The sequence below is a fragment of the Barbus barbus genome (genome assembly GCF_936440315.1).
Source record: "Barbus barbus genome assembly, chromosome: 49".
Taxonomy (NCBI): domain Eukaryota; kingdom Metazoa; phylum Chordata; class Actinopteri; order Cypriniformes; family Cyprinidae; genus Barbus; species Barbus barbus.
Window position 1 is genome coordinate 11,687,382 of NC_136727.1, and position 246,701 is coordinate 11,934,082.

The 246,701-nt window shown below is 38.8% G+C and overlaps 13 protein-coding genes and 1 pseudogene across 31 annotated transcripts; 5 read left to right on the forward strand and 9 right to left on the reverse strand.

The window, feature by feature from the left end:
- Nucleotides 1-10,061: 10,061 nt before the first annotated feature.
- LOC306867905 (relaxin-3 receptor 1-like) lies at nucleotides 10,062-11,264 on the reverse strand (the record flags this gene model as incomplete). Its single annotated transcript, XM_079413861.1, has 1 exon — nucleotides 10,062-11,264. One exon carries the CDS (start codon nucleotides 11,262-11,264, stop codon nucleotides 10,062-10,064), a length of 1,203 nt encoding a protein of 400 aa, XP_079269987.1.
- Nucleotides 11,265-13,009: 1,745 nt separating this feature from the next.
- On the reverse strand, nucleotides 13,010-19,693 carry LOC306867187 (cyclic AMP-responsive element-binding protein 3-like protein 3-A). The gene is made up of 10 exons (XM_079412768.1): nucleotides 19,555-19,693; nucleotides 19,200-19,313; nucleotides 18,702-18,936; nucleotides 18,367-18,500; nucleotides 18,092-18,202; nucleotides 17,896-18,002; nucleotides 17,617-17,685; nucleotides 17,448-17,532; nucleotides 16,266-16,362; nucleotides 13,010-15,243 (listed from the first exon to the last, which is right to left on the reverse strand). Exons 1-10 carry the CDS (start codon nucleotides 19,573-19,575, stop codon nucleotides 14,930-14,932), a joined length of 1,287 nt encoding a protein of 428 aa, XP_079268894.1. The 5' UTR covers nucleotides 19,576-19,693; the 3' UTR covers nucleotides 13,010-14,929.
- A 4,564-nt stretch (nucleotides 19,694-24,257) lies between these two features.
- LOC306867280 (elongation factor 2b-like) lies at nucleotides 24,258-27,383 on the forward strand (annotated as a pseudogene). Its single transcript, XR_013786123.1, has 8 exons — nucleotides 24,258-24,371; nucleotides 25,122-25,208; nucleotides 25,459-25,629; nucleotides 26,007-26,211; nucleotides 26,338-26,493; nucleotides 26,574-26,679; nucleotides 26,876-27,105; nucleotides 27,244-27,383. The product of XR_013786123.1 is annotated as an elongation factor 2b-like (transcript).
- A 1,017-nt stretch (nucleotides 27,384-28,400) lies between these two features.
- LOC306867702 (BTB/POZ domain-containing protein 2-like) lies at nucleotides 28,401-35,897 on the reverse strand. Of its 2 annotated transcripts, none has more exons than XM_079413529.1 (9): nucleotides 34,129-35,897; nucleotides 33,717-33,836; nucleotides 32,611-32,767; nucleotides 32,282-32,387; nucleotides 31,996-32,193; nucleotides 31,664-31,856; nucleotides 31,438-31,525; nucleotides 31,011-31,157; nucleotides 28,401-30,493 (listed from the first exon to the last, which is right to left on the reverse strand). In XM_079413529.1, the coding sequence occupies exons 1-9, from the start codon at nucleotides 34,743-34,745 to the stop codon at nucleotides 30,332-30,334; spliced, it is 1,788 nt and encodes a 595-aa protein (XP_079269655.1). In that variant the 5' UTR covers nucleotides 34,746-35,897; the 3' UTR covers nucleotides 28,401-30,331. The 2 variants fall into 2 exon arrangements, with proteins under 2 accessions (XP_079269655.1, XP_079269656.1); XM_079413530.1 differs by having other exon boundaries at nucleotides 34,039-34,671.
- A 160-nt stretch (nucleotides 35,898-36,057) lies between these two features.
- LOC306867703 (SWI/SNF-related matrix-associated actin-dependent regulator of chromatin subfamily E member 1-related-like) lies at nucleotides 36,058-43,599 on the forward strand. The gene is made up of 9 exons (XM_079413531.1): nucleotides 36,058-36,132; nucleotides 36,790-36,886; nucleotides 37,045-37,266; nucleotides 38,363-38,483; nucleotides 38,568-38,623; nucleotides 38,740-38,806; nucleotides 38,886-39,101; nucleotides 39,189-39,321; nucleotides 42,909-43,599. The coding sequence occupies exons 2-9, from the start codon at nucleotides 36,809-36,811 to the stop codon at nucleotides 42,919-42,921; spliced, it is 906 nt and encodes a 301-aa protein (XP_079269657.1). The 5' UTR covers nucleotides 36,058-36,132; nucleotides 36,790-36,808; the 3' UTR covers nucleotides 42,922-43,599.
- Nucleotides 43,600-53,448: 9,849 nt separating this feature from the next.
- On the forward strand, nucleotides 53,449-87,493 carry LOC306867281 (protein unc-13 homolog A-like; the record flags this gene model as incomplete). The annotated part of the gene is made up of 44 exons (XM_079412879.1): nucleotides 53,449-53,458; nucleotides 54,266-54,295; nucleotides 54,392-54,491; nucleotides 56,678-56,795; nucleotides 57,508-57,631; nucleotides 57,724-57,794; nucleotides 57,995-58,049; nucleotides 58,532-58,561; nucleotides 58,768-58,966; nucleotides 60,039-60,158; nucleotides 61,720-62,421; nucleotides 62,511-62,604; nucleotides 63,384-63,430; nucleotides 64,904-64,982; nucleotides 66,786-66,860; nucleotides 66,955-67,174; nucleotides 67,654-67,881; nucleotides 67,960-68,101; nucleotides 68,187-68,356; nucleotides 69,316-69,431; nucleotides 69,570-69,733; nucleotides 69,818-69,971; nucleotides 70,067-70,135; nucleotides 70,392-70,481; nucleotides 70,947-71,081; nucleotides 71,494-71,627; nucleotides 71,704-71,789; nucleotides 72,170-72,296; nucleotides 72,419-72,515; nucleotides 73,830-73,973; nucleotides 74,382-74,459; nucleotides 74,567-74,590; nucleotides 74,698-74,775; nucleotides 74,908-74,996; nucleotides 75,072-75,224; nucleotides 75,305-75,428; nucleotides 78,861-78,890; nucleotides 79,710-79,766; nucleotides 80,310-80,390; nucleotides 80,916-81,063; nucleotides 82,609-82,665; nucleotides 84,858-84,950; nucleotides 86,954-87,113; nucleotides 87,205-87,493. The coding sequence occupies 44 exons, from the start codon at nucleotides 53,449-53,451 to the stop codon at nucleotides 87,491-87,493; spliced, it is 5,391 nt and encodes a 1,796-aa protein (XP_079269005.1).
- A 2,472-nt stretch (nucleotides 87,494-89,965) lies between these two features.
- LOC306867284 (unconventional myosin-Va-like) lies at nucleotides 89,966-110,780 on the reverse strand (the record flags this gene model as incomplete). Its single annotated transcript, XM_079412882.1, has 35 exons — nucleotides 110,694-110,780; nucleotides 109,890-110,000; nucleotides 109,512-109,680; nucleotides 109,095-109,239; nucleotides 108,693-108,849; nucleotides 108,477-108,620; nucleotides 108,306-108,387; nucleotides 108,110-108,217; nucleotides 107,917-108,029; nucleotides 107,518-107,786; nucleotides 107,356-107,437; nucleotides 106,614-106,754; nucleotides 106,403-106,528; nucleotides 106,240-106,323; nucleotides 106,023-106,154; nucleotides 105,786-105,883; nucleotides 105,621-105,707; nucleotides 105,229-105,549; nucleotides 104,839-104,995; nucleotides 103,747-103,986; nucleotides 99,654-99,863; nucleotides 99,422-99,515; nucleotides 99,088-99,242; nucleotides 98,393-98,560; nucleotides 98,203-98,303; nucleotides 98,004-98,115; nucleotides 97,808-97,916; nucleotides 95,359-95,481; nucleotides 95,126-95,277; nucleotides 93,175-93,264; nucleotides 92,958-93,093; nucleotides 92,202-92,502; nucleotides 91,948-92,122; nucleotides 90,216-90,296; nucleotides 89,966-90,127 (listed from the first exon to the last, which is right to left on the reverse strand). The coding sequence occupies exons 1-35, from the start codon at nucleotides 110,718-110,720 to the stop codon at nucleotides 89,966-89,968; spliced, it is 4,962 nt and encodes a 1,653-aa protein (XP_079269008.1). The 5' UTR covers nucleotides 110,721-110,780.
- Nucleotides 110,781-111,058: 278 nt separating this feature from the next.
- LOC306867397 (methyl-CpG-binding domain protein 3-like) lies at nucleotides 111,059-120,681 on the reverse strand. Of its 7 annotated transcripts, XM_079413019.1 has the most exons (9): nucleotides 120,580-120,659; nucleotides 119,212-119,300; nucleotides 117,007-117,075; nucleotides 115,940-116,099; nucleotides 113,643-113,780; nucleotides 113,467-113,557; nucleotides 112,315-112,492; nucleotides 112,076-112,228; nucleotides 111,059-111,976 (listed from the first exon to the last, which is right to left on the reverse strand). In XM_079413019.1, the coding sequence occupies exons 2-8, from the start codon at nucleotides 119,223-119,225 to the stop codon at nucleotides 112,081-112,083; spliced, it is 798 nt and encodes a 265-aa protein (XP_079269145.1). In that variant the 5' UTR covers nucleotides 119,226-119,300; nucleotides 120,580-120,659; the 3' UTR covers nucleotides 111,059-111,976; nucleotides 112,076-112,080. The 7 variants fall into 7 exon arrangements, with proteins under 7 accessions (XP_079269145.1, XP_079269149.1, XP_079269146.1 ...); XM_079413023.1 differs by lacking the exon at nucleotides 117,007-117,075 and having other exon boundaries at nucleotides 120,580-120,681; XM_079413020.1 differs by lacking the exon at nucleotides 120,580-120,659 and having other exon boundaries at nucleotides 119,212-120,421.
- Nucleotides 120,682-123,526: 2,845 nt separating this feature from the next.
- LOC306867398 (transcription factor E2-alpha-like) lies at nucleotides 123,527-149,355 on the reverse strand. 6 transcript variants are annotated; one of them, XM_079413028.1, is made up of 21 exons: nucleotides 149,050-149,340; nucleotides 146,097-146,193; nucleotides 144,912-144,984; nucleotides 138,618-138,679; nucleotides 138,452-138,524; nucleotides 138,171-138,214; nucleotides 137,952-138,084; nucleotides 137,812-137,858; nucleotides 135,382-135,481; nucleotides 135,006-135,142; nucleotides 134,829-134,925; nucleotides 134,486-134,544; nucleotides 134,258-134,336; nucleotides 133,924-133,997; nucleotides 131,685-131,888; nucleotides 127,317-127,428; nucleotides 127,054-127,192; nucleotides 126,736-126,789; nucleotides 125,566-125,798; nucleotides 124,969-125,121; nucleotides 123,818-123,957 (listed from the first exon to the last, which is right to left on the reverse strand). In XM_079413028.1, the coding sequence occupies exons 2-20, from the start codon at nucleotides 146,169-146,171 to the stop codon at nucleotides 124,976-124,978; spliced, it is 1,941 nt and encodes a 646-aa protein (XP_079269154.1). In that variant the 5' UTR covers nucleotides 146,172-146,193; nucleotides 149,050-149,340; the 3' UTR covers nucleotides 123,818-123,957; nucleotides 124,969-124,975. The 6 variants fall into 6 exon arrangements, with proteins under 6 accessions (XP_079269155.1, XP_079269154.1, XP_079269153.1 ...); XM_079413027.1 differs by having other exon boundaries at nucleotides 131,685-131,885; nucleotides 133,924-134,000; XM_079413026.1 differs by having other exon boundaries at nucleotides 133,924-134,000.
- A 14,944-nt stretch (nucleotides 149,356-164,299) lies between these two features.
- On the reverse strand, nucleotides 164,300-182,638 carry LOC306867565 (zinc finger and BTB domain-containing protein 7A-like). 6 transcript variants are annotated; one of them, XM_079413301.1, is made up of 4 exons: nucleotides 182,416-182,638; nucleotides 172,083-172,619; nucleotides 171,150-172,003; nucleotides 164,300-168,822 (listed from the first exon to the last, which is right to left on the reverse strand). In XM_079413301.1, exons 1-4 carry the CDS (start codon nucleotides 182,422-182,424, stop codon nucleotides 168,375-168,377), a joined length of 1,848 nt encoding a protein of 615 aa, XP_079269427.1. In that variant the 5' UTR covers nucleotides 182,425-182,638; the 3' UTR covers nucleotides 164,300-168,374. The 6 variants fall into 6 exon arrangements, with proteins under 6 accessions (XP_079269427.1, XP_079269429.1, XP_079269428.1 ...); XM_079413303.1 differs by lacking the exon at nucleotides 182,416-182,638 and adding an exon at nucleotides 181,616-181,869; XM_079413302.1 differs by lacking the exon at nucleotides 182,416-182,638 and adding an exon at nucleotides 180,277-181,770.
- Nucleotides 182,639-183,246: 608 nt separating this feature from the next.
- Nucleotides 183,247-191,656, reverse strand: LOC306867566 (dual specificity mitogen-activated protein kinase kinase 2). The gene is made up of 11 exons (XM_079413306.1): nucleotides 191,132-191,656; nucleotides 190,835-191,045; nucleotides 190,606-190,752; nucleotides 190,444-190,521; nucleotides 188,848-188,899; nucleotides 187,772-187,896; nucleotides 187,373-187,586; nucleotides 187,191-187,255; nucleotides 187,000-187,061; nucleotides 185,781-185,826; nucleotides 183,247-184,777 (listed from the first exon to the last, which is right to left on the reverse strand). Exons 1-11 carry the CDS (start codon nucleotides 191,212-191,214, stop codon nucleotides 184,667-184,669), a joined length of 1,194 nt encoding a protein of 397 aa, XP_079269432.1. The 5' UTR covers nucleotides 191,215-191,656; the 3' UTR covers nucleotides 183,247-184,666.
- Nucleotides 191,657-192,205: 549 nt separating this feature from the next.
- LOC306867733 (E3 SUMO-protein ligase PIAS4-A) lies at nucleotides 192,206-201,192 on the reverse strand. The gene is made up of 11 exons (XM_079413577.1): nucleotides 200,781-201,192; nucleotides 199,008-199,389; nucleotides 198,817-198,901; nucleotides 198,052-198,093; nucleotides 197,870-197,960; nucleotides 197,490-197,618; nucleotides 197,287-197,392; nucleotides 196,066-196,139; nucleotides 195,823-195,983; nucleotides 195,597-195,748; nucleotides 192,206-195,180 (listed from the first exon to the last, which is right to left on the reverse strand). The coding sequence occupies exons 1-11, from the start codon at nucleotides 200,805-200,807 to the stop codon at nucleotides 194,912-194,914; spliced, it is 1,518 nt and encodes a 505-aa protein (XP_079269703.1). The 5' UTR covers nucleotides 200,808-201,192; the 3' UTR covers nucleotides 192,206-194,911.
- Nucleotides 201,193-204,882: 3,690 nt separating this feature from the next.
- LOC306867734 (uncharacterized protein) lies at nucleotides 204,883-206,625 on the forward strand. Its single transcript, XM_079413578.1, has 2 exons — nucleotides 204,883-205,518; nucleotides 206,149-206,625. The coding sequence occupies exons 1-2, from the start codon at nucleotides 205,135-205,137 to the stop codon at nucleotides 206,500-206,502; spliced, it is 738 nt and encodes a 245-aa protein (XP_079269704.1). The 5' UTR covers nucleotides 204,883-205,134; the 3' UTR covers nucleotides 206,503-206,625.
- Nucleotides 206,626-229,684: 23,059 nt separating this feature from the next.
- LOC306867170 (one cut domain family member 2-like) lies at nucleotides 229,685-241,107 on the forward strand (the record flags this gene model as incomplete). The annotated part of the gene is made up of 2 exons (XM_079412740.1): nucleotides 229,685-230,726; nucleotides 240,803-241,107. The coding sequence occupies 2 exons, from the start codon at nucleotides 229,685-229,687 to the stop codon at nucleotides 241,105-241,107; spliced, it is 1,347 nt and encodes a 448-aa protein (XP_079268866.1).
- Between the last annotated feature and the right edge of the window lie 5,594 nt (nucleotides 241,108-246,701).

The window sequence follows — 246,701 nt, forward strand, 5'->3', positions numbered from 1 at the left end:
ACTTCCTCTTTCAGATCGCCGAGTATTGTTTAGCGCATATCACTCTTCTAGCGGTAGCTACACTACGGAGCCATTCCAAGTTCCAAGTTCCAAGTTCCAAGTTCCAAGTTCCAAGTTCCAAGTTCCAAGTTCCAAGTTTCTAGTAATTTCGTGTTGCTTTGTTGTCTGTTTCCTGATCTTGTGCCTATGTATCTTGGATTAACCCTTTGCCTGTTGTTTCAGACTCTGTTTGCTCCTCGCCTGGACTGTTGCTCGTGTTATTGGATTACCCCTCATGTCAAGCCCTCTGGATATTGTTTGTCGATCATAGACCCACGCTAGCCCTAGGAATATTCTTTGCCTTGTCTGTGATTTACCTGTGTTATCTGACCCTTGCCTGTTTCTTGACCTCGCCTTTGTAAATAAAGCCTTGCATATGGCTCCTCACGTCTCGTTCGCCTCGTAACATGACTAAGGCCGTGTTCACACTTGGCGTCTTTTTTGAAGCTGCCGGCGTCTGTTTTACATTATGATCCTATGGAGTAAACCGTGTTTTCCAAAAAGTCCTGAGCGCTTTTTAAAACGTCACCGCCGGCGTCTTTTTCTGCAGCTCAGAGCGTTTTTTCGAGTTGAAAAAATTTCAACTTTTCTGAAAAAAACGCCCTACGTCAAGCGCCTTTTTGACAGCTGACCAATGACAAGCGAGTAGCGAGATCTGTCGTTTCCATAACAAGAAGAAGAAAAATGGAGAAGGTGCCGGTAGATAGACAAACGTCGTTGTGAATCGACATTTTCTTTCCCGTTAACTTCAAAAGCCAACGCAAGAGCCAACTTTTTACTCTTTCTTGACATTTCTGCAGTACACAGCGCTAGGCTACTGTTGCAGCTGTTGCTATGACAACAAAAGACGCTCTCAGCTGCTATTTGTAACAGACGCTGCCAGCTTTGTTTTTCATTAAAAAAACGCTCGTCAACTTTTTCTAGTCAAAAAAGACGCCAAGTGTGAACACGGCCTAAATGACTAAAACTAAAACTTAAAAAAATGACTAAACATTATATAGACATTGAAAAAACAGAAGCCAATAACAATGACAAAAATTTACTAAACAAAAAAAAAAACTAAAAAAAAATTTAATCAGTAAATATTAAAATTATTCTAAATAATAAATTAATAAAAATGGCAAAGGTCTCTCAATATATTAACATATCACTGGTGTGTTTGTAAATATATATACAGTGTGGGAAATAAGCATTCAACACTGCAGCAATTCCCGTGACAGTTTGACCAGATGTTGGTATTACAGTTTTTTTCAATTGCTATAGGTCTCAAAATTAGCTTGTTTCATCATAAATGACTACAATTCTCATTCAAAAAACATACATTTCATTCATGACGCACTGATTTTAAAAAACACTAAAAACAGGGAGAACTGCATAATCGATTAACTTTTATCTTTGAAGTTTGAATGATTTGTCACATAAGTATTTCTTTACTGGTTAAGAATAACATCTTTTTATTTTACTAACTATATTACTGTCAGTCCTGTCTTCCTGTGTCTTGTGTTTCCCCTCCTCTCGTGCCCATATTTGGTTAGTTCCTATTCCTGTCCTCGTTTTGCTTATCAGTTTATTAGTCCCCAGCCGTGTGTTATTAATTATCTAGTTTATCCTCTTTAAGTCTCCCTTACTTAAGCCCTGTCTCTGGTGTCTGGTCTTGAATGTCATTCTGTGTTTCCAGCGTTCCCTATGTTTGGATCAACAAAGTCTGTTATTTAAAGAGTTCCTCATTTCCATGCTCCAGAGAATTGACAATTACAGCACAAACAATGAATGAGAAAAGCAGCATTTCCATCCTATTTATTTACAGCTTGTTTTCAATTGCTAACAAGCATTGTTCAATACTGAAACCACATTTTCAAAACTGTTCATACAGTCTGCATTACCAACTTGAATCTTGTTAATCTCGCCTCCAAAATGCACTCAGACCGACAAAACACTTCATACAGGTCTCAAAATAAGCTTATTTCATCATAACAGTGGGAACAATTCTCATTCAGAAAACATGCATTTCATAACACGCTGATCTAAAAATACTAACAACCGGGAGCACTACATAAACTATGAACTTTTATCTTTGAAGTATGAATGATTTGTCACAAGTATTTCATCATAGGATAAGAATAACATCTTTTCATTTTACCTACTGCATTACAGCACAAAGAATGAGAAAAGCAGCATTTCCATGCTATTTCTTTATGTACCAAAAACAAAAACCCATCAACATTTACAAAATGTACTTAAAAACATAAAAAAAAGTTGAGAAAAATATGAAATAAAAATTCTGAAGCAATAATAAAAAAGAAACAAAACAAACCATCATTAGTCTAGTATAATGAGGTGCTGTATGTGCAGTATTGGAGTCCCAGCTGCTGCAGGAGTCTTTCTGTGTGGAGTTTGTATATTCTCTCTGTGTTGACGTTGGTTTCCTCTGGGTTTCTCCCATAATCCAGAGACATACAGGACAGGTAAACTGGAGACTGTAAGTGAGTGTGAATATGAATGTGTGTGATGGACTGGCCATTGGGTACAGGGGGTTTTCTGCTTATGACACAGGAAAGGCTCCAGCCTCCTGACCCTTCACAAGCGCTAGGAAAAATGTATGGAATAGATGAATGGATGGATTGATGTACAGTACTGTTACGGTTGTACTCCTCCCTCTCTGTTTTTTCCCCACCAATGTGTCTTCCCTGATCCATGTCTCCAAACAAAATAATTCCAAATCAATCCATTTATCAAAATATAACCAAGAAAGAAAGAAGAAGAAGACGTCTAAAAATAGGACATCCGGCTTGGCTTACAGCTGAAATTGCATTTAGTTGTGTTTGGAAAAATTATAATTCAACTTCATAATAAATATTCTGCTAAGATTTTACATTTCAGAAATGGACAGAGTTTGCCATTGTTCCGATTTGAATGTGCTTTCATCAGTTTTGAAAGCAGTGTGTTAGCATTTGAAAAATGTGCTGAAAATGTATAGTGTTTTGCCAGTTGTGGAGTATGTATGACAAAAGAGTTTGTGGATTTTCAAAAATGTGGTCATTGCATGCATTTTGTCTGAAAGCAATGAAAATGATTCACAGTTTAAAAGCTGATAAAATGTAAAAACTGTAACTTGAATGCAATGTAAGTCGCTTTGGATAAAAGCGTCTGCTAAATGCATAAATGTAAATGTAAATGTTTAGTCCACATAGACTTCTGTATCGCTGAATGTGTGAACAGTTTTGAAAATGTGGCTTCAGTATTGAACAATGCTTTTTAGCAATTGAAAAAAACTGGCATTGAGGGTGCAGAGAGCGCTGGTTATTCACTCCCCCTACCTACACTCCCTGCCAGACTTGAAACTCAAACCCGCAACCTTTGGGTTACAAGTCCAACTCTCTATCCATTAGGCCATGACTGCCACATGAACATCTATGAACATCATCCATCCACAAATGAGCTTTCTGGATCATAGCAATGTCAACCTTTTTTCATTGCAGTAGTTGTAAAAAACTTGTACATTTATGGGGGCCATTTAAACCATTGACATTACAACTTATTATATTAATTTCAGTCATTACTATCAAACAAATAAGTGAACTGAACAAATGAGAGAAAGTTGTACCACTGCAAATGAATTAACTCAAGTCTGCCTTTAAAAACCCATTACTATCACTTTTGTAAGAGCAATTTAAAAATCCACCTGGCTGAAATATCAATTTAAATGGACTCGACGGTTCTGATCACCTGCTCTCAAGGCTACTCAATATTGTCTTCAAAGGCTTTGTTTCCACCTGCTTTGGGATTTTTTGGACCATTTGTTGGAGAGGCGATTGATTGAATGAGTCTTCCTCACCATACCCGAATGACACATGGTAATTGTGAGCCCATATCTCAGAATGCGAAGACTCGGCGCAATTGACATGAAAATAGGGCAGAGTCGAGAAATATCGCTCCATCCTCCTCCTCCTCTTCCTCCGTTCATAATTGCAGTGCTTCATATCATCAGACTATAAAAGGCGCATTCCGACGAAAGCTTGTTTTTAGATACGGATGCATTCAGGAGAATAAAAGCACCCGAAATCACTGGCGCTAGAAAGGCTTTCTGAGTCACAGAGCCCTCATGTCTTGGTTGATCATGGCTTCTCTCTCACTCAGCCGGAGTAGGTAGGAGTGTGTGGGAGAAAGGAGCTTGTCGCTATACTTCTTTGAAAACCATTGAGGTTTTCATTTCAAGCCCCATCAAAGTTCCTCTCAGGGCCCTTGAGAAATCTCGAGAGGAGTGGTGGCAGCCGAGCGCCTGTGTCACATTGGAAATGAAAAGAGTTTGTGGGAACACATTAGAGAATAATAAACGTAATAAAACACCGAAGACTTTGCTTGGTCATTATCCTAATAAATATGGAGATGAGCTCATTCTTCAAGCCGAGAGTAAGTAATTGAATTTCCTCCTGGACTTCTGGGGGTTTTGTGCAGGTGTGACAGCCGAGGGAGGGATGCAGCATTCAGGACGCGTTGCAAAAATACTCACTCCGGCTCCCCAAATAATCAAGACTGTGAAAAGGCTGCCATGGAGTGCACTAGGCTGGGTCACGGCAGATAGCATTTATCATTGACACCTCTTGGATGGAAAGCTAAGTAGTGGCGAGTTGCGTCTTGATTTTTGAGTGACTTTGAGTATCTGTGAAGCGGGCAATCCTATTGAGCCTCGCCTGACAGATCTCCTTCGCATGATCCACTTATGTCAAAGCGTATAGTCTGGGTCTCCGAAGAGCGTGGCTCTATCTTCCCTTCAATAGATCCCACAGGCTCACGTGTCAGATTAAGTTTAGGGCCTTGCCTGGGGGTCAAGGTAGAACTGTTTGATGGGGGTTTGCGTGAGTGCAGATAGGTGTGTGGTTATTTGTAAGAAAGACTGGGGCTACTTGTCACAAAGTGAAGAACATAAAGAACTAAAAACATAAAAAAACACGTAGGATAAGCTTTCGTGACGATGCGCAGCAGTGGCCCGTCAACTGTCCTGAGCGCCTTTTTAGGCTGGCCTCAACCGTGGGTCCCTAAAATCGTCACCACCTTTCACCCCACTAGCGACGGCCCTGCCGCTATTGATCAGCATGTGTTGAAAAAACTTCATCTTTTTCCCTGTGAACAATGGTGGAAATGTTCAATAGCTTTTTTTGTAGGCACGACTTTAAAACGTGTCTTTATGAAAACTGACTTCTAACAATAAACCTGCAATGAACTGTGACAACTAGCCCCGGTCTCAGTTACTGTGGAAGTGTGCATGTGTCCAGCACGTCAGTTTTCCCCTGGTTCCCCTCGAAGCTTCTAATCAGCTATTAATGAGAAACAATTAACCATCGTAATTCTCCAACAGGCATAATGAAAGGTCACAGGCAGGAGGTTCAGAGCATGGTGCCTTTATCCAGATATATGGGGAACAAGATACATAGTCAGAATCAGTGTATAACAGGAATGCTGCAAGCATTTCGAGTAATCATCTCCAACTTAAAACCAGGATGCCTTTGTGAACGCAGTCGCTTCATCTCTGACTGATGGACCCCAAATCAAAACTTGACATCACACAGTGCTGAATCACCTTTGATTTTCTTTTTATCTGTGATTTTCTCATGCTTGATATGCTTTCTCCTCTCCCTCTCTCATTTTCTGGCGCTTAAACCTCACAAAGTTTTCCTCATTAACACAAAAGTTGTTCGCTTCCTTACATTTTACCTCAACTAGGCGCAGACAGTTTTCATAATTCATCATTTCGTTGAATTTCAATGATTGCAGTGCTGCACAAAGGTCTATAAATGAATCATAGTATAGAATTTTCTAAAGAATAAGCCCGCCAGCTAGGTTTCAGATTTTGAAACATGAGGATGTGAATCCTGCTGTGGTCCTCAACAGCAGCGCCTCAGAAGGAATCTCAGCGTACCCATTACTGGCCCTCCTAACCACCAAGATCATAATAATCTTTTTGTTGAACTTAAAATGTTCACTTTAATGTCTAGAGTGGTGATTCAGAAAAGTGATATGCATCTAAAATAAGGCGACAAAATCTCCCCTTTGCATTTGGGTTGTTTTACTTCAATGTAAATTTCAGATATTTACGTTCTCTTTATAGAGTATTATTAAACTGAACATGTGCCACCTAGTGTTTTGACAAATCCAACAGGAAAATGGAGCATACAAATGTTTGATGATTGATTGCTATTTTTATCTTCCTCGGCAGCAAAACAAAAAAGATTAAAAAAAAATCTAAACCCAATGCCTAACGGAAAGGCATACATACCATATTTACAGCTTTTGTTACAAAAACTACAATGATTTTGAAAGTTTTTGAAAATAACAAAAAAGAGAAAAATTGATCAGTGGTTTATTTTACGTCCAGCAGGCGAAATTCAACTACAGAAAGGAAGGGGATTTACCCTCAAACTAGGTGGCGGGGCTGATTTTTTTGTCTGGCTGAAACACTAAAATGCTTGTTGCTAGGCAACTGTGCTGTTGGTCTATCCCATAATAACACACTATGCAATTAGCCATGCCTGGAGAGTGTATGTAGCCCTGTCAAAAGAATACAGAGCCATTATCTTCAACCTCATATCCAGGTTTTGCTTTGGGGAGCGAGTGTTCATTATTTTTGAGTCCTCTTCAAAGTTAAGTGCATGCTTTTGTTAAGTGCATACTTTGATGGAATTGGCTTGCTTTTGCTCAACTTTAATGATTACAATGGGACTGTAAGTCTTTCGCAAGTCTTAAAGTTTTAAAGTTACATTCTGTGTTTGTTTTGTTTATTTTACTTTGAATGAGCTAAGCTGGTTAGCATAGTCATGCTAGCTGCTGTTGGTAGATGCTTTAACAACACCACCTGATAGCCATGTATTAATTGCATGCAAAAGTTATTTCTAATATTTATAGCAGATGGTAGTTAGTGAAGAGTGAGGGACTGTAAATGTTACTGTGATGCCTATTGTTAAATGCTAATGCTAAAAGATGTCTCCACAGATAAGGTGCAACCAACTTCCAATATTGTTAGAGAAGACAATCCTAGTACATTAGATAAGGAACAACATTTGCAACCAAAATTGATACTAAGCAGATAACTACATTTGAAGAACGGAATTCATGAATGTTAATAAAGTATGTTTTATATAGTATGAATGTAGCCTATAGCATGAATTTATTATGGATGTACTACATTCGCATTGTTGTCTTCGTCATGTGACCTACAAAACCAGTTGCATAACATCATTGCGGTTTTTTACCGAAGGGAATGCGGAATGCGATTTCTACCCCCTGGGGCGCGATTTTTACAGAGGGGGACAGGAAGTAAATATGCAGTTCAGGGGGCCCAGGAGGCCACTGCTGTGGCCTCAAAGGATAGTAAAGATCCACGCCAGCGGAAGTTTTCAATTACAAGTGTTGTTTTTGAAATGTTGTAGCCGTAATCAACAAGAGATTTTTTTATTAGGTTGATTTGAACGATATCATTTTCTTGGTTGCACTGGCTAATATTGACGTTGTCTTGAACTGATACTGACATCTAGTGGTGTGGATGCAGATTTCCGTTACCAGCGTCAGTTTACAAATAGCCATAATCGAACAAGATACTTTTTTTTATTATTACGCCGATATGACTGCAGTTTTGTGTTTATAAAAATATTTTTCAAAACTTTTATTCGATTATTTGTGTGTGTGTGTAAACATCCAAAACATCATTTGAACCGTGTTTTATCAAAATGGAAGATTTATTTGTCTTAAAGAGTTTTTTGCTAATTTTGTTAGCATAATATATATTTTTACAAACAATATAATATTATAACACTTCATACAGACATTAAAGTAAGTTCAGCAAGCAAAGCACACCCGAAGGGCTTCAATATACTGACAACAAAGCACACCACAGACTCCGACATTGGGCCAAAATGTCACCGCAAGTATAATTATAGAGCACAATTGAGTTAGGATTCAGATCTTTAAATCAGTTTGGCTCATTAATGGTCTTTCGCACCAGCTCATCTGCATGCCCTCATTACCTAGATAGAGAAACTCACAGCTGGGGTGATTCTCTCTTACAGATACAAGCTCTTTATATATTAATTTATGGTAACAAGTCATGGATTAATAATTGAACATGTAGCCACAGTTTCCATCGGTCACAGGAGTGTTTTCACGACAATGAGGGTCAACTCATAAAGGTTGCAAGCTGTCAAATGTAAGAGGTATAAATGTATAGTTATGATAGTTGCATTTCTAATTAACTAATTAATCATTAATATTATACATATATCAGACTGATATTAAATATATATTTTTTCTGAAAATCCTGTTACAGTTTACCCAATATAGTGTGATTAAAATATCAATCAAAAGGTCAGTATGTGTTTAATGAACTGTATCTTTTTTTCCTGTACAATAATGATAAAAATGTGAAATGTGTGACAACTTGCCCCAGTGTTCCCTAAATCATGACCTGGCATTGTCATTGAGCAGATAAACCATCGAAAGGTGGCTTAAATGGTCAAATCTGTCTCTTCTGAAAAGGTTCGGTCAGAGGAACAATGTCCTTGGAAGAGTTTCAGAAGATTGCAAGACTAATGATTAATGATGCCAGGCTAAAATCGTTTTACTATAAGATATTCTCCCTGCGTGCAAGGCATGTGCAAGTGTGTGTATTAGAAGGTACCAAATCACTAAAGCCTCAGGTATATTGGTATATTGACTGTGAAACGATGCAAGAATATATTTAGGACGAAAGAATAACTGACAAATGTAAATGAAAATAAATAATGTCATTATTGAGCAAACACTCTTTAACTCTGCCTCACATTTTATAGTCAATAAACCCATATAACTAATTATCTCAGATTGAATTTTTTATTCTGTTTGATGGCTTAGGAATGGGGATTTAGAGTCCCAAAATGATATATTGTACAGTATGTTCCTACAAAGATATTTCATGCCAAAGCTGTATTATTTGATGAAGTCCCTGAGGATATAGCCAACTGAAAGATTTGAGCAATCACTTTCTGTTATTTACTCCAGCTCCATGCTCTTTGTCACAATGAAAGTGAATGGTGACTAATGCTCTCAGGTGAGATTTAAATGTGTACTGACTTAAATTTCAGGTTATTCCTCACAAAAGCTTTAATGTTACTTAAAAATAGTGTTTGAGTCTTGTAGACAAATTTGATTATGCTTTATGTTGCTTTTGGCCTTTTTTTTAACCCTGGTCTCAAGTTGATATGAAAAGATATGAGGGTGAGTAAATTGACAAAATGACATTTTTTTAAATGAACTATCCTTAATGGCTCAAATACGGTAATATATTGTGGTGTATTTATTAAAAATATATGGTTTATACTCATTTAAATGAATTAGAAACATTTCAAGTTGAAAAGAGATGACAAATGTCTCCTTCAAATCAAAAAGAAATGATCACATCATCACTTGCACAGTTTGACTGGTCAGTGTTAATTCACAAAATTATTATTTTGTTAGTTAGCTACATAGGTATTTTATTACTTTAGTTTTTTTTTTATACAACATAAGATTGAATTACACTGAAAGACAAATCAAAGTGTGAAACTTCATTAAATTCTACACAACTGCAAGTAAATTCATAATTGACAGTGCACTGAATGATTGATATTATGACGCATATTATTTTTTAAAAATATCTCATAAAATAAGAGAAGACTAGATCCTTCTACATCTCAAAATTTTTTTCTTCTTTTTTCAAAGCCTGAAAAACACACATGGATAATTTATCTCTCCCTTGAAGGATGTGCTACTGTGCTACTAATATGCAGCAAAGCAAACAAAGGTGAATGTGTCCTGAATTCCCAATGGCTCTGATGACCGACGGTGCATGTGAAAGCGGGCGTGCGTCAAAAGGTACGTGGAAGTTGAGAGAGAAAGACAAATGCGCAAAACTGTTTCTGAATGAGTGGAAGGGAAAGTGGGGCAGCTCCCGAAGGACATTCATCATGCCTGCTTGTCAATCAAAAACAAAGATGAACGTGAAGGATCCGCTTTTTTCAAACATCCATCTGCACAAGAACCAGTACAGGAGGCGCCTCGGCAACTTTGGCCTTGCGTGGAAGCAGCCGGGCAAGGCTTCGGTAGGATGGCGTGGCCCTCAGCAGGAGTTCTTTGAGTCCGGCCCGGAATTCACGGCGGATCAGGCAATAGAGCACAGGGTTGAGGCAACTGTTTGTGTGAGCCAAGCACACAGTCAGCGGGAAAGCGTATGCCTGGGCATTGTAGAAGGCCTTGCTGAAGGGCACCAGGTCGAACTTAATAAGGACGCCCCACAGAGTCAGGGCCTGATTGGGTAACCAGCACAAGAAGAACGACAGGACGACGATCACAACCGATTTGGTTACCTTAGAGCGATGCTTGTGCCGCCCCTGCTCACTTTCGGAGCCCGCCACGCCACTAATCCTACGGCTTAGCACGATTCTTAGAAGTAAGAGATAGCAAACGGTGATCACCACCAGTGGGATCAGAAACCCAAGCAGGACCTTTTGCAACTGGTACAGTCCTAGCAGCAACTGCGGATCCCAGCTTCCCGTTTCAGGGAAGCGGACCAAGCACAGCTCCTCGTCTGTCGCAACTTGGGCTATCGTGGAATAAATTGCATGAGGTAGAGTTGCTATCAGGGAGACGACCCAAATGCCCAAACTGATCCACTTGGCCGCAGCCGCTGCCGCTTGGCGACTATGCATCTTCAGGGAGGACGCGATGGAATAATACCTTGCCACGCTCATGGCGGTCAGGAAAAATACGCTGGCGTACATGTTCATAGTGGTGACCGAGCTGATGATTTTGCACATAACTTTTCCGAAGGGCCAGCGGAAGTCCAATGCTGTGTCTACGGCCCAGAATGGTAGGGTTAGGACGAACTGCAGGTCAGTCAGAGCCAGACCCATCACAAAGCAGTTGATGGAAGACTGCTTCAGCCGGTAGCGCGAGTGCAGCAGGTAGAGCGCTAGAGAGTTGCCTACAAGTCCCAGAGCGCACACCACTGAATAAATGAGGGCGATCATCACACGCACAGCCAAACTAGACCCATCACCTTGTAGAGTTGAACTAGACTCCTTTGTCAACAAATGCAGCCAGCAGCGTAAAGACATGTTCCCGCTGGCAGCATCGGTACAGTTGTCCAGCGCCACGCTGGTGTCCAGTGTGTGCTCACATTCTCCCAGCTCCAGAGTTTGTGTGGTGTTATTCCTCTCCATGGCAGGCTCCCACTCAGTCCGTTGTCATGGTGAAACGATGCAAACGGAGAAACTAATCCATTCATGTAATTTACCTCAAGTTCATTGTGACCACCGCACTTTGTCTGCGGGCATGTGTAATTACTTCACCGGCTGCGCGAGCGTTGTCTCATCAGTCCCTCTCTGTGCGCTCTGCAGCGCGCGTGCATTCTTTTATACTCCGATGAGCATGACGTGCGTCCGCGCGTTGCTGAGGCACGCGCCGCTTTTATGTCGGATGCATACATGCACGCGGCGCGTAATGAAACGTTCATTATACAGAATGTTATTTTGGATAAACACACAACAGCTTAAAATGCTTAAAATATAAGCTTTTTTTAAAAATCCGTACTTTTTGAAGTAACCAATCTTTTGACACAATATCAATAATGCATTATTGAAAATATAAGGGCTATTTGACATTTAGTTTCGGTTTATTGATTTGTTTAATTTTTTATAATTATACAGGCCTACAAAAAGTATGCAATCTAATCATGTTGTATTTTAAAACAAAATCTATTAAAATATATTGCTTTCTCTCTCACACACTCACTCGCTTTCTCTCTCTCTCTCTCACACACACACACACACACACACACACTTCATCTTTCTCACTCTATTGCTTGCGTGTGCTTAGCCCACCTCCAATTTAATTCACTCCAATTCAATTACTCCAATTTATTTCAGTCTTTCTCTTTCCATCCATGATAATTTCAGTCACACACAAGCTTTTTTCCCCACATTCACAGACTTTTAATTGCAACCCACGAATCTTGAAAATAACTCAGAAATCCACACAATGAAAGTGATAACTTATTGATTTAAGGCTATGGAGTCTTTCGTCTTAGTTGTTGGTTTCATTTAGAAGATTACTGGGCCAGGAAATGCAGTTTTTGCCTTGAGGAGCACCCAGAGTCTGACATTTATTTGTACAAACTTTGTGCATCAAATCAGAGGCAGATAATCAAATAAAAATGCAGCTCTCTGACAGGTGCAATAGACGTGTGGACCTGGAGGTCAGGGGCCCAAGGGAGACGTCAAAGCGAAGAGACACACTGCAGTCCTGAGGATGACAGATGCAAGTTTATCTCTCCGTATGATTAAAGAGGCACTGAGTAAGATGGAAGCCTTCTTGAATAATAGTTCATTCTTTATCAGAAACTGCTGAACCTGTTCACTCATTTAAATTTGAATATTATTCCTGAGCACAAGTGAAGATTATGCATAATCTATACATATTTTGTACCCCCCCCCCCCAGGTTTTCTTATCTAAAAGTGACTTGAAGCAGGCTACCTCCCACACTGTTTTCTCATTCCTGAGCACTGAAGGTTAATCGTTTTACAGTCCCTGAAATGTCAAAGAAAAAATGAAATTAACATTTACATATTTACTTATTCGTATATGGTTGAAATCTACACAAACAACTGCTTTCATATCTAATCATTTGTGCATCTCCTACAGATTATAAAGTGCCTTTACATTGATAATGGGTCTAACCACATAAAAACTGTATTTGTCAAGGATCCTCGTATTTGTTTTTACTGAGATAGGTTGTTCACCTGTTCTTCTCATCTGCACTGGCCTCATTCTGTCTCTCGTGACATCCAAATTGTGCTGAAAGGCATTTATGTGTTGACGTAGACCCAGAGTTGAAGACAGAGTTGTCCATTTCATATGATGCATCTTACAACATTTATTGGAAAAAGCAACAAGAAAGCAACCCCATAAAATAGTGTTGAAAGGCAATTCAACACAACGTTTTATTGAGAAAGCACATTTGTTATCAAAAGCAATTTATGAACACTAACTTGTAAAAAATTACTTCAGCCGTCAGATTAATACCCATAAAGCAAAAGAGAAGCACAACACAAGGCAGTACTTTAGGACAAACTTGCTGAAGGATGTAAAATTTATTTTGTATTATTATTCACCTCAGCTGTAGTGCAAGTAATACATTGGCAGAGCAGATGGTTCAAACCTCTGGTGATCACAGCCATAATATATACAGTGGAGTCCAAAAATATGATGCCACATTTGGGATTTTTTTTTTCTCAATTATTTAATAAACTTTAATCTGAAAAAAGTGAAATAAATATGAAATATTTAACATTTTCAAACTGACCATGTTAATTAATTTGTACACACAGTCAGATTTCATTGCTTGCATTGAACTTAAATTCATATTTTTTTTATTTCAACTTTTCACTCAAATTGTAATTTTTTTTATGTACATTTTATTACATGACGCTCTGAATACTTGATTATATGTGGTCAATCGCGTCATCCAGCGGCCTGATATTTCCATGGCTGCGTCCGAAAGCCTAGGCAGCTGACTTGCTTCCTTGCTGTCTTATGAGGCAATGGCTTGCAGGCAGCGTTTTTGCACAAAGGCACCTCATGAAACTGATTTTGGACAGGCTTCTGAGGCAGCGTAACGGTTTAATGATCTACAGCAAAATAGAACGAGTTTTGGTGATAACTAAACGAATATTTAATTACTACAATACTGATTTCTCGCTAGAAATAACAACAAAAGTGCAAAAAGTTGGTCAGAAATATACATTTACACACAAACTGACCACCAAATGCAAAGGCAGCGATGGATACATCTATGCTGTCTGGTTGCCAATTTAGCGATTTTGTAGCTAGATTTAGCTACTTCCGCACTCCTTTTGAGACTTTTTTCAAAGGTTTAGGGACAAATATAGGAACTTCTTGGACAAAACTCATCTAAGTTTTTATCTTGCCCACTGATCTGTATTCATCTTTATAAAGACCAGTGAATTTGCCATTATGATGTCATCTAGTGACATTTAGCTACCAGTTTTAGCTACTTTCAATTGAAAGCAGTTGGCAACCTGTCTTCAAAATTCGATCAGAAGAAGGTACCTCTGGAGACAGGAAGTAAAGCAGAATTTGGATTCTGATGTGCCTTGATGCCTTCCTGCCTTGGAATGTTGCCCCCGAAGGCAGCATTTTAGAGCTTTCGGATGCAGCCCATGCCAACGCTGTGTATTATTAACGAAACCACTACTTTCTCGACGCAACGGTCGCCATCTTGCATCTCTGTTTTCAATTGTAGTGAAAATTATCTCAGAGAAGTATTAATATCACAGCAATATTGTTTCAGCGTCTGTCTCCTTGCTAGTCCGATTGTTTTGTACGTTACTAGTCAACTATTTTTTCATAGTGGAAAATGAGCTACAAAACTAAAATAATTCCATATCAACATTTCATGTGCACATATTCATTTAACTTGTAGCCTTGTAACAAGCAAAATAATGTAGCTACTAGTCAGTCAGCCATGTTATTCTTGCAAAAATAATTGCCTTGTTTAAGAAAACACGCATTTATTTCGTTTGGACCCCACTGCATTTTAACGAAAAAGAAGATTATCTGCTTTGGCAAGTTTAAAACGAGAGAAAATATATTTTCAGCATTCCAAATCAACAGATAAAATTTGCAATTGTTATTTTATCCAAAGTTTGATAATATAGAAATAAGCAGCTATATACTCTATCTCTTAAAAATTACTTCAGCAGAAAGAAGAAAAAAGAGCTTCCAGCAATCCGTTAGCTGGCTCCCGTCTTCAAAAGTGCTTTTAAAGAAGTTTTGACAAATCCCCGGGTAAATCCCCTTCTGCCCTTCACATATCATCAGCATGAGGACTCCGCCTTGAGCCACGTCGTGGATTCAAGGTCACTGTTGCTACATGCCCAGTGATGGGGTCTCCATGGTGATGGTCGTCATGCTGGTCTAAACTGTGGTTGTGAGATTCAGAATCGTAATTGGTGAATTCTGGTCTCCTGTGAAGTCTTCCCAGCAGCGACGCTATCTCCTCCATACCTTTATCCTCAGACAAGCGCGGGAGCATTTTGGAGTCCTCAGACACGGAGAACGGATGCTCGAGGGCACGCAGCACACGGGAAGACTGAAGGTTGTGCAGTGACCGTGACTGAACTGAAAGGGGTTAAAGAAAATGTAAGAAAGTTACTTCAAACTCCTTGTGAGAAGCGTGTCTGTGCTATCCTTCTTTAAAACAAACGCCACTTGATATTTGCACTTTTGGACCTTTGGAAAATAATTGTACAATCTCACTAGATCAAGTAGGCCTAATTAATAACAATTAACAACAGTGCCTATACCACGCGTTTTGCGTTTAATGTTCTGTAACAAAGTAGCCTACTTTGTAAACATTGTTTTTTTTGGAAAAAAAGGCTGACTCCTTTTGTTTTGCTAAGGCTCATTTCAGAGATAGCATTTTGTATCATAAATACATTTGCTTATTGGAAATGATATGATGGTCACAAATAATATTTACGTTTTTGTGACCTTCATAGACCAAAAAGTTGAAATCTGTTTTTAATTAATCTTGCCCTAAGCTGAATAAACACCCACAATGCGAAGATATTCATACACTTTTTAACATTTACATATTGTCAATCCCTCATAATCAAACTCACGACTTTGGTTTTGACTAGCTACAGTACAGGAAGTAGAAAGTGAATTTCTTGTTATTTTATGTCTGTGGAGGAAATAAACATAGAAAAGTTATGCTGTGACACGTTTTCCCCTGTTCTTTTCTTCCTGAACTTCAGCCATCCACTTCAAAAGAGCTGCGATGCTCAACAAGACGCTAATCGAACAAGACTGTGACCAAGTGTGCCAAACTTTAACCATGACCTACGCTTAGCCTGCAGAATAAGAATTGATTCCCTTCAGAAACACTGACAGCAGTTTGATGAGGACAAATTACAGCTTTTCTTCCACGCCGTTGATTCAACGTGTGGGAAACATGACTAAGCTGTTTGCCATTCTTCTAGTCCGCGTCACCTCTCTCAGTACTTCCAATAACTCTCACAAGGTTTCAGTCCAAGCCTAATGGCTTGTCAACCAAATGATACATTACACAGATTGACATTTTCCTCTCAAGTTAGCATCGAGAGGATGGATGGAGGAGATGTTTCAGCCAGAAAACTCACCTCTCAATGGGCTAAAGTCTCCATGCTGGCTGACCTTGGTATCTGTGAAGGGCTTTAGATTGGGCAGCAGAATCAAGGTGAAAGACAGAAGCAGCACCTGAGGGACAGAGGCAGATGAAAGGCATGAGCGGAGCAGCACGGAAGGCCATTAGTGAAGCACAACTTCGATGTAACGTCTATTTTTGAAGTATGTTCTCAAGTAGCTGTGGATTGGAGTTCCTTGTTACGTGATTACTTAGATCCCCAGCGCCCCTTCATGTTGAGGAACACTGATGATTGCTTTAAGAGCATTTGTCAATCAAAGTCTTGTGCTACCTCATAAAACACAACTAAATGTACTATAGTGTGAGACTTCAGATGATAAGTTGTTTACATTTACTGAATTGAAGTCAACCAGAAATGGCATTTTCAATTAATAACACTTGTGTAATGGCAAAGTTAGATTTTCACTTCTTATGTTCTTTCAGAAATGGTGACCAAGAGAAATTTCTTATTATTATTATCATAATGAAAACAGTGCTAATTAATATTTTTGTAAAACTTTTTTTTCCCAGGATATTTTAATGAACAGAATGTTTAAATACAAATGAGAAAATTTGGCATTTGAAACATACCATTCTGCTTTTGAAAGACTTGAAATAATTGCTATTTTATTCTTATGGCAGAATAAAATAATAGTAAGAAATAGCAATAGTAAGAAATAACAAATCTGCATATAGTTTTTTTTATTTACAACATGTAATCTTATTTTATCTTTCCCGCTCTTACAGTGTACAGTTTGTATTTGTGTAGCATCTTTCTATTCTAATCTGAATTTGGATTGCTTATGGTGGGTTGTAAGACAATGTTTTCTGTAATGCTTTGGAACAGTATTTATGAATCTTGGCTTAAAAAATTGACATCAGCTGCAAAAGTTTTTTTTACATTTCTGTTTCTTTGGAATAACATGTTCAGATAAATAATTCAAAATAAGACCAAGAACGCGTTTCGAGTCCGTTTTGGTTTTGTGTTGATATAAAGATGTTTGTGGTGAAAACACATTGACTTGCACTGAGAGAAAACAGTGGCAAGTGTCAGAGAAAATGCTATGAGTTATGTAAGTGTGTGATTTTAAATTCCCAAAGCATGATTACTGTATGACTGGATCTTTCAAGTGCTAATATCTCTTCTTTTAACTCTCACCAGAATGCAGGTCCCAGTCTGGGCCGGTTTGTTGGATCCATTCATGACCATCGCCTGCAACCGACGCAGTTGTTCCACCAGGGAGCTGAGATTGAGAGAGCAGGGTAAAAAGTTAAAATTCAGGAGCCTGTATGGAGTGTGAAGATTACCAAGTAAATGATTCCCTCACATGTTGCATTTCTCCAGCTGGAAGACTTTTCTCTGCAGCTCCTGGCTGTGTGCGCTACATGCTGCCATCCTATGAGCACAAATTTCCCATAAGAACCATGTAAAAGAAAACAGGTTGTAATCAAGTCCACTCTCAGTGAACTTCCACCTGGTATTTTGCCAGGGGGGGTTGTGTTCAGTAGATGCAAATTTCATCAACTCGGATTATGATATTTACTCCGTGATTCGAGGCACGTAGCTTCCGCTTTTGCTTCATTTATTCGAGCACAAGAGTCAATACCTGCTCTCCAGGCCGTCGATGTATTCTTTCTTCTTCTTCCTGCTCTCTTGGGCCGACTGCTTGTTGCGGATCTTTCGGCGGATTTTTTTCAGAATCCTTTCCTCGTACTTGATCACGGGAGGGAAGCAGAAACATTGAGCTACAAAGACAATCGGCTGAGTTCTAATATTATGGTGTAATTGCCAACTGATGGTACCTTGGTGAGCGGGAACTGATCTGGCAGAGTCAGTCCTTCCTTGGTAAGTAGTCGTTTCTCATCCTCTGTGAGAACCAGCTCCTGGTAGGACTGCTGAGTCGCCTTTGTGGCCTGGAATATCAAACGGACATGAAAGTAACAAATCCAATCAACATCTCTTTGTGCCTGGATGGTCAGAAACCTATCGAGTTCACCTTTCATCTGCACTCAAGTTCACCTTTTCCCTATTCTGCTTTGTGTGTTTTACCTAGCTTCATGCCTGAGTGCAAACTCACAGGCTCTGATGTGCCAGATAGCAGCAGGTCCTTGACAGTTAGCGGGAATCCAGTGTTCGGTTGTGCCTGTGGCGTTTCAGATGCGCGTTGCATCCCCCCAGCCCTGTCTGGGAGAAATCCAGTCTCACAGCCATCTGCAGCAACAGATAATACTATTTATCCTTCTTTGTTTGCATGTGAAGAGATTCACAAAGCTGAGGAAAAGGGGCTAATCTTCAGAACGTGTTGCAAAACAGCGCACAATGCAGTGAATCAATAAGTAGGAGACTAATCTTCTGTGTTTACAGAGTCTTGAGTCACCAGAAAGGTTCGCTTTACGAATACTTGATACTCACTGAAATTAAATGGGAAGTTGTTGTCGAGATTGTGTTGCGCCTGGGATACGATGATGTGAGGCTCCAAAGGAGGGCTTGCGGTTGGCGGCGGACTGTCGATGTGATCCGAATGAGGATCTTCGCTGATTCCGCTGTCGCTAGGAGAGGGCGACCAAACTGGAGATCCAGAAACAGAGTCGTACCCACCTAAAAGTGTGTTGAAGAACTCCTCGTTACCCTGAGCGGGAATCATCATCTGGCAATCGAGAATACAGGATGGTGAATGATGAGATATTGAATTCTTTCTTTTGCGGAACACAAAAGAAGATTTTGAAGAACTGTTTTTGTCAAAAACATTCTTGAGAATATCTTCTTTTGAGTTCTACACTATTAAATAAAGTCAAAAAGATTTGGAATGACATCAGGGTAAGTAAATTATCATTTTCATTTTGGGAAGAATTTTTCCTTTTGTATGTTAAATTCGAAGAATTGAAAAAACTTGGAAGAAGCCAGACTTACATGAGGATCTTGAACTGGCCAAAGCTGATCGCTTTGTGGTCCCATAGTCTCATGCCGTAAGATGCCGTCATTCTTATCAAAGAGCAAATCGAGTAGTTCTAACCCTTCACCACCCTGAGATAGAGAATACATTTGCTGTATATATCATTTGTTGCCAGTGGAATTCAATGGAAAATACATAAAATGGATCAAAGCAGCAAAACAGTTGAAACCAAGCAAATGTTAAAACAAGAAGACTCGATAGAAGAAAAGATAACTTTTCCATTTTTCTGAACTTTGCTCAGGCAGGCTAGATAACATACGGTCAATACTATCTCATTCAAAACCAATAAAAATTCAAAACATTAGGACTTACCTGGTCTGAGTAGTTCTCCATTACTGTGACCCAGGGGTATCGCAGTCTAAAATATCCTTGAAAAAAATGCCAAAAATGGGACAAAACCAAAATATCTGTCAATCCTTACTGTGTCTTAGTCCCTCTGCTCACCCAGGACAAAGTTCAAACTCCAACACAACAGGTCATCATTCTCAGTTCTGCGTTTGATTGGCTGTTCTTTGTTGTGATGTAAGATAAAAAATGTGGGAACACCCTGGAGAAATAGTGTCATTTGTATTTCAGCCAAACATATTGCAACTTCTGTGGTAGACAGTATCAAGTAAAAATCTATAGCAATCATAAAATCAACTCATATAATCATATAATCGAGTCATACCAGGTAAAGTGTATCAAACTCACATCTAAAAATAATGACGAAACCTTGTTTTTTTCCCTTATGCTACCAGAAGAAGTTACAATTTTTGCACATTTTTATCCCCCAACAGTGTACCACATTTCCCTTCTCATTCCCGGAAAAATCATTCCTCGGAGTTACTGAGCATTTGTTTCGGGCATTTGTTATGGGAAAACACCTGATGCAGAGCCAGTTCAAAGGTCATATTTTCCCTTCTGTCTGAGGTAATTCGACCTTTCACACAGTTTTGATAATCAAGAAATATATAATATACATAATAAACATTAGAATTATTATTACTAGTTGTAGAAAATAATTATTTTCAATGTATTTTTTATTTATTGTTTTTGAATGGTAAAGATCTGTTTTGAATCATGCATTGCTATTATTATTAGTTTTACAGTGTAATTATTTTGTATTATTTTTATTTGATTTCTAATCATTTGAATTATTATTAACTAATTCTATTATTAATTATACTGCTTCACCAGACTATTGTTTATTTTATTATTGTTTAGTTCTGTTGCCATCTGAGCTGTTTTAAGCCATGCATATATATTTATTCAATATTATTATTGTAAATATTTAGCTTTTTATTTTAATTATCCATTTTAATTTTAGTATTAAAATGATACTTTTCTGACTTCACCAGACTATTTTGTTTTGTTTTTATTTATTTAATATAGGCTACTGCTTGTCCGCCTTTACGAGATTTGACTGTTGTATATGGCATATTTTATTTTATTTTATTTATTTCTGAATGGTAAAGATCTGTTCTCATCCTGTTCTTGCCGTCAGAGCTGCTTTGAGTCACGCAGGAACAACTATCATCTCATCAGGCACAGTGTGTCTTCTCTTAAAGCAAGTCTATCTCCATCTACTCTTATTTCATCACCTGCCACACAAAACTTTGAAGCTGAACAGGCCCATCCAACTTTGAAAGCTATCGTGATTTACAAGGAATCATCTATTGTGTAGGCTGTAGCTTTAAAAAATAATTTCTCATTCTCAGAGGAGATCTATCGTGTATCAGATAGGCTCTGTTGAAATTTACCAGAGCCGTTTTTTTGCTTACTCTTCATTAGCAAGCACAGATTCAGTCATCAATTAAGATACAATGTCATTTGTATGCAGAGGAACTTTAAACAGGCATTAATGGCACCGTCAGATTTATGTATGTCCACTGTGCTTACTAACCATCAAAGTTAGCAACGTCATGCACATGGTTCAAAGCATAAGCCGCCGTTTTACAAAGCACTCACGTACCTCTCCACAAGAGACATAATTAGACGGTGGAATTCCTACATGGAGTGTCAATTTCAGGGAAAGTTTGAAGGAAAACTGAAGGACAGATGGTTTTCCTGGATATTTCCCCCTCTTCCTCAATACATCAATGTCTTTTACTTAAAAGTATTGTTTACTAAGACGAAAGCCCTTTTAAAACATCACAGTTAGGCAAAAATCAATGGCAAACTAAGAGGCTTTCTAATGTGATGCACAGATTTTTCTGTACCGTTTCTATTAAGCCCTAATGACTCAGGCAAGGACACCTTTGCTGCATGCTTTACAAAGAATAGAAAACATTGGAGACTTTTTCCTCATTTTAAGCAACATTTTATAGCGATAGTTCTCCCCAAAAATGAAAATTACCAACTCACCCTCAAGCCATCCTAGGTGTCTATGATGTTCTTCTTTCAGACAAATACGGTGCAATCAGAGTTATATTAACAAATGTCCTGGCTCTTCTCAGCTTTATAATGGCAGTGAATGGGCGCTGAGATTTTAAAGTCCAATAAAATGCATCCATCCATCATAAAAAGAACTCCACACGGCTCCTGGGGGTTAATAAAGGGCTTTTGAAGTGAACTGACACATTTGTGTACATAAAATATCCATATTTAAAACTTTATAAACCGTGATCTCTAGCTTCCGCTAACTGTCGTACACACGTTCACGAGAAAGTGGCGTTCCAGCGGAAGTTCAGGTGAGAATAGACAAACAAATACAATGTTCGTTCAAAGATAACAAGTCTTTCATACTATTCTCAAAACGTTAGCACAAAGAAATGATTAATACATTGTTTATGGAAAGTTTTTTCTAAAACGTTTTAGTTGGATGTTTGTCTTGTGTTACAACTTGTTTTGGAACATTCAGAAAACATTCAAAACTAACATTCCCGTAAAGTCTGCAAAATGATAAAACAAAATGTTCTCTTACCGTTTGCATAACCAAAAAAACTGTAAAACATAAAAAAAATGGATGTTTTGACATTCAACTGTATTTTACTGTGAAATTGAATGAAATGACCCATTTAAGGGAACTGGTTAACCAATTTTTTTACTTAGCCGGTGACACTGAAAAGTACTTAACTAAGCATAAGCAGCTGTAACCAACATCCCATGAATGCGCCGACTGAAAAAAAATATTTTCTGCTCACTTCATTTATTGACTGATACTTCTTAGCCACTCAGACGGTTTGAAGGCTCATGCGCCTGACCAAGTCGCTCTTTTCTGTCACTTTGATTTCATCTCAAGACAGACTGATGGTGTCCTATTGTGTCACTGTCAAAAACCGTCTGTTTTCGGTTCGGTTAAAATGGTTGTATTCAGTGAACTTGTGACCTTGACGTGGTTGCAGTCTCTTCTTCCTCCCATACACCTCTCAACAACAGTGAAGATTGTTGTCACATAGACGGTGAGAGCACAAATGCAATTGTATACTTTTTTTCACTACTTCACATGCAATCCGCGTGGGCACTGTAGCCATCTGGATGCTCCAGCCCCGTGAACTCATAGAATAGGCTGCAAGACAAACAAAAATAGAGCACAAAGTGTTTAGAAATGAAACATTCTCACTCTGAAGTGCAAAATCTGTCATTATAGTTGATTGCATGCATCAGGCTGCTATTATGCCCTTGGCTTCAAAGCAAATGCATGACCCGAGCCAAAGCATGCAATGTACTGAATCACATAATCAATCCAGCTGTAACGCATTTTATCTGCCAGTTTTTGAGGGTTACAGGACTGCCATTGAATGTGAAGCTTGCAGACAGGCCCAATGCAACAGGGATGTTTGAGGGCGTTAAACATCCTAAGTTTAAAATTGATGAATAAGGATGTCTGTGATAGTACAAAGGTGAAAATCCAGTTTAAAAAAAGTGTCAAGTTCTTAGAAATGTTTTTATACAAATTGTATACATTTTCAAAAAATGTTTACACCATTTTCAAAATAGGGTCACTCTAAGTAAAATGTAATCTTAAGTTTTTCAAAGGTATAAAAACTTTTGATCAATGTCATGAAGGTTTTCTTACACTTCATGAACAGCCCTGCTAAAAAAAGAAAAAACAATAGAAGCCCAATAGAAACTATCACAGAAATTCCAATGGTTTCAATTAAAATACCATTATGAACCATTAGGTTTTTCCAGTAATAAATTCCTTTTTGTAGTGTGTTTTGGGCATTTTTCCAATAGGATTTAACATCCCACCAATAGAATCCATCACATACCAGTAGACACCATTATAGTTTCCATTAAAACCAATAGAATTCCCATTATAACCATTAAATCCATTATATTTTCTATTGTGTTTTTCAGCAGATACTGACCTTTTCATATACAGTATGTCATAGGTAGATAGGTTTAAATGATAATTAAAGATAATACTAAACTACTAATGCCAAAAATCTGAGCATCCTCAGTTGAAATGTAATAGGTGTAACACAAAGCCTGGGTAGAGCCATTTTCATTTTTGACAGGAATGGAAGTGAGGCTGTGTGGGACAGAAGTACGTTCACTGACGAAACGTCTGTCTGAAAACTTAAAGCAAACGTAAACTCCATAAAACATTTTTAAAAGTGAGTTGAGAAAATGACATGATTTCAGACTTTTATACAGTGCTTATGTGAAGGCTGCCTCGTTTTTATTCGCGTTCATTTCAAAATGGCGTCTAACCTGATAAAGCAAAGGAAATCTTGATTACTTAATTTACCCACCGAATTCCTTACCGGTCAATCACAACCGCATGAGAAACTTAAAAAATACTGATTTTGTGCAAATCAGAGTTTTCAAGACTTTGGAGACAGAGGCTTTGGGAATTTAGTAACGAGGCGACACCTGCTGGTGTATATATATATATATATATATATATATATATAATGTTTTATATATATGAAGGAAACCGTTTAAAATGTAATTTCTTCATTTTGTGCCATTTTATGTGCTTATTATTTACTGTAATTAAATTATATTTTATCGCGTAACATTTTCTACCACCCTGGAAACTGCGATAGTGATACACCTTTAAATGTGAGCCATGGCCCGACGTCATGACGTACAATACGTACGACGCGTTTGATATAAATATTCATGAGGGCTGCTTCCCGCCTGAGTCTCAACGTGACACGGGGTGTAAAACGAATCCAGAAACATCGGGAAAAATGGTAAGTTGGTATATGATGGCATTTACTTTATGCTTTACTTATCTTCTAAAGTTTGATATTTTGTCCCGATTTAAGTGCTTAAATTTGATTTAATAGTGAGGATGCGGTACGAGACGCTATTGAAACACTGAAAGAAACTCCGCCTACTCTAGAAGTTGATATGTACAGTTACTGTTGAAAATAAGTTTTAGATGAACTGATCATTTTTAGTGCATAGTTAGTTTGCACTGAAATGGAGAACAGATGTTATGGGTCACTTTACTACTTCCCCATTGTGCTGCCTGGTTTTATTGCCAGCTGTATTGATTCTCACATGTCTGTTTCTGGTTCTACAGATACAAAGTTAATTAGATTTTAAGATGTATGTTAGTGTATATTTTAATACAATGACCCCAGATATTAATCTAAAATAATTTAATTTTACATGCCCCCTCATGGGTGCTACCGTTTTGAGACCATGTGAGCTATTAGCCTTTGTCATGCACAAAATGCACAATATACATTTTACTAAAATAACCGCCACTGCTCAGACATTCATTAGAATGGTGTTGTTCATATTACACTTAGTATAGGAACAAAATATAGGCTGAACATAGCTCTGCTCCTGCATGGTTTGCACTTCATGCCTCTAGATCAACTGTAGTCATTATATAGTGCAAAACTATAGGTATTGTTGGGACTGAGTGCACATTTAGATACATTATATTCTTTCTTATAACCAGAATTAATTCATTACTTAAAATTTCCTAGGTGAACTTCACAGTAGACCAGATCCTTGCCATCATGGACAAGAAATCCAGTATCCACAACATGTCTTTGTGCAATCACCTGATCACGGCAAGTCCACTTTGACACACTCTGATGTCAAAAGCTATTATTGCCTCAGCCCGTGCTGGAGAAACCCGTTTCACAGATACGAGGAAGGACGAGCAGGAGCGTTGCATCACCATCAAGTCCACGTGAGTGTTAAACATTCACATTCCACATCGCAACACCTAAATCTGTAAAAACTGGTGTACAAACATTGAGAATTAGGTGCATGTTCACAAACACACTGAGAGGTTGACTTCACCGTTTGCCCCCACAGAATATCTCCATATTCTATGAGCTCACTGGTAATGACTTGCCTCCATTTAAGCAGTGGAAAGATGGCTCAGGCTTCCTCATCAATCTAATCGACTCACCTGGGCATGTTGACTTCTCTTCAGAGGTTACGCTGCGCTTTGTCACAGATGGTGCATTAATGGTCGTGGATTGTGTCTGGTGAGCGCATCAATTGTCATTGTGATGCTAAAATTGTGGTGTTTTGGGAGAATTGGGTACACTGTTTTAAAATGTGTTTTTGCAGTAATGCCATAGAAGAATCATTTTAGGTTCTCTAAAGAGCCTTTCAGTGAACAGCTTTTACAAAAAAAAAAAATGAAATAGCCTTTTATCATAAGAACTTTTTGTGCAATGAAAAGGTTCCATGAATGTTAAATGTTCTTCATGGAATCCTAGATTACAAAAAATAACCTTTATTTTGAAGAGTGTAGGGTGCCAGATGTGAGAGAATTAGATGCAACATTTCAAACTGCAAGTCACATGATCGGTGGCTTTTTTTTTTTTCCAATAAAACAAATTGCTGTCTTGCAGGTGTGTGTCCAGACAGAGACTGTGCTCAGACAGGCCATTGACGAGAGAATAAAGCCAGTATTGATGATGAAAGAGATGGACTGTGCATTGCTGCAGCTGGGCCCTGAAGGGCTGTACCAGACCTTCCAGTGCATCATTGAGAATGTCAATGTGATCATCTCCACCTATGGTGAGGATGAGAATGGACCTATGGGCAACATTTATAGTGAGTGCCTCATGGCTTGCTCATTTTTCAAAAACGTTCTATGCTATTTCTGGGTTGAATTTTAAATTGATAGTCCTAAAATGTTTTTAAAGTACAGTAAGTGTCTACTTGACATCCTGCTCTTAGATTGATCCAGTCATGGGTACGGTTGGCTTTGAATCTGGACTGCATGGATGGGCTTTCACTTTGAAGCAGTTTGCGGAGATGTATGTGAAGTTTGCTGCCAAAGGTGAAGCACAGCTGAGCGGTGGAGGACATGATGAAGAAGCTTTGGGGAGACGGGTGAGATGGGAAAACCCAACAGAACAACAAAGCTGAATATAATGTAATGTTTCTTTATGTAACGTGACCATTTCATGCAGGTACTTTAACCCTTCCTCTGGCAAGTTTAGCAAGTCTGCCACGTCACCAGATGGCAAAACACTTCCCAGGACTTTTTCCCAACTGATCCTGAACCCTATCTTTAAAGTGAGTAATCTTGCAGTACGAGTGGTAACATAATGGTTGCGATCCAAGCCAGTAATGATGATTTAAAAATTCTTCACTTTGACCTGATTGTCTTGATGAAAAAAATCAGTCTGATATGGCTGTTGTGAACAACTTGGATTCGTTTGCTTTGTGCATACGGATATCTTACGGAGCTGTTAATCTTCCCATTGTATAGATATTTGATGCCATCATGAACTTCGAGGAGGAAACCGCTTGGCTGATTGAAAAGCTGGACATCAAATTAGATGGAGGGCAAGGCACTGCTGAAGGCTGTGATGCGTCGCTGGCTGCCAGCAGGAGAAGCTCTGCTTCAGATGATCACTATCCATGTGCCCTCACCGGTTACTGCTCAGAAGTACCGCTGTGAGCTGCTTTATGAAGGACCTGGAGATGAGGCTGTCATGGGTATGTTGTAGCTCTCAGAATATAAAAAAAAAATTTAAGTTAGGATTTTATTTTTTTTTAATTCATAGTTAAATCGTCACCATTTTCTCAGGTATCAAGAACTGTGAACTCTTTCTGAAAGTGTTTTGTTCTTTTTAGGGAGTCTTGTGTGAGGAGAACATGCGTGGCATTCGTTTTGACATTCATGATGTGACCCTGCACACTGATGCCATCCACCGTGGCCAGATCATTCCCACAGCACGCAGGGTGCTTTACGCCTGTCAGCTCACAGCTGAGCCCAGGCTTCTTGAGCCTGTGTACCTGGTTGAGATTCAGGTATGCAGTCAGTCAACTGTGAAAGTCTAGTTGGTGCTCTTTTGGTATTTGCTACTGTACTCTAACTTTGTCATCCATCTACAGTGCCCAGAGTCGGTTGTTGGTGACATCTATGGTGTACTGAATAGGAAGCATGGGCTTGTATTTGAGGAATCCCAGGTTATGGGAACATCGACGTTTGTGGTCAAAGCCTTCTTGCCTGTCAATTAATCAGTTGGTGAGTGAATCAAGACCTTTTGTTGTCTTATTCATTTAGTGTGTTTTAAGTTACGTGGCCTGAACTGTTATCATTGTGCAGGTTTCAGAGCTGACCTTCGTTCCAACACATCTGGCCCAGGTTTCCCACAGTGTGTGTTTGACCATTGGCAGATCCTGCCTTGAGACCCCATGTAAACCAATTCCAAGCCTGCCTGTGGCTGGCACAAGAGGCTCAAAGGCATTCCAGCTTTAGACAACTACTTGGACAAATTATAGATTTACTTGAGCTATATTTCTTTCTCCTTTCATAAAGAGAGACCAGAACACTAAGTTAGATGTGAACATGGTTTTAAGATGCCTTATGCAGGCATCTGTATTCTAGATCAACAGGCAAATGGTGGCTTTTCTCACTAGAGGAATTTAAAATTTTATGTTTTGTGCTAAAACGGAGTAAAATGTACTTAATTGCACTTTATGTATTGTGCACGTAGACTGCATATTAATGCATGGATATTCTGTGCTTACTGTAAAATCATTAAAAGATTTTAATCTACCTCCAAAATAAAATATTTCTGGGAGACTCGTGTTTTTGTAAGCCTAAAATTTAAATCAAACTTGATCAGCAATGCAATGTGTCTTCAATTTCTAAGTAATACGGTCTTCATTTCTGGATCTTAGGTTATATAAAATGAGGGATTAATGTATGGTATCTTTAATAGGCTGTACTGTCCTGAATGTATGGTAGTTTTACCCCACCTAGTTTTTTTTTTCTTTTTCATTTGTGCCATGGTAAATATGCCACCTATTCTGATTAAGGTCCATTAGTTGTGTATTTAGCAGGAGCATTCATTGAAATTGAATGAACAAATATAAAAATAAAACACTACATAGACGGATTCCTAAAGCAACTGTATTAAAGTTTTTGAGTCAAGAATGAGTGACTTTTCTCTTTGCGTTTTGTTAACGTTAAATGAATAGTTCCCCCAAAAATAAATATTGTCATCTGTCAATGTTTTATTTTTATACCGTCATTTACTCAAAAGTTGTTTTAAACCTGAATGAGTTTCTTTCTTCTGCTGAACATAAATGCTATTTTGAAGAAGGTGGAAAACCAAACAGTTGCTGCTCCACAGTGACTTCCATAGGATTTTTCTTTCCTACTATCAAAGTCAACTGTTTGGTTACCCTCATTCTTCAAAATATCATCTTTTGGGTTCAGCACAAGAAATTAATAGAGGTTTGGGACAACATGTGAGTAAATAATGACAAATTAAATTTTAGGGTGAACTATCCCTTTAATGACAGTCGACAGCACGTTTATTGTCCTGTCTCTTTAAGAGCTGCACACATCTAATATACAGGCACGCATCTGTTTCTCTCTTAACTATTTACTTTCATTTTAGACATAACCAACTCAGTCTGTATGTAAACCTTGTGTGTTTTGACAGTATTAGCGCAAAAGATAAGTTAGTTGAGTAATCAGGCGCTGTTAGACAGGCTTTTTAGTGCGCGTGCTTCAGGTGTTTGTGCTCAGAAAAAGCGCACGTCAGACCAGCGCGCGAATTAAACATGTAACCAGCAAGGTTTGTGTGCAAATAATGTACTTTTGCGATCGCGAATAAGTGCAGTGTCCTGTCAGAGTAACTCTACTGCTGTATGTCGTGTTGTACAGTACATAGAGACGGAGGAGCCAGAACTGTATTTGATATAATGTGCTCTGTAGCACGATACTACGATATTTCTTCAAAAGCAGATCGTGCAGACATTTTTATCGTCCACGATAAAAAAAATCGTCATATCGCACACCCCTAGATCATGTATGCTGCATAAATTGATCTATTATGACAGGCTTGGGGTGCAGACTTTAATTGAACATACAGAAACAATACAAGGACATTATATTTACAGCGCTTACAAGGTAAGCATCGGTACATTCGTGAAGCTGCTTCCTGTTTATCTTCCTTACATCATCTCAAGAAATTAATATTCAGAATTGGTAACGGAAATGTGTTCAGTATTTCACTGCAGTCGATACTTTAGAGCTTTTATACATCGTGGCATTGTGAATTCAAGTGCTCTTGTGGTTTATCACTACAAGAAGGGCAACTATGGTAAAACAACACCTTATAAACATCTACTGTTCACATTGCCATCAAGGAAATGGAGTTTCACTTCTAGCAAGGGGTGTAGGCCACTCGAAACGGGTACATAACAGTCAATTTTACAATGAATTGAGATGTAGTGTACTTTCCCCAAACTTGATGTTGCACCTGGGGGCTTAAGTGCGTCAGTGCAATTTGAAGGACCGATGAGCATTGAACAATCAAGGGTCAAAGGTGGGACAAAAATAAACACCAGTTGTCAACATTCAAATAAACGTACAAATGGAAGAGAGTTACCCTCTAGAGTTGAGTTGAACTGTACCTGTAGTAGATCATTGCAATGACAAGTTCACATATTTGTTCATTAATTAGCAATGACATTGGCTGCTCATAACATCAAGGTGGTACTATGAGGTGCTACTTGGGTAGAAACAGAATCTGTACCCTAAGTACACTTTGAAAGGACTGAATTCTCATGCTTCAAATCTTAAAAACAAAAGCCATTAGAAATGAGAGATCAGTATTTGGTCGCCGGTCTACATGGAGACTGGTGAATTGGCCACAAAATGCAATGCAAGAATCCTCAATCGTGAGATGATTCTGCTTGGTCATTATGTGTAGAAGATGACCTCTGGGATTTGTCCATCCTCTACAGAAGTACCATTGTTATTGCCTGCAGCGTAGCAGAATGTAAAGCAGGTCTTGGTACCAGTAGCAGGGGCTTCGTGGGTGACTTTACGCATCCCTTTGGTCCCGTAATGAGAGTCTGGCCCCTGCAAAAGCATCAATCCACCAAAGGTTAATTTATAATTCATGAAATACTGTATTAAATTATATAGATATTGTACTAAATGATTATTCTTTGGTAAAAAGGGGATTTCAGGGGAACTACATGAAAGTCAAAAAAGGTCCATTATCCAATAGCATAGTAATGTTTGAAGCACAGCTCACAAAGAAGTACATTTTAAAACTAAAAACAGGTTTCTGTTGCTTAAGTGAATTTATTGCATTGACTAATTTGAAGCCAAAGCGAAATCTGCGTGTGAAAATCTTTCGCTCTCAAGCAAAATTCCAGATTCCATGTATTCCTATTAAAATTCCTGTATTTCGCCAAAACTAATTAATAGCCTGTAGACTTTAGTTAAAGTATTAGCTTTACAAGAATTAACGCAACTGTAAATGCTAGGAACCAATATTTGGTACTTGCCATTGCTTGTAGGTGGCAGGTGGTATTTATAATAACAATTTTGGCATATGAATGGACTAATACACATTTTGAGGCTGTTTTACCTTGAGGGTGGCACAGGCAATGTAGTTGACGCTGGGAAGAATTTCCACAGGCTCCTTGAACATGACTCGGAAGGTACTGGCCGTTCCATCGCAGCTAAAGCCTGTATCGTTCTGACCGAGAACTGTGTTGCTGTCTGTATGTATTATCTACATTAGAAGAAAACATGCACCATTACCACTCACCTACTGCCATATTTTCACACTTCGGATAGGAAGTGTGCAATCTGTGATCACGTGCAGTTGCTGACGCTCGCTAAAGCATGCAATCGCTTTCTTATGTGCGCTGTTTTATCGGTTTCACTATCGCTTTCGAAATTGATCACATTCAGCAAGGAGGGGAGAGGATGGAAAGTGGGGGGAACGTACTGCAGGCAGATCATACTTGAAATATGAATTATGTTTATTTTTTTTAAAGCTTCGTTCTCACCTGGATGTTGACCTGATAGTCAGTTGGACCATGTATGGACCCATAGAGCCCAAATCCCACCACAAATATTCTGCGGTTCACAGAAAACCTGTGAGGAATATGAATGCAAATTTTTAAATTTGTTCCACCTATATCAGGTACATAAAAGGTCTAGAATCAAATCCACATGTTCCCGTTCAATGTCTCAACACTTTTTCAATCAATGGTTTTAAAAACACATGCTTACCGGATGCGATCACTGGTTCCGCTGTAGCCCCAGCGGCTCTCCACCTGACTGAAACGTGTGATACTGCACTCTTTCCCCCGGAGGCAACAACGAGGCCGGTCAATAAACTCCACGTGTGGTTTTGGATTGACGGTAAAATGCAGGAACAGACTGACCACCTCCCGGTCTGTGAGTATACCGGACTGAGCCGGACCTATCGCACACATACACAAGGTTTAGCTCTATGGCTAGTGCCACTCAGGAAGCTAGAACAGCTATCACTAGCCTTTTAGCTTAGACGGTCAAGTGAAATACTGCAGATTCACTTTTTAGAAAAGCACTCAGGAAATTACCTGCTGCAAACTCTTCAATGGTCATGAGCGGGAAGCGAATAAGGGAAATCGCTTTTCCCAACACTCTGCGCTTGTTCTCCGACGTGGGCTGTAACTGTTGCCTTTGGGCCTCAGCATCCGCCCAACGAACCGCAGCCCCGAAGAGACGCACTTCCCGTACACCCAGCGTGTCTCTCTCCAGGACTGCCATAAGGGTGTCTGCACAGGAGGGAACATAAAACGGTCTATTTCTTACTTACTCCTCTGATTGTATTTTGTTGTGATATTTGATACTTAAGAGCAGTACCGAGGTCGATATCCGTAAAGCCCTCGGCGGCTAGCGCATCAGCGGTGTTCTTGTCGATATTTTCTAAACAGAGACTAGCCAGCTGGGGCTCGTCAAAAAGCCGTGCCTGAAAGCAAAAGGAACCATGTTTTCATATAATCTATAATAGACTGCGCGCAAAAAAACAGACAACACTCAATAAGCTCGAGGCGCTGTTTGCTAGGATTTGAAAGGGAGCTGTCAAACATGGGGACTCAAGACGGCCAGGGGACAAACTTGAAATAAAGGTGCCGTCCAATATGTCAGTTCCTATTGCCAATATCAAATCGGACTCAAATCCCTGTGATTACCTGGGTAAGCAACATGAACGCATTGTCAGCACGTAGGTTTTTCTTTAAGAATTCGACACAGTGGGCTTCAAGCGCCGGTACTGCGTACTTTTTGGCTGTGTAAAGCGTGGTCATAACGGTCTCTGGTCCAATTTGCACTTCATCAGAGTATAAAAATCTGTAATTGCAAAAGGAAAAAAAAACTATTATAGACTTACAGATTGACAGAAAGACATAAGATGATAGAGAGACAGACAGTTTAGCAGACAGACAGACAGACGGATGGGATGGATAGATATAACAGAGATAGATGGATGGATGGACAGAGAGACAGATAGAACAACAGACAGATGGATGGACAGAGAGACAGACAGACAGATAAAACAACAGAGAGATGGCTGGATGGATAGATAGAACAACAGAGACAGATGGATGGATGGATGGACAGAGAGACAGACAGACAGATAGATAGATAAATCAACAGACAGATGGACAGACGGATGTGATGGATAGATATAACAACAGAGACAGATGATGGATGGATGGATGGACAGACAGAGAGAGACAGACAGACAGATAAAACAACAGACCGACAGAGAGATGGCTGGATGGATAGATAGAACAACAGAGACAGATGGATGGATGGATGGACAGAGAGACAGACAGACAGACAAACGGATAGATAAAATAACAGAGACAGATAGACCATCAAACTTAAGAAGACAGACTGTTAGACATTATTGATCCCTGTTTTATTGTTGGTTTGAGACTAGTTATTAATTCTGTCCACAATGTCTTGTAAGGTTCTGATTTATTACAAACATTTACCATGGTAACTGTTTATTTCCGCCAAAATACCATCGCTCTATCCACCACAATCATTTAAAAACTAACAAAGAATCCAAAAGCTTGCTTACACTGCTATAGGGTATTAGTGGGAACAGAAACTGTATGTTAAATCGGCGGAAGCACGTGTATATACCATGGCACATATTTTGCAATGGTCTGCTGACTGCAGTTACATGGCAGAGGGCATCTGAAGGACGTTATGACAACAGGGGTCAACACACAGAAGAGCAGTACAGAGCATGAAGCGTGCAACGAAGCATTCCGCGGCCCATTCTTACTTGAGAAGGGCTAGAAATGCAGCCGGTTCCACATCTGGTAGTTCAATTTCGGTCGACGTTGTTGCCATGCCACCGTTGAACATGGCATCAAACACGGCACTTCCCACAGCGAGAGCAAATCTGCGAAGAGCAACGGGACCCGACTGTAAATACGGCCATTTGAGGATTAAATATGGATTTATCCTCGCCGAAACAAAGGCGTTAGTTTATATTCATCGAGCGGGAGAGTTTGCCATAAGCTTAGTTTAGTGCAATATACAGAATGATTAAAAAAATGACTCCAGTAAAACATACAAACAGACCGCCATTGATTCATCCCTACCTGTGCGCTGGAATGCGCTGCACTCCCATTCCCTTCCCAACCAAAAAATGGACGTCACTTAGCACTTCGTTGTTAAACAAAAATGCAAACCTTTCTTTCACTGTACTTTTTGTCGCTTGCCAGTTGTAGACCGGCTCTCGATAAACCAAAACCGAAGCCGGGCTGCTGGGAAGCGGGGCGACGGCGACGGACGCGTCGGCGGAGGAGGATGCGGTAGATGAGGATGAGGAGGATGAAGATGATGGTGTCGCAGTCATGTTTGACGCAGCGCCTGAAGTCGCTCCGCTCGGACCGACCGACTGCCGCGGAGGGTTGTGCGCGCTCGGCATGCTTCTCACCGCAGACTCGGCACCTCCGCCGTTCTCCGGGCCCGACCGGGGGTTCGCGTTCCCCGCGCTCCGGTTCATCCCCCCGGCTGCAGCCACGGCTCCCCCGTTGCTAGCGGGTGAAGAATGGGCGCTGTTGCTCGGCGGTGCATTCCCGAGTGGCCCTGAATTAGACAAGTTTAGGCATGAGGATCGGCTGTTGCTCTCACCCGCAGCCATCTTGGATGGTGAACACCGCAGGCTTTGCTGGAATAAACATACACAACAGCGCATAACCAGAAATACTGGCCAAATGACTGCCTTCCCACGAGAGACTTGAACATCATCGAGCCCCTTATAATTAATTTGGCCTTCCTGCCTACAATTAATTTTAGTTTTCATGTTTAGGATGTGACGGGTTTATTCTCTACAGTTGGAGAGGAGGCAGCTGTTCCTGTTTTCATTCTAGGAAGTGTGAAATATGGAAACTTAATAGAGAGCAACTTTCCCCACATGGCAAAAATTAAGTGTTTTAAATAAGTTAAACCATATGAGATGTGTAATCGTTAAACGTTACGTTAAATATAACTAGGATTAGTCAGTGAGTGCAGTTTTAAGGCTGAGGTTCTTGCTTTGTTTTTGCTTTATTTTTTTACCTTTAAAAAAATCATTATTTTCAATAAATAGCATTTTTTTCCCTTTTATGAGAAGTCCTACAACTTTGACGGTCCCCACGGTTATAGAAATGTATATAGTTTTAAAATAGCCTAGTGAATTAGGTAAAATAAATCAATAAATACAATTCCATTGGCTAGATATTGCTTTCTGTTTAGTGGAAAATCGTACTGCACGCCAGTGTAGTAATATCATTAATAACAAGCTTGTGTAATGACTATTCCAATAATAATGATAATGAAAAAATCTAATAACTCATTAAATAACAAGTTTAGATACAAATAATTATTAAATATATCTGATTAATTAACAGAGCTTAATAGTTTGCCTTGACTTCAGTTGAGTGTTAATAAAAGCCAAATATTTTGTAAATAAATGTTTTCTTTATCAAATTAAGCTTAATTATTTCTCCCACAGTATTACTATATTTTGTATTTACTAATCTACTATGATTTTACTACAAAGCCATAGGTAGGTGCTGTTGTAATTTACTGCAGGTGTAGTAAACCCATGGTTAATTATGTAGTTACTATGGTTTTACGGCAAAAAAGATAAACAGTGAAATCTGATTCCGTTAGTAAAATAAATTTTAAAATGTAAGAAATTAATTTGTATTGGACATACAAATGTAAATTCCCAACAATCTCTAGCCTATAAAGTGATTTAATACTACCTTATCATTAAATACTAGAAAGATGCTGGAAAATCGTTGGATATACATTTATGTGACCCATCTACGTTTTAAAGAGAATTAAATTTTGGTTGGATTAAATAATAACTTTGATGGAAGAAAATAAGGGTGCCTGTACCAAAATATGACTTGATTCATATATCAATATTATATATTAGTGCCCCAACTGTTGAATATAATTGAGTAGTCATAGCAAAAAAATAAATAAATAAATAAATGGACAACTGCTTAACTCTTTAATAAATAAATAATAATAATAATAAAAACTTTATTACCAGTCACGCGCAATGCAAATGAAGCGCGTTCCCATTCGCCCCGCCTACCCAAACCCACAAACCAATCAAAACCACCAAGGAACTGTCAATCAAACCAACGTTTGTAGATGGGCTAGCGTTTTAGTTAAGAAAACAGGCATTAATTTAGGTAAGTGGAATTATTGTGTATTAAACTCCTGTGAGATTTTGATAAATATAAATAGATATGTATAAATATAAATACGTAATCTCTCGTAATAAGTACGAGGTTTATTTATTTTGTCTGAGTTTCAACAGAGGCTAGTTAGCCAACTATGCTACTTTAGCTAATAATAACTGCTGATGCAGGAAAAAGTCTATTTTTTAACATTAATGCACCAAAAGCTCCAACTCACACGCATGTGTGTTTGCAAATATACAATCTACTACATATTTAATGCAAACAAAACATGTATTAAATAAGCCAACAGTCGATTTAATAATGACTGTGTTTTCCAAACATGATGTCTATGTACGTTACAGCTTTTTGCGGCTGTGCTGCTCAATAGTATTTTTACGATACTGTAATATTTAGATTTTTTCTTCTTCTTTATTTTGGTTACTTTTTGAGTAATTTTGTTTATGTTTTTAATAAATCTATATAGATTTTATTTCTATTTTATTTATCTTAGTGCATCCAGTTAAACTAAATGAAAATGAGAAATGTTGGCTTGACAAATAGCTGAAACAAAATAAGTTTATTTCAGTTAACGTTTATTATGTTTCAAGTAAAAAATAAATAAATGCATAAAAATTCTACCCTTTAATGTTTTTGTGTGTCTCCCAGAATTTTCTGAATTCATGTAATGGGTGGTGTAAAGCAAGAGCAAACTGATGCTCCTGCATCTAAAGACTCTCAACACATAGACACCGCCCAAGAGGAGGTAAGATAACCTTGTCTATTATGTATCACAGAGTACTTCAGTTATGCAATTTAATCGTTGTAAAAGGTTTTGTGGTCAGCATAGTCTAGCACGCTCATATTTTCCTCATATACTCTTCCCAAATGTGATTCATATCAATTTGAATTGTTTTGTTACAGAACCAATCAACTTCACAGCCGGTAAAGAAGCGAGGTTGGCCAAAAGGGAAGAAGAGAAAGAAGGTGTTACCAAACGGTCCCAAGGCTCCCGTTACTGGCTACGTGCGTTTCTTGAATGAGAGACGGGAACACATCCGAGCACTTCATCCGAATCTTCCCTTCCCAGAAATCACCAAGAGACTCGGAGCAGAATGGAGCAGCTTGGCTCTTCATGATAAACAGGTATTTTTTGTGTTTGAACTGACTGTCCAGATGTTTCCTTTTAAAGGAATATTTCACCCAAAAGTGTACTCACCCTCAGGCCATCCGAGATGTAGATGAGTTTGTTTCTTCATCAGAACAGATTTGGAGAAATGTATCATTACATGCTCTTCAATGGATCCTCTGTGGTGAATGGGTGCCGTCAGAATGAGAGTCCAAACAGCTGATAAAAACATTGCTATAATCCACACAACATCTTGTGAAATATGAGTCTTCTGTCCATATCATTGCTTTCTACAGTGAAAAAGTTGTCTCATCTGATTTAGAGAGGAAATATGCACAGATCAAGCACCATTTATAAGCAAAAACAGTTTTAAAGAAATATGATGGTGGGTTTTTGATGTGACCGAACAACAAAGGATGGACTTTTTCACTGGAGGAAGCGTATATCTGCGCAGTTTTGTTTTGTTTTATTTAACTGGTTTGCACTCTATCTATTCTGCCATGTGCCTTATGCCACTTTATCGATCTCTTTCTTTATTTTTCTACAATGTCCTCATTTGTATATCTGTATATTTGCATGTACATATATTTAAACTGTATTTGAACGTCTACTGTCAGTGTTTAATGTTAACTGTAATGTTAACTTGGTTAACACCAAGGGTCTGAGAGTAACGTAATTTCAATTCTCTGTATGTATGTGCCGTACATGTGGAAGAATTGACAATAAAGTAGACTTAAACTTAAATTATTAGGCTCGTATTTTGGCCAGTTTGAAATTAAAGAGCCTTAATGATAGATTTGTTGTTCTTACAAACATGCACTTCACAAGACATTAATTGATGTACTGTAGATTACTTATGAATTATTGTGATGTTTTTATCAGCTGTTTAGACTGTCATTCTGACGGTACCCATTCACTGCAGAGGATCCATTGGTGAGGAAGTGATGTAATGATGAATTTCTCAATTTATTTTAATGAAGAAACGAATGAATGTCACTTCACAAACTCGCCTGCATCTCGAACGAGTAAACTGCCAGCAAACTTTCATTTTTGGGTGAACTATTCCTTGGAACATCATTATGATTAAATTATTATAATTTTTTTTTTTTACAGCGGTACCTAGACGAAGCCGAAAGGGACAAAATGCAGTATGCGCGAGAACTCGGGGAGTATCAAAAAAGTGAAGCTTATCAGATCACGTGTGCAAAAGTTCAGGATAAGAGAATTAAGAGAGGTAAAAATGCTCTTGTTTTTTGTTTAAAAATTAGAAATGGTGCAAATGTTAGATTAGAGCGAATCGTTTGTTTTGTTTTTACAGAGGAGTTGACTTCTGTCATTATCAACGCCAACAGTTCAGGATCTGCAGGTTTTAAGGTAAGCATACGAACAAAGCCTGAATTCCTAAACATTCACACCCCATTCCTGAAGTAGAAACTTGTAAGCGTGGAAATTGTTCTTGCAACCTGCCTCATGAAGAAATTTTCTTTCAGAACTCAGACTTAACGGCCAGATTTGATGTCCCTATTTTCACAGAAGAATTTTTAGACCAAAACAAGGGTACGGTTTTTTATTTTTTCTCAGAACACACCATAAACGTCAACGTAAAGCTATATTCTTAAAATTGCGCATTTCCCAGCGCGAGAAGCTGAGCTGCGGCGACTTCGCAAGGCTAATGTGGAGTTCGAAGAGCAGAATGCGGTTCTCCAGAAGCACATTGCCGACATGTTCAGCGCTAAAGAGCGGCTGGAGGCTGAGCTGGGCCAGGATGAGCTTCGCACGCAAGCTCTACAGCGCCACCTACAGGCGATCAAACAGACATTGGTCAGCAGCCTGGCCACTGTGCCTTTGCCAGGTCAGTACTGTACTGTGCCCATATTACCAGTACCATGATAGATTATTTTTTTGATCGCAGGGGGAAACAGCTTTATTTTTTGTTTAGGCACGGGTGAGACGCCATCGATTGGAACGCTGGACTCGTACCTGAGTCGCTTGAGTAGTGCTTTAGAGAGCAGGCCTCATGAGCATCGCGTCTTACTCCTCAAGCTACAAGAGCTCTTAGCTCACCTAGACAGGTAACGTTTCTTCCTCTGGTTTGCGATACATATATCGATTTCTTCAGATCAGAATAACAAGGAACAATATATATATATTATACAGTATATTACGGGGGAAGTCGTGGCCTAATGGTTAGAGAGTCGGACTTGTAATCCGAAGGTTGCGGGTTCGAGTCTCCGGCCGGCAGGAATTGTAGGTGGGGGGAGTGAATGTACAGCGCTCTCTCCACCCTCAATACCACGACTGAGGTGCCCTTGAGCAAGGCACCGAACCCCCAACTGCTCCCCGGGCGCCGCAGCATAAATGGCTGCCCACTGCTCCGGGTGTGTGTTCACGGTGTGTGTTCAATATTTGTAAATATGATTAAAAGATGAATATGAGACAAAACTACAGAATGTCACATTTTATTATTAGCCGTTTCAACACATACATGTTTTACCAAATAAAAAAAGAACAGCACTTTTAGAGTTCATCCCACTCATTGATGTGAGCATAAGTATTGGGACAGTTGAACATAAGGCAGATATAAAAGATTAAAGCTATTATTTAGTTGCAGATCCCTTGCGCACAATCACAGCAGTGAGTCTGTGACCCATAGACATCACCAGACTCTTGGTCTCATCCTTTGAAATGCAGCCAATTCCAATTGTTGCTTGTTTTGGGGAGTTTCTGCCTTTACTCTCCTCTCCAGCTGGTGAAATTCATGTTCAATCGGATTTAAATCTGGAGATTGACTTGGGCAATCTTAAGACTTTCCATTTCTTTGCTCTTATAAATTCCTTGACTGAACTGGCAGGGTGTTTAGGGTCATTGTCCTGATGCAATATGAAGCACTTCCCAGTGAATCTGGTGGCATTTTCTTGAATATTGGTAGGCAAGATGGTTTTGTACCCTTCCAAATTCATTCTGCTACTGTCATCATACATTAAGTCATCAGTAAAGTTGAGAGGGCCTGTTCCAGAGGCAGCCATGCATGCCCATGCCATGACACCACCTCCACCATGCTTTACAGATGAGGCTGTATGCTTGGGATCATTGCAGTTCCCTTTTTTCTCCACATTTTTGTTTTCCCATCACTTAGATAAAGGTTCGTCTTTGTCTCATCGGTCCATAAACAGTTCCAAAACTCTTCTGGCTCACCTTTGTGCTTTTTTGCTAACTCTAATCTTGCCTTTCTATTTTTGGTGCTGGTCAGAGGTTTGCATCTTGCTGTGTAGCATCTGTAATTCTGTGCCAAAGTCTCCTGAGGACAGTAGATTGTCAGAGCATCACCCCAGCTTTCAGGAAGTTGTTGGTGATTTTACAGACACGTCTTTTAGGATTCATTTTCACAGCTTTTATGATTTGACTGTCATCAGCTACTGTTGTTTTCTCAGCCGATCAGGTCGTTGTTGGTTGCTTGTGTCGCTGGTGGTTTCCAAACTCTTGATTTCTCCATGCCCTTTGTATTTGCTAGAGCTCTAACTGACTTCCTCTTTTCTTTTAGCATCCAAATTGCTTGCTTTTCTCTCAATGTCAGCTCCCTCATCTTCATCCTGGTTTGTGTGTGTCATCATCGAATGCAAGATTCAGAATACAGAAGTAATGGCTATAACTGATACGACACATTCCCCGCTTTTAATATCTGAAGAATTAATGCAACAGGACACAGCTGATCACTTAGAAAGACCTGAGAGGCAACTGTTCCAATACTTATGCTCACATCAGATAGAGGGATGAAACTCTTAAGTGCTGAACTTCTTAGCTGGTAAAACATCTGTGTTGACTCCACAGCCAACAGAGCAATTTTGTCTTTACTGTTCCAATACTTTTGGAGGGTCATGGCCAAAAATATCGGCACCATTGGTAAATATGATCAAAGAAGGCTGTGAAAATTAATCTGTATTGTTAATCCTTTTGATCTTTTATTTAACAAATTAACAAAAATCTAACCTTTCATTTGATAATAAGAATTTAAAATGGGGGGAAATATCATTATGAAATGTTTATCTCAAATACACGTTGGCCACAATTAACGGCACCCTTTTATTCAATACTTTTTGAAACCTCCATTTGCCAGTTTAACAGCTCTAAATTGTCTCCTATAATGCCTGATGAGGTCAGAGAACACCTGACAAGAGATCAGAGACCATTCCTTCATCCAGAATCACACCAGACCCATTAGATTCCCAGCTCCATGTTGGTGCTTCTCCTCTTCAGTTCACCTCACTCATTTTCTACAGGGTTCAGGTCAGAGGAGGAATGGCCAGCAGAAGCTTGGTTTTGTGCTCAGTGACCTATTTTTGTGTTGTTTTTGAGGTTTGTGTTTGGATTATTGAATGGTTGGAAGATCCAAACATGGCCCATTATAAGATTTCTAACAGAGTCAGTCACTTATTGATTTTTATCTGTTGGTATGGGATAGAATCCATGAAGCCATGTGTCTAAACAAGATGTCCAGAACCTCCAGCAGAAATATAGGCCCACAAAAATAAAAAAAATACAGCAGTATATTTCATTGTACACATGGGGTACTTTTTATCCCCGTATTCACCAAACCCATCTTGAGTGTTTGCTGCTAAAAAGCTCATTTTTTAGTTTCACCTGACCATAGAAGCCAGTCCCATTTGAAGTTCCAGTCGTGTCTGATAACTGAATATGCTGGAGTTTGTTTTTGGATGAGTGAGCAGAATTTTTCTTGAAATCCTCCCGAACAACATGTGGTAATGAAGGGGCTGTTTGCCAATTTCTATTAAGGGTTTCTGACCCCGAGACTCAAATTATTTTCTGCAATTCTCCATCTGTGGTCCTTGGAGAGTCTTTAGCCACTCAAACTCTCCTTCTCACCGTGCATTAGGACGATATAGACACACATCCTCTTCCATGCAGTTTCATAACATTTTCTGTTGATTGGAAATTCTTAATTATTGCCCTGATGGTGGAAATGGGATTTTTGACTGCTCTAGCTCTTTTCTGAAAGCCACTTCACTAATTTATGAAGCTCAATTATCTTTTGCTGCACATCAGAAATATATTTTTTGGTTTTTCTCATTGTGATGGATGATTAAGGGAATTTGGACTTTGTTTTCCCTCCTATTCATATGTCTGTGAAACAGGAAGCCATGGCTGGATAATTTCATGTCCATAATCACCCTGGAGTGCTCAAAATTGTGAATTTGAATGGGAATATACTTCAGAGATATTTTACTAATTTCTAAGGGTGCCAATAATTGTGTCCAACGTGTATTTGAGAAAAACATTAATTTCACAATACCCCCCCCCCCCCCCTTTTAAATTCTTATCCAATGAAAGGTTAGATTTTTGTGAATTTTTTACATAAAAGATCAAAAGGATTAACAATGCAGATTAACTTTCACAGCCTTCTTTGATCATTTTTACCAAGGGTGCCGATATTTTTGGCCATGAAAATATATATATTAGTGGAATAAAAAGCACAATATTATGGAATTCGAAGTAAAAATTTCTCAAATTAAAAAGTCAAGTACAGTAACAATGTAAATGTACTTTGGTTACTGTCCACCACTGCATAAGATCACACGTATGCTGCTAGAAATAAATTATGACGCTTATCTGAGTCATCTGGTTCTTCTTTATTTTCCTCCAGTGAGAAGCTTTGAAAACATGTCTACAGCTGTGGTGGATCTCAATGTCCCAAGCATTGGGAAGACCTGGGATCACCATGCTCTACCTATGATTTCTCTTCCTTCCAGGGTGTAATGGGCCAAACAATTTAATTGGATATTTTTACTTGCCAATAAGCTAATTTGTAACACTGGTGCTGCCGGATTCTAAACTCATCGACATGTAATATTATGCATCATATTATTGCTGTTTTGACAATTACAGCAGCTCATTTAAAGACTTAAGTCCATTTAGAATCACGGAAAGCATGGTTTAAAGGCATGCTACGATTTTTACAAGGTAATATTGCATTTACTAAGTTGTAATGAAATGTAAAGTGCAGTGTTTTACATTGGGGGACCTACACCCTTGCTGCACAGTGCTGTGGATTGCAAGAACCACAGAATGAATTTTTCCTCTAAACATTGAGTAACATTCCTAATCATTAGGTTTTCTGAATTAAAATTCCTATATAATGTTTGTTTTTGGTTGCATTCCCTTTTGAACGAACCATAAGTCCGTTGGAATTGCAAAGGGTGATGAATCCTAGCATTAAAATATTTCAGGTGTCAAGAGTTTACACTGCTTTGGTGATATACCTGAATGTGTTTTTTTTTTTGTGGATTGTAACGATTATTTTAATATGAAAAAAAATAAAGTCTGGCAAGAATTATGATTATTTTTTTCTTCATAATGTTTCCAATACATTATTCAGCTTTGATTTGCATGTTTATCCAGTAGAGGGTGACATTACCCACAACATAAAGAAAAGTCCTATAATCTAAAGAAAAAAGGGAGTGTTCACTTGATCAAAAGAAATACTTCATATCCTTTGGAATTACATTTTTTAATATATCAAATTAAGAATTAAATATGACTGTATCCATCTTCTCTTACTGAATTCAGCCAGAATGAATGTCATATAAAATGATTAACAAATCACAACATATAATGCATTTTAAAAATGAATTAATGCTTACTTTATATCCAATTTAATAATAGCAACCACTGTTTTTTGAAAGACAATTGCAGTACAAATTTCTCTGTAGCGTTATTTTGTTCAGTATTCTCATAAAATTAGGAATTGACATAAAAGGAGATGTTACATAATGTTATGAACAAACACCCTCAGTCACCATTCACTTTCATAGCATGTTTTATGACTAGTTAATGGAGTCTGAGGCCGTCATTCATTTGTGTTTCACAGAAGAAAGTAAATCATACGAGTTAGGAACAACATGTCGGTGAGTAAATTATGACAATTTTGGAATTACCATTTTAGGGTGAACTATCCCTTTAAGTAGCTTTTTCGACAGATTAAAAATTGACATTTGAGTCTTTCGGACCGCAAATCTTAATTTCCAAGTTAAACTATATTTTTAATTGACGTTATGAATTCACAGTTGTTAATTGCTCCACGCTTTGGTAAGGGTTAAAAGCTAGAGAGGCGTCCGCGTGCTCTCTCAGCATCGCTCGCGTGCGCAGCTCTAGCTCTCCTCGCGGCGGCGGTGCTGAACAAGATGGCTGTGCGTCGCGTTACGAAAAGCAGCTCTTATAATCGCACATAGCCCGACTAACAGCAGTTTACGTCGAGAGGGTGGCTAGAAACACCCTCGGGTCGAATAATCTGGAGGATCCGGAATAGCAGCTGCTGGTGTTTTTGTATATTTTGGGGTTGATATCGGGAAGGGGAGGTTTCTCAACGTAAAAACAAATTTAATAACAGTTTAATTGTCTAAAATACCGTAAAAGGGCGAGGATAATAATTAATAAAGAGATGTCACTGCTGTGTGTTGGAGGTAAGTGTATTATTTCATGCATGGATACATACCAGCTGTTGGTTAGCCTATGCATTATATATATATATATATATATATATATATATATAATAGTTGTATATTGAAAATAAGGGATACATATATCATTGTATTACACATACTGTGACCTGATACTGCTTTTGATTAAAATGCGTGGTTTACAAGCGCGTGCATGCTTTTCAATCTGATCAATGTTCAATAATTGCTAATATAGGCTATTCGTCCCCAGTGAAGTTTAATATTATTATTGGTTTTTATATTCATGGAACTGAAGCTTATCTGTATGGTTACAGTATGAAATGTAAGGCAAAAGGAGTGTCCCCTCTGTGCAATGGCTCTTTTTTTAATCATTATTATTTGAGTTTAATAACTTACTCTTTTACTTTTCTAGTTATTTAGTTCCTAGAGATGCTCTAGAAATGACTTGCATCAGTGTGGTGAATGCAGCCAGGATTCAGGGGTGTGTTCCCTTGATATTCCTAATGGAGCTTTAGTTTGCTCCCCTGCTCAGTTGGGATCTGCTTTGATGTATGATATATCTATTTTTAACTGTGTTTACTGTACAGTAGTAAAAAGACTCTGGAGTTCAAAACCTTCTCGATGGATAGACAGCTTTACAGGTGTTTGCTTTGCTGTAATGGACATTCACATTTACTGAGTGAACTATCGGATACAAATGTCTAAAATAAAATCCATAATATTTTTTTAATCATTATGTGGTCTAAATTGACAGATGAATAGATGAATAAATCAGGGGTCTTCAACCTTTTTCAGCCCTTTTGCAGATAGAGGGACATCTGTAACATACTGTATTAAAGTAAGCAATGCATTTTAATATAACAAAAATATTGTAATGATATATTATGCTTAAAAATTATTACTGATGAACAGCTTTATATACATTCTCATTTCTAAAAATTGTATTATATTTGTTCATTCTCTATTTTAGTATTTTAGTATGCATAGACTTTCGTTTTTTATCTTAAGCCTTGGTTTCATTAAGTTTTTTTTTTTTAAGAGAACATTTTTAATATTAAATATTTAAAAAATGTAACACACATTTGTGATATTTTACTATTAAATATGAGGCACAATTGAATATTTAGCACAAGTTAGCTGAATTTTAATTTTAGCTTTAAATTACGCTTTGGTTGCAGTTGTTATAGTGTTAAAATGTTTTAAAATATATATATATTAGTTTAATATTACAAATTAGGCAGAATGACACATTTAGCTGAACCTTTTTTATTTTTTTTTGTAGTTATTTTAATATCAGAAGTAACAATTTTTTGTTTATTTGTATTTTATTATTATTATTTTATTTTAATTTAGCTGTTATTTTTATATCTAAAGTAACACAATTTTAATATTTTAGTATTAAAAAATAGGCACAATGACACCTTCATTAATTTTAGCTTTGGTTGTAGTTATTTTAATGTTAACATTTGTGACATATATTTTATATTTCATTTTAATTCATATTACATGTGGATATGCAGCAATTAACATTAACCGAGATTAATAAATGCTGTAAAATGATACTTTATTCACTGTAAAAAAAAAAAAAAGTTGAGCCAACTTAAAATTTTAGTTGAGAAAACTAAAAAATCTGCTGAAGCTGGTTGCCTTAATTTTAAGTTGGCTCAACTTTCTTTCTTTTTTTTTACAGTGTTGTTAGTTCATGTATATTGTGTGCAACCTTAGATTTATTATATTAGGGACTGAGAGTATGAATAGTGTCTCCCTGCATCTGTAAAGGTGGAAATACGTGGTGTAAATCATATGCACTTACTGTTAGCCTTTTTGGTCTGCAGTTTGCAATGGGCCGCTTGCTCGTGTTCACTTGCCTTGCTCAGTTTCTTGATTGCCATTTAACGCAAGATGGCATGCAAATCAGATTGGTCTGTTGTAGAAGATCTGTTGTAGGAGCCTCAGAATTCTAAACGATACTGTAAGCCATGTTTCTTTGAACACATCCCACACAGACATTCTGATCCATGGCACGTCTGCCACCACTCTGTAATTAAACAGGCAGCGGATTCACAACCAGCGTCCGAAAGTGACAGTGGGTGTGTGGGTGTGTGTCACATAGACTGGCATCATTCTTGGCGCCTGCCTCAGTAACCTGAGCAGATGTACAGTATACGGCTTGCCTAATTCCCGCTGGATGTGTTTTGATGATGTTGAAAGTCTTGGAGTGCTGTTACATAACCATCTTTTTGCCACTTTTCTGAATTTGAATGCGTCTTTTCTAAGCTCTGTTTAAAATGTCTGATTTATGCATTGCAAGCTATTAGTTAAAACCTAGAAATCATGACACACAAAAAAAATATTTGCTTCATTGACTCTTTGATCTTTAATTTTATGGAAAAGAGCAGCCTTGACATTCTACTAAACATCTCTTTTTGTGTGCTCCACAGTGGATTTATACAGGTTTATACTTAAAAGATATGATTTAATTTCTGGATGAATTCTGCCTGTAAGGAACCGGGGCCTCGGCTCATTTTCATATCATTAATTGATTAGAACTGCCTGTTTAACCTCCCAGATATATGACTGTATTGTAGTTAATGCTACCAACAGTTACCATGTATAATTTAGCACTGATAGTCAATTGCAAATGTTGTTAATTTACACAGAGGTATAAAAAGAAAATCATATGCAGCTGCAGAATTACAGACCTTATTCATTCATTCATAGACATTCATTCAGACAAATAACATTGAATCTAGTGGTCTAAATAGGCTAAACACTGTAGTTCCTCAAGGACACTCTGAGTTGTATTTATTTGATATTATGTATTAAAACATGAAATGTTATTGCTTTACAGGAGCATTGTTATTGTTAACTAAAACTATTAAAAATCCCTTTTGTCAATTTATACAAAGCTGTGATAAAAATGAGATAAAAACCCTAAAATATTTAAATGAACAAATACCTAAAAATAAGTATTAAAAGTAATGAAATTACTTAAAGATGAACAAAATAAAATAATAAATAAAATGCATCTTTCAAAACTCAGGAACATAACTAAAAATTAGAAAAGTGGCCTTGTCAATTATAATTAGAAAAAAAACATTTTAAGTATTAAATAACTAGAACTATATATACTGTGTGTGTGTGTGTGTGTGTGTATACACTCACCTAAAGGATTATTAGGAACACCCTACTAATACTGTGTTTGACCCCCTTTCGCCTTCAGAACTGCCTTAATTCTACGTGGCATTGATTCAACAAGGTGCTGAAAGCATTCTTTAGAAATGTTGGCCCATATTGATAGGACAGCATCTTGCAGTTGATGGAGATTTGTGGGATGCACATCCAGGGCACGAAGCTCCCGTTCCACCACATCCCAAAGATGCTCTATTGGTTTGAGATCTGGTGACTGTGGGGGCCATTTTAGTACAGTGAGCTCATTGTCATGTTCAAGAAACCAATTTGAAATGATTCGAGCTTTGTGACATGGTGCATTATCCTGCTGGAAGTAGCCATCAGAGGATGGGTACGTGGTGGTCATAAAGGGATGGACATGGTCAGAAACAATGCTCAGGTAGGCAGTGGCATTTAAACGATGCCCAATTGGTACTAAGGGGCCTAAAGTGTGCCAAGAAAACATCCCCCACACCATTACACCACCACCACCAGCCTGCACAGTGGTAACAAGGCATGATGGATCCATGTTCTCATTCTGTTTACGCCAAATTCTGACTCTACCATCTGAATGTCTCAACAGAAATCGAGACTCATCAGACCAGGCAACATTTTTCCAGTCTTCGACCGTCCAATTTTGGTGAGCTCGTGCAAATTGTACCCTCTTTTTCCTATTTGTAGTGGAGATGAGTGGTACCCGGTGGGGTCTTCTGCTGTTGTAGCCCATCCGCCTCAAGGTTGTGCGTGTTGTGGCTTCACAAATGCTTTGCTGCATACCTCGGTTGTAATGAGTGGTTATTTCAGTCAAAGTTGCTCTTCTATCAGCTTGAATCAGTCGGCCCATTCTCCTCTGACCTCTAGCATCAACAAGGCATTTTCGCCCACAGGACTGCCGCATACTGGATGTTTTTCCCTTTCACACCATTCTTTGTAAACCCTAGAAATGGTTCAATCCCAGTAACTGAGCAGATTGTGAAATACTCAGACCGGCCCGTCTGGCACCAACAACCATGCCACGCTCAAAATTGCTTAAATCACCTTTCTTTCCCATTCTGACATTCAGTTTGGAGTTCAGGAGATTGTCTTGACCAGGACCACACCCCTAAATGCATTGAAGCAACTGTCATGTGATTGGTTGATTAGATAATTGCATTAATGAGAAATTGAACAGGTGTTCCTAATAATCCTTTAGGTGAGTGTATATATATATATATATATATATGTACACACACATGTACATATAAGTTATTTTTATTTAATCTTGAGTTATTTTATTATAATATATAAAACTGACTAAAACTCAAAAAAAAAAAAAAAAAAAAAAAATATATATATATATATATATATATATATATATATATATATAAACCATCTATTAATCAACACTATAAAGGAATATAATTAATACCTCAATAGCACTTCTTGAGAGCAATTGGTATTTGATATGATATCGTTCAGATTATTTTTTTTCATTTATGAAATGAATCATTTATGAAAATCTGCCTTATTCTTTCAAATTCCCTCATGTATATAATTAGTTGCAGACCGCAGTTTATCGCTGATGGATTACTTTAAACACCTGCATGGTAAATCCTAGCTCTCTTTGAAGCTTGTTGTAATATCATCCCTCCATGCCAAGCTTTGAGCCCCCCCCCACCCCAAAAACCCCTTCACTCAGCATTCACCCTGAAGTGGTTATTTTTAGTGTCAGGATATAGCTAGTTCTGCCCGCGCTTGGCTACACAGAGAGATTAATGGAGCGTGAGAGGAAGAGGGGAAGAGATAAAGAGGCAGCACACGTGCATGCCAGCCACATGGCAGGAAATGGTGCGTGGGAGCATGAGAGAGGATACCCTGGCAGAGGCGGGTGGAGACAACGGCGAATCATGAGCGGGATCTTTGAGTGGAGGTGCAGCATTGATCATTTTGAGGCTTTCTTGATAAATGTAATTTTCCTATCAGCCTTACAGTGCTCGTCCACTATAGCGCCAGAATGGTGCTCTGTAGGTGCTTTCGTACCGGAGGAACATTTTTTAATAGTTCCTAGAACTATTGGCGGAAGTTCCCGCTTTTTGGTGTGTTCACACCGCAGGAACTAGGAATGTATTTCGTTCTCGGAGCTCCATTTGGAGGAACTAACTTAGCTCCTACTTCAGAGTAGGGTTTAAAACAGTGAAGCAGTGTACGCTGTTTGGCCAAACGTATACGAGACACTGGCTACTCGGCATTTTTAAAAAGCCATGTAAAAAATTTACTCCATGAACATGGAAAACAGCGATAACGTCATTTACCTGTTGTCCGCAGCATTGTGTTCTTTTCTCAGCCTCGATGATAACACATCATTGTCGTCCTGAGTTCCTGCTGCCGGTGCGAATGCAACCAGGAAAATGGCCAGAGGGGGAAATTAGTTCTCCAGGAACGACCCTGCTGGCTTGTTCCTAGAACTACGCGTTGCGAAAGCGCATTATGTCGCTCGAAACACTAGAGCTGTTCCGCTTTGGGGTGTGTTTCTGTAACGAGTGATGGTTGTAATCAATAATGTAATCATATACACAAGCGATCACAGGTGGAAAGATGCTAAATTTGTTTCTGAATGTCCACAGTAAAGATACGCTGTCAGTTTAATATACTTTCATTAATCCAGCCATTTTTTCAAGCATCTAAACTTCAGCAGAAACTCGAACGAATCAGATATTTAAACATTCATGACAGACGTCAATACCTACATTTCACGGTAACTGGCTGCCGCTCTACATTTTCTGCGTAACATTTGCATAGAGTTGAGTATTTCTCAACTTTAGACTTAAAGTCTGCACACTGAGTCCAAAATTTTCGTATGCGTTTTTCCGTATTCTTTATCCTAAACATTTGTCATGCACAGAAACCTTGCACACTGAGTCCGATGTGTATTAATTAATCCAATGGGAATTTGCAAAACAGCACTAAATGGAGTCTTCAAACTTGATTTTGTTGTCTTCACGCTTCTTAAAAAGAGAGGAAATATTTAGAGGAAGGAGAGTTCCCCCTCAGGAGCAGTGGGATTATCACGGGCGATTCAAAGTTTACTTCAGGATGTCAGTGGCTCAGTTTGATGCTTTGCTAGCAATACTGGAGCCACATATTAAAAAGACCACCACCAATTTCTGTAAACTCGGTGTGCAAGGATCTTTACGGTGCTTTGTGCTGCGAGACGAAGTGAATGAACGTCATTGTACGGTGAATGAATTTCGCTTGTACGTTGGCTCTGAACTGTCAAAACATCTCTCAAAATGCTTGCTATGGATGCGAAAAATTGAAAAAATCGAACCCGATCCGAATAATTTTATGACGGACAAAACTTTCGGAGGCAGTGTGTAAACGTGATTGACATAACGCGAGGTCGTATTTATTTTTTAACTTGCGAAAATTTTGGACAAAATTTCAGTGTGCAATGACCTTCACAGCCTTTCTCAAAGCTTTCTCTGATTCACTGCCAATCCCACAATGCACAGCACAAGCATGAAGCTTGGCTTCCATAGGAATTAATAAAAAATCCCAGATCTATCCACTGCAGTGGTAATATACCGTGTTCTTTAGTTTTGCTATGAACAAAGGGCAGTCAACTTTTGCGCACAAGGTGGGAAGTCGTGGCCTAATGGTTAGAGCGTCGGACTTGTAATCCAAAGGTTGTGGGTTCGAGTCTCCGGCCGGCAGGGATTGTAGGTGGAGGGAGTGAATGTACAGCGCTCTCTCCACCCTCAATACCACGACTGAGGTGCCCTTGAGCAAGGCACCGAACCCCCAACTGCTCACCGGGCGCTGCAGCATAAAATGGCTGCCCACTGCTCCGGGTGTGTGTTCACGGTGTGTGTGTGTTCACTGCTGTGTGTGTGCACGTTGGATAAATGCAGAGCACGAATTCCGAGTATGGGTCACCATACTTGGCTGAATGTCACATCACTTCACAAGTAAGTTTCATCAGTTTCTGCTCTATTTCAGTCTAGTTATGACCAACAAAAATGGCTTTGTACTTGTTTAAGCCTAGGTCCTTGACTTCATAGCAGCTTTCTTTGACCAAGGACCAACCAACAGGCCATCTGACTGACATGTATACCAACCAATCACAATTGGTTTTGTTTAGGGACATGAAAATGTAAAGTCGATGTCCCTACAATAACAGACCGGCTTGCAGCTAATAAATTATTCATTCAAGAACGTCATCTTTAGACGTTAAGAGTCTATGCTGTGAGCTTCACATACTTTTGAAATTCCAGCATTTAATTGATCCTGATAACTGCTCATTGTCAAAGTTGTAAACACGATGACTTACTTCTTCTATGAGGGGGTTTGGCGTCACAATGGGTTTGTTTCCAGGCAGACCATTAAACAACATAAAAGGGATAGTTCACCCAAAAATTTAAATTCTGTCATTAATTACTCATGTTGTCCTCTCATGATGTTCCAAACCCATAAGACCTGCGTTCATCTTCGGAACACAGAGAGCTTTCTGACCCTCCATAAACAGCAACGCAACCAGAAAGTTAGTAAGGACATCGGTAAAATAGTTCATGTGACATCAGTGGTTCAATTGTAATTTTATGAAGCTACGATAATAATTTTGTGTGCAAAGAAATAAAAAATAACTTTATTCAACAATTTCTTCTCTTCTGTGTCATTTGACGCACGTTCACTGTTGATATTGCAGCCACTGGTGTCACATGAATTAGACCATAGACCTAGACATTAGACATAGACCTTGCTGTCTATGCAGGGTCAGAAAGCTCTCGGATTTCATCAAAAATATCTTATTTGTGTTCCGAATATGAACGAATGTCTTACGGGTTTGGAACAACATGAGGGTGAGTAATAATGACAGAATTCTTATTTTTGGCTGAACTATCCCTTTAAAGAATGTAAGAACCATTAAAGAACTCCTGGAAATCCTGTAGAACTCACAAAGTGTTTTTCCATTTTGTGTTCCTATGCATCAGATGTTCAGCCAACAGTCTGTGGATGTAATGTGTGAGGCTTGGAGTAGTTGCAGATGAACTAGATGTTCATTTATTGTACTTGATATCAGCAAGGCTGTGATCTGGAATGAAAAGAAATCGCCCACTACTGTGGGCAAACTCTGCACCTCGCTTCAATTCCATACCTTACCACTCACATATTCTCATCTGGAGCTATTAGCATTCATGGAATGCAACAGATTTAAGTGTTTTGGATGCTAGTGTCCCCATTAAGCATCTTAACTACTGTAGCTTAACCAGCACGACTTCCTTGGTCAGTCCGGTTTACCTGATTATGCTTGTTGACTGGCTTCAACCAAATTTAAGGAAGCTGATCTGCTAGGTAGACTAGCAGCAAACCAGCACTAACATTCCCCCTTCTCAGCAGGAAACCGATGTTCAATTTTCCCCAAGCATTCAAGTGAAGATTTGCAGTATGTCGGCAAACAGACGAATGCAATGTGAGAGTTTCCATTTGGTTTGTTTGTGATATTATCAGTTTTTCAAAAATCTCTGACTCATATGCTTTGCATTTGGTATAACTTAGAGCTACTCTCAGGTGTTAAAAATGTCAACCGGTAAGAGTTTTAGAGAGTGAGAAATTCTGCACTGAATTTAAAGAGGAATGCTGACTGTGAAGGATTACAGTGGAAGGCCTGGAATTATTTTAAGGTCCCCTTAACTCAAGGATGCTTCTACCCACACTGAATAGGGGAATATTAATTATGTTGACGTCACTCGGCTCAGTTGGAGAACAGTTTTTTTTTTTTTCAGATTTCTCCTAAGCATAACTGACAGTGACTGCCTCTCTAGACCTCTCTGCAGTTTCATAACCACTCAAATTGTTCATAATCTGCACAGAGAAACTTCTGTCCTGGAGATTTTGTACCTTTGCCAAGCTCTGTGTTTCTTTTGTTGCTTGACATGATGATTTTAAAGGTTTTCATGAAATTTTCTCTTTAACAACACTTTTAAAAAAGGACTGTGGTGCTACCATGGTACAGTCAGTGATAGAATCAGATTGAGATTACAGGATACTTTGATATCTGTTCAATTTACATTCACCTTATACTGTGGTAATGAATGATTGTCATAGTATTTATTTACCATGGTACATATACCAAAAAACAAAACAAAAAAAAAACATTGCAGTGGGACAATGTCCAAAAACCGTGATAGTATCATGACACTTTTTGTTTGTTCAAGCTAAAGTTGCGTGTTTTTGAAAATCCTTACAAACTGGAGTCTATAGCCTTGAGGAATCCCTTTTGCAGAAATGCAAATATGCTGACATTGAATGTGAAATGCGCTGTCTGATATGTAAAGTGTGATTATTTTTAATACTGTTTATTATTTATTTACATACACGTCTCTCTCTGTTACAGTGAAGAAAGCCAAGCTCGATGGACCACAAGGTAAGCCTGAAGTCTCACTGTAACTAGCTTTCCACACTATCTTTTTGTATTTTTTTCCTGCAACAGTCTATTAAATGCACTGGTATTTCTGTGCAGAGAAATTCAACACGTACGTGTCACTGAAGGTTCAGAACGTGAAAAGCACCACCATAGCCGTGCGCGGCAGTCAGCCATGTTGGGAACAGGACTTCATGTTGTGAGTTCCTCTTCCCTTTCTCTTAACAGTATAAGTAAGGGCTGGAAACATGCTTTAAAGTAAGCTATAATGCTGATGCAAATGTTTGGCCAATGCATTCCAAGCACAGGGTCCTATTGCACATACTTAATGTGTGTTCCCTAGTGGTAATGCTGAGAATGCCACCTGTACTTGAATTAAACTGCATTCAGACACATTCCTTAACATCGTGAGAGCTTGAGCTTGTGTAGCTAGAAATATTTGTGGTCACAAACTTGCGTAGAGTGTTTCAAGCCTTACGACTGAGAAGAACCTTGATGAAGGAGCTATTTTTGTTTTCGCATGTGACAGTTTGCATTCCCTTGGTAGTGCCAGTCAGGTAGTACCCCCAATGGTTCTCTCTCAAGGGCCTAAACGTTGCTTAGCACTGATTGCAGTAAATCTTGTCTTCTAAACTTCAGAGAGAGTATGTGTTGTGGTTGTCCTGAAAGAGCAGACATAAAACATTCAAATAGAGGAGTTCGCTAAGTACAACATTTAATTTAGACACTTCAAAAAGCCTTGGATGTGGGGGGGTGGGGGGGGAGCTCCGCACCTAGACCGGATCAAAAGGGCACTTTTCTGTCAGCGATTAAAGAGGCAGGGGCTCTCCCCATACATGCCACTGGAAGAACCGCCTGCTTGTCTTAAATAAGCAGTGTGGGAAAATTTCAGGTTCTAGAGATGCACCGGTCGACCGGCTATAAATCTGAACTGGTTTTGGGTTTTCTTTTGGACGATCTCTATTCCAGAATTGCATGCAAACTGCATTGCAATCATTTCCCAAATGTGATTTGTCTGGAATTTTTATGAAATCTGTAAACCGGAGAAGATACTGTAACAGGCAGGTCAAGCTCACTGGTTGCGATGCTCAAAATATAGGCATAAAAATATGTGTGGGTTTATATAGGAAATCTATATCGCTGCTGTGCCATAAGCGCCACCTACTGTCAGATAAATAATTAGCATTTTAATATAGCCCATCTGCTGTTTTTGTTTTGTGCAGTTGTCTTATGTTGTATAATTTCACAAATCTAAATTTAGACAATTTAGTTTTTGCTTTAAATCTTGAAATTCTAGTCTAATTCAAATCAAAAACGACTGCTCATGCTACATGTATGTAGCACTACTGTCTGTTCAAAATAAATAAAAAATACATCTCCTGTTGTACTGAACTCACCCGAAAACCCATTTACCGTATTGACCCGAATATAAGACAAGGTTTTTTATACTTTCAAAACAAAATTTAACTGAATTTTACTGAGAAAAAAAAACAAGATTTGGTTTTCAAAAAGCCTTTTTCCAAAAGGTACATCTGGAAAAAGGGGGGTCGTCTTATATTCGGGTCAATACGGTACGTACCGACCCGTGACTTCTGTGTACCATTACACCCCAAGTAGCCACCCAGACCACCCTAGCAACCAGTTAGAACAACATAGCAACACTTGCATCCACTCACAAATAAGAAAATGTTTTTGCACTTGCATTTTGTTCAGAATGAAAATGTCTAATACATACATGTAGAAACGTTTGAGACACTGAGAGCTAAACCACGAAAGCATCTGGTTGACACTGCAAAATTCTTTCCAACTTCATCTTGAGTCATCTATAAGCCAGATCTGCTTCAGCACCTCTATATCTTGCTGTGTAATGTCTAACGCAGCACCACCACTGTCCCCAAGATTAGCCCCTGTGGTCTGTAAGAAGGATTGGTTTTGAAATCAAAGTTTAGGCTATTATTAGAATTTGATGCAGCTTTAGAGACCATAGTCCTATGGAGCTTCACTTGGAGTTGCACTGGAGATGCCCAAGGCACAGATGGCATTGTTGTCTGCACCCTGTTTGGTTTTTATTGCTATTTTTTGTTTCTTTTTCCATTTAATATAGTGCCCCTGTTAAAATGGATCTTTTTTTATCCTCCACCATTCTCTGGGGTCTGGTTTTTCAGCATGTCGAATCAAACTAAAACTACTGAGTCTTGCAGTTTCTCCACAGTATTTCAGAAATTTTGCCTTAGGTCTCTTTATTTTTAATGTGAGTTTATTAACTGGAGATATATGAAACCCAACTGTCATAACAGAGTATAGTCTCAATATCATCATAACAACACATGAATATCTCTCTCCATCTCTCTGTTTCTCAATACTTCCCTTCACTTCATCTTCTAGTGAGATTAACAGGCTGGATCTGGGCCTGACAGTGGAGGTATGGAACAAAGGACTGATCTGGGACACCATGGTTGGCACATTGTGGGTCCCTTTGCGCAACATTCGACAGTCGAACGAGGTACAGCCCAGATGGCCGGCCTGGCCCCCAACAGCTTGCAGCTTTTCTCATCCTCTGTAGAGCTATATGTGTAGATCTGTAGCTGATGCCTAGCATTGGCTCTCATTGCAAACATGTTGCAGAAACCATTCCCTGTAAAACTCTATATGTTAATGTTTCTTAATATTTCTTACCAGTTTAAATATATTTTATGAACCAGCACCAGTGGAATTTGTTTCTGCAATGCAATATAAGCACAGCCCCCATTGAGCAATCTGAGATTAAGTGGCCCGTTAAATGAAATAGCGGTGACATTCGCCTTTTACAGGGTTCAAATCTGCAACCCTTTGGTTACCAGCAAAGATCTATAACCTCTAAACTAAATTACCTTGAGCAGGTAGTATTATATACCTCAGTAATTGAGCCAAACTAAATATACAGACAACTATAGGTGGGCGATATACTGGTTGACACGATTAATCTGTAGAAATTTGTCAACTGGTAGAGATTTTGGACTATCATCTCTATCTCAGTTACTCGTTCATGTGATGTTGCGGTGTTATGTGGTCACAAATACGTATCATTTTCACATGTTTTTAAGCATTGCGGTTTAAAAACAAGCGATTTTAAGCCATTGAAATCCAATCAGCAGCGAAAGATAACTAATTTCGGTATATGCACGCTGTCAGAGAGACTATTTTTGAGCTTTTGCTTTTTTTCTCTTGCATTGTAGGAAGGTCCAGGACAATGGCTGACTTTAGACTCCCAGGTCATTATGGCTGAGAATGAGATCTGTGGCACCAAAGATCCCACGTTCCATCGAGTGCTTTTGGATACACGATTTGAACTCCCATTAGGTATCCTTGCTGTTTTTTGCATTCTCCAATACTGCATTTGGTTCACACTTGTCCTAAGTTTTAATGCTAACCCATAGTTTTCATACTTCCAGATATACCGGAGGAGGAAGCTCGATACTGGGCCAAGAAATTGGAGCAGCTCAATGCCATGAGGGACCAAGATGTGAGTCTCCTCATTCAACTCCAGTCTTGTGTTTACAGTCCTCCCCAGAGCCCAAGGGCAGAACATGCGTTAATTTGAGTCTGTCAGAGAACTCCTGAGACCTGAACAGTATTTTTTTTCTTTGCCTTCTGAACTACTGACCTGTTAAAATAAAGACTATCACCTGTTCAAACAGTCATTTTTGTTTGCTCATTTTGCAGTACACATACCAGGAGGAGCACGAGAGACCACTTCCAATGCCATCAACTCAGTGCTGTGAGCTTTCAAGCGCTACTCACACTCACACTCACTCTATAAATTACAAGGCCCCTTGGTAGGTTGATGTGTGAAGAACCTAATTAGAGGTCCAATCACCCCATCAGCAGGTCTAATATGAGACTGCTTTATCTCTGAGCACTAGATGGGTGGCTTAGCATCATGGTACATAGAGATTTCCTGGACAGTATTTAGCAATATCTCAAGCATGGGTGGGTTAAGGAGGAGCAGGAAGCTTTGGCTTGCCAACAGGCCATTTTTTATTGCTTTACATCAGAGTTATTAACCATTAGCACTTAGCGTGCCAGGGCAAGGTCACTATCCTGCACTCCAGACATCCAAATTAAATCTGTGTCACACCTGGTAGTTTTACAACCTAGATTTATAACAAGCTGCTTGTTCATGGTCACACAGAGGCATGTGTCTCAAAAAGATATATTTTTTGGCCTACTTATTTTTGTGTTGACTCATTGTTCCCATAGGTAACTGGAGTCTATGGGGGGACCAGCAAAGTAAGTAAACTTTGTTTTATGGGTTTAAAAAGAAATGCATGAAAACTTTAAGTGATTCCTCCCGAAGTGTGATGGGTATGGTTTTGGTCCTGGAACATTAATATTTTATATATATATATATATATATATATATATATATATATATATAAACAGATATTAAGGTTAATCCACACAGTTTACATCTAAATTCTGCACTTGCTTCTCAGATGACGATGCAGACAGTGCTGTGGATGATCGAGACAGTGATTACCGCAGCGAAACCAGCAACAGCATCCCGCCTCCATTCTACACCACTTCTCAGCCCAACGCATCCATGCACCAATACCCCATCCGTGACATGCACCATGGCTCCCGCTACAACGACATGCATGTCGACTACGACTTTGATAACCAGAGACCCATTAGGTAAATTTTCCTAATTCCTGGTTGCAATGTATTTACTAATTCTAGTCACTTTAGCATCTATCAGTTAGTAAAAGCATTCACTGTGTCTGTGCAACTTTCCTCTGTTCTTATTCCTCTGCACTGGTTACTGTATACAAGCCTTGGATGAGCGGTATACACTTGTATACACTTCATGGGTTAGGAGCCACACTGGTGCCACTCTGTGATATGAATGCAACATTTCCCCTCAATTGCTCGTTTTGGCCCAATTCACTTAAAAACGAGCATTTTGTCTTACAAATGTGGTATTCCCGACATTCCTGCATTGCATGCTGGAGACTTTGTGCTCTGAGACTCTTGCCTTGTCCCAAATGGCACCTGAAGCTCCTTCTCCAAGTCATTTTACCACACACCCTGTTGAAAAAACCTTGTTAGGTATGTTTTTTTAGCATTGCAGCTGGTTTGAGCTGGTCCTTAGTTTGTCATGAGCTGGTTTAAACTGGTCCTGAGCTGGTTATAAGCTGATTATGAGCTGGTCCTGAGCAGGAGCTGGTTGCTTAGGACCAGCACATGACCAGGTTAAACCAGCTCATGACCAGCTAATAACCAATTTATGACCAACTATGGACCAGCTTAAGCCAGCTCAAACCAGCTGCAATGCTTCAAAACATACCTAACCAGCATATGCAGTTTTTTTCAACAGGGCAGACTGTTGGGTAATTGTCCCTTAAGATATCTTTACCAAAAGGAGGCATAGCTGCCTCAAAGCAGCCACCCTACAGTCTTGTGGACTTAACAGATGCGTGCAAGCGAAGGCCTCGTAACTGCAAATCAACATCAAGTGCGCCATTTGGGAGAGGGCTCTGTTATAGCCTCTTGAATCCTTTATAAAGTCTTAATAATGGATAGATCCTGATCCCAATGTGATGCTTTTGAAACGAGTCTCTTAGCAGCTGGTTAACCATTGCTATTAAGTTGGGTCATTTTCCGTCCAATGTGACCTGATGAGGTGAGATGAAAAAACAAATAAGAAAAAAGACATTACTCATGCTCCTCCTCTTCCTGCCTCCCCCATCCCCTTCCCTCCCACCAGACGCTATGATAGTTTAGACTCCGCCACCAACGGCCGCAGCGATCTTGATTCGGCTTCTGGCTCGAGCAGGCGGACCAGCCGCCAGTACTCCTTAGACAGTAGGCACTCGCTCTCTGATAGGTGGGTCTCCGTAGCTCCTACACCTCCACCCTCTTCCACCTCCTCCTGCTCTTCTTCCTGCTCCAGCCTGTGATTCCGTCCCGCTGTGATGATGTCGTGGAATTGGACTTGTCTGGTCCTGTGGTCCTCGCTATGCTTGCCATGCATGCGCACCAATCCTTCTTTTACATACATGGTCTATTGATATATATACTCTATCTATACCTCTTTGTATATGTATCTATGTCCTCTATCATGACTCCTGTGTACCTGTTAATGACCTGTCACGTGTTATTAGGTAACCAACCCTTGCGTCTCAGAAGCTTTTTCTTGTGTCTTCTGTACCGTGTAATCGGAATTTGGTGCTGTTGCCGATGGGGGTCCACTAGGTTGGTCACACAGTCTGTTTCTTGTGAAGTCTGTTATTTGCCTGCTATATGCCTGACAGAGTTAGAGAATAACGTTGTAATTCCGAAAGCCTAGTGTGCGCTAATTACATAGCATTTAGACACACTAGGCTGTGTGTGGGCAGCAGGCGGGACCATGTCTATGGCTGTGACAGAGCAGGGGATGTTCACATCGCTGATTTACCCTTTCAGCATCTCATGGACAAAACTTCCCAAAGCCAAAATGTGTTGTGTGGAAATAAAGCTGTGTGTGTGTCTTGAGAATTTATAGGTTTGTGCGCGAGGAAGTGAGAAAAGGTGACAAGGATATATGACTAACTGGCGGAAAGGCTTGACAGAAGCGTGATTGTATGTGTAATTGTGTGTGTCCTGTGGCTCTCGTATTTCCTCCAGTCTGAAGCCCAGACGCTTTTTGGCTCACAGCCTATTACACTATTACATCTCTTTCGCTTCTGATTCTTCATGCATTACTAAATCTTACGTCCCATAATCGATAATGTGTGTGGCAGCGTGTCTTTTCTTACTCATTCCATTCTCTCAATCTCTTTACACCTAATTGGCTCATTCATCAGCAAAGATAAATAGCCTTCCATTGTTTAAAGTGTCACAGGAAAATGCTGCATCCCCTTTTCTGTCAGCTCAGTGTTTCTCTCTTTTTTTTCAATGTTTTGTCCTTTCTTAAGTCCACCTGGATGAATCTGTCCACTGACAACTCTTCCCATTGCCATCTTAGCGTTTTTTGTGAAATGGCTCTTTTTGAGTCTGTATGTTAATGTGAGTTTTTTCCTTCGACTCCCTCAAATGAACCTCAGGATTCTTTCTTGTTTTCTCTCACCACCTTACCTGCACGCATACATCCATAAATAAGCAGAAACTATTTCCCTGCTGAAGAGAGCACCTTAAACCAACCCTAAATTTGTTTGCTTATCTTAAGCTGGTCTGCTGGCCTGATTTCTGAGAGACCAGTTAAAACCAGAAAATCATCTTTGGCAGGTTTAAGCTGTTGTTTTCAGCAGGGAGAGACTTCTATCAGCTGACAAGGATCATTTTCCTTTGTGGTTGGTCGTTCCTGCTTTCTTTAACTCACTTTTTACGGCCCATAAACCGTATATCAGCTGTCGCTCATCTTGTTTCTTCCATGACTTAATATAACTAACAACTCTTTACTCCCACAGCCCCACCGGCAGTAGTCGCTATGCCTCCTCGGGTGAGCTGAGCCGCGGCAGCTCACAACTCAGTGAGGAGTTTGGCCCAGAGGATGGTGAGAGCTTCCGAGGTTCCGGAGAGTTCTACGATGAGAATGACTCCTACCATTCCTGCCATTCCTCTGTTAGCTATGGTAAGGACTCACCTGTTTGGGATCCAGATGAGCCACAGGGCATCTACTGTGATGATGGGGAGTATAACAAAGATGGAGGTGAAGAAGGTGCAGTCTATGATGAAGAGGATGGTGAGATCTGTGAGCAGGAGGAAGAGGAGTATCCCTATGAGGAGGAAGACCTTTACCCAGTGGATGGTACTCTCAGTGAAGAGCAGGAGCCACCTTACACCCCTACCCCAACCAGCACTGCCCCAACGTTGGCTCCTGAGGCCCCAACCAGCCGTCCACCACTGGAGAAACAGGCTTCCATGCAACAGCCACCACAATTCCAGACCATGGAGCCTAAGCGAGAGTCACCACCCCCACAGCAGTCACATGATGTCTTTGCCAAGGTACCTCGTACCTCAACCCCACCGCGAGTCTCAGAGTTGGAGCCTGAGAAGGTCCCGACACCTGCAGGCAAGATGGCAGCCCCTTCTGAGGAACCTTTGCCTACCCCTGCTACCGAGGTCCCGCCTGAAGCAGAACAAGAAAAGAAAGAGGCTCCTCCAGAGAGGTAAGCTTCATGTGCTGAGTCCTTAGATAAGGTTTAGTCTTTCGTGACATTTTAGTTAAATCTAACAATTTTTTTCCATTTTTTCCCAGCACACCAAAGCTGGAGCCACCTGTGGATCCTGCAGTAAGGGCCAAAGCCAACTGGCTGCGACTCTTTAACAGGGTTCGCCTTCAGCTTCAGGAGGTACGTGAGGTCTTGTGAAGCCTGATATTGATACTATATTTGTTTGATCAGCTTTTTTCAAGAACATAGTAATTCAGTAACCAATCAAAGTTTGCCAGCTTGCTTATGACCAGCCAACATTGGGTTGTCAGTTTTTGATTAGTCCTGCCCTGTGTTGTTGTCCTTTTTCTTGCCTGTCTTGTCCATTTCATGTTACTTTTTATCACTTGCTTTTAATTTTTACATTTTACTGTTACATATGTTTACAAAACAAGTCTTTGTTTTGCGATTTCATGCCTTGCACCTCTTTGTGTTCCACCCCATTTGTTTTTGCTTTTTTGTGTTTTTTCTTTCAGTTTTTTGTCATTGCCATAGCGATTGTTATGCTCTTCACTGCTTTACTGAAGCTGGACGAGCAGTCTGAAAGGTGGGTGTGGCTATGTGTGGGTCCAAAGTAAACACATTTTCCTGACTGATGACTGCGGCGTGCTTCCTCTGACATACTCATGGAGTTGTTATGACAGAATAATGATGATGTAGATAAAGATGTCCGGCAAATCCAGTCTAATTATGAGAGAGTCCTGCAACTGATGTCAATGAGATCAGCTGACTACAGGCTCTTTCTGGGTCCTATCAAAATAGACAATGGTCTTTTTTCTTTAATAGAAATTATATCATTGAAATTACATTGTGAGGTCTGCATGGATATTGAAGAGATGTTTAATATGGTTTAGTGGATGGATAAAAGAGAGATATAGAGCTCTGTCACTGACGCTGCTGTCATTCCCTGTTGTCCGCAGGCTCGAGGCGAGACTCCAGTGCTTGCGTCACTCTTTTTGCAAGCAGGGTGAGTGTCACCAAAGGACTGCAGCTCATTTTCAGAACAGCTATGCATCTGAGCAATTCAAACTTCATGCTTTAGATGATATATAATTTATGTAAACATTTAAACATCAGACAGTACCTGAAGCTTTATGAATCACTACAAAGAATACACTCTTCTTACCTCTACTATTCTGTGGTGTTCTCAAATGAGGAGGCAAAGTCCGCAATTTTATTTAATTTTTTAAATCAAATGTAAATTCAGTTAGTATTTTTAAGCATTTTATATTTATTCCAAAATAATAACTCAAGGCAGTAACAATTTAAACTATATATTTTATTTGTGAACTTATGTTCAGCTATTCTTTTTAATAGTTAACTTTTAACTATTTTTTAATTTTTCGTATGATCAATGCTCGGTAAATATTTGTCACAGACATGGAGATTTACTTCAAATTTCAACAAGCTGATTGAAACTCCCACAGATCATGTTTTCATTCCATTTTGAGTCATATTTTGACGTAACAAAGTGGTTATATGTAAGTGTATGAAGTTGTTTACTTTCCCATTAACGCCATTATATTGTTCATTTAGACTGATCCGCAAGCGTGGAATGCACATAAACACAAAAGGCAGGATTTATCACATGAGCCAATCAAAGCCCAACATAACCAATCATATCCAATCATATTGCAATGGAGGCTTTGCCTTCTCTCATGTGACTTTCTCCCATTCATTCTCAATTCCCCCCCAACAAAGTCACGGCATGTTTCAGGGGGCTTGTTAAATCTCAACGGGCTCAGGGGATGCCAGAGAGACGCGGACTCCCACTGTAACTTTACCTGCTGTTGTCACTGTTGGACAACGTTTCTTTAGAAAAACGAGTGATTTCTATACTTTTTAATGTTATATTTTGTAATATTGGTATTGTCTTATTTTTTCCTTGTGTGTGTACATATACATATATATATATATATATATATATATATATATATATATATATATATATATATATATATACACACACACATACATACATATATTTCACGAGTCCACCCTTACATCTAATCTGATAGCAAATAATAGTAAGCATATTTTGGCATGCTGTACTGGGGGAGGGCTCCGAGCCCGGAATATAGCCTGAACCCAGAAAATTCCCCCTGTCCTTAATATGGGATGAAACTAGATTAGGAGTGAGGAGTTGGGGTGGAGGAGGGTTGCCGGAAAACTGTTGTAGTATATATATATATATATATATATATATATATATATATATATATATATATATATATATACATACTGTACGTATTGTGCTAGTTAGGATGGTTAGCTAAACGAGTTACACCTGTGCCAAATTGGTTTATTATCTGATCGTGCTCCTCCCGAACCTTGCTAATAAGACATCATGCATATATATTATATATATATATATATATATATATATATATATATATATATATATATATAAAAAAAACACATCTACCTATTTGATCCGCAGGCCTGGAGGTGCTCTTTACAGCATAGACAGCATGCCTGACTTGCGCAAGAGGAAAGCCATCCCTCTTGTCCGAGACCTGGTGAGTCACACAATCCCACAAGCTTTACTGGAACCAACCTTCCCAACTCTTCAAAAGCACCGTCCATATGCATCAGCATGGTTATTTTGGGCAGCAGTCTGTCAAGGGTCTGTATTTCACAGAATTCTCTTTGGCTTATCTGTTTGAATCATGGCTACAGGGTTAGACGTTATTAGAGCATTACTCAGCTCCATTCACTCTGTAAACTGATGAATCTCCAGACTTACGACTGCCTCGATGTCTCCTTTTACAGTCTCATTCATTTTAGCCACTGTATTTTTTCCTGAGCTGAATTCATTGCCTGCTAACCTTGTTTTGTGCCTGTAACCTACTTTGGGAGCTTGTTGAACTTTTATACTGATACTTAAAAAAAGGTTAGGTGGCAAATAAATTCAAATATCATTGGTTCTCGCATGGATAGAGGCAATATAGATGTTAAAACCAACATTAAATCTAAATTGATCCAACTAATACTAATACTAATACCAACTAAAAACGTTTCTGGTCTTATCATGCCTAATCCATCAGTGCATGTTCAAAAACAAGCAAGTTATAATATAATAACTACATTTAAATGTAGCTAGTAATTTAATCTGATTACAGCCAACAAAATGTATTCATGTAGTGCCAAACTGATTGAATTCCATTAAATTAAGTTTTAACAAAATGCTCAATAGTTGTGTTTCATTAGTGCATGTTTATTAACTACATTGAACAAGCTGCAGAATCCATTTTTGAGTTTACTTGTTAACAACGCTTTCTGAAAAACTTCTCATTAGATTGACAGGAGAGATAGTTGTGTATTGATTAAACAAAGTAACAAGAGCCAAAAAAATCGTTGATTAGCTGACAGCTGTCGTGTAGGTCTGGCTGTACTTATTCAGCCAAGAACGCTCCTGGCAACCTTCACTGGAGACCTGTCAGAGCAGGCAATGGCACCAGGCTTTCTTTGACACTACGGACTGGAAGATGAGGGAGAAATTACCATACTGCACTAAACAGCTCCGCAGTTTGTCGGTTTTAATCCATTTTACCGTCACCGATACTGGCTCTTCAGAGTCAGAAGCCAAAGTGCTGACTTGAGCAGAATTAAAATGTGTATCAAATACAATTCAACTAGAGACAAAGTACCCTTTCTATTTTTCTCTTTGCCCTCTCTGTATTTCAATCTTCCACATGCATTCTTGTTGTACAAGAACTTTACATAAATACTTTCTCCATGTGATTGAGTCAGTAAATTTATAAAAAGTATAACCTGGATGTTTTTTTTCCCCTTTTTTTATTTTTAGCTTAATCAACCCTGGTTGAGTTGATGTATGAATTAAAAACTTGTCGTGTTATCTTTGGCAAACTTCTAAAATGTTTTTGTTTTATTTCTTTTTTCCAATGCCTCCCCTCCTGCAGGCAATGGTAAGTATTCACAATTTCACTTTTCCAGCCCCCTGGGTAAAATGCTTAAATTCCAACCACAAACATTTTCTGCTAGTTATCACTGCACACTTTAGACGGAATTTCTTTATGATTTATGACAAATTCATAGTTTAACAATTTTTTTGTTATTTATAATTGATTTAAATTATGTATCTTTTAATTTTGTTTTATTATATTCAGTTTATTTAGTTTATGAATTTTTTTCTATCAATCTATTGTCAAAAGTTGGACGAATAAAAATATTGTTAAGAAGTATTCAGTTCTTATGTATTCAGTTTCTCATTAGAAAGCAATCAAATGTATTTTACTCAACAAATACATACATTTTTCTTCTAATTTTATTTTGAGAACTACATTTGTTTTCTCTTGTAGTCTCTTGTCCAGAACTCTCGAAAAGCAGGCATCACTTCTGTTATGGCCTCCAGCACACTCAACAATGAAGAACTGGTATGTCAGCAAGCCCCGTTTTCTTCCTGAACATTCATATTTTGCAGTTCAGAACCGTTTTCCATTTACTTGTTGATTTATTATGACCATGCAGAAGAGTCACGTCTATAAGAAGACCCTGCAGGCTTTGATCTACCCTATTTCCTGTACTACACCACACAACTTTGAGGTGTGGACAGCTACCACCCCCACCTACTGCTACGAGTGCGAGGGGCTTCTGTGGGGCATCGCTCGACAGGGCATGCGCTGCACCGAGTGTGGCGTCAAGTGTCACGAGAAGTGTCAAGATTTGCTTAATGCCGATTGTCTACAAAGTAAGATGCTTTTATTGAGTTTCTTTCTTCACTCTCAAATGTTTTATTCAATACAAAAACTACACAACTGTTCAAAAGTTTGGGAAAGTTTCATTCTAAATCATTTGAATATTCTGATTTATTATCAATATTGGAAACTGTTTGTGCTGAATTTTAATACTAGTTTTTGCTACCTAATATGGTTTTGGTAATAAATTGGAATGGTAAAATTATAAATGTGTTCACTGTTAAGGATCTTTGTGACACTAAAGATTGGAGTAATGGCTGTTGAAAATTCAGCTTTGCCATCATAGGAATAAATTAGATTTTAAAATATATTAACATAGAAAACTCTTATTTTAAATTGATTGAATAAATGCAGCCATGGTGAGAATAAGAGACTTCTTTCAAAAACATTAAAAAACCACATCCATTCCAAACTTTTGGCTGCAAGTGTAAATATAAGGAGTATTGAAATAAAATGTATCCGTCTTTCACAGGGGCGGCGGAGAAGAGCTCTAAGCATGGAGCTGAGGATCGCACGCAGAACATCATCATGGTGTTGAAAGACCGCATGAAGATCCGCGAACGCAACAAGCCTGAGATATTCGAGCTGATTCAGGACGTGTTTGGAGTCATCAAGGCAACGCATGTGACGCATATGAAGCAGATCAAGCAAAGCGTCCTGGACGGGACGTCCAAGTGGTCAGCCAAAATCAGCATCACCGGTAATGACCCACTTTGACTAGTACAAGTTTATGTCATATCGGTTATATAAATATTAACCCTGTCTTTTCTCCCATCAGTATTATGTGCCCAGGGCCTGCAGGCAAAGGACAAAACTGGCTCCAGCGATCCTTATGTTACGGTGCAAGTAGGCAAGACCAAAAAACGAACCAAGACCATCTATGGCAACCTCAACCCTGTATGGGATGAGAGCTTCAATTTGTAAGTTGATTCAAATCTCATTTAATGTGTCAAACATATTTTGTTGAAGATCAGTGCTCATGCTGATACAAAAACATCTCAACAGTGAGTGTCACAACTCTTCCGATCGGATCAAAGTGCGCGTTTGGGACGAGGATGACGATATTAAGTCCAGAGTAAAGCAGAAGTTCAAACGAGAGTCTGACGATTTCCTCGGTCAGACTATCATTGAGGTTCGAACTCTTAGCGGAGAAATGGACGTCTGGTACAACCTGGGTGAGTAGCCAAGCAGTAATAACATAAATGCAATGTTATATTTATGTTGCTCACAGGTCAAAACAGCAACGCACTGCTCAAAGATCAGCCAATTTCAACTTTGACCCCATTTGCCAATGACCTTTAGAAGCGAGGCCAAGGATTACAGAACAGTTAGCGTGACATCATTAGATGGGCGGTCGCATATCAGACCTTGTCTTTTTGTGACATATCAAAGTGATTGGCATGACTTGTTTGCTCGGTTTCACGCTCTTTCTTGCTAACATACTGTAGCAACCTTGTAAAATTGGCATTGCATAACACTACCTTGCGAAAAAAGACTTAAGTTTTATCACATTTGTATAGTAGCACTGCAATAAAAAAAAAAAAAAGGATTAACTGAAGTTACACATTTTTCTTGCAGCTCTAAAATCATCATCGCTTTTGACTTCAAAATGTACCTTTTTCTCCATATGGTTTTCATATGACTGTTTGCCTTATGGGATTTTTTTTTTTTTTTTTACAGTTTTTATTTTTCATGCATTTTCTGTATGATTTTTGTGTGTGTGTGTGTGTGTGTGTTTTTTGGACAGTTTTCATTTTTGCATACAATTGTCGTATGTTTTTCTTTTCAGTATAGTTGCTTTTACGATCTTTATACAATTAAATTTTTTTCATGCGATTTCTCTATGATTTCCGTTTTTTATGGGTTTCATAAAATGTTGTCTTTTTTATGATTTTCCTTTCCATAAGAATTTATTTTTTCAACTTTCGGACAATTTTCTTTTTTAAAGTGATTTTCTTATGATTATCTTTTTTTTATATTTTCTTTTTTTTTCATACAGTTTTCTTTTTCAGATTTTCTTTCAGCTTTATGGTTTTTCTACCACTTTCTTTTATCACAAAGCTCTCTGTGCGATTTTCTTGTTTTTTTTTATTTGATTTTTATGGTGTACCAACTTCATCTTGCTTCCTTTCAGACAAGCGTACAGACAAGTCTGCTGTATCTGGAGCCATTCGTATGCACATCAGTGTAGAGATCAAAGGAGAGGAAACGGTAGCTCCGTACCACGTCCAGTACACTTGCTTGCACGAGGTCAGTCTGATCCTGTCATGATTTGTCATTCTCAATTTCCTCCTACCGTTATTTATTAGCAAGCTTAATTACATAGTCCCTGCTAGAGTATATCAAATTAGTCCTTAGCAAATTGATCCTCTTTCCATCTCCCCATAGAACCTCTTCCACTATCTAACGGACATGCAGAACAACGGGGTGGTGAAGATACCAGATGCCAAGGGTGATGATGCATGGAAGGTTTACTTTGAAGAGACGCCCCAAGAAATCGTTGACGAGTTTGCCATGCGTTATGGAGTGGAGTCCATTTATCAAGCCATGACGTATGATTCTCCCCTAAGTTTTGCCATTGATGTTTTAGCTGTTTGCTTACGTACTTAGGTACCTTTTGTTCCTTCTTGTTCCAGACACTTCGCCTGTTTGTCATCAAAGTACATGTGTCCTGGAGTGCCTGCGGTCATGAGCACCCTACTGGCCAACATCAATGCTTACTACGCTCACACAACCCAGGCCACCAACAATGTGTCTGCCTCTGACCGTTTCGCTGCCTCTAACTTTGGGGTGAGTGCTTCATCCAACCATACCGAAAAGGAAGATTTCAGCCTTGAAGTGTTTGTACTAATAATTTGGGGTGGTTTCGTGTTTGTTCTTTGTAGAAAGAGCGATTTGTCAAGCTTCTGGACCAGCTTCACAACTCCCTTAGGATTGACCTCTCTATGTACAGGGTATTGTGACTTTTTGGGGTTTCCTTGAGTTGTCACACCTTTTCTTGTTTCTGTATGAAGGATCTTTCTTAACTAAAGGTAAATGGTTAGTGTGGTGTTCACCTGCAGGTGGGGTCATTGAATCAGACAAACATATACACCTAGCAACCATTGTGACTACATATACAAACTTAAAAGTTGTATTGAAAAGTCTGAAATATCTGAGGAAGAAATGAGTATCGATGACAAAGACACACCCTTTCTTGTGTGTGTTTAGAATAATTTCCCAGCTAGCAGTCCTGAGAGACTGCAGGACCTCAAGTCTACTGTGGACCTACTAACCAGTATCACATTCTTCAGGATGAAGGTTAGTTGTGAATCCCTAATGCTGTTGACTTGGATAAACTTGGTAAATTTTGCCTTTGGGAGGGGGGGCTTTTTTGTGTAATTTTCATGTTCAGTAATCATTTTTCAAAAGTATAATTGTTTTTTTTGTTTTTAGTTTTTTTGTTTTTTGTTTCATACCATTTTCATAATTTTCTTTGCTTTATGGTTTTCTTTTTATTATTTTTCTACAGTTGCCATTTTAATACAATTTTCTTTTTTATTGCAATTTTCATATGCTTTTTTTCTGTGAATTCTTTTTTCTCGGGCAATTTTATTTTCCGCTTAGTGTTGTTCTACAATTTCTGTACAGTTTTTGTTTTTCCTATGGTTTCTTAATGATTCTTTCTTTTTTTTTAAGACCACCTAATTGTTCATAGTTTTCTATGCAATTGTTTACATTGATCGAATTATCCATCTGAATGGACCATTAACTTTTTTTCTCCAGGTCCAAGAGCTCCAGAGTCCTCCTCGTGCCAGCCAGGTAGTGAAGGACTGTGTGAAGGCTTGCCTCAACTCTACCTACGAATACATTTTCAACAACTGCCATGAGCTGTATAGTCGAGAATACCAAACAGACCCAGTGAGTCGACACTTCCTGGCCCAACGACCCTTATCAGCCCCAAAGCTCTTTACCCCGGGAGCATCCAAGTCATTTTATCAGAGCAGTTCATCGTGCTGCTTTTGTTTATGCTGCTTTGAAGATATTATAGGCTTCCCTCATAAATATCAAACACTCTTCCAGTTGAATTAAACATCTAACCCTGGGCTACTTACTATATTTTGCTGCGAAACTGTGCAGGTTTGATATATATCGTATTCCCCTGGAGTGGTTGGCATATTTTTGTTTGTTTGTTTGCTGGCTGAAATAAGCCATTCCTGCTGTGCGCCTTAGTGGGGTAATTTCTGGGGTAATTTCTTCCAGAGGTTGGCAGATTATGAAAAACCATTACATGCTTCAAGCTACCATTTAAAAAAGAATTCCTTTTGTGCAGAACAAAAAAGGAGAGGTTCCTCCAGAAGAACAAGGTCCAAGTATCAAGAATCTAGACTTCTGGTCTAAGCTAATCACCCTCATTGTCTCAATTATTGAAGAGGACAAGAACTCCTACACCCCCTGCCTTAACCAGTGAGTCTGGCACCATTTTATTGCACAAAATGTACCTTCATAAACCTCTTAATATTATGTATTCTGGTCCACACAGGTTTCCGCAGGAGCTCAATGTTGGAAAGATCAGCGCAGAGGTTATGTGGAACCTGTTTGCCCAAGATATGAAGTACGCAATGGAAGGTGAGTCTAAGCTAAGAAGCTTTTCTTGATGTATCTAGCCTTTGTATTGATTGATTCTTGGTTTTGTAGACTATTTTGTAGACCCCAGAACCTCATTAAAAAGTTTCAGCTGAAGGTCTGTAATGCTCATAACTTGACTGACAGATGAGATGCAATAAAGTTTGCTTCTTAGTTAGATTTTTAGTTAGAAACACAAGCCTGGCAGGGTTTCTCACTGATAGCCACTTAAATTTCACACTTGGTGAAAAGTCGACATGTGGTGGCGTTCTTCTCATCTGCTGATTCAGTAGGGGGTTCTCCGCTCTGCGTAGATGTATTATGTGCCGTTATATCTCGAACTGTTTCATGAAGAGCTTTTGTCTTCACCTCGTGGCTTTCAGAGCATGAAAAGAACCGCCTGTGCAAGAGTGCCGATTACATGAACCTGCACTTCAAAGTAAAGTGGCTCTACAATGAATACTGCAAAGACCTGCCTTTCTTCAAGAGCCGAGTACCTGAATATCCCACGTGAGTGACCCCCGACGTCTCCCATCACGCACGCGTATTACCCGAGTCATGCACACGCAAAATGTCACTGTGACCGTGGTATGATGGGTAATAGAGCTTTAGGTGGTGATGTTACTCTGCAGGTGGTTCGAGCCATTTGTCATCCAGTGGTTGGATGAGAATGAGGAGGTGTCTCGAGACTTTTTGCACGGAGCCCTGGAGCGTGACAAGAAAGATGGGGTGAGATTTATTTCTCTTGCCTTTTGGTGCCTTATCTTCAAGGCCATTCGATACAGATGCAAATATCATAGTTTATAAATTAATAGAAACATGTAAAGTTTTTTATATATATATATATATATATATATATATATATATATATATATATAAACATTATAAACAAAAAATGACTCTCAGACTTTGCAGCCTTGCAGACAAATTTGACGGGTTGCCAAGTAAGAATTTTGTAGAAACATCTGGGTCACCACATTTGAAGAGGCTGGCAAACTGTGTAAGAACATACCTCGCAGTGGGGTATAAGTTGTACCCCATGGGTGCAAGCGCACCACCAAAGTTGCCCCATAGACATACTATGGTGAAGGAACTGAGCACATCTGTTTTCCACGCCCTAGCAACCATTGTTGAGCAACCTAGCAACTCAAATATTAATGTTGTAGAGGCATGGGGTTGGTTTATATCATTCATACTGGCAAGCAGCCTTTGAAGTATCACCATTGGCAGCTGTCAAGCCACTCCTTAACAACCAAACAGAGTACTCTAGCAACCATTTTGCAAGACCTATATCTCTGCATCAGAACATCGTATAGACATGGGACTTGGCTCTCTTGATTCATGCTACCACACAGGACTTCAGTATGCTACACATGCTAGCGGTGAATAGCTACATGGTAATAGCAATTAGTTAAACATGCTAAAAATCCTAACTAATCGTAAAAAAAAAAAAGACCCTAGTAACTGCACAGTGATGAGTTTTGTTATTATGTTAAAATATCCAAAAGACCACAGAGTAAGTAAAAACATATCTCTACATATCTTATTAAAAATTATAACACTTTAGTTTATTGATAACATATATATATATATATATATATATATATATATATAATAAGCTTTACATATAGTTTGACAATTGCATTAATACTAATAAAAGTAATAATAAATTTGTACAATCTCTAAGAAAAGTTGAAAGCAAAACTGGAAATTTACTGTAAAGCTATACTTACTATTTAGCTTAGCAGCTGTAATAAGTTACAGTAACAACAGACCTCACGCCTGCAGCCAGACATGTCAAAATTTGATGAATGAGTGCCCTTTGGAGCACCTCAGCATGTTCCTGAACCAATAGCACACTCTTTAGTTCATTACTTCCACTGAGCCCCCTTTGGGATCCTGCCAGTCTCACCTCGACCCAATTATTTCCAGACGAAAGAGCTCACACCTGACGTCTGGTCATAAAATTGCTTGCGCAGTCTCTCGTGCCTTCTATTCTAGAACTTTTTCTGACTTGCACATCCAACTCTTTCTTTCCTACAGTATCAGCAAACTTCAGAGCACGCTCTGTTCTCCTGTTCAGTAGTGGACGTCTTCTCGCAGCTTAATCAGAGCTTCGAGATCATTAAGAAGCTGGAGTGTCCAGACCCACAGATCGTTGGACATTACATGAGGAGATTTGCCAAGGTCCTCGTGATCATTCCATTAATATATTTTGTAAATATGTTAGTTTTAGCCAAGTGCACAATGTGAGAGTTTATGTCTGTCTTTTAAGAATATTGCTTGTCAAATAGTAAAACATTAAGTCAATGAGTAAAAGTCAAGTGCTTAGCTTAGATTTTGGTCACAAGCTTTGGTTGCAGATTTTTGTTAACATGATCATAACCTACTGCAAACCAAAGTCAGTTAAGTCCTTTAACCAAAGAAAAATTGATGCCTGAAAACTGTCTCAGACAGCAAACTCCATTTTCAGAAAAATGGATCATATGAAGAAATGTTTTACAAAACAGTTAGCTTAGCAACATTAATATTTACCTTCACAGTCAATATGCAAATTAGTTTGACTTGTTTTAACATGCTCTCTTTACCCCACAGACCATTAGCAATGTTCTGCTGTCCTATGCAGACATTATCTCAAGAGACTTCCCCAACCACTGCACCAAAGAGAAAGTGGTAATAGTCTAAAGATCCCTGTGGAATCAGGTTTATATTTTTGAAATAGTTGCTTATATCCGGAATTTACCTCATTCGTTTTGTGTTCTCTTTTTCTTTGATTCTAGAATGCAAAGGATGGCGCTGTCAAGGTATGTTGATCTGACATGGGTAGAAATGCCATGCAGCTTTTTGGTGGGTTGAGTTAGTCTTGTGTTGAATTTCATGCATTTTAACAAAGTGTTTTTGCTCCCCACAGCCATGCATCCTCATCAATAATATCCAGCAGCTTAGGGTACAGCTTGAGAAGATGTTTGAGGCCATGGGTGGTAAAGATGTAAGTGAACTACAAATATGCCAATATTATGGCTTAGCAAAGCCTAGATTTGCTTCTTGAACAAAGACCTACAACCTTCTGAGAACCTGGTCAAGTTCTGCTGGTTTTGATCATTGATTAATGTGCTTTCAGTTGAACGTTGAAGCTAGTGACATCTTGAAAGAACTCCAGGTGAAGCTCAACAATGTTTTGGATGACCTTGCAAGGATCTTTGCCACCAGGTGAGGTACCAAGGGATCAGGAAGAAGTAGTTTTTTGTTCTATTTTGGGAGTAACATCTGTTCTCCACCCACTAGTTTCCAACCAAACATTGAAGAAAATGTCAAGCAGATGGGTGATATACTTAGCCAGGTGAAGGGGACAGGAAACGTGCCAGCAAGTGCTTGCAGCAGCGTGGCACAGGACGCCGACAACGTCCTCCAGCCCATCATGGACTTCCTTGACAGCAAGTAAGATGATAATCACTAGATTTAGAAACGTTCTTGGAAATTTCACACCTTCGCTTCACTCTTAACTTTTTCTTTGTCAGTCTTACGCTGTTTGCCAAGATCTGTGAGAAGACGGTGTTGAAGCGAGTGCTGAAGGAGCTTTGGAAGCTGGTGATGAACACAATGGAGAAAACTATTGTTCTGCCACCTTTGACTGACCAAACGGTAATGAACTGTTTATCATTTCATTAAGAGCAGACTTTTGAGATATACTTCATGTAGAAATCATTTTATATAAATGCCAAAATTGTTTACAGCATTTTGTTTTCTGGTATGGATCATGAAGAATCTGAACAACTGGAAATGTATCTCCTCATGCCCAACAAAACATGTCCCTTTCCAAAAATCGAATCACCTTGGACAAAAGACATCTTTCTGCTCTAAAATCATTGGGAGTGCACCATATCATTCAAGCACCTCTCGAGACTGCTCTCTGGTCCTGTAGTCATACAGTTGCACATTTCATGTATGGTAATCTCGACTAAAAAGTTTTATTAAGTTTATATCTATATATTTGAATGCTAGTTAATGTTTGAGAGCATTTCTACAGGAGCAGAGACAACTTACTGCTTTTAATTTGTCTTGATATAACTGTGTATTTTTGTTTGTATTTGTTTATTTTGACAAAAGAGACCCATATCAGTTCTTTCAAAGACTGAACATTTGAACGGGAGACTTCTCCCTATTAGCCTAGTTAACCAGTTGCCAATTATTGTTATGCTTACTGCAAAAAGCCAAAAATTGACATAGTAATTCACTCAAAATGTAAATCCTCTTATGTAAATCACTCTCGTTCCAAACCAGTATGACATTCTTACGTCTTTTGCCCAGTCCTTCTCCTGCAGGGTCAATGTCCTGCAGAGTTTAGCTCCATTTGTCCCAGAATACATTTCTGCAAGCCCTGAAAACCTTGATTAGCTGGTTTAGGTGTGGAGTTTGGAGCTAAACTTTGCAGGACAGTTGCCTTCAAGGAGCAGCCCTGGTCTGTGGAAGTTCATGTTCATGCTGCTCTTTTTCCTACAATGAAGGCGCTTTCACGCTCCAAAAAGGACATTAAAAAAGTGGCCCATATGACCTATGTACTTTATTCCAATTATTTTGAAGTTTTGAAGCCTACAGTGCCTTTGTGTAAGGAATTAAACAAAATTTAAGTTATTCATTGGAGAAACAGACATTCTGTAATGCTTTAAATTTCTGTCTGTCCCTCAATTTGCTTCAAAAGTCTTTAATTATAGTGCATAAGTCGTATGGAATACATTTGTTACTTTGTCTATTTTGTAGCTTAATATCCCCTGGTCTCCATCCGCTTTCACTGTATGGAAAAGAGCAGCTTGAACATTCATCAAAGTTTCTCTTTTTGTGTTTTATGGATGAAAGAACATCACAGGTTTGGAATGCAATGAGGGAGAGATTTTTTCATTTTTGGCTGAATTATTCCTCCACACTGGGCCTGTCTTAGTCCCTCAGGCAAACACAGACCTTGGAACTTACTGTAATATCGTATCAGGTCTGAAGCCAGTCCTGTAGACTGAATGTTAATGCTTCTTTTGATTTGATGTGGGGCTCTTTGTAGCTTCACTGACCCTTCTCTCTGGTTATTACATTCTCGCTCTCCCCCCGCTCCACCTCCACAGATGATAGTAAGTACCAGAGCACTTTTGTCTGTGCGTCTGTGTGTCCCGCAGTCCGTCCATGCCGGGTGACCCCCTCCCACCACCTCCTTCTGCTCTGTGTGGCTGCCAAGTCCCTTCCTCTTGTCCAGTGCATCCTCATTCGTCTGTCACGTCTTTCTCTCCTTCTCCCGCTGTCTCTTTCTGCTCTTCTTTGTCCATTTCCTATCCTTTCCCTGGCCACCTCAGTGGTCTGTATACCGAGGTGGCTGCAGCATGGTGCATTTCCTAATTGACTTGAACAAGGCCCTTTTCCGCCCCAACAAAACTTCCAATCTGATGTCCGCCCCACATCTAACTGCTAACCCCTTCCTCTACTCATTCTCCTGGAAACGACAGTTGCTACCAGTCTAGTATCCGTGGAGGGTCTAATATCTGGGTGACGTTAACTGGTTTCAGGTGGTCCACCCTCCCCTTCTCTGTCACCTGTTTGAAACATCTCCTCTGTGGGTTGTTGCTTGCGTCTGATCTTCACCTCAAGTCCCGAGTCTCTCTTTTTTTAGTCTCTGCAGAGATTATTCTGTCAATCTGTTTGGTTTTTGCGTGTTGTTGTACCAAAATTGGCCTGATGGAACCCTGAGGTCTCATACTTGATGTGTTTTCTGGGATATTATTTGTAGTTTTTTCCCCCCTATTCTCAGGCTTGAGACATTTTCTTTTAACAATATAGTCTATTCATCTGTTGTTTGTAAAAAAAAAAAAAAGAAAAATGCCATTTTATGGTTCAAATATTATGTTTTTTGCTCTGCCTTTTTATGTGATTTTACCATTCATTAGCTTCCATTTGAAGATGTTTTCATCTCTTTTTTTTTTTCTAGAATTGCCTTGAAAGATTTCATAGTTTTTGTATTTGCCGAGTTTCGTTGGTCACTTAGATTACAAAGAATACAAAAATCTATTAAATTAATAAACTAATTAAATGTTAATTAAGAGAATGAATTTGAACTACTTATAAGGGGTTCATCCAAAAATGAAAAGTCTGTTGTCATTTACTCATATCTCACATCCATATATAAATTCTTTCCATCTGCCGTAGCTCTAAAATATCATTCACATTAACATATATTCAAATATGGCACATCAAAATTGCATTACACCAGTTTTAACATCAATTAAGTGATGGGATTTCAATCTTTTTTTAATCACGGACCAAAATATTATCATCCTTTCACAAGGGACCCCCATTCTAAAATTTACAAGGCAGCTATATAATTTTGTGTATAATCTGTGAAAAGTTAATACTTTTAATATTGTAAAATATTTAGTTTCTATTATATTACATAATATTTTTTTATACTTTTTATACTTTTTTTTATATAGTATTATACAATTAGGGTCAGGTACTGTATTGTTAATAAATGTCAATATTTTATTTAAATCAGTTTCTTTATGTAGTGTAATCTTATTTTTTCCGTATTTTTTTGTTTTGTTTAAATCTCTAAAGCTTTCCACCGACCAGTTTACATAGACATTTTGAATACTGAATTAAGTGAAACATCTTTTAGCAAATGACTTTTTCAGTCGAAGTTGTGCAGACTACTCGCGCTTTTTATTGTTATTATAATTTTTTTAATATAATTTTTGCAGCTCCAGGGCCCATTCACTTTCATTACACAGAAAAGAGCAGCATGAACATTCTGTAAAACATCTGCTTTTGTGTTCCACGCAAGGAAAAACAATGAATCGCGTACAAATCAAACTGAGGGTGTGTAAATAATGGCAGAATTTTCATTTTTGGGTGAGCTGTCTATTTAACAACAAACTGAAAACATATTTTTAATTATTTTCTTCTTTTTCATAATTTGCCTCTAACTGAAATGATGTGATTGGCCGTTAGTCTGTCGGTTACTGAATAATGGACACTGTCAGCCTATTAAAGAGCACCAAGACCAATTCTCAAGTTAATTACACTATCCTCTCTTCACAGGGCAGGGTGAAGCTTGCTTGTCACAGTGATGTAAGGACTGAATCCCCATTTAGCTCAATGTGTCCTGTCTCTCTCTCTCTCTCTCTCATTCTTAATGTCTTCTTTGTGTGACTTGGGTCCCCCTGTTGAAACAAACCGGTGGAAGCAGTGTTTTTTGTTGTTTTATTACCCCTTGTTTTCAGTGCAGTTGTGGGTTTCCCTATAGACTCACACACCTATGTTCCCGTTCAAATGCTCACATAGTTCATTACAGGTGCTCGGACATACCAGGTTAAATAATGCATGCATGACAGTGGCTTTAGACTTCGATGTCCATGCTGGTCTAAACGACTATTTCTTTTTGCGGTGTCAGAAATACAGTACTATTTCTGTATACTAACGATTTAATTTTCCAAGAAGGACTACATTGTACACATTTGTATAATGTTATAATGGTATAATAAGGTGCACAAGCCTCATTCACTTAGTGATATATCCAAAAATTAGAGTATCGGCCAGCCGTAGATACTAGATATATCACCAGAGTGGTGTTGTTCGGGCTGTGGACCTACTGGTTTTGTAAACCTTCCAACTCTTGTCTCTGTCTTCTGTATGTAGCTAGTTTACCGTCTCATGTTGCACAAACAGTTGTGTGTTGATGCGTGGCTGTGTGCAAGCGTGTTTGGGGGTGGCGGGGCACGCTGGGATTGTGCGAGTGCGTGTCTGACGTTTGAGACCGTCTGTTTCTGGCCTCTGTGATGTGGCATTTCTGTCTACAACCTTGCCGAACTCTGTGACCTGACTGATGTCTCTTTTTTTTTTTTTTTTTTCGCTTCCTCCATTTTTTTTTTTTTCCTCTTCTTCTTCCAGGGCACTCAACTTATATTTAATGCAGCCAAGGAACTCGGTCAGCTCTCTAAGTTGAAGGTATGAAAGTTGTTGTTTTTTTTTCATTTTTAAAGTAAGTGTGGCATAAAATACCCTAGGATTACATTAACTCAGGGTTAAATGAACCTGGATTAGAAGTTTTAAATAAATACTTTTAATGGCAAAAATTACACCTTAGTAACAATTTGAAAAATCAATAAATAAGTATAAATTCATTTTATAAATAAACATTATAAAATACAATAATATTTTAATATTATAGAAATATAATCTTATTGTAAATTATTTAAACATTTGAATTATTTTTAGGTTTTATTATAAATCAATTTTTTAAATGTTTATCATTTAATATGTATGAATTCAAATTTTTTAATTAGTCATTTTTCTCGTCTTCATGTCATTAAGTTTTTTTTTTTTTATAAACCGTTTTTTTTTTATGAATGTTTTGAAAGTATGAAATAAGTGACTTAAGATAACCCAGGATTACTTTAACTCAGGGTTAAATGAACCTGAATTAACTTTTTTAATTGTAAAAAGATCATTGTTGTATTTTGTTCTTATAAAATGTTGTTCTTTTTGTAGGAGCACATGGTTCGTGAGGAAGCCAAGGCACTGTCCCCTAAACAGTGTGCAGTGATTGAGTTAGCACTGGATACTATAAAGGTGGGTAAAGAGCTGAATGTCAGTGTAAAGACTGTGTTGTGCAGTTTTGTGTTTCAAATAGTGGGTTGTTAAATATAGTGTAAATATGACTTTTTTTCTAATAGTTTTCTTCTTCTACACTAGAATATGAATTCCTGTTTTAATTTTTTTTCATTCTGTTACATAAGTATATGTGTTTAATTTGCACTACGTACAGCACTATCCTTCCTTGTAATATTCAATTTACACTCCAGTCAAACGTTTGCCCTTTATAGTATTCGGTGGATTGTCTTTGCACCTTGTGATGTAGAGGAGAATATAATATAGACTTTTTTTTATGTAAATAATGTCCTTCTATCCCAGTTTAATACGCAGAGACAACTATAAGAAGCCATTCGTAGGTTGTTTCCAGGGAGTCAACATGAAATTAATCAACCGTACCTTTGTAGTGCTATCAAAGCATCGCTCTTGTTTGTTTGAGCATGCCGACCAGACAGACACAGCAACATTGTCTCAAGTAATATCTCCTGTTTTGTGGTTTCTTAGCAATACTTCCATGCTGGAGGTGTGGGGCTGAAGAAGACGTTCCTGGAGAAAAGTCCAGACCTGCTGTCTCTGCACTATGCCCTGTCCCTCTACACTCAGGCCACTGACAAACTCATCAAGACATTCGTTCAGTCCCAGAATACACAAGGTAAGGCTCTTCCAGACATCTCGCTGTCTTTAAATATTAATTACTTATTCCAAATACTTATTCTCAACCTTGGCAGAACGTCAGTCTTAAATAAAATCAGGCAATTCAAATCAAATTTATTGTTTGCGGTTAAAGGTATAGTTCACCCAAAAATGAAAATTCTGTCATTAATTACTCACCCTCGTGTCGTTCCAAACCTGTAAGACAGGAACACATATTAAGATATTTTTAATGAAATCTGAGAGCTTTCTGACCCTACATAAACAGCAACAAAACTGACACGTTCAAGACCCAGAAAGTTAGTAAGGACATCATTAGAATAGTCCATGTGGCATCAACCATAATTTTATGAAGCTACGTAAAGACTTTTTGTGTGCAAAGAATACTAAAATAATGACTTTGTTCAACAAATAATATATATGTGATGGGTCCAAAATGTCCACTTGCAATTTTTTTTCCGGAGTGTCTATTTACACTGTGCTAATAGCCCACCTTGTTGGCAAAAGCTATTCACACTAACTCTGTTCACCAACGTGTGATTGGAATATTCAACACTAAACAAAAATGCTTGTTTAACACTGGTTTCAATGGCGTAAATGTTAAGGCACACGCTTTTTGACGCGATCGACCCGAGTTCAAACCCGCCTTTTGCCAAAAAAAATTTCTCCCTTTTGAAATCGGAATCGCATCGGAAAGGCATTTATTTTCTATAAAAATGAAGGAAATAATCAAAAAGTTGAAAATAAAGTATCAGGTAGGGTTAGGGAGGGCTTTGTTGTATCAATAAGGTGGCATCCATTTAATAATTTGAATTAAAACTATAATTTACACTCAATATGTTATTGCTGCGTACTGTTTTATAATGTACTACAATACTGAGGTGCAGATAATTGCCACTATTTGCAATTAGTATAAATGGCAGAAAGTATTGCTATTTTAAGTGTAAATAGAATCTATAGCTATTTGCACTTAGTGCAAATAGCCGCTGCCATTTTTTTATTTTTTTGCATTTTTCTAAATGAATACGTTTTTCATTGAAGGTGCTGTTATCAGCATAAGAATATATATAACTAAATATGTAATTTGTTAATTGTTATTTAAAAATATTGTTTTCTTTACTTTCTAAAATGAATAGCTTTTCTATATTTGTTTATTTATTTAGGTTATCTGGTCTCCATCTTTCTTTCTCTCCCTCACACACTTTGGGAATCCTGACACACTTTAGTTCGAGATGCCCCTGGCAGAGCCATTTGAATAGATCATCCTTTAAAATGTAATTAGGGTAAATGTCACTGCTTCATTTAAGTATTTAAACACATATGAAAGCAAGTGTGTGTGCAAATGTGGGTATGTGTGTAAAAAAAACACAGCAGGTTGAAGATACACTTCGTTTTGGAGGACTGTTAATATTTGATGAGCTTGTTGGACTGTCTCTTTCTTTCTTTTTTGTCTGTCTTTCTTTCTTTCCATCTCTCAAATCCCCTTCACTATGTGCTCTCAATTTCTCTCTGTATTTTTCTGCGTCCTCTCCTTCTCTTTCACCAGTTCATGGAGGGAAGGGGGTAAGGTTCACCCATAGTGAAGACGTGTACCCAGAGAAGGGTACGTTCACGTTGGGCCCGGTGCCCCTGACGACAAAGAACCAATCAGTGATCCACACAAATCAGATCATGCACCTCCCATTCCAACGGGCCAATCGCATGCCCCACGACCACCCATATGTTCCCACAGAAAGGGCCTTGCATGTACGAGTACCTGGGAAGAACATGTTGTATGTTCACATACATTGGTCTGAAATGTATCTTGATGCTACAGCAGCAAGAAAACCCAGGATGAAGTGTGTTTTGAATGGCAGTGAATGAGGAATGCACACACTTCTGCAGTGTGAGAGGCGTATGTGTGCACTGCGGATGATGAGCTGCGAGTGTCAATGAGTAAGCGAGTGAGAGACTGTGACGAAACGTTACTTTCCGAGCGCTGAACCACATTGTCGAATGTAGATGTGACATTAATTGCGACTGACTCAGCTTGTCCGCAGACAGGGTCTGTTCTGCTGCTCAACGCGATCTTCCCTCACGACCACGCAACGTGGTTTCCCTCCCTTAGGCTCAGTCTAACAAGACAACCCTCCCGCAGCCAATCAGCGGTTGTTCCTGGGGTCAGGTGATGAGCATTCTGTCAGTGTACATCAGTTCGGAACGGCCCTAAATTAGCATTTAAGGGCCCCGTAAAAAATCACTTGGATATATGTGATTTATATTTTTGAGATGCTTGATTCAAATTAGCTTTTTTTTTTTTTTTATTAGCTTAAAGATGTATTATTTTTAGAGACACCTGAGTTTTTGATAAGGGTTTAATGAATGGAAGAAAACCTGTCATATCTTCTTGAAAACACTGTTTTATAAAAATTTAAATTAAAATTAATAACCTAAATATATATTCTAAATAGATAAAAAAAATATATATAGAAATAAATATTTTTGCTAAATTATACAAAAAAAAAACGGATGGTTCTGCTCTGAGGAAACTGCATTATCAGCCTGTTTCTCTGATAAGCGCACACATATAACAGATGCCGAAAGGAAGGAATCTATTTATTTATTTTTATTATTATTATTTGATTGCAGCTGACCTAGATTCTGTGGAAAGATCTAGCCATTTAATTCACATTTAGCTACGTGAATTCATTGGAGGCATCATTAATCAAAGGTTTTTGGAAAAAAAGAAGAATTTAAAATCATTAATGCTAAGATTTGTTCGTGAATATTGTCCTAACTTTAGGACAAAGGACTTAACACTTTCCATGAGTGTGAATGGAGATGTGGGAATGGGTGTGGTTTTCCGCATGTACCTGCCTGCATAAAACCAAGTGAAAGACAATATTAGATGTTCTCCTTGTCTTCTCTTTCCTATGAATGACTGGACCAATAGGACTGCTCTCCCCCTCCCTATCATGGTTATAAACCCTTGAAACACCAGAAATTAAGTGTGCAGATGGTGCACTCATGATAATCTGAGGAAACACACTTCTCTTTGTGTCATAAACACTTTGTTGCAAAAGAATCCTGTGAGGCATTACTTTATTTTGGTTGTCTGTGTATTATGAGCTCATTTAATTGATTATTTCAGGTCATGGCAACTTGTTGACATTTCATGTAGATATGAGTATGCTAGCTTGCTATTTTTGGTTGCTAGTTAGCTGTAAAAAGCTGTTAGCACTGTACACGGACACTGGAATAAAGTGTACCCAATTTTGTGCCTGAACAAGCCTCACAAATTCAGATTAGAGATATGTTGCAAGGATCACTTTTTCAATCATTTTCAGAGCTTATTTGCATCCTGTGTGCAGTACTATACGGTTTTTAATAGTTCATTAATGTATATCACCCCAATTAAGTAAAGTCAAATTTGTTCAGCTAACTGCTTTTTGAATTGTGTATATTAGCCCTTAGTGGCTGTTAGCTAATTTAAAATTCTGTGCAAATGAAATTCACATTTGAACTCGTTCAATACAATAATATGCTCTGAATTTGTATTTAAGAAGTGATCCAACATGGAAGACCAACTTGAAAATCACTTCATGTTATTAAATATCTCTTAAGCCAGGTTCAACACCATTATGCTGTTTAAACATCTTTGACATCCAATCAGTTTAAAGCATACTTTGCCTCCGTATAACTCTGCAGTAACTGAATTCATAAAGGAAGTGATTAGAAGTTCCATTGAGCCATACCGATGCAAAGTATCCTGCTAGACCGAATATAGAGCCTTGACTTGTCTCATCTTGTCTGCAGGTACCGGTGTTGATGATGCAGTTGGAGAGGTGTCTATCCATGTGGAGATCTTCACTCATCCAAATACTGGAGAGCACAAAGTCACAGTAAAGGGTACGTATTGTTTCTTGATGTACAAGTGAAGCCCGTTGTTTGCATTCCTCCTTGAGTTTAAATTTTGGAAAAAGTTGCATCGGGTAGGGTAAAACTCACTGGTGGAATTCTTTTGAAAAAGCCTCAATGTCTTTCCTTTACAATGGGGTTCCTGGAGGGACTACTGATGACTTTAAAACCCCTGATGTCTTTAAAGTTCTTCCAAGAATCTCCAGGTTCCATTTTTGTAAATTCTTTTGAGAACCTTATTCAAAGGTGTCTCAACTCTTTGCTGCAGAGTTTACTTCCAACCTAACCTCAGACTCAGCTTCCTGAAACATTCTAGTAATCCTGAAGACCTTGAGTAATTTGTTCAGGTGTGTTTGATTAGGATTGGAGCTAAACTCCGCAGGAAAGTTGACCTGGAGGGACAGAGTTGAGAACCCCTGGTTTAGAGGTTCTCCTTGTGTGCCAAACTTGGTCCCTCAAGTAGCTTAATTTTTGCAGGGGGAATGTCAAGGGGGGGCCTGTGAAAATAAAAAGGTACATGAGGTTCCTCAGAATTAAACACTGGCAGAACTCTAGAAAACCAATGACAATTTTTAGCGTTCTTATGGATTCCATTTTGTAAGTTCTTTCAAGAACTTCCCTATTTAAAAGGGTGCCTAGAGGTTCCCCAAGGATTCTTCAAGTGTGCTGATCTAAGGAACCCCAAACGGTTTGCAGTGTAATGGGAAGAATGTTAAGGGGAGACTACACTATAAAAATGAAAATGTATGCAAGGCTCCATTTTGGTTCCTTAGATCACCACAACTGGTGGAACATTCTGGAAAGCCTCTAGGAACCCTTGTCAAGTGCCTCAAAACCTTTCCAACATGGGAAGAACCGTTGACATTCTTTAGAGTTCTTGTATGTACTTATGGGTTCCATTTTGTAAGTTCATTTGCAGAACTTCTCTTTCTCAAAGGGTGCCTAGAGGCTCTCAACACTGTCGGAAGAATGTAAATGTAGCATGTTAAAAACATTGTACCTTTGGGGTACAACAGCTTGTCACTGGGGCAGTACCCTTAAACCAGGGGGATCCAACCCTATTTAAACACCCAAACCAGCGAATTAAGGTGTTCAGGGTTACTTAAAAGGTGCACTAAGCAATATTTGAAAAACTATTTTGACCACAGGGTCAGACCGAGTCCCAAAACACACTTGTAGCCAATCAGCAGAAAGGGGGTGTGTCCAGTAATGATAAGAGAGCACTCAGTTTGAGTACACAGGATGGATATTAGCAGATCGACTATAGATAGACAGAGATGGCAGATAAAAAAAAAAGAGAAAAATATCAGAGGAACAAAACAATAAAAAGAAGGGTTACAATCGGGCAAGAGGTAGGACCCGTGTAAATATTGTAGCAGCTTTCTAACGGTGGAGAGAACTCAAGAAGCAGGAAGACCTGGAATCGGACGCTGAGGTTATGTTTCTTCTTGATAGGTGAGTAATGTTGATTTTGCATTGTTTCACACAACTTATCTGTGTTGGCTTTTGTTTGAATATGCTTGTGTGTCATCTTCACTTGTTTCCGCAATTGCCGTTGCCATGTTTGTGTACGTACGTGAGGGGCAGAGATTTCAAAATGGGGCGAGGTCCTGTTGGGGTATTGGAGTGTTTGTTTTGGTGCCTTCAAATATCAACATCGTTTGGCAAAATTTGCTTAGTGCACCTTTAATAATTGAAGCAAGGTTGGAACTGAAGTCTGCAGGATAGCAGATCCCCAGGAACAGGGTTGGAGATCCCTGCCTTAAACTTTGTACCTTATCTCCCTCTAAAAAGTGTATATTTGAGTCACAATATGTACTCTTAAGGTTCTGGTATAAACCTTTGAGGTACAAAGAACTGTTGAGGGTACTGTTCCAGTGACAAGCTGTTGTACCTCTAAATGTAACATGTTTGTGTATTTTTTGTATATTTTAATGGGATGCAAGTGAAGGGAAGTCTAAGAAAATTGAACAACTCAATGTATTTTCTCTTAGTGGTGGCTGCGAATGACCTACGGTGGCAGACCTCTGGAATTTTCCGGCCTTTCGTGGAGGTCTACATCATTGGCCCTCATCTCAGTGATAAGAAGAGAAAGTATGCCACCAAGTCCAAGAACAACAGCTGGGCTCCCAAATACAATGAGACCTTTACATTGTGAGTGACATGCACTTGCATTTTAGTTTCTGCATACCACATTTTACACAACAGTTCCTGAATAAAACATAATCTTGCTTCTTTTTCAAAGCACATTGAGTAACGAAGTGGGTCCAGAGTGCTACGAGCTGCAGGTGTGCGTAAAAGACTACTGCTTTGCACGAGAAGACCGCACAGTTGGCATGGCAGTACTGCAGCTGAAGGAGGTTGCACCACGGGGTAGCGTAGCATGCTGGCTACCACTAGGTAAACGCATTCACATGGACGAAACCGGCCTGACCGTACTACGAATCCTGTCCCAGCGCAACAACGACGACGTCGCGAAAGAATTCGTCAAACTTAAATCCGACCAGCGCTCTGCTGAGGAGGGGCGGAGCTAAGACCAGGAAGTAGCTTTGGTGTAAACACTGCCCCCTGATGTTCAGATGTTGCACTAGCACATAGAAAAAAAACACAAGACATATTTATCTCGGTTTTTCACTTTAATGACCAACCGTTTATGTGACAAAGCAGTTTTATATTTGTATTCAGTGCACTGCCATTAGAATTGCCTGGAAGGGCTTGTATAACAAGCACAATTTGGCACATGAAACAGACACAGGATATTGCATCTCTTAAATACTTGATGTTAGTGATGTCTTTGCTATTTGTAAGGCATATTTCAAGACAAAAACCTGCCAAAAGGTACAACACATATTTATCTATTATTCTGCAAAACATTAAATATCACTATCAATGCACAGATCTCAAAATATAAATCCAGAAAATATTATTTATAATAGTATATATATAAACATGACACAGTGCCATGAATTTTCGTACACTTTTTTTTTTTTTCTTCCATATTCAGCGATCTGTAATGATGTCAAACCTCTTTCGTGCGGCCTTTTGTCAATCATTCCTGCACTCTTCGAAGGGTGCCTTAACGTCAGGATCTCGTTTCTCCACTACGTACAACCATTTCACCCCTTAACCTCCTTAATAGGGACCAAAACCCCCCTATGGGTCAGACTTTAATGTTATGCAATCGTTTAGAAGCACAAAAGAATAACGAAAAACAGACCTACAACCAAATACACCTCTGAAAGCAGAGTGGTTGCTTTTTCATGTAGTATGAAAATGTGAAATTATTTTTAGGGGGCGCCACTTGCAGGAAATCTTACAAATTCTACGTATTGTACAAATACAAGGTACTTAGATGCTTTGCACATCTAGATTCAATCACAGGGCCATCTCTGTCCTGTCTTTGTGTGTTTTCCGATCCGTTCAAGTACGAGTGCCTGTGCGGTTTATCCTGTGTTTGTCGGCATGATGAGGCACTACGGTTTATACGATGTATAGATTAACAAACACTGCTTGTATTAGACACCAGAGCTGCCTGTTTCAGTGAAATTTCACTTTATAACGTCACGTTTAAATGTCATACTGCTTCAGATCACTCCATGCAAAATGGGGCTTTTTTCCCCACTCACTGGTTTCACACCTCAAAAGAATCACAGCCATTGAGAACTGCTCCTATAGAGTTGCCATAGTAACCACTGATGAATCCTGCCATTTTACTGGCAAACCATCCACCATATTAGAAAAGCACAAGAGATATGCGCTATAATGTGGGTTAAACATTGTATAGCCATTCATTCCCTGCTGTACTGCGCTAAACCGTGCTATGGATCTCCTTACGAAAATCTGAGGTGAAGTTGTCTAGATAGAGTCGCTTGTTGAATTTAGCAATGAAGCACCTTGCGCTACAGCTATTTCCCTGTATTATTTCTCTGAAAATTGTCTATGCATCTGTTCTATCAGTCATAAGTGATCAACAGCCTTGGATTGTTTACATCGCGAATGCTCAGCGCAAACCGCAGCTGCAAACTTCGCTGTTGTTTTGTTTTACAGACTGAATCCTTTTATGGTCAGTGTTGTGATATTGAACACTAGGGTTCTGCCACAGGAAATGGCGTTAATGAATGTTGAATTGACTGCAGAGTGGAAAACAGAATCTGTAGCAAGAACATACTTTAATTCGGATGGTAGGATTTCAAATATTAAAGCTGTGTGTTGCTGTTTGTGAATTATAATATTACAGGATACAGTCGTGAGCATGTAGTACGAGACAAAGCACACGCAGACCCAAGTGCACACGGATCCCAATAACTCGACATGCCCCCAAACAGCGACTACTTGCCTGTATATAAGAAGCAGTGCATGTTGGGAAAGATTCTTCTTTGTGCCAGCATGTATCTTGGATGTGATATTCAATCGTTGTCTTTATTTCTCTTGATTTGTCATTTATTTTGATATTTGGGTATTATTTTCTATTTTTGGAAGGCTTGTGAATATATATAAATATGTATTACTGATGTGTAGTGGTACAGAGTTACTAGCATGAGAGATTTTTTTATACAAAGATGTTTCTAATTTTCGTTTTTCTAAATATGATCGTTCTTATCGGGGATGGAGGTAAAACAGATGCCAGCCTAGGTTTGTTTTTACTTCCAATAAATGGTAAAAAAAAAAAATGCAACGTGTAATGGATTTTTTGTTGGTTTCTATTAAATATGGTTTAAATTGTATATATTTATAAATAGTTATATTTCTTAAATGACAAATTATATTAAAAAAAAAAATGAGGAAGGTTCATCAAGGCAAAGAAATGGCCAGAAATGTACATTTAAAATCTTAACATTTCAAATTGGTGTTTTTAAAGCTTACATAATTTTTCATTTAGAATGTGTCTAAAATTAGTATGCCATACACAAAATGCCCAGATAACTTTTTAAAGTGATGTTGCAAGGCAACAAAGGCAAAAAAAAAAAAAAAAAATAGCATTTCAGGAGGCAAAGGAACACCCACATTCAGACTCTGCGTAGGAAGGATATCTTGAAGGACTCTGGGATTTCCAGCTGGGTGGCACTGACTTGTGGTGGAGGCAGATAAGGGAACGTGACAGGGAATACCCGTCTGACATCCATAAGAAGCTGTGGAGGTTGTCCCTCAGAACGCCCCTTCAGCAGCCCCTGGGAATCCCACAGAAAAGCAGAGCTATCACTGCTCGACAAAACCCTGCTATAATATTGTTTTAGAATTGAATGCTTTTGCTCTTACCTGCACTATACGGATGAAATTGAGCGTTACTCTCTCTTCAAGGTCACTCTGAGGTGTATAGAGGCTTAAAATCTTCACCACCTTCAACATACATTTAAAATACAAATACAATTAGCATGCCAACATAAAATTGTGTTTATATAACATATATATTGAACATGTATATAAATTAAAATTGAAATAAAATTTTGTACATATACATACACACACCTATATGTGTATATAATTAACATTTAATATAATTTAATTCGAATACATTTACGTAATAAATTATACATACACAAATTATATCTATATTATATAATTGTTAACAAAATAAAATTACAAATGTGTATATTTAAAATTAATTTAGGATAAAAGATAGTGTCAAATTATAATTCTATTTATATTATGTATCGTGTGTTGTTAATAGAAAATAAAATTACAAATGTATTTAAATTTTAGGATGAAGTATGTTTTTTAAAATATTTTTTATATTTGTATATTGTATTTTCATGTGTTAAGTATATTATATATTTTATATTGCATTATGATATATTGTATTATATACAGTGCCTTGCGAAAGTATTCATACCCCTTCATTTTTTTTCACGTTTTATGTTGCTGCCTTATTAAACTGCTTTAAATTACTTTTATCTACATCTTTGAAACAGGTGTTTTTAACATCTTTGCACATTTATTATAAATAATAAAACTTAAATGATTCCATTGCATAAATATTCATACCCTTATCTGGGACAGTTGGAACTTAGCTCAGGAGCATTCATATTGCTTATAGATGTTACTACACTTCGAGTGAAGCTAACCTGTGGCAAATTCAATTGAATGCGTATGATTTGGAAAGGCACACACATCTTAAAAGGTCCAACAGCTAGCAATGCATATCAGAGCAAAAACCAAGCCCTGGGGTCAAAAGAACTGCCTGTAGAGCTCAGAAGGTTTGCGTCAAGCCACACATCTGGGGAAGAGTTCAGAAAAAAAATTCTGCTTCATTGAAGGGTCACAGAAGCATGTAGTCTCTGTTACCCTTAATGGAAGAAGTTTGAAACAACCAGGACTCTTCCTAGAGCTGGCCAAACTGAGCAATTCATGGAGAAGGGCTTTGGTTAGAATGGTGACCAAGAACCTGATGGTCACTCTAGTTGAGCTCCATGATCATATGAGATAGGAGAAATATCCCTGCAACACTCCACTGATCTGGGCTTTATGGCAGTGTGGCCAAAATCCATCCTCTCTTCAGTGAAGACACATGAAAACACTTAAAATTTGCACACAAAAAAGCACCTAAAAGACCCTCAGACTGTTAGAAATAATATTCAATGGTCTGATGAACTTAAAATAATTAATATATCAATTCCATATATAATTTAAATGTAAATGTATTATTATTAATTTTATTTATATTTAATTAAAAAGTAAAATTACAAATGTGTATATTTAAAATAAATTAATTTAGGATAAAGGATAAAGTTTTTTTATTATATGTGTGTATTGTATTTTTCAACAAGCTGTGTATATTATATTATATACGTTTATAAATATATTATAATGAAGGTTATGAATTATATAATATATATATTATAAACTAAAGCTTAAGACAAAAAATTATTCTACTATACAAATATAATAAATCCATACATATATATTAAAATTATGTATACACAATTTATATAATGTAAAAATATATATATTTGTTTTGCCTGACATGTAACTTTAAAAACAGGTACGCCACCTGCTGGTTGGATAGTTCATTGCAGGCTTGGACCATGGCTTGTCCATCGGCTTCAGTCTTCTTACTCATTTGAAGAAGCTGTGCTGCCTGTATGAGTGGCTCCAGCGGGGTCACAGCGCCCCCTGTCTGCAGCGAACGACTGCGCAGCCACTCCTCCAGTAAACTCACATTATACCTACAATATACGCATATAACTATTCAGTTCAAAGCACTGAAGCAGATGTCTAAGCAGGCGAAGCGAGAGCAGTTCTGACCTGATCTGCAGGCCGCGGTTCCAGCAGCACATGTCCTTGCGCAGCAGCAGGCTGTTTAGGGTGGAGGCGGCCAGCAGGTACATGAGCTGATGGAAGGCTTGCTCCTGCAGGGCCGAGGGCAGATCCTGACGGGACAGGGCTGTGTGCAGCGCTGACAGTTCCCTCAGGACCGCTGACATAGTCGCTCCCTCTGTACTGGCTGGAAGTCGGGGGTCCGATCCCGCACGTTTACGACCGGCACTCAGCTTTACTGATGATCCAGCCAGACCAGGAATGGTCTCACTTTCAAGCATTGCTGGGACTAAAGTCAAGAGAAGGGTACACAACCACATATATGTTATATTTTATTATATGTATATAAATTAATAATAATGATATATACATACATACACACAGTATATATATAAATTTATATGTATATATACATATATTACAATCATGTGTATATATACATACATATGTGTGTATATAACTTACATTTAATATAATTATAAATATAAAAATATATAAATTACAATAAATAATAAATTACACATAAATGACATAAAAATATGTACAAGTAATTTATTATATTATACATGTACTAAATGACTAAATGTAAATGTAAATATAAATCCAGAGAAAATGAGAATATATATAACTATAAATCAAGAAGTCATACATATATACAGTGTATATATATATTCACACACACATACATACTACAAGGTCATTGGCAGCTGTGTAAGAAAGGTCTTTGTGTATGTATAACTGTACCGATGATGGGTTGCAGGCGACTCTCAGAGATGGACAGCAGCTGCTGATAGGCCTGAATACACAGATCACTGAGCGCCCGGACAGAGTCCTGCACATCCGTCACCAGAGGAACCAGCTCCTCTGAGCCCCTCACATCCTGCAGGAGAAGAGGCATATTTTGATTTGAAGTCATTTCTGCATAAGAAATGAAGTAACTGCTGAAGCTGAGATGTGTGACCTGTCGGGGAGAGTGCTGGTACAGCAGGTCTTTGAGCAGGTAAGCGTTCTTCAGCCACACAGCAGTCACGTCCAGATCATTGCCGTGTTTCTACAAAATGAATCACACAACCATTAATGTCTTAAAATCTGCTCTATTCACATGTTTCATGTTTCCCAGATGCAGATGAAAATTTGTTCTGGCTTTACACATTCTTAAAGGGATAGTTTACCCAAAAAATAAAAATTAGCCCATGGTTTACTCTCCCTCAAGCCATCCTAGGAGTATATGACTTTCTTCTTCAGACAAATACAATCGGAGTTATATTAAAAATGCTCTGGCTCTTTCCACCTTTATAATGGCAGTGAGTGGTGGTCGAGATTTTGAAGGCCAAAAAACTGCATCCATCCATCATAAAAAGTGCTCCACAAGGGTCCAGGGGTTAATAAAGCGAAGTGATGCATTTGTGTATGAAAAATATCCATATTTAAAATTTTATAAACAGTAAGATCCAGCTTCTGCTAACTGTCATACACATGTTCATGAGAGAGTGTTGTTCCAGCAGATGACGGAGGTGGAACATAAGCTCCGGTGAGAATATGCTAGTCTTGTGAGAACCAAGTTTTGTTTACAGCAAAGGAAAACCAGTCTCCTCTTGGCTTATATCATAATCCTCCAGCATTTGTCTTTACACATCCTCGTTTTGTGCTTCTAATTCACGACCGGTGTTTTTTTTTTGCTCTGTCCTCTGCACTTCCACGTTCATCTACATCCTACATCATATGCTGGAACGCTCGTGAACATGCATACGACAGTTAGCGGAAGCTAGAGATTACGGTTTATAAAGTTTAAAATATGGATATTTTTCTTACACAAACGCATCGTTTCACTTGAGAAGGCTTTATTAACCCCTGAAGCCATGTGGAGCACTTTTTATGATGGATGTATGCACTTTTTGGGGCTTCAAAATCTCAACCCCTATTCACTGCCATTATAAAGCTTGGAAGAGCCAGGACATTATTTTACGATTGTATTAATCTGAAAGAAGAAAGTCATATAGACCTAAAATGGCTTGAGGCCGAGTAAATCATGGGTTAATTTTCATTTTTGGGTGAACTATCTCTTTAATTTTGGACTTTAATTCATCTGAATTTTACAACTTAACCTTTAAGGTATCTCATAAACAATAAGGTGACTGTATAAATTATGATTTAAACAGAAATGAACACATTAATTCTTTCAGCTGTGTATCTAAGCTTCACATTTCTGCTTTTAAAGGGATAGTTCACCCAAAAATGAAAATTCAGTCATTACCCTTGTGTCGTTCCAAACCTGTAAGACCTTCATTCATCTTCAGAACACAAACTGAGATAATGTTGATGAAATCCGAGAGCACGCCGGCATTGTGGAGAGTATCACGGCGCATGCACTTCATTCCGCTTCATGTAAACAATGCATGTGTGTGTTAATGCAAGCAGTAGCGCCATGTACATGTGTTGTTTACATGAAGCGGAAGCAAGCGCATGCATCATGATGTTAGATGAGGGTGAGTAATTAATGACAGAATTTTCATTTTTGGGTGAACTATCCCTTTAAACCATTGGTCTCAAACTCAATTCCTGGAGGGTCACAGCTCTGCACAGTTTAGCTCCAACCCTAATCAAACACAACTGATCCAGTTAATCAAGGTCTTCAGGATTACTAGAAACCTCCAAGCAGGTGTGATTTGGAACTGGTTGGAGCTAAACTCTGCAGAGCTGTGGCCCTCCAGGAATTGAGTTTGAGACCACTGCTTTAAACCCTTTAAAACTGGCTCCATACACTTCCAGTTTCTTATTGTAATTCCCATTTTTGCTTTTTTTTTATGAATAAATACATACAAACTGTGGATGAGTTGAAATGAATTATTTGTGGCACACTGTGATAAATGCTAAAGATATAAATGCTAGTTAAATCATAGTTAGCCGTTCACCTTCAGGGCAGTTTTAATGGCGCTCACAGCAGAGCTGCAGAGCCCCTTCACACGCGTCTGATCGCCACTGCAATCCGCCTGCCGTACACACAGAAACAGAACCCGAGCCACCAGTCCAGGGGGCAAAGACAAGACGCCCTCCACCCTCACATCTGTCAGAGAAACATTCAGTCCTCTCAGTCCGTATTAATTACAGTCTCAAAACTAAACTCTAAGTATTGTGTGTTGCTGACCTGTTATGAGGTGTTTGATCAGCTTGCTCTCATCTTTCTTCCTGCACTCCAGTAGTCCGGTGAGCATCTGGCTCTTCTGAGGAGCAGGAGATGTTGGGTCCTGGGACGCAGCTATGGCTACACCTGAGCATTAAATACATTTTCAATATTATATCTATAGTATCATGATTTGAAACGTATAACAAACTTCTTTTGTGAAATGTTTGCTGCATTTGTGAAGTGTGTTTGTGCTACTTTTCATTAAAATACAAAAAAATGTATTTGATTATTTTATTATAAACAGTAATGGCATTCAGATATTTTAAAGTTCAAACAGTATTTGTTTGTTTGTTTTTTATAGGAAAAAATGCTCCATTCTCTAATTCTCAGCTACACACACACAGGAACTCAAACCAACCACATCTAGTGCTAAAACTTCCCTCTTCTCCTTCTGTCCCCTCACTGAGGCAGAAGTATCCAAATTTCTCCTCTCCAGCCATCCTACAACATGCCCACTAGACCCTATTTCCTCACACCTTCTCCAAGCACTCACAATCTCCACAATCTTTGGGGTATCCAAAGCACACCAACTGGTCACTGGAGTTCCTCAGGGATCAGTTCTTGGACCACTCCTCTTCTCCACATACACTACATCACTGGGTCTCATCATACAAGCACATGGTTTCTCCTAACATTGCTATGCTGATGACATGCAGCTCAATCTCTCATTTCAACCAGATGATCCAAAAGTAGCTGCACAGATCTCAGGCTGCCTGGCGGACATCTCGGTATGGATGAAAGAACATCACAGCTCAACCTGGCAAAGACTGAGCTTCTTGTCTTCCCTGCCACTCCAACTCTACAGCATGACTTCACCATACAGATAGGTTCATCAACAATTACCCCATCAAGTTCGGTCAGAAATCTGGGTGTAATCTTTGATGACCAGCTGACTTTCAAAGACCACATTGCAAGAACTGCTTGATCTTGCAGTTTTGCATTGCACAACATCAGAAAGATCAGGCCCTTCCTAACGGAGCATGCTGCACAACTAACTTCTTGTCCAGGCCCTTGTCATTTCTAGGCTGGACTACTGCAATACTCTTCTAGCTGGACTTCCATCATGCACAATCAAACCTTTACAAATGATTCAGAATGCAGCGGCACGACTGGTCTGTCACATCTTTATCTCCCTGCACTGGCTGTTATGGCTCTCATCAAGTTCAAGACACTGATGCTTGCATATAGAACAGCCACAGGCTCAGCACCCTCCTACTTTCACTCACTTTTACAAATCCACATTCCCTCCAGATGTCTGAGATCCACTAATGAGCGACGCCTCGTGGTGCCATCACAGAGAGGCACAAAATCACTTTCCAGAACATTCTCGTTCACCGTTCCTGGTTGGTAGAATGATCTTCCTACCTCTATCCGGAATGCTGATTCCCTGACAATTTTCAAGCGACAGCTGTAAACTTATCTCTTTCGTCACTATCTGACTTCATCCTAAAATAAATATATATATATATATATATTTTCTTTTTTCTTTCCCTGTCTAGCTTTTACTTATTTGAGCAATGCTTGAAACTTGGTATTACGAGCACTTCCTATGTCTATTTGCCTCTTTAAGATGAATCGCTTGATGTATTCCCCAATTGTAAGTTGCTTTGGATAAAAGCGTCTGTTAAATTAATAAATGTAAATGTAAAAAATGTATACGTTTATTAAGCAAGGATACATTCAATTGATCAAAAGTGACAGTAAAGACACTTATAATGATACAAAATATTTCTATTTAAAAAAATGCTGTTCCTTTTGAGCTTCCTATGAATTCTGGAAAAAAAATGCATAATGGGTTCCACAACAATATTAAGCAGCAAAACTGATTTTATCATTAATAACAATATGAAATGTGTCTTGAGCAGCAAATCAGCATATTAGAATGATTTTTGAAAGATCATGTGACACTGAAGACTGCAGTAATGACGCAAAAACATTAGCTTTCCATTACAGGAATAAATTAAATTTTTACATATATTCAAACAGAAAAAAGTTATTTTAAATTGTAATAATATTTCACAATATTACTATTTTTACTGTATTTTTGATCAAATCAATGCAGCTTTGGTGTGCATAAGAGACTTCTTTCAAAATCTTTAAAAAAATCGTACCAACCCCAAACTTTTAAAAAGGTACAATCTTAAAAATAAAGTTCTTTATTAGCATCTATGGCTCCATGAAGAACCTTTACCATCTATGGAAACTTCCCATTCCAAAAAACATTCCTTCTAATGGAAAAAAGTTTGTTAGATTTTTTTATATGTTCTTCACACCAATTAAAAAATGGTTCTATTAAGAAGTGTTTACTGAAAGGTTCTTTTGGAAACACAAAAAGGGTTCCTCTGTGGCATCACCTTTATTTTTACAAGTGTAGTTTGGGTTTCCAAATACTTTATGGACCTACACAGACCTGCGTAAGACAGGATTCTCCTGAGGCTCATGGTGTGTTTCAGTTCCTTAAGTTCCCGTCGCAACCGGATGCATTCCTGCTCTCGAACCACCACCTGCTCTGTTAGGTCCTTCATAAACACACATAAAGAAGTAAAAATGACAAATTAACAAATTACAAAGAACAATAAATGGTAAGTTCTTGATGGAACAGGTACATATATCTCAGGATCTCCAGGTGTATCTCTGTCTTGAGCCTGCTTCATCCTGAGATCTGTTATCTCCTGCTCCCACTGTGCTCTCTGAGACAACAGCTGCCTCTCTAGGAACCTGAAAACGTACAAAGTAATGCGTATAACATTTATGACTTCTAGCGTATCAATCTGATGTACGTGAGGTGATCAGAAGGAAACTGACTTGTTGGCCACCCGTACAGCATCGTAAGCATATCTGAGATCCTCCCCCTTCATACTTTCAGCAGTGTCTTTTGCAATGCTCATGTCCTCCATCAAAATGTTCTGCAGGGGTAAGCATTCCTGTTTTCATTAATACAATTTTTATTTTTCATACAGTGAGAGACACGTTTAGTTTTGATTGAAACACTAACCAGAGGTTGCTCATCTCTCCAGGGTCTCCTGTCAGTGGGCGACGTCACACTGATCCTCCTGACCTCCTCCGGTGAAGGGAAGACGGGCGAGCTGGAGAACGGTGTGGTGACAGGTGAAGGAGGCTCCAAAGATACAGTCGAATCTGTTCGCCTGTGTCCACGTGAACGCTGAACACACATATATTCTTACATTCAGTAAGGATTAAATATAATTTTAACACTTACTAAAAGCGGTAAACAAATATAACATTTTATATTGCATAACAGATCATTATTACTACATTCAAATATCTTTTTAATTACTATATAATGTCATTTTTTCAGATTTGTACATGTACAGGGCAGTGTTATTTTAGTATCACTGAGATACTATTATAGATTTCTTTTTAAATTAGTGTTTAAATATATATATATATATATATATATATATATATATATATATATATATATATATATATATATATATATATATATATATACACACAAAATAATACTAGACGAATTAATTATTATAATTACAAATGTATATGCTATCATAATTTGAAATTGTATTTTATTTCAGAGAAGAGACAACAATACATGACCCACAAAAAAAAAATAAAAAAAAATGGGGATGTTGAATTCAAATTTCCTATATGAGGAGGTATGTGATATGGAAACTTTTTCTTGAAGGATCATTTTCAATACAGATGTACCTCATTGGTTGTAAATAAGCTCATATCCCTCAGGTTGTCGTATCTTTGCTCTAGTCTTGTGAATTCTCTCAGTAAACTCTGGTATCTCCTCCTCTCCTCTTCCAGCTCTGCTCGCACTGATGCATCTGCCTGATACACAGTCCGTTGATGGTTCTCTGAAACATACATACGGACAAGCACTTTCATTAGTGTTTACTCTAGGTTTATACTATTTTCATATTTATTGTGTCTTTAAATTCATTCAAATTAGACTTAGTCAGCCATCTCATTCATTTATTAAACAATACATGAGTTGAGATGGTGAAAATGACACTATGGCAGACACATGATTCACCCTCCAGAGCTTTTTCCTGATCCTGTAAACGAATGGCCAGATCATCCCTCTCTTTCTCCAAAGAATCTCTCTCAACTCGGAGAGCTTGGATTTCCTAGAGTAAACAGGGAGTAAACAAACAAAACTAGCACATATCAACGGAACCAGCTGCCTTGCAAGAAAAGAAAGTTGTTTAAGTAAAATAAAGTGGCTGATGTTAACCATATATAATATGTGACACATCATGGCTCACTTGAGTAAGCTGGTGGATCTCTTGATTGGCTTTCTCCTCAGCTCTCCTCCTGTCCTCCTCCTGTTTGTCTGTGAGTGAAGGAGCAGTATTTGCTTTCTCCTGCAGCTGGATCTGGAGTTTGAGGAGGCTGGACCGCAGCTGTTCCAGCTCACAGCTGTGAGCTTCTCGCTCGGCCTGAAGAGTCTCCCTCAGAGACGCACTCTCTCTCGCCTGAGAGAAGAAAACACATGATTCACAATATACAACATTATTTAACAATATGAATATTGCCAGTGTTGAGGAAATGCATTAAAAGTAAGGGAGTTATGTAATCGGATTACTTTTTCAAGTAACTAGTAAAGGAACATAACTTTTTAATTTACAAGAAAATGTCTACTGGACGAAAAATACTGAATTAATGGATGAACCAATTCAACCATAATAAGCAAAAATGACTATACATAAACATAACATTTGTGGGGGGTTTTATTGCTTAAGAGTGTTGAGTTTTCTTCTCCTGCATCCTATTCTTCATGCAATCAAGAATGGCAGCACAACTGAAAGTTTAGAGTTGCACCCTCTACTGTAAAGATGTGAATTTATATTTCCTTTAGCCTGAGGCTTATTCATTTCACTTTTGGTGTGAAAACGCTTTTACATTTTCCAAAAACAGAGTTCACTTTCATAGGTTCACTTCAATGCTACGATGACGTCATCGCTTTGGGAACATCCTCGGTGTGACGAATGTCTGAAGCCCTTATACCATCACACCAATTTCACTGACCAAATAGCGTTTAGCACCACCCCCACGCATATGTACCGTATGAGCGTATCATATCATATCAGCGTGCCGCGCGCTATTTCATCAGATTCCAATTCCTTCAGGAAGCGAATCTTCTGTTGCCCATCGGAAAGAGATTCTTGTGTTCTAAGCCATACTTTTTATACTGCCATCCTTTTTAACTGAAAAAAAGTTGCCCGATTATTTCCTTCTGCTCCGCTCTGAGTCCAGTTGAAACAAGTGGGGTTCTCCCCTCTCTCTCTAACGTCACCTGCTGTGCTGCACAGACACGTTCATTTGATTGGCGCTTATGCTTCCAACTCTTGTTCGTGCACTGTTTTTAGACGCTCACTTTTAGACTTAAGAGTGGCGGAACACAAATATGCTATTCGTGTGAAAAATATGTTGTATCCAATGGCGACACATTACAATGAGGTGGGTCATGTCACTGAAAGTTCCCTTAAAGTGATTGGAATTGAATCTATCCCTTGTTCTATGAGAGGTGGAAATAGATAGAAACAGCTTCTATAACGAGAGACTTTTTGGATTCGGACTTGGATTGGATTTGGACCATTTCAGTGGTGGACCAAGAGCCATAACATTTCACCTCATTGTCATCCGCTTCGCAGAATTACGGTGACACACAGAGGATTTCGTGCTCTAAAGCCTTGGAAGAGATCCCAGTTGCTTCAGGAATTAGTCCCGTTAGGAACATGTTCTCGTCGCAAAACAGCAGTCCGGGACGTCCAGTCTGTGGAGCTTGGGCAGAAGAACTTCGGAGCTGGCACATAGTTCCATTGTTTGGAACTACTGGCAGTCTTCCTGGCTCTCAGACAGTTCTTACCACAGTTGAAGGCTGTCATGTACTAGTCAGGACAGACAACATGCCTGTAGATTCTTACCTGAATCGTCAAGGAGGATTACATTCTCACCCCCCGTACAGGCTGGCGAGGAGTGTTCTTCTTTGAGCTCAAACCAAATTCCTGTCGATCAGAGCAGTTCATGTCTCAGGTCACCTGAACTTGAGACAGAGCCTGGAGAACGGGGAAAGGAGATGACACCCCCAGGTGGTGAATCTCGTATGGCAGAGGTTCGGCCAAGCGGAAGTGCATCTGTTTGTTTCGAGCACCACTACGCGCTGCCCGCTCTGGTTTTCCCTGTCTCCCCCGTCGCCTCTAGGTCTGGATGCTCTGGCACACAGATGGCCCCGAACAAGTCTGTATGCTTTTCCCCCTATCCGGCTGCTCCCAGTTGTTCTGCTCAGAGTACAATCAAACAGAGTGGAGCACCTGCTATTAGTGGCCCCGTGGTGGCCCACCTAGTCATGGTTTTCGAACCTGGTCAGTTTTGTTGGTAGGCCCTCCTTGGGAGGTTCCCCTCAGGCAAATGATCTGTTGACACAAGCTCGGGGCACGATTTGGCATCCTCGGCCGGAATTATGGGAGTTATGGGTGTGGCCCCTGAGCGGAATACGTTAATGTGCTCCGGTCTCTCGGCTGAGACTACCGACACAATTATGAACTCTAGAGCTCCCGCCACAAGACGCTTATATGCTTTCAAGTGGAGACTCTGTGCCTCATGGTGTAGGCAATGTATTCTGGACCCAGTTCATTGCCTCATAGGTTCAGTGCTGGAGTTTCTTCAGAGTCGTTTTTCTAAGGGAGTGGCCCCCGCTACTCTCAAGGTGCATGTAGCTGCCATATCTGCGGGACATGCTCCTGTAGGAGGTGTTTCAGTGGGTCGTCATTTCATGGTCTCCCGTTTTCTGTAGGTTTCGAGACAGCTTATGGTGCGTTCACACCAGACGCGAATGAAGCGTTAAGCGCGAGTGATTTACATGTTAAGTCAATGCAAAGAGGCGAATAGACATCCTGCGGCGCGATTCGCGCAAGTTGAAAAATCTGAACTTTGGCGGATATTCGCGCAGCGTTAACCAATCAGGAGCTTGCTCTAGTAGTGACGTGATTACGAAATCCGAAACAACAATGGAGGACAAAAATAATCGTCGGTGTATATGGACACCCTGAGCTATTATATCCTATTGCAAATACACTCACAATAGTATAGTAAAAAAATTGTTATTTATATGTCAACCATTTCGCAACGAGACTGGAGCCGCCTGGCAGAAGCCCCTCCCTGACGCGAATTTGTGTCTGTTGTGAAGTGAATTTCACACGCGAATGAAGCGAGTAAACTAAAATGTTCAAGCGTCCAACTACGCAAGTCGCGTCTGGTGTGAACGCACAGTTAGGCCTTTCCGCCCCGCACAAGTTCCTTCTTGGGATCTCTCGTTTTGGAGGGTCTGTCAGGCCATCCCTTTGAGCTGTTAGAGTCAGTGTCAGAAAAGTTGTTGACCCTCAAGACGGTTCGCTTGATGGCTTTATCCTCCCTTAAGAGAGTAGGGGATTTACAGGCTCTTTCCATCAGCCCATCATGTATGGACCCAGGGCTGGTAAATGTTTACTGCGACCTTGGCCTGACTACGTTCCTAAGGTCGCTTCGAACTAATTTCACTTTCAGCAAGTGGTCTTAGAGGCTTTCTCCCCCGCTCGGGGTCAGATAGCATGAGTCTCTGTCACGCTGATATAGCATATGTATGCGTGGGGGCGGTGTTAAGCGCTACTTGGCCAATGAAATTGGCATGATGGTATAAGGGCTTCAGACATTCGTCACACCGAGGATGTTCCCAAAGCGATGACGTCATCGCAGCATCTCCTTCCCTAATCAGGGAACCAAGGTTACATACGTAACCAAGATGTTTTCACATTAAAACAAACAATCAAGCCCAGCCCAGATGAGAAAAAGTAATGCAAACGTATGGTAAAGCATTACTTTCCATAAAAAGTAAAGTAATGCAATTAGTTACTTTTTAAGGGAGTAAAACAATATTCTAATGCATTACTTTTAAAAGTAACTTTTCCCAAAACCAAACATTACTTACATCATGACAAGTAGTTAAAGAAAAAGGTGATATTTATTAAATTAAATAAAAAAAAACACTCTCTAAGGAAAATTAACTATGGTTTTCGTACAAATAAAACCACAAAAACATGGTTACTATAGATAAACCATTTTGCTACACTAACCATAGTTTAACCAAGGTATGTAATGTAGTAAAACTGTGGTTATACAAATTGCAATCAACACGCCAAAAAATTCTCATAAATTCTATGAGATAAAAGTAATTTTCAATACTATTTAGGGTGGATAGTATGCACATTGGGACACAGTTATGGTTAGGCTACTACACTTTTACTACAGTAAAACCATTATTAATTTTAATAAAGGGATTACAGAATTGTGAACATCTCAACTAAACACCGATGCTTTCACCTGTTGGTCAGCTCGGAGCTGCAGCTGCATGAGTTTGACTTCCATGCCTTTATTGAGTTCTCTGTATTTCTCCACCGATCGAGCCTCAGCACGCAGGCACAACAGCTCTTTCCGCGCTGCTCGCCTGCGCACGCAGCACTGCAGGAGCACCACTGCTGCTCTGATGCATCGGAAACTGCCCCGGGCCAGCCAGCCTCGCACCCGTGCCTGCAAGAACACCGCCGCCCGTTCTGTCAGCATCTGAGAGAGATTTATAAAACAAATTGCACGGTAAAGTAATAATGCTTAAAATTAGACAACAACATTCAACACTCATACACCTGACACATGAAAAGGGTAACGCTCAACTGATAAATTTAAAGTGAAACAAACTTACTCTGACAACACAAAGTTACTGAACATGACAAAACAATATAAATAAAACTGGCAAAGGGTGAATCAATGCAACCATATTAATTATTTATGCCCAAGCGGATGATGGGAAAAGGGAAAATGCAACAGAACAATAAAGCCTTTTTAGCATAGACCTAATAGTACTCGAAAAACACACACACACACACACATTAGTCAACTGCTTTTGCCTGGCATTTTAAAATAGAGATGCTGCATTGAGATGCATTAGGCTGCTTGAAAGTTGTTAAGGCCTGTTCACACCAAGAATAATAACTACAGATAACTATATTAACATCCACACCAGCAGACAATATCATCTGTTTATTCTAAGCACATTCACATCTGCCGTTTTAAATTCTCAAGCACATGATAGCAGGATTGATTCCGATTGGGTGTCAATGTTTTTATTGTTCATCAGTGCGTTTATAGCGTTATAGCGGTGGTGTGGACTCTGCTATTCTTTAATATTGAGAATGATTTTTAGAACTATATCTTTATCATTATCTTTATAGTTATCACCCTTGGTATGAATAGGCCTTTAGAACTTCAAGATTGTAAAGTAAACCAAAAGACTAGAATCAAGTAAATCTTTGGCTATTTTTTCAGGATTTAGGTGTACGGTCGAACATTCTGGGAAATGTACCTGTAACTTTATTTGTAGTTTTATAACTATACCCAGAGACACATGAAGCACTTTACCTGTCTATAAATCCGACGAGCCTGAGTGCCTCTGATGAAGGCCTGGATTTTGATGGTGGCCTCTCTGATGGTGAGATAAAGCTGTCGCACAGCCAGCATGCGGTATGTTTTCTGGATGATTAAAGCTGCACGTGTGTAACGGAGGCTCCACGCCAGCCTAATGGTTAGGTAATTATAGTCACAAATATACAAAAACACCCATTAGAAAAACTACTCAACCTGGGGTGCGTTTCCCAAAAACATTGTTAGCTAACTATGGTCATTAGTTCCATTGAACTATTGGTAACGACGGAACTTGCGACCATAGTTGTTTTTGGGAAACGCACCCCAGAATAGGACCTTAAAAGCCTCCAGTTCATAGAATGCTCTCTAGGTAACACACTAACCCACCTTCGGGCCAGGGTTCCTCTGATGTACCGCTGCAGGATGAAGGTGGCCCACCGGAGCTGGTGATAATGCCTACGCTGCAGCCATCTTCTCACCCAGCTTTGGATCAAAACTCCTGCCGCATGAAGCCGATCCCCTCTCAGCTTCTCCAGTACTGCAACCTGTCCGGCTCGGAAGAAGACCTTGGTCTTGCCAAAGCAGTACTGCTCTGGATCAGGGATGAGATCAGGAAGGGCACTCTGGCAGGAACGGCGCATATCATCTTTAGAAACAGAACCACGTAGCAGCACCTGATAACGAGTACAGAATTCCTCGTATGTCCACCTGGAATACAGATGAGAGAGTCAGGGATGGAAGAGGGAACTGAATTGAGAGACCTATTGAAGAGTGCTTGCCTGGAGGGGTAGCCTGCGGCACTGATTCGGATGGTCTCCAAGACTCCACATGCTCGCAATTGCTGCACTGCTCGCTTGGGATCAAATCTGATATAGAGAGACGAGAAAAGGTTACTCAAACTCAAATAGACATGAACACAAATGACATTTTATTTATTCTCTTACAGAAATGGCTTTTTGAGGTCATTGGACTTTATGCAGCGGACATAATGTGGTGTGGTGCTGTTCAAGGTGTCCATCAAAAGTTGCAGGGATTGACGAAACTAGACACACAAAGACAGAATATGTAAGAAAAGGTGGAAATCTAAGACCTAAAGAGTCAAAGAATACCTTTAGATGGACTTGAGCATGACTGGTTAATCAAGAGTTTTCTTTAGACAGGAACCAGGAGAAGCAGCTCACCTGATAGCCCACAGTTAATTTGTGCTCTCGGTGAGCTCTCTTCCCTGAACGTATGCTCCCGTTTGCAAGAGAGGAGTTGGGGAGGGATCCACCTGCTGGCTCCTTCTGAAACAACTCGGCAACTAGTTCTGACTGTGAAGGGTACAAACAGTCGTGAGGAGACAGAGTACAAAGCTAAATTTTTCAACAGCCAAGACTTGAACTATTCAAACAATACCTGACTAGCTCTCAGTATATTGATGGGCTCCTCAAATACAGTGTCTCGGTTCTTGTCTAAAAAGCCATCACACTCATACTGGACCTAATTCAAAAAGTAAGCAATAATATCACTAACATTGAAAGGTTCTGTGCCATCAATTGGTGAATTGATGTTTTCTGACCTTATCAGCAAAATGCACAATGATGAAGGCAGAGTTGGACATGCGTGGTTTACGAAAGTGAGGGTTATTGTTCAGGTGCTGGTCATAAAGCTTCCGAGCCCAGTTCTCATCTGAGCCTTTAGGCATCTAGAACAGAGCAATATTGGGTTGTACACCTTGAGGACATGATAAGAGGGACTACAGCATGGATTACAACATGCAGATTCCTCACTCTGCATTCTTCATCCAGAAGATCAAGTAGGCCCAGCTGACCTTCGATGAGTGCAATGCATGGCTGGTTATCACTGAACTCAATACGGTTCCAGGGAAGTTCCTCTCGCAGATACTCCTCCTGCTCTAGCTGAAACACGTGCTGGCGAGGACAAAAAGTATATCCCAAATATATAATACAACAGAATGATCAAAGTTGGGTCAACAAGTCAGCAAATGATAAGTCAGGTTCAGAAAAGCTCAGTGTAACCAAGAACAGGCACTTGTACAATGTGCACTAGGGTGTAGGGTGACCATAATCCTCTTTTTCCCAGAAATGTCCTGGCCAGGATTTCCAAAATGTCCAGGTTCTGGCTTTGTTTTCCTATTGTTTTATATTTGTTGGGAGATAATAGGCGTGTTCATAAGGAGCCATCTTCTCTCTAATCGCTCAAGCGGTCTGAGCATCACCACTTCAAGTCGAACACACCTAATGACTAAAAAGTAGTTTGACCAATAGCGTCAATAGCAGGGATTGTACAATAATCTACCCATCGCAGTGTTCGAGAAGGAATTGGAATGTCAATCTGAAAAAACAGATATTTTAGGCCATTTATAAATCCCAGCCAGGACATGTCCAGGAAAAAGAGGACGTATGGTCACCCTACTAGGGTGGAGCAACCCTTCAAGGACTAAGTCACTCTTTACTAGACAGAAGATGTTAGATGCCTATGTACACCAAGTCCCAATATCTGGAAACTTACCCTGTTGAACTGCTGTTGGAGTTTCTCGTTTGCGTAGTTAATACAGAATTGCTCAAAACTATTCCTGTCAAAAGTCTCAAACCTATAAATGATCAAAGAAAAGATTGACCAAACAATCCTACATGTTCATTTTTCTTTTGTTAAATACAAAATAAATATTACCCATAGATATCAAGAACTCCTATGAAAGATTTGGGCTGTTCCCGGTGCGCTCTTAAGGATGAGTTGAGCCTCTGCACTGTCCAAGTGAACAGTTGCTCATACACATGCTTAGCCAGAGCATCCCTTGCTTCATTAGCCTGCTGACCTGTCATGGGCTTCACAAGCATTTCCCCACCCACTGCCAATCGCCTGTGGCATAGCCATTGGGCCATCTGAGCACCTTCCACCCCTAAAAGCTTGGCAAAGATGGCCAAGGAATGGTCGTTGGCCTGCCAGTATGATGAATAAGAAATGATGTCCGTATTAGCACATGCTACTTGTTAACAAATTAGCACTGCTCCTGTTATACATCAAATCTAACTCAGAAATGTGCAAAATAATAGGAAATGGTGCTTGTACATCAATGTAGCTGCGGTCCCCACCACGACCGCTGGCTTGTATGTTGATATTCCCCAGATGAAGAATAGCTGCCAGTATACGAAATATCTCCATCTGCTGGTCAGGTTGCACTCCTGCGGGGGTGAACCACAAGTTTTTCAAAAAGTGTGCCATGTTGTTTTGGAGGAATATATGGATGTGTGTTTTAGCTTACCAAGAATAGTAAATGCATTTCTTGTCCGCTCTAGCTCAACCACATCATCTGTGCCAGAAATGTGCACATCTTGTCCTTGTTTGGTGTAATGAAAGTTCTCTGCAGAATCTAGGGAGATGCAGTAGTGCATGATGTAACTTAATAAAAATGTCCAACACAAATAAGCATGTTTTCAGGACATAGGTTTAGGCTTTACCAAGTTTGTGTGTCCTCAGCTCTGGCAAATCCCTGGAAGCACAAAGCTGGTAGAAGATGTGGTAGTTTCTCTCTTGAGCTGCCTGTTTGTGTTATGAAACAAAATTCATCTCAATAACAGAACTCGGTCATTGAATCATGAGATATGAAAACTATATGACTGAGCAAGCACCTGAAAAACAACTCTTGATTTCTCCAACAAGTAGGTCCTCATGTTTGCCCCAATTATATCCCCTTTACGTCCAAATCCTATCTCAATATACTTTCCAAAACGACTGCTGTTGTCGTTTCTGGTTGTTTTTGCATTACCAATTGCCTGCAAGGATTAAATTGTTACAAACAGCCTCCTCCTACTTTACCAAATAGGTCAGAAATCAGGTTTCAGTACCTCCATGATGGGATTTGATGCCAGCACTTTCTCCTCCACACTGGTCTGCTGGGCCGCACCACCCACGACAGCAAAGTAACGCATGGTGAACTTAGCAGAGACAGTTTTACCTGAGCCTGATTCTCCACTGATTATGATGGATTGGTTTTTCTCCTCTCTGTTATAATAATAAACCCATATGTTTTAGTTAAAGTAATTTAATACAGATTCAGAATGAATTTCTCTACTGTGTACTATCATAGTAGAGTGTTGGTAATACTGTGGTACTTTGATATTTAAATATTATTTAAATGGTTCTCCAAGGTAGTTCACAGAATACCATGCTATTACCATGGTTCAAATGTCCAAAAACACGCTACTATTTTGTAAGTGAACTGATCTTGGTATTTGCTTGTTTTTTACCTGATCATAGTTCGGTATGCCTCTTCAGCCACAGAAAAAATGTGTGGCTCCATATCAGCCATGTCTTGGCCGCTGTAAGCATCGATCACCTCCTCTCCATAAATGGGCAACTGTTCATATGGATTTAACGCCACCAACACAATCCCTATTAAATATGAGAATGTTGTCTAAATGAGGTTAATGTATCTCTGAAATTAAAAATGAAATTAATCTACTTTAAAAATATGCCATAATTTTCTGTGCATAATTTACATTTCAATAAACCCAGTGCTTGGTAAACGTTCTTTACAGTAGCCAATATAGCAATGAGTGATGTTATTTGAATTTCTGTGTTTTGAACTTTACACCCATTAAAATAGAGGTGATTGGCCAATGGCTGTAAAAACTTGCTACTGTTTTCTGTTGAATTTAACTCACCACAGTAAGTGTAAATGCTACTGTAGTCGAGAAAGCGCACACGCAAGTTGTGAAGTACTGCTGGCTCGTGGAGGAAGGTTAGAGCTGTGAGGTCATTCTCTCCCTCCAAAATATCAGGGTTACCTAGAGGAGGAAGACCCACTGGAGGCAACACTGGATACTCCATCTCCTTATTTAAAAATAATAAAATAGCATATAAATAGTTTGTAACTATATAAATAAATTAAGAGGCATTTTGTCTTGAATGGCTATAGGACTGAAAATTATGAAAAACAAGTGTTTATAATGTTTTGAACACTGTTTGATTAGTGGTTCGTACGACAGGTTCTTTCTTAAAGGCTCATGGTTTCAAATCAGAATCATATGCAAGTGTCATACTCTGCCATCAGTGAGTTGGATTCGTATGTGCTGGTCTCCAGGACGGTAGTCTTGAAGCAGCTGGGCAGACACCCACACAGCTTCTGGGTCTGGCACCCACACACACGCCCCCTGAGAGACAACAAAAACAGTAACTATATTCATACTGATCATAATCAACAGTATGTGGCAAGTCCAAAGTTTTTTGTATTTGATCCTGATCTCTTGCTAAATGTACTGGCACATCATTCAACTGGATTTCAAAAACAGTTCAGGAATGAATTGGTACATGTGCTTCCTGCACCTACACTAGCTATTCGAGATCTTCAGGACTAATAGAAAGTTAATTGCAGGTGCGTTGGAGATAAACTGTGCATGAAGGTGGCCTTATAGGAGCAAGACTGGATATTGCATTCTACAGACTTGATTATGTCAAGATATGGATACCAAGGAAATTGATTCAACATTCTGTATGTTACACAACCAGCTCATGTGCCTGAGTAATTGCCTGTCCCACCCCACTGACACTCTTTCTCCTCCATCAGCATAAATACACTCACTGCACCATTAAACATTAACACCAGCCGGTCTCCTCTGACAGTAAAAATAATACAGATGCACTATCTATCTATATCTATCTATCTATCTATCTATCGTGTCTGTATCTATGAACAACACTGAACAAAATCAATCAATCTATCTATGCTCAACACTAAACAAAATCTATCTATCTGTATCTATGAACAACACTGAACAAAATATATTTATTAAGACATCCAATAGAATTACAAAAAATATATGCTAAAAGTTAGTATACGCACTTACCTTTGTGTAGAGCTCTGTGGTTGCCATCTGGCCAGAAAGTTAATTTCTGCTTTGACAGCTCAAATGAGACCTTACTACAACTTCAGCTGTTCTTTTAATTTGTGTCTCAGAGCGAGTGACTGGCCCCGTGCCCTTTGGTCTGTTAGAGATCCAGGCATCATAACTGTAATGGTAAGTTAACAGTTAATCTTTCAGCTAAGAGAGGGACATTTAAAACAGATCTGGATCTGAACCATAAACTCTCTAAGCAGCTTAAAGTAGTGCAAACAAATGGATAGCAAATAAATGATAGCACTAACGAAACGAAACATACATATTCTGTCAAGTGCAACATCTGTAGGATCATTGAAGAAAGAGACAGCCTTAATATTCAACACAAGAACATTTTATTTTGAGAAATGCGTGCTGCTGTGGGCTATGAACGAAACATTTTTTAAAAACATAGTTTTCGCCCCGTAACACGTGTAATTAAGTTGCTTATCACAGGATGATGTTTACACATCACTTTATATGAATCACGCGTCACATTTATGAATCACCATTCACATTTGAATTTCAGGTTCAGACCGTGGAAATGTTATTCAGTGTCAAGTATGAATAGCTTATAAAGAACAAAACAAGCCGTTTTAACAAGCACCAGATGAGTTGAAAACAACATTTGAAGTAAAACAAAGCCACACTTGCACACTATGGCTTTTAACTTAATATATTTATCAATGCCTCCCCAGTAAAACATTTGGCATTGAGAATAACACTAAAACTGAATTTAAACAGCATAATACTGATTTGCACCTTAGGTTGATTAACAAAGAGGGTAAAATATTGTGAAAATAAGAGAGAAGGTCAATATTTTTGCACAAACATGTACCTTTCTCTTTTTGACAGAGCTTTAAACATTTTTAGTCACAGAGAATAATCAACTTATCAGTTTAGGTCAGCTGTGACAAAGTATAGCACCCACTAGAACAAGAGGACTGTATTTTTGACTTGATTGTCATCTCCATATCAAATCCAAAAACCTCCTCTCAAAAAACATTTAATGCAGAAGGCAGTTCAACTGCTGAACTTTAACATTTTGTTCTTTTAGAAAAATGTTTGAAAAATTTAAAAAAAAATAATGATAAACAGAAAAATGCCTGAAAATCGAGCCAACACTCTAAGAGAGATCCCAACTGAGGGGCATACATGGATGGATATTCAGCGAAGCTGGGAGATCACGGTAACGTGGTGTGTTGATCAACAAGCATCTGGTTGGGTTGGGAATTCAGACACATTTGAATGCCCTGTGAAAAAAAAAAAAAAAAAAAGTGGCATTTTGGTGAATATTTCCTTTAGGAAACAATAGCAGAAATACTGTCATTTTTCTTCAGCTATTTGCTTACCTTTGTTATACTTCCTGTTTATCATCATTGCAATTCCCCTCCTGCTTGAGTGCATCGCCCTCACTAGTCGTTTCCTCCACGTGAGCCAACATGTCGGCCATCAAAGCCTCCTCCAGTCGCTTTCGCACGCTGTACACCAGCTCCTCTTGCTTTCTGTGAGCATAAAATTCAATTGTATCATTGTACTTACAAGAATTTCCCCACAGTGATACAGTGTATCATTCAGAGGGCTGAAGTACCTGATATCCTCGTCTGTGACGATGAAGGCCTTGCAGAGAGGCTGAGCCGTGTTGAGCCACACGCCGGGGTTCTTCTCCACAGCGGCGGACAGCTGGCCCGTGATGGGAGCCGCACTGGTGTGAAGAGCACTGGCAATAGCTGACAACAGGGTCTTATCTGTGCAGCCAGGGCCCACTCCTTTAGTGAGGTCAAATATTATCAAATTATTTCTTTTTTTAGCATCCTTTTAATCTTTTTTTAAACATATTTTAGACATCATATTATGATGCTACAATAAATAAAAATAAATGAATACTTAGCAAAGACATTAAATTGACAAAAGTGAGAGTAAAGATATTTGTAAGGTTAGAAAAGATTTATTTTTCAAATAAATGGTCTTCTTTTGAACTTTCTATTCATTAAAGAATCCTGAAAAAAATCATGGTTTTCATCTGTTTTCAATACTGATAATAAGAAATAATAATAAGATCTTCTTGAGCTGCAAATTAGCATATTCAAATGATTTCTGAAGGATCGTGTGACACTGAAGACTGGAGTAATGGCTGCTGAAAATTCAGCTTTGCATCACAGGAATAAATTACTCAATTATTAAAACAGTTATTTTAAATAGTAATAATATTTTACAATATCGCTGTTTTTACTGTAGTTTTGATCAAATAAATGTAGCCTTGGTGTGCATAACAGACTTATTTCCAAAACATCAAAAAATCTTTTTTGAAAGTTAGTGTATTTTATTTTTTTTCCAATAAATTAAAAATGTATTTAAATTCCATTTAAATTATTCATTAATTCCTTATAATTTTGTAAATAATAACATTTTTATTATTTAATAAAATAACATTTTTAAACTCTTTGTAAAGTTCCTGAAGCACCTGTAACATTTTTGTGTGCGAGTGTGTTTAGTGCTGCGCTTTTATTTTGGCATTACCACATTGTCTTTTATTTTGAAATTGTCAACAGTTGAATTGAGTGTGTTCACCTGTTCCATGTTAGTGAACTAATGTACTCTGGCTTACTTTTGATTTGTTTTTGTTTGCTTATCTCATTTTCTTCTGATTTCACAAAGTACTTGAATACTGACTTTCAATTATTCTTGATTAAAATAAACACACTTAGATTAAGTTCTTCATCACGCCCAGAGTCAGACGTACCTTGTAAGCCTTTGGGGAGCTCCATTGTTTTCACCAACTCCTCTGCTATGTCAAAGGCATTGAGGCCACTCAACTTCTTCTCCCAAAAAAGCTGTAGATTAAAAGTATATTAGCATTGTGCCACTATGACAAACTATTATTATTGATAAATAAAACCTAGATTAGATGAGTGTTACCTGTCTGGGTTGGTCAATGGCCTTCTGTGGGTCTGTTTTAACCTTATTGCTGGGGTGGTTGGTGACTTTTGTGACAGGTTGTTTGAATATGGAGGCCGTCTGTCGTACTGGGAGGGATGTATTCAAGTCGGGTTTGCCCTATTAAAGATGTAACACTATTACCGTAACCAAAAAAACTTTTTTGACAGGAATTGCTGGTATTTTACTGGATATTGTTGCAGGTAGACCAGGGGGCTGTTCCATAAAAGACGCTAAGAAAAGCGGGGATTAAAGTCCAAAACCTGACTTGAAATAACCTAACAAATCAATCGGGAGTAAAGCGGTTCCATAAACGACAATTCAAGTTCACGCAATCTGACTAATGCTATCCAGGTTCAGTGAGTCAGGATAATGTGACGTACACGCTTATTCTGAAGCAGCCCTTAATGTCGATCATGGATCAAACCGATCCACCATAGCAAACAGCGAATATTTGTGCTGTTTAACGCATTTGAAACATTGTGTTTTCCTCAGTGCATAACTGACACGGCACAGGTATATTTTTTACGTCTGTAAATGTCAGAAAGCCATGCAAATATATCCATTTAGCTGTCAGGAGTGGGCGAGGCTTATGCGAGAGAACGAGCGCTGCGGCGCGCATGCGCGCTACACAGACGGAGCAGAATAGAATACTAGCGCAAGAATTCTGAATAAAATATACATTCTGCTAAAATATTTGTTGTTGGACATTAAATGTGACACATAGAATTTTACTACATATGTGTATTTTTATGATAGCAGCAACTGTTAATCACTAGCTCAAATGAGTTAAATGTGTGTTCCTCTTATCAGTTAAAATGTACTCTGATTTCTATTATAAATTTACATTTTTAATTCAGTGATTTTAACTTTTGATTGTGTTTTTATGCTTTAATGCTTTAAAGAGACATTTTAGATTGTAATGTTTTAATGTTCTAATAACCATAAAAGGTACAGCTGTCATAAATTCAGAGAGAAAGGCTGCATGGCTAGAAACTTCTGATCAACTGCATGCACAAGTAGCAACTATGTTAAAATGTAATTCGCCTACATTTTGGGCACAATACATTAAATACAGTTGGTTGTAGTCTATTTTTTATTTATTTGATTATTTAAGGTGTATTTTCTGTATACTTTTATTTTTGGACCGATAATAAATTAAACTGACTGTATGTGAGAGAGTCAGTGGTAATATCGATGCGTTCCTATTGGTCAGAGTTAGAGGAGCTCAGTTTAGCCTGACAGTTAGCCTGCTCAGGACCAGGTTAGTTTGCCAGCATAAATTGCCGGGGTAACTGAGTTTGAACTTTTTTAAGTTTGATTTATGAAACCGAATCTACCAAAAATAAGCCTGACTAACCGAAATAAGCCTGGCTTATACTCTAATCTTGGTTTATGGAACAGCCCCCAGCTTGACCAGTAAAACTGGCTTGAGATAGCCTTGAAGTATAGTTCACCCCCAAAACCATTAGCTTGTCATGTACTCACTCTAAGGCTATCCAAGATGTAGATGAGCTACATTTTAAGCATTTAGCATTACATCACTTTCTCACCAATGGACCTTCTGCATTTTGAATGGGTGCCGTCAGAATGAGAGTCTAAACAGCTGATAAAAGCATCTCAAGTAATCCACACGACTACAGTCCCATCAATTAACATCTTGTGAACTGAAAAGCTGCAGGTTTTTGAGAAACATATCCATAATTAAGCCATTTTAACTTTAAAGTGTCACTTCTGGCTGAAATTTGAGTCCATAATTCATAATAAATCTTCCTCCATTGAAAAAGCCCATCCCCTGTTGTCTTCTTCCATCAACATATTTGTTTAGAACCGTTTTGGACTGTTTTATAAACAGTGCATAGTTCTCTCCTGATTCTGACTTTTCAATGGAGAAATCAATGTTATAGATAGAAGACTCGTATTTTAGCTGGAAACAACGGTTTGATATTAAAAACATCTTAAGGATGGATTTGTTATTACAAACACAGCTTTTGCTTCACAAGACGTTAATGATAACTGGAGTGGTGTGGATTATTGTGATGTTTTTATCAGCTGTTCAGACTCTCATGCTGACGGCACCCATTCACTGCAGTGGATCCATTGTTGAGCATGTGATGTAATGCTTAATTTCTCCAAATCTGAATAAAGAAACAAACTCATCTACATCTTGGATGGCCTGAGGGTGAGTACATTTTTGGCAAAGTTTCATTTTTGGGTGAACTATTCCTTTAATTTGTTTTAAATGCCATGCATTAATTCAGCCTCTGCAGTCCTCTCACCTTAGTCTGGCTATTGTTGTCATATCGGGGTCTCTGTCTATTCTTGTTCAGTTTGCTCATGAGCATCTTGCCTGTGCGGAAATCAAAGGAGCTGAGATCCATGGAGTTGCCAAGGTAACGGGCCAATTGAGGCTTGCTCCGGAACTTCTTCCCAGTGGGGCTGGCGAGGGGGAGCAAAATAGGACACATGTCAGAGATTTGATAAGCCCGTATGGTTGCACATTTAGAAAGAGAATGGGTTATGGTGACGGCAGTTGCATACGGATATTAACACACAATATACGCAAACAATGACATGCAATGCCTAACTTGGAAAGAATTTTGATAAATCCCAAGCCTGTGATGACGAAATGACAATGTTAATAGACCATGAATACTGTGAGGACTAGAACGCTTTCTGCCTCTTAACACTGACAAATATGACGGCATTAAAATCACATTCAAAATGTCATTTTAATGCTAAAAACACATGAATTGAAATGAATTCTGAATGCAAATACCTGTTTATTTAATATATAATTGAATATAATTAAAACTTGATATTTTGAATATTATATTGCATATTTTAGCAGTAAAAAAAAAAAAAACTATTCTTGATCTATTCTCACTTTTAAACACATGAATGAATACAATCCTGTGCTCTGTCTAGGGGTTTCAAACACTTACACTAGATGACGTCCTTTTAAGTGACCTAACAAGCCTTGTAAGCTGTCCTTGTCAATCTTCTCTGCCAAATGTTTACATTTGTTTCACATAGTTTGAGATAATAGTAATACTGTTTGTCTAGATCTCAGTTGACGTTCTGCACTAAGCAGTTGGACTTCTGCATCTGAAACAAACACAGACCTTTAAATCACGATCCTCTGTTAAATGTTAGTTGACACAGGTGTGATGCAAAGATGAGTTCACCGAATACTCTGCATGATGAAGATTTCGTGCTTGTTTCAAGTTCATGCACAACTCTGGACAAACTTTTTTGGTTTTAGTCGATGGCTCTTCAAGCTTGTCAAGGCGTGCAAACATGTAACAACATAGATGGTTTATTAATTAATTAAGTAATACGATACCACAAACTATACAAACGACCTGCCTCCCCCCTCTCTCGCCTCTGTTCTTCCTCTTCTTCCTCACCTCTGCTAAAAAAGAACAGTCGTGTCTATTTATGACATGTTGTTGACTGGGAATCCTCGGAAAATAGGTTTATTCAGACCACGAGACATAGTTTGTTCAACTTAACATTGGAATAGAGATCCACATAAATCATTTTTGGTTCTTCAGGTGCCACAAATGGTGTAAAAAGTAAACATTTTGCATAAAAACTTGGTTAACTGTGAATGTAAACAAATGCATTACTAGACAAATTGACATTCACAAAATTTGTTAAATTTACCCACTTAATAGAGATCCAAACAAACCATTTTTTTAACTGGTTCTTTTGAATGGTTCTGCGGAAACAATTCTGTTAGGTTGGTGAATCATAAATGAAACAATGCAAATTTCACACATTTCTTCAAACCAGTTTGAAAATTAATTTGGCAAAAAAAAGTTTTATTCAGAACGACAATGCAAACAAACGTAAAGTTTCTCAAATGATCTGAACTGATGAAACAAACCTTCTTTCAACAGTCACTAATTGTGACCCTGGAGCACAAAACCAGTCTTAAGTCGCTGGGGTACATTTGTAGCAATAGCCAAAAATACATTACATGGGTCAAAATTATTGATTTTTCTTTTATGCCAAAAATCATTAGGACATTAAGTAAAGATCATGTTCCATGAAGATATTTTGTCAATTTCCTACTGTAAATATATCAAAACTTTTTTGATTAGTAATATGCATAGCTAAGAACTTCATTTGGACAACTTTAAAGTTGATTTTCTCAATATTTGGATTTTTTGCACCCTCAGATTCCAAATGTTCAAATAGTTGTATCTCGGCCAAATATGGTCCTATCATAACAAACCATGCATCAATGGAAAGCTTATTTTATTTAAAAAAAATTGACCCTTAAGCCTGGTTTTGTGGTCAAAACTAATAGAATTAAAACTAATCTGACTTGCCAACAGACAGGATGCCTGACTCACTTCTCAAATCGTCTTCTGAACAGCTTGTTTCAAAGAAAGAAAGAAAAAAAAACAGCTGTTGCTATGGTTACCACTGCAGACAAAAGGTTTTTTTCTGTATATGTATTCATTTACATACATTTAGTGCACTTTAACTCTTTTTCCCTCTCTCTCATTCTGCTGATATTTAGTACACTTTGACTCAAAGTCTTTGACAAACCAGTCAAATAACTTTTTGCAATTCTAAACTCGTCTAGCCGAACCATTAGGAAAAAAAGAGCCAATTCAATTTGGATTCTATTCACACACTCAATTGACATGCACCCCCACCCCCTTCTCAAATAAAGCACACAAAATCCTCTCCACAGCTGGGCCTACTTTTACATGACAATCCCCCCTCTGTACTCAGTACCTAACATAACACATGGCTTTCCCTCCTCAATCCCAGCATTCCCACTTTTCACTCCATGAGACAGTGCATGCTTATTATCTAATGTTTTTACTAAATATTAACAACTAAAGACATATATGTAGCAGTACAGTGTCCATTTTCACTAATGTTGCTTTGTCACTTTGTAAAACGTTCCGCCGTATCGTAGCCTCATCACTTTGGGCTCTTCTGCCGAATAGAAGATTCCTCCGCTTGTAAAATAGGCTACACTTATGCCTCATGCATCATACAGATGCCATAACCCTGTAGTGGCACTCGTGATATAATAAATGTATGCGTATTTTCGTTGCAGACAATGCTGCAATTCCGGCATCTCTTTGTTATGTTACCACAGCCTCATATTTTGCGTAACCTCGATCAACTGTGAATGTAAACAAACGCATTACCAGTAAAACCAGAGACATGGGCACAAATCTTGTTATCGAGAAACTGAATGAAAGACTACGGTTGGTAACATGACAGATGCTGCACCTGGTCCAGAGGTTAAAAACTGTTTATTTAGCAAAATCTTTAGCTTTTTTTCCCATGTTAAGACCAAACACGCTTCCAAATACTTAATTGTATCTGTTCATGCATGTAGCCGTGCAGGCCGCTGTGTTACTCGATTACATTCATTAGTTTATCATACGCTATGAGCGTTTTCTTTCTTTAAGACCATCGCCGATTGAAAGCACTGCTCAAAGCGGACTCAAATGAACAAAAGCGACCGCTTTGCTCGTAAACCAGTATGGTTATAAATACAGACGCGGATACTTACTCGTTTTTCTCCATCGCGCATTCTCTGCTGGTGTCTCTCTCTGTGAATGTGTTAAATCCCCCTCTCTTCCTCCTTTCACTCCCCTCCCCCTTCAATGAGACAAATGAAAGACATTATGCCCGATTAGGGTTGATTTAACGAGACAAAGCCCTGCGGTAGAAAATAAACCACATGATGACAATACAATGCACTGTTTTGTTTCATGTAGCAAAGATTTTTCGCGATATTTAATCGAAGAAAATGTATTTCCATATTATACAGGTCATTTTATGTATATGTTTTAGGCTGTGTGAGTTAGCTTTGTTTGTTGCGTACAAAAAAATACCATGGTAACCGATTCAGTTACTTTAAAACCGTTGTTCTTAAAAACCATGTGCGATTTTATTTTAAGTAAGTTAGTTCACTACTTGTCCTCTAGGTTCATGTTTAAGAAGTCCTGCAGGAAATCCCATACGAAAATCCTGTGGGATTTTACTGGAATACATTTTTTTTGAGGGGCATTTTGGCGGAAACCATGGTAACATTTTTTTGTATGGGTAAGAAAGCAAGAAGCCTCTTCAAAGAGGCGCTGATTTCCATCAACATGAAATCTAGTACACAATTTAAGGAATATGTACAAACTGTCGCATTAATTATAATCCACTAGCCTAAATAAATGTTATGACACCTGCATGCATAGAGAAACATTACAATTTATTCACAAAAGTACTTTGCAGGTTAATTGCAGCTTATTTGTAAATCGCTTTGGACAAAAGCGTCTGCTAAATGACATAATTAAATTAATCAGTGATGTGCCAACAATAAAACAGAACCATTTCCAACTCTCTGTGCAGACAACAACTTGTTAGCAAGACATGCTAGTCTGATTTACACATAAACATCCCGTAGAACCCATTAGGGCATTATAAGATATTATCAAACACATAAATAAAGTCTTAAAGTGACAGAGAATCCTCTTCGGTGTTTATGGCTGAATGTCGCCTCTGCAGCGCCGTCTACTGGCTACTCAAAGCATCAACTATAATTGTTCCCTGTAAAAATGCACAGCAACCGATTTCCACAGATCCATAAGCAGTTGGACAACTAGTCGTCCTTCTTGAATTTGCCTCTAATGTAGGGAACATAATCCAGAATCAGCCGCCAGTCTGTAAAATAGACAACAGCCAGCCCACCAGCTGTAACGTTACCCCATCAGACCAGCGTGGGAACCCTGAATTTCAAGGACGAAAATATATATATATATATATATATGATGTCAAAAATGACTAATTAATAGCTTTCTAGAATTATAACAGCGGAAACACATGCTGAATGATATACCGCTGGACTAGATAACATCCTGTTCTATTAATTTAAGGATTAATTTACCACGTTCTGGCAATGGAGACATATTTGGGTCCGAAACGCTTTATTATTTTTTGCATCAGATCACTAACTCGGTTCGGTTCAGAAGGTAAACAAGTTCAAATGGCTGTTTCAGGACCCCGGGCTGCCCGTTATTAGCCTGATAGAAAATTCTGGAACTGTGGAGACTGTATTTGCACAAAACAGTGTGAATAGACAACATTTTAAAATAAGGCTTTGCAATGGAAATGGCATAAAATGCTGGTGATGTGTAATTGATTGTCTTGAATAAAGTTTATTAAATGCATGGGGGATATTTATCACAAGAAAAAGTCATTAAGATGGTAAGAGAGAGAGAGAGAGACAGAGAACTGCAACAAAATGTTATTATTATTAATAATAAAAAATTATATTTAAGCCCTTTTTACCCAAGCCCTTTTAATTTTCGCTCATTTTATTAAATTCAGTTCTTTATTTTTTCTTCTATTTATACGCATGCTCCTTGCAAATATTGTTGTTTGTCTTTTGGTTGTACACGAAAAGTTGTTCAATAAAATAAAATAAAAAAATCAAACAAAACAAAAAAAAAAACATCGGGAAGAATATAAAAAAAGGCATTTTAAGCGGCAGATGTAATGACGTACCTTTATGGCGCGCTTTTACAAACGGACCGTTATCGTCCGTTGGTGTGTGGCCTTTAATACAATTATTGTTCTTGGTCTGAATGGTCCCTTCTCTTTGCGCCACGCATTTCTCGGCAAAGACACGCAATGGTAAGACTTTTATTACAATGTTTTCTTTTATTTAGCTCATTTGAAGGTATACAAGATCCAAAGCAAGACATTGAAAAAATGTATAATTCTGTTATTAAAAATGGCACATTTATTGCTACATTACTGTTATATACAGGACAGTTCTCAATACCTACTTATATATATATTTATAAAAACAAAGACAAACAAAAAATAATGACAAAAACCGGAGGCACTCTGAAGACACAACAGCAGTATTGTTCATGTCCCTACTGCAACTGCAAGACACCAGGTTCTGCCAAATTCACACACCTCTTAATTCTGATGGAAATCATGGGCAGCAATCTTACTTCGGCACACAACGATTCATTCAAAATGTTCACTTCAGTTGAACATTCAATGCTTTGGGGAGAAAAAAAATAAGTAATTGTTGACAGAAGAATCTTTGATGACACGACAACTCTCCTTCAGCATTCAGCAGGAGGCAAAACCAAGTCCAGCACTCAAATATTTTATGGATATTATCAAAACGAACATGATGGTATCAGCTGGATATATTGAGAATTACTCATAACAGTCTAGTGTTTCTGACCCCCATCTGATAAATCGACAAAGATCCTTCAATTTTCTCGTGTGCTTCACAGATCACAGGACGCTAGCATCTTGAAGGCAAAAAACAAATTCAAACATAATCGAGCCAAAAATGACAGGAACGAGAATCCTAAAATTGCCAAAAAGGTGCACACACACACAACATAATGAGGATGAAAGACTACAATGCTTCTAAATTGCAGATTAGATACTACACAGATGCTTCCAGAAAGAAAAGAAAAAGATGGATGAGGCATTTTTGCATTTCGAAATAATAAAACAAATGGTCAAGTTAACAATGAAAGTAAGTTTAGGCACTGACAAGGCATCACTCTCAAAAATGACAGTCTTGAGAATAAGAAGGCCACGATATATAAATGTTCAACAACTTTTTATCTTTATCAAGAATTGATATTATGCTTCCATTATACTTTAGGACAACCTAAATTCAGTATCCCCCTTACGGTGAAATCTTATTACTCAGAAATCATATCCATTGTGGACACTGCGACAATTACACAGATTATAACACCATTATTTTTTCCTACATACATCATTCAAACCATCGGGGAACATTATCTCATGCACATGACGAAAAATGGGTTGAGACGTACACCTTGAAATGACAATATGAATCAACTAAACTCACAGTAAGCCAGTCTGACGGAGATGTGAGAGTGTGTACATTTGAATATTACATTCAAACAGGTTGCATTATGTGCATTGGAGAGACTGAAATGATGGTGAACGTTGCTTACGCGTTACACCATTGCCTAAGAACACTTCTAGTGACGTACAGTTCCCTGAAATCAGGAAACTATCGCGAGGCTTTGAACCTCGAAGAGCCCTCAACCATCACCATCAATTCTCTTTATCATTTCTTCATTAGCATAGAGCGTCTGGTATACAATTAACCATGGGTCGCCTCGCCCAAACCTTACGTTTCTGAAAATATACGCTGGGTTTTTCTTGAAATCGTACGTGTCTCTTAAGGGTTCACTTGCGCTATAGACTCTACACTTCAAACTAATATGTTTTTGTTATTTAGAAATCTACAATGTATAGACTAACAAAAATATATATATTTATATATATTCTTACATTTATTCCTCAAATCGAAATAATATCCATTACATATGTGTGAGGTGGACATGTGTATGCTTTCAGACTTTTGGCAACAATGAGTCGATGCGAGCGAGTGATGATTAAACATAATAAAATAAAGGAAAGAAGTGAAAGGTCAACTTGGCAATTTTGTGCTTGGGAACGCAATGGAATCCAAGCGTTGTTGTCATAGTATGATGAGCTTTCTTCCGATTGGCTAAACTAGTCAATGGCATCGTGAGAGCTGATGATGCGTGATGTTTCCAAGAAGATGAAACAGTCTGGAGAGCTGCGATGGCCCGTGTGCTTTTCTCTTATTCCGAAAGAGCCCTGGCCCATAGAGCAGAGGCATGCTGGGATACACTGTCCTCAAAAGCACCACAGGTTCGCCCCACTTCTCATGGGGTTTAGTTACACAACGCACGTAAGACTGTACCTTTCACTAGGGAATGACAAACCACATTTAAAAAAAAAAAAAAGAAAAATTGCTCATATACAAGCAACTCCCAAACTTTTTTTTGTTTCACACAAGTTAGCAGTTTGCATCTTATAGAAAACGTAACAATTAGGCACAAATCCATGATTAAATTGACGTTTGTCTCATCTCTCGATCAAAACTCTCTTTCTGCAGTGGAAAAAAAAACAAACGTCAGTTGTGGTCAGAACTTGTCGATTTCTATGATCCATTGTTGTAAGGAAGCAGAAAAATACAAAATGACTTGAGAAAGAGTTCTTCACATTTGTGCTGGTAATTGCGATCTGGAGTAATCACGGACAAAATCTGCTGTGTCAGTTTTGGCGGGTCGGTTCGTGTGTCCGAAAAGTTTTGGAGGGTGCATCTCTGATTTCGTGGATGATATGCTTTCCGAGTCACTATATGCACACAGAGAGGATGAGAACGGTGGAAGAGATTCAAGGTCACTTCTTCCAGGAGCCCCAAGAAAGTTCACTGGTTCTAAGGATAGAAAACAGACTTCAGTCAGAGTTGTTATTGTTAACTAAAACTATAAAATATAATTTTAAATAATTGAAATGAAGCTACTTTAACCAGCATGAAGCAATGACTGTTAAGTGTTACTTTTATTTTAATGCATTAACTAACATTAACAATGAATCTTTGTTAACGTTAGTGAATAAATGCAACTGTTCATGTCAGCTTAAGTTAATTAGATATTAACGGACACAATTACTGATCTTAAATTAACATTAACTAAAAACTATTAAGTCTCAAAGTCAATGTAGTTAATAGGGATGTAACTGGACAGTATTTATTTATCGTGAGTTGTCCAAATCGTGGTAATTGAATACGGTTTTCATCATTCAAAAATGAAACGGTAATTTTATCATGATTTATCGTCAAACCGGTAATCGTTACATCCCTAGTGGTTAAGTAATATTAAAAAATGCTGACAAAATAAAATATAAGTATTAGATGAAAATCTTGGTCTTTCATTGGAAATTAACTGAAATAAGTTTTAAGTTGAAGTACTAAAACAATTAAAAATGAATTAAAGCTACATAGACATAATAAAACTACTAAAAATGACAAAAGGCATAAAATAAAGCTGAAATATAACTGAAAATACAAAGAAAAAAGCTAATTTAAAAGATTATCAAGTACTATAATATCACACATACACTTCTAAAATAACAGATTTTTTTTAGACTAATAAGAGGAAAATTATTTTAATGTTATGGCTGATAAATGGCATATTTAAATTCTATACCATTTTGTCAAAATAAAAAGGGATAAAATGGATTTGGTTTTTGACATTTGCTTAAGACCACTTTTAACAGTGTTAATCGATACAGTAACAATAATATGCATCTCTAATTTTTGGTGTCTAACCATTGTATACTATTAACTGTATTAACAATAGTGAAAAAATCTAACTAGTGACCAAAAAGTGTTTGCATAACCTGGGTTGCACAAAGTGAGACAATGTTTAAATGGACATTAACATACCACATGATCACATGTGACTGGCAGAGTTGCGTCCATCTCCTCCTAGTCCTGGATGCGGTCCGGAGAGCTGCATTTGAGTGTCTCCAGCCACCCCGGACACTTTCTCCTCTTCACGTCGCTTCAGACATGCCGCTTTTGGGTTCAGGTTGCGTTCTAAATGAAAATGAAAGTAAAAATACAAAATGTTTTGTATTTTGTTTACATAATGTATGTATTGAGTATATTTATTATGTAAATATAAATACATACACATACAGTATAATTTTGAAAATATTTACATGTATATATTTATATAATTTTTTATCATATATAAATATATTTAATATAAGGTGGTAACATTTTTCTTATATACATGCATGTGTGTGTATTGATATATACGTTATAAATATATACAGTACACACACATTATGTAAACAAAAACTTATTTTGGATACGATTAATCGCAATTAATTGTTTGACAGCACTAATTATTATAAATTTAAATATTTCAATAAGTCCAGACATATTATTTCTCCATGAATATTCAGTATTACTATGAAAATGTCAAATTATACTAGTAAATGCTGTTTTTTGTCAGTATTGAAGAAGAAAACATACCGCGGACTTGTTGCTCCAGGTTTAGGATTACGTTGACGGCCTGGTGCAGGATGAGCAGTTTTGTCTGGGGTTTGTCGTTGCTCAGATGCAGCTGGCACATTCGGCCCAGCTCTTTGAAGGCCTCATTGATGTCACGCACACGCAGTCGCTCTCGTGCATTGTTCGTCACTCGCCGTTCTTTCTCCCGCTCGACCTTCACCTCCGGCGGCAAATCCTCATCATCTTCGTCTTGGCTGTGAAGAGACAATAATATATGTAACATTTAAATTCCAATTTTTTTTTTAATTGTACAATGAACTGAAAATGTATTTTATTTAAATTAAAAAATTACATTTTCTATGTTTAACATGGTGACATGTAAGCTTTGTAGTCCAGGTGCCTGCTGAAGTATATTAGGTGTAAAGTTGTGTGCATAAAATACTTATAAATCTCTTAAATGCAGTACTAGTCAAAAAATTGGACACACCTGATAAATGTCTTCTCATGCTCAAGTTTTTGGATCTAAAGGCTTATGCACAAATATGTGAAATTACTTCAGTAGAGAAATATTTTGTCTATATACACAACCATTCAAAAGTTTGGGGTGGATAAAATGATTCCATGATCCTCCAGAAATCATTCTAATATGCTGATTTGCTGCTCAAGAAACATTTCTTATTATTATCAACAGTTGTGCTACATATATTTTATTTTACTTATTTATTTTTGCTTGAGTAGAACTCCTTCAATACGATTAAGCATCCTAAAGTCAATTAGTGTTATTTCATAGTTTTTCTCTCTTTCATTTTCACCATTTCATGATAAAGAATGAGAATGTGTGTCCAAACCTTTTACTGGTGTAGAATAGAAACATACATTTTAAGCCAATTTTAGATCAAGAGATGAATGTTGAATGAAAAAAATCATATATATAAAAAGATAAAAATACAAATGTGCTTTATATGCTGCTTTGCAGCCAATTGTGCATTGAAAAACAGATAATTCTAGTTTATACTCATGAAAAAATCCTTTATAGGTCAGAGTCCCACCTGTGTCAAAATCATTTTAGTGTATTAATGGCTTTGAATTTATTTTGTGCACAATAACACAGACATTTAACGTTTAAAAGCGATCAAGTGTGTATCCGGAGTCTTTCACAAACATGCACTCTATGGTGGGAGATAGACTTACTCTTCTCCCTGGTCTGATAAACCTGAAAGGACTTGATGGATAAACACCTCCTTTCTGAAAACAATGTGAGAGTTTGGGAGGGGGGGGGGGGGGGGGGAGAACACTATAAAACATGGTATTTTGGGTGTTGGGGAAGCCCAAACACTTTCAAATCAGGCCTGGCCCAATGTGAAGACACATTCGAACAAACACAGAAACTTATAGAAATTTGTTGTATGCAGTCAAATTTGCTTCAAACCATCATGTGGTTGAGTGTTTATGGTTGAAAAATCATTCAGCCATTAGTTTAGAGCAATGCTTAAAAAAGCGATCTTGTACCTTGTTCTAGTGCGAGACGGTTTGCTTTCCTTCTTCTCTTCCTCAGACTTATCGGCCACGGAGGAGTTCTCATCTTCCTCCTTATCTTCCCTCTTAATATCAGACGAATGCGTGGTGTGGGCCAAGCCTCCGGGCAAACCTGAAGCCAGAGACAGGAAATCGTTAAATGCATCCCGCTGAAACTCACACGCAACTCTCAGCGTTTGCATCTGTTGTTTACATGTTCGGTTGGTTCAAAAAGAGAAATTGAAACTTGTGCTCACTGTTAAAACCCTCTGGTGGTCCTCCAGGCTGTGGGGTGCCTGAAGCATGAGCGGACTGCAACAGGGTGCTGCTGGGAGGAAGGCAGGCATGGTCGTCACGATGGCTTCCAGCCTGCAGACAAGTGCAACAAGGGAGAGTAATTAGCACATATCAATACCCACAGGTGCATTTTTATTGTTTTGGGTTACATGATACTAGGGATGGGCGATATGGCCTAAAAAATTTATCACGATAATTTCAGGTATTTATTGCGATAACGATACAAATGACGATAATATATATATATATACATTTATACATATACATATATGGCTATACTGCTGTGATCTGTTTCAGGCTTTCCATATCATAACATTTTAGAAATTAATTCATTGTAATATCTCAGAAATGGCATATTTAACGAGAACATCGCGGAGATTTAGACTGCTTTGCTGTTTGGGTCAGAAATGCACAGGCGGACTGAAGGAAAAATCGCCAAAACTATTTTAAATGTCATATAATGTTCATTGTTAATATTATTATCTTATCTAAACTTTTTATGTGTTTCAAACAAACTTGTGTCGCTATCTGCATTGCATTCATGCAGAGAGCAAGATTTTGTGTGTTCGGCTCGCGCATGCTGTGTGAGACGCTCAAGAGATGTGGGCTACATCATTCTTATTTGTCTACATTTTTTTTTCTTCATTACAAATCTTGTTTGGTTTTATTTTGTATCATTGCATGTTAAAAATAATTCACTATGTTATGCAGATGCAAAACGCTAGACTGCGAATAAGATTAGCTACAGTTTCACATTTTATAAATATTTGAACAATATATTCAGCATATTTAACAACCTGTTTTGTGTCTTTATTTAATGCATAAGCGATTTATTAAAACAAGTGTATGAGGCTATGCTCTAGAGTCTAGACTATTATTCATATGCAAGTGTTTGTGCGGAAAAGAATGCGCATGCATGACAGTGAGGTGCTCGCGCGGATCACTTGCATTTTTTCCTGATAATGAAACAACTTAAAATAATAATAATTAAAAAAAGAAAACTTAAAATTGGGGCTCGTCACATACATGAGAAATATTTCTCAGGGCTCTATGCTTACTTTTCTTTTTAGGAGCGCTTGTGGAGGTAGCACACCAGACGCGAATGAAGCGTTAAGCGCGAGTGATTTACATGTTAAGTCAATGCAAAGACGCGAATAGACATCCTGCCGCGCAATTCGCGCGAATGACACAGCGCGAATTGAGCGTTTTGAGCGAAATTCTATACGCTCTCTGTGGCAGTCATACATGTGCGCCTGGCAGAAGCCCCGCCCATGACGCGAATTCGTGTCTGTTGTGCAGTGAATTTCACGCGCAAATGAAGCGAGTAAACCCAAAATGTTCACGCGTCCAACTACGCGCGAATAGCGCGATTTATTCGCGCAAGTCGCGTCCGGTGTGAACGCATTGTCAGCCTCACGTCCGCCTTCCGCCATGCTTGTTTTCACTCCGCACGTGAACAGTGAATCGGGCGCGCACAAAACTACGTCATCAACTAGACTTATCGTTATTATCGTGAGGAGACAAATTTTTATCGTGAGGAGAATTTTCAACGGTATATCGCAAACGATAAGATATCGCCCATCCCTACATGATACCACATACAGCTCTAAACTAGAGACCTGTTATCAGTGTTTGTGAAGCTAGTTTGAAACTGTAGTTACATGTGGTTCCAAACCCCTAAGACCTTTGTTCATCTTCAGAACACAAATTAAGATATTTTGGATGAAATCTGAGAGCTTTCTGACCCTGCATAGACAGCAACACAACTGACACGTTCAAGGCCCAGAAAGTTAGTAAGGACATCGTTAAAATAGTCCATGTGATATCAGTGGTTCAACAGTAATATGAAGCTACGCAAATACTTTTTGTGTGCAAAGAAAAAAATAACGACTTTATTCAACAATTTCTTCTCTTCCCTGTCAGTCATTGACACACGTTCACGAGAGGACCCAGCATTCCGAACCTGGATGCGCTACACCTTGTTTACACGCAGAGGACAATACACGCTGTACATAAAATAGTCTTCGTAAAGATGTCTGAAGATTTTGACAGAGAGGATGACTTAGAATTTTTTCGTCCGCAGCACCACATGCATGCGTCATGGTACTCATGTAAACGTGCATCAAAAACTGACACGAAAGAGAAGAAGCTGTTAAATAAAGTCGCTGTTTTTGTTTGTTTTTTGCACACAAAAAGTATTCTCGTAGCTTTATAACATTACAGTTGAATTACTGATGTCACAGACTTTAACAATGTTCTTACTACCTTTCTGCCTTGAATGTGATTTTGTTGCTGTGTATGGAGGGTCAGAAAGCTCTCGGATTTCATCAAAAATATCTTAGGGTGCTTTCACACCTGTAGATCGATTGCTTTGTTCCAAAACAGGGATTCAAATTTTTACAATGTTGGTTTTTATTCTTGGCGCGGTTCGCTTTCACACGACAAAGTTTCTAAATGGACCAAATTTGTTAATACAAGTCACACACGAGTAAACTGTTCTCTCATTGGTCAAAGTTCCACGGTTTATTTACCGGGATTCCACTCAGCTCGCTGTCATCCGTCAGGATGGAACGACAACAGCTTCGCGGGTTTGTAGTTTTTTTTTGTAGCTGTTGTTATATCAATTTAGCATTTCGAGCAGGAGTCCAGGATTCATCGGGAAGACATTTTTAGAATGCACCTACTACAACGAAGAGCAATAAGATGGCATTAAAAAATGAAAAAATGCGCTGATTTTGAATGGGCGAAGACGTGCTCACCCACAGACATTCACAGGTTCATTTTGAGGTATTAGCAAAACAACAAAGCTTTTCACAGAAATTACATAATTACCCATCATACATTGCTTTCTCACTACAACCGAACTACTCCAGAATTCGTTTTCAATCGAGCCGAGATCACCTCGTTCAGGCAATCTCGGACCGATTGTTTTGGCGCGGATCCGAGCGCGATTGCCGTGTTTACATATGCCCAAACGAACCAAACCTAGGGGAGGGGGGCGGAACGCACCAGGTTCCGAAACAAAGGGCCAGGTGTGAAAGCACCCTTAATTTGTGTTCTGAAGATGAACAAAGGTCTTAAGTGTTTGGAATGACGTGAGGGTGAGTAAATTAGTAACATTTTCACTTTTGGGTAAACCCTCTCTTTAACACTTATGTTAGTCATAGCATTATGGGTTAAATAACGTTATGAGTAAAATTACACATTTTATTAAAAATATAATGCATTGTTGCTAGCATGGTTATCGGACAATAACTATAACTTTCGCCAAGTTGATAATTCAAACAAATCACTGAATCTAGGGTGACCATACGTCCTCTTTTTCCCCAGACATGTCCTCTTTTTGGACCCCCCCCCCAAAAAATGCGTCCACCCAAAATTCCTAAATCGCCCTAAATGTCCAGGATTCAGCTTTTACTTTCTACAATCGCCATTCATTGTGTGTGTTTTTGTATAAAAGCTCTGTGCAGCACTGTTTTCTTAATCCCGCTCCCACTGAATTTCTGAGTATAACTGCATGCTCCCGCAAACATTCTAATATTGAATATAATTTTCATGCATCAGGGAGCCGCTAACAATAAGTGGAGTATTTAAATCACTTTGGATGCAGCTCGTGTTGGATGCAGGGTTGCCAAATCATTTTTCACACGGAACTGCAAACTGTTGTTTTTCTCCCATGGGTTAAAGGTTTGAAATATTGCATAAATTACATTTGACTGTAATGCTTGTATTGAAACATTTGGCATTCTACCTATGATAAAACTGTGGTAGATGTTAAGGATGGCCATTGGTAGGAAGTCATTTAGCTGTGTTTATGATCAATCTACATAACGGTGACTGTAAAATATGTATTTTAGGTACGGAAATGACATGTTTTGAGTTTTGATATTTGGGATATGGTCATTGCGGCTACTTTAACCCCCCTCAAACCCAACAGCCACCCCTCCCCTGTCTGCATCCTGCCCCCACTGTCCTCTTTTTTGAAAACAAAAATACTAAAAAACTTTTTTTTAATAAAGTTCAATTAAATGAACTGTCTAAATCAACCAATTCAGTAAAAACATGATGCCTTGGATGCAATTTCATGTTATCCATCTGTTTGGATCATACATAAGTGTCTACACCAGGGGTGTACAAACTCGGTCCTGGAGGGCCAGGGTCCTGCAGAGTTTAGTTATCCCTAATTCAACACACCTGAACCAGCTAATCAAGGTCTTACTTGGTATACTTGAAACTTGCAAGCAGGTGTGTTAAGGCAAGTTGGAGCTAAACTCTGCAGGACACCGGCCCTCCAGGACCAAGTTTGGACAGCCCTGGTCTACACTAACCATGGTAGGGTGTCTGTTGCTCAGGGGCAGTCCTGGGTTGGAGTAGGCCTGAGGGAGACCCCCTATAGATCCACTGGATGTAGAGACGGCACCCAGTAGGCCGTGCATGTCGGCATGGGCTCCAGGAATTCCCGGGGCCTGACCCACCGCATGACTTCGCAGCACGTGAATGGCCTCCTCCAGCCGGTCTTCCATTTTGTTCTGCTGTGGAGAAAAATAATTGATATTTACCTTAAAGTACACACAAGTACATAGTTATTAAACTGAAATAAATTTATCTGTAGAATAAATTTATTGGTATTCAAGGGCAGGCTTTAAGGTGGTTTAAATCATACCTGTCCGATCGCTACCACTTTGTTCATTTAAATGGAGAGTCATCACAATTATCACAAGTAAAGTATGGAGTACCACAAGGATCAGTCCTTGGTCCTCTTCTATTTTCAATATACATGCTGCCTCTTGGTAATATTATTAGAAAATACGGGATTAGTTTTCATTGTTATGCTGATGATACTCAACTATATATCTCAACAAAACCAGATGAAACTTCTAAACTATCTAAGGTAATAGATTGTGTAAAAAATTTAAAAGATTGGATGACCAATAATTTCCTCCTATTAAATTCAGATAAGACAGAGATATTACTTATTGGACCAAAAAACAATACACAGAATCTCTTGGATTACAATTTGCAACTAGACGGATGCGCCGTCACATCCTCTAAAGTCAAAAATCTGGGTGTTATATTAGACAGCAATTTGTCCTTTAATAATCATATTTCCCATGTTACAAAAACAGCATTCTTCCATCTTAGAAACATTGCCAAGCTTCGAAACATGCTACCTGTTTCTGATGCAGAAAAGCTAGTTCATGCATTCATGACCTCTAGACTGGACTATTGTAATGCACTGCTAGCTGGTTGTCCTGCATCTTCAATAAACATGCTACAGATAGTCCAAAATGCAGCGGCTAGAGTTCTTACCAGGTCAAGAAAATATGATCATATTACCCCAATTTTACAGTCTCTGCACTGGCTACCTATTCAGTTCCGTATCATTTACAAAATATTATTACTTGCCTATAAGGCCCTAAATGGTTTAGCTCCTGCGTACCTAACTTGTCTTCTACCACGCTACAATCCACCCGCTCCCTAAGGTCGCAAAACTCTGGACTTTTGATAGTACCTAGGATAGAAAAGTCCACTAAAGGAGGTAGAGCTTTTTCACATTTGGCTCCTAAACTTTGGAATAGCCTTCCTGATAACGTTCGGGGTTCAGACACACTCTCTATGTTTAAATCTAGATTAAAGACACATCTCTTTAGCCAAGCATTCACATAATGCATCTTATAATCTTGTACTGTAGTATATCTGATCAAATGTACATTATTATTATTCTTTAGCTTGGGTTGAACAAATCATTTTATGCTTAGATGGAACAGCAGCTACGCTAATTATGTCTCTATTTGTCTCTGTTTCTGTCACGGGATTAACATCCCGTGGTAATTAGGAATGACAGAAGCTTCAGTCTGGATCCAACCCCTAAATGATCTGAGATGACCGAACACCTGAGAAAAGATAATGCCAAACCCTCAGAGGACCTCAGTGGATGCCAACGCTCAGACAACATACAGAATTACCAAATGACCACTGGAACTAGTTGAGACCTTACAATCTGACTTTGCTGCAGTTGGAATTGAACTGCTGGTTCGTTTGGCCAGAGGAGAACTGGCCCCCGACTGAGCCTGGTTTCTCCCAAGGTTTTTTTCTCCATTCTGTCTCTGATGGAGTTTTGGTTCCTTGCCACTGTCGCCTCTGGCTTGCTTAGTTGGGGACAATTCATTTCCAGCGATATCGTCGACCTGATTGCAATTTATTTATTTATTTTTTCATTTTACACTATTGACACACTATTTCCTTTTTTTTTTTTTTTTGATATTGTGCAGTTGCTTTGACACAATTTACATTGTTAAAAGCGCTATATAAATAAAGGTGACTTGACTTGAATAAAAAGCACAGATGATTTGTACACAATGAGGCCAAAAACAATCATTAAGACAGCTAAAAATTCAATATTTTACAAAAAATATATGAATATAATATTAAAACACAATACATTTTATTTAATGTTTTCAAATAGAGCATTTTTAAACGTATGATCTAAAAATGTTGTCATTGCTAAATGCAGTTGTACATCAGTGTTGTTATTGTGGGAATGTTTAAAAGGGATCTTAAACCTACCAGTGCATGTAGTCCACCCTCATAGTTAGGAGACAGAGCAGTCTGGCCAGAAGCTCTCGACCACTGTGCTGCACCTGCTGAGGAGAACATGATATATGGCCTGAGTGTGAAACATCTGAATGCAGGTATGCCTCTACAACAGCAGATAGCGCTCTAGAGCTTCACTTTCACACCTTGACCTACACAAAGCCCATCAATCTAAAGAGAATGATTTATGATTCTTCAGGCTTCTTCCTCTGCTATGTACACGTTTTTGTCTTGGTATCTTTCAACACAAACTGATCTAATGAACCAGATCAAGGTTTGACGGAATAAGACAGCGTATCTGACTTACTTGCAATGCCCTGAGGGGAGCCCACAGGAGTGGAAGAAGTGGAGGAGAAGTTGTTGCTGTTGTGGTCTGAAGGATAGATCTGTCAATCAAAAACACGACTAAATTTGAACAACTATGGCTAATAATAATCCATACCCAAAGGGTCACTGAAAATCTGAATAATGCTATCCATCTTTGACTTCACATGGCCAAATGCTCTTTCATGGTGATTAATGAAAGCTCACTCACCGAAGCAAGAGCTTTTCCGATCTCATCACCTGAGCTGCCTGTGACTGAACCTCTGCTTGCTGTGGGAGAGAACGGGAGTACTTATTAACTCCAATCATTACGTCAATGTCACGACTATTCAAGTGATCCTTAATTTGCTATCTGCTAAAAATGTCCATTCAAAGTCTGAATGAAAGATTGAAGGCCATTTCCTCTGAAGTACAGTTAGAGTTCAGATTAGTCCAAGGCCAAAAATTATTTTATAAGAAGAATCAACTTCAAGATGTAATCTGAACTCAATTACAAGCTCATTTCACAACCTAGAGAACATTAAATTCAAAGAGGTAAAAAAAAGGTAATTTACCCAAAATGCTGTCTGATCCATTCATGGAGGATGTGTGGCTATAGGCTGCGGAGCCCGAATGGAAACCATTGACGTCCGCTCCATGCAAGGGATAGTTCTGTGGAAAATAAAAATTTTTTGGAGCTTCTGAAATGAGTCACAATTTAAGCCCTTCTCCAAACCTTTCAGAAGGCCTACCATTCTGTCTTGTGGGTTTATCGCAGAGAAGGAGCCTGACTGACTGATGTGTGGCGAATTCCCCAGCATGGCCGTGTATCCCGACTGGCCTATGGATCCAGAGGGGGCCCAGGGGTCCGAAGAGGAGTGTAGGCCCTCTGCAAACACAAAGGCAGATGGGAAGGATCAATAACAATCAGCACAAGAACTTATGTGGATTCTAATCCAAAGAAACATTTGTCTTTGTGTATGCTCCTAATTTCAAATCAAACAAACAAAACTATTGCTTAGTCGGTTTGCAAACATGTCTGCGTGAACAAATTATGTACACATTAATGTTAGAATTTATGGCTTGGGGAGATAAGGAAAAGACGATTTTATTTCCCCATGTACAAACCTTGCATGTAAAAAGATCCTGGGTACACAGAACCAGGTTTGGAGCCTGGGTAGGCAGCACCATCACGGATATAGTCATCGCCAGAGGTGGCAGCATAAACCTGTGTTTACAAACAAGGACATAAAGAAACATGGCGTTCACGGTAACGGGCTTCATGTGGACAAAATAACCCTAGCGAATCGCTTGCACTTGAATGCACAACTATGGAGGCCATGAAGCTGGCAAGCGCATTGTGATTTTCGGTACAAATGACGTGGACGCGTGTTTCCATAGTGCCCCCTCAGATAAAGTGGCAAGGACAGAGAACAGAGCATGCTGGGAAATGCGCCACGGCCATCTCATGGCACAGTCGGCGCTTCCTCTCGCACTCCCATGAGCCAAAAAAGGAGAGGGAGGACAGCTACAGGGAGCACCATCACTAAGAGTGAGTCCAAATCAAGCCAAGCACACTGGGTGTTCACATATTCCGTAACGTGGAAATGGGAAAAAAGATACGTTTTGTTTATAGCAGTCACAATAAAATTATTGGAATCGATAAACGGAACCGAATGCTGATTGGAAATTCATCTGAATTCAGGAGCCGTGAGGCATACCTCCATACAGTGTATTCCCCAACAAGCGCGTCTTAACACGTATGATTTGTATGTTTGTGCGTATACATGAGCGAGTGTTTGGGAGGGAGGGGGTTGCCGGCGGGCGGGTGGGTTTCGGGCCAGCGGAGAATACAAATCCAGCAAAGCGATATTTCTCTTTTGCCTGTAATTTGATTTAACAGGGAGAAGTGGGATGGGAATGGAGAGATGCACTTCTAATTACAGAGCCATCTGCCTACTCCTGGAGCCCATCCAACTCCACAGGCAGCTGGGCTGAAGAGGGGAGGGGTGAGAACAGTGGGGGGAGAGGTCTTGCTGAAGAAGTGGTAGGAGTGCAGCAAAATAGACTGGTCGATTATGTAGAAACCACATAAAAGAACAAATGAGGGAGGGAAAAAAAAAAAACCTGCGAATGGCCCTCTTCTCTGAAGTTCACCAGGAAACACATCCTCACAATGATTTGTTGATGCACTCGAAAAGATCAAGGCAAGCCCAGACAAGTTAAGGATCAATATCCTTTAGTGCATAGCCAAAGTTGGATTTAAACTTGAAAAAAAACATTTTTAATATCTGAAATGTATGGCAAAGGTAGCAGGTGAGCATTGGTGCAATCATTAGGGTATTATAATGCTGTGGCGGCACAAGAGGAAGTTATACTGAGCCGTAGAGTAGGATTCAGCAGGAGCTAGAACCCTAGCTCATCAGAAGTCATTAATCTGAGCTAAGACAAGCAAGAGAGAGAGAGAGAGAGAGAGAGAGAGAGAGAGAGACAGAGAGAGAGAGAGAGAGAGAGAGAGAGGTGCAAGGGGACTCACAACTGGGTCACTTTGGAAGAGGGGGAGGATAAGGTCTAGCATGGGCGAATCTGAAGGATCACGTTTGGGGAGGGGCTTTAGAGGGCAAAGTGTTGAGCTTATGTGGATTTAGATCAAGAAACAACGGTTACTCTTCCCATGACTCGAAAAAAGGGGTATGGCTACTTGCATGTTTGTTCAAGTTAACGCCGATTTGCGATGGTCAAAGGTTCAGAAGTATTATGGACCTTAGTCATGGTAGACATGTTTCAGCACAAATGAAAATACATACCCTGTTCAATCAAAAGTCTGTCAACTGGAATGTTTATGGAAGGATGTACCTTAAATGTTTATTGGTTAACCATTTGACACAATGGTACAATCTCTGAGGACTCTTACATCTACTCCTCACAACAATGTTCTTGTTTGTTCATGTGGTCACACTTTATTTTAAGGTCCAATTCTCACCAGTAACAAACCATTAACTAGGACTTTTGCCTCAATGAACTGCTAATTTGTTGCTTATTAATAGTAAGGTCATTTTTAAGTTTAGGTATTGGGTAGGATTAGGGATGACCAATATGGTCATGCAGAATGTGCTTTATGAGTACTAATAAACAGTCAATATGTCAATAATAGGCATGCTAATAAGCAACTAGTTAATAGTGAGAATTGGTTCCTATACTAAATTGTTACCGTTCACATCATATTAAAAATGTTTCTACTCTGAATGAGGTCCATAGCAGGGGTGTCCAATCCTACTTCGGCACTTTCCTGCAGAACTTATAACTAAAAACTTCCAGGCAGATGTGTTGGAGCTAAACTTTTGGACTAATGTCAAACCATTTAAGATGCCACAAATGCTTGAAGTCAATTCTAGGAGTTCCTGTAATGGCCACTACATCATGTTTATGTAATTACAATTTTCTAATGGACAGGACTTCGCTGACTTAACATCTCACAATTCTGATAAAAAAAATTGAGATTGTAATGAAATACTTTTAATGGGAAACATGTAAGAATATTTCAGAAAGGTTACTCACTGAAGATGGCAGTCCTGGTGGCTTCCTGATCTTTTTTGGTTGGGGATCTGTGAAAAAAAAAAATCAAAGCATACATGGTACTCTTTCCTTCCATACTGACTGATCTGATGCAAGTCTAGTAAATGTTGAAAGTTATTTACCCATGCTTCCCTCTGAGGGGCGTCTCCGGGGGTTGTTGGGGTATGATTGGTAAAACTGTGAGCCAGACTTCAGTCCGGATGGAGACATGGCATCTGCAGAAGGCATGGCAATGTCTGAGGTCAGGAACCCTGGCTATAGGGAACAACAAGATGGCGGATTTAAGCACTTTAAGTGACTAAAGCACTTTCAAGTGTTGCTCAAGAATTGATTCAACTTACTTGGCCCCCAAAGGAAGAGTAAGGAGGACCCCTTTCGTTCTTGCCTGCAAATACATATGAAATGGGAGTGAACCTCATCTCACTCAGCACTTTAAATAAAGTCCAAATGTCACAATTATCGGAAGAAATGGAAGTCAATGCCACAACATGGAGGTTGAGGGAATGCTCTTGGTGAGGCCAAAGAGGAGCTCAACTACCCTGAGCAACTTCCAAGCAACCCATGGGGCAGTTTCTACATAAGCGGCTTTGAGATAAACCAACCAGAAGTTGGTAAAACTCACCACTAATTCCCGTGCCAAGGAATGGGGAAGATAGTCCATCGTGTTCGTTGAAGTGTGAGCCCTCTCCATAGCTCTGGAAAAACCCAAGACAGAAGCAGGTCAAAACTATAAAACATGTCCCAACAACACCTTTAGACGAGAAACAAGTCATTGAGTCTACCTGTACCTGGTTAAAAGAAGGACTGTTTTGCTCTCCAGCAGCCCAGGGACTACTGCGTTCTTCCATACCTACAAAGCAATAGATCACAAACTCTCAGACCAATACTGCAATTTTGGCATGCACTAAACCTTCAAGATCAAGATCCTTTTTAATTCTCCTTTCATGCATTAAGGCCATTGGACGTTTGGTGGCTGGTGCTGTGCTTGTCAGACAGCCTCTGGATCTCATCCAAAACCATCACACCACACTAATATCCATGTCATTCAGCAAGCCTCGACATCACTGACCATAAAGGGAGCATTCATTCAGTCACTGGATCTCATTAAGACAAGTTGGGGGGGGGGGGGTATCACGACAAACAGAACAAAAACAGGCTGATCAAAGAATTGCAAAATTAGCATCATTGTACATTTGGGAGTGGAGACCCATAGGGACAACACAGGTCTCAGTACAAGACATACAGGATACGGAGTGTTAAAAGGTTCTCCGATATGCTTTATATGTAGAAAAATGGATATTCGAAAACACTGCGGCAATATTTCAGTGTACTGGAGCAGAAATTCCTCATAAAGCATTCCCCTCTGCCTCCTGTCTTATGCCTTAATGCAAAGCTCTCCAAAGACACATGGCTTAATTGCATGCTGATTTGCATAATTGTGCACATTAATGCAGTTGGTTTATGAATATTCATATTCGCCTTTTGATTTTTTTTTTAGGTCTAATTAAAAATGTGTGAGAGAAGAGGGGGTCTCAGCCAAAGTGGCCACTGAAGGCTGAGCATGAGTGATGAAGCTAACAAAGCAGAGCAAATAGCGACATCCACGCCTGACAGCCGTGATCTATGGAGCCCACGCAGGCAGCATGGGAAATGAAGTGGGCACAGACTGAGTGAGTGAAAGAATCTCCCTGGCAGAATCATCTTATGTGGGGAAAATGAAGTGGCAGAGATTAGGGCTGCACGATTAATCTGAAAAAAAAATCACGATCTCGATTCATACATAAATGCGATCTCATTTCTAAATGACGGCGATTCACTTCCGTGTATTTCCCTGCATTCAGATCATGCTGCATTCACGCGTTATTGGTCACACTCACACAATAACAAAACACTATTAATTCACCAATCAATCATAAATCTTGATCACTTTTCTCCTCTTCCTCATTGGCCACGTTCCGCTGTCACTCAAGTGATGTGTAACAAGGCGGCAGACCTAAACGGAGTCAATAGGCGCGGTCGCAGAATGATCACCGTATGACATCAAAGTACCACGAGAGCGATAAGAAAGCAGTCGGATCCTATGCATTCAAATCGCTCTTGCAGTACTTTGATGTCATACGGTGATCATTCTACGCAGCGCTGCTTCAACGGGGCGTCAGCATCAACGCTTGATGGAGGGCGTGTCTGAAGCTTGGTGCTGACCAGAGCCGCTGAGAAACAGAGTTGCAACACGCTTTGATCTCGCCGCCGCGCGGTCACGTGCTTCATGGAGCTCTCAATAGTTCCAAAACAACTCCGCGCTGTCAATCGGGTCAGACAACAACAGCGGGTATACTTGCAGCATTTTCCGGCAAATATTAACACAAAATGTCCATTGATTAATTTGTTTAATACACTGATAGTAGCATTTTGTCTGTGGAGTTTAGTGGAAATAATATTAATGGGTTTTTCTTGTTTAACTATGGAGTAAAAACATAGTACAATGCAACACACAGGATAAGGCAGTTACATGTCTTTGTATGCAAAGTATAATGTAAACTGCTTAATAAAGATTGGAGACTTGAGGCATGACTTTGTGTGTTTTTGTGTTACACTTATTCCTGTGGATGTGCAGACCAATGAGGAAATAAATTATGCTTATTTAAAGAGTGTAAGGAATCTAATTAGTATGTAAAATGTGTTATTGTATTAATATTTCTTCCTCTATGGTCATCTATTATTCACATTTTAATACAATATTATGTTAAAATATAAGATACAATATGCATACACAAGTGAACATCAATGAATGCTAGAAATGGTTTTAGCCATTTTCAAAAAAAAAAAAAAAAACATCTAAAAGACATATTTTTCGCCACCATCTGACCAATTAATACTAGCACTTGTCTATTCTATTTATTTATATTTATTTTTAAAAAATCATGCTATGTGAACTGTGCTAGACTAACTAAGACTTGTCACAGCACTTTATTTTGTTTCTCTTTCGTTGGTCTGTTTGCAAAAAAAAAAGTAAATTTAAGTTTTCCAAATACTTCAAAATAAAAAAGGCAACCAACTGTATTCATCAAAATATTTTATTATATAATATATCCACGTTATCTAACTGCAAATATAGCATATACTGTCTATTATCTAAAAATAAACCTTAACTATAGCGCGTTTCATAAAATACAACTACTGGTCAGATTTCCGAGAGGTAAGCTAATGCGTTATAATGGCAAAAAATGCTGTAATTTCCTCAACTTTCTGGCGACTGTGTTTGAGAAGCACTGAATTGAATGGGCTTCAATGCTGAAACTACCGGTTGTTTGGAACTATTGGCTGCTCCATGACACGCTTTACTTCCGCATTCCTAAGTTCCTATGGAAGCCTATGGGAGTGTCGCAACTCTGTTTCTCAACGGCTCTGGGGCTGACGCGCCGTCATAGTGATAACAGCCAATCACATACTTTTCTGGTGCTGCATGAATGGGATTGGCTAGCGTCTACGCTAGGGTATTTGCATAAGGCGATCTGATTGGCTGACGCCTGCGTTGGCGCTTGAAAAGTTTAAAAATTTTCAACTTCTGCCGCGTGCAACGCCAGTGAAGCGACGCAAGGGACCCACAATTCAGTTCGGCAACGCTTGATGTCACTCCATTCAAAGTAAACGAGGGGCGTTGATGCCGACGCCCCGTGTGAATGTGAATATTTTTATTTATTATTGTTAATTTTCTCTTATGTTCAACAACTTTAAGCTTGTTGAAATTATTCAATTTAAAGGGTCTAAAATAAAGAAAAGATAATTTTTTGTTACTCCAGCACTTTATTATGCTGAATGTCCTGTTTTTTTTTTGTACTTGAGTGCAATACATTTTGGTTGGAAAAAATGAGAATCGTGTAAGAGAATTGTGATCTCAATCCCCATGGAGAAAAATCGTGATTCACATTTTAGCAAGAATCGTGCAGCCCTAGCAGAGATGCAGATTCAGATGCAGAAGGACCATATAAGATGTTTAACATGGCGAATGGTTTTGGATTGGATTTGTCAGACTGTTACATATGAATTACCACATTAGCAAACTAAACCGGTGCCCTTTCTGCCAAATTTGGTTTTGTGTATAAAAAAATGGCAAATTTTTAAGGATACAATGTGTACAATTTATATTTTGAGTTACTGGCCACTTATTTGCTGGAAGCTTCAAAATACAATTCTACAAAGACAAATCTGACATTCAGTCAAGCACAGAGCCGGCGCCAGGGCACCTCCATCAGGGGGGTATTTAAATTTCTGGGGGGGCACAAATCACGTTGTGTGTGTGTGTGTGGGGGGGGGGGGGGGGGGGGGTCGGGGGTTCGGGTGGGAAGTGTGCAATCTGTGATCACGTGCAGTTGCTGAAACTCGCTAAAGCGTGTAATCACTTTCTTATGTGCGCTGTTTTATCGGTACTTTCGCTTTCAAAATCGATCGCGTTCAGCAAGGAGGGGAGAGGATAGAAAGTTGGGGGGCACAGTAAAACCTTGACCTGGTCAAGCAGGAACTGATTCCATTTCCTGCGTTGAGGAAAGATCATTTCCCTTATACACTCCTTCAAATACATCAGCTGCACAGCGTGCCATTATTCAAGTTCAGATCGCAGCAGATATCAAAAGTGAAGCAATAACAGCTTGAGGTGTGTGTGTGTAAATGTGCTCGCATCTCAGGTGTGTGACCAAGGGGGAAATGGACTCGGTCCTGTCCTAACGCTGTCCTCGGTGAGTGACGTGTTGGGCAGCTGTGGAGGTGAGTGAGAGGACGCCTGGTGAAGTCCTTCCATGCAAAAAATCCCACAAACACCATGGCTATGCCCAAGGAGGGGGAGGAGATGACAATGCAATTAGCACCCTTACGAGCACTTTTGTCTTGAGGAACAGATGCACTTCTGAAGGCCACTGCTTCCTCTAAACACATCCTTGATTTGGGGATCTTATGACTGAATAGCAGAGGACAGTCAGAAGTTTAACTCCTGGCCAGTGGTTTAAAGTTGAAAAACAATCCATGCAAGGAAGACAAGAACACAGCTTTTGTTAATTTGGAATACTTTTATGATATTTAAGGAATGCTCTGGTTCAATAAATGTCAAGTTCTATCAACATCATTTATGACATGTTACCACAGAAAATAAAATGTCATTTGTCCTTTAATTCTTTCAAAGCAAAGGACAGGGCAATACAATAAATGTTAAAGTACAAGTTTTTGAAGCTAGGTCCTAACATGAGACTAATTGGATACATTGCAATAATAAGCTTTCCTGTGCAAAAATATATACAGTACTTGCAATACCTGCCATGACCATGTAATGTCAGAAACTTTAGGACAATTTGTGCAAAAGGACTTTTTACACAAGGAAGATTTCAAACACATGAATTAAGCCCTGTTCACACCAAGAACGATAACTATAAAGATAACGATATTAGCATCCACAGCAGCGGAATTATATAATTTGTATATTCTAAGCACACACGCATCCGTCGCTTTAAATTCTCCAGCTCCTTAAAGCAGGATGAATTCTGATTGGGTGTCTGTTTTTATCGTTCATCAGCTGGAAAAAATCGTTCTGAAAGTGATTCCAACGATATTGTTTCTCTGTGCCTTTATCGTTATAGTTGAGGGGTGGACTGCTGAGAACGATTTTTAGAACTATATCTTTATCGTAATCTTTATTGTTATCGTGCTTGGTGTGAACGGGCCTTTGCACTGGTAACTAATAGTTTATCTGGCTGGAACAGTGGTCTTAACACAAAACGGACAACTTTACAGCACAAATAATACAGTTTAAGTATAAACACTAGCATTTTTTAAATCCTCAAAATACTTCTTAAAAAAAAAAAAAAACAACAACTAAGGGTCAAGTTAAAATGTGGTAATCAAGTTAATTTTTGCGGTAATCCAGAACATGTTCACAAACTATGCTGACAGAGCTTAGAATGTACTGAACCCATAATTCCGTTTGGAGTTTAAATGAATACCGCTGAGGAACTGTCACTTGGACCTTCTCAATAGCGAATCTAAGAACATGTCATATCCTGTTATACCGAGTTCACAGGTGAGGCTTATGTTGACTGATGTGGAGACCTTCTAGAAGCATCTCACAAGTAACAGATTTAAGTGTCGGCGTCACCTCTGTGTCAGGTAGCTCTCGCAATAAAAATCTCAAACTGAGACATTAGCTTGGCCCTGCTATGTAATTGGCACTTCAGGCCGCCACAGACCGAGAGTGAAGCTGGTGATCTTTCACAGTGTTTCTTTTGCTGTTTTCATGCGGGCCTCCTGCAGGGGTGGTGGGAGGTATGAGAGAGCTTTGTTTCAGAGAGGGTCCATTTCCTGTCAGTTGGCAGGGGGAGAAAGTGTTTTCTTGTGTGGGGGGAGGAGTGTTTTACGCGGTGGGGTGGGGGAATCGTTTGGAGACCGTAAGGCCTTTATTTAAGTCTTTGTTCTCAGATTGTTCTTATTCAAGGGTAATGTTTGGAGTGTCGATTGGGAGACAGACAGACAGACTGGAAAGACTTGAAGAGAAACGCATGGGACATTCATGCCTTTGACAGCTTCTGAAACAATCTGAACTGGAGAAGCACAAGCCAACAATGGTTGCAAAAATAACACTTTTGTGAGTGTGATGTGCAACTGGTTATTAGGGAAAAGATGGCAAACATACAAACAAAACAAAAGACAATGAGATATTTTGGGCTGTTAAAATGTTCTGGACAAAAACGTGATTATAAACAGCTATGCAACCAATCAGTCAATCCTCTTGACCTAACAAAGTTTTTACGATGTACAAGTTTGTGCAAAAGGAGCTTTAACTGAACAACCAGTTCAAAGGGATCCAAACTGCCCCGAGCTTTGACTCTGGATATACTACGGTGAATTCATAAAAGAGGTGGTTTAGGAAAACAAGAAGAAGCATGTCCTTTTTTTCTGTTTAGAGAAACGAGCACTTAGCAACTGGCCCAAACATCTCCACTGCCATAAAGAACACCGCTTTAATCTTATGAAATGCACAAATATGGCAAATTCAAGTAATATCTGAAACTAAATGGGAAAAGGCATGCGTTTAGTCTTACCTGAACCACTAAATTGACTGCTAGCAAGTGTGGTAGGTCTGTTCTTCCCATTGGCCACAGGGGGTGCAAACATCTAAGGCAGAAAAATAAGAAGTTTAAGCATAATAGCATATTACAACAAACTCACATCAACAGGTGCCCACAGACAGCGATTTTTCAGCATTATTGGGGATTCACGCTGTGACGTCAAGCTTAGCTTGCTCAAAAGTTTAATGCAAAATGTCATGTCAACTTTGCCACATACAACCCACTAAAATGGTTCCACCTGAAAGAAACCATTTCTCACACAGTAGTATGGCTCTTTGAAGATGCATCTTGTCTTGTACTACAAAGAATTCAAGGTTTCACAGAAAGGGCTGAAGAGGATCCGTTTACATGGATGGATGATGCCTCTTTGTTTTTGACGTGCAAAGAGAAACCCATAAGCAGCAACAGTGCTAGCCTTGCATGGTGCATGAGAGGGACCTTCTGGTGTGGTAGACATTTTTCACAATGTGAACCACCTTTAACACCACGAGAAAGAAGATACCAAATGCACAAGCTCCTGTTTTTTTTTTTTTTTTTTTACAAAGGTTCAATGCTGGAAAATGAATGCGATATGAGGGAGTAACTAAACCATCAACAATTTGTAATTAGATGTGAGATCATAATGCATTTGATCTGGCACGTCTGATTATCAATGTATTGTCTTAATTGATTCACTGCTTCAGTAGATGGCAATTTTCCAATGCAATAAATTAAGCATGGTCGAGCCATTCAATGAATCAAGTGATTAACATTTTTATATTCGCTATTGTTTTAATGCTATTTAGGAAAGCATGACCGCCAAGAATAATAACATTTTAACAACAGGTGAAATGAGAATAGCAAATGGAAGGATAAGGATAAGAGAGGATTGAGTGATGGTTATTCTGCTGGAGATGTTTCAAATGGCAAACTGCGTGCACTTCTAAGGACCCAGTTGGAGACTGCACATGATTTAAAGATTCATTATGATGTTTACAGCCAGCAACACAGCAGGCATTGTGACGTGAGATTCGGTCAGTTTGAAGTGCTATGAAGAAAAACGGCTATCCTCTGACTACAAGGTCAGATTTTGTTGAAGCGAATAAGAAATCATGAAGCGATTCTTTACGAGAGTTTTTGTCTAGATCAGTAACAAAGACTACATAGTCTCTTCCTTACTGCACTGAAATCCAACAGGTCACTGAGTTCCTTATCTGTTCCCACTGTAGCCATTCTCTGGTGCGCCTCGTTCATACCCCTCGGTCTTTAAAGCACCCTGCAGAAGAAAACCAGAGAGAGACAGCTGGGGTGAGCTATCTAAAGACCAGATGAATGAGAAAAGCAGTGATGAAGTGCATGTTGAATAGTAAATAAAAGTGAGAGTGTATTGTACTCATAATATACACATCTCATAAGAGTACATTACCAGAATTTCCATGTCTCAAATGAAAAGTGGGCCTAAATTTAATTAACTAACTATGCATAGCTTCAGGAGGCTGTATGAAATGCCAGTGCCAAGTCATTATCTTTGTCCAAGATTTTAATTTTAAATCTAAAACTTGCTTGATAATTAATGTGGCCGAGGACATCCTGTATGTTTTACACACTACAATTAGTCTTGTGTTACAATGAGATGGCCAAACAAACAAGCATTACAAGGTTTTATTTAGTTTTTCAAAGAGCCAGTTCTTCTATAATGTCTGTCAATCTTATTATTAATATTGTTGTGTTATGCAACCTCAGCATAGCAATGAAACTAAATGCAATCATAAGTCAATAAGTTTCCATGAAACCATGATATCTGCACATGGAACATGCAAATCAATGTTCTTAACTTATTGTACATCTCTATCCTGTGTATGATTTATAGTTATCTGGCCAGTTGATTTGCATGAAAGGAGACCATCAAACGGGGGGGGGGGGGGGGGGGTGATTGGTAAAACAAGGAACTTTTTCTCATCTTAAGGGGTCCTGTATGCGATTGCATGCCAACAGGTGGTGCGCTTTAGCAGTCCAGCTTATTAACCATTAGTTTCTCTTCAGCAGTCTGATTATTACACTATTACAAGCCAATAGCTAAAATAAAAGTGTTTTTACACCTTGCAAGTACATTTTATTCACACTGCTTTCTCGACTCCCAAACAAAAACAACTAAATGACAACAAGTGGCCTCTCCGTAAAAAGAAAGGAAGATAGTAACAGAGGGCCCAAATTCCCCTCAAGTCTATGCCAGCCAAAACAAAGCCAAAACCACAAGTAAAAATATATTTTCTCTTCTTATATTTAAAAAAACGGATCAAACTTATTTATGATATACAATTCATTTAGCGGTTTACGATCATACAGATCGCTGTAATCAGACAGTATTCCCTACTATCAAATTAATCAAGAGCTTTAAACATACTGCGCGACCAGTCCAATCCGATTCTTGTACAAGTGACTCTAAGAGTCGATTCTTTAAAGTGATCCAAAAAATAAAGCGCCACCAGTGCAACTCCAATTGAGAACGAATGATTCTTATGAACCGGTTCTGTGTAGTGGATCGAAAACACACAGTTGAACCAGTTTGAGCTGTTCATGAATTAATCTAACTCACTTACTAAACCCCAAGTTATTCATTTAGTATTGTCTGATTATAAGTCATTACCGACTGGTTGTTTGTATGACAACGTGCAAATAAGACAGGCCTACAAATCATGTTATACTATATAAATGAAACAGGTTACCACCTTTTTGTTTGTTAACTACTTGCATTAAAATAAGGGCCAGTTTTATGATGCATTTATGATAGCTCACCTATGCAAGAGATGTAGCTACATTTATTTATGATTTGTTACGTGGGTTCTGCTGAAATCTGGTGCGGTCGCATAATTTGCCAACAAACTGCTTAGGGCTGTAAATGCAACAATCATTTTTTCCCCTTGATATTATTATATCAACATAATTAAAATCGTCAAGAAATCATTATGAGAAAAACTGAAGCAGAATTGCTTACGATTTCCATCCCTAACGGTAAGGATCCCATCACACTCACGATAAAGGGAAATGAGTAAGGTGACACTAAAAACAAGACAAAACACACATTTAAAATGTATTTCGTAGTTAAAAGGCAGGCTAAATTGTATCTTTAGGTCTGTATCACTGCAGCCATTGGTGGTTAGTTGTAAGAGAGCGCAACAGTGTTACCACTAACCACCGATTTAATGTAGGCTACACTAACTAAATCCACCTTATGAATAAAAACGCGTAAAAACCCCATCTCCGTTAATGAACGAGCAAACACGTTTAAACTAGAGTTCAGTCACGTCACTTTCTTTGTGCAAGTAGGGCTAAGCTTCACCTAGACATGAACAATGTCAATATTTATTCTCAGTTGTAAACTTATTGTATTCCGACATCTAACCATTTCGAAAACCAATAGGCCACATCGATCGCGCGCACGTACTTTTGATAAGGACGGCATTTTTATCAATATTAAGCAGCCGTCGGGCAGATAATTCTCAATTAGTCATGTGTTGTGAGATAAATGTAGAAGCCTGGCTGGATTAAGCAAAAGTTAATAAAAGTACCGCGACAAAATGTCAACTTTTCCTCAAGAGACTGAAGGCGAGTGGGGGTGGGGGGCGAGGAATTTCCTGCCCAAAAATATTCACCGAAGTAACTGAATTAACCAAAGGTTTTGTGAAAAGCAAACCTGGATACAACCCGCTACAACGCAGCGCTTCAGTTCAGTAGGAAATGATATATTTTAACAAGTCTAACAAATTAAAGTAACTTTCCTCCATCAGTCATTTGTAGATTAAATTTGCACTGACAGCTCGCTCTAACTAGTCTCTTAAACTCATAAGCGCCCCACAAAACTAATCCTTACTTTGATAAAAGGACAAAGGAGTCATTTCTGTTAGGATATAACTGGGTTAAAGACCACCAGCACAAAACTGGGCAGGACTTCCCACCACCACCACAGCCTCTAAGCAAGAAAAAAAACTCTGCACACCCCCACTTCCATAAGCACACATCCCAAAAACTAACTTCAATATGCAATTATGTGACTTCTCTGATGTAAATATGAGACTAAAATGATTCAACTTATTAACCCGGTAAAACTCAACAAAAGGGCAAAAAGCATTACCTCTGATTATCAGTTGTTTTACATCCAGTAGTAAAAAAAGAAAGGTTGAATCTCGTAGGGAAAACCCATAAAACTTGAAAGAATTTGAAGCACGGCGCATTAAAGGCTGATAGGCGCAACAATGTGTCTTATTCCTCCTTTGACATCCTCCTTCAAAACACCAACGTCATAAATAGAATGTTGCAGGTCTGTATCCAAACAATCCCGCGCCACGACTTCCTTTATGTTGTTACAATTGAGGTGAATTCATTCTTCTAGTAGACATCTTGACCACCTCCATCCACATTGTGAGCAGCAACAATGTATTCCTCCGCGTGGAAAGAGGGCCCTCAAACGCTCGGGTGTCCAGTTTCATGTGCCCAGAGGAGTCAAGAGTTTTCTCGACAAGGTCTACGGGTTAAAAAACACGGATTGGTCAGGACGCGCGGAATGGTTGTTAGTCATTTATCAGACAAGATTTAATAGGTGTAGTTTAAGGGGGAAAGAATTGATAATAGGAACTATAACATCCGGCGGAGGTTGACGGTAGAAAAGTAAGCGGCATTTATACAAGAGATGGAGAGATAAACCCGCATGCTAATAGCCAATTGAAAGGCGACAGGAAGTGACAGGCAGTTGGAATGTCCAATAGTCACGCGTATATGCACTCCAGACCCGCCCCTTTCATGACGAACACTGTGTGTTCAGTGAGGCTGACTGAAGGGACTAGAGCACAGCCTGCGTGACATCATTTTATTAGTCTGGTTAACGTCGACGCTCGCGCGTTGTATAGCTAATTTGGCTAAAAACGTGATTCGGAGGCAGAAACGTTAGCAATATTACATTTTTTATTTGTTTACTTAACGCATTCCTGTCAGAATTCTTTCATTTGGTTACTTGCCAAATATTCAAACAGACTTTAATATCATTCAGTGTGGATTAAAAAATACTCAATTCACATTGGAGGCTTAGCGACTACTAGTTCGGCTAGTCTGTAACTAAATCTACTGTATAGGCCTGCTTGATTTGGTCACACCATTTATTCTTAAGGTAAGACTTTGCTAAGGTAAGTTGTGAACATTTTATGATGTCTGCCTTTATTGCTCTAAGAAGCCTTCAAACAGAAGTAGTGTTTACACTACTTTCAGTATCCAGTTAAACGTTCATTTATTTAATTTGTTTGCCTCATGTGACCATTAACAGTAATGAATTACATTTTTGTTCAAATATAATACAAAAATAATCATAGCATATATTAAATGTTACATTTACCATTCTTTGAATAGTGTTATTTAGTGGTTATAAATAAAACATATATATAAGATTTACACTACCAACTAACTTGGCAAGGTTGCGTAAACCCTGAATCATTACACTACAACCACCCCATGCAAAATATTATCATTTATTTTTAAAATGTATGTTTTTACAGAACTAAGCTGGTATGTGGAACCAAAACAAAATCGATCATCACACCAAATACTTTGCCCTACTGAGCAGGTACTTCCAGTCATAAATCGTACCACAACCACTTAATTGTTTCCGTCTCTCCCTGTGGCTGATTCATAGAGCTGGTCTAGTGAGGGGGGAGAGGAGCATGGGATCACAGAATACAGGGATCATAACAGAGTGTGTAGTTGGGGGATGGGACGAGAGGCCATGCAGCATGGCCAGAAGAAGAGAGAAGGATGATCGCAGGAAACAACAGATGAAGAGGTACAAGTCAATTGTAGATTTCACACCACACCAATCCCACAGAAAGGAAAAACCAGAAAGAGAAGAAACCGCAAGAAATGAGGTCAACCAAAGCAAAGAGACGAGTCTAAATATTGGTGAAGATCATGGAAAATGTCATGAAGGGGCTTAAATTCCAATTGTGAATATGTAAAGCCAATCATTTAGTTAAATGTCAAAGAGATCAAAAAGGGAGTGGTTTTAAAATATCTTATTAATAATAACAATAATTAAAAATAAAATGGAAAGTTTTTGGGTTGTTCTGAAGAAACTACTAATTTTATTGAGCGGAAAAAATTTTTTTAAAATTAGAGCAGAAAAAACGAACCGTTTAAGATCTCCACAGCAGGGAGCAAGCAAATTAGTAAATAATATCATGGATCTCTATTGAATAACAAAAAGCACAGTAAACTGTAATAATTAGCCCCAAGGGTCCTATATATGGTGGACAATGGAGCTGTAAGGCAAAGGAATACAGCTGGGTTACATACCTTTACTAGAGAGAGCGCCGTGCACAATAACTACAATGTTTTGATCATGTGTAAATTTATTTATGTATTATATAGGCTATATGTCATATAGTTTAGCCAGTTTTTCAAGCAATGACAAATGAGCCTACTGCTGGTCAGATTGTGGTTCACGGCGAACAGTGGGATTTCAAGAGTGAAATTAGTGAGCTTGTAAGATCTCCAAGTAGTTTGTAATAACAGCTGGGACTGACATGGAGAGCATGCAGTGGGTCATGCAGAAAGGAGGGTTAAAACGGACAAAAGAAAAAAAATCTTGAGGGAAAGAAGCATTGTTGTTCGGAAAGACGTCCAGGGATTTTAAGACAAAAAGATATGTAAATTTCTCAATTGAGATATCACTATGATGGACACTGGATTCGTCATCACAAGCAGTCGTAATATTAGCAAAGTGGAAAACGGCGAGGACAATTCAGAGAGTAGCTGTGAAATGTGACAGATTTACACAAAAAAATCCATGATGGTTTAGTATAATATCTTGTTTCCACGCATGGTAGGATTCATTATCTAAGAGACTGTTGAATCCTCCTTCCAGCCATCCTCCGCCCTCTGTCTGTAATTAACGCCAGATGTAGAAGGAAAATTAGCATATGTTTCACACGTTTCTGCTAATCATTCATACATTTGTGTGAGCGTATAAAATATTTATGTAGAAAGTCTGAATAAAGACTATTGTTTTGCTATTGTAACATTTCCTTGGCATAATATTATACTACTTAATTTGAAGCATACAATGAAATTACCATGCAATTATCATTAAATTGGTATATGGAAATTATTCATGACAGCATGTATTTATTTGGTTTAACGAGCGTAAGTATTATTTTCGCGTGTTTTCCGTTTGCGTTCATGAATGGTCCAAAAAGCACTTGTTTGGGGCAGTTTAGATGGTTTTCCACACACACACACACACACACACTAAAAAAAAAACCCCTAAATAAAGTTAAGCACCTTTCACTCATTTGTCAAGATGCATTTTTGGATATACAAACTGAAATTAGCATAAAAATAGACATTTAAATCAAAAGAAAAAACACTCCATATATTTTTTTTTGCACCCTCAGATTCCAGATTCCAAATATTGTCCTATCCTAATAAACATACATCAACAGAAAGCTTAAATATTAATCTCAATTTCCAAAAACTGACATTTAGAGCTGGTTTTGTGGTCCAGGGTCACATATTTGTTGTTTCTTATATTGTGTATTACCGTAATAAACTGTATTGTGAAAGAAAATTATTTATAGTAAATAGTAAAGTATTTATAGATTGTAGTAGCTTTTTGTGCTGTTAATTTCTAATGTTCTAATGTTAATTAATAATTTAAAATTCAACCTGGACAGAATTAATGTTGTACAGTAATGAGACTCTAATGACAGTCATTATAAGAATAATGACAAAGCTCAGAAGTAAAGCTATTGGCGGATGAATTACGGTGATGAGAATGGCGGAATGTATTTCTCGGTATGTTTTCACCCAATCATATAAAAATACTGAAAAATATCTCAAAATGCAATCAGTGAGAAACCAAACTATACGGAATGGAGCACCTGCAGTCGGCTCGTCTGAACCTGAAGCTTCTCGCCATGTGCATCTCCAGAGTTTTCCATTTCCAGGACATCTGAGCACAGAACCCACCTGTTATCTCTGTTTGCTCTACAGCACTGCACAGTATGAACCACTAACCTTTTCATGCATTCATCCTCCTCACCGAACTCTCTAATCTCTGATTTACTTCTCTCTTTTCACATCACTAAAAGCCATCTGAGCTCTTCAAAGAAACTCCTCCACGGCTGCTGTGTCACACAGATGTTTGGGGTGCGCTGTGCTGCACTCGTTGACTACCTGCAGCGGAGGGCGAGATCTTTGGTGCATACGGTAGTGATCAGACATGAAACTAGGCCAAGCTCCATAACCCCAAAGCCTCACCAACCCCCATCAATTCAAACAGTGACATCTCTATGACAATCACCGGCTGAATTCTTTCATTCTCAAACAGGAATCTTGATTTATTTTAAGTCTTTGAAATACAGCAATGAATACACAGATTCTAAAAGTGATTGTGTAGCCTCATGGAAATATTTCTGAAACTCTACTTCACAGATTGATGTCTTTGGCCCTTTGCCCATGTTCTGGGACTATCTGAGTCAAAGGGGAGGAGAGAGGCATGAAGTATCTATCTGTTTTGCTTGCCCTGCACATGGTAAACTGACCCCCGCTGACTTCGCTTGATTGGAGGCCAGTCAACGGACACTAAAATCAAGGCACCCACCTTTACAGCACCCTGGGAAAAGGACCATCAATCCAGCATGTTGATTAGTAGCGATACCAATGCTTACCAAATGCCTTGGGTAGATAAGACAAGACCAGACACCTGAGTGTGCCTGAAATCGTTTCACTGCACAAAATCCTTTACCCTAAATCAAAAAAGCCTTTTTTTTTTTTTTTTTTTTTTTACAATTAAGCTAATTTCTCACAATTTTTTCCCCCAAATGTTTAATTGCAAAAATGTATAAATAAATAAAATTTAAAATAAAATAAATTAATAAATAAATCGAGATATATATATATATATATATATATATATATATATATATATATATAAATTGCAGTAAATCTTGCAGGTTACAAAGAAAAAGAAATCATACAATATTTTTTATAATAATTCATTTATTTTTGTGACAATTAAGCACAGTCCCAAATTGTCACTACCGTAATGTGTAAGTATTATTACTAAGTTTTTGTTACATCTATTATTATCAATAATAATTAGTTTATTTATTTATTGGCATCTTTTATCTTATTTGATTTATTTATTCGTGCGAAATATTACCCAGGAATGTTCTTGACAGGTTTTCATAAGATTCATTTGCACATCAAAACGCTTTTGAGAACAAAAAAATGGGGCAATGTGGTTGCCTCGGTATTTGTACGTTTTTTCCAACCATTTCACACTCAATCTCTCAAGGGTCTCGTTAGATTATATCATGTGTTCCCCTATCTCTGACACACCTGCCATTTTTGGATCCCAACGTTGCACATTATGCTCGGGCAGCCCCTGCTCTATCACCCACGCATCAGGTACAGTGAGTGTAGCGTTGACTTCCTGTTTACAAACCCCAAGACCTCCAGCTTCCCGCCACACAGACCTGCGGTCGCTCAAGAGCTAACTTAACGTGACACGGAGCGAGATGCAGTATAAGTTCATTAACCTTTTCACAATCCGCAGTAAGTCTGTTTACATACACATCCACATTTCTTAAATGATCTTTTGAAACGTTCTAAAATGTTGTTAGTAACAACAAAATAGTTAGGCATATGTGTATGCAAAGGGTACACTTAAGGTTAAAGGAATAGTTTAGTCGAAAATAAAAACTTTTTATTTACTCACATAAAAAAAAAAAAACAATAATAATTTACCAAATCCATATGAATCTGTGGTACATAAAAAAAAATCTTAATTCTAAGATTACAATGACTAGAGATTTTTAGCTTCCAATGGACACCATAAAAGTAGTTCACAAGAACTGTGCTCTAGATTCAAAATTTTCCGAAATCATACGATAAATTTCTGAGAGAAACATCCTGAAATTTAACCCATTCACTGATAGTCTTTCCTGCAATTCAGTTGAACACGAAACGAATCTGATTCATGGACGAATCATTCAGACAGGTTTTGTGAACCGAACCAACCAATTCATTGAATTTTTTTTTTTTTTTTTACATTCTAAGGCTACGTTTACACTAATGCACTTATTGATTTAAAATGCATAACTTTTGCTACGGTTACACCTGCTGTTTACACTACTCCGGCGTTGTCGGCCCTCGAAAACTTTCGAAAATGCTGCAGACCCCATTTTAGTTTGAAAACTCCGGGGTTGCGCTTCAGTGTATACGGATCAAAACGGATACTTTTGAAAATGATGGCATGGCTGCCCACATTCGCACTGCGTATCCTGGACGACTGTGTAAACAATAACTATTTACACATTTATTCGCATGCCCAGTGTGCATGAGTGGTCATGTGACATGCGTTTTCCATTGTATAGTGTGGACGGAGATCATTTCTGAAACGCATCGAAAATGCCAGTGTAGACGAGGATCGTTTACATTTTAAAGCGCCGTTTTAAAACGAAAACACACTAGTGTAAACAGGGCCTAAATCTTTCCTTTTGTGTTCCACTACACATCATACGGCTTTGGAACAACATGAGGGTAAATAAATAGTCACAGAATATTCATTATTCCTAAACAAAAAATACTTAACACGTTCTGAATGAAGTTAACTAACAAGGAGGTGCAGAATGTGAAGCAAAGAGCGAAAGAAAGAAGGAGAGATGGATGAGGAGGGTGGAGGGGTGAAGTGGGAGATTGTGGGTGTCGTGGGACTACTTCAGTAACAATAACAGCATGTTTGTGTGTGCCTGTGTGAGCGAGACAGAGCGAGGGAGTGTGAGTGGGGGGTGTTTTCGCTTGCAAAAGTGATGAAATAACATCTCCTCTCCACAACACAGCTGGTGCTGCCATGCAGACAGTCATGCTACCTGACCTCTCCGACATTCTCTCTGTCACTGTCTTTCTCAGGAACTCACCTTCGCTACGTTATACCGTAAAACAAGATGTCTGTGACGAGGACGTCCAGCATAGCCCTACAGTATCCTGTTTATTATTTAGAAAGTCTTTCAAAGGGCCTTTGTTATGTCAGGGTTTTGGATTCGCTCGTATATTTTCACCCAGGGCCAACTGTTAGCATTTCTAGTGAATGTTTGGTTGTGGTCATCGAATGACCTGTTCTCATTAATAGTGTTGTGTGACTCTGGATAGTAAATAAGATATTTGTAGCTTCCATAAGGGATTATATGATTACATATAGGAGCGACTTTTTAATATTTTCCTCTTTTTTTTGTCTGATTCTTTCATCCTTTTCTCCTCATTCCCCTGCCCCCCTTCTTTGCAGATTAGAATTCATTAGCAATCAAAGAGCCTCCACAGAGCTCCAGCTCTTAATTACCCACTCATTTGCATTTTTGCATATTAATGACTGCAGAGTTTTGGTAAGGATTTTTGCCGCAGTGGTTTAAAGGTACCTCGCTTCTCAGTCTCCAGGGACCAAGAGATGTCCAGAGGCAAGGCTTGGGGACTGCGGTGCAGCCCTGAAAGCATTCTGTGTGTGGAACGGGGTTGGGGGGCACTTGTGATACGGGATGTGAGGTTCAGGGGTTAAAGGTCAAGGTCCCTAATTAACATATGAAAGGAGGAGTTGTCTTGAGCGGCACCAAATTATTGACATATGGAATAGTTACTGACAAATCCGTACTTGAAAAGAGACTAGAGTGATACTATTACCTTTTTCTTTATTTAAATAAAGAGTGTGGTGGCAAGTGTTCCTGAGTGACTATCTGTTTCAACCAATTCAAGTGTGATTTTAATGTCATTTGACTCTCAGTAATAATAGGCTGTCAATGAGGCTGATTAAGACATATTTTTCTCTTTGAGATATACCTCCTGTTGTTCATTGTTGGGAAATCTGCAGGGGTTTTATCTAGTCCTGTCATAGCGTGAAATCTCTCTCACTGACTCACACACACACACACACCGCAAGAAAAAAAGAGAGAGAGAAAATACAGAGTGGGACTGCAGATATATATATATAAAAAAATGTAACAGGCTGCTTCAAGGGTTTCTTTGATCCTGGTGACCCTGTTTCCAACTCAATCTGTTCGGACAAAAAAAAACACCCCTGAGTGAGAAAAACAATGTAACCCCTTCACCTGCTCTGTTCTGCTTAATTATTAATCACCCCTCAATTTTAAGAAAAATCTGGAATATTTCTTAAACCACCAGCTTTTGATGTTGTGTGAGTAATTAAATCAGCGCATAGCACCCAGGGATATGGCAAACATATCAAATCAAAACCACTGTAGTGAAATTATTAAAAAACAATTTAACTCAACATTAATATGATTTCATTGTTAGTAATATTTTATCCAAATTAGTAAACTATATGTAAATATGCTGCACAACAGGAATAGTCTGTAAGAATGGCCATAGTTCAAAATCAGATTAATTTATGCTTAAATATAAATTATAAAATAATTAAATAGTTATTTATAATTCTTTTAAACAACCCTATTGTAAATGATACTCACTATACACAAAGAATTATGCAGATAATTTGGATATACACCCATAATCGCATGGGAAATCTTGGGAGTTTTTCGCGGGAGAACAGTCAAGGTGTAGTGACATCATGTGGTGATGTAATGAACTACATTGGGATGCTTTTTTTAGGGCTGTAGTTGTATACTGTGTCCATTGGCCTGAGGTAATCAAGAAATACGTCATGTCGAAAAGAGCATGTCTTGTTGAATATAGGCTACACGACATCGCACGTAAGTGTTTATTTCACACTAAAATCAACATTACAAGAATTATTGATCATTTTAAAGCCAAATTATCGTTCTCTTAATCTAGATTTCATGAATATATGTAGTTAGAGCGCTGCTTGTTTTCAGAATTGGCGCGAAATGACCGTTAATTACCCTACACTACAGTAGTATATGATTTACTGTTGTATGGAATTCTCTGAGCTTTTGTACACTTTTGTAAATATGCAGGTCAATTCAACTGACTTAAGAAAAGGCAGGCAGTTACGCTAAAATAAGTAACATAAATCCTGTTGGAGATACAATCTTAAACTGCAGCTGTAATATGGAGCATATAGCTGGTCTGAGCTGGTAATGAACTAGTCTGATATGGTTATTAGCTGGCTGACCAGCTACCAGCTTACCATCTTTAACTAGTAGAACCACCTTGTAAATTGCTGGACCAAGATGGTCTACCAAATATTGACTACTTTAAACCAGCTACCAGTTTAAAGAATGGCACAATTTGACCAAAGGAACAGCATATTTGCAAGTGTCATATTTCATTTGTACACCAGTTATCAAATTAATACCCAATACCTCACGTGTTACACATGTTCAGGTGAGAGAAACCGTGATGTGTGAAAAATACATCTGGATAACGTTTCAAACGACCAAGGCTTATGTGAGAAGCAAGCTTTTTACTCTGCATAAGAGTAATCTAATGGGGGATGCCAAATTGAGATCACACGACTAGCCAAATAGTGCTAACTTTATCTCTGTAACCTTCCTATTATCAGAAGCTTTCATTTGAAGAATAAAACATAACGTGCTTGCAAATACAGCCTCAGCTGGCTAAAACTTTAGTTTTTGTGTAATGTTGCATCCACACTGATAGGTGTCAGTATTAAGTTCAAGATCACACTTTAAACGTTAGACACATTCTACCAAAAAATCAAGGAGAAAGATAGTTTTGTTTACTCTGAAATTGCAAACAACTTACATTCACAACTGTAAAAAAAAACAAAAAAACTAAAAACTAGTCTCCCAGCCTGGTAAGGCTAGTCTCTTGGCTGGTTTTAGAGGGAATTTGGGCACTTTTCAGCTGGCCTCTTAACTAAAATCCAGCTTGGCCAGAGAAGTTTTTTTCCAGACTGGTTGAGACGGCTTCGTTTTCATCTTAATCGTATACATATTTATAGATTTAGACATATTAAACACTTGTTCTTTTAGAAAAAAAAATCTAGCAGACAAAGACAGGGAGGTCGTAAACATTCTGTTTTTAATAGAAATGTCTCATTTCTTAAACGTCAGACATTTTTGGACATATTTTGTAAAAATAAAACAAAACAAAAAAGAATGAATGAAAACAACATGGAATTGTTTGATTTAGACGATGTAGATTTAGTGGTCTCATATACAATACAAATTCTTTTCATCGCCAAAAGTGCAAATTCTCCCAAATTCTCCTGTACAACTCAATAGCTTCAACACACACTGACAGACAATGGAAAGGAACAGGACTTGAATTAACAAAACAAAAAAAGGGTTTCTGCTGTCCAAGCCTGAGACACTGGGAGTTTTCTGCCGCCCCAAAGTCAACATAAGTGTTAAAAAGTGCCCCCAAAGCCTGAAAATGAATTATTTTCTGTGCAGAACTTGTGTCCATTCAGCTGATTAACCACATAATGAATTAAGCGTACAGATTTGATGCAAGAAATGTGAAACGTACAAGAGATGAGCTTTGAATAGAGTATATAACGAGTCCCTTATAAACTCTTAAAAGTTTAAAAAACTCAAAAACAATATGGAAAATATATTTTACAGTCTAACAGAAAGTAATTAGAGATATCATATATTGTCCATATGCAGGAAAGTTGTATAATGGTCCAAACCTGACTGTCTTGGGCAGGCAGGGTTGCAAGTTGCATATCTGCAGCTGTTTATTGGACATTGTTTTGTATAGTTAAGCCCTCACAATACCAATAATCTAGATCTATTCTCTTATAAACTCTGTATTTGTCTATGAAGCACATTGCAGAACAATGGAAACCCAGGAAGAAATGTCCTTTAAGCAAATGTAAAGTCCTTTGTAATGAGATTTGGGTTTAAAGGTGCAAAACTGTTCAAAGAAAACATCTTATGACAACTTGAACATATGCCATTCCTTGTTTCGTGTGTATTTTCCAGAGATGTGTATGGTACGGGGCGGCAGTTCAAATGGACTTCAACCCAAATATATCGCATGTTCAAGTTTCTTTTCTTTTCATGTAGTTTTTGCATTTAAATAAATCATTACATCCACAATGAGATAACAAAAAAATTGCATTAACAAGATGAAAAACAACAACAAATATAGCTGCGAGCAGCGATGACGGGCCCAAGCCGTCAGCATACGCCACCCCGGTGGCATCGATAAAACGGTGCCCAGCGAGCACAAGCATCACAGTAACCCTCTGGCAGTTTGGTTTTAAGGGATACGGCAATTAAAGGGTTAATCCAAACCATCAACTCTGTGAAACACACACACACAGAACAACATATAAAACTTTAAATTCTGTGAAAATATATTTTTCATTGGTAGTTGATGTTAGTTAATGCATTTACTAATGCTAACAAATGAGAAATTATTATAGTTACCAAAGGTTTTAATGATTTATAAGCATTTTTTAATGATTTATTTTTCCATTAACTAAAATGAATAATTTTTTCTAACACAAATGAATAAAGTAAAAAATATATTGTTAATATTTAATGTTATTTGTGAATTAACCAATGTTAAAAAACAACATTATTTAACTGTTGTTAATTTACATCATTAATAAATATATACCATTTAATGTTGAAATCAATGTTTTAATGTTTAAAATCAATTCCAAAATGTGTTAATATATTAAATTTTAAAGTTTTATCTTTTGAACATGACTATTTTTCTAATATTAAAAATATTTTGTTCATTGTTAGTTCATTGTAAGTTCATACTATCAATGAAGAATTAACATGCTTTAAAAAATATATTTTTCATTGTTAGTTCATGTTAATTAATGCATTCCCTACTGTTAACAAATGAGACTCAATTATAAAGTGTTATCAAAACCTTTAATGCTTTAAGCATTTTTTAAGGATTTTATTGAGAAGTTTAAACAGACTCTCTCTCTCTCTCTCTCTCTCTCTCTCTCTCCCCCTCCACACTCACTGAACTCACACAGTCAGTCACTCACCCAGTCACCTACCGCACACATTAGAAGCACAGTGACAGGATATCTCTGATAAGTTTTAAAATTTTCTTCTCGCCATAGTGTACTGTAAATTCATGGAATTAATCACATATCCTCAGACTGTCTTGTTCTGTGTTTGGTGTGAATTTGTGGTTTCTGCTTGGAGGTGTATGAATTTGTTTACAGCCCGTTTTGAAAAAAAAAAACATAAAAAAAAAAAAGCCGACTTCCTGTTGGTCGTAGCTAATGTCTGTAAATTAGAAAGTTGTCCGGCTTAATGTGAACAATTTATGTACCAAGTTTGGTGTCTGTAGCTATCATTATATATATATATATATAATCATTAATAATTATATTCCATTTAATGTTGATCAATATTAATTCCAAAATGTGTTAATATATTATTAAATTTTAAAGTTTCTCTTTTGAACATGACTATTTTTCTAACATTAAAAATATTTTGTTCATTGTTAGTTCATTGTAAGTTCATACTATCAATGAAGAATTAACATGCTGTAAAAAATTATATTTTTCATTGTTAGTTCATGTTAATTAATGCATTCCCTACTGTTAACAAATGAGACTTAATTATAAAGTGTTATCAAAACCTTTAATGCTTTATAAGCATTTTTTAAAGATTTAAAAAAAACAGACCCTCTCTCTCTTTCTCTCTCTCACCCAGCTCCTCAATCCACACAGTCACTCACACCCCACCCCACCCCCACCCCCTCACTCAGCTGCAGGCTGACAGGGAACTCTCACTCATAGAAGCATTGTAACAACTGTCTGATAGTTTTTAAATTTTCTCCTAAGCATAGTGTATTGTAAATTCATGAAATTAATCACATATCGTCAGACTGTATTGTTCTGTGTATGTAATTTTTTATGAAGTGTTTGGAAGCTGCTCTTAAAAGATAAAAAAAAAAAAAAATCTCTTTTTTACTGTAACTTTAATAAATTGCCATTAAATCATCGTTCAAGATATCCTAAATCCGTCCGCAATTTAGCATCTTCAGTATTTTGGCATCATGAGAAAAAATGTTTGGTGTGATTTACGTGTTTCTGCTTTGAGGAGTATGAATTTGTTTACAGCCCGTTTTAAAAAAAAACCCACATTAAAATAAATATAGCCGACGTCCTGTTGGTCGTAGCTAATGACTGTAAATTAGAAAGTTGTCCGGATTAATAAGAACAATTTATGTACCGAGTTTGGTGTCTGTAGCTAAAACTAACCCCCCCATTTTTGACAAAAGGTGGCGCTATAGAGTGTCTCTTCCACGCCCGTTTATGAGCTTTTTCCAGTGTCTAACTATCATTAAAATGGATATGTGTGTTGAGTTTCATGACATTCTAAACATGTTATCTGCCTCAAAATCACCAGAAACGAATTTTCAACTTTGACACGTTGCCATGGCAACATAATTTTAGATATCAATATTCCCTTCACAGTTTTACATCGGCCGTGTTTTGACATTATTCTGGTGAAGTTTGAAGCAAATCGAGTAAAAATAAGATGCTGAATTCAAATCATTTTGAAAACGACACACTTCCTGCAGCCAGTTGGTGGCGCTATAACTTTCAGTCATAATAGTCACATCTATCCGATCGGCATCACACAACGAACAAACCACTGGAGTTTGATCTACATCATACAATGTATGTGGACGTTATTAGGCATTTCCTGGGTCTCATTTTTCGCCATAACTTCATCGCCTCGCCACGGGCAAACCGTTCGACATATCAAAAATATCTTCGCAATTTAGCGTCCCCAATGTCTTGAGATCATGTTCACCGAGTTTGGTGGCAATCGTATGGAAATCCTCAGAGGAGTATATCAAATTCCAGAGCATGCGCTTTTTAAACAGCCCTGAATAGCCGACTTCCTGTTGGGCGGAGCCTAAGACATGCAGCGTGAAAGTTGTTCGGCTCAATGAGTTCTATATGTGTACCGAGTTTCATATGAATACGTGCAAGTATGTGTGAGCTATACATCAAGCTTTCTGACAATTTTCCAGGGGGCGCCGTAGAGCCCCTGTGCCACGCCCGGGTCCCAGCCTCAGCGGCGTCCTAATGGCCGCAGGTTCCAATGTGCGTGCCAATTTTCGAGAGTTTTCGGGCACGTTAAGGCCCCCAAAAGTGCCCGGATGATTGAAATAAAAAATAAAAAAAAAAATAAAAAAAAAAATAATAATCCTTAGAAGAACAATAGGGCCCTGCGCCTTACTGGCTTGGGCCCTAATAACAGTAATAATCAAAGGAGACAGCACACAATATTCTGGATGGCCTTTCGCAAAGTGCTTTTTTTGTTACAATCACAGAACTGCTATCAGCTTGATGGCTTTGTGAAGCCCAACACACTTTCTTCCCTGCACATTCGGAGTAGAGGAAAAGTGAAAAACCTTTAAGAAAGTCCTTTAAGACTTAAGAAACCGCCTCTTTTCCGTCTACCTGCATCTGTTCGTTCTAACAGCTATTAAGAGGAAGTTATGGAATGCATCCTTGACTTGAAGACCGTAGACTTGATGTCTCCATCCCACAATTCACTTATGTCTTGGCCTCATTCTGAGACAATACACCACTCACCGTTTTAGAATGTTAAAACCTGTATAAAAAAAAAAAAACATTTGTTTTATACACTAGAAAAGAATGTAGTTATTAGGCAAAACAAAAATGAGGGTGTTGTGGTCACGTGTAGTTTGCTTTTCGATATCATCTTCAAAACTCATAATATATATTCGGTTGGTGCACTCTCAGTACAATAAAACTTTGATTACACTGAAGGCAAAATCTGAGCTTAAACCAAGCAACAAAAATGGACATGGACTGCCTTATTTAACCTGAGAAGCATAGACAATGGCCCATAATCCCAAAATCCCCCTGCCTCCCACCACAACCTCTGACATCTGCTCTCCAGAACATCTCCTTGATCAGTGAAACATAACCAGCTGAGGCAGTCAAAGACGTAGATGGCTATAAATTCCTTAGGTACATAGAATGGCACAGCAATACCTGACAAGGCTCTCCAAACCCCCCTTATAAGACATAGTTCCCCTGCCCAAACTGCACAAAAATGCTACCCACCCTCCCCAATCTGTGCAAACTAGTACCCACTGCCCATGAACCACTCCTTGTGCAACATGCCCACTGGGCATCTAACAGCAGTGGATCAAGTGAGAAAAACTGTGCGAATCTAGCCATGCATTATGTCATCCTCAGCTAGCTGTGCTTCGACCCAGCCATAACATCTAAAACTGTAATAAGATTATCTTCTATGATTATTACGGTTATCATTGTCATTGAAATATTTAATGCTTTTTGAAATCTTGTACAATAAATTAAGCAAATAAAGACACAAAGAGATTAATATTTGGATATTATATACATGGTGCTTTTAAAGTCATGGAAGTTTTTTTTTTTTTTTGAGACACTTTCTCATTGTAGTGTCTGTCAGTGGAGTCACGATTGGGGCGGAAGCAATAAACAGCGCTAAATGGAAGATGACACTCTTATTGCAATCAGGAGAAAATGTTAACTAGTTGTATTTACAAATTAAGGTGTATTAGACAATATCTGGACAAAGATCTTATTTAACATTTTGGTTCTTGGAAATGTCAAGAATAGAACAGTTTCAACCAACAAGTATTAAAGAATCGTTTGGGAAGCTGGAATGGAAGCAATCTTTTGAAGAATACTCCCAATCTCCTTTTAAGTTAAGGCACATTCTCTCCAGAATCCTTCTCCACTTGTCAAGCTTCAAAACTCTGCCCGACTCCTTTTGGACCCACTGAACAAAGCTTACATCTCTTCAGATCAAGCCAATGAGTCTGTGCGAACTCACAAAGACCTCTGATTACTCCACCAAACTTCTACGCAGACACAGATGCTTAGGGTTTGATCCTGTTAACTGTTGGAAATAAGCCATTCCATGAATACTGTCTTTCCTCAAGCTGCTTATTTCTGTTGGAGTTGCTTTGGACTCTTGACCTACACTCGTCTAGGAATTGGTTTTGTTTACGCTTTTGTTGAAAATGTAAGATTCACCTCTTTCTTCTAATGGCCAAGAATAGTCTTCAAGTAATCCTAGTCTTTCCCTACTTTGGTTTTCAAAGAGTTAATTGCAGATGTAAGTGTAGGGAAGTGAAGTGGAGATTAAACAGACTCTGTGTTCACAGAAACTCAAAGGCCTTGCCCGGTTCTCCAGTCCCCCTCCTCCAAGGACAAGGACATGAGTGACTTTTAGTGCAAAAACTCTCTCAGCTAAAGCACCATTTCCAGTGCTATCAGGCTTTATACCTCCCTTCCCCTCCCACCCACCAACCCTCCCTATTATCCACCACCATTTCACCCAAAAAACCCACAAACACAGCTAGCATTATCTTTGCTAGAAAACAAACCTGCAGCAACACAGTTTACAATAAAACAAAAGAAAGCATTGCAGATTTGAAACTCTTACACTTAATATCACAGAAAAAAACAATAGACAGAAAGGGAACTCAAGTAGGCTTTTTCCACAACAATTACACTCCAACTTCTGCTTCTATAATGAGAGAGAATAAATTTAGGCCGTGGCATAGGTACAAATACATCCCGGAAACAATTCTAAAAGCTACTGTGAACTTCGTATGGGATGAACGCAGGCGATGAGTGAAACAGTTGATAAGAGATGGTCTAGGTCAATGTGTTACCACACACCCTTGCAGGCATGTGATGTATTATTAACTGAGCGTTTTGGGGTGTGAAAACAAGCTCACACACTGGAATTTCCAGGAGGATTAATTCTGCCGTGTCGTTCAGTCACACAAAATCATTCTTCGTAACGTATAGTAGCGTGATGCTTAGGATGTGGCCTTCAACAACAAATTTAAAGTGAACACCACACTTGACCAGCAAAACTCAATATACTGCAATGCACTGACAGAAACTAAACAAGAGCAGTATGTAGTTGTAGATAATTATAAATCCCTGCAGATGCTTCCACATCTTTACTCTCTTCCGTATTAAGACAAAATAAAGAACTTTTTAAATCAACTTTAAGTGCAATTAATCATTATGCTTTAATGTGTGTGCATGTGTATGTATATATATGAAATATCCTTTGTTACTCTTTCATCAAACATTTAAATCAATCAAAATCCTCACCCTTTTCTTTCGCTTTAGTGACTGCACTTTTTGGCAGCTCGGTGTCAAGACCTTAACAAAACGAACACTTACGAACAAGCCAAAATAATAAAAAATTAAAAAAATTAATAAAAACATTATCACCACTTGGCTGGGCCTTTTTGCTTAGCACATTTGCTCTTTTGTTTAAAAGTACCCGTTTCTTTTGACTAAAAAGTGCCCCTCTCGGTAACAAGTGCATTCAAATCTTGCTTCTTTCTTAAGGTGCAAAAGGCCGATAAACAGGGTACAGCACTGCCGAAGGAACAATGCCACAAATTTACATCCTCTAATTCAGCCTGAAACAAAACTGAGCATCCATAGCTGTAACCACAGCCACTGTATATACTGAGATCCACTTGAAAGATTTAGCAAGGATCACAAACTGCTTTTAGAATGCATGCGCTTAATTTTCTTTTAAATGTGCCACTTTATAAAAGGCTCTGCCTTAGTCAAGTCTTGTCCTCATACATGCCTTACTTAAACGAGAGTCCTAACTTAACCAAAGCACCCACTCTGGATTTTGGGGAGAGCCTGTCTCAACGTGCCCACAAAGTGCCTGCTGACGCTCCAGGCCCCTCTCAGCGAGTCATCCTGCTCTGATGTGGCCATAGGACGTTGCTGCACCCTCTCTCTCATTACTTTAAAATAAAGGTCTCAGTTTTCAGGACACTTTTTCATAACTTCGGCCAGTCATTTGCATTGGAAAAAAAGGCGATAACATTTGTATAACTGATCCCATTTTGTATCTATATACATTGAATTTATTAATGGTGCTCACATTTCTCACACTAAAAACTGGACCCTCTCTCTTACTCGGCTACAGCTGTGTGCTTATTTGGAATTGGACATTGACTTGTTGCTCATTTTATCGCTCAGGTTCTTTTTTTTGTGGTCCCTTGGGCAAAGAAATTGAATAAGCACTTTGTATCTCCCCAACCCAAACTGCCTCCTTAAACCGATCTTTCTCCATCTCTGTTGGATATCTTTAGTAAAGCTGTGCAAATGCATAAAAAGGTGCTCGCTCTTTATCTCTCCTTCTGTCACTGAAACAAACAAACAAATAAAAGATTCCCTGCTTAAGTTGTTCACCAGCCGTTTGTATAACAGTGGTGCCCTCACTCATCTGTTGCATACAGTTTCACTCTCCTGCAGAAAGACTCAAAATGAAGCACATTTATCACAATTGAAACTTTGGGTGGAAACTTCTGGGTTCCATTAAGTGCAGCTTAGGAAAAAATGGGTTTCTCAATTATAATGCTCTAAAATATCAAACAGCATATTTCCCCCTGCGAACCTAACGCAGTGAGAAACCTGGAGTGAAGCTGAAGGAAGATGTAACCCTATCTATCTGCACTATGTCTTATAAAGGGTCTCATAAGATTACAACCTAATATATACACACACGTATACAAATGTAAAGTGTCAAGTACCCAAAATAGTCAACTCAAAGGTCAAAAGTAAAATCAAATGACAAAATAATAAGACAATCCAAAAAATAAGAGAGAATATAATGCAAGTAAGACTGCCAATAAGGAAAAGCAGGTCTGTGAGAGGTAAGATTTAACATGATTGTGCCCAGGGCCGATCAGATGAAGGTAGTGCTTTAGAAACACAGGACCTCATCCCTTGTCTTACCCTCTCCCTGCCAGAAACAAATTAACAAAATCTCCCCATGTAGATTCAACTAAAAACGGTAATCTGTTACACCATGAAAGGATAAACTCGGAAAAAAACATTTTATAGAGAAAGTAACACTTTAAATCAAACCCCAAAAAGGTGCTGCATCAGAATATTGCATATATTGCAATCTGAGACAATATATTTTTTTATAGTGTATGTACATGTTGCTCATTGCATTAGAAAAACAGATCTATTGGTTGCCTTGATCACATCTTAGACCATTCATAGCTAACCTGTTGAAGCAGCAGTCAGCCTGGTGTTTGACACCTTACTTTTTAAGACAAGGCCCTGTAGATGCAACCCAGAGATGAGGAACTTGTTTAAACTGCATAGTAGCTTTTTCTCGTACGCACATGGCTATGCCATTATGTTACAAAAAACACCCACAAAAAGACCCAGAAAGATGTTGACAGCACGAGTGAGTGATTTGAAGTGCTCTTCGCTCTTCCAACAGACCAGTAACTTGTTAAGTCTCTATGCGGAATGCAGAAGCTAAAAAAGGAGGAAAAAGAAACTAGAAGATTAGATTTGCGTGACACCCTGATTTGGTTTTTTAAAGAGGACCATGTAGTTTTAAGTTTTTTTTTTTGTTTGTTTTTCTCATTTTTCTGTTTCATTCTTCCTCTTGTTTTTGAGTAAAGCCCTCTCTGATTAAGTTTGATTCATGTTGTCGCAGAGTTACTTTGTCCCGAGGTCAAATCTTCACTACCTTCCCCGTCGGCAACCGGACTGTGCGTGTGACTACCGTTATTTTCCTCCATGACTGATGTTCTGGTGCCCCTGTCTGGATGCTGTCGACCTCTCTCGATGTCTGCTTCTGGGCCAGGAAGTTCCATAGGACCTTCCAGGTGCTCAGAATCTCGTATGCGTGGCTTGCGGCCTCGTCGGGAAGGGATGCCGTTGCAGCCATCTTTCTTGAGATGACGGTGCAGGTGATCCGAGCGCACAAAGGTTTTAAAACAGCTGGAGCACTGGTAGGGGCGCAAGCCTGTGTGCACACGCATGTGATTCTTCAGGTCGTAGTTGTGGGCAAAGGCGGCACCACACTGAGTACACAGGTAAGGCTTCTCTCCCGTATGCTTGCGCATGTGAACCTTTAGCTTGTCCTGCCTGGAAAAGAGAATGCAAAAACTTCTGATGAGCCGCTACCCATGGGTTTGTATGAATTAAACAAATTAACAGTAGTCCTTTGTTTTACAGTCCTGTTCCGCATGTAATATGTACTTGTTATAGTAATTTCAATAACTGGGTACTAGCCCTGAACCTACTTCTAAACCTACTAATCCTAACCCATGTAGTTACCTTTTATTATCCAGTACTTTCTTGGGTAAGTACACTGTAAGTACAGGTAAGTTCATGTAGTGTAAATTAAGGGTAACCGAACTAACAATGACAGACTCAACAGCAATTCAAGGTTAGAAAATTAACAAAAAAAAATATCATGATACATGCTAAGTCAAGACACTTGAAATTCCTTAAAATGCCCACTTCCAAATTACTTGATGTGCCAGAAAGACCATTTATGATAGTTGGGTGAGTCACTAACTACTGCCTGATGTTGAATTACAAGACACACCGGTAAGGTTGGCCACACAGATCATTAGCAAAGGCAAACATGCACACAGATCATTAGCAAAGGCAAACATGCACACATATATTATATAAACTACATATAAAACAAAAATGTAAGGATGTAAATAAATATGTATGTTCTTGCACATCAAAGACAACATGTATTCACAAAAGGAGTAAAGTCAAGTTTATTCATCATTCTTCTGTGCTGAAAGCACCCAAGGTCATATGAGGAAAAGAGCCATAAAGCTCACAGCTTTATCACCATAATTTCTTTTTAGGCCAATGAGGCACCGAAGGCCTCAATGTTCTGTTCAGAGTCATAGTGGGCCCTAAGTTTCCCAAAAGAGCCATTTAAAAATGGTGAACATGTTATAAGAGCACAATTGCTCTTGTTTTATGAGCAAAATTTAAAATCTTCAGTGGCAGCTGAGTTCAACTGAAGAGAGCTTTTAGTTTCTGGGAAGAAACCAATGTAAGATCAAAAATCAAAAGGTGTGCTGGATTGAGGAACAGGTTTGGAAGAATGTGGTTTAACCTTCAATGTCTTTCCTCAATTGTCCTCCAACCATTTCAAAGCACTATTAACACTGTATAAAATTTGTAACCAGATTTTACACTCTATATTTCTTAAATGTTGAAATTTTGTGTTTGTCAGTTTATATACATTTCTGGTCTGAATGGCTAAAGAGTAGGCTTTCTTTAACAAGAGACAGCATACTGCATGTGTATTGTTTTGCTCCAATAAGGGAGCTACGTATAGTGTGGTGTCAAATGCAAGGCCCTCTGTTGTAAGACTCTGCTCTCATCTTACCGTTCTCCGTCCCTCCCCCTAAGCTTGTGAACCGGGCAGAGTACAACTAAACAAACTAGGGTGGTTGACCCATCCAGAATACTGGAGGTTTACCGAACACATTCGCACTCACATGCGTCCATGGACGGACACACACCCGAGTATGTAAACACAGACATGTGCACACGTTGACGCCTACTTGTGTATTTAAACATGAATGTATTCTTTCACTCAGAATTTCTCATCTTTCCTTCACTTTCGCATACATTCAACAAAATACGGAAGGTATATACATACAAGCCTGTTAGAAAACGGGTTTTCACACACATACACACAATGTAACAAGAGTGGGGCACAGAGAGATGAATTATTTACAAGATAAGATTGATTTATTGCAGTGTGAGTGAAATGCACTCTTAACCCTGATCAAACAGGATTAAGATTACAGTACCCCTTCCCAATAGGTGGCGTATTTAGGTGGCAAATTTAGATTAATCTCTACACAAATAGGGTACTGGATATTTTTGGCGCAGTGTCTATTTCCAATGCGTGTCTCCTGATTAATTCATTAAGGCGATGGTTTCATGGAAGAGGTGATGCCCTTAAGTGCAGGGTAAGCCATGCTAGCAGTTTGCTAACAGAGATTCATGCAGTATTTTTCATCAGCCATTTGTCTGAAAGAGGGGCTGTATGTGCCAGGGGCAATAATCACATAACACCCAGGGTCACACGTTCAGCTGACTCACTGGTGTAGATAGGCCACCGTGCTGTAATCCCCTTCAATATCGGCATAGAGAGTTTTATAACAGCCTCATCCCTGATAACAGTAGACCAGGCTGTGCTACCACAACCCACTTTTATTGGACCCCCCCCCTTGTTAAAATTCCAGGACTTTGTCATGCAGCCTTTCTGTCAACATAAAACAACTTTATGGCTGACTGTGCTCTCTTTAGTGTACCGAATACCTGACCATTTAAATTTGATAGCACACAAGATGCTAAAGTGTATGTCAAAATACAAACTAAACTCAATTTTCCCAAAGACAAAACCAAAATGACAAAAAAAGGCTTACCTGGTGAATCGCACTTTGCAGATGGCGCACTCGTAGGGCTTTTCTCCTGTGTGTGTACGGATGTGGCGTGGAAGCTTGCCTGCACCTTGGATGACCTTGGAGCAGATAGGGCACTTCTGGAAGGCCTTAGAGCGCATCTTCCTCTCACTGGTGTTACCCCCTCCAGTCGCTTGGTTTCCACCTCCGTTGCCCCTTAATGACCACAGTGGTAGCAAACTTGGAGACATGGGGGCACTTGGGGCTTCCTCCTGCTGCACACTATTAAAGTACTTCAAGTAAAACTCCACGTCTGGCTCTTCGCCCTCCGGCCCATCCTCCTCACCCCCACCACCGGCCGTGGCCCGTTCCCTTTTCCGCTCCAAGGAGTCCATCATCTGTTGTAGCAAAGCACTGGCTGGGCCTTGTTCGTGCTCCTGCTCACCTGTCCCCTCCACCTCTCTCTCTGATTTGGGCTCTGCCTGATGGAGGTAGTAATGTCCATTCTGAGTAGGAGCATAAAGGGACATCATAGCCTCTGCACTTTTCCCTCGAGCTAGAACCGAAGGTCCATCCTGGCACTCCTCATCCACATTCTCATCTTCGGGGTCACGAGGCGGCTGTGATAGGGCTTGGGCCAGTGAGGAGTAGTAGTCAGCAGGGCCGATGGGCGTGCCATTGCTGTCAGCGCCATTGCGTTGGCTAAAGTGCAGGTGTGCGGGCAGGTCCCTGAGCTCTGGCGTGCTGCAGCTGCTACCCCAATGCGCCCCCCTCTGGAAGAACTCCAAGTACTCACGGGCACGCAACCGGATGCCCTGCTCTTTTCCATTCTTACTTCGCTCCTCCTCTTCCTGGTCTTCTTCTTGCTCACTGCCTGCCTGCAAAAAGAAATGGGACTACATAATCATATCACTCCGAAACATTAATTTGTCAATTTGTAAAAGACACGTTACCCACCGGCGTAGCGAGCACTTTGGTGTCCAGCAGGTGTGTGCAAACGTCTTGGACGGGTGAGATCTCCAGCACACGGGCAGCGCTTAAGATGTCAACCACACTGTTGCGGCTGACTGTGAGTGTGGCCGTATAGGCAAAGTCCAAGAGGGCGGCCAGCGCCTCAGGTCGCACAAAGTCTAGCGCATAGACTTTCTGGCGGTCAGCAGCCAGGCCCGAGGTGAAAAGCTTGTGGAAGTAGGTGCTGCAGGAAGCCAACACAGAGCGGTGGGCAGGGAATTCTCTCTCTTGAGCCACTAGTAGCACATCACACAGCAGCCCACTCAACCGTTGCCGGTTGAGACTGCCCAGCAGGTCAGCACTGTGCTCGGGGAAGGGGATGCCCACTGGTCCTTCCTCTACCTCGCCTGCACCCCCACAGGCCCTTGCCTCACGTCTTCCCCGCCCACCTGCTCCCGACGACATTTTCCACCAGCCTGCCGCCGAGCCGCCAATCGCAGCCACCACCCGTCCGTCCGTCCTGCCGTCTGTCCGTCTGCCTGTCTAAAAATGTTGAGGAACAATAACAGTTACTAATCATAAAGTGATAGTTTAAAAGAAATATTATTGATACTAAATTAAGGCAAAATATTTTACATGAAAAATGTTTCTCTTTACTTTGTAGCAGTTTTAAGTATTTTTCAAACTCCCCAATCTAAAACTTTTTCACAAATGACCTGAAGAGCTCAATTCATGCTGCTGCTTAATACTATATACTGAATACTGTACTATACTAATACTTTATGTTTGAACCATACTTATGCTGTCCATTCTCTTTACCATCCGGGGTAGAATTGCCAGGCCCTGTATGCAAATAAAGCAGAGAGGCTAATAGATAGTAGCCAAATGGTTGCTACTATATGAAAGACCACTGGTCAAGATTATCCAAACCACAAATGGAAGCATCAAGTTATAAAAGTATATTCTGACAACAAGCCATGACTGTAAACACACAATGCGCTGGTTCCAAGACTTATTTTAAAGTCCATGGAGAATTGGTGTAATTATTGAAATGGAAAAAAAGGTATGAATTATGCATATGACGACATGTTTTTAACACCATGTACTATTACAGAACAGATAGTTCAGTTCACCTTCTCAGTTTCTTTTTTACTATTAAAAACTTTTGGCTAAGCTTATCAATTTGATGGTGCAAAAATTGCGCTTTAAAGTCTTTATAACAATCAAATAGTCTACAGGTTATGTACAACATCTGGTGATGCTGTCAAAAGAATGCTGTTTGACTTCAACTTGTGGCAGTTTAGACTTTAATCTGTCTTGAAAAGCACTCTAAACAGCCTTCTAGTTTACAGCAATCAGTTCATGGTGTTAACTGAATTAAAATGTAGCAGCATGTCAGAGGGTGGCAAGCCTGCTGTCATGATGGCAGTGGAAAAGGAGAACCTGTTTTGTGCAGCTTTGCTGGGGTGGGGGAGTGCACGGCACATAGAATAGAGCAGGGCACCATGTGCACTGAATTGCGTGTCAGTTGGCTTCTGGGGAAGGGGGTGGGGGCAGGGGGTTGCCGGCTAAAGGCCCGAGTGGAAAAAAAAATCCACTAGAGGAGGAGGAAGAGTAAGAGGACACACGCAGGGCTACAAGGGAACAGTATTAAATAGGGAGGTTGTCAATCCGGTCTGAGCCGGTTACCCCACCCTGCACTGTGTGCCAAGTTTCAGGAAAGGCCTTTCCCCTTGATCACGTGTGGGGGGAGATTAAAATGATCAACTGCAGTAGAGGGAGGGGGGCTCTGAAAGACAACCCTCCTTGATTTGTCCATTGGCAAACGCACGCTTGCGCGTGAACACCAAACAGCCTAACTACCCCCCGCCCCTCCATCTGCCAGAGTGACCCAGCAGGGGGTGAGGCCACAGGGGGATTATACTCAATAAGAGCAATGCATTCAAATGGCATTCCTTCAGATCAAGCCCCTTGGTATGTATGCAAGACCTGCTCAACCTGGCTGCTTGCTCTCTCTCTCTCTCACGCTTGCACAAAGCTGCCTTCCTCCACACCTTGAGAGCTGGCACCAAGTCAGGTCACTATTGGTGTAGCAATTGAGAGGTAGTGGGAAGCTAAAACACACCAGCAAATCCAACCTCCACGACTAGTCTTGCGTATTACTGTGGATGACATTCAGGCTCACCTTTTGTGTGTCATTTTTTCAAGCCATCTGACTTTAGCAAATACAGTTAAAGAGTTCAGTGTCAGAATATGATGAAAATACCATAATCTAGGGCACATATGCACTACACACTTCTATATAGCACACTTCACAAAGAAGCCATTCCAATAATAGTCCCCCACTGGACCACGTCTTGACTTGTTTAAGTTAGATGGTAATGCCCATAAGCCAATGGCTTAAGCCCTTCTCGTTCTGTCTCTCTCTTCACCTTTGAGCTAAATAATGGGCACCTGTAGGGCAAGGTCTTTGGTTTTCTGTTATCTCTGATAAACCCCCAACCCACCCGCTTGACTAACAGGTGCATTATATCTCATTGTTTTATTGCAGAAAATTTGAATAAGTTAAGGTAGAAGCCAGGCTGGAGGTTAGGTTAGACAATAAGTGTTTCCAGGTATGGTACCTCATAAATAAGGGAAAACTGTCTGACTCAAAAATTATGTTTATTTTAAAGGGATAGTTCGCCCCCCTATGAGGGTGAGATGATGATAACAGAAGTTTTAAATTTTAGTCTCATTAAACACTAAAATATACTAGGGATGCAACGATGCCATTTTTTCAGAACCGATCCCGAAAATTCTGCGTGTCTGCCGATACTGATCCAATCCGATATCAGCGCAGTTTTTTTTTTTTTTAATCGATGTAGAATTCCTATACTTCTGTGTGTTGACCTGATCATCACTCTTTTGTGTGTTAAATACAATCTACTACATATCGATAACTTCATTTTAATGAAAAATAACAAATGAAAAAAAAAATTATATTTTTTTATGATAAAAAATACTATTATAAACTAGGTTAGTGGATAATTCAGCAGCAAAAGATACTCTATAAAAATCATGGGTGCACAATAATTTTATAAAACCTAGTGAAACATTTTTATTTACAAATACAAAATTTGGTAAAACGGTACACTGGTTCTCTTTGTGTTGTTGTAAATACACATGAAAAAACAAGAAAATGCATTTATATATAAATATATAGGCTACTATAAAAATTCTTTTAAATCTTTATTTTAAATCTATAGCACCATAATGAAGGCAGCAACATATGATAGATAGGACAGAAAAAGTCTTTCATTGGGCAAAAGTATTATGATATGAAAAGCTCCAATACAAAGCGGCACAACACGCTTATGCGCATCCCGTGCGCAGAATGATGCGCTTGAAACACAGAGTCACAGCTAGTGATGGGAAGTTCAGATCATTTTACCGACTCGGACCTTTGAGTCTCGTTCAGCAAAATGAACAAATCTTTTTTCGAGTCATTTCGTTCATTTTAGCAAAATATAATTCAAATGTTACATGTTACTTTCCAAACACATCTACTACTTATGCAAACGTTTATCACACTACAAACAATACAAAACTATAATGCTATAAGAAACAGAAAATATTAATTCATTGTTTTATTGTTTGTATGGCGCTGTCACGTGATAAATGAACGCCTCAAACCCGAAGACTCGAGAGATGAACTAATCAATTCTCTTTCCAGCTCAGGCTGCATTGGTTAAGCGTATGGGGCTGTCACGTGATGAACGAAAGACTCAAACCCGAAGACTCGGGAGGTGGACTAATTCCAGTACAGGACCCATAGAATGTTGTGCAATGCGCATGCACGACTGAACGAATCACTCCCCGAGGCGACTTGTTCTTCCTGAGTCACATTAAAGATTTGTTCAAAATGAACGAATCGTTCAAGAATGACCCATCACTAGTCACAGCGCGCAGGCTGCGCAGCCCTCCGAGTCCGCACAGAAAAGTTCAAAGTACAAAGGGAAAAGATACTGATGCGTAGTGTATTAAATCTGTGCGTTAGTTTATTAAGCCTCACTTACGGTGCGCTCTTGAAGAGAGTTTGACTGTAGTAACCGAACGTGACAGTTTGATTGCTGAACGGAGGGTGACAGAGACGCAGCGGAGAGAAGAGTTTAATTTAACGACTTTAATATTCATCTGTACCTCAGATTAAACTATGGAACAGCTTCAGAACACTTTAAATATAGTGCACGAAAACTTATGGTGCTTTATAATGTTTTTGTGCCTTTCGTGGGGCTCAACAATAACACAGTAGTATAGGCACAATATCGCACAATATCGATCCGCAGAAAATGACCGTATCGGAGCCAATACTGATCCTGAGTATCGGATCGATGCATCCTTAAAATATACCTTTTCAGTTCAGACAATTTACCTTGATTCACAAGGAACCTGTACCACACATGGCAAAACTCAAAATCAAAAATTCTGAAAAAAAGAGCAAGAGTAGAGTAGTTTTGCTATCATAAGGGAGTTTCTTAGAAGAGACACTTAAAACCAAATGTCATCTCTCTGCACTTCAGCTTGTGGGTGACAAAGGCACCAGTTAAGCAGCATCTCTGTCCCTGAATAAACCCAGGGTAAAGCTGAAAGAAATAGGAAACAGTGCAAACAAACCTGATCCTGACACCTTCTCAGGGCTCCCAACATTCTTCATCACTTATTCATGTCTATGGGTGACAGGGGCCGTGCAACGGCCCCAACGTCTCATTTCAGACCTCTTCTGATGGCCGCACGCACAGGCCTCAACTACTTTGCAAGTCAAACCACAAGTTACTGCGAATCCTCATCCCACCCCTGCCCCCACCCTCCCCTAACAGCCCCTCCCAGCCAATGTGAAGTGAGGCTATCGAAAATAGATTTCAGAGACTGTCAAACTGTCTTAACGAGTATTTGAATAGTTTTAATTCATCTGGTCGAGTGTAAACTAAATGAGTTTAGAAGTTCAACTAGCACATTACCTATTGGTACTTAAGGTTACAATATAACTAGTTTAGAAATAGTTCAGAATTGTTTAGTCAGTTGAAAAATCACCACCACCACAGTAAAATCTTTTTACAAGAATCATGAGGCAACTACTGTCAATAAAATTGTGTCAAGGGTATTTAATTTGTTTGGTGATTAAGTTCTTAAGAGTTAGTTGAGGAGAGAAGAAGCTACATTCTAAAACAACGCTAATCCAGCAAAGGAAAAGTAAATTTACTTGCTCATTATATGAACAGAAAACTGACACCTCAGAATGAAACATCTTAGGCAAGCACATGCCACACATTCCAGGAACACACATTGACTTATGACATAAACCAAAACAAGCAGTAGGGTTTTACGGAACACTTTGGTGTCTTTCTATTAACTTTCTTTATTCGTCAGTCACACCTACTGTGTATTTCACGGGGGAATCCTTCGAAAGAATCTTTTGAGAGGATTAATGACAAACGTGACTTATGTACACAGGGCATCCCCTCTGACATGCATGCCCACTCAGTATGCATGCACAAGCTAGTGTGTGTGTTTGTGTGATTAGCTCCTCCTGCCTCACGAGGGAGGGAAGTGGAGTGACTACACTAGGTTGACAGGGTTCAAGGTCAAGGCAGAGAGGATATTACCGGATAATCGTAAACAGTATGGAGAGGGGCTGACTGGTTCCAAGAAGAACAGGATTTTGAGCAAGGCCCTGCAAATGAGTCACTCCTGCCAGCACTGGTCAGGGAAGCATGATTGGTCACAAAAAGTGCAAGCAGGAAGTGGGCGAACAACTGATAAAACTGGAGTTGTAGTGCTGGGCCGTTTCACTGGAGATATGTCAGTAGGCTGCCAAAAATCCAGACTTGTATTCACAATGCCCCCCAAAAGGTATTGGGTGAGGCTGCTAGAAACAAGTGCACACTAGCGCAACTTTATTTCACCTCACTTTAGTTTCCTGGAGCCATCTATAGACACGAAATTACATCCCTCTTTGAGGAAAAATATTAAGTCATAGGGTCAATAGTACAAGCAAACTACATACTCTTTATGGTGAGAAATTAAAGGTCTTAGTTGCAGAAGTATTTCAGATAGGAACAGAGCATACTGCAAAAGATAGAGCAGATAAGGCAAGAAACTCTGCTTCAAAAGCAACAAAGTGCCTACAATCTTTCTAGACCAGCAGCAGCTTTGTTAGAGTCCCATGTTAGAATGAAGCCCACGTGTGAAAATGCCACTACGCCCCCTCATAGTTTGACCAAACTTTTCCAGACCTAACTCCCTGCAACTGTCTTTGAGCTGCCCACAACTTAGGAGTCTTTCGGACAAACTGTGGCTGGGCCAGGAAATAAGGAAAGAGCAAGAAAACCAACACATGAAACAGAAACAAAATTGATTAATGGCGCTTCTCCAGCCCTTCTAGTGCCCAGGCCAGTCCATGTCTTGAGCTCTATTGCTGCTGCGGCAGCCTGGCCGGTTGGGCGGAAGAAGACTTCCTGCGTGACTCTGGTGATGGTGTAACAGAACCCGCGCTCTGTTATCAGATGACCAGCTCTCCCAGACACTGCACTGCACACTCCACCACCAGTCCACCACAGCTTCCACTTCCCTCTTCTGCCTCTGCTGAGGAGGCAAAAAGACATGACAACCCACCCAGGATTTTCTTTTTCAGCTCTACCTTCCAGCATATCTGTGAACGATCGCACTAAGGCAAGTATGTCAAGGACTCCTCCACCTGCTGGAGGTCGAGCTCCACAATAGCGAATGGGGGCAAGAGCATAAACTTACAGCAATTGGATTCCACATTACGGTCAAGGAAACCAAGAAGGCCTCACTCACGTCGACAGACTCTCAGCAGATAAGTGGAAGAAGGCCCTTTAAAGAGTGCAATGAGAGAATAATGAGATGAGCTCTCTGATTACCGATAGTGATGCTAGCTTGCAGCAGCCCATCTCCCAGCATCAGTCTTTAATTTGGTCAATTCAAAAATGTTTCACAAACGTCCACTGTCCCCTAGACGTTATAAAACTAAACCTTGTTCAGATAGCCAATTCAAAGTGTGTTCAAAAAGGTCAAAAATAACGTTAGCATTAGAATTATGCTTTTTGGCCAAACAGTAGCTGGTAACCTCTAGTGCCTTCAGCCCTCAGTCCTGCACTGCACAAGGACACAAAAACAGATGATTTGTGTCTTCACAACAGACCACAATTTACATAACTTTTCAAAAGGATTGTGAAAGTTCAAATAAAATGTGTATTTCATAAGCATTCAAAAGCTAGTCAAATATCTCATACATACAAGTGCATAAAAACCTAAACAATTCACACTGGATGTCTAGCAATTGAAACTTTAAATAAAGCACATATTTAGTGAAATAAACAACACAACACATCAAGTTAATACAAAAGAAAAAACACTGCATGATGTGTACCTGTCATAAATTCTGACCTGAAACGACCCTGTCAGGTAATTTAACTACGTACAGGGTTAACTGGTTTATGGTGGGTAAGAATCTCTTTGCCACTTAAACAAGCAAAAGACAATAAAGATCGGCCTCACCCCAGTGAGACAAGGAGACTTGTCTGTGCATTATTCAGACACTGGGCGTCATCTGTGAATAAAAATACCCCTTGCGTCCTCCCTGTACCCGCACTAGTGAAAACGAGTCGAGCAAGTATGAGTTGGAAATGATCTGCATACATCTTTGAATAAAAAAAAATAAAAAAAAGAGCGAAAGAGACTGCAGCTTCCTGCAACGCCTTTGAGTCCGGGACAAACATGCAGTCTTCTTATTTGACAAGTCATGAGACCCTGTTAAAGACCCTTACCAAGGGAGGAGATGTTGATGTGCATTGTGGCACAGCTATAAAAAGAATGAGGGGGCAGAGAAGCCTACAAGGGATCTGCCAAGAGAAGAGGAAAAACTTTCCAAAGTCCAAGGTTCTTAGAGATCTCAACGAGCAGGATGTCTTTGATGTGAATTTCACTTTTATTTGAAATCATTACACCAGAGTCCACCAGTGTCAAACCCAACCTTTTGTGACCAAAATTAAATGAATCTGCTTGAAAACATTTTTTTTTATTAAATGGCAATTTGTAACCGTCAGATCAGATAAAAATAAGAATCACAAAGACAGAGTTCAGTTAAGAAAGTACTTGGAAAGTGAAACTCGCTGCACAGAAGCTCACCAAGTCATACCTTAAAACAGCAGGCCTCCGTTTTCCGTCTCTATGCCATCTGCAAGTGGGTCAAGCGCTCTGAACTTAATCAAGCCAAGTCCCTCTCTTTCCCCTTTTAAGATTCCATTATTTCTCTTCTAGCTTGCCTTTCCCGTCTCAGACACCAGAGAGAGTGAGAGTGCATTTGGAGCTCTTACCGGCCAGCCAGAATTTTGTTTCCCCGTGGGTCAGCTCAGTCTCCCTCTGCCTGCCTGCCTCTGTGCCTGGGCAGGGCTCTGGTCTGGAGCAACTGCAGACAGGAAACTTCCGAGTGGCCCTAGTTACATAGGCCAGCCCTTGCCTGATCCCACACAGGCAGACACCTACTAACTCCCCCACTCTATATTCAGCCCACTGCTCTGGCTTCACTTCCCCCTCTGCGATTGGCTTGTCCGCTCCTCAATCACCACACCTCCCCACTAGGATAGGCTACCGGCTGTTCCCTTTCCTGTATGGCCAAGGGCAAGGCACTCTGGGAAACGCAGTCCTTAAGTATGCCTTCACCTACTTCTAGGCCACTGCTAAGAACTACAAGTCCCAAACCGTTTGCTCTTGCCACCCCCACATCTAAGAGCTTGCTTCAACGTAAGCATTCAGAGCTGAATTATACACTACCGTGTGTTGCTAGCAGGATGCCAGGTATTAAAAGTACAGACCAGCCAACAAGCAGTGCCAAGCGTTATACGTATGAGAAAAGACAAAGGAATCCAAACACAACTCTGTAGAAATTCAATACGATAAATTTATATTGTCACTCTACATCATCTGACATATTCAGTATTCTTGACCCAATTTAGACTTTTTACCTAAAATGTTCCATATTCATAACAGTAACCAGTGTAAATGCAATTTGCGACTGTTATCAGAGATTGTTTCTTCATGAATGACAACAAATGTTTAAAAAAAAAAAAGCGGATCCCAGTGTGTAGCACTGTACCTTGTCCTATGGAATTATTTTTGGTTCCTTCCTACTACGTTCTCCTCTTGTCTAACCTCTGACAAACATACCTCTTAAAGGTTGCCTCCAAAACAACAACAACAAAAAGTTAACAATAAGAACATAAAAAAAAAAAAAAAAAAAAGTTTATTAAAGCAATGCCAGTGAACCGAAGGTGTACCAAATCAGTTACTCGGAAGACCAAAGAAAAAGAGTAATAATTCCTCACTGGCACTGGAGCCCCCTCCTACCCCCCACACACATACTCTCTCTCTCTCCTCTCTGTCCCCCTCCCTCATTCCTTCCTTCTCAGCCTTGCTCCCTTCAGTCGATAGGCCCTGGGCAGACGACACAGGGGACAAGCAGGGGGAAACGAGCTCACCTGCGATGGCCGTGCTTGTTATGGGTTAGCTCTTCCCTCCTCTTCTCTCCTCCTCTGTGGAGCGCTCTCTCTCTCTCTCTTAGCTGTCCCTGCTGTTCAAAGCGCTGTATGCGCTAACCAAGCACCAGCAGATCAACTCAATTCCCTTCCTGGTTTCTGGAGGGCAAAAAGGTCCCTCCCTTTCTCTCTCTCTCTCGCTCTCCCTCTCTCTTAAAGAAACAGCATTCCCCCATGCTGTTATCCTCTGCTCCTCTCTGGGGAATACAGTAAAAGGTTGTTATCATGCCATAGTGGCCACCATCACTCATGACATGATCACAACAGTGGAGTTCACAAGGATATCGGTGGTAAAACCGGGCTGTATTTGTACAAAGTTGTTTGCAGGGGTGTTGCACGTGTACTTTGGGTGAGTGAGTGCGCCAAAATAATGAGAGTTAACCGTCCTTCTTTCTGCCCTGTGTTTGCGAATGCAGTCGCACCCACCCATCCCATTGCCTGAGGTCATGGAGTCCCACCCCAGAACAAGCCATGGCACATTCCAGGACACTCAGGGTCTGCCAGCAGTCCCCCCCCCCCGCAATACATATACACACACACACCCTCCACGCTCTCGAACTAAAATATAGCTCATAGAGTGTACCCTACACTCAAGGGGTCGTCGGATAGAAGTGACACTATTCACCTTTTTGACAAGTCTTCCTTCTTTACATGTAACAACCGAACCCTCCAAAACACTACAAACGGTAATTAAAAATAAGTAACGAAACAACTAAACGTGTACTGCGATTCTCCATACTCACCAAAATCATGCTGAGAGAAGCGATGAGTGCAGTCGACCAGTGGGACAGACATGGATTATCCTCCACCACTTAAGAGACCCGTTTGCCCGCTTACCTGCTGCTGGACTGAAAGTTCTCAAAAACAGGAGGAGCAGTATATGACCTCTCTAAGAGTGACTCTACAATCGAGGACTCTCCCGTAAAACAGGGAGTGGATGCAGAGGAGCGTAATTGTGTATGACACTGAGTTGTGCTTAAATGCTGAAGTATTAAGTAGGAAACAGGCATGATGAACTAACGCACACCAGACATAGAGGGCAGTATAACTGGGACACTTAAAACTGATTCATAATGCATTTCAAGGCTACTAAATTCATATTTTTGCACACATTTTCAGAAACGTATGCCAAAGTATTTTATAAGACATTTCTCTGCATCTTGGTTTTGTAACAGCTCATCCCTAACTGGTGAGCAGCCTTGAAGCATTGGCTAAATGGTTATCTACTTTTTTTTTTAAGCTTCATGCCACAATTTTACATGTACAAAGTATGTAAGCTGTATTACCGTTGACTTAATGTAGATTAAAAAAAATAATGCATATATCATTAATAAACCATTTTCTAAAATGTATCTTCCTGTACTGGTTATCACAACATTGTTAAAATATACCAGAAATTAACAGTTATAATGCAAATCACATGTTTTTCTAGCCATCTATATTTCTTATATATGCCTTGTATTTCAAATTATGTAATGAAATGTTCACTCTTATAAACAATTTACATTATAGTACACTGCAATAAAATCTTTAGACATTATCCAAAACATTGAGACTGACAACTACAGCCAAATAATCATTCACAAATAAGTTTTATTTTTATATTAGAACTGTATTCAACACATTCCATATGGTAATAAAATTACTTATATCCTCTTCACTAAACTAGTCCAAAAAAAAAAATAATAATAAAATACAATGCTATTTTAAGACTGAAAACAGTACCATTTGTACTGTACATATATTTTATACACGTGTGGTGACGCATTCACTTGGTCGGAGCTGAATGCCAGTGTGTAATACAGTTTCCATGTTACTGAAGAAAGTACTAGAGAGAAAAAAAAAAAGCTATTTAGAGCAAGTGGGCTTTAGCCACACTTCACAATGCCCATCTGTAACACCCGTGTATTTATAAGACCTACTAATACAGCAATATCTGCTGAGGTTCATTTGATCTGCATAGCACTGTATATGGTGGCCTGAGACGTTACTTTGCACTTTATATACCACTGAAGACCAGACTATGAGTGTACCTGTTGTGGTCTTGGTTGAAATAACTTGGATGTGTTTAAATTAATCAGGCCTATTGTAAAAGCACTGTGAACATAGATGCAACCCTGGTTGTATTCAAAAGCAAGAAATTTTAGGTTGCATTTAAAAAATAAAATAAAAAAAGAACACTGAAGCATAAGTTTGAAACAATAATTCTTCCCAAATCTACCCATCTGAGGATGATTTTAAGTTGAAAAATTAAGAAAGATTAAGAAAACATTTCAAGCCATTTCATGTTTCTTTTTGCTAATGTGTGCAAACTTACAGCATGACCAGATTTGCGTGATGGAGTACTTGGCCGTGTACTAACAGTGCTACCTGCAATGCACAAGCTAAACAACTGTGCGTATGCACTGGAGCGTGGCTGACTTGGCCATCTTGCATTTATAATCATCTTTGAAATAAACCAACCTCTATGACCCACAGTAGCCCTCTTTGGGTTTGTTTGTTTTTTGTGATGCAAATGGCAGTTGAGTCTCAATTAAATGTTTGACTGAACCAAGCTATCCATTTTAACACAGTATAACACTAACTGTCAAAGAATAGCGCTTAAGCAAAAAATATATATTTATAATGAATAAATCAACCATGAAAAGTAAATGAAAACATCATAAAACTAAGGAAATAGCTGTTATACAAACAAAACCTAGCTGATCTTTACCAATTTGGACATTCCTGAATAATGTGGTCGTTAAAAATACAGCCACTCAACTTAAGTGACTCTAATCTCCATATTCATTCAAACGACTGTGTTCCAACACCAGCAGCTCTTATAAAACAGTGCCCCAGAACGCACCACGGTGGAAGGGAAGAGCAAGCAGAAAATGGCAAAAGAGCGCACAGTGGTGTGTCAGAGGCTTACAAGCAATACAGGCCTGTGAGAGCAAAAAGGAGAGAAGTAGAGCGGAGGATGACATGGGTGGCTATGCTGTGAGCCAGCGTTCATTCAGCACTATGAGTGGGTGTGCTGGGCTGGTGAAGGCCCATGGTTTTACACAACCATCCAGCGAAATCCACCTCCTCAACCTCAGCCCGCTTGATGAACGTGTGGCCCTGCAAATGAATATCACTTAATTTTAATATTAATTATTTTAATTAACTATCATTAATTGTATTTTCAGTACATTCTATGTTGATTCTCACCATGTATACATCAATTTACCCCTACATGTATTATTTCTGTAATGCATTATATTCTACAATGCATCGTGATATTCCCAGCAAGTACCTACCGTCAGTACTATACTGAGTGTGAAGGGGAAAACATTTCAAAATCAAGTTGTAACTAGCTAATTGCTGTACTAACATGGCCAAAAACTGGCACACTGGATGTGTTGTCACTCCAAAAAGCTCTCACTCTTTAAAGGGATAGTTCACCCAAAACTGAAAATTCTGCATTTAATTAATCCCCTCATATCATTCCAAACCCGCAAAACCTTCGTTCTTCTTCAGAACACAAATTCAAATATTTTGATGAAATCCGAGAGCTTTCAGACCCTGCATAGACAGCAACACAACTACCATGTTCAAAGCACAGAAAAGTAGTAAGGACATCGTTAAAACCGTCTATGTGACATCAGTGGTTCAACCGTAATGTTTTGAAGCCATGAGAATACTGTTTGTGCGCAAAGAAAACAAAAATAACTTTATTCAACAATTTCCTCTCTTCTGTGTCAGTCTCCGCCACGAGTTCATGAGAGTACCACAAAGCATGAGTGTGCACAAAAATATTCTTGTAGCTTCATAAAATTATGGTTGAACCACTGTGACATGGACTATTTTAACAATGTCCTTAATACCTTTCTGGGCCTTGAACATGGTAGTTGTGTTGTTGTCTATGCAGAGTCAGAAAGCTCTCGGATTTCATCAAAAAAATCTTAATTTGTGTTCAGAAGATAAAGGAAGATCTTACAGATTTGGAACGAATTAATGATATAATTTTCATTTTTGGGTGAACTATCTCTTCAAGTCCTACCACTTTATTCCACTTGATGTTGTCATAAAAACTCAAATTTTTATTTAATATAATTGTAACTATACAGGGAATTGTACGAACCATTAGCATCTTAAGGTCAGCTCTGTCAGCAGGGTTCTTAATGAGGCTGTGAAAAACAAAAAAAAACATCATTAAGACAAAAGAAATTCTGATTTTAATAATACATTAGCCCAGAAATCTAGAGGGAGGTGTTACCTTAATTTGACAGGACAGTAAGTATTTTTACAATCACCATTTTAATGTATGTTTTTTTTTTTTTTTTTTGCATAGTCAAGCTACCTTGCGTAGGCTTAATCTGCCAGTCCCAGCAAACAACTTTTTGGAAGACTTTTGGAGCAGGTTCACAACACTGTGGCCAATTGTAGACAGATAAAATTGTGCACATACTGGACAAATCTAAGATACAATTACATTATCTAGATGAGTTAGTCCGACTTTGCAAAAACCGAACTGGTAGATTTCAGTCAGACCAAATTGTTTGAGTGACCGAGTGCATTTACATGGACACTCAATGCGATTATGAGATTTTGACAATATTGCGATTAAACTTTAATGTAAACGCAATACTTCGATCTAAATAATGCGATTAAGCTCAAATTCGCAGCAAGCATAATCGTATTAACATAGGTGGTGTACGCCGATTTTAATTGAAATATACAGGCATGTAAACGCCTTAATCGCAGTATTGCTGCTCTGACCAAAGTGCGCATGCGCTCGTGACATACATAAATGACGTGACGCTCACCTGTAATAATGCGGAGATTAGAAACACACCTGCTCTTTCTGAGTCCATCATTTATGCTGTCCAGTGGGGTATGTGAATAATGGCAGTAAAAAATGTATTACAATTCTTAGCAAATAATAAGAATATGGAAATTGCATGTAAACGGGAGTGAAGAGCTTTGCTCTTGCAATGTAAACATCATAATACGATTAAGTCCTTACTCTGATTATTGGAAAATAATCGCATTATTCGTGCGCATGTGAACGTAGTCATTTTTAAAGCACAAGTTAGTCTGACTGAACTTTTAAATTACATTTAAATGCAATCTGTGAAGATTTACAAGATATGAACAGAGGAAGTACGTATGAGATCGGGAACAATGCAGTCCAGATTCAAACCTGCATTCCCCAAACTGTACTACACTAGAGGTGACCAATCCTGCTCCTGGAGGTCCACTATCTTGCAGGGTTTAGCACCAATCCTAATTAACTAACACACTTGAACCAGCTAATCATGGTCTTCAGTAAAAACACCAGCGATAACACAGGAGCTCACCATTTTGTCACAAACTCCTCAAAGTCAGTGGTGAAGACGCCATGGGGCAGCTTGGGTGGTGGCTGCAGATGTAGAGACAGGTGGGGAGCAGAAAAAGGGGTGTTGAAGTGAAACTGCTACATAAAAAAATACTATAAAAGGCAAAAATAAGCATAAAGTAAGTAAGTTGCACGCTAAGCAAATTCTCTGACCTCATTGACGATGTAGTCCAGTAGCTCAAATATAGCCATGGCTGGCCTGCTGTCCATTCCATGTCCTGGGGGAAAACAATTCGCAAGGCTCAACTAAAACATGCATATTATGCAGACTGTGGAGAAGATCGAATGCACATAAAACCAATGCCAATGCTTGGGGAAATTAAACAAGGTCTTACCGCTAACCGGGCGTCCTGGAGGCCTTGGTCTTGGGGACATGCTGTGGCCTTCTGCCCCACCTGTGTCCAGCACTGGCCGGCCAAATATGGCCTCCAGTTCCTTGGCATCGGGAGTGGGGATGGGGTAGCGTCCAATAGCCAACTCAACCAGTGATAGGCCCATGCTCCACACATCCGACTGAACTGAATAGTGTGTGCCCTGGAGTCTCTCCGGCTGTCAAGGCAGAGAGCAGAGAGCAAGTCAAAACTCTAGGGTGGGGCGCAGCACCCTGCAGGTGGACAAGAGGAGTGGGCTAAAACCTGGCAGCAACTTCCTCCTCTCCACATGGAAGAATCCTGGGCACCGGCTTGGAACGAGAAGGACTGGGGGTTGGGGAGGGAAGTGGGCGGGTGACTCACCGACATGTACGACCGTGTTCCAACGAAGGAGTTGGCCATGGAGTCGATGAGCTGGCCACTCACACCAAAGTCGCACAGTTTGATCTCGCCGCGCGAGTTCACCAGGATGTTGGAGGGCTTAACGTCTGTAGGAACAGAGAGAAAGAGAGACCATGTAAGAAAGAGGGCCAGGGTCCAAATCCCAGCGGCACCACCTGGCTTTCCATCCCCGTATAAATGCCCTTTCTCCAGCACGCCCAGCAAAAACATTTCTCAAGATGCTCTGCATACTGCAAAGCTAGCTCCTACAACACCGTCGCAGCAGGACAGACAAGCAAGCCACTTTCCACGTCCCTCCTCTTAAACACAGGGCAAGAGGAGCAAATAACAGTACGGACATGCAATGATTCCACACATGAAGGGCCCTCCTTCAGCCCTAACACCCACTGGGAGTGGACAGAGGGGTGAGAGTGGGAGAGGAAAAAGAAGGGAGGGGGTTGCAGGGTGGGGCTGCCATGTAATCACATCCGAGAGGCTGTAATTACCGGCTGGGTTCCTCACAAGCAGGCGAGCGCTCCCTGCCACAACAGCACAACTATAGGCCTGACCCTCCCTGTCTAACCCTTCAAACCCAGTGTGGCTCCATCAGACCCTCATACAAACTGACAAAGAAACTGATACTTTGCATCTTCAGACATAGTATTATTGCTCAAATGTTGGTTGTGCCACACTTGGAGACACTGAAGCTATTTCTATGGTAACTTGTGATCTACTTATAAAAAAAAATGCTTATGTAGTGTTTTTTTTAAACGTTTAATTGTAGAAGATTGACGTTTAGCATTGGAATAATATCAACTTTTGCAATATCTTTGCTCCATTTAATCTCAGGTTTGCAGTTGTATGAAGGTCTCTGGTTAGAGTTTCAGTAAATACCTTTAAAAAAAAAGTAAGGCCTAATCTCTCTATAATAATCATAGTTAAGCTTCTTATACAATTTCAATAGCTGCATTAGGGGGCTATTTCCTGCTGCCATCCAGCGCGTGTATGCACACGTACGTTTTCTAAGATATTAGTAAGGAATGTTGCTCTGTGTGTACCTCGGTGCATTATTTGGTGTTTCTCCCGAAGATATGCCAGACCTCTGAGTACCTGTGGAAAGAGAGTTATAGATATCATCAACAGGGTTTATCTCTCAACGGTCAATGTAGTATCTAGCTTCCTGAATTTACAGAACGTGTAACATAGTCTAGTCTTTACAAAACAACTTCTGCTTTGTGATTACTGAAAGCTGAGGATGCATTCGCTCACACGTGCAATAACAGTATGGACACACACAAACAGATCGCTGCACCTTTGTTTGGACTTCGTGTTACAGTGTTTGTGTTTAGTCATGATCAAATGTGAAACAGAAGTTTAACCCTATTCATTTGGAAGAATAAGGCTAAATGTGTGTTGAAAAACATGCACGTTTTGGTGACTCTGACTTGAAAGGGAGTTTGCACATCTGTGGGTGTGGTCACAGCTTTATTATATTGCGGTTTGTGCGTACTAGTGCCAGACATGTTACAATGGAGGTTATGTAGCAGTTTTTGGATTCTGCTTTTAGACAAGAGCAGGTTGCTCTTTTTTCATTCCTAATCTTTTTACATGTGCATTTCCCATGTATATGCACAATTTCTTTACATCAAGTATTACAAATATTATAAACAATTATTGTAGTTAACCAGACACCAAAAACAAGAAGTTGGTAGAGTTAAACTATATTCTAGGGACACGCCAGTATTAACATTCTCCCTGATACTGATAAGATGGTAGTTATTTCCATGTTATGGCTGATAAACAGTAAATGGATGGTATTAAAATACAATCCTATTTGTCTGTGTGAGACAAAAATAAAAGCACTATAAACTAAAATTCATTTTAAATGCTAAAACTGAATTTAGACATCACAACATTGTAATATACAGGATGAAAAATAGATATTAATTTTGAGATTTGCTAAATATAACATGTAAACGTGTTATTAATTTTTTTAATAATTCACTCTTAATGAGTGATAGATGGCAGCAAAAGTAAATAAATTAAAAAATTTAAAATATGGGAAAAGAACTTGCACAATTAAATATTGGGCAATGTATTTAACAGACTGACTAAAAAAATTATATGGCAGCAATATTTTTTTCTGTCGTAAAAAAAATATTCTACCTTAGAAATCTAACAATTAGAGTCAACAAGGCTGGGTAATAGTATTAGAGATACTATAGTTAAAACTGTTGATTGAATGACTAGTTGGTCTTATGAAATTGCTTTATAGTAAAAGGTGAAGGGTCATACAGAGTAACTGACAGATATTAAACAAATAAATAAGTTCAAAATTATATCTGTACAAAACAAACACAGTTTAAAAAGGGTCATGCATAATAAGAATATTATACACACCTCAATCACACTTTGAACAAATGCATTTGCCAAAAACAGAGTTTGAGTGTCAACACGTTACAAGAAGTAGCGCCCTTACATTTAATACAATTAAATTAAAACACCTAATATCAGTTATGCTTTAAAAAATCTAGATAAACTTGTCGACCTTGCTAACCAACTAATCACTGTTGTGTCAATATGGTTTGTTTGTTATCAATATCTAAACAGCATTATTTGACACCGATACAACAGAGGAGACTGATAATACTTACAGCTATGCTAACTTTGCCCAAAATTTCTTCAGGGATTCTCCTGGCTTCCTTCAGCACTTGATCCAAAGAACCTCCATCCTGCGGACAAATTAATGTCAGTGTGCTGTAACACTTCTGCTATGAACTCTTGCTATAAGCCTTGAACAACAACATTGGTCCCACCATGTGCTCCATACAGATGCTGATTTCTCCATCGCTGTAAAAGGCGCCGTAAAACCCTACAATGTATGGCGAATTACACTCATGCAGGACCTGCAGCTCTCGTATGATCTGGTTCCTGATGGCTGGTTTGATTTCCAAATGAATAAGCTGGAGAAAGTACAGAAAGTTCAGCCTTTGAACATATCATGAGCAAACTAGCAGCAGGTGCATAAGTCTGTTGATCACTTACCTTCCTGGCCATGACCAGTCTTGAGGGTTTGTGACGGACTTTGTGGACCACCCCACCGTTACCTGCCCCAAGTTCACATATGGGGTCAAAATCTTCATCTTTGAGCTCGCCCACTTGGGCTTTCTGGGTGAGGAAAGCCTCAAGCCGCTTCCTCTGCTGTTCATCCAAGTCCAGCTCCCCTAACTTCCTCTGCAAGGCCTCCAGGTTGGCCCTGAAGACAGACAAAACAAGACCAGGTGAGACATACTGAAGGAAAGTAAACCATAAAGTGTCAGATATAGCAAACTATATACTTACTCTGATGCTGCATCTATGTTGGTTGACTGTCCTTCTCCTGTGGGGGTTATAATCAAGGGGACCGGTCTTCTTTTTGGTGCCATATCTATTTCAAAGAGAACAACCAGGTTGTCTCTGCTGACATCCAATCCTTCAAATTGCTACAAACCCTTGCAGTTGTGCCTATAGAAGTTTCTGAGATTCGTAAGCCCCTAATTTCAACACCCTATCATGCCTCCAGTATAAACAATATTTAGGTGTCAAGTGGAAAGAGCGAGTGCCACAGGCGCAAAAGTGAAAGAAATGCGGTTTATTTAAGCGCGTCCATGTCTCTTCGAGACTCGAGAGCGCTCCCACAGACAAAAGACAAGTCAGGCCTGTCGTTCGCAGCCACAGGACCGACCGCGAAATGCTGTCCGAAATTGTTTGGCCCGGAGGAGGACTCGCGAAAATAGAAGTTGAAATTTCCCCCAAGAAAAAAAGGAGGGGGGGAAAAAGTCCGGCCAGGAAGCCGCTATCCAACCAAGAGGAAGCGTTCACAAGATCTCGCGAGATTTATCGCGAGCTTTGACTTAACGATAAGTGATGATTTGAATATGAACGACATCTAGCGGTGAACTATGTAACGGTCACATTTAAAGGCCCGTCACAAGGAAAGTTGCCGCAAAAAGAAAACGTAAGAATATACTTTTCTGACCTATTTTAGCGTCTTATTGTAATATACGTATTATTAATTTTCTGCAGTCTTGAACTTTGTCAGTAAACCCTGGTAAGCTGTGCAGTTGACAAAAAACTTGACAAGATAACTTACCATACTACAGTAAAATATACATGAGAAAAGGTAACTTAGTGATAATCCTTTACCATCTTTAAAAACGTGTTTTAGCCCACGCAGTGCACTAATGTGGCATCAAAGTAAACAAATCATCACTACTTTATGTATTTGCAACCAGTTTTATTGTAGTAAAATTAACTAGTAATTATGGTATCTTGAAAAAGTTGTACATTTCTAAGGAATACGTGTTAAATATATTCTTTAAGTAATCAATGGAGTTAAATCCAAGATTTAAAAATCACTGGAAAGACATTTATTTTAAATCAGTTTAATTAATTGCACACATAATTGACAGTTCAGACAGGGACAACTGATTCGCTCCTGGTGTCAAATCTTAGATGGTCACCAATTTACATTTTCCTCTGGAAGAGTTGAGAGTAGCCAATAACAATGTATTTGTGCCCGGCCACTGGAGCAACTGGAGGCAATTCAAAACTTGATAAAATATTATTATTTATTGGCTTTTAATATGAACATATAAAAGACACAAACAAAACATTTACATCAAGAACTGCAAGCCACTGTCTTAAGCACTGCAATAAGAGGAGATGCCTCCATTCCCAAAAAAAACACTTCAACCTCACCTGGCTACACAGAGGCCGTCTTCACCTCTGAGCTGGAAATATATCGACATCAATCACCATCCATTTATCTTTTCATTGTAAGAAAATGTACATTTTATCCACATCTAATAGATCATTCTAGGTATCTAAAGATGGAAGTCTATTTAAGTAGTTCCTTACCTTAAATGTGAAAAATCACAAAAGTGTGGTCAAATTTAGTGGAACATACTACATTAAGGGCTTATTATGTGAAACTGTCAACTGCAGCACTGATTACTCTTTAAAATTTATAAAGAAAAGGAGGAAAAAAATAGGCTATCATGAAGAGATGATGGAAGACCATGCCGACTCAAAGACGAACCTAAAATTACAAGTAATTTAACCCTTCATGGTGGTATTCTTATTTTAAGAAATTCCCAACCACAGATAGGATACAGTACTGAGTATTCAAGTCAGAATTCAGGATTAGTTGAAAAAAGGAAAAACTAAAAAAAAACTTTAATTACCACTAGTGACCTCAGTACAGTGATTTTCTCTGAAACCTTGGAGGACAACAAAATATGCGATACACAGCAATATTCATGCCTTGAAAGTACATCTTAATTTCCAGATCAGCAACCTAGACTGCCCTACGCGACCTGATGGTGAAGGTAATATTGTACACGATGCTGGAACCTGGTTCGAGTGTCAAGTTTGACTGAGAAGAAAATGTAAAGACAAGTAGAACACGTCATCCCTGAGTCCTCCTCAACAGATCAGCCGTCTGGATGTGCCATTCGTGTTTGGTCGTTTAGCTGGAGTTTAATTCTTCCGAGGTTTAGGTCAAGTCTGCATAGTCCTGACTAAGCCCCCTTATGTTCGGACTGTTGCAAATGGCTGAATGTGCGCATACAACAGCAGGCCGTGAGAGGACACAGCGTTATCTACCATCACAAAGCAACATGCTGGAAACTCATGAAATCGCTGCGAAATGCCTCATAAAATGCACAATACCAAACTTAATTCAAATAAGAGGCAAAAACTGTTAAATCAATAGATACACGTTCTGACAACAAATTAATGAGCATGTAAGATCCGTGCCTGTTGCGAAGTCCACAAAACAATATGCAAATGTCAACACCTCAACTGGCTGAAATTAACAAACAAATGAGCTCAAACAAATCAGCCATTCATCTAAAATGAAAAATAAAATTGTAAAATGAAGACAACTGAAAAAAAAAAAAATCTGGTTTTAAGTTCAGGCAAATAAATTTCAGGTATTTTGCCAATAACGTCAGCTCCCCTGCTAGATAAACCTAATAATTTACTACAGTCCTGTCTAAAAGAAACCTAAAACGACTCTTTGTCCTCTCCTCCACCTGATTTATCGCTCTGCCTTTGTGTAGTCATGACTTCAGCAGCCTTGAACAGACCAAAACGACTGAAAGCAATAAATGACATTGAGACCTGCAATCTTCTATTAAATGATCAGAAATACATTATCAATATAACATTAGCTATCGTGCAGTATTTACTCGCTGACAAGCATCTCAAAAGGACCGTTGATGTCCAAACGTCATTCTTTCTGAACTGAGTGTCGATAAGCACACTACATTCAGTCAGTACACACTAGTTGACCGACAGACTTGACCGGAAACTCTTTGAGTCAGAATTGTTTTTAATATGATGCCTAAATGGGCAAGCACAAAATAATGAGCAATGCATGATGCCTCTCCAGTGTTGCTGCACATGAAAAACAAAAGGGATTGAAAACAAAACAAACAAAAAAAACCCTCTGGTCAAGTTCGCTGTTAGACTGAGGTAGCTTGTCAACTTCTGCGGACAAATTTTAAAAAAATGAGAGAGATCGAAATTCGTCAGTAATGTCTCCAAATCACATTAAAACAAACACCTAACATAAACATACTATGTGGAGGACCAACAGAAAACGGCTCTAAATAGGTTGTAAATGGTTGGATGATCTCAACCCAAAGGAATGAAGGTTTTTGAGATACTGTGGCTTGTCTCACAATGTTTTGAAGGCCTGAACAGCTCCGTACAAAACTAAAACTGGCAAGATCTTAAATGCCCAGGATGGTTAAACCTGTCAGAACACAAAATGGAGAGGACGATAGAGTAGAACTGAAGGTGGTGTTACTCTTCCATGGTCTTTAAAGGGAGAATACAGTATTAAGATGCAGTGAATGATTGGGAATGGCTTTACGGGGCATCTACGAGTTTGTCAATGTGATGCCCGACTGCTCCAGAGGTCAACAGCGCTTGAGTGTGCATGTCTGTGTGCGTGCATGAGTGTGTATGCGTTTTAGAGAGGACATGGGGACACGTTTCTTGACTTTCCAAGGCTCAGATCCCATCTACAACCCACCCCCTCCCCCCCAAACAAGTCTTAGTGTCCTGCCGGCCTCAGTATGCGGTGACCAGGTCTTTGTCATAATCATATCTGCCCCGTTTAGGGGCGGGGCTGTCCTGGCTGTCATCCGTGTCCTCGCTGTCCTCAGCTCCGCCCCCTCCTTCTTCGTCCGACGAGTCGTCCAGAGTCAGATCCACCACGGCTCCGCCTCCCGACCCGGTGCTGGTGCTGCCGGTTCCTGCCGACGCACCGCCTGATCCAGGCTTGCCAGTCTGGCTTGTGCCGCTGTGTGCTGGGGAGTGACCATTCGCCTCAGGAACACCTTGGATGAGAATTAAGGCCCGTTATTTCCCCATTAAATGCTTAAAAATATGCAAAATTATGCAAGCTAAATGTGTTGAAATGTCATTTGTGACCATGGACCACAAAAACCAGTCTTAAGTAGCACGGGTATATTTGTAGCAATAGCCATCAATACATTATATGGGTAAAAATTATTGATTTTTCTTATATGCCAAAAATCATTAGGATATTAAATAAAGACCATGTTCCATGAAGATATTTTGTAAATTTCCTACCATAAATATCAAAACTTAATTTTTGATTAATAATATGCATTGCTAAGGAAAGCTTATTTATTCCGTTTCCAGACTATGTATAAATCTCAATTTTAAAAAATTGACCCTTATGACTGGTTTTGTGTTCCAGGGTCACATTTCAGAAGGAAGAAAACCTTACATATATCCACAACAGGATAGTCGGGTGTGCGGCTGTTTTCCCGCTCTCTTTCCTTCTCTTTGTCGTCCCTGATTGGCCTCCATGAGCCATCGGTCAAATACTCGATCTCCTCCACATCCTCCGGCGTCTCTTTAAGGATTTCGGACAGCAACCTGAAATGAGTCGTGCTCGTGAGTTTTACTGCCAGAGTCTGTTAGAAGCAAGGAATCTGAGTAACTGTGCCTACCCATCAATAGTTAGAAGCTCAAAGGGTGCAGGTTTGTCGCATACGGGGCAGGTCCATGTGGGTTTCTTTTCATTCATTTGCAGGAAGAAGACAGCATCGAAACACTGCAGGTGGGCGCAGGTGAGCACTCGACATGGCACTCCAAGTCTCATCTTTACCAGCTGCATTGAAAAGACACTTATTAGATCCGCATCTGTAGTTCCACAGCTAAGAGTCCACATAAGACAAAAACAGGACACTTACAGGACAGATGAGGGACACTCGCAGTCCTGTAGTGGCGATCTCACTTTCAGGATCAAAGCGCAGCTTGTCTTGAACTGTGTACATACAAATAAAAATGTTTCAGTTAGTTTATCCAAAATAAAAGTCGTGTTTACATAATATGCATGTGTACTGTATATATTTATTATGTGTATATAAATACATGCATCTATTTCAGAAAAATATGTTATGTTTATATATTAAATACATTTATATATAATATAAATTATATTAATATATAGACATGTAAATATTTTCAAAATATATGTGTGTATTAATATATACATAATAAATATACACAGAACACACACATATTATGCAAAAAAAAATTATTTTGGATACGATTAACCGTGATTAATTGTTTGACAGCACTAGTTTCAGTATAATTTTGATGCCAAGTATACATGAAGAGTTCATTTGCAAAAACAGATAACTCAGTTTTTAAAAATGTTAAAAAATATTTTATTTTTTTCCCCTACATTCCAATTAATATCAATCAAACTGCAGTTGGGTTGTTTTGATAAATTAATAATAAGCAAAAAAAAATACAGCTTACTAACACACCAAAAAAACATGATAAATGATTTATGAAAATTAATAAAACAGTTATGTTTTTGCAAAAACTCTTCATATGCATATTCTTACACGTTTTAAAATTAAGTAATAATGCAAAATATTATTAAAATTTAAAGTTTTCATTTTAAAATGTAATTTATTCCTGTGATAGCAAAGCTGATTTTTCAGCATCATTACTCCAGTCTTCAGTGTCACATGACTCTTCAGAAATCATACTAATACTGATTTGGTGCTTAAACATTTCATATGAATGCTAAAAACAATTGTGCTGCTTAATTGTTTTTGTGCGGAAAGTGCACAAGAGAACAAAAGTATTAATTTCTTAAAAAAACAACAAAAAAAACCTTACTGATTCTTTAGTAGGAATTTAAACTTTCACATAGCAAATTGTTAAAAGGTTCCTTTATGAAAAAAATGAATTAATTAATCAATGAAGGTTGTGAACACAAGGAACTATTACAGTGAACTACTTTTTTGTTGTGACTAATTAGTTTTATTAACTGAAAGCCTGAGAATACATAACACATATGCAAATGATTTCAACTGTTTTTTGCAATTGTTTCACTTAAAGGGATTCAAGTGTAAACAGTGATCATGTAATGTGTTTGGTCAAGGTGAGGAACTTACTACGTTCGCGACAACGATCGGGACTCTCGACTGAGCAATGCTTCAGCTGGTTGAAGAGCTCTCCAGATGTGAACACCCTCACCAGGTACACTGCCACAGAGTACCGCTGCATCCAAAACAAAGCGGTAAGCAAGAACACACTCAACTTCGTCTAACATGTTCATTCATAAATATGGATAGCTCTTTTTATGAAGACTCTGTACCTTTCCAAAGTTGCCCCATGTGATGGTGACTCTGTTAGTGACTGTGGAGAGGTGTAACCATGGCGTGATATTGACGGGTCGACATGGCCGACGTGGCTCAACACCCGGTTTATTGGAGGGATAGTAACCCTGAACAAAAAGAAGTAATACAAGTAATCAAATTCATAATTTACAGCAACAAGATATACAACATTCTAAGAAAACCACTTAACCATTCAGAAAGTTAATTCTAGTTTTTATTATATTAAAATAATGCTAGTGTGATGCTGAGAAAAAGCTTAATTTTATTTATATAAAGCGGTTTAGATTTACGATCATCCTGAGTGGTGAAACCAACATACTCCCTGTTCTTTCAGCCTAATCAAATTCACAACACTTACCGGTACATGACAGTAGGACTGATTCACTTTCACAGCAATATTGGGAGGATATTGGTCCTCCTGAACACCGATAGAGTCTGTGTAGCAGATTCTAGGAGAAGAACAGGACATGTTAGCACGCAATAAATGCATCTCTGACGCCAAAACGTGATGTACAGATATGATTTAACTGAATGACGTACCTGAGAACCACCTGAACTGATTTCATCCCTGGGCGAAGTTCACTGTACATGAGCAGGTACAAAAAATGTTGTGATTAAACACAATTAAAGATGCTTTTGTATTTTCAGTAAAAAAACAACAACAAAAAAAACTGGTAGACTCATCGACTGATACTTGGGTATTTTGTGATTATAAAAACATTAATCAAAAGTAATTGCTAATGAATAATAATGGTATATTTTAATTTGTAAATTAATATTACATCGTTTAAATATTATATTAAACATCACACAAAGCAATTTTTAGAGAAACAAACTGTGTCTAATGGAGTTAATCGTGCTTAAATTATTCTTACTGGAACCTCTTCTAGCATAAATATAATTTTATGAATTTATAGCTGTATAATTTCAAGTTGTTTTTGCAAATAATAAAATAGCCATTTTTTCTTGCAATGAATATATAAATATAAATGTCTATAAAAAAATATATATTTTTATATAAAAAAAATTATTATATTTTTAAATCCCCATTGTTAAGTCATGTTTAATTTTAAATAAGAAAAAAAAAAAACATGAAGCCGTGTTGAAACTTGAACGTTGGGCGTCTGTGAATATCTGTTCTGCACACTCATCCACATAGGCCTGCTCATCATCTATCATTAAATTACATTATGTATATATTAACAAGACACCCTGATTTCCTAAACATCAGCATTGTTATTATTGGCCATTGATGGACTGCTAAACAAATCCACCAATTAGCAAGATTACTTTTACATTTCTTACCTGGAGTTCCGGATCTGTTCCACTTGACTTGGTGTTAATTCAAAAACGCATTGGCTCTCTTGCACCTTCTCACTGTTCTGAGCGACTGTAAAGAGTGACAAAAACAGAATTAGCTCAATGGATTTCTTCCTCAACGGCTAGACACACCTATTATAATTGGGCTATTATTTATTCCTGATAATGGGACTCACTTAGTTCTGTGGGTGGCAGCAGCGTTTCTAGGTTGTGGTAGAACGGCAGGGGCACCAGTTTGACTTCTGCTGCGGGAGGCGGCGCCGGTTTGGGGATGCCGTTGAGGTAGTCTGTGCCCTGGGCCGTGCCTCTGGGCGAGGAGTTAAGGGCAGGGTAGTTTACGGGCACAGACTCAGGGCGTCGGGCCGCCAGCCAGGCCGAGGCTTTGGGAAAGCGCGTCTCGTAGAGCTGTCGAACATTCTTTAGCAACTCTGGACTGTATTCAGTCTGCACGAGCCTAAGAGCTCTTCCCACTAAGTCCTGCTTCAAGCCGCTTTTACTGCGGCCCATTGAGGCCAGCAGTGTCTGCAGATCAGACACCCGGAAACTCTTCACCATGTTCTGGGGAGACAAAACAGCCCAAGAGAATGAGAAATGGGGAAATTAATTAGACATTTCAATATCTGGGTTATTAATCAAAGGGTTGTGGGTTCGATTCCCAAAAAGAGAACAAATTGAGAACCAAGGACTTGTTCACACCAGCTCAAATGTTGGGCATAAAATACGGTCCAGTTTTCACACGTGATAGAAAAGCAGAAATACAGCTGTTAATAGGTACTCTGCGCAACTTTGTTTCTAAACCGTCTGGATTCTTTATTTGATATTCACTGTTGCTCAGCAGAATACTCTGTCCACGAGCGCCATAAAATTGTAGTTTTAGGTCTCATTGGTTGGTTGGAATCTTATTGGTTTGCCTTTGCCTTATTTGTCTTTGCAGTGCGTTGTTAAAGAAATTTGAAAACCTCTCTTTAAAAAAAATTTGATTATTTGTCCCAGTCTAAATAGATGCATTAACAACCATAAATTCTAATTAAAATATTTATCGTACGTAACTTCTGCAACAAATATTCGTCTTCTCTATAGCATAAAGTAAAAGCATCAGAAATTTAATCATTTATTAAAATTCTCAATACTTTTAAAAAGTTGTTTATATTGCTTTGACTTTTCAAATTCACTGCCAAGACAAGCTTCTAAATGACCTCAATCTCTAGTTTACCATGACTGAACCCATGCAGGCCAATGACACTCTCCATATAAACAAAATCAGTCCTGCAAAACACGTAAAACAATATGAGGTTCAGATCATATTCATAAGCATAATGTAGTAATGAATATCAACATGGATGCGATTATATGCTGGTGTTCAGTAGTAAAACGATATTGCACAAATGAAAATTATATATCTTTTCAAGCAACCCACCTGCATCAAGTGTGCATGTGACTATATACCTAAACAATAACCTACAGCACTGCAGAAGTGTGGGATTGTGTTTATTTTTACAGCTACATGGAGAAAATTCACGTGTGATTTGAAAAGGCAGAGTCTGTTTTGTTATTTTGCATTGTGCAGACTAATCATTCATTTCCACAGGCAGCGCGCCCCCGTGCGCGCGCGCACAGACACACTAGCTTTGGTCTCAAAGCCTGGTCAGCGGTCTAACCAAACTGCGTTTTAGACACCAAATGTACATTCAGAACGTTCAAAATTTCGAATCTAACGTTAGAACGCGCCAAATATGTTGGATACATAGACAACTCACTGGGTTTTGAGACCCAACCATTCACATACACACATATACAAATTGCCAACGCACTTTACAGACTGCCACTTTTCCCGAATGAGAACAAAACACAACCGTATGGAATTTAACTCAAGTTGTTTTAATTAGCACCGCGTTTGACTCGCCAGGTTCCTTTTACTTTCACTATTTTTCAAAATCTCATCTACTCACCATCGCTTCTACCAGTTCGGCCGCCATCTTCGCACAGCAGCCCCGCGAGAGCCTGGAGCGAAAGGCAGCGGCTGGCCAATGAGAAGCCGAGAAGGCGTTCGATGACCGCCGCCGGTGTCCAATCAGCACGGCGGATTCTCCATAAGTAGGCGGAGTCGTTCGTGAAGAGGCGTGACTGCGAGCTTTAAAAGGGACAGTGCCGTCAAAATAAGAGAACTTGAAGCAAGGTCTACCCTTTCTGATAGGCCTCTGGTGCTTGTAAACCTACCCACCGTCGCCTGAACTTCACAGTCTGATTTGCCCACTTTAATAGTCTGGCGTGAGAGCGAAAGCACATTGCGTTTTACATTCAGATGTGATGCGAGAGGTGGGTTTCCCGCGACAAGTGGAACAGGAGCGCATGGCTCCACTCGATCCATTCCGCGCGGGAAAATCCACTTCATGAGTTGCAAAAAAACACGATATTGAGGTCTGAACGCTTTGTGTGTTTTCAGCCCTAAAATGACTACAGAAGCACACCAAAACAACTCCGACGTATATTCGCAGGCGTTAACTATTTATGTTTAAGTCTATTACAACGAACACACTTGTTCATTGAGGACAGTTGGTAAACCGGTCTGGAAAATCCACAGGAGACTGAATCCACAATCCCCAGGAAACTCCATCCCGTTTTTTCTTTACTGTATGTGATGGGGGAGGGGACGCAGAGAATGTTTGAGGTCAAAATAAGACAGAAGGAGGAAATGAACAGGTTCTTTACCCACGTTAATAAATCAAAGCTAAATATAGTAAAAACAAAAGTAATAGCATTGTTATCATTATGAACCTGTATCCACAAGTCATACTGTAATCTCATACTATTTTTTTTAGGGAAAGCAAGTTCAGCTCTTCTTGTTCACCCTCATGTTGCTTCAAACCCGTATGGCTTCCTTTCTTCCGTGGAACACAAATGGAGATGTTAGGCAGAATTACAGCCTTATTCCTTTCACTTTCATTTTATAGAAAAACATACTATGCAAGTGAATGGTGACTGAGTATGTCTACATTTCAGTTTTTGTATTTCACTGAAGGAAGAATGTTGGGTTTTTAAACAACACAAGCTCATTAAAAGATGACCGAATTTTAATTATTGGTGGAACACAATCTTTGAGGAAACCACGTGTTCAGTTTTAGTAGAATATGGCGCTGCTGTCTAACAATGTTTTGCCTCTGAACGTCTTCACAAAAGTTGTCTTTAAATGTGGTTTTAAAGTTTCAAGAAGTTACATAAAAAAACAACAACAACAACAAAGGAAATGTACGGATTTACTAATATAGGATGACAATTTGCTCAATCACAAGCTATCAATACAGATGAAGCAGCAAATTTAGGTTTGGCTTAAGCAAAAGTCACCCCAGGGTTATTTAAGACATTGATCACAGTAATGCTATTCCACCTACTCTTCCATAAAATCCATGCTAACTCACTTCTTGAGGGAATAATTTCAGAAAGTTTTTTTTTTAGGGAAAGATCTGTTAAAGCTACACAGCACTGTTGCCTTTTGTATTCAGCAGGTGGCGATACGTCATTTTATAGTTTTCATTCAAATATTTGTAAAACTATTGATTGTAAATTTAATAGTTTATAATAATAAATATTTTATAACTCTTCTGTTGGATGGTTGCATGTAAATAGAAATGTTCAACTTATTTTCATATAGCTCTTTATTACATTTCAGACAACATTAATGAATTGTACATGCACTTAAAATGAAAAAAAAAAACGATTGAAAAGAGAGCATTATGTTTACTTTCTAATCAGACATAAAAAGCAATGAAGAGAAGCAGCAAGTGTTCAAAATGGAAAATATGTAAATTAGTGCTGTGAAACGAATAATTGCGATTAATCGCATCCAAAATAAAAGTTTTTGTTTACATAATATATGTGTGTGTGCTGTGTATATTTATTATGTATATATAAATACACACACATGAATATATTTCAGAAAAATATGTTGTTTATATATTAAATATATTTATTTATATTATAAATTATATGAATATAAATATAGACATGTAAATACATGTAAATATTTTCAAAATATATACTGTATATACATATATACATATATTATATATACACAGAACACACACATATATTATGCAAACAAAAACTTTTATTTGCGATTAATTGTTTGACAGCACTAATGTAAATATATTTAAAGTAAAATAAATGATACATCAATTTACCAAAGCAAAAATTATATTCTGAAAATTAACAACAAAAAAACAGTATATACAATGATGAATATATAATATTTAAAAATATATATTTTTCTAGAATAACCTTGCATTAACATTCAGGAGTGTGTGCGTGTGTGTGTGTGTGTGTGTGTGTCCTTGCAGTTATTTTAAGTCAAATGCATGTGAGTCATAGTGATATGCTGTAGCCCACGTGTCCAAACTCTCCTACCTTTTGAGTGAGGACATTACATTGTTTCCCAGTAATATTATTGTCATCTTAAGTGTTAGGTCAACAACAGACAAACAAGCACACTAACAGTGGCTTTAACAGGAACACAGTTTCACATGTAATCCAATCACTACCTTCATAAAACCGATAAAGAACTAATTGACAAAGACTTTAAGGGCACTCGTTTGGATAATCTGAAACCAATACAGCATGCTTGTTCACATGTGGTATCTAAATTATATGTTTCAATTGAAGATTATATTTGCCAAGTTTTATTATACAAAATAAAAATCTTGGTTCAAATGTTTACAGTACAACACTTTACAATAAATAAAATAAAGCTAATAAACTAAATACTGGAGCAAAAGGGAAAATACTGATAGTATTTTATATATATAAACTGAAACCCTATAATGAGACACTTTATAATCCCATTTCACTTCTGTTATGTGATGTACTATTATGCAATGTCCTGAGAGTACTTAAATCTCAAAATATTTTGTAAAAGTAGCACCAGGGCCTGCAAGAGCAACTTAGTTGAATGATAATAAAAGATGAAAAAAAATAATTTTGTTTTAAACAAAGTTTTTACATTTATAAATATAAATGCAAATGTTTATATTAATAAATATAAACATGTGTATTTATATTTGTTTCTGTTATATGTATTTAGTAGACACTTTATATTTTAATATTATATTTTATAATTGATTTTGAAACTAGATTTCTTATTATTTTTATTATTTTTTTAACTATTTAAAAATAGTTAATTATTAAAAAAGTATTATTATTAATCAGTTAATTATTATTAATATATGTTACAATTTTATATTGATCTAGTATACTTTTATGTATCAATATATTATATAATATTTCATAATTTATTTTATGGTGAAAATTGTCATATTAACAGATTTTTATTTTTACATTTTGCAATCATTTGAAAAATTATTACTTTTTTTTTTTTCAATAGACCTAAAGAAAAAGCCAGTAATACATAGCCTAGAAAAAAAAGAGACATGTGTCCTATTGATGTCTTTTTTTTTCTTTCTTTTTGGAAATGCTCTGTAAAAACATAACTTTATTGTTTGGAATTAAATAAAGTGGTAGTATAAAATGTTTATTGCTGTAACACACAGTATCTAAACCTTAACTTAAAAGATTAAGCACAGTAAAAGATTTTTATCATAAATAGAGATACCACATTACAATTTTTAATTTTCATCTTGACATTAGAAAAATATGTTAAAAACATTTTTACATTTTGAAGTTGCAATAAACTAAAATACACAATGCTTTTGTTTTAGTCCCAAAGATTTGACCCAAACAGAATAAGCACACCCAGAGGTCATGCTGTATCACTGCAGACACCACCCAAGACAATTTGCATTAATCAAATACATTAATCTGTGTAATCTCTTGTAATTACCAAGATTTGCTTGGTTTAATAAAAATAATCCCCCTCAATTAGACCCCCTGCCTCTAACTCTCTTGTACCCCACTTTGCTACTAATTGCATGGTTAAATATGCAGAGCATTTAAATTAAGTTGCGTTAACGCTCTGGTTATTGCGAGAGAAGTCTTTCTAGAAGGAGGCTTTCTTGGAAGATTTGCAACTGGTGGCGGTGTTGTTTTTCCGAACAGGTGGCTAAACGAACAAACACACAACTTAACGAACGCATTTACCTGTTTCCTCGATTCACGCATGCCTCAGAGACTGACGTCACATCTGCTACCAAATTAGTCGTTTGTTGGACTAATCTTTACCAGCACTTCTTGAAAAGACGGAACACACAAGGAAAGACAAAGAAAATTGAACCAGGACAACATGTTATAAAGTGGGATCCAAAAACTGGATTTTTGACCACTAAGACACAGATTCCAAGATCTAACAATACAGAAATGGAGGACAACGCATGCCGCAGCAATCGAGAACAACTGGGACTTCAGTTCACTATTGACTATCTGTTGTACAATAAAGGACGCAACGATGAGAGGGCAGAACCAGAGGACAATAGCCCTCCATCTGAAGGTCTTCAAAGCACAGTCAATGAAACTCTCTCAGAACAGTATAGCGAAAAATCAGAGGACCAGGAATATGAAGAAAACAGATGTGAAGAGGAACATGAGAAGACAAATCTGAAGAGTGAAGGAACGGATGAGAAGCCAGCGCAGTCCTATATTGCCCTCATTTCCATGGCCATCCTGGATTCAGATGAAAAGAAACTCCTGCTATGTGATATATACCAATGGATCATGGATCACTATCCTTACTTCAAAAGCAAGGTATTGTATCTTCATGAAAGCAACTAAGCTTCCTCAAAGAGTTCTGTCTGGAAGTTATGCTAAACAATTTTGTACAAATCTTTCAAAAAGTCTGTAAGATGTTCAACAACTTACATTTCACCAACATACTTCTTAGTGATCTACATCCTTGCGACTTCTTCCCATTACTTTCCATTTGTATTCATAACCAAACAGTAGCTCTAATTGAATTCAATGTTTAAACATTACTTGAAGTGCTCAAAAGTCTACAAAGCCTTTCAGAAGTGGCAAAGCACTTCTTCAGAAGACTTACTGCACAAAGAAAGAAAACGAAACAAACTAGAACAACTATTATGAACTTGAATTTGAATTTGCGATCTGACAAAGCCTTATATTTAGATCTCTATCTGTCAAAGCACAGGATTTTACATTAAGATTTTGAATCCCACAATCTTATGAAGACTTACATATGGGTTTTTATCTGTAAAGCCAAAAGTTTTGATTTAAAGTGAATTTGGGAGTCAAGACATCACAATTTTGGTCTAATTTGCAAGATATTGTAGTCCAACTCTGAGAACTCATATTCATTATTAAGTCAAAGTATCATCTCTGACTTTCAGATGAGTCATAATTCACTTACTCTTTAAACAGGACAAGAACTGGAGAAACAGCGTCAGACACAATCTCTCTTTGAACGAGTGCTTCATCAAAGCCGGTCGCAGTGACAATGGCAAGGGTCATTTTTGGGCTATTCATCCGGCCAACTTTCAAGATTTCTCTAACGGGGACTACCACCGGCAACGTGCCCGGAGAAGGATTCGCAGAGTATCAGGGCAGCTGCCCTTCGCACTACCCACGCATTACCAAAGCCTCGGCCACCTGAAACGGACACCATGTTGGTGTTGTCCACCGACGCAACCATTGATTTGCTTCTCGCCCAGAGTGTACTGGAACTGGGCTGCACTTCAGACACACCGTAGGCCATCCCTTCATGGACTGATATAACCGGATCTACACTCAAATTATTCCTTCATGCTGTTCAACTGTTGAAAATGTAATTGTACATATTTTGTAAGCCAAGTGCAAAACTGTTTGTAAAACGAAAATGAATAAATTTGGAAAGTATTCACAACGTGTTGCTTTTTTTTTTATTCATTGCATTTTCTTAAAAGGAATATTCAAGGTTATATACCTAGAATATTGTGACATAATGTTTATTACTACAAAACATAATTTCCACTCATCACTCATTTTCTTAAAAAAAAAAAAAAAAAGAAAAAAGTTGAGGTTAGGATGAGGCACTTACAGTGGAAGGGCCAATTTCTTGAAATGTGAAGCATATCATTTATTAAAGCACTTACATTAACTCTTCTGTTAAAACTTGTGTATTACTTGAGCTGTTAAGCTGTTTAAATCATCATTTTAACAGGGGCTTTAGTGTTTATGGCATTACATTGTCATTGCAAAATTGCATATAACTTTACACAAAAAAGGTATATAGTTTTTACAATAAAAGCACATTGACACACATATTTACATCATACTATTGAAACCATGCTTTTTCAAATGTTTACAGATTAGCCCCCATTCACTTCCATTGTAAGTGCCTCAATGCTTTTTTTGTGTAAATCAGCATTATGTACTCAACCCGGAATAAATAAACCAAATAGTAAGTAAAATAAAATAACAACAAAAAAAATGCTTGTAGAGTTTTAACTAATGAGGTCCATAAGGAAGATAAAAAATCCTGTGCGCTTAAACAGATATAGGAAAGCTGTGTGAAACCTTAGACTGCAACAGAACAAATTCTTAAAACCAGTAATACAATAATAATACCATTTAATTTCTCACCTAGCGTGTTAGTGTGCGAGCATCGCTTTGGGAGCACATTGCGCACGGTGTAAAAAAAGTGAACACATTCTTCACGACTGTGGCCACTCCAGATAATAATTAGACAGAAGAGCTCAGAAGCCAAATCTTGAGTCCTAAGAGATTTCGGCAGGCTGCCCAAAGCCGACTCCGGGATAAGTACCCAGATAATCCCATAAATCTCCATGCTGTTTCGAAAAATAGGAAGCTTATCACACAGCATAATCTGGTAAGCGTTCCTCGGGTGAGGACCTACACTGCTGCTGGAGAATATGGAGGGAGGGATGAGTGAGGGGTAAGATGAAGCCTCAAAACTGCATTACCTCGAGCAGAACAAGAGGGTCATGAGCTAATGTGAGTCATCTGGACAGAATAATTAGTGGCTAAAATATGATTTTGGCTTAGCTTCTTTATGATGCCTCTGAAAATCGGTCTCTAAAGCCTACCAGCTTCAGGAAGACAGCACTCGGCCCACTTCACTTTCGAAAAGATAAAATGAAGACACCATGAATGCAGTCATTCGTATTAACCCTAAGAAACGAAGTCAAATTAGTGACCCTATTCATACACCCACATACATCATGCACATTTATGTTACACTTGCTGTAAAGACATCATTTGCTATAAAATAAAACAAACAGTGCGCTTTCTAATTTGAATTATTTAAATTTAATACAAATCTGGGTTCTCGTCAAAATTATTTTTGACATTTGTATTCAGAGAGGTCTTAATAATAATGTCATATATACAGTACTGTTTTAAAATAATAAATAATAATGATATTTAAATCCAACCTAGTTATCGTTATTGGTAAAATTGGTCTATATATATATATATATATATATATGTGTGTGAGTGTGTGTGTGTGTGTGTGTGTGTGTGTGTGTGTGTGTGTGTGTGTGTGTGTGTGTGTGTAAAGTTTTTTATATGTACATATTAAGATATCACCAAATTTTACAGATAATGATAAGTAGGTTGGATTTAAATATCTTTATTATTTTTTTATATTATTTTAATATTTACTACATTATTTAATATAAATGTATTTATTATATTTATATATTATATTTTAGATATTTTATACAAGATCCTGAGTATAATTATAAATGCATTAAAATATTATTAGAATATTTAGATTTTTTATCAATTCTATTTAAATAGTTGATTAATAAAAAAATGATTTATTAGTTTCTATATCATTATTTTATTTATATTTTATTGAAAAAATGTCATGAGAACAATTTTCAGCAACAAAACTACATGCATAATTGTTTTGAGGCATAATTATAGAAGAAAGGAGTGGGAACCTATCAAAGAAACAAGGTTTTTAAGCAATTATCACTCTTACAAAGCCATCTAATTACATTTTCTTAACCAAATCTTTCTTTTCTTGCATTTGCTTAATTCTCATGAATGGTCCTCGGCATTAAATCCTCTTGCCTTTGACAGCTTTAGGATGTTAATACTCTTGCATATGCGTGCCTTATGCTTTTAAGAGACAAGCTGTTGAACAGGTTGCTGTTTGCACTCTCTCTCTCTCTCTTTATCTCATTTATACACACTTATGCAGTTTTGAGTGAATGCCAGTCTATTTTCAATGCTCTTTTTCAAATAATTTTGGCAAATGATTAAGATAAAACATCGTTGCTATAATGATGCAGTGTCACCACAACAGCAATGAAGCTTACAGTGCAAATGATCACAACTGACTCACTGTATCTCTGGTAAAGGGCCACATGCATGTGTTACTGACTTGTGTTCATTTTCTCATTCGAATAAAAAGCCTGTTCCCTCAACCCCATTAAGCTGTGGAGCAGTGCTTGGTGTGTTGATCCCCTTAATCTAATTAGGTACATGGGAGAGGATGGGAGGGAGTGGAGATTAACGCCGGAGACGTGGGCCTGATTAACGGACAGTGGGGTAAGAAGAGATGAGTCGTGGGGCAAAGGCCGATCAAAACATTCTGGCCTCGGTTTTAGTCTAATTCAGCATTCCAAAGCTGATTTGATCAAACGCCTTTATGGTGCCAAAGCTTTCTGCTACCTGGTGATTAACTGTGCAGTGGCTCAGGGTCAGCATAGTTTGGTTAAGACAGATTTACCCCAGATCATCAGACATTGAAGGCTTCCTATTGTACAGATCTGGATTCAGAGGTGTTTTTTTGTTTGTTTTTTTGGATACCAAACTTGTTGCAACAGAATGTCCACCAACATGCAGTGTTGGGAAAACTTCTTAAAAAATTTAGCTTGACAAGTTCTAGTCAAGTTGACAGTTATTGTAAAAGTATCATTGTTTTGGATGCTCTTGTTGGCACCTTTCAGCTTTGTTTTAGTGGAGAAAGACCGGGAAAAAATGTGAGGAAAGAGAAAACTATTGTAGCCTATTATATTGTATCTATACACAATCTAACCACTAGGTGGCAGAATAATCTCACTTACCTTGTACTCACAGGATTTATTTATTCACCGTATTTTTAACTAAAGAGCGGTCAGGTATCAACCATTTCCATTTAACTATACAAACGTTCGTTATGCTGCTTGATGTTTCAAAAATATGTTTTTTAAAGCTTAATTAAATGTATTATAGGCCTAGTTATAAACACACTGGTTTGTAGCGCAAAATACAGGCACATCCCCCCAAAAAAAGAATATTGGGAAAAAGGTCAATATTTTTTGTCACATTTCAGTGACAAAACCCATATATTATATAGATTCATTACACATAGAGGGGAAATATTTCAAGCCTTTGTTTCTTGAAATTTTGATGATTATGGCTTGCAGATAATGAAAACCCAAAATTCAGTGTCTCAGAAAATTAGAACATTACATAAGATCAATAAAAAAACTATATTTTAAACAGAAATGTCAGGCTTCTGAAAAGTGTGTTCATTTCTATGCACTCAATACTTGGTTGGGCCTCCTTTTGCATGAATTACTGCATCAATGCGGCGTGGCATGGAGGCAATCAGCCTGTGGCACTGCTCGGGTGTAATGGAAGCCCAGGTTGCTTTGATAGCGGCCTTCAGGTCATCTGCATTGTTGGGTCTGGTGTCTCTCATCTTCTTGACAATACCCCATAGATTCTCAATGGGGTTCAGGTCAGGCGAGTTTGCTGGCCAATCAAGCACAGTAACACCATGGTCATTGAACCAGCTTTTGGTACCTTTGGCAGTGTGGGCAGGTGCCAAGTCCTGCTGGAAAATGAAATCAGCATCTCCATAAAGCTTGTCAGCAGAAGGAAGCATGAAGTGCTCTAAAATTTCCTGGTAGATGGCTGCGTTGACTGTGGACTTCAGAAAACACAGTGGACCAACACCAGCAGATGACATGGCAGCCCAAATCATCACTGACTGTGGAAACTTCACACTGGACTTCAAGCAACATGGATTCTGTGCCTCTCCACTCTTCCTCCAGACTCTGGGACCTTGATTTCCAAATGAAATGCAAAATTTACTTTCATCTGAAAAGAGGACTCTGGACCACTGAGCAACAGTCCAGTTCTTTTTCTCCGTAGCCCAGGTAAGACGCTTCTGACGTTGTCTCTGGTTCAGAAGTGGCTTGGTAGCCCTTTTCCTGAAGACGTCTGAGCGTGGTGACTCTTGATGCACTGACTCCAGCTTCAGTCCACTCCTTATGAATCTCTCACAAGTGTCTGAATCAGCTTTGCTTGACAGTATTCTCAAGCTTGCGGTCATCCCTGTTGCTTGTGCACCTTTTCCTACCCGAATTCTTCCTTCCAGTCAACTTTGCATTTAATATGCTTTGATACAGCACTCTGTAAACAGCTACACCTTTCAGTAATGACCCTCTGTGACTTACCCTCTTTGTGGAGGGCGTCAATGTTCGTCTTCTGGATCATTGCCAAGTCAGCAGTCTTCCCCATTATTGTGGTTTCAAAGAACAAGAGATACCCTGAATTTATACTGTAGAGATGGTCATTAATTGAAACTCAAATGTAAATATTCTAATATTTTGAGATACTGATTTTTGACTTTCATGAGCTGTAAGCTCTTATCATCAAAATTAAAGCAAAAAACATTTGAAATATTTTACTTTACATGTTATGAATGTAAAATATCCGAAAGTTTCACTTTTTGAAATAAGTTACAAGAAACAAAATGAACTTTTTCACGATATTCAAATTTTTAGAGATGTACCTGTAGTTTTACAGTTTACTGCACGTTATTATTCTTGTTATTTAGCTACAGTCAGGTCCATAAATTTTGGGACATCGACACAATTCTAACATTTTTGTTTGTTATGTTACCACCACCACAATGGATTTCAAATGAAACGAACAAAATGTGCTTTAACTGCAGACTGTCAGCTTTAATTTGAGGGTATTTACATCCAAATCAGGTGAACGGTGTAGGAATTACAACAGTTTGCATATGTGCCTCCCACTTGTTAAGGGACCAAAAGTAATGGGACAATTGGCTTCTCAGCTGTTCCATGGCCAGGTGTGTGTTATTCCCTCATTATCCCAATTACAATGAGCAGATAAAAGGTCCAGAGTTCATTTCAAGTGTGCTATTTACATTTACATTACATTTACATTTATTCATTTAGCTGACGCTTTTATCCAAAGCGACTTACAATTGCTATATATGTCAGAGGTCGCACGCCTCTGGAGCAACTAGGGGTTAAGTGTCTTGCTCAGGGACACATTGGTGTCTCACAGTGGATTCGAACCCGGGTCTCTCACACCAAAGACATGTGTCTTATCCACTGCGCCATCACCACCACGGCATTTGGAATCGGTTGCTGTCAACTGTCAAGATGAGATCCAAAGAGCTGTCACTATCAGTGAAGCAAGCCATCATTAGGCTGAAAAAACAAAACAAACCCATCAGAGAGATAGCACAAACATTAGGCGTGGCCAAAACAACTGTTTGGAACATTCTTAAAAAGAAGGAACGCACCGGTGAGCTCAGCAACACCAAAAGACCCGGAAGACCACGGAAAACAACTGTGGTGGATGACCGAAGAATTCTTTCCCTGGTGAAGAAAACACCCTTCACAACAGTTGGCCAGATCAAGAACACTCTCCAGGAGGTAGGTGTATGTGTGTCAAAGTCAACAATCAAGAGAGGACTTCATCAGAGTGAATACAGAGGGTTCACCACAAGATGTAAAGATGTAAAGCCTCAAAAAGGAAAAGGAAGGCCAGATTAGAGTTTGCCAAATGACATCTAAAAAAGCCTTCACAGTTCTGGAACAACATCCTATGGACAGATGAGACCAAGATCAACTTGTACCAGAGTGATGGGAAGAGAAGAGTATGGAGAAGGAAAGGAACTGCTCATGATCCTAAGCATACCACCTCATCAGTGAAGCATGGTGGTGGTAGTGTCATGGCGTGGGCATGTATGGCTGCCAGTGGAACTGGTTCTCTTGTATTTATTGATGATGTGACTGCTGACAAAAGCAGCAGGATGAATTCTGAAGTGTTTCAGGCAATATTATCTGCTCATATTCAGCCAAATGCTTCAGAACTCACTGGACGGCGCTTCACAGTGCAGATGGACAATGACCCAAAGCATACTGCAAAAGCAACCAAAGAGTTTTTGAAGGGAAAGAAGTGGACTGTTATGCAATGGCCAAGTCAATCACCTGACCTGAATCCGATTGAGCATGCATTTCACTTGCTGAAGACAAAACTGAAGGGAAAATGCCCCAAGAACAAGCAGGAACTGAAGACGGTTGCAGTAAAGGCCTGGCAGAGCATCACCAGGGATGAAACCCAGCGTTTGGTGATGTCTATGCGTTCCAGACTTCAGGCTGTAATTGACTGCAAAGGATTTGCAACCAAGTATTAAAAAGTGAAAGTTTGATTTATGATTATTATTCTGTCCCATTACTTTTGGTCCCTTAACAAGTGGGAGGCACATATGCAAACTGTTGTAATTCCTACACCGTTGGCCATGTAAATACCCTCAAATTAAAGCTGACAGTCTGCAGTTAAAGCACTTCTTGTTCGTTTCATTTTAAATCCATTGTGGTGGTGTATAGAGCCAAAAATGTTAGAATTGTGTCGATGTCCCAATATTTATGGACCTGACTGTATAGCGGATTATGAATCGGAAGTCTCGTGCATTCACAGGAAATAGCGTACGTCCTTGTTTAAAAATAAAGTGAAAACTACACTACATGGTAAATAGTACACTTATATGTGCTTGTTGAGCATTTCATCTCAAAACCAATTCTTCTCACCGGAGAACAATCTATCTATGTACTTTCTTAACCTGAAAAATAAACGGCAAACAAACAAATAATGAAATGAATGAAAACGGATAATAGTCATAATGTGTATAGCAGAAAAAAGCAATGAATGACCTTCTGATTCAGTTTTCAACCTTAAACCAACTGTTTTTGTCCAGCAGGGGGATCCTAAACCAACAAAACCACTGGACAATGAAACAAAGAGGACCTTGGCAAGCACCATGATCTCCTCTCTATCTCCCTATCTTCATCTATCTTCAGTGGTTTCCATGACAACAACTCTTGGTCCTGCCTGCCAGTGATCCTTTTTGACCCCTGAGGGTAACCTTTGGCCTAAGGGGTCATAGCCAGGGTCAAGAGGTCAGGAGTGGCCAGAGGGCGATGAAAGCACTTTTGTGATTGGCTCTCTTACCAGCCCACATATTTTCATTTTGAGGCTTATGCACAGGCCTCGTCCCTCAGTAAACCAACTAAAAGACTGTACTTTCTCTATTTCCAACAAATACACAGACACACTGCCATAATCTCAATCCAACATTGTGAGCATTTGATTGCTGACAATGTGTGGCGGATGAATGCATCGGGAACACTCTTGTGAAAACAGAAAACGTAGCATCGATCATATTCCTTCTGCGTGAATGTGTGGGTGTGTGTTTGTATGAAACTTCTTGTTAAGAGCTACGGTATCTGCTTTGCATCACCAAGCGGCCTATTCATTTCTTTCACACCTCGTTCTTTATCAGTTGGAGAGAAACGGCAATGAAGTGCTTTTAAAGATGGTAATGTGTCTTCTTCCTCAGCCTTGCATTGAAAGGACTTCATTTCAAGTCGCTGTGCATAATGGCGTCAACTAAATGGCCGAAGCATAATGTAAAACCTGCCGGTCACGTGACTATAGCCATCCACAGTCCCGTAATTCATCCTTCGCATGATGGGTCGTCAATATTGATTTATGAGCGTAATGGTCATGGACTGATAGAAGGGTAGAATGGGGAAGATGAGTTAAGAGAAGATGGAGAGAAAGAGATAGAGGAGGATAAAGGGGGTACAGAGGTGAAGGTGGACGCAGAGTGCTCATAGAGCAGGAGAAGGAGGAAAAGGATGGCGCATCCCTAACAAAGACACCAGGTGCCTGGGAGATGGTTAGTATTTGATGCAGGTACCTGCTGTTATTACTGTTATTAAAGAATATTCAGTAATATTTTGCATTACAGTGTCCATGCACCTATTACAGGTGTAAATAATTATACAAAAAAAGATTGTTTAAATCTATAAGTTTAAGTTGAAAGATAAACAACAGTTGAATCTAATTTATTCAGGCTCATTTAGTCATATATATATATATATACACACACACACACAGTTAATTTAGCATTTATCACATGACATATTTAGGTTAACTAACAAAACATTTTTTAGTTATTACAGTAGATTACATATTACACAGTAAAAGAACTTCATGTTTTATGAAAAATGTTTGACTGAGGTGAATTTCTATTGCATGCAAAAGACCTTGAAAGAGCTTTAACTTGACCAACATTTCTACATTCTCATTAACCTACCACAGGTCAAAATATATTCAAAGGAAGCATCCCTCATAAGCAGGTTAACAACCCCCTCTGAACCCAGTGCTATTACATAAGATCTCTGAAGGACTCTTAAAAGGTATTTTAATAGGAGCTGTGACCTTTCACCTTCCAGCACTGACACTAAGCTCCTGACCCCACTTACAGACACCAGTGACACTACCATTCTTTTAGTTCCTTCCTCTTGTTCATCGTTCTCTCCATCTCATTAAAACAGCCATGTTTACTGTTTATTAGGTGGTTGTCTGTTATCCCAGTTTCTGTTGGTTAATATTTGTTTTTATGTATTTTAAAAAAAGAAAAGAATATGTATTAATGTATTATGTATTCTTATTATTTATAGCATATTTGTTGCCATATCACATTGATATGTCATAACTCGCCAACAGAGTTTTTCGTAAATACCAGAACCATTTGCGCATACTCATTAGATTCAGCACGTCTACTTGCTCAAGAAATAGATTTTGGGGATAAATTAACATAGAACACACATTGGACTAAATATAGCATTAAATGTTTACTGACAAAAAATTACACAATGCTTTTCTTTGCTTGCAGTTTTTTTTTTTTTGTAGGCCTTTTACTTACATTTATTTGCATTTATTCATTTAATAGAAAAAGTGTTAGAACCTTAACTTTTTACAGTGTTTTAAAAAAAACGGACTTCTACCTGCACAACCCCGTGGAGACCAAGTCTTTGAGGAGAAACACGGTTAGTGATATCATTAAAATTGACAGAGGTTAAGAGATGTCAAGAGTCTTATAGAGGAAAGGAGGACTCTCCAACACTAGGACTAACTCCCAACAGGACCTCTTGGCTGATTAGCTGCAGTGTCCTCAACTAAAGAGGCTCATGCAATCACGCACACGTTTAACACAATGACAATACGACATGTCGTGGCACACAAGAGTCCTTTTCTCGAGACGTTGCGATAGGACACTGTGACACCTCTGCATCTTGTTCTTCCTCACTCTGTCGAGAAAGCTGTGACCATAACAGCCAATGTCCTCTCTCTCACATGAGCAAGCAATACCACGGGTGTTCAGCTGAAGGTATGGATCTCATACACTATTACCAGAGGTGTTAGGAGACCAGTGGTCTCTCATTGGAAGGCCTGGCGCTACAGAAATGGATTTCTCACACTTCAGATAAGTGATGGGCATATGGACAACAAGGTGTCAGCTCATGTACAGCTGTGTCTTACAATGTACGAGTTACACAATATCAAATATCTGCACCCTTGGTAAATATGATCAAAGACGGCTGTCAAAATGAATCTGTATTGTTAATCATTTGGATCTTTTATTTTAAAAAAATCACAAAAATCTAACCTTTCATTGGATAAGAATTTAAAAAGGGGGGGGGGGGGATATCATGAAATAAATGTTTTTCTCTAAAACACATTGGCCACAATTAATGGCACCCTTTTATTCAATATTCAATTCTCCTATAATGCCCGATGAGGTTAAAGAACACCTGACAAGAGATCAGAGACCATTCCTTCATCCAGAATCACTCCAGACCCATTAGATTCACAGCTCCATGACGGTGCTTCTTCTCTTCAGTTCACCTCACTCATTTTCTACAGGGTTCAGGTCAGAGGACTGGAATGGCCAGCAGAAGCTTGGTTTTGTACCCAGTGACCCATTTTTGTGTTTTTGAGGTTTGTGTTTGGACTATTGTACAGTTGGAAGATCCAAACATGGCCCATTATAAGATTTCTAACAGAGTCAGTCACTTATTGATTTTTTATCTGTTGGTAATCCGTGATGCCATGTGTCTAAACAAGATGTCCAGGACCTCCAGCAGAAATATAGGCCCACAAAAATTAAAAAAATACAGCAGTATATTTCATTGTACACATGGGGTACTTTTTATCCCTGTGTTTACCAAACCCATCTTCAGTGTTTGCTGCTAAAAAGCTCATTTTTTAGTTTCATCCGACCATAGAAGCCAGTTCCACTTGAAGTTCCAGTCGTGTCTGATAACTGAATATGCTGGAGTTTGGTTTTGGATGAGAATTTTTCTTGAAACCCTCCCAAACAAATTGTGATGACGTAGGTGCTGTTTGACAATTTTTTTTCAAGGTTTTCTGACCCCGAGACTCAACTATTTTCTGCAATTCTTCAGCTGTGGTCCTTGGAGAGTCTTTAGCCACTCAAACTCTCCTCCTCACCGTGCATTAGGACGATATAGACACATGTTCTCTTCCGTGCAGTTTTGTAACATTTTATGTTGTGGAGTGCTCAAAATTGTGAATATGAATGGGAATATACTTCAGCCATATTTTACTCATAAGAATTTCTAGGGGTGCCAATAATTGTATCCAATGTGTATTTGAGAAAAACATTTATTTCATAATGATATTTCCCCCCATTTTAAATTCTTATTATCCAATGAAACGTTAGATTTATGTGAATTTTTTAAATAAAAGATCAAAAGGATTAACAATACAGATTAATTTTCACAGCCTTCTTTGATCATATTTACCAAGGGTGCCGATATTTTTGGCTATGACTGTATATACAGGTAAGTCACAGACTAAAACAAACCCTTTAGTGCTGCCTTTATATAAATTGTTAACAAATTTTATGTCAAATTAAAAAATATATGTATACAAGTTGGGGGGTTTTTTTAGGTAAAATGAAATGTCACTAAACTTGGACAATCTGAATATAGTTACTGATGAAGAAAATCAAGATTAAATTCAGTAGAACTGAAAGAAATTATTGTTAAGTTAAATGGACAGTAACATTTTTTACAGAGTAATTTCTTCAAATAATATGATCTTTCAAGGTAAAAACATCAATATAAAAGCTTTGAAAACCCTTAAAACAATATGAGGAATCAATGTGTTAAATATCATCAGAGATTATGTGGCCTTTACGGATCCATGTAGCCAATTATTCCATAAGGTCAACATCTATGGCCTTCCAGGTCAGACATTATTATGTATTGAGATATTGGTACCTTCAACTTTTGGCAGATGTTCAGCAAACACTGTACTGGCTACATCCTAGAAGCTTCCTCAACCTGAGACTAATGACTGGGTAAGTAGTACCAACCATGGAGGAGAGAAAAGCTTGCAAACAAAACTTTCATATCTGTATCTCCAGGATTTTTGATTTAATGTTCTAATCGATGAGTCCCGCAGGCCAAAACAAAAAGGGAGAGAGATTAAAGACCTGCAAAAGTAGACCCGCAATATTTATCAATCCTTCTTCCTCTGGGCTGTGATGTAGAAAATGCGAGGATGCAGGGAATGGCTGACAGTGATAAACAGAGGAAGGAACAGATAGGGTTGTTGGGGTGTGGATGATGGTTCTCTACACCTTCGCTCGGGTCCTTCGCTTTCCCTCTCTCGAAAATGTTTTTATTAGCCCTGTCAGGTTGCAATTTGCCAAACTGCAAATACACACAGCAGGCTTAATTAAGAATTTTTGACCAGGGAGACTGTCAAGTCCGGAAACATTAAGGAGATGAAACCAGGTGTCGTAAAGATAGATGGACACAAAAATGGAAGGATGAGGGACGAGGAGAACAGAAAGAAGGGAGGGGGAGGAGTGCTCGTGGAGTACAACAACGTGGTATTCTTCTGTTGCTCTGGGCGTCCAATTGAGATGGGGAGGAAAACATGGGGACAAATGATTTTTTATGCATTAACAGCCTGGCGGTGGAGAGCAATAACAAGGACGAGATCGCCACTAAAATGTTTGACATCCTGCATAGAGATCAATGCAAGTCCAGCTTCACGCATTAACACGCAATACACACGTATAACTACACATCCGCCTGCGATACCGGCCCAGATAACATAGCCTGCACCCCAAACACTGCAAAGTGCAGGCCAATCGGCCTCAAGGATGGATCAATTGGAACTCCCTGTCAAATGCTGAGATAAAGGTGTGATAATAGTTGGAGGTGGACAATATGTTGAAGAACTGTTTTTGTCCATAAAAAGATAGTTTGTGGGGTCCAAGACAACACTGGACCCCATTGACCCTATTGTATAAAAAAAAAACAAAAAAAAACACAGAGACAATATCTTCTTTTGTGTTCCACAGAAGAAGGAAAGTCATACAGGTTGGAAATGACATAAGGGTTAGTGAATTATTTTTGGGTGAATTGGCCCTTTAAAAAGAAGAACAGACATTCCAGTTTTGGATTTCTGTGCAAAAATGATTTCTTCTTGGTAGACTTTGACATAGTGACTGAACAGACAGTGATTAAAGTTCACATAATGTGTTTTGGCAACACGGTTTAAGGAGGCGAACTATGCCCCGTGAGTCAGCCAATCCCACAATGCACCAGAACTGTTTCAAAACAGGCAAGTGTGAGGAGACAAACAAGATCACCTGCTTCCAGTAGGAGCACGCATCTTCTAAACAGAATATTTCAAAAACCTGCATTTCACAGTCAGCCCCCACCGCCTATCTCTTTCTTCCTCGTTCGCTTTCTCTCAATTCCCCCAACTCCATCCAATGAAAATCAATAACCTATTGATCAGTTCCCTCCATTTCCATTATGCCCCGACGACAAAAGAGCCTGCGATTGTTGCGGCAAAATTATATGCTTTTCATCCATTTTGCAAATGACTAACTTGCAAAATTCATAGTGTACTTGAATAAGAATGTGTGGTAAAAGTTAAGCACGACAAATCACTCCAAGGAAGTGAGGACACGTTGAGGAGCAAAGCTTATGAAGATGATTGTGTGGTGTCTGGCGATTCAAGGATTTTATTAAAAATGGAAAAAACACAGTATTTGAACCCGTTTTCTGCTTTAATGTTGGCACCCCCGTCCTTGCCCCCATAAAACACATCCAAAGACTCACTCACTTACACACACACACACACACCATAGACAATGCTACAGGCAAAATCAATATTTCGAGAAAGAAAGGGAATATTTTTAGCCGTGTTTGATACAAAATGTTTGGATAAATCATGACTGTGGTAAACGAAGGGAATCTGAAGTGGAAAAAATAAAGGATGCAAAACAAAGAGACAGAGAGCATCTAGAAGATCTCTAGAATAGAAACTGGAGATTTCAGCGGGTCAGCATTGAGGGTCAGTGGGACATTATGCAGGACGCAGCTCTGTTGTGCACAATATGCATCTGTACAGACGTTAGTCAGGGTAGATGGTCTGTTTAAATTTATGCCAATGAGAACAAGACAAAACAATATCTTGAAAATATTGATTTTCAAGGCAATTCAAGTGGCAAAAAAAATCTGATAAAATAGTTTATGTAAAAAAATAAATAAATAAATAAACCTATTAAATAGGCCAGGAACAGAAATTATAGAAGTCTAAGAATTTATAGCTATGAATTTATTAAGCTTAAAGGGATAGTTCACCTAAAATGATAATTCTGTCATTAATTACTCAGCCTCATGTCGTTCCAAACCCGTAAGACCTTTTTGATTTTTTTGATGAAATACAAAAGCTTTCTGACCCTGCATAGACAGCAACACAACTACCATGTTCAAGGTCCAGAAATGTAATAAGAACATGGTTAAAATAGTCCATGTGACATCAGTGGTTCAACCGTAATTATATGAAACTACAAGAGTACTTTCTGTGTGCAAAAGAAAAATAACGACTTTATTCAATAAATTCTTCTCTTCCATATCAGTCTTCACCACACTTTCACGACTGTACCACGAAGCAGGAGCCCCATTCTGACGGAGAACCCGGATGCAAACCCGGAGTCTGACACCGAAGAGAAAAAAATTGTTGAATAAAGTTTTTTTTCATCAGGTTGAACTACTGATGTCACATGGACTGTTTTAACAATGTCCTTATTACTTTTCTGCCTTGAACAAGTCAGTTCCCTTGCTGTCTATGCAAGGTCAGAAAGCTCTCGGATTTCATCAAAAAACATCTTAATTTGTGTTCCGAAGATGAACAAAGGTCTTACGGGTTTTGAATGACATGAGGGTGAATAATTAATGACAGAATTTCCATTTTTAGGTGAACTATCCCTGTAAGTACACACTGTAAAAAATAAGTGTAATTTAAACTGTAAAATTTTGTAAAAAAAACCAAACTGTTAATAGGTTAAAAATAACTTCCCGTACTATATACAGGGAAAAACTGTAAAAGATCTAACTAGACATTTCATGTAATTTTACAGTAAAATGCTGTTAACTGTACTGTTTTTAGAAGTAAAAAATAACAAATCAATGTATAATTTACAGTCAAACACTGTAAACTGATATTCCCAGAAATCCCTGCATGACTCTCCACATTTGAAAGTATTTTGTTTAAATAATCATGTTTTTAATAGTTTTTGTTATCAGTTATGTACATTTGGCCTTTATGTTAAATCTTCTGTAGTCGCAGCCTCAGACGTCACGCCCACGGAACGTTTTGGCCGTCAGTCTGAAGGTCTGGCTACGCAAGACTACATCTTCTGTTGTTTAATGAAAGTTTATTGTATTATTTAAGTGTGTGTGTTACCATGATGGTGTTTTGTGTTTGCATGAATGACTCTGTGCACCTTCTATATATTATGCCTAGTATATACTTCTGCTTGCGGAGAAGCTACTTGTGAAGAGCTTTCATTTTTCATGTGGCTTTCTCTTTTACCACCTGCATTATTATGGTGGTTGTCAGTATGTTAAAAGTACAAAACAGATTTTAGTAGCAGTGTGTGTTGTTGAATTTACTGGTTTAGGCTACATTCAAATGTCCTTGTTTGTAAATTAGTTTTATACTGTACATTTTACAGTTTGTTCTGTAAATGTGTTTACAGTTTTTTTGTATTTTTTTTTACAAATTTATTCTGGCAACCACAGCTGCCAAACGTATTTTGTAAAAACTACAGAATTTTTTTTCACAGTGTAAGACACAAAGATAGCACACAGAAAAACATATGCCTTTGCTATTTCCATTACATTTTTGGACCCCATTGACTTACAACGCATAGAAAAAACCACGGAAACTTTATATATTTACATTTATTCATTTAGCTGACGCTTTTATCCAAAGCGACTTACAATTGCTATATATGTCAGAGGTCGCACGCCTCTGGAGCAACTAGGGGTTAAGTGTCTTGCTCAGGGACACATTGGTGTCTCACAGTGGATTCGAACCCGGGTCTCTCACACCAAAGGCATGTGTCTTATCCACTGCGCCATCACCACACCCATATCTTCTTTTGTGTTCTGAATAGGAACAAAAACCATGGATGGAACTACATGAGGGTGTATGAGGACAGAATTTTCATTCTGTGTAAACTATCCTTTTAAAGAGGAAAAAAGATTGAGGCAAATAATAGCCCTTAATAACACATTTCCATTTGTACTAACATTTCATGCCTTAAGGCTGTGTGTTATACATCTTTTCTTCTGACTTGTAGATGTAGCTTGTGGCAATTGCCAATGACAATTTGATTGACTCCATCCAATGCTGAGCGCTGTCAGTCAGCGCTTAGCCCACCTCCTATTGGCTGAGGAGGTCCGTTGATCCAATGACACCTGCTCTGATTGGACAAATAAATAGAGGGGGTGAGGACATTGATTTATCTGTGGTATTAGGAGATCAATTAATCCCCATTGTGTGTGCCAGCACAGATAGAAACCAGTGTCTTATTGCTTATGGCTTGCTTCTGCATGGCGAAGATAAGGATCCCCATCACTTTCCAACTAAAACTCAACTCAGATCTGATTGAAACACGTAGCTATTTCGATGCTACCACAAGAGTGACATGTAGAGCTATCAAAAACAGCTGCAAATAATAAAAAAGAAAGAACAAACAGTGGTTGGGGGGGGGGGGGTGCTGATTCCTACTTTTCAGTTTAAATAAAGATTGGCGCTGGATAAGGGCCATTAATGGAGGAATCAGACAGGCCTTGCTATGTAGGACAAGAGCTGACTGCAGGGAGGTGAGTGGAAGGATCAATACACAGTCGATACACTCAACACTGCTCTGTGCAGACACACACTGCGGGGTGTGTGTGGCTTGCAGAGGGGGGTGGAGGGGCATCTGCTCGGATCTGTTCAACCGGGCTGTGAATTGTGAATTCCACGTTTTCCCTGTCAGTTGGGACGTATTCGAGGCAGGTGGACGGACAGTTTTGAGGTCACTCAAAAAAATGGTGGCGGTAAATGTTTTAGCGGCGGGCGGCAGGTAACGGAGTAATGGATGTAACGGAGTAACGGATGTTGGTCTACTGAACGACGGTTTTTAACCGAGCTTAAAGATTGCAGTATGATTTCTCCCTCTCTCTTTCTGTGGGCCACTCTCTCCTTTTCCCCCTCACTCTCACCGGAATTGATCGAGTATGCCTTTTCAATCCATCTCTCCTTCGCCTGTCGCCTAGCAACCGGTGCTTTCTCTGCTGTGGAGGCTGGGAATGTTTTTTCCTCTCTATTTCTCTCGCAGTCTAAAGCCTCGTATTGAAAGCTGAAGGTGCGCGCATACACACGTACACAGATATTGATGACTCTAAATTCACTGCTCTACCAGGAGTTATTACATGCTATAAATGAAAACAATTTGCAACATATACAGTGTGTTGACTTTGCATAATAGTATAATGCTGAAAATTAGTATTTTAAGACCACAATACTGTTCTTTTTGCTCACATGTAAGGCTTTTGACAATCCAAAATCCAGTTTGGCTTTTTATTGTTAAATTATGAAGTAGTTCAAGCAAGCTAGTTTCAAAGTTACCTACATTTCTAACACAGATATGTGAAGATTGCAAAATAGAATAGGCTACATTTCAAAAACACGATATTCAATTTTAAATCTTAAGACATAGGCTAATATGTGAACTAAAAATAGCTAGAAGAAGCAAAAAATAATAATAAAACATTACCAATCAGGCTATCAGTGCGGTTTCAATAAATTACAATAAAATATTATAATCGATCACTGATAATATTGCATAATTATTAATTCTGTTGATTGTTATTATTACAGTGTAAATGATACTAAAATAAGGGAAAAAGCAGTGAGCTGAGGTCTTTGACACAGTCGTGTGGTGTGGTGACGTCGACATTTACGCAGTATGAGCTACAACCTTTTAGTGAAATTAGACAAATTGCATATAAAGAAGAGATTTTTCCTTTCATGGCTTTAGTTGCAAAAGTCTAACACAAAACGCTATTAGCCTACATGTCAACGCACCTTATTGTGGCAAATCTTAAAGAAATAGTTTGTAATTTAAAAAGTTACTGGAAATAAAATATTGGTCTAAATATACAGCAGGACACCTGACAAAGAGACATGTTGCACGATTATTTTGTTGCTGCGTTTCACTTCCAGACTTACAGCAACCTAATTTTCATTCGGAAAAAAATAAGAGTTGAGATAAAAAAGGAAAGTATATGACATCTGTGAAACAGGCTACAATAATCTATATAATCTATCATATTTAAATGATACTGGCTATCCGTAGGACTGAGAAGGCAGAGACATTTCTGGGTGTTTAGAAATGTGCATTATTCGGTGTGCAGCTGTAGGCTACATTAAGAAAAAATGAGATGATATGAAAATAGTAGCTACATACAGTGGGAAAAGAACATGCGATATAACAACTCTAATAATAATAATAATGATGGCTGTAGCATGTCTGTTAATTTGGAAAATATCAAATAAGCGAAAAGTGAGGGTAAATTTGTTTTGAATTTATATGAGAAAAAGAAAAATAGCAAAAGTCTAATAATGTATTAATCGCTAGGCTGATCAGAGTTAGGCCTATACAACTGTAGATATTTTTTAGATACTGACATTTATAAAACAAAACGTATGATATGAAAAAAGCAGTTTTTAAAAAATAGCCTACTCAAAACTATTTGATATATTTAATAGCCTATTATTTAAATTATTACAAACAAAATTACAGAACGCACATTTCTAACTAAAATACAGCCTGATTTTTTCCCCCCTAAACAAATAGTTTTAAATGCCGCGTCTGGCTAAAATAGGGCATTTTCTGATGGAAAGCTTTATACGGCTCCCTGTGATTTCTACCATACCAATCGATCAGAATGCGGATATATCGATCAGAGACCAGAGCCATAGATCACATGCTCTCTTTCGCAGAGCACTTTCAAATACACAGGTCTCTAAATACACGGAACACACTGAACACCCGCTTCTACCTGCAGAGCAGGGCTCAGCCTTATAAGATGATATTTTCATCGCAAGAGAAACTTTAACCATAGAGTTTAATAACCAATAACTGAAAGGGGTTCACAGGCTAAATGTGTTTAACGTTCAAAGGTTCGTTTATACTTCTTAACAAAAGCACCACGGAAACCTATGAATTAGCCGAACAACAAGAACTTTCCTATCCAAACAACCACAGCAGCACAAAAATATAAATGTAATTATTCATATATTTTTGCTGTGTAGAATATACATTTTTTATTTGAAATAATGTATTCAATATATTGAACTTCTGTCCAGAGCTATAATTCCTGAATGTTGCTCAGTAATCTCTGAAACAGAAAGTATTATTGTTTTAGGAATAAATCTAACTTTTTGCGTTACTACAAAATAGTATGACGTTCCAAAGAATTTAAGTTGAAACGACATTGCAACAAAATATTTTGTCAGCGAGTTCTACTTTTTGCTCCACGTTTTAATTTAAGTATTAAGGAACAAGATACAAGTGACTATAACGTCGTTTTAAGGTGGAATGCGATGTTACAGATCCAAATCTTGAAGACATTATTGTCCGACAAGAAAATGAATTTCAAGTCTCACCTAACTCCATGCTGCAGTGGTCAGTTTCAACAGGACTGCTTGACTTCTGCCAATAAACCGATTCAAGTAAATTTACTTTAGGGTGTGATCGATCAGCCAAGTGATACTACTAATGCAGTCAAGCAAATTTGAGTCTCTTTGTCACACTTTGTGATAGAAACTGATCAAACCCATAGAAAGAATGCCTGGACCTTTAAAGCATACTAAACAGAAACCTTTTTATCAGCAGTACACACTTTTAAACGAACAGCTTCCCATATCCGAATGACAGGATTAAAATGCAACAACTAAGGAAATAAATGGATTAAATTATTAAATATATAAGAAATACATTTAAAGAAAATCGGAGGGGGGGGGGGGGGGGGGGGCTTAAAAGTTTCGTTTGAAGTTCGACAAGTTCATATTTTTGTTGTACTTTATTTGTTATACTGCTCCTTGAATATTTCAGGGTAATTCGTTCCCAAAAATATTGATTATTGATTATTGCTAATGCAAATTAAAATAATCATTTGTCATTATGGCTGAGGTAAATTTTCAAAAGATTATTTCTGACAAAAATGTATATCAATCTAAAGTGTAAATGGTTATTTTATGATATAAAATATACAGATACATCATTATAATGCAACCGGTGCACACACTTATTAAGCAATTGTGTTTGTCGACTCACACTCTTAGACATGCAAAAATAAAATATTGAGTTTCTATGGCTTTCCTGGTCTCTATTTGGATATCGACAGCTTTAATATTTCATACTATGTGAGCCACAGGGTACGTCTAGCTCATTTGAATATTCGAGCGAAAATTAAATCAGGGTCTGCTCTCTAATAATTTATGCAGCAAGTACAATGTTACATTATAGGCTCCTAGACATTATTCAGAGAATCAAAACACTGTTATTATAGAACAGTACAAAACTTTACCCCCTAAAGAATTCAATTTCTGTTGGGTAGATTTAAAATATGCAGTATGAGCAACCTCTCAGCCCACGCAGGCCCACACAAATAATTACAATTAGAAAATCAGTATAAAATGTGTCATTTTAAAACAAAGGCAAATGTGTTTCTAGGTGCAGCATTTGGTCAAAACATTTGTAAAATTTCAACAGGCCACGTCCTGAAATCTCACAAAAATATTTTCCCCCCTATTTAGCTATATCGGGAAAAAAAAGTTTGAATCAAACTATCAAAAGTATCTACAATCCCATGTGTTTTGCACGTTTAATTTTATAAACCATAGACATTTTTTCCTAACTTTATTATTTATCGCCTTTTTTATCTAATGTTTACTTTTAGCAAATATAATAACTTGTAAATATATCGACAGGTAGGTAAAGGCACTGTATAGGCTGCAATATACTTTGTGTCAATATCATAAATGTAACGATATGCAGAAAACTTATCATAAAACTGACTGTTTGATGTTCAGCAAACGCATCAGCTTTTACCGTTCATCTCTACATTAAAACGCATTCAATTATCCTGTCATAACAGAGCATGATTTTGTAAAGAGCAAGGAACAAATCAATGCAATAATCAATTATGGTTATGTCCAGATATATGAGCCAGAAATATCTGAACCCTTTTTGTCGTGTTGGCTATAGCACACACGGCCGCAGTTAACATTGTCGTATCACTGACCCTTGAGTTCATATACATATTTGTAATTAATATAGCCTTCAAAAATAGCCTTCAATGAACACTGGAGTTAAGGATTATGTTGCATACGGTCAAAAACCAACTACTTACTTCACAACTACTTAAAATCTACATTAAATCACATTTTAAGTGTATGAGAATGTAAATAGTGATGTAAAAATCTGCAAGGCTGCAGCAAACAGATTTGTGAGCGACCTAATTTATTTTCAATAACACTGATTGCAGGGATCAATAAGAAAACAGCAATCCCAAAGGACAAGGCAGGTTTTTCTAATGCCATGGTCCTATTCATCATTATAATAACTATCTGGATATTTGCAGTGAGGCTAAATGGTGAAGTTAAGCTAATAAAGGTCGTTTATTTAGTTGTAGTGTTGCTTTGGGTTTATTACGCACACAAAGATAACTGTTTTGCTGTTCATCATCCAGCGATTAAGATCCAATGAAATTCGACCGAAAAGAAAGTGGTCTTTTTCTGTATAGCCTATAAATATATCGATGCTTTTCTTCCGTTTTATTTATTGACGGCAATAAATATAGTCAAATAAATGAGTGGGCCTATGATAGTCAGTGACAATTGGGATTCACCCTTCGCGAGTCCATTCTTAGAGAAAACAAATATATTACATTTATTGCCCATCCCATTCTAAATGATCAATGTATTGATCGATGACTGAGTGCATTAATAATAGGCGTGAACCGGAAGTGATCTGGGAAAAACATGAACAGCTGAGCGTCGTAGGGCCTATTCATTTAATCAAATTAATTTTAGCTGTGTTAACTATTATCGTATAAAACTATTATCCTATGACTATTATCTTATAACATTTGAAATAGGCTGTACATATTTGTTTTGGAGTATATTACTTTTGGAGTAAACATAGCCTATAAGAAGAACAGGCCTAGCCTATAGCTGAAAACGGAAGACTAGTGAATCACAAAACTAGGCTTTTCTGGAAATGTAACAACTAGGTAAAGAAATCAATGTAATACATTTGCATGTTATCCTTATCCATGCAGCATCATGGCAATACAAAACAGAAATATCTCGTTGAAACTTGTCCCCCCTCCCTCCCTTTATTTCTCTCCCTTTATTTCTCCGTTTTAATACGTTTATTTATTTTTTCCCCCGGATATTCAACTTGTCAGTAATTACATCACACGAGTTTCTGCCACAACATTAATCCTTAAAAACTGCAAACAGCCCATTTGGTTGATAATGACATTTCGTTAAACTTTCAAACGTTTAACACAAATATGATATGATTAATCATGTGATCTCGTGTCGTTCAAAAGGAATTTGACTATCTTATCTACTTTGGGTTTGGGGAATCTATTAATATTTAACCATTAAGATGTCGCGCGCTGGCGCCAAGTTAAGCAACTTTATCAGGAGGAACCGATGAATCATGTCCATAAAGGAATCCCCAATAATTCAAAACAACACCACTGTCAAAGCGTGCAGATGTCACGCCATATGAGTAAAAAACTCAATTTCGCTCTCTAATTTAACGACAGCAGAGGGTATCCTAAGTGAATCACCCATATTAGTAAACCAGACAGTATTGGTGACGTCAGCCCTAGTCTGAAGCAGAGTGAGCGTACACCCTTTAAAAAGGCTTTTACACCTTGATGAAGTTTCACAAGGATATTTTTATTCTTTAGAAAAGGTCTACTGGCGCTTTGAACAAACCAGAAACCATTAGGCTCAAAAACTTGTACAAAAGAGTTTTTGAGCTACAAAACTACCTCAAGATCCCCACATAACCTTTTTTTCTGAATAGAAAAAAGGCTCTTTGCTGAACCTACGAATCACCGAAGAACCTTTATTTTGTGCGGTGCGCGCACCCGTGCGCACAGACACAGCACATCTTAATATATTGCGCGGTCACGAGGCAGACACTCTCACTCGGTCAGCTTCGACTGTCAGTAGTAAGACGGGCGCCACGGCGATAGATACAAGCGTTTAGACACCAGGCGTACGTACATGTGCGTGGTGTAATGCTGGATTGACTAACACTGAAGATCTCGAGGATCAATGGCGCGTGGCTTTGAGATCGTTTAAAATTTATTGGAAGGCAGAGTGTGAGAGAGAAAGGGAAGAGAGAAGAAAACAGTGTCTTTCAACAATGGAACTTACAATGGAAAACATTGGGAATCTGCACGGCGTGTCACACTCCCATCAAACGGGGGACTTGATGAACTCTCCACACGCGCGACAGTCGGCGACACATAGGAACTTGGTGTCATCGCACGGGAGGTCAGCGATGGTGTCCAGCATGGCCTCTATACTGGACGGGGCTGGGGAGTATCGCACGGACCATTCGCTGTCCGGTCCTCTGCATCCAGCGATGACCATGTCGTGCGACTCGAGCATGAGTCTAAGCAGCACTTACACTACCCTGACGCCGCTGCAGCACCATCTGCCTCCCATATCCAACGTCTCAGAGAAATTTCACCACCACCCGCACCCTCATCATCATCCTGCGCACCAGCGTCTGACCGCCGGGAACGTCAGCGGCAGCTTCACGCTGATGCGGGATGACCGGGGCCTCGCGTCTATGAGCAACCTATACGGCCACTACTCCAAAGACTTGTCCGGGATGGGACCACCTTTATCGCCTCTTTCTAACGGCCTTGGTTCTTTGCACAACTCTCAACAGACTCTGAGCGCGTACGGTCCGACTGCTCACCTGGGGAACGACAAGATGATTTCCACGGGAGGCTTCGAGACTCACGCTGCGATGCTCGGCCGCGGCGAGGAGCATTTGGCGCGTGGTTTAGGGGGCCACGGGGCGAGCATCATGTCTTCTCTTAACGGCATTAACCACCACCACAGTCACTCACACTCTCAGGCGAACGGGTCGGTGCTGTCGGAGCGGGACAGGCAGGCAGCAGGAGGCGGCGGACAGGGCGGTGGGTCAGGGCAGGTGGAGGAGATCAACACTAAAGAGGTGGCTCAGCGGATAACGGCGGAGTTAAAGCGGTACAGCATCCCACAGGCCATCTTTGCCCAGAGGATCTTGTGTCGCTCTCAAGGAACTCTCTCGGACCTCCTGCGGAATCCCAAACCCTGGAGTAAACTCAAGTCAGGTCGGGAGACGTTCAGACGGATGTGGAAGTGGCTGCAGGAACCCGAGTTCCAGCGCATGTCGGCCCTTAGGCTTGCAGGTGAGTGAGGGTCACTGAAGTTTCCTCGTGCAAAAGAGGAAATCAAAACAATCACACAAAATCTATATGTTTTACTCTTATCTCCTTCCATACTCTTCAATAAGGTAATCAATACACTGTGCATGGACCCACAAACATTCTTTGTTCTTAATAGTTGTGCTTGACTTCTCACAGTTCACCTAAAGGCGTCTGTTCCTATTGAGAAAGACAATAAAATTACAGACGATAATGAAACGTTTAGAAAGCAGACAAAGAATCCGTGTATCCTTAAATTAAATAAAACAAGTATTTTAGAGACATCTAAAATTATTCCACTTACTATATTTGCTGATAATATATTTGCGGAGTAAATATAGGTATATAATTATAGCCACTGTCAAATTATGAGAATGTGTTTAAGACTGAAGGCAAGAGAAATCAGTTAGCCCGTGTAAAAAACAACAACAAAAAACACACCATCTGTGGCCTATTGCAGGTGTTTAGGTTTGTTGAAAGGCCTAATGTATCATTTAGTGTCTTGCACGTCAATACTGTGCAATTAAAAATTGATATTTATTTTTCAAAATATTTATTTCTAAATAATTGGATTACATTGACTTCAAAAGACATTAGCAAAAATTAGTTTTGCACCTACTCATCTTAATTTATTTTCCTTCAAATTAAAACAGTAGCCTACAGACAAATGTGCAATCTTGACCTTGTATTCACTCAAAAGGAAATGTGTAAAACTAGATAAAAAGGTGTGTGTACTGGACATTACCTTATCAGAGGGGCCGCTGACCCGTCCAAACCTATCACCTCACGTCGTATTTCAGTTGTGGGTTCAATTAACCAGGATATAGTGGCATTTTTTAGTTCCAGTCAATGCCCCGTTGAAAAGCACTTAATGGAATGTAAATTGTTCCTTTGCGCATTTAAAGTTGTTCTGGTAAATAAAGATTTAAACGCTATTCAATTGTCCTCTTAAGTGCCGTTGCTGTTAAAGCTAATTGGGCATCGAGATTTTTTTCCTTCCACACCCTATTAAAAGGAAGTTACCCTAAACGGAAGACAAACTCTATACTGCTACAGTTAGTAACTTGGTGTCTTTCGGGCAACTTAGCTTTTACACTTTACAATGCGTCCATATTAACAACGATTCATGATGCTATCATTACACAAGCACTTTAAAGTGTGACTTAAATAGCCTACTGTGTATATACGCATTAATATATATATATGCGTAAAATATAAAAAAATTTCACATGTATAAATTATTTTAAAACGCCTTACATTGTAGCTTTTAGTAGCCGTGCTATTGTTTAGGTGTATTAACTATTGTTAAAACTGTAATGTGACAAACCCCGCCATTCTTTGAATTAAATAGTACCTTTTATAAAAAAAAATAAAAGCCCTTGCACGTCTCGGATCTATAGTAAATTTAGCTCAGTGAGGAATTACTATGGTATGCAAATAACAAAAGCAACTAAGCAAGTGCATTTAAATGAGCCATTATGCACTGCGCGCATGTAGGGGTTGTGTTTCATAGAGAGTCTGGGAATACTCGTTCACTACATCAATCAATAAATTCAAATTACTATTCCAAATTCATCACAGACACAAAAATCAATGCCGTGGCACTGCTTGGCTAATGTGAAATGCCCGTGTCTGTGGGATCATTTGGTAGTGTTTTCTGGGCCGCTTTTTGGACAGTAATGCTAGTTAAAAACAAACACAAAGAATATTTCAGAATATAAAAAACGACAAATTAGGAGGGTATATGGCATATCAGACATGTCGCGTAAATATGACAGAAAAATTGCAATTCTCAAATAGCCTACTGCGCAATGCGCAATATTTAAAGATTGCATTAACGACGAAAAACAATTCGCCTCAGCATCTGTGCTGTATTCCACACTCCATCTCAATGTATTTGGCCCAATCAATAAAGCGATCAATAAAGATAGCCAGTACATCTATCAATTATACCGGCTCAGCACTCTCTCCCACTGGACTCTGGATTTACCTACTGTTTCGTTTAGCTGGAAGGATGCAGATTTTACTGTGTGTCATATGAGTCTCCCCTGCAATCATGAGCGCGATAAAAGAAAAGCAACAATAAAATAATGTGTGTTTATATACGCAATGCACCACGACGAGATGATAAATTTGCCTCTTTTTTTCTTATATACATTTAAACTAAATGTAATTTAACGCCTGTTCTCTAAATTGCTTGCATAGCATCCTTATGGGAATTCTACCCACCACCTTGCCCTTCTGTTTTCTTAAATCACTTGACAATTTCTGTTAAACTACACAGATAAGAATTAATCTCTCGCACTGGTACCACGTTATATATACACACTTTAACACTTTTTCTTTTCACTCAACATCATCATCTTCCTCATCAAAATGACTTTCAGTCTCGCCTCCAGTTCCCAGCCCACGAGGATGGACGCAATTGATTTAGGATTAGCGAATCCAGGCATTTTCAGAGGAGACGGGGTTTGGCAGGCCAAGAAAATTATCGATGTTGACCTTAATAATTGATAGAGCCAGAAGTGAAAATTTAAGATGCGGTCACCTGTTTGGTAAACAAATGCACGTAAGCCGTTTTTAAATATGATTATTTCAGGATGTTCGAAGAGAATCTTTTACTCTCAAGCAAACGCCTGCATCTTTAGACCCCCCAGTGTGTATGCCCTATGTGACTAAAACAGTCTCGCATCATAGTTTGGGTCTATATAACAAGCAGTGAATTTGTATTGATTTCCATTGCTCGGTTTGCTATTTCAATAGCTCGAGTTGAACCAAATGGGAGAAACTTCACGTTCGTCCCCTCCCCCTTTGGCCTACTGCCTTATTCTGATTTGATTTTAAAGAGAGGGTTTATCCACTATGCTCATTATTTAATGACTTACATTTTAAATGTATTTTTTCATTTCCAATGTTCTGTCGAGGCCCTTTTTTCGCTAGATCAGCGAACTGTTGCTATGGTGACCTAAAGCTAAAGCTACTTCGTAGGCGTCAGTTTAGTGAATAGCGACTTATCACAATTTTTGTTGTTACTTAAAGGTTGCTCAAAAATCATTCTAATGTAGCCTATATAAAACAATACATAGCCTACATACGAATATAAGAATTTATTATTCGCAAACAAAGTGGAATGCGCATGTAGTTTGTTTGAAACGTAGGTGCCATTGCATCTAGATTTATGTCCACATATGGCATATGTTTATTATGCTTTACATCGTGATGTTTTAACCTATTTGCAACAGCAGCCTAAATGTCGTTATGCCAGTATCTTATGTAGTCTTAAAGCAGCTCCTTACTCCTGTTCTTTAAAATAATTGAGGACTGAGTAACATATGTACACGCCACCATAAGATCTAACACTGTTGCTCTATAATGCGTGCAGTACTGTCTCCGCGAGCGTAGATTTTCATGATCAATCTCTGTGCTCGCCCGCCAAAATGGATCGATAGGAGAGAGTGACCTTTAAATCAAATTGCTAAGAGACTGTGCCGCCAAGGAGGAGAGTATCAAAGGGTTAAATTGCATTGCGTCACCACTAAATTTTACCAAGGGGGGGATTTAATAATTGTATCATAGCTGATATTACAGAACAACGCCTCCAACTCGATTGAGTCACGGCACAAAGCACTTGGGCATGTAGTAAATATACTTTACTTTATGCCTTTATCTGATGCATCCTTGAGTGACCTGAAAGCTAATTCCGCTATGAACACACATTTTTATTTTTCTTACATTGCCTGTTAGGGTAATTTATTTGGTCGCATCATATTAAAGAACACCTGCGAATCTTTCTAGTGCAAAATAATTTTAATTATTGAATTAATTTGCATTTACAATTTGACAATGTAATACTTCAACTGTCTATCATAATGGCAAATATATAAGAGCATAATTCCAAAAATTATATTCTTCATTTATTTTTTATTTTTTTAATATGTATGTGCATTTCTTACATACATGGATGCAGAGCCTTTAATGGGCAAAAACAACAAAACCTAACCCTAGTGCATAAAAAACTGACCAGTGTGGTTAGATTCAAAACCACATGTTCCCTCCAGAGGCTGAGACACTGGCTGGTTACTGACACATTTTGAGGCATCAAGGGCCATTTAACAATGCATTTTACTCTATTGGTGTGCCATTACACCATTTACACATGCATTGAGCCCACAGCATGCCAAATTAGTCACAGCTGTGTTACGCAGAGCCCAACAATGTTTAGGGGTACAGCATCATTGACAGTTTTAGTTTGTCAACATTTTGAAATATCCCTTGAAGTTACAGTCTTACAAATAAAGAGCGTAATGATTCTTCAGATTCCAGAAAGGACAACCTTCCTAAAAAGCCCCTACAAGAACCATTTTTGCTGTATATGGCTCTTCAGAGATGAAAAAAATAGTTTTTGATGTTACAACATAAGTTCTCTAGATCAGATAACCAGTACAAAAGAAGTGTAAAAAAAAAACTTTTTGGTTTTGATTGGAATCTTTTTTTTTCTCTCTCTGTAGAGTGTAGTTGAGCGTGTTCAATGACAGCTTGAGTCCACACAAGAAATTAAACCTATTGATCAATCTTGTGGTATTTTCAGAGGTTTTAAATGTTCTTTCTAGACTTTGTGGAGGGTGTTTGTTCCCTCAACCCTTCAGACCTCTTAAACTCACTTCACTGTAATTGCAGGTCAAGCAGTCTTTACAACCAAACACATGCCAATGTGTCGATATGCCTATAGAGGATGTTTAACTTAAACAACAGTTTTATTAGACCGTTCAGTTATTGATCTCACCACAACAGTCCTGTGTTATGATCCTGTCAACTTTAATGAGATGAGTAAGAAATGCTTAGTTCTTAAAACAAATGTTTTGAGTACTAACTTGTACAATTAACCTACAGGTTTGGCCCTTTACCTCGCCCACCACCCGCCTTCACGGCTAACTCAGCAGAATCGGCCCCTGTCAAAACATCGACCTTTGAGACGATTAGCACCAAGTCACACTGATAAAACCAGCGGCCATCCAATAAATCAAATCAGAGAGAAAGATAAAATCAATCCATGAAAAATCCTAAAGAAATGGTGGCCTACCAGTGGGTTGTTTTAAAGGTGAGAGACTTTTAAATGTCATGTGCTTGTTTAGTCAGGTATATATTCTAGAGTATATATCCTCAGTAATATTCTAGAGTGACAACAAGCCTCACCCACATCATACTAACCCCACATATCAGATGTAGTGTTTCCCAACCCAGACCCTCTAACAGATTATCCATTAGAATTCAGATTTCCACACTTATATGTCTATTTGCACTGATATATTTAGACTGTACACATGCATACTCATGCAAAACACACCCCAGTTGCTGATGAAAGCAATTAATATTCATACGAGGGCAATTTCATGACACACTGACTTTTTAACAACCACTGGATAGGCCTCTATGGGAGCCACTCCGCTCCCAATTTCAGCTCAGCCGCACTCTATGCATCGATTCTATGCAGACTGGTCGGCTGAGCGGCGCAGCCAGTCATCGATCCTTGCACTCCCTCAGTCCTCCCACTTGAAATCCAAGAGAGTGTACATACACCTCCAGCTTTCACAGGAGACATCGCTTATTTATTTATTTAGACTAAGTGGAGAACCCTTGGACTGAACCGTTATTATAGTTCCAATTAGCCATGATGATGATCCCAACTTTAACCCTAAAAGACATGAACCTGCCATGGGCCTATAAACCTTATACTTCAAACATGTATGACTGCCTTTGATGGCTAGTACATTTATCGTTTGCCCCTTACATTTCACTGTAGCTTCAAAGACACACACTGTATTCTGCAATATCAATAATTAATCATATGGCAACAATTAGTAAGAATTGAACATATAAGACTGATAACCATCTGAAACGCAGAACATAGTTTGCTCATTTAGACACTATACACTGCACTCAGGGTGCAACAATTAAGACAAAAAAGGTCAACAAGTCTATTGTTCTTTTTACTTAAGTTTATAGGCTATACCTTTCAATTTCCAGTCACCACAAAAGTTAGGCCTACTTACCATAGCAACAGAACGCTGATCAACGCTTTCCATTCGAATCGGTATTGGACGTTAGGCCTATGTCGAATTATGTCGAAGCAGGCCTACGGTCATTGATGTTTTATATTAAACTACAGAAATTAAAAGAACAAAAAAACCGATCCCTCCTAAAAGTCATCCGCACGCGCACTGAAAATACTTGCACATTACGCTTCACTCTATATCGTAGCCTATAGTTTAAAACATTTGATTAATTTTGTTTATATTTTCCTTGTTTTTATGTCTTCAATATTCTCTTCGTCAAAGATTCTGACGTAAGTTCAAGGCTAATGCTTTGCGATAATGTGTTGGCTTCAATAACTAACCGACTTTCTTAATAGGTTGAGTTATTTCAAATTATCTGAACATTAGCATACTGATCTTTCCTTATTGCATTACACTACATTTAGTCGAGTATTTAGAGAGAGCCTTGAGCACAAGAAGAGCTTACCAATTAACACAATATTCTAGCAGATAAAAAATGGCAAAAAGGAAAAGGACGCATAAAGCTAGTTTCTAACTCTTGTTTTCATATTTCAAATCTCTTTATTTTACTTTTTTCAGTTATTCAAATAAGCCTATCATAGACTGAATTTGTATACAATTTATATGCACTTATATAAATAATAGTTGATGAGCATAATGAACATAATCCCCTGGGCCATACAATAAAAAAGCATTTTAAAAATCAAATAATAAAAGAAAGATGAGAAATGCTTAAATCTATGGGCTCTCATTACAAAACGCACGTGTACATAGTCGAATAGATTAAGCCTCATTTATTAAAAATAAATAAGCGTTAGGCATACATTTGCGGTAAATATGGCGTACTATAAAGACGTACCTGCGGTTGGCCAATGTCCCACATCGAGACTAATTAACACTATTATAGCCGCATACATAAATGAGGTTTTCTGAACGCGTGTAGCTGTGTTTCTTAGTCATTATTCAGAATCTGCAGTGTGTCCTCATTTGTCATTCCCCACACTGCACAGCACGCAGCGCTATTAAATTGGTATTATTTCGAATTTAGACTCAGCGCCCCATTGGTACAAGGCAGGCCTACCATAGTTCCTGGCTCATTACCAGAACAATTTTCATGGAACTATAATTAATTAGATTAAATTAATTTCAAAAACTAATTATTTACGGATTTATCGACCGGTATTGAACACAACAGGCCTACCCCGCTATCACTGGTGTGTTGCAAGGCAAGTCAGAAACTGCCCTGTATGATGAAACATGAAAGGATCGGAGTCGGGGTTTTACTTAACCATCTTAGATATTTGCGTAGGCTACATGAACATCTTAAGAGTCATTTCATTTAAAGGGGGTCCCTTTCATGTTAAAAAGGCAATGCTATCTTTAGCTAGCCTGTTATCATACGTAAAAAAATAAAAAATAAAAAAATAAAATAAAAAAAATCATAGCTTAATTATTATTATTATTATTTAATGCCGGGCCTACAATTCCACACATTCTTTAAAATTCCTATCCTCGTCATATGAACACGAACAAGTTCTCGTTTTATCACTTTGTCTTACTTTTGTCAGTAGTCAACTCTGTTATCATGAGATTGTACAGTTAACTACTAATTATTTTAAAAATGGATATTAAGAAATATAAGATTAAAATAATCTTTCTATAGTGTCATGACCTTGAGTAAGTAGGCTAATAACTAGTAAATAAGTAGCAACTAGTAATAATACGACTAAACGAACTGTAAACCTGTCAAATGTTTTTTTTAAAGACATGCTAAATCGCAACATATTTTTACGTTTAACTTGAGAAGGCACAACGCAATTTAATAAAACCTAAAGGCATTTATTTGTATGACAGTATTGAAAATATTAAATAAATGTATAAAAAGAAACTTTTTAAAACGAAAATGCACCCATTTTGTGAAATAACCGTTTAGCTCAACTGCTGTACCTGCAACAGAAGAGGTGCACGGTGAAAATCCTTCAGTATTTTGTTTTGCTTAATTAATTAAAATAACAACTGTAAATATTAAGTTTGTATAACGTTCTATAAACAGAAGAACACGATTCTGCCAGAACGTTCATACAGATCATATGGAATCTTTAGAGATCAAGAAAGAAAGAAACCCTACAGTCAGTCTGGTTTATTTATAATTTGTGAAATTTATCAAATGTGCTAATAAGAGAGATCCCATCCGAATGTTTCAATTCACTCTTTGTCATTCATTGGCTTATTTCTTTCTGTACAATATATTTCTGCTTCTGTCCCACTCTCTGCTCACTGTAGCTCTAAAGTCTGCAGCTATCGATTTTCTCCTTTTCTACGCCGAGCTTGGTTCAGTAATCAGGGCCCCCTTCCCAACCGATCGATCAATATTGATTACAAAATCTTACGCCTGTAAACCGTTTACACCAGGGAATAGCGCCAGCGACACCTGCTGGTAGATTTTAACACCAAACACAGCCTAGGTTTGTTGGATATTAATATTAAAAATCTGTAGTGTTGGAGTACTGAAAACCACTGACAAAAATCAAATGACGTTCAAAAACAAAAGCCTCCAGTAAATCTTGCTGAAAGGTCGTCTGCGTCAGATACGCTTAGGTTTGCGTTTTTAAGCGTAGTTATTTCAGTCAAGCAACACAGACCACTCATTACAATTTAAAAGACTTTAAAGCTTCATCATTCACTTCAGACTCGGCGCTCCGAGACACCTTTATGCGATAGGAGTAATGTTATGCGAAAACAAATATTATAGGCACGTTACAGTCCCGTCAACATTTAAACGGTAGCTACACTTCAAGTGTACAATGCATTAATGCGCTCGTATGTGTAAACCACAGAGGCTGATATAGAATCTGAATATGATGGATGCGGTCCAGGCAGTTAGACGCCTGTAGTAAACAGATTTGACTGCGGAGGTGACGTGATCAATGGGCCTCAGTGTAATTAGATACATGGCACCACAGTTTGGCTCCAGTCACTCCACAAACGCACCCAGACAGATAAAATCCGAGTAAGACGCAAAGTGCTGCTGCTTCACAGGTTACTGAGGCGACAAAGGTAAGAAATGAATGATCCATTCAGAAAAAAACGCTGAGAGAAGCAAAAGGTCTGAGTGCATTGGAAAACAAACCAATAATAACACATCTAGTGTAAAAATAAATATTAAATGTTTTTAAAAATCTGGATTTCCTTTGCACATAATAAAATTATTTGTACTTGTGAGCTGTAAACGAATCAAAACGTTTCTTGGCATACTCATGTTTCCTAACACTTTAGTACAACACTCGCAGTGTTTACTGCCCGCAAGTAGGCAGCCAGAATCTCTCTCTCTGCATTGCCAGGACAGAAACATATACAGGGAGGTGGTGGTGTGAGTCAAAGGCAGTTCGAAAATACTCTGCCTCTCTTAGGTCTGTGCCCTCCAGTGGCCTCTGTTTGAAGTCGCAGACTACAGACCTGCTGGAGGGGCGTTCAGACCGAAGTCTCTGCGGACGAACCCACCTCCAAAAACAGACACATACACACTAAAATAGGATGAGTCAATACCCCCCTTGCGTCTTTCCTTTTTTATTTCTCTTTTTTCTTTTCTTTCTCTCTCTCACTTTAATTTCTTTCTTTCTCTCACACACAAAGACCCCTACTTTTGTATACCAGCCACTCGCTCTCCTACTGTGAGCCCAAACTGCATTAATATTGAATCAAACAGCAGTGTCTCCAACGACCAGGCTGAGGTGCTCACCGCTGGCCTGCTCTGTCTGCTCCCTTTAAAGGGATGATTTTTGACCTCCGGGGAGATAGAATGGATTTGTCTTAAATCACTATTAATCCACAGCCAAACAGTAGAGTCTGAACATTTCGACTCCCTGCGAAGACGTTTGTCTGTGGAATTTGCTCTGAAATAGGGCATTTCAGTATGTAGAGCAAACACGAGGCTAATGAATTTTTCTCTTCTCCGTTTTCTTTGTCCCTTTCCCTGATCTTTCTTGTTCATCCTCCTGATCCCCACAGCTTGCAAACGTAAGGAACAGGAACAGCACAAGGAACGCAATATGGCACCCAAGAAGCAGCGCTTAGTCTTCACTGACCTGCAGCGCCGCACACTCATCGCCATTTTCAAGGAGAACAAGCGGCCCTCGAAGGAAATGCAGCTGACCATCTCGCAGCAGCTGGGACTGGAACTCAGCACCGTCAGCAACTTCTTCATGAATGCACGTCGCCGCTGCGTTGACCGCTGGCATGAAGAACACCATCACGGCCATGTAGCCAGTCCCAGCCAGCCAGGCACCTCTGCCACCACCTTCTCCAAGGCTTAAATCTAAATCCCTTTTCCCCTGGGCGACTGAGACTGGATCAGTCCAACCTCACAGTCACCCGTTGCGTGCCAATCAATCCCACTGCTGCCAAAAATGGCGATGTTTCATGTTAAATGCAACCATTTACTTTGGGACTGTTATGAAATCAAGCCAAACATCTCCACGTGGAAAAGCACCACATTATATTCACATAAACCACAACAAAGTGAGCTGAAATGGTCTGTTTGTGTGGTTGAGGACAAACGAGCACTTTCGCAGCTCACAGCACAGAAGGCTTGTTACTCAAGCAAGGTTGTCAAGGAAAGCCACCACCTGCATCATCACTCTCGGGCCCACGGCGGCACAATTCCCCAATGGCCAGTTGTTTCACGGAGGCTCTCAGATCATATGCTAAGCTAATGAATTGAGAGACTAATCGATACGGACAGAAAAGCGAAGGACGTCGACCTCTACTGAAAGTGAAATGGAACGAACTCCCACAACAAGGACTCGCACGTTCGCCCAGCATGGCTCTCCATATGGTTTATTTTGCACAGATGGAAATGGAGGGCTGGACTGAGATGTTTCATGGCACTTGTGGTTAAAACGTTTTCTTATCATCCAAACTGTCTGTAATGCAACAAGCAAACCAGTCAACAACTGTCTTCAAGTCTGGGGACAATATACTGGACCATTTTTAGCAAACGGTGCACCCTTTCTGATCTCGACAGACTGCGACCTATGATATTTCAACTATGAATAGAATATTTTTCATTCCATATAGGTAGACAATAGGCTAACTGTCAAGACAGGTACAGCCAAACACAACGAGGCACATTTTAATATGGAAATATTTGTTACTAAATGCTACATCCACACGCAACTGAAATCTTACTGACAAATCAAATATTTTGTTTATCCTGTAAAGTGGACAAGGGGTAAACAGTTCAAAATGTTACATTAAATCTAGTGCCAATAATGTTTGCCTTAATATAATATAAAATTTCACATACTCTCAGCCAGAATCCACTCCTAAACTGGCATTATGTGCCATAGCAACCAACAATCATCTTTTAAAAAGAATCAGAATCTTTTTAAACAAAAATATGAAAATAATCAATGCTTTAAATCATTCAGTACAGCTAGTCTATAATAAAACCATCTAAAAAGGTAAAAATATCGCTACAGCAACACAACAGAAACAGAGAAAAACACTAAAACACTGTTTCTCCTCCTCTTTAACCCTTAAACCCCTATTTTTCTTTTGATCTCTCTCCCACTTGCGTTTTCTTCATAATATTAAAGCGGGTAATTGGTACAAAATATTTCTATTTCTTATTAAACTTGTGATCTGTGCACATATAAGGCACCTTGTTGATCATTTGGAAAATTCATTAAAGAAGGACTTTCTAAAAGAACAACCAAACATGGGAGGACTGCAGCTGGACATCTCTGCATTGCATGTGAACTACCACAGGTCATAACGGAAGGAACTTTCACTGACCGTGAAAGAAATATCGCTCTCTCTTGGCTCTGTTGAAGAGTAAACAAAAAACAAACAAAAAAACAGGAATTCCACCCGAAAATTCTCTCAAAATCCTCCAAAAAAAAAAAAAAAAAAAAAAACCTGCCAAATGGGTGTGAAACAAGGGCACAACCTTACCTCCATGGGGAGATGTTCAAAATCGACGAGGAGTCTTTTTTAGTGTCTTTGAATGCAACAGTAGCATTTCTGGAAATGTTGCAGGACTTGCTGAACAGATAAAAGTGGGCACTGTTAATGCAATGATGCTCTGAGCATTGATTTATAAGCAGGCCCAGATGGAATCTACAAAAATTTCAGGAGACAAATCAGCAGAATGAATTCAAACATGGTGCAATGTGTAGCTGAAAGCATAATCAAATTAGCCAAAATATTTAATAAATGGAAGATCGAGGGGCAGAAGATGTGCAGAATTTTGTAAATGACAAGACTGTGGAAATCTGCAGAAATCTTTCACTGGATTTTATAGATTCTGTGTGGGCCTGTATTATGAGCATTAAGAGAGAGCAGATTTGTGCTACACAAATCAGCTGGCATCTGTATGTACATTAGCTGATAAAACTGACCTTTTGTTTGTAGTGAGAACCAGTGTGGCTACCTCACTGAGCTGGGTGGTTTGTGAAACAGCCACTGATACCAAAGATTCTTTGACCTGCCAGTCCTGTGCTGCCAATGGGAGGAATACACACCAAATACCAAAAGCCCAATAGCATAACCAAAGCTGTTACAGATGTAAACAAACATACAAATTAATTTTTTATGTAAAGGTGATATACATACTCATACAGTGCAGTCAGACTGCATAGCACCGCACTGAGGGATGCGGCTGCTATGCAGATTGAGTTGAGTGCCTTTTTCCTTCAACAACGGGTGGGACTGCTCTGAAATACACACACATACACAGAAGCACACACACTTGGACAGTTTACACACGGAACGCGTTTTTGAGGTACATTGCGTTGTTTTTCACGTTTTTCTATGTATGTAAATATGCTCAACACTGCTGTTTCGATCATTAACCCGCGTCCCGTGCTATTTTCAGTGTCTCGCGCGGGACCGCCGCGATTTAAAGGCACCGTGTCTGGTTTTAAAACAGCCCGGTCTCATGAAAATGCGTATAAATAATAGCACGCCAAAATACAAATGAAAACTCGTGGTATTGATACGAAAAAACGGACTTCGGCGTATATATGACTCACGCGTGTTTGGCGTGCATATAATACTCAATTTTTGCGTGCATATGGAATTTGTTGGCGTTGATATGATGCGCAGTTTTCGCGTGCATATGATAAGCATCTACCTCACAACCCTAACCCTCCACATCGCGTAGCGCCAAAGTTCATTTTTGTGTATCAATACGACGATTTTTCGTTTTTATTTGGCGTACTATTTATATGCACATTCATGAGATCGGGTTGTTTTAAAAACGCGATCGTGAGCTGTATTTTCCTTTCCTAGCGCGACGTCTCGCGTCTTTTACCGAAAGAACGCGTTCTGTGTGAACAGCACCTCGCACACTCACGCTAACTTGCAATTGTACAGTACGCAGGCATACAGACATTGAAGCAGGGGGCGATTTTAACGTTAATTTGGCATAAACTGGTGTCTAAGCACTTTATAATCCCAACTTTATTATTTTTCCAGTATCACTTGACTGTAATTATTTGGGCTAAGAGCCCTTTAAAAAAGACAGGTTTATTTCACTTTAAGCTTGTCTTGAGAGTGAGGTCAGTTTATTTGATGTGCACTGGAGGATATTCACAAAATATTTTTCAATATTAGCATCATGCACCCTGATTTCATTCAGTATGCTGCAGTACTGTACCCACATATGGCCTATTTTCAGGAGCACTTTCTAATTTAAATCAAGATATATCATAAATCAACACTAAAATACCAGCCAGTACTTTAATCTGAGCAATTTGATTCTCTACAGCTACCATTTTAGCATTTACCCTGTTTTTGGCAATGTGATTATCAAAGATTTAAATAGCTGCAAGTGATTCAGGAGAAGAGGCCATTTTAAGAGAACCAGTTCCCTCATTGATTTCTCTCTTTGGAAACCACACGGATTTGGCAGGAAGGTGTTGACAATTGATTCTGAAATACCTCAAATGTTTTGTGTAAAGTTTATGTAATTTAGATTAAACTAATGCTAATTACAGTGAGTACACTAACACTACTAAGACTAATAATAGTTAGTTTTTGAACTTGTGACTTGAAGCTTTATACTGTTAAATTGTGTTTTTGTTGGTGTTGTTGTTTGGTTTACTCATTTGCCAATTTCTTGTCTATTATTATTATTGTTGTTGTTGTTATTATTATTATTATTTTGATCGATGGCGGTACATAATTCTTTATAAAAGAAAGACATTTGAATGTTTAGACACACCATGAAGGAAAAGGATCTGAGAGTGGAAGAAAGCCAAAAAAAAAAACAGTTGAAAGATGATGACAGAAAAATCACAAATACGCTGAATTTCCAATAAGCATCAAGTTTCTAATAATTTGTTTCAGCATTATTCAGACTTTGTTAATTTCTTTTTTTCTTTCTTTAAAGCTTGATTGTGTTAAGTGCTCCTAGCATTAATTAAAAAAATACTGAAAAAACAAACTCCTCCCATTTGAAGAGGTGGGGACACTTTTTTTCTGCATGACTATTGTATACTGTATAGAGTAAAGCTGGATCGACTTGGACTTTGGTGGGAGCGACAAGGACGAATAGACCCTGAGGGAAGTTGGACATGGGTGGGAAGGGTGGTAAAAGTGTTGGAGGGGTCTTTGTTTTGTAGAGTTTTCTGTCACTGTTGTTTTTCACTGGTTGTGTGCATGTATTGTTGCAGCCCTCTCTGCCCTCCTTGTACTTCTTTTATGTATATAACTCTTTATAATGGGGCATGACCATGTATTCTGGGCAATTGAACTTGGTCATGGCCCCCGATGTACACACGTCTCCTCTTCTGAAATGTAATCTTGTGTGCATTTGTTTACATGTGGTGTGTTTCTCGATTTGGGTAGCACACCATTTCACACAAAACTGGAATGCTACTGGCCAGTTTTTTTTTTTTTTTTGCAACAGACCCCTCCAACCAGAAATGGTCTCTCATTGACTGTAAAACAGCATCACATGCATCATGTTTCTCTCCGGGTCTGTCTGCAGATCCAACCCCCCAATCACACTGTGCTCTTCCTCTTCTGTTACCTGTCAATCAATCAGAACCAAGTGTCTTTGTGATGGTAGAAGACAATCAGTTTCAAAACAAGGAGAAAAAATGGTAGAGAGAAGACAGGCTGAGAGGAGGAGAAAGGAAAGAGGAAAGAGGCTCTCACGGTCTCAAGTAGGCGACCGCTGCCCTATTTAGCTTGCTGTGGTGCTTATGGTGTGCAATGTTAGCTAACTGTGCAAACACTCTTCTCTGATAACCTTAAAGTAGCATTGCATAGTAATGCATGAAAAACTTTCAAGTCTTTCAAGGAGATTTAACTCCCACATGAAATTTTAACCACCAAAAACAGACAAAAGTAGTAACAGTTTAGCATTTTAATGCCAACCGTGATGCTAACAATTAATGTTCACTTTAGTATATAGCTACATTTTGTCTCACCTAACAACTCCCACACTGCTGAACTTGATCAAGTCCAGCAGTGTGTACTGAAAAGAGCTAGTGCAGACAAGTGGTAACATTTGCGGTAACAATGCTGTCTAATAAACACAAACCAGCCAATAAAGAGCTGCTGACGCTGGTTGTCTTTACACAGAGAATTATGCAAAAATACAAAGAAAAGAAAAGCCTTTAGCTTAGTCTTAATCTATGTGGTTGGTTCAGGCTTTTTTTCCAGTTCCTCAAAATCCACTTCAGTCATTACGATGTTGTTCAAGAATACCTGTACCAATTATAGATTAAAACACTTGAAATGTTACCTGCTAAGTAAACTGTATTAAACTAGCCTTCACTTCAGTGGGATTAGAAAATCTGGTTTGTTGGTTTTTATAAATGCTTTGGGCACTTGGCAGGCTGAGAGACCATCTAAATGATAAGCTAACCTAGCTAAAACCAGAAAACCATCTTGG

Coding starts and splice junctions, on each gene's coding strand:
- LOC306867566 (XM_079413306.1), bottom strand. CDS start 191,214: ATGGCACCAAAAAGAAGACCGGTCCCCTTGATTATAACCCCCACAGGA. Junction 190,753..190,834: donor GACTGGTCATGGCCAGGAAG/GTAAGTGATCAA, acceptor TACTTTCTCCAG/CTTATTCATTTGGAAATCAA. Junction 187,062..187,190: donor TGGACTACATCGTCAATGAG/GTCAGAGAATTT, acceptor CTACATCTGCAG/CCACCACCCAAGCTGCCCCA.
- LOC306867733 (XM_079413577.1), bottom strand. CDS start 200,807: ATGGCGGCCGAACTGGTAGAAGCGATG. Junction 196,140..197,286: donor CGATCGTTGTCGCGAACGTA/GTAAGTTCCTCA, acceptor GTATGTACACAG/TTCAAGACAAGCTGCGCTTT. Junction 195,984..196,065: donor GAGTGTCCCTCATCTGTCCT/GTAAGTGTCCTG, acceptor TTTTCAATGCAG/CTGGTAAAGATGAGACTTGG.
- LOC306867565 (XM_079413300.1), bottom strand. CDS start 176,765: ATGTTGGGAGCCCTGAGAAGGTGTCAGGATCAG. Junction 172,620..176,732: donor TGAGAAGGTGTCAGGATCAG/GTTTGTTTGCAC, acceptor CAACATTTTTAG/ACAGGCAGACGGACAGACGG. Junction 172,004..172,082: donor CCAAAGTGCTCGCTACGCCG/GTGGGTAACGTG, acceptor TTCTTTTTGCAG/GCAGGCAGTGAGCAAGAAGA.
- LOC306867734 (XM_079413578.1), top strand. CDS start 205,135: ATGGAGGACAACGCATGCCGCAGCAATCGAGAACAACTGGGACTTCAG. Junction 205,519..206,148: donor ATCCTTACTTCAAAAGCAAG/GTATTGTATCTT, acceptor CTCTTTAAACAG/GACAAGAACTGGAGAAACAG.
- LOC306867398 (XM_079413026.1), bottom strand. CDS start 146,171: ATGAACGAGGCGCACCAGAGAATGGCTACAGTGGGAACAGATAAGGAA. Junction 135,143..135,381: donor AGGATCTTTTTACATGCAAG/GTTTGTACATGG, acceptor TTGTGTTTGCAG/AGGGCCTACACTCCTCTTCG. Junction 134,337..134,485: donor TCGGAAAAGCTCTTGCTTCG/GTGAGTGAGCTT, acceptor TTTGATTGACAG/ATCTATCCTTCAGACCACAA.
- LOC306867397 (XM_079413019.1), bottom strand. Junction 116,100..117,006: donor GGTCGTTTGTATAGTTTGTG/GTATCGTATTAC, acceptor CCCCCTCGCCAG/CCCCACTGGGAAGAAGTTCC. Junction 113,558..113,642: donor CCATTGACCAACCCAGACAG/GTAACACTCATC, acceptor TTTAATCTACAG/CTTTTTTGGGAGAAGAAGTT.
- LOC306867187 (XM_079412768.1), bottom strand. CDS start 19,575: ATGGAGAACTACTCAGACCAG. Junction 18,003..18,091: donor ATCAGTTCCCGCTCACCAAG/GTACCATCAGTT, acceptor CCCGTGATCAAG/TACGAGGAAAGGATTCTGAA. Junction 17,533..17,616: donor CAGCTGGAGAAATGCAACAT/GTGAGGGAATCA, acceptor TCTCAATCTCAG/CTCCCTGGTGGAACAACTGC.
- LOC306867702 (XM_079413529.1), bottom strand. CDS start 34,745: ATGAAAACTAAAATTAATTGTAGGCAGGAAGGCCAAATTAATTATAAG. Junction 31,526..31,663: donor GGAACCAGTGATCGCATCCG/GTAAGCATGTGT, acceptor TATTCCTCACAG/GTTTTCTGTGAACCGCAGAA. Junction 30,494..31,010: donor TTGCCTGTGCCACCCTCAAG/GTAAAACAGCCT, acceptor ATGCTTTTGCAG/GGGCCAGACTCTCATTACGG.
- LOC306867703 (XM_079413531.1), top strand. CDS start 36,809: ATGGGTGGTGTAAAGCAAGAGCAAACTGATGCTCCTGCATCTAAAGAC. Junction 38,807..38,885: donor ATTTTTAGACCAAAACAAGG/GTACGGTTTTTT, acceptor CGCATTTCCCAG/CGCGAGAAGCTGAGCTGCGG. Junction 39,102..39,188: donor GGCCACTGTGCCTTTGCCAG/GTCAGTACTGTA, acceptor TTTTTTGTTTAG/GCACGGGTGAGACGCCATCG.